We start from the raw sequence: 288358 nt of genomic DNA on the forward strand, positions 1-288358 counted from the left end.
ACTGCTCCTTCACTCAAGGTCATGTCCCGAATCAACTCAAGTTAGCCATGCTCAAGCCGCTCCTCAAAAAACCCAACTTACCCACCTCAGACCCAGCTAACTTTAGACCCATAGCAAACCTCCCGTTGATTGCCAAAGTTATGGAGAAAGTTGTAAACAAACAACTTACAGAATATCTTGACGAAAACAACATCCTCACCTCAAACCAATTTGGCTTTCGTAAGTCTATGAATACCGAATCATTATTAACATCATTATCAGACACTATCATTTTCAACCTAGAAAAGGGCCAACCTTGCCTCCTCGCTCTCCTGGATCTTTCATCAGCGTTTGACACCGTTAACCACTCATTAAAGAAACTCAAACCTCTCATCCTATACAGAGACTTCCGCATGGTTTTACAAGCCATCATACTCCCAAAGCTGGATTACTGTAACTCTCTCCTCCGGGGCCTACCAGCATGCACCATCAAACCACTTCAGATGGTCCTGAACGCCTCTGCAAGAATTCTATCAAATGCCAAAAAGAGAGATCATATCACCCCAATTCTCCACCATCTCCACTGGCTTCCGATTAAATACAGGATCCAGTTCAAGTCTTTAATGATGATACATAAGGCCTTACACAACATCGCACCCCTCAACCTAACATTTCAAATTCAATTACACACATCTGTGAAACCAACCAGAAGCGCCTATCAGAACAGACTAATCACACAACCGGCGAAATCCGTTCTGAGGAAACGTGCATTATCCACAGCGGGCCCTTCACTTTGGAACTCGCTCCCTCCAGCCCTTCGTTTGGAACCATGCCACTCTACATTTAAAGGGAAACTTAAGACTTGGCTTTTCAAACAAGCTTTCCCCTAGAGCCAAGAACTCGAAGAAAAGTCTTTTCAAGCCCACAACGAGTTATTCAGATCTATTATTTTCTTCCTTTTTTCAATCAGAAATTTACACATGCTGACTTCAATGTAAAAACTTGTTTACTTAGTTTTTGTTCAATGTAAAACTTCTTGTTTATTCTGTTCTATGTAAACCGCTATTTGTAGCGATAGTTACTGTTCTTTGTGAACCGGGGTGATATGTATATTATACAGGAACCTCCGGTATATAAATTATTTAAATAAATAAATAAATAAATAAATAAATAAATAAATAATAGGAATTCAGTTATATAGAGAACTATAACATTCAATAAAAATGGGGAAGAAGAGGGCAGAGAGGGGGGGCTGGGAGTTAGGGAGGGGGATTAAGCCATGAGTAGAAAGAATGGGATGAAGACGCACAGGAAATAAGGTGCATTGCAATATGAAGGTGTACTAAATATGAAGGAGGAGAGGGTGGCAATAAGATGGGAAAAAGGCACTTATGAGTAGGCTTGGGTGAAGAGGGCAGTTTTTAGGTTCTGCTTAAATTTCTTGTGGCAGGGTTCCTGACGCAGGAAGGCAGGGAGTTTGTTCCATAAGATGGGTCCTGCCACAGAAATTGCCCGGGCTCTGGTGGAGCAGAGTTTATACTGCCTAGGGGAAGGGATGGGAAGTGTTGCTCTGTGTTGCTGTCTAATGGGTCTGTTAGAATTGTGAAAGGTAAGGTACTCAGGGAACCAGTGCATGTCTTGGTTATGGAGAGCTTTGTGGATAAGTGTGAGGGTTTTGTATGTTATTCTTTCTGCAACAGGTAGCCAGTGAAGGTGTTGCAGCACTAGGGAGATGTGATCATTACGGTGTGTGTTGGTGAGGATGCGTGCAGCGGCGTTTTGGAGTAGTTGAAGTGGTTGGATTGAGCTTTTGGGTAGACGTAGGAGAAGGGCATTGCAATAATCAATTTTAGAAAGTATAAATGCTTGTAGGATTGTGCGAAAATCACTGAGGTGTAGTAAGGGTTTGATTTTTTTGAGGGTATGCAGTTTGAAATAACATGCCTTGAGGGTGTTGTTAATGTATTTATTGAAGGCCAGATGGTTGTCAATGATGACACCAAGGCTGCGTACTTGTTCGCTGTGAGTCACGGTGGGGAGGGGGTTGTAGACTAGGTTCAAGGGGGGGTTAATGCCAGGGGGCGTGATGTGTAGTATCTCTGTTTTGGCGGTGTTTAGTGCTAGGAAGTTATTTGTCAATAGAGTGTTAATCAGCAAAAGGGTGGAATTCCAGGTCTCAATGGCTTTTTGTAGGGTGTCATTTATAGGAATGAGAATTTGCACATCATCAGCGTAAATGAAGTGCGGGAGACCTAGATTGGATAGAAGGTTGCAGAGCGGGAGGAGGTAAATGTTAAACAAAGTGGAGGACAGAGAGGAGCCTTGTGGTACACCTTGTGGTAAAGGGAAGGTTTTGGATGTGTGGTTGCCTAATTGTACACTGTATTGCCTGTCTTGTAAGTAGGATTGGAACCATTGCAGGGCTGTACCTGAAATGCCAATGTCTGCGAGGCGATGGGAAAGTATTTTATGATTGACAGTATCAAAAGCAGCAGATATATCCAGGAGGATCAAAATATGAGAAACTCCTTTGTCCAGGCTTTTGAGTATGTGATCGGAGAGAGCAGTTAGAAGTGTCTCAGTGCTGTGGTACTTCCGAAAGCCGAATTGCGATTGAAAAAGGATGTTGTGTTCATCTAAGTAATCAGTTAATTGCCGGTTAACTGCCTTTTCAAGAACTTTAGCAAGTAAGGGTAGGTTTGAGATAGGGCGGAAGTTGGAAAGGTCAGTGGGATCAAGGGTAGGTTTTTTTAAAATGGGTTTGATAATGGCATGTTTAAGATTAGTAGGAACGGCACCAAGAGAAATGGATCTATTAATCATGTTGGAGATAGGCTTGGCGATGATGCTGGGGATAGAGAGGAGGGTTTTAGTAGGAATGGTGTCGGAGGGGTGTGTGCAAGGTCTCATTTTTCTAATAATGGATTCAATTTCGACTGAGGAAATGGTGTTAAGAGCGTGGAGCCTTGCAGCAGTGTTGTCAGAGAGGGGAGAGAGGGGTGTTTGGTTGGAGTGGAAGCGAGACAATGTTGTTAATTTTTGTGTTAAAGAATAAGGCTAGGTCTTCACATTTTTTATGTTCTTCAGTTACTAGTGAGAGGGTAGAGGTGGATTTAGTTAGGCTGTTAACTAATTCAAAGAGGGCTCGAGGATTAAACTGTAGATGGTGGATTCTATGGGCATAGAAGTCTCTTTTAGCTTTGTCAATGGCAGTTCTGTACATGTAGAGGTGGTGTTTGAACGTAGAGAGTGATGGGGAGGTGGGATTCTTACGCCATTTTCTTTCAAGATTCCTACTTGGGGAAAATATGCTATTTCACAACTGTGCATACTAATTTGTAGGCTTTTGTCTGAACCTTAAATTTGACCCTTAGTCTTCTGGCATGATTTTAACTAGATATTACAGTGACTCAGCTGGGGACATTTGGGAAAGAAATTTTAATGCACATGTTCAAGATGTCACTTACAGACAGGGGCATATTCTAAATGCTTCAATTATGGATCCAGTCTAGTCAAAATTAGACCTCTTATACAAATGTACAGTAGGTCACCCAGACAGCTATTATATTAAATCTAATGCAGCTGTGGACTGAATTTGTCCCTGTAAGCCGACACATAGTTTCTAATTATCTTTCTCCCACTTCACAATAAAATAACATTCAGGATTCCTTTGCTCCACTTAAGCACAGGAAGGTTAGAGTCAGGGGTCAGATGCACATGAATGATTATAAACCCAGACAGTGAAAGAAAAGGAAATGACTGCTGGAACTGAAGCACGCAGATTAAAAAGCCTCCGAAAGAATAACAAAAGTCTTTCAACCACAGCCATGGTCAGCAGCATTTATTTTTAGCATTCTGATGTCACTTTTCAAACTAAGTTCTCCTTTGTGTAATACAGCCCAGTAACTGTCCAGTGTGTAACATAAGATTGATGATAACCACGTTATGTTAGTCGATTTTAAAACAATTATAAGATTCTTTCATCCAGCTAAAAGAAGTCTGTCTTGCCACTGGCTCAGCTTTATTTCAGGAGTACATGCAAAGATCTGCCATGCTTGCATTCTGATAAATGGAGGGTTGCGGGAGACACGACAGTGCTCTGGCTTTTGTCTCAGTGCGTACTTGGAGTTACATGCTCTTGCAGGCTACCTCATTCCAGAATGAAATCGTAAAGTACATTCTGAAACGTCTTAGAACTCCAGTACTGTCTGCTAGCATGAGAATGAAACGAGAATGTCATCCGTTATCAATTTCAGAATGTACCGTAATAATCACGGTGGGGGAGGGGGAGGCATGGACTAGGTGTTGGATTAAGTATAAGCGCTTGTATGTTTATCTACATAAGATGGTAGTATACCAATGAGGAAGACAACAAGAAATGACTTGGATATCCCACAAGTGGTCAGGCTTCTATGGCTGGCAGCTGGGATATATCCTTGTCATGCAGACTTGTGTAACTGGGCAGACTGGATGGGCCATTTGGTTTTTATCTTCCATCATCTCCTTATGCTGCTATGTAGCCACTGAATAATACTAACAATTTGTTTTATCCTGTGCTTTCTTACAACTGGTTTATCCAGTATATGCAAGGAGGTCAATGTAATTTTCAAAAAACCTTTGGAATGAATTTTCAAAGGCATTATGGGGTAGATTTTACAACGTGCGCATGGGCGAACATGTGCGCAAGCTACCCAGCGCGCATACATATACACCCGATTTTATACCATGCGTGTGCAGGGACTTAGATGCGTCCCGGGGCTTTACGTGCGTCCCCAGGCCTTTATAAAATAGGCCCGGCGCACTTAACCCCCACTACGCACATAGATCCTCTGGATTTAAGCGCGTAGGGCTTTTAAAATCCGGCCCTATGTGTATAAATGTAACATATATCACAGCATTTCCACACATAAAGTCCATTTGTGCACATGAAACCTTTTGAAAATTCAGCCCTATGGAGTGAATTTTCAAAGGAGTTACATGCTTAAAAGTAGCAGTTTCCCAAGCCCATTCACGGTTGTAAAGTCCATTTATGCACATAAATCTCAGTTTTACGTATGTAAATCCTTTTGAAAATTATCTCCATGGGCTTGAGAGAGTTAGTCATTGAAAAGTATTATAGCACCACAAATTCAAACCATTTTTAACTATTTCTTCTCTATACATATTATATTTTGTAAGCATTATTACTACTACTACTTAACATTTCTATAGTGCTACATGACATACGCAGTGCTGTACAAACACACAAAAAATTAAAACTTATAATCTAATATGACAAACATACAGGACAAGAGACTTGGGGCATTTCATAATGCAAGACAATGGTTAAAAAAAAAGTTAGTTAATGAGGCTAAAAGCAGACAATCAGGTCTAAGATTTAAAAGCAGCTTCAAAAAAGTGGGTCTTAAGAGGGGATTTAAACATGGCCGAGAGGGAGCATGTCAAACCAGTTCAGGAAGACTATTCCAAGCACACGGTGCAGCCAGGTGGAAAGCATGGAGTCAGGAATTGGCAGTAAAGGAGAAGGGCATAGATAGGAGTGACTTGTACGATGAGTGAAGTACACGAGGAGGGTTGTAGAGAGAGATAAGAGAGGAGAGGTAGTGAGGTCTTGCAGAGTAAAGGCATTTGTAGGTGAAGAAGAGAAGCTTGAACTGTAGGAGCGAATAGGGAGCCAATGCAGTGATTTCAGAAGAGGGGTTATGTGAGCATAGCAACTTTGGCAAAAGATAAGTCGTGCAACTGAATTTAGGGCAGATTGTAGTGGAGGGAGATGGCTTGCCGGGAGACCTGTGAGGAACATGTTGCAATAGTCTAAGTGGGAGGAGATGAGAGAGTGGATAAGGGTTCGGGTAGTGTGTTCAGAAAGGAAGGGATAGATTTTGGCAATGTTATTCGGCATGTTTTAGCAGAGTTTTGGATATGCATAGAAAAGGGAAGAGTCGAAGATGAATCCTAGGTTACAGGCTGAGAGGACTGGGAGGATGACCGTGTTATCCACAGAAACAGAGAAAGGAGGAAGAGGGGAGAAAGGATTGGGGGGAAAGATAAAGAGCTCTGTCTTGGCCATGTTGAGTGGGTGGTGGCGGGTCATCTAGGCAACAATGTCAGACAAGCAGGCCAAGATTTGGGACTGGATTTCTGGTGAAATTTCTGGTGAAAAAGATAGATCTGCATAAAAATGATATTGAAAGCTATGAGAGGAAATCAGAGCAGCAAGGGAATTAGTATATAGTGAGAAAAGAAGAGGGTCCATGACAGAAACATGAGGCATACCAAATGATAGTGGAATGGCAGTAGAAGTGGAACCACCAGAGTAAATGTTAAAAGTTTGGTGGGAGAGGTAAGAAGAGAACCAAGACAGGAAAGAGTCTTGAAATCCAGCATGAAATAAAAAGCTCTATTTACTAGGGATGTGAATCGGGTGAACGATCGTCTTAATGATCGATTTTGGCTTGGGGGGGGAGGGAAATCTGATCATCATGGTTTTTGGGGGTTTTTTTAAATCGTAAAAAATCATAAATCGGGGGAGGGCGGGAAAACCGGCACCCTAAAACCCACCCCAACCCTTTAAAATAAATCCCCCACCCTCCCGAAGCCCCCCAAAATGTTTTAAATTACCTGGGGTCCAGTGGGGGGGTCCTGGCGCGATCTCCCACTCTCGGGCCACGGCTGTGTTAAAAGAAATGGCGCCGGTGGCCCTTTGCCCTTACCATATGACAGGGCAAAGGTAGCGCCGGTGCCAATTTAGTTCCTGTCACCCGACGTCACCTCACTGACATAGTGAGGGCAAAAGTAGCGCCGGTGCCATTTTGAATATTGGCAATACGGCCCACGTGCAGGTGGTACTCCCGGACCCCCGCTGGACTTTTGGCAAGTCTTGTGGGGGTCCGGGAGCGATCTCCTGCACTCGTGATGTAGGGTGACAGGAACCAAAATGGCACCGGCTCTACCTTTGCCCTGTCATATGGTAAGGGCAAAGGGCCACCGGCGCCATTTCTTTTAACGCAGCCGTGGCCCGAGAGCGGGAGATTGCGCCAGGACCCCCCCACTGGACCCCAGGTAATTTAAAACATTTTGGGGGGCTTCGGGAGAGTGGGGGATTTATTTTAAAGGGTCGGGTGGGTTTTAGGGTGCCGGTTTTCCCGCCCTCCCCCCTCCCCCGATTTACGATTTTTTGACGATAAATTGGGGGAATTGTTATTGTATCGCGGCTCTAATGATTTTTGATGATTTAAAATATATCTGACGATTGTTTTAAATCGTCAAAAAACAATTCACATCCCTACTATTTACTATTCTCATTTGCAGAAACTAACATAACATTTGGGAAGACTATACTCCTGGAAAGTTGTGGAAAGGCTGAGCTCAGTTGTGGACTTTCTGTATAAGTATTAAAATCTACAAAGTTCTTTCTAATACTATCCAAAGGATGAAAGCATTTTGTAAAGTGGACACATTTATCCTGAGGAGTCTGAGGAAAATGACTTCAAAACCACAAAGTTCATTGAGAAGACAGTAGCTGAACCAAACTATGACTGTGAATATCAGCGGAAGTAGCAAGGCAGATGTGCCAGTGAGTTTCAATGATAGAAAGCAGAGTATGTATGCAAGAGAACATTATAGAGATAGGAAGAAAAGGAATTACAGCATCTTGTTGTTTTTAATTCACATTGATGACCAAGAGTATCACAGGTGCAGATCAATATATATATGCTTGGGTTCCCAGTGTTGGTGAAAGATAAGGACTTACTTCAGCTGTTTGAAAACTAGCTACCAGAGAATTTGGGATTTGCATGTAGAGGAGGAGCCAATAAAAGTAGAAAGGGCTCACCTTTCCAGTCACACACCCATTCTCCTCCCCAACTGATAACAGTGAGGCTCCATCCCTAATGTCTCCATCCTTCTAACCTCCAACTGTCAATAGTGGGGCTCTAACACCAGTGCATTTCTTTACCTCTTGGAAAGCTCCTGGCCCTCCAACATTCCTACGTACTCATATATTGGCCCTTCACAGGCAGGCAGGAATCTGAGACCTCCTGCTGGAACCCCCGCTGATCATCAAATAGCATGACCAAGCCACACTTTGCAGTGTATCACTCTAATTAAGAGGCTGATGTATTAAACTGGATCAATGTTTGCAATAGCGTTATCATGAATGAGCCCTTAACATGCATTACATCAATTCCATGGGTTAACATTTTTAATGTGTATTATTTAGCTATCACTAACATAAGTGCAAAAGCTAAGCAAATAGGTAATGAGCAGAACAATTACGCAAATCAGATCATTACCTATGAATACATAGTAAAATAATGTGCATTAAAATGTGCACACATCAACATAGTACCATTTCTGCAAGAAATTAGCTACATCTCATGGTACTACCTCATTAATGTACTAACTTTAACATGAGAAATTTACTACCTAACTGTTATGGGAGTCTCTGTTTAGTGGACCCTTGGGCCGACTTGCTGGAGACTGGGAAAGGTGGTCACTGTCTCTAATGAATAGCAGGCCGGGAGGCAGATGTTCAGGCAGGACGTAGATGCTCTTCACCCTGGAAGCTGGTACTCCCCCGGGAGGAGCCCTTAGGAGCCCAACCGCTGGGACTTAGGTGGCTTCACCCTTGGAAGCCGAAGCCCCCCCCGGGAGGAGCCCGTAGGGGCCAGGCCACTGGGACTTAGGCGGGTTGTGGATCAGGACAGGTAACTGGAACCAGACTAGGACAGTAGCAATCCTGTAAGTGGGATCGGGTTCTGGAACCAGGCACCAACTGTAGCAGGATTCGGGTACTGGAACCAGGCAAGAACTGTAGCAGGATCCGGGTACTGGAACTAGACAGGAACTGTAGCAGGCAGGCTGGAACCAAACAGGTACTATAGCAGGCAAGCAGTAACCAGGCAGGCAGGAACCAAGCAGGTACTGTAGCAGGCAGGAACCAAGCAGGTACTGTAGCAAGCAGGCAGGAACCAGGCAGGTACTGTAGCAGGAACGGAGCGACGAAACAAAGCGAGTCACTCCAGGGCACAGCGCAACAGGAAACTGGGAGGCTAACCCGTTTCAAGGCAAAGACTGGATGACCGCGGCCGGCTTATCAAGGCCGCGGAGTCTGACGTCACCCATCACCACTGGCGGGAAATGGCCTGGAAAAGTGCCCAAGTGGCGCGCGCCTAGGAGCCGGGCATCCATGAGAGATCTCGCAGCGGCGCAGCCCCAGCGGGGACGCCGCCAAACAGGCCGCAAACCAGGCCTCTAGAAGTGGGAGTAGGTCCAGGAGCCCGGAGGTAAGGGCCTGGCCGCTGTGCTCGCGGCCAGAACTGCAACAGTACCTCCCCTCTTACTGGGTTTACTTGGGTGGTCCAGATGGAACTGCCGTAATAAGTCCTTGTCGAGGATGTTACGGGCTGTTTCCCAAGAATTATCCTCGGGTCCGCAACCCTCCCAGGCCAGCAAGTATTCCCATCGGCGTTGATGAAACCGGACATCCAAAACTTCACGCACTTGATACGTGACCTCGTCCGGTACTGAAGGATCCGATGGTTCAGGAGCCCAGGAGTGGTACCTGGATAACACGAGAGGCTTCAGCAATGACACATGGAACACGTCATGTATGCGCATGGAGGAGGGTAGGCGCAGACGGTATGAGACTGCTCCCACTCGTTCGGCAACTCGAAAAGTCCCACAGAATTTCGGAGCTAGTCTTCTAGATGGGATACGTAGCTGTAGATTTCTGGTGCTAAGCCAGACACGATCTCCTGGGAGGAAGATGGGTGCTGGCTGACAATGCTTATCTGCCCACTTCTTAGTGGGCAGGGCGGCTTTACGGATCTTTTCCTGGGTAGAGATCCACAAGGAACGAAGCTAGCGAGCTGAGAGTTGCACTGCCAGGAGTGCACTAGGTTCAGGTGAAGGTAAGGGCGGACGAAGTTGCTTCCCAAAAACAACGAGGAACAGTGAACTTCCAGTAGCAGCATACGTGTGATTATTATATGAGAACTCCGCCCACGGGAGTAGCTTAACCCAATTATCTTGTCATTCGTTCACGAAGGCACGAAGAAAAGTCTTCAAGGTTTGATTGGTTCATTCTGTTTGCCCATTACTTTGAGGATGGAACGCTGACGAAAGGCTAAGTTGCACATTGAAGCGTTTGCAAAGGGCTTTCCAGTAATGAGCTGTAAACTGTGGTCCTCGATCGGAGACTATATCCTGCGGGAGACCGTGAAGTCTAAAGATATGCTGGGTGAACAGGCTGGCCAGGTCAGGTGCAGAAGGTAGCTTAGGCAAAGGGACAAAGTGTGCCATCTTGGAAAATCGGTCCACGGTTACTCAAATGACCGAATTACCTCCTGAGGCAGGAAGGTCCATGACGAAATCGGTGGAGATGTGTGTCCAAGGCTCCACCGGGATGGGCAATGGTTGCAACAGGCCCCTGGGCTTCCCGATGAGCGGCTTTTGAACAGCACAGGTAGGGCTTGAGCCCACAAAAGCTTGGACATCCTGTTTCACCATTGGCCACCAGTAGAAACGGTTTAACAAGTCCAAAGTCCCTTTCCAACCAGCATGGCCCCCAGTGAGGGAGTCATGGGCCCAAGCGAGAACTGCCCTCCGGGAGCGACATGGAACGACGGTCTTCCCTTGGGAGGACTCTGAGGTTGCAGCAAGGCTTACTTTCTCAGGGTCCAAGATATATTGGGGTATATCAGGAGTCTCTTCGACCTCAGAGGAGCGCGAGAGTGCGCCGGCTTGAATGTTCTTCGAGCCGGGTCGGTAGCTTAACGTAAAGTCAAACCAGTCAAAAAACAGCGACCACCGGGCTTGTCTTGGATTCAGGCATTGGGCTTGCTTCAAGAGTGCTAGGTTTTTGTGATCGGTGTAAATCGTAACCATTCCTCCAGGGCAAGTTTCACGGCTAGCAACTCTTTGTCACCAACACAGTGGTTGCTCTCTGCCGGAGAGAATTTCCTTGAGAAATATGAACAGGGCAACAGCTGTCCAGAATCAGAGTACTGGCTCAGTACAGCCCCCACCGCCACATTGGAGGCATCAACCTCCACCACGAAGGGCCGGCTGGGATCCGGTTGGCGAAGGCAGGTGTCTAACAAGAAGGCTTCTTTAAGGGCCTCAAAAGCTTGACAGGCAGAAGCAGGCCAATCCACCACGTTAGCCCTCTTTCGGGTGAGGGCAGTTAACGGGGCCACAATACGAGAGTAATTGGGAATAAAGTGACGGTAGAAATTGGAAAAGCCAAGGAAGCGCTGCAACGCCTTAAGATCCCTTGGCCAGGGCCAATTCTTAATAGCTGCCATTTTCTCAGGATCCATTTGAAAGCCAGCTGCAGAAACTATGTAGCCTAGGAACAGCAGGGATGTCTTCTCAAAGCTACATTTTTCCAGCTTCGCGTACAGACCATGCTCCCTAAGTATCTGGAGCACTTGACGGACATGCTGACGGTGTGAGGACAGATCCTGGGAGTAGATTAACACATCGTCGAGATAAACAATTACGCAGGTGTTCAGAAGGTCCCGCAACACCTCATTCATCAGGTGCTGGAACACCGCCGGGGCATTACATAAGCCGAAAGGCATCATGAGGTACTCGTAATGCCCGTCTCGGGTATTAAAAGCAGTTTTCCACTCACCTCCGGGACGGATTCTGACTAAATTGTACGCTCCTCGCAAGTCCAACTTTGTGAAAATTTTCGCTCCTTGAAGCCGATCAAGGAGCTCCGGGATTAACGGGAGCGGATAGCGGTCTCATTTGGTAATAGAATTTAGGCCTCGATAGTCTATGCACGGCCTCAGTGAGCCGTCTTTCTTGCTGACAAAAAAGAAACCCGCCCCTGCAGGCGACTTGAACGGGCGGATAAAGCCCTTGGCCAGATTCTCCGCAATGTACTCGGACATGGCCCGGGTCTCAGGTATGGATAAGGTATAAACCCTTCCTCGGGAGGGCATAGTACCAGGTAGCGAGTCTATGGCACAGTTATACGGACGATGCTGCGGAAGGATCTCCGCCTTGGTCTTGGAGAATACATCCGTAAAGTCCTCATAAGTTGCAAGAGGACCCATGGCAGAATGCATCAAGGGAAGTGCTGGAGTCTTAGGCACTTTCATACAATTAGCTAGGCAAAAAGGACTTCATTTGACAATCTGTAGCGTATCCCACTGAATCGTGGGCGAATGTTTCTGTAACCATGGCAACCCTAGGACCACAGGGTGGACAGCCTTCTCCAACACTAGGAAGGCTATCTCCTCTGAATGGATCGCCCCGGTGCGGACCGTAATGGGTGCTGTGGACATCTGGACAGGTCCTGGAAGAAGCGTCCCCTGGATAGAGGTAATTCGTAATGGGACCTCCCGTCTATGCGTAGGGATTCGCAACTGGGAGACTAAGTCCTGCAGGATGAAATTACCTCCGGCTCTGGAATCCAGGAACGCCATTGTCTCAAAGGAGCCTCCGGGATATTCCAAGGTAACAGGGACAGTACATTGAGGAGCTGTAGCACAGCCTAGGAGGAGCTCCTCCAGACCTCCTAGGCTTTGGCGTTTTCCGCACGCTCCTGGCAGCGTGCCAAGAAGTGGCCCTTCTGGCCACAATACAAGCACAACTTCAACGAACGGCGAGGTTGCCTTTCTTCAGCAGAAAGCAGGGCCCGTCCCAGCTGCATAGGTTCGCAGGTGGGAGCGTCTGGACGAGAAATCTTGGGCAAGGGCACAGGTCTTGGCGACTATGGGCACAGGGCACAGGTCTCGAGCGTTGCTCCTTGACCCGTTGTTGTAGGCGGCAGTCAATGAGGGCAGCCATCTCAATCAAGGCATTGAGGTCCTCCGGCAGATCTCTAGCAGCAATATCATCCTTTATGCGTCCGAAGAGGCCTTCCAGGAAGATGGCCTTAAGACTACCATCTTGCCAACCTACTTCTTGGGCTAAAGTCCGAAACTCCATTGCATAATCTGCCAAGGAGCGAGCCCCCTGACGAAGTTGCAGCAGGTCAGACGTAGCTGTGGCTGCTCGGGCGGGCTCATCAAAAGCCTGAAGAAAGTTCGTGATGAACTGTTGTAAGTCCGTTAGTGATGAATCATTGTTTTCCCAGAGGGGAGAAGCCCAGATTAAAGCTTTCCCATCAAGCAGGGACAGGATATATGCCACTTTCACTGCATCCGAGGGGAACTGCCGAGGCAACAAGGAGAACCGTACAAAACATTGGTTCAAGAAGCCGTGGCAGGTCCTTAAATCACCAGCGTAACGAGAGGGTGCTGGTAGCTGAGACACAGAGGAGCTGTGACCCTCGAGAGCCCTGCCAGCGGAAGGCAAGGACTCCAGGTGCGAGGATAGCAGTTCCACCGTGGCTGCCAAGGCATCTATGCAGCTCTGGTGCTGTAGCATCTGCCGGGCCATCCCGGGCAGATCCGAGGGAGCGGGTGCATCCGCAGAGTCCATGGCCTTGCAATCTGTTAAGGGAGTCTCTGTTTAGTGGACCCTTGGCCCGACCTGCTGAAGACTGGGAAAGGTGATCACTGTCTCTAATGAATAGCAGGCCGGGAGGCAGATGTTCAGGCAGGACATAGATGCTCTTCACCCTGGAAGCTGGTACTCCCCCGGGAGGAGCCCGTAGGAGCCCAACAGCTGGGACTTAGGTGGCTTCACCCTTGGAAGCCGAAGCCCCCCCGGGAGGAGCCCGTAGGGGCCGGGCCGCTGGGACTTAGGCGGGTTGTGGATCAGGACAGGAAACTGGAACCAGACTAGGACAGTAGCAATACTGTAAGTGGGCTCGGGTTCTGGAACCAGGCAGGAACAGTAGCAAGACTCGGGTACTGGAACCAGGCAAGAACTGTAGCAGGATTCGGGTACTAGAACCAGGCAAGAACTGTAGCAGGATCCGGGTACTGGAACTAGACAGGAAATGTAGCAGGCAGGCAGGAACCAGGCAGGTATTGTAGCAGGCAGGAACCAGGCAGGTACTGTAGCAGGAACGGAGCAACGAAGCAAAGTGAGTCACTCCAGGGCACAGCGCAACAGGAAACCGGGAGGCTAATCCGTTGCAAGGCAAAGACTGAGTGTCCGCGGCCGGCTTATCAAGGCCGCGGCGTCTGACGTCAGGAGTTGGGCGGAGTCACCACTGGTGGGAAACGGCCTAGAAAAGCGCCCAAGTGGCGCGCACACGCGCCTAGGAGCCGGGCATCCATGAGAGATCTCGCAGCAGCGCAGCCCCAGCGGGGATGCCACCAAACAGGCCGCAAATCAGGCCTCTGGAAGCGGGAGTAGGTCCGGGAGCCCAGAGGTAAGGGCCTGGCCGCTGTGCTCATGGCCAGAACCGCAACACTAACTTATTTACATGTCATTAACTTGGTCCATTAACACGAGATAATTAACACGTGTTAACAGCCCATGTTAGTGCACTTTAGTAATCAGCCTCTATGGTTGTGGCTCAGCCTAAAAATTCTTATTAAGATTATCTATTCAGTTTTCTTGGAATATTCTGAACCATGACTTTTTAAATATAAAATGTGATTATTTGTATTTGTCAAACTCAACAAATACCTTTCTGGCAGAAATGTATCTAAGTCTTCAATTTAAGTAAATAAAATCCTGAGGGGTCTAATGTTAAAAAAAAAAAGTTTGTTTCCCATAGGCACAAAGTGAAAGAAAAGATATTTGTGTCACAGAAGATCTCTGCAAACTCTCCTCAGTCCTTTTGGTTGACCCTCTGAGCGCTCCACCACTGGAGCGCTGGCTGCTCTCTTGATAATGTTGGGTCCTTCGCTTGGAACCAATCTAGCTGTCTGGTTTCCTTCCCCACTTTTCAGCTGTCAAAGGCCCAGATCTCGAGCACATAGGCAGAAGCCAACTTTAGCTGGCCACTCACATCACCTACCTTTCTACTCTTGCTGGAACTCCTCTTCAGCTCCCCAGATAACTTTCTGCTCAGCCTTTTCTGGACTGATGCATGTAAGCCTTGACTGGGGATAAATGTTGGTCCCTCCCTCTCCGGAGCTCCTGCCAGGGACTCCCTTTCTTTTCTTTCACTGGGTTTTTCTCATTCACACTTTACTGCTTCTTCACTGTCTGTGTCCCCAGGAACTTACTGCCAGCTTCATCTGCTGTCCTTCTAGTGCCTTCTCTGCCAACAGGCTCCAGGTTATCAAGACAAGTGATCCAGCCTTGGTTTTACCCCATAGACCGCATGGACATGTAATCTTGCTTTCCTTAGGGAAATCAATAGGGATATCAGAACTAAAAGTCCATGCAGTCTGTAGAGTAAAACCAGGACTAGAGCAACATGTCCTGAAAAAATAGAGCTAATTGGCAATCCATCCTAACCATCACAGTTCTATCTATATAAATAAAAATGTTAGTTTGTACGTCGTTGCTAATCTCGCTAACCGCTTAACCAAATGCGTTCAAATTTGCACAAACATTCACTTCCCATACGGGAAGGATCTTATACACTTACATTACATATAGGTCACACCTGTGACAGGTAATACAAGTTTAAAAATTGCTTAAACAAAACAGCGACATCTGGTGGCCGTCAGCGCAAGCGCAACCTCTTACACCTTTCACACACACTCACACACCACACCACACCCCCACACAGGGCTATTGTCTTTCATTCACACTCCCTCATAACACACAGAAATCCACACTCATCACACCACACACCCCCACGCCTGCCAATGTCACTTACTTCACCCACCCTCCCAAAACACACCAAAACACGGATTCCTGGCTGCTACATTGGGAAGCCACGCATTTCACACACCCTCCGAATTTAAATTAAAGTACCCTCTTCCACCCATCCACCCACGCACTGAACTCCGATCACACACTACACCTGAAACAAGTCCGTGCTTCTCCGCCGGCACCACAGGAATGGTCCGGGACACATCGCATTCAGTAGGGCCATCGGATGCCAGCAACAAAAATGGCGCCGGCAGACCTTGCCCTTACTATGCTATACGGAGACAACAATGACGTCGGTGCACCATGTGACATAGTAAGGGCAAGAGCCCGTCGGCGCCATATCCTCAGCGGACATTTGCCCTTACTAGGTCAGGAATCCTGACGCACCACTTTCACTGGTGAAGTTTTGCGACATGGCAGCCAGCGGAACAAACCCTAGCACACACCCTCGCCACTGGCTGGCAGTTTACACAGGTAGCCGGGGAGGAGCACGGTGGGGGACCGTTCTTATTTTCCACTGCGCTTTTTTCACAGGGGGAGGGCCACTCATTCTCCACATCTCCCGAGAGGGGGGCTGTAGCGTGGGTTGCTCTATTTCGCTGGGTTGGGGGGGGGGCCAGGAAGGTGTGCTTGCATATTTAAACTAATCTTTGCTGGTGCTGTTCATTTGGGGTAAAAAAAACCAAAAAACACACAAACTGTAACTTTTACTGCTGTTTTTCAACTGTTTTTTCAACTTAACCAGGCTCAGCCATAGCTGAACCGATTGCTTTCAAATTTGGACACAAGCTTCACCTCACATACGGCAAGGTTCTTCCACACTTACGTTACATATATGTCACACCGGGGGCTGGTAAAAAAGTTTTAAAATTTGGTTCCACAAAACAGCGACATCTGCTGGACGTAAGCGCAAGCTCTTACACCTTGCACAAACGCTCACACCCCACACACACGTGACCAATGTTTGGGATTCACACACCCTCTGACCAGACACATATCCACCCTCCTCACACTCCCCCCGCACACATGCCAATTGTACTTACTTCACACACCCTCCCAAAACACACAAAAACACACAAAATTCCAGCATGCTACACCAAGAGGCCACTAACATGCCACATGTTTGCAATTCCCACACCCTACGAACTCACACAAAAACACCCTCCTCACACCCCCCACGCACATGACTTTTCTACTTACTGCCCACACCCTCCGAACGCACGCAAAATGGCAGAATAGTTCGGGCTGCTCCAGCAGGGGGGGGGGGGGGCGGGCAACACCGCTCCGTGACACATCGCATACACTACGGCCGTCGGCTGCCAGCAATCAAAATGGCGCCGACGGCTCTGTCCCTTACTAGGACACTCGGGAACACCAATGGCGACAGTAGCCCATGTGACATAGTAAGGGCGAGGGCCCCTCGACGCCATTTTCTGGACTGGCAACCGGCGCACCTTCGCCCTTACTATCTGAGCGAGACGACCGCTCCCATTGCTCTACCCCACTGACAGAGTAAGTTCTAACAGCCGTCAGAGACAGTTTCAGCGCTGGCTGCCGAGGGCCCGGCACCAGTACTTCCATGCCGGAACGAATGCCCGCTCCACCGACTACCATTTTTGACAGGTATTGGCGGGCCTGCAGGGGGGGGGGCGTGGGGATGTTCTTGCATCCATGTTCGAGGGGGGGGGGCAGGGGGCCGTTATCCCCATTTTCTTTTCTTTCTTTTCCACTTAACCTGGCTCTGCCACTTCAACGCGTGGCCGGGTACAGCTAGTTAATCATAAATAAATAGCATGATTATCTATAAAGAAAATGGTCTGCTTTAAGTCATAAGTGGTACCAGGCACAAATCCAAATTCTCTTTCATTCCAGGATTTCAGACATACATGAACAATCAGCAATAAAACAGGGAACGAGGGTGAGGGGAATCATCAGAATATGATAAAATATGATCATGATCCAAAAATCATTTCAAAATGACGCACACAAACTATCTGGAGGTTTTTTGTTTTTTTTGTTATCTGTAGTTTCCACAGATCTTAACTTGTGATTCTGAATTGTAATCAGCAAAGCCCACTGATGGGCAAATACACAGAGATTGGTAAGAGTTGAGGATCACTATCCAGAATTTAGATTTTCTTGCCTATCTCTTTTTTTTTTTTTTTTTATTTTCTGTTTATTGAATTATTTCAAATTATACAAAGAATATCCTCTTTGCACAGAAACAAAGAAACAAAACATATATTAGTGCACAGTTAAATACCGTTAAACAATATTTAAATAAAGAAAAACATTTCACTTACATTGACCTCAAGTATAGACTAGGAGGGGGCTTATGCCTGGATTATGAGGAGATTAAACAGAAGAAAATATTTATGATAAAGTATAAGCTTAGCGGTTAGGCTATTTCTTTATTTATCTCTATGACTCATTGACACTCTGGATATTGGGGCTAGGTAACACTTTTTTCTTATTATCCAACAGTGCCTTCAATTGCTCAGGAACAAAAAAAACATAGGTAATATTATCCATTTTTAAGATACAACGGCACGGATATCTTAAAATAAATACAGCACCCATGGAGCGAGCCTCTTGCCGCATGGCAAGGAACCCTCTCCTCCTTTCCTGGGTTGCTTTGGCCAGATCGGGGAACACTTGTACTACCTTACCCATAAACTCCATTCTCATATTCTGAAAATAATTTCTCATAATTAAACTAAGATCCTGTGAGTATATAAAAGACACTAGGAGGGTTGCCCTCTCTATAATTTCAGACGTAGAAGTCTCTAGAAAGGCAGTTAAATTTGCCATATCAATCATAGGTAAGAACATAAGAACATAAGAAAATGCCATACTGGGTCAGACCAAGGGTCCATCAAGCCCAGCATCCTGTTTCCAACAGTGGCCAATCCAGGCCATAAGAACCTGGCAAGTACCCAAAAACTAAGTCTATTCCATGTAACCATTGCTAATGGCAGTGGCTATTCTCTAAGTGAACTTAATATGTCACTGCTTCTTCTCTTACTCTTGCATGAGGAAGAAAATATACTTTATGAAATACCGGTATATTTTCAGGTGCAATCTTTAGTATCTCTGTCATATATTTCTTCAGAGTTATCCTTGGTTGTTCTCCAAGAACCTTAGGGAAGTTAATAAACCTAAGGTTCAAGTTTCTAGTCTTGTTTTCCAACTGTTCCATTTTCCTATTCAGGTTAACTCGATCCTGGATTAGTGCCACCTGGATATCTTGGAACTTCTTAGTCTGTTCCTCCAAAGCTTGGATCCTTTGTACTTGATTCTCACTTCTTGAATTAAAGTCTCGGGTAACAGTTTCTAATTTTGAAGAAACACTATTTTGCTGTAAGGAAACTGCTTGTAGTGCTACCCCCATCTGTGCCAACAGTCCCCATAAGGAATCCATAGTCACAATCGGAGGTTTGGGGAACATGGTTTTTGCAGCTTCAGATTCCAAAACTTCACCAGTTAAAGTATTGATAGAAAATACTGCCTCTAATTTGGGGCTTGTCGTTTGCAAATCAGCCATGCTTCCCCCTTCCGGGCCTTGTACATTACTCCCACTTCCCACTGTGGCACCCGCAGCTGCATTATCTAGTCCCGTCAGGGCCGCTTCTGCACTCACCGGACTTGAGAAGTTTTGGGGAATCGGCACCGGAGGGATCCTTGAGTCTGGGGGACTAAGAGTGGTCTCTCCAAGATCGTTCGCGGCTCCTCCCGCAATCCTTTCAGCGGAGAACTGCTCCCCCTGTATTAAAAAGCCGGCAGCCAGCTCCGTTAACATACGCTGTCCTGGAGGTAGAGAAGGGGCTGCGGGGTACACCCTTACTCTACCTTTTCGCTTCGGAGGCATTTCAGTCCAAAAAGGAAGAGAAATCAAGTGGAAACAGGCGATACACGGAGAGCGTCCAGAGCTGTGCTGCTATTCCGCCGCCATCTTGGCTCCGCTGCCAGGGACATCCCTTGCCTATCTCTAATGTGTACATATGTCTAGCATTAGGCCATCATGATGAGATCTCTCAACATTATGGATTTATTCATCATGAAATATCATATCCCATAATGCCTAGGAGTATTCATCACAAGCTAAAGAATGGCCTAATTTAGAAGCTTATATATACATGGATTAAGACAACGGGTTAAGACCAACATTACTCAAATAATGATTTTATTTATGAAATTGTAACCGAACTTTATTGGCACCTGTTAGAATGTACGATATCCTACATTTACTTACCTTAGTCTATGTGCCTATTTGTAAATCGTTGCGATGGTATATAAATTAGCGACGGTATAGAAAAGCTTTTAATTAAATAAATAAATAGATAAATAAATAAATAGTAAGAATCTTTTTGTGGCTTAGGTATTTCCCTCCTGCTTTTTTTGGCTTCACAGCTCATTTGGGTTAAGGTGCCATGAATTCAGGGATTAATTTTGACAATGTTGGCACCATTCTGCTGCCCCCACCCCCAGACTTCTGATTCCCCCCCCCCCCCCCCCCCCCCCCCACACACACGCACTTACCTGCCTCCAAACTCTTGGCAAATCTCTGAATTCCCTCTTTCCCCATTCCAACTTCTGAACCTTCCAAACCCCTCAGATTACTCTCATGCCCTTGGACCCCCAATTCCCCTGCTTCCTGCAGATCTCCAATTCCTCTCCCTTTCCCTGCAGACCTCCAGTTTGATTTCCCCGTGCTTCACCACCCCAGACCTCCATCCTTCCTCGCCTATGTCAGGGCTCCAGATCCATTATCATTAGAAAGCAATGACTGCAGAGACTGAGTGAGACTGTGGCCCTGTGTGGTCACAGACCCCCATGCCCTCCGGGCTTCTATGCAGACCTGTTTATAAACGCAAGTGCATGAATTGTAATTCACAGCTACCCAGGATCGCCCTCCCCCTCACCCCCAATTTTTATATCACCCTCCCAAATCAACTGAGCCATTGCTGCAACAGTCTTCTGCCAGGGGTAACAAACTCCCTTTGGAACACAGCTAGCGAGAACCCTAAGTCAGGCCTCTAGGGATCACCAGTGAAAGACAGCTCAGACTCGTTCCCTCTGCAGCATCACCTGCCCCGGCCAGCCCAGGATTCAAAACCAGGTCCTCTGAAGACAGTGCATAGCTCTACCACCAAGCTACACGTCTGGGCCTGCTTTCTCTCCATTTTAAGTTAGATTCTTTTTTTGATCATGATCTTATATACGACTGATATTCCAATTCGCTTTGGGGGATTGCGAATCATGAAAGCTGGATTGGTCCAACTCTATAAATGATAACCAGAATTGCTATTGGCTCCATTTACTGGTAAGATTACCAACTGGATCAAGTTTTTCGTAATAGGCTGATATGGTCCTGGATTTACTGAATTACTGATACAAAGCATTCACACCAGGATCCAGGTATTACCCAAGCACTTTTAACAATTCCCCTTGAGATCTCCTGTATTTTTCTGTTATTCACCTTCCTACTTGTTTCTCCCCATCTTGAGGTAATCTAACAAGAGAACTGCTCTCCGTTTATCTGGTTTCCTCCACTCCTATCTCTAGCTGTTGGCATCACAGCAGTATTGAACAATAACAGGAAGCAGGGTGGGAAATAGGCTGGCTCCCAGCTGGACAACCCTAGAGATTCTGGGAAAATGAACACTCCCAGAATTTCTTGACAAACTTCTGGTTTTCTTTTTCTCCTACACTTTGCACAGTAGAAACAATTTGGGAATATTTTTTATATTAACTGGATCATTCTACACAAAAGTGGAGTGCCACCGATTCTTGTTAATCAGGTAAGTCAAAGAAGGCTGTAACCAGCATTAAATTGTTCAAGTTTATTTGAAAACTCTTGATTAACAGTGGGGATGCTACAAAGTTTGACTCATATTTTTCTTCCTAACAGATGTGCAGTAAATAGAGAAAAATGGGTTTTAATAAATCTGGTATTAAACTGAATAATATATTAGCAAGAGGTTCAAAATATAGGAAGCTAAAGTATCTCACTAAACAGGTTTCATTGAATAATAAATGTCAGGATTTATAAAAGCAAGAGTTGCATGTGGAAGTTTAAGAAACATTAATAATTGTGTTAAATACGCTTATAATAAATCCACCCAGTACTAATAATGTCAAAGCTTAAATTTTACACATCTTGCTAGGCTTTCCTCTTAAAATTTCCCTGCTAGTATATTGGCAAAATCATTAAAAATAAATACTGCCATGTCACATCACATAGGCTTAATGAAGCAGCTATTAAGCTAAAGGTCTATTGTATCAATGTTATTGGAGTCTATCACTTCACACTGATATAAGAATGGATAAAGTTCTCTTAGAGAAACATAAAGATCTGTGCAGCTCAATATGAGCCAGGAAAAGTGCTAGGACTGGGGTTCAATACTCTCCTATGAATTCTGTGTGATCTTTGCTCAAGCTCCCTGTGTACCCAGAACCAAGCTGAAAGACAGACACATTATAATCTGGGTTTCCTGGTCAACAAATTGCAATAACTATTCCAAGTCAGAAATGTTGGACTCCTATGCTTTAAATTAGGGAATCTGTCGTTGGGTTTAGAAGTAGCTCCTGTTGCTAGGAGTCCTGTTATCCATGTAGAAGATGTTGATCATCTCACATTCCCTAGCTAAATTATTTCATCTTCTGCGTTCCTCTGCCACATGTGTTACCTGTAAAGACTAGAATGGTGCCAAAGCTCATAAATTACTGAATAAGGGGTAAAGTTAGCGCGTCGAAAACGCACGGCCAATGCGGGTTAACAGTGCGCTCCGACGGACTGTATTGGCCTGTTAATGCTTCTGTTTGTCACAACACAAAGGATCTGAAGCTGTGAGAAAAGAGCAAATATAGATCTGAAATACAAAAGGCACATCTGAGTATATGTGAAGGAACCTTGAATAGTGTTGGCTTTCTTTTATTAAATGTAGTGAACCTTGACAAGAATGTAAAAATAAATTGACAACAGTTTGACCTCCTGTGATTGTCATCTTGGCACTTGATACAGCTCTTCAGTTTCAGAAAAGCAAACTTGGGGAGATTTAACTCTGTCAGAAAAATAATGCACTGCAGTTTAAAAAAACAGCAGCCGTTTACAACAGCCATCGACTCCGCACACAACAACTTTTTGAACTACTGAGGTGAATAACAGTGAGGTCCAGAATTTAAAAAATGATCCCACCTCCCAGAACCTCTCATAATCACGTAACAAATGACATCTTCCAGCGGAAATGGAAGACAATCACATCTCGTAGTTTATCAGCCCATCAGCTGTTACACAGTGCAAAGCAGTTTATCTGCGAGGTTCCTTAAAATCAGATCAAAGAAATCTGTAGCCTAGAATGTCCAAGCTGTCTATGATGCTCGTGCCTGAAAATGGTGCAGCGATCATGTAGCAATGACACTGCATTCATTAAGAGGTCATCTCCAGCTGTCACCCCCACCACTGTGGGACATGCTGACTTGCTGCTGCTGCAGTCTGAGAAGGGCTTTTATTTCTGTATGTTTTAATTAGGGAAAAAAAAAAACAATTACTGTGCACAATTTCTAATCTTGGATTCACAGCAAACATACACACACACCCTCCCCCCTTAAAACAGCTGCATAAAGGGGTAGATTTTCAGACGAGCGCGAACAGCCTACTTTTGTTTGCGCTCCAGGCGCAAACAAAAGTACGCTGGATTTTAGTAGATACGCGCGTAGTCGCGCGTATCGGCTAAAATCCTGGATCGGCGCGCGCAAGGCTATCGATTTCGTATAGCCTGCGCGCGCCGAGCCGCGCAGCCTACCCCCGTTCCCTCCTAGGCCGCTCCGAAATCGGAGCGGCCTAGAAGGGAACTTTCCTTTGCCCTCCCCTCACCTTCCCCTCCCTTCCCCTACCTAACCCACCCGCCCGGCCCTGTCTAAACCCCCATCCTACCTTTGTCGGGGGATTTACGCCTCCCAGAGGGAGGCGTAAATCCCCGCGCGCGAGCGGGACTCCTGCACGCCGGGCCGCGACCTGGGGGCGGGTACGGAGGGCGCGGCCACGCCCCCGGGCCGTAGCCACGCCCCTGTACCCGCCCCCAAAACGCTGCCGACACGCCCCCGCAACGCCGCGCGCTCCGGCCCCGCCCCCCGACACGCCCACTCCGAAAACCCCGGGACTTACGCGAGTCCCGGGGTTCTGCGCGCGCCGGTGAGCCTATGTAAAATAGGCTCACCGGCGCGCAGGGCCCTGCTCGCGTAAATCCGCCCGGTTTTGGGCGGATTTACGCGAGCAGGGCTCTGAAAATCCGCCCCAAAGTGTGTAGGCTCACTTTTCCATACAGAGCTAGGGATCACCTTCTGCTGGCTTTATCTCACCAGCCTGCAGTTTTGAACTGCTGTGCAGCTGCCTTGTTTCCCCCACTGACAGGTTTAACAGGCCTGAAAAGGTTAGCCAGGAAAGCAGGCAGACCATGCATCCTGCTTTTGTTCAAGCTGCATAAGGAAAACAGGATATCTGCAAAGTGTTTTGTTTGACTTTGCTTGCTAACGTATGTCCGATGCTTAGTGGTTGTTAAGCTGCAGTAAATATACGCCAAACTGTTCTATTTCTTTCTTCTACTTTATTTCTTTTATTGATTTATATTCCACTTTTCAGGCACTTCAGAGCAGATTACATTCATGTACTGTAGGTATTTCTAGCACAAATGATCAAATATTACCTAACCCTACTAGTTTTTAGCATGAAGGGATTTAATCAGAGGGTAATTTATAGGGTTCTATTGTCAGAAGAGTTTGGCTGTAAGAACATATTTGGAGAGGGCCTTGGGGAGGGGAACTTCCCAAGCAGTTTTGCTCAGGTTAATCAGCCCTCCCTTCAATGCAACTAAAAGGCCTGCACTTTGTTCCACAATACATGGACTTTTTTTGCCATAGAGATGTTCCTGTGTATGTGTTGGGGGGGGGGGGGGGGGGGAGGGGGAATAGCGAGGAGAGGGAAATGGCGAGGTCATATTCAGCCGCTACTTGGCTGAGCTAATTAGCTGGATAAATATAGCCAGCTAACTTACTGGGAGATATATCAAACCGTAATAGTGCTCTAACACACATTAAATAGCGTATAAATCCATGATAGAGTATTATTGTGGCAATATCATACATATTTTACATTTCCCCATCCTTCTACCCTCCCTTATTACAATTGCATGCATGAATAGGCAATCCTATGCAAATATTTTATTGCAGCTGACTGAGTAGGTGGTCAGCCATGATAAGATAACACCTTTTTGAAAAGTAGTAAATGTTAGGTGGGAGCAGGGGCAGATTGGCCTATCGGGGGATCGGGCATCCCCCGGGGGGCCAGTTGCACTAGTCACGTGGTCTGCCGAGCGCGGCCGTGACAGAGCCATGCTCGGCAGACCACGTGGTATCTCCTGGGCTGGCCTGGGCGGCGAATCCCCAGGCCGGTCTTCATCGGGAATCCGCCGCTAGGTGGGAGGCCCAGGACCTAATGCAGGCCTCACATTTAAAGATCTGGCAAAAAAAAAAAAAAAGTTGTAGCCAAACAGGGAAGTTAAGCAGGAGTCATTGTTGACCTTTGGCTCAACCTGGATCCACCACTTGAGATAGTTCTGAATCCCCAAAAGTTAAAAAATACAAAAATGAGCCCATGGGGCAACAGCCCCAGGCGCTCCCCCCAAGTGCCACAATAAGCATTAGGGTCCCAACCCACGACACCCCCACCCCCCAGTGCCACAAGAAAAATTAGGGTCCCAGCTCACACCCCTTCACCCCCTTCCTCACCCCTGAACCTTTAAACTGTGTACAGGGTCCTGCACTGGGGCTGGGGAGCACTCTCACACCTGACCCGGTCAGTCCCATTTTCCAAAATGGCACCGACCTGATCTTGCCCCAGCCATGTGACTGGGGCAAGCTCTGGGGATTGGATCCAGGCCACATGGCTGAGGTCTGATTCTACACTTTGCCCCAGTCACATGGCTGGGGCAAGGTCAGGTCGGTGCCATTTTGGAAAAATGACACTGACCGGGCTGGGTGTGAGGATGCTCCCCAGCCCCTCTATACATTTTAAAAGTTTGGAGGGTATGGGGAAGGGGTTCAAAGGGTAGGGACCAGGATCCTAATGCTTATTATGGCACTTGAGGGCTGGGACCCTAATGTTTATTGTGGCCCTTGGGGGTGGGGGGAATGGGGAGGCCAGGACCATTGCCGCACAGGCTCATTTTTCTATTTTTTAATTTTGGGGGGAATTGGAGCCACCTCGATTGGTGGCCCCAGATTGACCTGGGGATCAGCCCTGACCCCTGCTCAACCTCCCCATGTGGCTGTGACATTTTTTAAGGTGATGGTGGTCCCTTGAGGCTGGGATTGCCATTGCATTAAAGGGCCACTAGGAGCATTCTTTTGCCCCATGGTATTTGGCCACTAGACGAAAGAACGCACCATGGAGCCACAATGTTCTTTGGGGGGAAGGGCCCCACTATCATGGTGACACCCCCATGCGATAATCGGACCCCTCCTTCGATAAAACCTCACAATTTAGTGACTCTAGACCTTAGCCAGGATATTCAGCTGCACGGCTGCAAGTCCTCCCACTTATACACCTGTCCCGGCGTCCACCTCTTAGCTGGCTAACTATTTAACCAGATAAGTATTTATCCAGCTAAGTGGTGGCCACTGATCCTGGGCAGATATTCAGCTGCCACCACTTAGCTGAATAAGTCAAAACGTATCTGGCTAAGTGGCGCTGATTATGGATGTCAACATATATAGATTGCATTTTTAAAGAATCTGCAGGAAAAGCAGAAGCAGGGGTACTTTCTACATGTGGTAAGCTTCAAAGCAAAAGTACGCGCAGTGTCAGTGGGTTAAAAGTACCCATGGACTTTGTCTCAGTGTGTACAGTTTCAAAATTACCTCCTTTAAAATAGGTCTCTTCAATTCTTCGTGCCTCATCGATGCAATAGTATTACCTCTTACTCAGCGTTAAAAATATATCATCAGCTGATCTTTATCTGGCAGCAGTGTGTGCACAAACAGGGCCGGTGCAAGGGCATTAGGTACCCTAGGCGAACCTTCTGCCTTGGGCCCCCCAGCCCCGGCCCTGATCTCCCCTTCCCCCTGGCCCAAACACACAAGAAAAAAATATACATTTATAATAATAGATTTTAAATGAAAAAGGACATTCAAAGTATAGTTTTCTGAGATGAAAGTATCACAGCAGTGCATGTAAATATAATTAAACGTATTATAGGTCAATCAGAAAACCCTGCTAAAAGGCATTTGAAACCCACTTGGTATTAAACCTATTGTAATGTGTGTTGGGTGTAGGCTTGGCACTCAAAAACATGAATAAAGTGAACCACAATTACAATCTAGTAAACCTCCCATATCAAAACAGCACTAAGTACCAGCACTCAAATAGAAATAACCCTACCTATGAAAAGGCAATGCTTTAAATATTACACCAGCCCTAAAACACCAATGCACCTCCTATTAGAAAACAGAACAAGCCTAGCTGCTATAGAACCCTACACAGAAACACACAAAATCTTACCAAATACAGAATAAAAAGACTATAAGGTAAAAATTTAAAATGTGCAGACAAAAACTGAACTGGAAACCATGACACTAGATTCTGGATGCAGCACAACAATGGGAAAACAGAAATACTGCCATTCTTCATAAAATATCAAACAATAAAATGAAGAAATATAAAACATCAAGAATAGTAAAACATACTAGTAACAGGAATATTTCAAAATAGACAAATAGAATGATATCCAATAATTAAAAACTCATAAAAATAAAAGAATGTTCCAATTCCAAAACAAAAACCGAAAAACAGCACACACATTAACACCCAAACCACTCCCCATACCTAGGTACGTTTGATTTCCAGATGCCCTGAGATTGTCATGAATTAGCTGATAGGGTGAGGTGTGGGAGTTGTTGCACACAAACGTTCTCCTTTTTCTGTCATATGCACACATAATTATACACATTTGTTCTCACACATACAGGTTCTTCATCTCTCTCACACTCACATGCAGATTCTCATAAAGGCTCCCTCTCTTACACACACACACACACACACACATACACACCTTCTCTCTGTCTCTCTCTCATACACCGCCTCATATAGACACTCTCTGTCACTTGCACACACACACACACCCCCCTCCCTTCTCACAGTCTCCCATCTCTGGCATACACACCTTTACACAGGCTCCCTTTCTCACACACACACACACACACACATACACACATATGCACTCTCACTGCCTCACACAGGCTCACTCTTTCTATCTCACATATACACACAAACAGAGGCACCCTCACACACACACACACACACACACACACACACCCTTCCAATCTCTCACTGTTTCACAGGTTCTCTTGGTTTCTTCTGCTTCCTTCTGCAGGCATATGGGCTCTGCCCCCAGCTCTCCCCAGCTTATCTCTTCTGTCTTCAGCCATTCCCAGGCCTCTCTCTCTCTCTCTCTTCTGCCACAAGCAGCCCACCAAGTCTCTTCTTCTCTCAGCTGTGAATGGGATGGGCTACGCTCATGGCCCTGTGCCAAGTTTCTAATCCTCTCGGCCATGAACAGGATGGGCGCTGCTCGCAGCCCCACATTGCTGCTCTTTGCTGCTTCCAACTGGTTGGTGCCCTAGGTAATTGCCTCGTTCGCCTAGAGATTCACCGGCCCTGTGCACAAAGCACTGTACAATACCAATCCCATGATGACAAAGTTCATGCCCCCAATGAAGGTACAAAGTGAATTAAAATGGCCCAAAACTCATCCATGGGGAAGGAACTGGAACCAGTCTGCAAACTGCAGAATTCTGTGCTCCTGTTACAGATCCTTCTGCTCTGCTCCTAATTCAGAACCTCCCTTCTTCTCTCTTTCACTCTTGTCCAGAGACCTGTTACTTCTCTCTCCCAATCCAATTTGCATCCAAGCTTTTCCCTAAGTGTCTCTGTAACAGCTCTTCTAATTGCATTTCCCCTTTTCATTGTATAATCTGTTCATGATAGACTATACTTCTTATATCGCTGTCTGAAATGGTCCACCAGCATCTGCTCATTTCAGCAGCTCTCACACTATGATTGCCATTTCAGTACATTGTTTCCCATCTATCATTGCTGGATGTGGGGCTTGAGGACTAAAGATTTTTTTCTAATTTGTGTCTGTAGGAAAAGTTTTTAACAAGTAGGGTCCAAAGTTTGCTGTCCTTCCAATTATATTACCTTTACATTTTTCTATGGATTCCTCATCTCTAATGTTTTATATTATATTGCACCAAACCACATCTAATTATTACTGTGCAACATTTGAAGGGACTTTTATGGAATATATGCTTTATAAATTGTGTTTTATTGTCTCTTTGCCTGCCCTTCTGATAAAGCTGGATGAAGTCAAAATCTAATGGCAAGCTGTGTTTTCTCTGGATAATTATCAAAGACAACCAGATTCCAATACATGCTCAGTATGCCTAGATCCAGAGTAAGAAAATCATTCCCTAGTTCATTCTATTTTATAAAATGAAAGCCCCTTTCTGTCACTTCAAATGTTCAGGGGTACTTTTCTCACTGTTTCAAACGTGCCATTTCTAACTTCCAAGCAGTGGTTGCATGCTACACTGCCTATTTATTTATTTAGATTTATATTCCGCTTTTTGCACTTTTTTCAGCACTTCAAAGTGGATTACATTCAGGTACTGTAGGTATTTCCCTATCCCCAGAGGGCTTACAATTTAAGGCCTGGATTTATCAAAATGTGATAAGTATCGCATGCAATAGCAAAAGGGGTGTGTTTTATGCTAATATACAATTTATCACAATTTGCGCTAATTACCTATGCAAAGAGCTAAGTTAGCATAAATTGTGATAACATTTTCAGACTTTGCAATAAGTGCCATGCCTGTTGTATTCAACCACTGGGGGATGAGAGTGAGAGTGAGAGAGAGAGAGAACCTAGCCATGGTGTCCTCTCCCTAGATAGGTATTTGTACCCCTATGATAGGCCCACCTAGTAACTCAAGGTGAAGTTTAGGTATTAGTGTAGGGGGTTAAGGGCCACTTTGACATTCAATGTGAGACGTACGAACAGAACAGTGGTCTCTTGTGAAGATTTAATGGCCTTCGGAGTGAGGAAACTCACTCCAAGATGAGATTTGGGCAATGTTCTCTCCACCTAGCTTGATGTTACCCAGGTAGAGTGTCCATCAAGCTAGGTGGAGAGAACATTGCCCAAATCTCATTTTGGAGTGAGTTTCCTCACTCCGAAGGCCATAGAGGCCCTGCCCGAATATGCTACCAACCACTCGCCATACTTTGAATGTTTGGGATAAATGGAAACACAAACTGATTGGAAGCAAAGCATTCTCATACCTCAAGTATTTATTTCACAATACCAGATTTCCTCCTAGTAGGTCATTACACTCTTTCAATACCTGGAAGGCTTGTGGTCAGCATTTAGAGCACATCTGGGAAGGGGACCGAATTATAATTTTTGAGGCCCTTTGCAAGAATGCTGGACTACCTAATTCTGAGTATTTTGCCTACCAACAGATATCTCATTTTTGTAGGAGTAACAAGGTGGGGGATAGTTTGTGTACAGGTAGATCTTTATTTGTGGGCTATTGTTAAGATACAACCGGTATACTTGTGTGGCATGTTTGCTTCTTTCTGTGTAAAATCCTAATAAACTATTTATTTAAAAAAAAAAATTGATCATTTGCCTCATTGTTCTGTTTTCCAAATCAAGAATGTATCAATTAACACTCATCCCAGTAGAGATCCCCGGGATGCTCTACTATTCACCTCCATCCATTGGGAGATGTTTTTTTATTTTGCCACAGGATAGCCACAGGATAGGGCATGCCAGTCAACTGTGATTGCTCTATAATCGCCTAGTGCTTGTGATCTAATTCTTTATGCCATACAATCAGAGGTTGCAGCTGGGCGGCCACGTAGTACCATGAGATATTTGGTATACCTAGTCCCTCATCTAATTTGTGTTGAAATAAAACATTTCTGCTCACTCGGGGGGGGGGGGGGGGCCTCCTTTTTCATATAAAGCTAAAAATCATCTTTTGTCAGCTTTTTATTATATTGTTAGCAATGGGAATGGGCAATTTTGAAAGAGGTAGAGTAAACGAGGCAAAAGGATCATCTTGATAGTCATCACTTGACCAAACCAAGAAAATGAGAGATTGCACCATTTATATAGATCTTGCTGGGCCTTCTTTAAGAGTGGTATATATAATTATATGTAAAGAGGTCTTTGGGGTGTCTAGAGATTTGGATCTCTAAATATTTGATTTTGGCAGATGCCCAACAGAAGGGATGTGTATTTCACAAAAATGTTACTAATTCAGGATTGCAGTTTATGTTTAATATTTCAGATTTTTCCCAGTTCACTTTGAACCCTGAAATCTGACTAAAATTGTTTAGTGAGGATTCTACTGCTAGTAGAGAGCTATGTGGGTTCGCAAGGGTGAACAGAATATTGTCAGCAAATACAGAAAGTTTAAACGAGTGATTGATTGACTGGGCAAAGACTGACAATATCAGGATGATTGCGGATAGAGATGGCTAGGGGTTCAAGAAATAGGGCAAATAAAGTAGATGAAAGGGGTAGCCCTGCCTAGTTCCTCTCCCCATGCTAAAATAGTCTGAATAACCACCATTTACTTTTATGCACGCTTTTGGAATATAGTATAGCTTCTCTAGCCATGTGCAAACTTTTCCCCCAAACCCCATCTTCAATAAGACCTGAAAAAGAAAGTGCCAGTGGACTATATCAAATGCCTTTTCGGCATCTATGGAAAGGAAAATGGATTTTGTGGCAGTCCTATGAGCCCACCATGTGAGGTATATTAATTTACGCACATTGTTCCCTGCTAACCTCCCAGGAATAAAACCTGCCAGATCTTGGTGAATAAGTCATAAGAACATAAGAAAATGCCATACTGGGACAGACCAAGGGTCCATCAAGCCCAGCATCCTGTTTTCAACAGTGGCCAATCCAGGCCATAAGAACCTGGCAGGTACCCAAACACTAAGTCTATTCCATGTAACCATTGCTAATGGCAGTGGCTATTCTCTAAGTGAACTTAATAGCAGGTAATGGTCTTCTCCTCCAAGAACTTATCCAATCCTTTTTTAAACACAGCTATACTAACTGCACTAACCACATTCTCTGGCAACAAATTCCAGAGTTTAATTGTGCGTTGAGTAAAAAAGAACTTTCTCCGATTAGTTTTAAATGTGCCCCATGCTAACTTCATGGAGTGCCCCCTAGTCTTTCTACTATCCGAAAGAGTAAATAACCGATTCACATCTACCCGTTCTAGACCTCTCATGATTTTAAACACCTCTATCATATCCCGCCTCAGTCGTCTCTTCTCCAAGCTGAAAAGTCCTAACCTCTTTAGTCTTTCCTCATAGGGGAGTTGTTCCATTCCCCTTATCATTTTGGTAGCCCTTCTCTGTACCTTCTCCTTCGCAATTATATCTTTTTTGAGATGCGGCGACCAGAATTGTACACAGTATTCAAGGTTCAGTCTCACCATGGAGCGATACAGAGGCATAATGACATTTTCCATTTTATTCACCATTCCTTTTCTAATAATTCCCAACATTCTGTTTGCTTTTTTGACTGCCGCAGCACACTGCACCGACGATTTCAATGTGTTATCCACTATGACACCTAGATCTCTTTCTTGGGTAGTAGCACCTAATATGGAACCCAACATTGGGTAATTATAGCATGGGTTATTTTTCCCTATATGCATCACATTGCACTTATCCACATTAAATTTCATCTGCCATTTGGATGCCCAATTTTCCAGTCTCACAAGGTCTTCCTGCAATTTATCACAATCTGCTTGTGATTTAACTACTCTGAACAATTTTGTGTCATCTGCAAATTTGATTATCTCACTCGTCGTATTTCTTTCCAGATCATTTATAAATATATTGAACAGTAAGGGTCCCAATACAGATCCCTGAGGCACTCCACTGTCCACTCCCTTCCACTGAGAAAATTGCCCATTTAATCCTACTCTCTGTTTTCTGTCTTTTAGCCAGTTTGCAATCCACGAAAGGACATCGCCACCTATCCCATGACTTTTTACTTTTCCTAGAAGCCTCTCATGAGGAACTTTGTCAAACGCCTTCTGAAAATCCAAGTATACTATATCTACCGGTTCACCTTTATCCACATGTTTATTAACTCCTTCAAAAAAGTGAAGCAGATTTGTGAGGCACGACTTGCCCTGGGTAAAGCCATGCTGACTTTGTTCCATTAAACCATGTCTTTCTATATGTTCTGTGATTTTGATGTTTAGAACACTTTCCACTATTTTTCCTGGCACTGAAGTCAGGCTAACCGGTCTGTAGTTTCCCGGATTGCCCCTGGAGCCCTTTTTAAATATTGGGGTTACATTTGCTATCCTCCAGTCTTCAGGTACAATGGATGATTTTAATGATAAGTTACAAATTTTTACTAATAGGTCTGAAATTTCATTTTTTAGTTCCTTCAGAACTCTGGGGTGTATACCATCCGGTCCAGGTGATTTACTACTCTTCAGTTTGTAAATCAGGCCTACCACATCTTCTAGGTTCACCATGATTTGATTCAGTCCATCTGAATCATTACCCATGAAAACCTTCTCCATTACGGGTACGTCCCCAACATCCTCTTCAGTAAACACCGAAGCAAAGAAATCATTTAATCTTTCCGTGATGGCCTTATCTTCTCTAAGTGCCCCTTTAACCCCTCGATCATCTAACGGTCCAACTGACTCCCTCACAGGCTTTCTGCTTCGGATATATTTTAAAAAGTTTTTACTGTGAGTTTTTGCCTCTACAACCAACTTCTTTTCAAATTCTCTCTTGGCCTGTCTTATCAATGTCTTACATTTAACTTGCCAATGTTTATGCTTTATCCTATTTTCTTCTGTTGGATCCTTCTTCCAATTTTTGAATGAAGATCTTTTGGCTAAAATAGCTTCTTTCACCTCCCCTTTTAACCATGCCAGTAATCGTTTTGCCTTCTTTCCACCTTTCTTAATGTGTGGAATACATCTGGACTGTGCTTCTAGAATGGTATTTTTTAACAATGACCATTTTTTTAAATTAACAATGAGTATTTTTTAAAAATGACTCTTTGACATTTTTTACTTTTGTAGCTGCTCCTTTCAGTTTTTTTCTAACAATTTTTCTCATTTTATCAAAGTTTCCCTTTTGAAAGTTTAGCACGAGAGCCTTGGATTTGCACACTGTTCCTTTTCCAGTCATTAAATCAAATTTGATCATATTATGATCACTATTGCCAAGTGGCCCCACCACCATTACCTCTCTCACCAAGTCCTGTGCTCTACTGAGAATTAGATCTAAAATTGCTCCCTCTCTCGTCGGTTCCTGAACCAATTGCTCCATAAAGCTATCATTTATTCCATCCAGGAACGTTATCTCTCTAGCGTGACCCGATGATACATTTACCCAGTCTATATTGGGGTAATTGAAGTCTAACTAAATTGAAATACGTGGTGTTTAAGATTTTGAAAAAACTTCAACGCTGTACATATCAATATTTACTTACGAATTTAAGGACCATCATACCACCCCAGTGCTCACAAGTCAGACTTGCATTTCATGCACTTCATTAGGGTCACTTTTAATCAATTGGTCCACATGGCTCAGTTCAATTTTTATGGATTTTTTCGTTATAAGTTTAAAAAGAAACAACTTCCCTTATTCATCCGTTGTCGGGGTCATTCATCCCGTAGCTGTCGGGGGTATTCGTCCGACGCGCGCGTTTTGCCACACTAGCTGCTTCAGAGACGTGTATTCAGACTCTCCTGATCCAGCCCTCCCCTTATTTTAGCGGGGATACAAACAGATCTTTAGGTAATCGTAAATTCTTACAAAGGAAAGAACTTCAATGGTGTTAGAGGTCCATCAATATAATATGTACAGCGTTGAAGTTTTTTCAAAATCTTAAACACCACGTATTTCAATTTAGTTTACTGTACTCGTGGGTTTACCCATTAAGAGATCTTTTGTATTTGGTAATTGAAGTCTCCCATTATTACTGCACTACCAATTTGGTTAGCTTCCCTAATTTCTCTTAGCATTTCACTGTCCATCTCACCATCTTGACCAGGTGGACGGTAGTATACCCCTATCACTATAGTCTTCCCTGACACACAAGGGATTTCTACCCATAAAGATTCAATTTTGTATTTAGTCTCATGCAGGATGTTTATCCTGTTGGACTCTATGCCATCCCGGACATAAAGCGCCACACCTCCTCCCGAGTGCTCCTCTCTATGTCAGGAAGTATTTCTTCACGGAGAGGGTGGTGGATGCCTGGAATGCCCTTCCGGAGGAAGTGGTGAAGACCAGAACTGTGAAGGACTTCAAAGGGGCGTGGGATAAACACTGTGGATCCATAAAGTCAAGAGGCCACCAATGAAGAGTGGGTGACTCGCCAGAATGATGGCTACTGCCTGGAGACAATACCCTTATTCAATAAACATACACATGGTTACTGTGACTCCAACATCACTCTAAGCTTCAACAGCAAGAGGAAATGTGGAAAAAAGGATTTGCACTCACAAAGACGGGAGTAGCTGGCTTGTTACGGCGGTTACTACCCCAAACCAAATATCCAAATTACTACCTCCACCTTCCTCTATTCCTGATGCCTTTCAACTAGCTTGATCACTCCATTCTTATACTTCACTTCAATGCATATCCAGCATAGTTCTCTGCTTCAACAGCAGGGGAAAAGAAAAACTGTTACTTCACACATCCAGCAGAGCTCTCTGCTTAAACGGCAGGGGAGAAGAAAAAGGATTCACACTCACAAAGCGGGGAGTAGCTGGCTTGTTACGGCGGTTACTACCCCAAACCAAATGTGCCTGATACTTCACTTTCGATGCATATCCAGCATAGCTCTCTGCTTCAACGGCAGGGGAGAAGAAAAAAACTGATACCTCACGCATATCCAGCATAGCTCCCTGCTTCAACGGCAGGGGAGAAGATAAACAACCAATAAGGGCTGTATAACATAATCTGGGTAAAAACAAATAAGCATGGGTGTAGCTTGCTTATTGCGGCGGTTACTACCCCTACTACCTCTAACTACTCAAGCTAGATATTTCACTTGGATGCAGCTCCATCACCGCTCTCTACATTAATGGTGGGGGTGGAAGGGAATTAGAACCAAGAGCTAAGAGAAACAGATAAGTATGAGAGAAGAAATGAGGGAAGCTTGCTGGGCAGACTGGATGGGCCATTTGGTCTTCTTCTGCCGTCATTTCTATGTTTCTATGTTTCTATGTTTCTATGTTTCTGTCATTGCGATATAATTTGTACCCCGGTATAGCACTGTCCCATTGGTTATCCTCTTTTCACCATGTCTCTGAGATGCCAATTAAGTCTATGTCATCATTTACTGCTATACATTCTAATTCTCCCATCTTACTCCTTAGACTTCTGGCATTAGCATACAAACATTTCAAAGTCGCTCAATGAATGAATTCTGATGATTCCCTAGTATTTTTGCCAGTATTTTAAGGTCTATATTAATTAATGATATGGGGCAGTAAAAACTGCATAATTATTATTATTATTATTATTATTATTAAAGGCTTTTATATACCGACTTTCTTGATACAAATCAAATCAACTCGGTTTACATCGAACTAAGTAGTAACTATAACCAACTAATCAACAAGAGACAATTTAAAGGAGCATAAAAGTTACATTATAACAAGGATGCCTTAACTGGGAGTAGGAAATAAAGAAAGGGTGAACGAAGATAAGTACTATATACAAGGGAGGGAGGCAAGGAGCCGACCTTTTGATAGGTAGTAAGCGTGATTTGGCATTTGTTTATTAACATAAGTGAGTAATGGAACAATTCTAAGTCAGGCTGTGGAGTTTGTAGTGGGGAAGGCTTGGCAGAACAGCCATGTCTTTAGTTTCTTTTTAAAAGTTAGTAGACAGGTTTCCTGCCTGAGGTCCGGAGGCATAATGTGGGATCTCTTCCAGGTTTCTGTAGGACAGTGATTCTTGTGGTTTTTGAATTGTAGTGAAGAGACACCCCCATCTCTTAAATAGTTATAGACCTTTTGCATATGTGTAACATTATAGAGGCCAAATTGTTTATAAAATTTAGCTGTAAATCCAACGGACCCGGTGATTTCCCTGTCTTAAGCGTTTTTATTGTGTTCAATATCTCTACAGTTGTGATCTCCTTATCTAATTTTTCTCGCATCTCCTCTGTCAGAGTGGGGAGAGGAATATCCGCAAGGTAGCACTCTATTGAGTTATGAGTGATATTTGCCTCTGCTGTATAAAGAGTTTTATAAAAATCCAAGAAAGGGTTGCGAATATCAGTGTTGGCATTTTTAATTTTAGTGATGGTGTTTTGTTGTTGGACTTTCTTCAGTTGGTTAGTTAGTATTCTTCCAGCTTTATTGCCACTTTCAAAATATTATTTCTTGATTAATTCTAGCTTATGAACCATTTTTGCTGATTCAAGCCACATTAGCTCTTCTCTAGCTTTAGATAATTGATTTAACACATTTTTTTATCCTTTGGAATAAGATAAAGATAGCCTGTCATAAAGCCTGGGCAGAGCTTTCATTTTGCTTCTTAATAAATGTAGCTCTGGATATCAATAACCCACGGGTATATGCTTTTAAGCTATACTAAGGTAGGGGGGTAGCTCCCCTGTGTCATTTCTATCTAAGAATTCTAGAATATTAGAAGTGAGAGATGTATTGAAGCTGGCGTCAGACAGCAGGGAATCATTAAGTCTCCAATGCCGGACCTCTTTGTCATACTTATTAAAAATTACATCCATCCATACTACCACATAATCAGACTATGCCACAGGTAATATAGCGGATGTTGTGATTTTATTGAAAAGTGCTTTATCTGCAAACAAATAATCTATCCTAGAGTGTGTCTGGTGTGTGGGAGAGAAGAAAGTATAGGAACGTGAGTGAGGATGGTGTGCTCTCCATACATCTAATAACTGCCAATTAGCCATAAGGTCTTTCATCTTTATTCTATGTGAAGGCACAGCTGCTGCACTTCCTCTAAAGGTGTCAATCGATGGTGAATGAGCTAGGTTGCAGTCTCCTCCCAAAATAAGTATACCCTTGCTGTGAGTAAGTAGTAACTGATGGATTGGAAAAAGATACTTTGATCTTTGTTTGGTGCATATATATTCACTAATGTGTATATCTCTCCATTAACTTGGATTTGCAGTAGGAGATACCGTCCCATCCAGTCTTTAATCCATAATTGACAGTCAAACACCTGATTAGGTGAAAATAAAATACATACCCCTGTATACTTAGAGGTCTTGTTACAAGAAGAGAAATATTTTTTAGGGAATTGATTGGAGTTTAGCAGACTCTCATACCCTTTAAATGGGTCTCTTGAGCAAAAATAATATCAACATTTAGATTTCCCAACTCCCTATTGTAATGTTTATGGAAGAATGTGAACCCTGGGCTGAGATGAGAGGTGTCTCCGCCCATAGGGAGGAGCCCTGTGAGCCTCACCGTCAGCAGGCACAGACTCAGTGGTGAGGAACATAGAAGTAGAGACTATTATAAATGGAGAAAACAATAATGTCCACAGAATAGCAGATGTAGTAGTAGTACAGTGCTGAGCAATGGGGAATGCCCAGAGTAAGACCACAGATGAGAAGATCCGGTAGTGGCCCGCGGAGCGGGTTATGCCGGGAATCCCCTCTGATGAGAGTAGGCACCTCAGTAACACAGATCCAGTAGTGACCCGGGGAGCAGGGTACACCGATACTGTCGGTATAGTAGATGCTAAAGAACTGGTAGAGATTAGGGATGTGAATCGTTTTTGACGATTTAAAATATCGTCCGATATATTTTAAATCGTCAAAAATCGTTAGAGGCGATATATAATAGGAATTCCCCCGATTTATCATCAAAAATCGTAAATCGGGGGAAGGGGGAGGGAAAGGGGGAGGGTGGGAAAACCGGCACACTAAAACAACCCTAAAACCCACCCCGACCCTTTAAAATAAATCCCCCACCCTCCCGAACCCCCCCAAAATGTCTTAAATTACCTGGGGTCCAGTGGGGGGGGGTCCCGGTGTGATCTTCCACTCTTGGGCCACGGGTGCGTTGATAGAAATGGCGCCTGCGCTACCTTTGCCCTGTCATATGACAGGGCAAAGGTAGCGCAGGCGCCATTTTGGTTCCTGTGCCCCGACGTCACGAGCGTAGGAGATCGCTCCCGGACCCCCGCTGGACCCCCGGGGACTTTTGGCCAGCTTGGGGGGGCCTCCTGACCCCCACAAGACTTGCCAAAAGTCCAGCGGGGGTCCGGGAGCGACCTCCTGCACTCCAGCCGTATTGCCAGTACTCAAAATGGCACCGGCGCTACCTTTGCGCTCACTATGTCATAGGGGCCGACGATCGGCCGACGGCAGGTGGAAAAGGGGAGTTGGATTCAGACAACAACCAACGAAGACCTGGGGAACTGATAAGCCTGGGGGTAACCTGCACGGAGCAGCAATTACTCCCTTAGCAGAAGACAATGGATTACTACCCTTAACCAATAAGCCTTGATGCTTTTGAAGCAACTGCTATATCATTTTTTGCTTTGTCGGCAGTGAGAGGGTGGAAGAGGAATTGGATTCAGATGACACCAACACGGGCCCTGGCTTTTACGATCTGGGGTATTGCTACGCAGTCAGAAAAAGCACAGGACTGCTTCTAAGGCCAAGTCCATAAGCAAAACACTTCAGCACTGTCTGAATTTTCAAGAAGGCTCATCACTCAGTAAAAACAATACATTTTTTATGGGTTATCATACAGCTTGGGAATAACTGCACAGAACTTAAGTTGATACCCTTAAGAGAAACATGGGGGAAACCTGCACGGTGCAGCAGATTCTACCACAAGAAGCTCACCTGCAGATTGGATAAACCATTTGGTTCTTTTCTGCCGTCAGTAGTATGTTACTATTTTACTATCATTAAGAAGGGGGGCATGCTGAAACCAACCCTTGCATAGGGTGATATTTTTTTCCAGCCACTGTGCTTGTTGCAGTCCTGGTCGCTAGGTTAGCGACCGAGTCCTTACTTTGCTTTTGCCCTCCAGACCACGCCGGAACCCGCAAAACGCCGAGGTCTGCCTGGCCGCATGGCAGCAGCGTCTCCACGAGGGAGACGCCGCCGAGGCCCGATTCCAGCCCTGCCCCTGCTAGGCAACGCGCGCGCGAAGCCTGGGGTTTTAAAGGTCCAGCACCCGGAAGTGCTGGACCGCCCTCTGACTGACGTCAGATGCCGGCAGGATACTTAAGCCGGCGTCTGCCACTGATGCCTTGCCTTGCAACGAGGTCTCTCCTTACTGGAGTGCTAGTTGCTGTTCCTGCTCCTGTTCCTGTGGTTCCTGATCCATTCCTGTGGTTCCTGATCCGCTCCTGTGGTTCCTGATCCTGCAGTTTCTGATCCGCTCCTGTGGTTCCTGTTCCTGCTTCTTCGGCTGATTCCCGGTTCTTGACCTCGGCTTGCCTTGACTCTCCATGTTTGCTGCCTGCCTCGACTGCTTGACTGTCCAGACGCCTCTCCACTGCCACGCTCCTAAGTCCCAGCAGTCCGGATCCCTACGGGCTCCTCCTGGGGGGATCTCGGATCTCCAGGGTGAAATCCAGCTCCTCTGTCCAGCTGTGTGCCACCTCCCGGGCTTCATCTCCCTGCCGGAGTGGCTGCTCCGCCTGGCCTGCCCAAGGGTCCACCTTCCATTCTAGAGCCACAACAGTTTGCAAGGCCATGGACCCGGCGGACATGGCTGGTCTGCAGGCCATACCCGGAATGGCCCAGAGACTTCAGCAACAACAGCACTGCCTAGACGTGTTGGCAGCCACAGTCGAACGCCTGGCTAACCGCCTGGATGCCAACCCACCAGAGGCTGTACAGCCCCCCCTCCGGTACCAGCTCTAACTATCTCCACGCCTACCCAGCTTCCGGTGCCTACCCACTACGCAGGGGATTCCAAGGCATGGAGAGGGTTCTTGAACTAATGTTATATCCGGTTCTCGTTGCTGCCCGGACAATTTCCTTCTGACTCCGTGAAAGTGGCATACATCCTCTCCCTATTAGATGGGAAGGCCTTGCTCTGGGCCTCTACCATGTGGGAGCGGCAGGACCTGTTGCTGCAGGATCTACAGCAGTTCATAGCACAATTTAAACAAGCCTTTGATGAGCCTGCCCGCCAATCCACTGCCACGTCAGAGATCTTGCAGTTGAGACAAGGATCTCGGTACCTGGCAGATTACGCCATAGAATTCTGCACCCTTGCCATGGAACTGGGATGGCGAGATGATTGCTTGCGTGGCATTTTCCTAGAGGGTCTTGCAGGGCGCATTAAGGTTGAGCTGACTGCTCGAGACATTCCAGATACCTTGAACGGGGTGATAGACTTGGCCGGGAGGATAGACCGCCGGCTTCAGCAACGAGCCAAAGAGGGACGTGCACCACGTCGGACGATTCCCCTGGTGCCAGCTTTCACAAGACCTCGGACTACTCCTAAGACTCAGGGAACGGCAGCTAGCAATTCGTCCACAGACGAACCGATGCAAATCAGATGGACACCCCTGACGGAGGAGGAAAGACGAAGGCGCCACAACCTGGGTCTCTGCCTGTATTGCGGCAGTAAAGGCCATTTCTTTGCCAAATGCACAGAGCATCCGGAAAACGCCAAAGTCTAAGGAGGAAGGAGGAGCTCCCCCTAGGCTGCGCTAATGCTGCTCCTCAATGTACTGTTCCTGTCACACTGGAGTATCCGGGAGGGTTCTTCCCCACCCTCGCATTCCTGGATTCCGGGGCAGGAGGAAATTTCATCCTGAAGGATCTAGTACAACAGCTGAGTCTACCTACTGCACCTCGGGAACCACCTTTACGCATTACGTCCATTCAGGGGACAGCTTTGCCAGGCAACATTACACAGGTCATGAAACCCCTGACCTTACGTACTGGAATACTCCACTCCGAGGAAATTTCCTTCCTGATATTGGAGAAAGCAGTGCACCAGTAGTATTGGGATTGCCCTGGTTACAGCAACACATTCCGGTGATCCATTGGGACTCACTTCAGATTGCCCAGTGGAGTCCTTACTGTTTCCAGAACTGTCTTGAGTTACCTCGGCTGCCTAAAGTCCCTCTGCTCCACACCGCGCTCTCTCTCCCAGTGCTGTATCAGGATTACTCCGAAGTCTTCTCTAAACAAAAGGCAGACATCCTACCGCGCCACCGGCCCTTTGACTGCGCAATAGATCTTCTGCCTGGTACCACCCTTCCGCGCGGCAGGGTATATCCCTTATCGCTACCAGAAACTCGTGCAATGTCTGACTATATCACAGAGAACCTCGCTAAAGGCTTCATTTGTCCCTCACGCTCCCCCGCTGGCGCGGGATTCTTCTTCGTGGCAAAGAAGGACGGCACGCTTAGGCCATGCATCAATTACAGAGGGTTGAATGCCATCACTAAGAGGGATCGGTATCCTCTCCCCTTGATACCCGAGCTGCTGGATAGACTACAGGGGGCGAAGGTCTTTACGAAGCTTGACCTACGAGGAGCATACAATTTAGTCCGTATTCGTCCGGGGGACGAGTGGAAGACGGCCTTCAATACTCGCGATGGACATTACAAATACCTGGTAATGCCGTTCGGACTGTGTAATGCCCCCGCCGTGTTCCAAAACCTCATGAATGAGGTCTTTCAAGAGATGCTCCATTCATTTGTTATAGTGTACTTAGATGACGTCCTGATCTACTCTCGAGACCTGGAGACGCACCACCAGCATGTCCGAAGTGTGCTACAGGTTTTGAAAGACAACCATTTGTACGCCAAACTTGAAAAGTGCCAGTTCGAGTGCGAATCCTTACCCTTCTTAGGATACATAGTCTCCTCAACTGGCTTTCGGATGGACCCTGAAAAGGTTTCTGCAATCACTAATTGTCCTCGTCCCACCGGGCTGAAAGCCTTGCAGCGATTCCTCGGGTTCGCCAACTTTTACAGGCACTACATCCCTCAGTACTCACAGAAGGTAGCCCCACTCACCGCGTTAACACGTAAGGGAGCAGATGCCAAGTCTTGGCCCGAGACAGCCTGTCAAGCCTTTGAGGAACTGAAGCGGGCATTTCTGGAGGATCCCAGTCTACATCATCCAGACCCACAACACCCCTTTGTCGTGGAAGTAGACACGTCTAGCATTGCTGTCGGAGCCGTTCTCAGCCAACACTCAGCCTCCGGCAGACTACTGCCATGCTCCTATTTCTCCAAAAGATTCTCGTGGGCTGAATGTAACTACAGCATCGAGGACAAGGAGCTCTTAGCCATAAAGCTCACCTTCGAGGAGTGGAGGCAGTGGCTCGAGGGAGCCAAGTACCCCATCACCGTATATACGGACCATAAAAACTTAGAATTCCTGGCTCATGCACAACGGCTGAACCCCCGACAGGCCAGATGGTCTCTTTTCTTCAGCCGATTTGACTTCATCCTTCGGTATCACCCTGCAGCTAAGAACATTCGAGCTGACGCTCTGTCTCGCACCTCGCAAGCAGAGGAGGAGGAGGGTTTGCAGTACATCGTGGATTCTGCACACATCCACCTAGCAGCTACAACTGTAGACCCAGCAACTAAAACGATAGTGCCCAGGAAGCTCCGCAGACGAGTTCTAACTTGGGCACATGACTCGTCAGGAGGACATGCCGGAAGGGAAAGAACACTAGACCTAGTAAACCTCTTCTATTGGTGGCCTGGCATCCGACGAGATGTTTCCCTCTATGTAAATTCATGTCCTACTTGCGCCAGGCAAAAACCAGTAGTGGGCCCCCTCAGGGGTTTGTTACAACCACTACCCACTCCAACAGAACCCTGGACACACATAGCCACGGACTTTGTGGTGGTCCTACCACCTTCCCAAGGCAAGATAGTTGTATGGGTCACCGTGGATCGTTTCTCCAAAATGGCCCACTTCGTGCCCCTAGCCAAATTACCCTCCGCTCCAGAACTGGCCTTGCTGTTCACGCAACACATATTCCGTATCCATGGACTTCCTCATGACATAGTCTCCGACCGGGGCCCGCAATTTATGGCCCGGTACTGGAAAGCCTTATGTAAAAATGGGGTGCAACTCAGCTTCTCTACCGCTTTCCATCCTCAGAGCAATGGACAAACAGAGCGAATGAATCGTTCTCTAAAGACATTTCTGAGGACCTTTGCCAATGACAGACAAGATAATTGGGCAGAATTACTACCCTGGGCTGAGTTTGCTTACAATAATCAAGTACACGCAGCTACAGGGAAGTCCCCCTTCCAAATTGTTTACGGAAAGCAACCTAAGTCACCCTTATCAGTACCAGTGCCGGTGACCTCACCTGTGGCTCAGTTGACCGCCCAGCAACTGCAGGGGCTCTGGACATCTGTACAACAGAGACTCTCAAGGGCCGTAATCACTGCAAAGAAGTACACCGATCGTTATCGCAGGCCAGCCCCGACATTCCTACCAGGGGACCAAGTCTGGCTCAGCACAAAGAACATCCACCTGAGACTACCGTCTAAAAAGCTAGCACCCAAATACTGTGGGCCCTTCCGCGTAGCAGAGAGGGTGGGATTGGTTTCCTACCGCTTGCGTTTGCCCACCACGTTACGTATTCACAACGTGTTTCATGTATCTCTCCTAAAGCCAGTGCTCTTCTCCAGGTTCCACCGGAAGCGGTCTCCACCCCTACGGCCGAGGACCGCACATTTCAAGTAGGGGAGGTGCTGGACACCCGCTTCGTCAACAGACGATGGGAGTACTTGTTAGCCTGGGAAGGATGTGGGGGATGAAGACAACACTTGGGAACCTGCCCGCAACATTCTGGACAAATCCTTCCTGCGGTAATTCCACTTGGACCAACCTGACAAGCCTGGCCCTTTGAAGAGGGAGCGTAAAGGAGGGGGTACTGTTGCAATCCCGGTCACTAGGTTAGCGACCGGGTCCTTACCTTGCTTTTGCCCTCCAGACCGCGCCGGGACCCGCAAAATGCCGAGGTCTGCCTGGCCGCATGGCAGCGGTGTCTCCACGAGGGAGACGCCGCCGAGGCCCAATTCCAGCCCCGCCCCCGCTAGGCAAACCGTGCACGCGCGCAAAGCCCGGGGTTTTAAAGGTCCAGCACCCGGAAGTGCTGGACCGCCCTCTGACTGACGTCAGACGCCACCAGGATACTTAAGCCAGCGTCTGCCACTGATGCCTTGCCTTGCAACGAGGTCTCTCCTTACTGGAGTGCTAGTTGCTGTTCTTGCTCCTGTTCCTGTGGTTTTTGATCCGTTCCTGTGGTTCCTGATCCATTCCTGTGGTACTTGATCCGTTCCTGTGGTTCCTGATCCGCTCCTGTGGTTCCTGATCCTGCAGCTCCTGATCCGCTCCTGTGGTTCCTGTTCCTGCTTCTTCGGCTGATTCCTGGTTCTTGACCTCGGCTTGCCTTGACTCTCCGGTTTGCTGCCTGCCTAGACTGCTTGACTGTCCAGACGCCTCTCCACTGCCACGTTCCTAAGTCCCAGCGGTCCGGATCGCTATGGGCTCCTCCTGGGGGGATATAGGATCTCCAGGGTGAAATGCAGCTTGTCTGTCCAGCTGTGTGCCGCCTCCCGGCCTTCATCTCCCACCGGAGCGGCTGCTCTGCCTGGCCGGCCCAAGGGTCCACCTTCCAGTCTTGAGCCGCAACAGTGCTATCCACCTACATTTGTTGAAATCTGCATATAAACTCTTTTGGGGCCGATGCAATATTTGTGCATAGAAAACAGTCACTCAATCTTGAGCGCCCGTTTTCCTAACACGTGCCCAGCCACCTCTCCTGGGTGCATGATGCAATATTTAAATGAGGGGTTGCACTAAAAAGGAGGCACTAGGGAAAACTGTGCATCCCTAGCACCTCCTCAGTATTGGGCGCACATGAGAGGTGGTTGTCATTGCGGGTTGGGAAAATAAATGCTCAGTATGAGCATCTGTTTTCTGCCGCTACCGGCACAAGATACACGCACAAGATAAACGGCCTGGACTGTGTATCTTGTGCGCTTATATTGGGTGCCCAGAATTATTTTTTTTTACCAGAGATTTTTTTTTTTTTTACCAGAACCTGCTTTCTGTGGTTTCTCTTACTTAATATTGTGACGTTGCTAATAGGAGGAATCACAGAAAGCAGGAATTTTTTTGTTTTTATCAATGAGCACTTGAGTGTGGTCCGTTGTCATGAACACCACCCAGAAGGGTGGCTCCAGGTGGAGAGAGACAGGGATGGCTGGAAACAGTGTCAAATTCCAGGCTGGGTCAGGGCAGGCGGCAGGCAACAGTGTCAGAGTCCAGGCTGGGTCAGGGCAGGTGGCAGGCAACAGTGTCAGAGTCCAGGCTGGGTCAGGGTACCTAGTAGTAAGGCAAGAGCGTGAATGCCACACACGCACGGCAGGGCAGAGGGCCCAAAGGCCACACACACACATGGCAGAGCAGAGGGCCCGTAGGCCACACACACGCACACAGTAGGACAGCGGACCCGAAGGCCTCACTCACACGGCAGGGCAGAGGGCCCGAAGGCCTCACTCACACGGCAGGGCAGAGGGCCCGAAGACCACACACAGCGCAAGGCAAGGCAAAGCAGGGTAGAAGGCCCGAAGACCACACACAGCGCAAGGCAAGGCAAAGCAGGGTAGAAGGCCCAAAGACCACACATACAGCGCAAGGCAAGGCAAAGCGGGGTAGAAGGCCCGAAGACCACACACAGCGCAAGGCAAGGCAAAGCAGGGTAGAAGGCCCGAAGACCACACACAGCGCAAGGCAAGGCAAAGCAGGGTAGAAGGCCCGAAGACCACACATACAGCGCAAGGCAAGGCAAAGCAGGGTAGAAGGCCCGAAGGCCACACACAGCGCAAGGCAAGGCAAAGCAGGGTCCAAAGACCACACGCACAGCAAAGCAAGGAAGGCTAGAGCAGGGAGCCCAGGCGAGCTCGATGACGACGCACCGAGGGAACTGCCAGGCAGGGTTATAAGGGGAAGTCCAGAACATAGAGAAAACAAGGAAGATGGACTGAGCCAGTCAGGAGAGCCTGCTCTTGAGGGACCCCTGGTGGTGAGGCGGTTGCACAGCAGCCATAGCCGTAACAGTACCCCCCCTCAAGGCCTCCCCCTCCTCCTGGGTCCCATCTTTGCAGGGGGTACTCAATAATGAAGTCAGACCCCTCCTGGGGCGATGCAGCAGGTTCAACTCCTTCCTGAGGCAGCAAAGCAGTCCAAAACTCCTCCTGGGGTGACAAGGCAGACACAAACCCCACCTGGGGCAGCAAAATGGTCCCTAACCCCTCCTGGGGCAGCAGAGTCGGTGCAGATCTCCATAACCCCTCCTGGGGTGACAAGGCAGACACAAACCCCACCTGGAGCAGCGAAATAGTCCATAACCCCTCCTGGGGCAAAGCGGCAGGTTCGGACCCCTCCGGGGGCAGCAGCAGGGCCGGTTCGGACCCCTCCGGGGGCGGCAGCAGGACCGGTTCGGGCCCCTCCGGGGACGGCAGCAGGACCGGTTCGGGCCCCTCCGGGGCAGCAGGACCGGTTCGGATCCCTCTGGGGACGTCAAGGCAGTAAGTCCAAGCCCCTCCTGGTGCACAGAGGTAAATTCAAGCCCCTCCGGGGGCGGCAGGGCAGGCTCAAGCCCCTCCGAGGGTGGCAGGGCAGGCTCCAGTCCCTTCTGGAATACTGCGACAGTCTGAGATGGCAGAGTAATAAAGTCAGTTGTGGATTGTTGACCAGTTAGGGGAATCATTATGCTGGGGTGAGAGGAGGATAAAGACTGGGCTGTAGAGGACGTGGTAAATGAAGACAGATTCTTAAACCCCAGATCATGGTTCCTTGATTCTGCAGCAGAGACTTGCAGCTTAGTGAAGACACGGGCAGCTTTGGGCCATCTTGGGAAGGTGCTCGTTAGTGTCCGATTGGCAGCTGTGGGAAGCAGAGCCCTGCTAGAGTTAATTACTTCCCTCAGCTTTCGTTTCTGAGGCTCTAGCGTGGAAGTTATAGAAGCCTTCTTAACCAGGTGAGTCTTGAGTTTTTCTGAAATATCACTTACTTCTTGGTGAGATGTTTTATGAAATGATGTACTGGAATTCTTAGTTTGCAAACTGCCAACAGTGAAAACCTTCTTAGTAGGACCAGAAGCATGATATAGTGTAGTGGAACTAGCTGAGCTTTTTGGAGAAACAGATGGCCCGTTAGTTTTGCAGTGGGGGCAGGGTTCACCTGGAGGCAAAAGGCACGGAAGGCAAGGGCAGGTCCACCATCCTGGTCTAGAAGTAATGGCGCCGGCGCTACCTTTGCCCTCACTATGTCGATATAGTGAGGGCAAAATGGCGCCGGCACTACCTTTGCCCTCAGTATGTCAACATAGTGAGGGCAAAGGTAGCACCGGCGCCATTTTGAATATTGGCAATACGGCCCGAGTGCAGAAGGTCGCTCCCGGACCCCCGCTGGACTTTTGGCAAGTCTTGTGGGGGTCAGGAGGCCCCCCCAAGCTGGCCAAAAGTCCCTGGGGGTCCAGCGGGGGTCCGGGAGCGATCTCCTGCACTCGTGACATCGGGTCACAGGAACCAAAATGGCACCGGCGCTACCTTTGCCCTGTCATATGATAAGGGCAAAGGGCCACGGCGCCATTTCTCTTAACGCAGCCGTGGCCAGAAAGTGGGAGATCGCGCCAGGACACCCCCCCCCCCCCACTGGACCCCAGGTAATTTAAAACATTTTGGGGGGGTTCGGGAGGGTGGAGGATTTATTTTAAAGGGTCGGGGTGCGTTTTAGGGTTGTTTTGGTGTGCCGGTTTTCCCGCCCTCCCCCCTCCCCCGATAAAACGATTTTTTAACCTAAAAAACTAAGACGATCAGATTCCCCCCCCCCCCTCCCCTCAGCCAAAATCGATCGTTAAGACGATCGATCACACGATTCACATCCCTAGTAACTGGGATAGTTTAAGGTCTGGCAACGAGCACAGATATAAAATCTTGAAGACTGAGGCATTTTGTAATAATGGAAAAAAAAAAGTTGACTCACCGGTTTAGCACAAAGACCTATCTCTTCCCCTGGAAATTGATGGCTTCGGCATACTGTTACGCTGAGCTCTGGTCCGGTGTCGTGAACACCACCCAGAAGGGTGGATCCAGGTGGAGAGAGACAGGGATGGCTGGAAACAGTGTCAAATTCCAGGCTGGGTCAGGGTAGGTGGCAGGCAACAGTGTCAGAGTCCAGGCTGGGTCAGGGCAGGCGGCAGGCAACAGTGTAAGAGTCCAGACTGGGTCAGGGCAGGCGGCAGGCAACAGTGTCAGAGTCCAGGATGGGTCAGGGCAGGCGGTAGGCAACAGTGTCAGAGTCCAGGCTGGGTCAGGGTACCTAGTAGTAAGGCAAGAGCCTGAAGGCCACACACGCATGGCAGGGCAGAGGGCCCGAAGGCCACACACACACACGGCAGAGCAGAGGGCCCGTAGGCCACACACGCACACAGCAGGACAGCGGACCCGAAGGCCTCACTCATACGGCAGGGCAGAGGGCCCGAAGGCCTCACTCACACGGCAGGGCAGAGGGCCCGAAGGCCACACACATACGGCAGGGCAGAGGGCCCGAAGACCACACACAGCGCAAAGCAAGGCAAAGCAGGGTAGAAAGCCCGAAGACCACACACAGCGCAGGCAAGGCAAAGCAGGATAGAAGGCCCGAAGGCCCACACACGGCGCAAGGCAAGGCAAAGCAAGGTAGAAGGCCCGAAGACCACACACAGCGCAAGGCAAGGCAAAGCAGGGTAGAAGGCCCGAAGGCCACACACAGCGCAAGGCAAGGCAAAGCAGGGTCCAAAGACCACACGCACAGCAAAGCAAGGAAGGCTAGAGCAGGGAGCCCAGGCGAGCTCGATGCCGAAGCACCGAGGGAACTGCCAGGCAGGGTTATAAGGGGAAGTCCAGAACATAGAGAAAACAAGGAAGATGGACTGGGCCAGTCAGGAGAGCCTGCTCTTGAGGGACCCCTGGTGGTGAAGCAGATGCACAGCAGCCATAGCCCTAACAATCTTTATGCCAGCTCTGGGCTGGCATAAAATTTGCCAAGTTGCAATAGGCGCATTGGCCACGTGGGAAATGTTTTTCATTGCTGGTATTAGCTAATAGTCTTATCTTCATGGAACTTACATGTGATGAGTGCTATTAGCTGCGCGGCAGTTTGGACGTGAATTTTGAATGTGCTAATCCCCATTTTGCATCGGGGGTTATGGACACACATCCAAAACGTGTGTCCAATCATGTATTAAGCCATGTATTAGCCACAGTGCATGGTATTGCATCGCCCCCAAAGACTGTTCGCAAACCCACAGTTGCCAATGAGATTCCTGCAATCACTCAGCTAGTTTCCAGTTTCCATATGGTGATAATTAATGGAGTCACAGTAAATGAGTAAAACTCCTTACTGAAAATTAACACAATAAACCAGTAACTCTGTCTATATTATCATTCTACAGAAACTTGTTGACTGAGTAGTGAATCATTTTGGAATCAGAACACTATTATATGAATTGATGAAGCCAAGCACCTCCATAGCATACTCCATTCCCAAAACTGATTTCAGCTGCTGCTACTCATACACACATTGTACATGTTAATTAGAAGATCAGAAATATTCCACTTATGTAAACCTACTAATGTGTTTGTAAAAGATTTGTGGGTGCCACTCGATCCCATCAGGATATATTTTTCAAGTAGTCAGTCAAGCATTGCTAAGGATCTACCTAGTCTAGGGCTACTTGCAAGGGTGTACATTTGTTTGAAGTAAATGGGTATAATGACCAAATAAGACCATTTTTGTTTCATTCATGGATCCTCAAAATGAACGGAGGGTGCCTATGAATTAATCAAAATGTCAAAGTGTGTGAGCCCTTCTGGCTGTGGCGTGATTGACACAGCCTCACAGGTGAACCTGCTAGGCCCACGCTGACAGCAGGTGAAACCACACAGGCTGGGACAGGGTTGGCTTCACCTTTACCAACCCCTTTCCCTGCAAGTTGAGCCCGTGTGTTTAGGGGCTGGTAGGACTTAGGCAAGGTGCAGTAAGGGCAGGTTGATGAACTCATGAAGCAGGCAAAGGTCAGGGCAGGTGGCAGACTTGCACAGTCGAGTTCCAAGCAAGGTCAAAGCATGAGGATCATTCCAAGGCAGGGCAGGAAAGGGCAAGTGGAAAAAGGAGCAAAGCAAGGACAAGGCTGGAGCAAAGCTAGTCTGGAACAGACAAGGCAGGAGTAAGGCAAGGCAAGGAACGGAACGAGGCTAGTAGGAACAAGTCAGGATCCAAGAGCAACACAGTGCACAAGACAGCAGGAGACCTGTTGCTGAGGTGTCTGCTGGAAGTCTGGAAGTGCCTAAAATGGGCAACAGAGCATGACATCATCAGAAGGTGCCACAGGCCAAATCCTGTTGCAGGGACTTTGAGAGAGGACATGCATGCATGCCTAAGGAGGTGTCAGAGGAACAGGAGCATGGTGACGGTCAAGCCACATCAGTGGTGGGATGCAGCAGCAGTGTTGGTGAGTGTGGCCAGTCATGGAACTCTCCATAACTGGCCAAATGTTAAAAGAAAATTTTAGTTTCATTAATTTATGTTTCCCATTCAAGTTTATGGCTTTGAAAAGTGCTGCAGTGAGACTAGTAAGTATAACAACCAAGAAATTCCTGAGTGACGTAGTAGCCAGGACAGAGCTAAGGTGGGAGAGCAGGGCAAGTAGACAGGACAGAGGACCAATCAATTCTCCTGATGATACATTTTGGGGTCTTGTTGCCACTAAGCCTAGTTGCCATAACCCTGATGCTATACAGGGATCTTGCTGCCACTCTACCTTGCTGCCCTGATCCTGACACTATACCTTGTGGGTCTTGTTGCCTCTCTGCCTTGCTGAAATCCATACCCCTGATGCTAGACCTTGGGAATCCTGCTGCTACTCTTCTTTGCCTCCATAACCCTTATGCTACACATTGGGTGTCTTCCTGCCACTCTGGTTTGCTGCAATACCCCAGAATCTACACCTCAGGCATCTTGCTGCCACTCTGCCTTGCTGCTGTTCCATTGAGGTTGAGTGTTGGGGTCTGACACTCAACCTTACTGCCATACCACAGATTTTACACATTTAAGGACTTTATGTCACTTTGCCTTGCTGCCATACCCCAGACTGTACATCTTAGGGTGTTTTTGCCATGGTGGGTGGCTGCTATGCACCTCTCATGGTGCTTTGGGGTCTTCAAGCCACTCTTTGTGCTGCTTTGACCCTCAGTCAGTGCCTGGGATTTTTTTCTGCACCTTTGATGCTTTGTTCCCCTTCATGGTTATTCATGCCACTTTTAATGTCACTTTGACATGGTCTTGGTGCCTTGGAGTTCTCTTTCCCCTTCTGATGTGGGATGCCCACAAGTTCATTAGAATTGATTAGAAAACTGAATTTTGAATATCAAAATAGGTTGCATTGTGTCCTCCATTTATTTTTATGAGAAACAAATGAAATTAATAAAAAAAATATTCATATGAAACTAATGAAACAAATGGAGGTGACCTACAAAAGAAATGAACAAACTGAAGCAAAATATTTGCCTCTGCAATTCCCTAATAGCATGTAGTACAACTGATCAGCCTCAAATTAGTTGCCAATTCCTGCATGCCTTAACATAATCAATCATAACATGATCCTGGAAACTTAACTATACCACCGATTTTGCACCTGATATTGTACATGATATGCATACTGAAGACCTGAAATAAATAGCTGCTGACCCCATTATGCAATAGTCCTTTGTGCACATCTGTCTCTTGGAGCAGCTATAAAGCCTGAACTGCCATAACAGTCTCCTGTTATTTGCTAGACAGGCTGAGGATCTCAAAGAAAATGAAAAGAGCTCTAGCATGTCTGTTTTTCTTTTGTTTTGTTGGGTTTTTTTGTTTGTTTGTTTTTTTATGACAGCCGCATCCAGTAATTGATCAATGAGATTGGGAGGAAAGTGTAACGCCAGCCCGAGGTGTCTACTTCCATTCGTAAAGATCCAATTGTATCTTTAGATGCAGTAGTCACCAAAATGAGCAAAACCAGACTTCTCAATCATACTGTCTAGATATTTCTTTTAGCTCTTCACAGAAATACTGAAGTTTCAGTTTGCTTAACCAAGAATATTAATATCTCTGTGCTGTCATCTAGCAAGAAAGTCTGCCTAAGCGAACGCAGCAGACATGTTCCCATAAATTAAACTGTTGATATTTTTGTATGATTTCTGGTTTTATTATATTTATTTTTTATTGGTTTTGTAAAATTTATTTTCAATGTTATATAACTAAATTAATTCTAAACTAAATACTAAGGAGGGGTGGGGTGAAGAACCTCTTCAAAATGTTTTAACAAGCTAGGTTTTATAGTATGTACAATTATTATTCTTTTTTATCTGATTTTAATGCTTGCCCTCCAGCTTGTGGTTGTTCTTGAGTACTTCTTTTTCCCTGTTGAGGTGAATTTCAAGATTTCTGTAGCTTCTGTAGCTTACAGACAGGGTCAAAGTAAAGTGAGGGGGAGGGGAGTACAAAAATCCAAGAAGTGAACTTGCTTACACAATTTTGAAATGACGCATTTTTTGTCCAGGAAGTTTAATTTCCTAATTTTCAGGAAGGAAAATCATTCCACAGAAAGAAAAACTTGTGCACAAAGAAGTAGAACTTTATCCCAAAAGTGCCAAATGTATGTAGTTTCTCTGGTAGATTCCAGTTAGTGATCTTTGTCTTCTGTGTTGTCCTGGATTTCACATCAAGAAGTGCCAAAGACTAAGGATACCTGTGTTGTGTGAGGCAGATGATCATCTCCTCCGAACTTTTCTGTGCTATTGACAATTCAGACCTGTCAGGTTATCCTCTACTAGGAGGGGTAGACTGAAGACAACCTTCATAGCTAGTGAAGGGATTGGTCCTATTCAATCCACATTGATACTTGCAAGGTGATGAAGGCAAGGCATTCAAAATTTTCTTTTCTCTTTTTTTGGGGAGAAATTCTGGATAAATGAGTATTTCTGAACTCTCATATATATAACATGCTTTCAACTTCCTTCTAATTATGTCTATTTGTTTACCAAGAATGAAAGCTGTGTATTTTTCATTTTATTATTGATCCCTGTGGAGTTGGGCTATATAGTTTCTTTTGAGTGTATTTAAATGAGGCGGTGTGATGATCGATTTGTTGGCAAGTGTTTTTGACTTCTTGCCTTCACAGGAAAACCATGCTCAGTGGACTGCTGCCCAATTTAAGCCACTGGAGACATCATAACAGGGATTACATATTGATTTGTATCAAGAAAGTCGGTATAAAAAAGCTATAAATAAATAAATAAATATTGGGAATGAGATAATATGTGTCATGCATATTGTAGTGAAATCGCTAATATATTATAAAGTTCTGACCTGGAACTACTCCAAGCTCCCACTTATAGGTCTTTCTTTGTTATGAAGGGGCCTCTGAAATATTTTTTAAACATAGAATTGAATTACTTGTATTCACGAAAAATATCTACAGATATCTTTCAGAAAGATGTGTTTGTAAGTCACAAGTCTAGCTAAGCCCAGACATTGCAAAGATAATATTTTTGGTGATGATCTGTACTGGCTCTGCTTCAGCAGCATGATTCACCATAATACTGAATGATTAACCATTATGACATTATACTGGAAAGAGCAGGATGCATCATGACTGTTACAATGTGAATGACGATACATTTCACTTCCCTTTCAATATCAGTGCTTCACAGTGCTTCAAAATTAACAAAAAATACCCGTCATTCTCAACACTGCAAAACTGTTACAAGCCTTTTCTAGTTACAAGAACATCAAAAATGGTTGACTAGTCAAAAAGTCACTTAGTATTGGCAAACTTTAGCACAGCTTGATTAAAAAAAAAAAAACTAGCATTTTTTGTCTATGATAGAAAGTACAAAGTGTTTGAATGTATTAATGTTTAAAAATTGTGCTAAATATAGTTAATACTTTATTAGCACATCTAATTGTGTGTTAATTGTTTAAACCCCAGTGCTCAAAAATCACTCAGATTGCTTGGTCTGAAACTGAAGATCCTGCTCAGCTTATAACTAGCTCTCATTTCAAAACATTTGGTGCTTGCTTTATTAAGCTTAATGGGCCTTAGTAAATCAGGCCCGTGGTGAAAAATACATTATACAAAAAAGGGTTGTGATACTTTGCTTATTGTCACAAGAACTATCAGCCTCTTTCTTTTCAGAGTAACCTCTCTAAGCTTCTGCAAAAAATACAGTTTCTGGAGACAATATCCTTAAAAGTTTATTCCAGTGCAAAGAAATTGCATATGCAGCTATTTGCGGGTAGAGTTAAACACTGTGCTCTAGGCAGCCTCCAGAATTTGTCTGCATGATCTTATTTAGGATATGGACTGTACATTTCTTTTTAGAATATCAACTACTGATCAAACTCACTGAAGCGACACAGCAGGTAACTGTCACTGAGCTGTAAACTATAGCTTGTCTATACTGTATCTTGTGATTCATTACTGCTGCTATCATCATTCACTGTTACAAAGACTAACTTTTCTTTTTATATGGCTGTGCCAAAATCATGTAAAACTGTGTCAAGTACATAGCAACAAGAAGGAAGAAAAAATAATCTTCTGTAGTTCACTACAACAATTTCCCTATATTGTTCTTAATGTAAATATGGCTTTAGCCTTACAAGTTTTTTCTGTGCATGACAAATACAGTATAAAAGATGTCTTTATTTTATGTGCATTAGACATTAGATATGCACACAGTACAGTAATATTTCCCACTATTTTTGTGATGTTTAGCTTATGCAGATTATATTTTAGCTAGCATTGTGATAAAACTGATTTCATTTTATTTCAGGATTGATCATGTAAATTTGATAAGGGCAGCTTGGAAAACATTGAGATCTACATAGATAGCAGATAGATATCAAAACCACTGAAATGTTCCTCCTTTCTCCATATTTTTTAACGTATTCAGTTTATTTGCTTGGTAACTTGTCTTTTCTGTTATGCCTATGGATCTAATCTGTGTCTGTTATGCTTGCCGGCCACGGAGCCCCTTGCCGCTCCACCACAGCAGGAGCAGACCTGGGCTATATAAGACTGGATCTTGTTTCCAGCCTTCACCTTGGCAACAGGACTCGTTACTTCTGATAAGCTGTGGGTTGCTACAAGTTCCTGAGTTCCTTGCCTCCTTCCGAACTTTCTTGGATCTCCTCAGCTTTGACCCCAGACCAGACACTGACTACGAGAAACGCTGCCTGCCTCGACCCTTGCCTGGAATCCGACCATAAGACACATCAGAGGGCTCAACCTAAGGGGAACATGGGCTAGTAGTGGTGAAGCTCCAGAGGGGTCTCTGCCTGTCTCCAACCTCACCTACCAATGGTGGGGACCTGTGGGACTCCTCCCCACATGCAGCATCAACTTCCCCTCAGTCCAAGGGTCCACTAGCACAACAGTGTCCATGATGTTATCTCAAAAGGACTGGAGTGGAAGAGATTGAGGCATCATTTTATGTGGTTACCACTACATCATCTTCTCTTCTGTTATCTCCCCATCTCTCTTATTGGAGGACCACCCATCAATAGTTCTGAGAGATGTGATTCTGGAGCACATAGAACTGCCCATCCAAGACACTAGCTCAAGTGTAGTAGTCCAGAGGCACTCTTGGTTAAATTACTTGAACCCTGGGCCAGTGAGTGTTATGTAGCAATGATTGTTAATTCCCACTTTCCTGACAAATGTTGCTGTCCATAGGCACCAAATCTGTGGGTGCTGAGCACCCTCAGTATTGTCTCTTGCATGCCTGTAGGTTGGGAACTGGTAGGGAAAGGCAGTAAGAAAGTGCTTCTCTCTCCTTGCTACTGCTCCCACCTCCTCCTGCAGTCTTTTGGCTGGCCATGGAATGTCTAACCAACAGGCTTTAGAAGGACCAGAGAGCAACAACAATATAGGAAGGACAGGCTTCCTGAGATGCAAATAATATATAGCTGTCAAGGTCTGAGAGAGGAATTCTGGTGGTGAGAGGAGCAGATGAGGAACCATGAGAGGAAGAGGAACTAGGAGAGGAGCTGTGGGAGGGAGAGCAGTATACACAGGCTGTGAGGGTGAGAGGGGCTGGGATAGTAGCAGAGAGGACAGGCACAGCAATCGAGGACAGAGGTCAAACCCTTGTAGGGACATTAGGCCTGGACAGACAGGCACAGCATTCGAGGACAGAGGTCAAGCCCACGTAGGGACATAAGGCCAGGACGGACAGGCACAGCATTCAAGGACAGAGGTCAAACCCTTGTCGGGACATTAGGCCTGGATGGACAGGCATAGCATTTGAGGACAGAGGTCAAGCCCACGTAGGGACATAAGGCCTGGACAGACAGGCACAGCATTCAAGGACAGAGGTCAAGCCCATGTAGGGACATTAGGCCTGGACGGACAGGCACAGCAATCGAGGACAGAGGTCAAACCCTTGTAGGGACATTAGGCCTGGACAGACAGGCACAGCATTTGAGGACAGAGGTCAAGCCCACGTAGGGACATAAGGCCTGAATGAAGAGGCACAGCATTTGAGGCAGAGGTCAAACAGAAACCCACATAGGGACATAAGGCCTGGATGGACAGGCACAGCATTCGAAGACAAAGGTCATGCTCATGTAGGGACATAAGACCTGGACAGACAGGAACAGCATTCGAGGACAGAGGTCAAACGGAAACCCACATAGGGACATAAGGCCTGGATGGACAGGCACAGCAATTGAGGACAGAGGTCAAGCCCTCGTAGGGACATTAGGCCTGGACAGACAGGCACAGCAATTGAAGACAGGGTTCAAACCCTTGTAGGGACATTAGGCCTGGACGGACAGGCACAGCATTTGAGGACAGAGGTCAAGCCCATGTAGGGACATAAGGCCTGGATGGAGAGGCACAGCAATTGAGGACAGAGGTCAAGCCCATGTAGGGACATTAGGCCTGGACAGACAGGCACAGCAATAGAGGACAGAGGTCAAACCCTTGTAGGAACATTAGGCTGGACGGACAGCCACAGCATTTGAGGACAGAAGTCAAGCCCACATAGGGGCATAAGGCCTGGACGAATAGGCACAGCATTCGAGGACAGAGGTCAAACCCTTGTAGGGATATTAGGCCTGGACAGACAGACACAGCATTCGAGGACATGAAGAGCTCTCGGAAATAAGAAAACCGCTACTCAAGTCCAAATCTACAATATCAACCTATGTTGACTTTGTGGTTTACACAGTGTCTCTGTAAACAATGAGAACACAGAGGATGAACTAGAGTGCAACTACCACCAGTTTTCGATAGTACTAGAAACATTACTGTTGGCAAGGTCATGAAAAATATTGAGCATATGAAATTTGCAAGCTCCAAACATCTTAAGTCAGCCTTTTAAGTTCTTGCATTCCAAATGTGGACAGACAGGTCAAGCCCTTGTAGGGACGTACGGCCTGGACAGTGGACAGACAGCGTTAGAGGTCAGGCCCTTGTATGGAAGTACAGCCTGGACAGTGGATGGACAGGCATAGCGTTTCAGGTCAGGCCCTTGTAGGGACATACGGCCTGGACAGTGGATGGACAGGCACAGCATTTCAGGTCAGGTACATGTGCTGCAGTGCTTATATTATCTGGAGCATAGGAGGCAGTTGGAACTGCTGCAAGGCTTTCAATTGCTTTTATTTATCTTGCCATTCACAGGGAAAATTTGGAAACCCAAGCAAAGGCAGGTTTACTTTCAAAAACACTAGCATTTCCATCAACTCTGGTGCAAGCCTTGAGCGGTGAGGGCTCATGATATCCCCTGTCATTGAAAAGTCACGTTCACTGGGCATACTAGTTGGTGGACATGACAGATATCGCTAAGCCACTTTGGCTAGGTGTGGCCAAACAGTGGACTTGTGTGCCCAATATGCCAGCGGATCTGTCTACATGTTCTCTGTAGGCTCTGAGAGATACAGTGTCACTGACAGCTGTGCTGGTGTCTCCTTTGCTTGGGTGGGCTGAGAGTCACTCATGCCAGCTGCTTTCTCTCTAGCTCATAGCACAAAAGATGAATCTTTATGGGCAACATGCCTTTGGCGTTCTGAAGTGGAGGAGGAGGCGGTACTAGCTGTCGCTGACAGAGTGCTGCTCCTGCTTGGGCTAGCACAACTCTCTGACATGCCCGCTGTTTCCTCCTCTGCTTCACGCCTAATCTGTCTCTGCCTATGGCGCTCCTGTTCACGGAGTTTTGCTAACAGCAGGTCCTTCACCAATAGGAGACAATCATACTGTAGGGCGAGTTTCCCTTTCACACGGGGATCACAGACTGTGGCGAGCATGTATGTGTTTTGTTCTGTTAAAGGCCTTAATCTCTCTTCCACCTGCTGCTGCAAAATGTCCAGACAATGCAGCACCTCAACTGTCATTCCCTCTTCCTGGCCTCCAAATTTTCCTGGCCTCCAAATTTTCATCCAGGAAATTAACTATAGGGCTGATGTCAGGCAAGGTGGCACTTCTGGAACTCAGCTCCTCCGTGACATCCTTGAAGGGCTGCAGGATTTTTACCAGCTGACTCATGACTAATCAATCATGATGCCCTAGGGGATTCTGCACACCTATGTCCATTGAACCAGAAAGTTCATGAAGGGGTATCTGCAGCTCCACTAACCTCTGCAGCATCATAAAGGTGGAATTCCACTGGATGGCAATGTCTTGAATGAGACGCTTATGAGGCATGTCCAAATCAGTCTGCTTTTGTCGGAGAACCTGCCCCGCCTTCACACTTCTGTGGAAGTGTGCTGCTATGTTCCTGCACTTCTGAATTAAGCTATGCAGGTATTCATTCTCTTGGTCATTGGACTCCAACCCCACAGCTGACTTCACTACCAGGTGCACAGTGTGTACAAAACAATAGATGTTCTTAAAGCGCCCGTTGGTTATTGCCTTAACCATTTTTGCACCATTGTCTGTGACAAAGAACCCTGCCTGAGGATTCCTGTCTCGCTGGTGCAGTTGCCAGCCCTCCAGCATCTGTCTGATTCAAGCTAGAATATTGGCTGAGGTATGGGCCTGGTCCATACCTCATCAGGTGGGTGTGCAATACCTCATCAGGTGGGTGTGCAATAAAGCCTTCCTCCACCCTGATACTTGTTCACTAATAGAGCTGCTGTCTGCCCCTGCCTCAGCCAGGTCCCACCAGTGTGCTGTCAGTGTGCAGCATTCATGGCGGTCCAGATATCGCAGGTGAAATGCACACTTCCTAGTGCCTTAGCTAGCAGCGCTTGGATGCGACTGCGACACTGCTTGAACAGGCTGGGGATGACCTTTCTGCTAAATGTGGTTCTGGAGGGGACTTTGTAATTTGGAACTACGACCTTCAGAAAATGCTTGAAACCCACATTCTCCACTAACTGCAAGGGCTGGTCATCAAGGACAATCATTTCCCCAATGCTCCTGGTTACAACATTTGAGGCCTCCTGCCTCCTACCCTGGGATAGTGTTACCGCACTCCACCCCATTTCCTCCATGGTGGGTTGTCGCTTCTGCCACGTCAGGGGATTGCTGGCCTGCCACCTGATTGCTAAAAGGGGCTGAGGGCGTGGGCTGACTCTGCTCCTTTTCAACCACTTTACACTGCTTGGAAGGGGTCCCCTGACTGGTACTGCCACCATCCCCAGATGGCAGTACTGTTGTTGGGTGTTGCCTCTTCATATGATGTGTCATGCCAAAATTAGATAGATGTCCCATTTGCTTGCCTCTGCTTAGCCCTGCCATAGTAATTACACCGAGCAAAACGCGGGTCCTCCATCACTTTAAAGTGGCTCCAGATCACAGATGTCTTTCATGATCTTCCCTTCTGTATAGCCTTGGGGGTGGATGCTGTCACTGGAGCTGAAGTAGTGGGTGCACCCTGAGAAACAATGCCAGGGGCCTCAGTCACACTCTGTGCCTGCGCTGACTGCTCTTCCTCCTCCTCCTCCTCCTCCTCATCATCATCAGTTTCATCTCTCCCCTGCTGCACTGAAGTGGAGGCTAAGACAGGACTAACTGATTCTCCTAAAACTTCGTCAGCTATTACTTCTTCCATTTCTGATGAGACTCCCACACAAGATGATTCTTCATCGGAATCAGAAGCAAACAGTGCCTGCGCTACATTGTCAACGCTAAGTCGAGACTGCTGTCCCACTACTGCTTTTGGGTGTCGACATTTTGTCTTGCATGTCTTGCATGTCTTGCATGTTCTTTAAATGCCACTACCAAATTAAATAACTTGAAAGTTATTTAATTTGGTAGTGGCATTTAAAGAACAAGACATTGGCATTCATATGAAATTCTCCTTAATGGAGATTTAAAACAAATGGCGTTCATATGAAATTCTCCAGTACGGAGATTCAAAAGATAATTTCCCCCAAGCATTAGGATAAAGAGTTTGTTTACTCAATATAAGTCTTTAAAGTTTTGGTGTAAAACATTGGATTATCCTATTAAGCATGGCGGAGAATACAAATGATTTTTAAAGAAAATTCATTTATAAAAATATTTCAAAAAATTTTGTCTTACAAATAAAATAAATAAAAGGAGGAAGGAGGCAAGTTAATGATTATATTATAAGAAAGACGCAAGGCCGTGGAGGCATGCATCCATAATATGAAACTTACCTCATCTCCTTTCAAATTATTTTTCTATACTTTAAAATAAAGTAGTTAGTTCATAAGAACTTTATTGTAGGTGAGATCACAATCGTTTTGGGATATATTTATATTTCTCATCTCAAGCAGAGATAGACATTAGTATCTAGCTTTCCCTGACATTATGGATTTAATGTCACTGCCTAGTGCCTACTGGCTGCCCACGGGCACAGAGCCTTGATATGCACTAATGTAATGTGTGTGCACACACCAAGCTTGTAACTACAAAAGAGGCCCACTGGGGATTTGGCTGCACAGACTGTCCCAATAATATACTCGAGTCTGCTAAACTACCCAGTGCCCACTGGCACAGTGCCTTGATATGCACTAATGTAATGTGTGTGCACACACTGAGCTTCTAACTACAAAAGAGGCCCACTGAGGATTTGGCTGCACACACAGACCACTGCTGTCCCAGTATACTTGAGTCTGCTAAACTGCCTGCCCACTGGCACTGATGCCCAGTGCACAGAGAGACTGAGTGAGTTCAATTAAACAAATGCAGTTAACAAAAAAGCTGGAATTGTTGGCACAGCAGGAAAATTGATGAAATATATGTTTCAATGGCAATTCTAGCAAACTAGCTAGAAATTGAATATATCTCTCCCACCCACAACACCCAAATGGTGCTTACAACCTTCCCCAGAGGGTGAATTAAACAAAATGCCACTGCTAGCAGCTTCTCTCCCTGGCACAGTGAGACCGTCCAGAACAACTAAAAAAAGTGCTTAAAAAAAACAGGGCTAGCTGGCACTGCAACCAAATGAAGCACAAATATCTTTTTCTATCTAAGTAACTAGCCTAGCTATCAATTGAATACAGATTTGAGAACTCAGACTCGCTCTGAATGCATCCACGTTCCGCAGAGACAGACCACCTCCCAGCCTCCCCAGATCACCCCTGCAAATAAAGTGCGTGGCACGCCGCGTGCTTAAGTATATATAGTGCTGGGTCATCAGGAAAAGCGTCACCGAACACTGAGTGAGAGCGCAATTGGCTGCATTGCAAAATTTCTTATCGCTGATACGTTGCATTCTGGTCTCCTTGCCAACCTGTCCGACCCACTCTGACAGGGCTGTGAGGTCACTGATGACTCACAGGAAAGAACTGGTTTTTGGCTATGGATACACCCAAATGGCGTTCTCCGATTTGAAATGGCGGCTAAGAAAAGCGTGCAGCGCCAAACGTATGGAACGGATGATATGTTATATTCATGGGGAATCGCGATACGTTTCGCGACCCCACGAATAAACGAATATGGATTGCCAATATGTTGCAAACTAATGCACACCCCTAATACACACACACACACATGTTCATTCTCACACTCAAATGCCTACTCACCTATATTCACACAAATACACATGCCTACTCCCATCTATTCCCTTACACATACATTCCTACTTGCCCACTCACTTAAATTCCCTGACACTGCCCTGCCTGCTCACACACATCTTTCCCTCTCTCCCACAAATACGCACACTCACTCACACATATTCACTCATTCTCTCTCTCTTTCCCTGAACCCTGCCTCCCCCTAGCAAGAGCCATGTGCACACATTTTTCTCTGCCCTTTCTATACCTGTCAGCCACAGACATCCGGAGTGATTGGCAACATTATGCTGGAGCCAGGGAGGGGAGGGATGGCTGTGGACTGGGTTGAGTAAGGGGTCTTACATATACTCACACACACATATACTCATGCACTCACATCCCAATTACTAATGGTCATACACACACTCACAAGTCCACTCATCCCCACACATATACACCCAAATACACATATACAATTTACACATATACACCCAAATACACATATACAATTTACATATATTTACATATATTCACTTAGTCTCTCTCTCTCCCATCCCGAACCCTACTACCTCCTGCCCACAAAAGCCATTCACATACACAAACATCCTTACCCCCTTCCATACTTCTCAGCCCCTAAGTGAGGAGAATGAAGGGCAACACTGTGTTGGGGTTTAGCCAGGGAAGAGTAAGGGAGAGCTGTGGTTTAGATGAGATCAGAAAGTGCTGACTCAGGACTTACATATACTCACACACACTCACATGGCCACTTACATATACTTACATGCACATGCACATGTCTACTCATGCTCACTCACATCTGCCACTCACACACATATCTTTCTCTCTCCCCCACACATATACATGCTCATGCATATTCACAACTTCTCTCTATCCGATCCTGAACCTTGCCCCAAAAGAGCCATGTGCACACGTAGACATCCCTGCTTTGCTCCATACCTTCCAGTCACAGACACCCAGGTGAGGAGAGTGATGGGGTTCAGCCAAGGAGATAGGGAGGGAGAGTTGTGGCTGGGCTGAGTCAAAAGGTGCTTGATTTAGTACAGTACTGGGAGAGAGTCATGGTGTGCTGAGGCCATGCAGGTTAGGGAGAGGTCAGCTAGTGTCAGGGAAGAGAGAAAATAGGAGAGCTGGGGTGGTGAGGGGTAAAGGTTTCTGGGTATGGCGCCTGAAGTATAAGATCAGGCTCAGGAGGGGGAATCAGTGGGAGCTGGGCCAGGCTGAAGGAGGGACAGAGAGTGTTAGGGCAGGAAAGGTAGGATGGAGACTGCTGGAGTTGGGCTGGATGGGAGAAAGAGCATTTGATACTGGCCTGGCAGAGAGTTACACTGTGCTAGGGTCCGGAAGTTCTGGGATTTCACTGGGGGGGGGGGGGGGGCAGTATTGGAGCCAACGTGTGGAGGGGTTGGAATTAGACTGTTGTAGGGGGAGAGGGTTGAGGTCCACATGTGGAGGAGTGGCAGAGAGTGCTATGGTCTGCCTAAAGAGAGAGAGTGCTATGGTCCCATGGTGACATACCCTCCAGTGAATTTTCAATGCGTATCAGCTAGAGATTTCATATTATTGTTTCTGCCTCAAACAGCAGATCAGGAGGGATATGCAGTAAAAGCTTTTAAACAAATAAACAAAGCATACTTACTGAAGTGTTAACAGTTTTCTAGAAGGCTAGTAAAATTATAAGCTCTAATAATACTATTGGATATTATGTTTGTATATAAGCATACAAACACCTAATATATAGCGTGCATTCAAAGTGTCTGTACTGTACAGGAAAGTAACCAATACAAATTACAAATGTTATGCTCTCTTAAGTCACAAAACAGTGACAAAATTGATATCCTCTATTATCATGGCAATAACATTAAACAGTTACTCTTGTATATTTTGCCACTGTAATATGATCTGAAGTGTATTGCCTCCTAGTCTTCTGACTGCCATGGCAATGTTTAGCAAAGCCTTTAAAAAAAATCTTTATTTATTTTTATTAGAGCTTGACAAGTACTATGACACCAACCATAAGAATACATGGCACATCCACACATCACCAATTCAGCTTCTTATCCCACTAAGGGACGTTGTATGAGATTAGCCAGTAATCAAAAAAATTCCTATAGGTTTCCTATATTTAAGTTCTTCACAGTTAATCTTTCCATATCTGTCATTTCCCACCATAATTTGTAGGATAGTGGGCATGGTTTCCGCCAGCAGAGCGTGATACCTTTTCTAGCTGCCATATTTAAAACCCATATAAACCATTGGCCCTATTTTGCCTTTACTCCTAGAACAGCGGTTCCCAAACCTGCCCTGAGGGACCCTCAGTCAGTTAGGTTTTCGGGATATCCGCAATGAAAATGCGTGTGATAGATTTGCATGCATTGTATCCCTTATATGCAAATTTATCTCATATATATATTCATTGCAGATATCCCAAAAACCCAACTGGCTTGGAGTCCCCCCTGGACAAGTTTGGGAACCACTGCCCTTGAATGTATCTCAGACCTTTGATGTCGAAAGATATCCAACTTAAACAACAAATGGACAGTAAGCAGGTAATGCTGATGTGCCTACATTTCTCCCAAGGATGGAAATCTGCAGATCATTTGCTGAATGACATGAATTGTACACATCTTGAATAAAAACTTAATGTTGTTCACCTTTCACATGAATTCATCTCTTTTCCAAGTTCACGCTGGCTCTGTTATTCACCAACTGTCATTCTGTCTTTGCACATCTATATTTTGCATAAATTAGCATTGAAATTTTTTTAACATTTAATACACCAAAGTTATGAATACTATGTAAATCCAAAGTATTATCTTTCAAAAAATATATTATTGAATATTTTGATAGCTTCATATTTTCCACATTTTTTTAGGCTTGGACAGCATTAAAGAAGATGCAAAAGCGGATGATCATTCTTGCCTTGATCGTGGCCTGCCATGGCTTTATATTAGCCACAAATGATGCAGAAGAGTTAAAGACCATTGTGGAAAGTGATAACATTCACAAACGCATTAAACGAGATTGGGTATGGAATCAAATGCACATTACAGAAGAGCAGTCCTCGAACTTGCCGCATATTGTCGGAAAGGTAAATTCAAAGCAGAGCAGACGCCTTTCAGGCAGGCAGTATGGCTTTACTAGTCACATAGAGATCATGATGAAAGCTATCACTGAGATATGATTCAGAGGTAACAGTGACAAAGGGATATTTTACCCTAAAATTCAGATATCATTTTCAAAGTGTAGCTATCTCATTAGCAGGCCCTGCTTTGAGGTACATGGAGCAATCTTAAAAAATATATTTATATATATATATATATTAGGGATGTGTAGACAAAAAGTTTATGTTCATGTCCATAAGTCGAAAGGGGGGGTCAATTTCGGCCAATATGGACATATGTAGAATTCCATAAGTTGAGGCTATGTCCATACGTGCACCGGTTCCCTAAATAAAAATTTAAACCCCTCACCCTCCTTAATCCCCCCCCCCCCCCCCCCCCCAAGACTTACCAAAACTCCCTGGTGGTCCAACGGGGAGTCAGGACGCCATTTCTGTATTCCTTTGCGAGGAGCACGTGACGTCAGCGTCACGTCGGAGTGACGCAGACGTCACGTGATTCGCCGCGCGTTCGCTCCGGGACCCTCGTTGGACCCAACCGGAACTTTTGGCCAGAAGGAGCACAACTTTAATTTAGAGGGAAGGCATTCTCTGTAGCACTCTTCAGTCTTTCAACTGTCCGCAGCTTTCATGTCAGGTTTGTTGATATATAGGTATGGATTGTATATGAGGAAAGCTCATAAAGATCACAATATGTCGCTAGGCTAAAATTTGCAAAGAATGCTCTTGTCTGTGATATATCTAGAGAAACAAGTTTTGCCAGAGTATTATCGCACAGTGCGCTCTAGCACCCTAGCAGGTCTAGAGTTCAGGATATTCACAATGAATTACCTATGAGATTTATTGAAATACATTGGGTCGACAAGTGTGTGCAAAATGAAGCAGGATAATTGCACTCAGAATGAGCATGGCACAAGTCTAAAATGAGCCATCTCCAGCTTGTTTCAGAGTGTATAAAGATCAGGCTTACCATTCCAACCTTACAAACGGTACATCTAACACAAGTGAGAAATAGAGCGATCTCCATAGCTGGTCCTAAAATATGGAACGAATTACCTGAAAACCTAAGACTTCAGTAAAATATCCAAGATTTTAAATAAGAGCTTAAAACATGGCTGTTTCACAAAGCCTATAGGGCCGGATATTAAGAGTTATGCGGAGCAGCCTCGGAGGGAACTTTCCTTCCGCCCCCCCCCCCCCCACCTCCCCTCCCTTCCCCTACCTAACCCGCCCACAGCCCTACCTAAACTCCTCCCCTTGCCTTTAACTTAGAAGTTGCATCTGCCTCCAGGCAGGTATAGGTTGCACGTGCCAGCCAATGGCTGGCCCGCGATCCTAGGCACAGTGACAAATGGACACTGTGCCTGGAGGCTCCAGCCCCGCCCCGCCCCCAGATTGCCCCATCCCGCCCATGCCCCGCCCCCTTTTTCAAGCCCCGGGGCTTGCGCGCATTGCTGGGCCTATGCAAAATAGGCTCAGCTGCACAGGAGCAGATTCCCTTAAAAGAAGGGCTGTATAACATAGTCTGGGTAAAACAAATAAGCATGGGTGTAGCTTGCTTATTGCGGCGGTTACTACCCCTAACTAATCAAGCTAGACATTTCACTTGGATGCAGCTCCATCACTGCTCTCTACATTAAAGGTGGGGGTGGAAGGGAAATAGAACCAAAGAGCTAAGAGAAACAGATAAGTATGAGAGAAAAAATGTGTGAGGCTTGCTGGGCAGACTGGATGGGCCGTTTGGTCTTCTTCTGCCGTCATTTCTATGTTTCTATGTTTCTAAGTACCCAAAGGCATGCCACTTCACTTTCTCAATTATGAATCCGGAAAAAAGGGTCACATAGGAGGTGATCATTTTCAGTTGCTAAGATTGATGAAAAGTTTTTTGTCATAGATCCTGAATTTGGATGAGTTTTCACCTCTGTTAGAATCTTAATATTATTAAAGTCACTACCTCAGAGGATGTTTATTTTCTGATGAGGAAGACAATCTGGTAATGCAGAAATTCTTATTTTGGCTGACACCTCCCATGAATGATTATAGGGTCATCTGCTGCAGATATTGTAATGCATTAGGTTGAGGGGGTGTGGTTCCCTTTATTCCCCATATAATAAACACTTGTCTTTTCATTACTGGGAATCACTACTGAGGGTGTTTCATCTTTCTCATTAATAAAAGTTCTTCAAAAGGCCACGCAAAACCCGGTATAGCCTTAAAGTTCTTTGATCAGGGGAAAGCAGCTGCTCCATGATCTTGATGGCTCAGATCAAGAAGAAAATAAGACTCACTCTTCACAAAGTTGTTGAATGTTCCAACCAGAAATAAAGTTTACTGAAGTCAATGTTAATTTGCAGTGTAATGGTTTTATAAAAATAGGGTCAATCAAACTACGTGCTTGAATCCAATAAAGAAAGTTATATAAGTAACCCTTTTCTTCTGAGGGGCACCTCCTCAGAGGATAGTCACACAAGAATTTGTCTCTTGGTGTTTTCTTTCCTTGCCACTGTCCCCGGGGTGAGTTCTTTCTATGTGGGAAGCTTCTGCTATGGCCTACATGGGAGGAGTGACCTCTCCTTGTGATGGGTATTTTCTGAGGATATATAATCAAGGAGACTGAACACAGGATGGGGGGTTTAAATAATAAAGTTTACGGATTCTGTTAAACAACAAATCAATTTCCAAGAGTGGTAATTATCTGCTCAAGGATTATCCTTTTAATCTCCCTGTGCAAGTGCTGATTTCCTGGTTTTAGAGGTGGGTCCTGACTCCCTTGACCTGGGGAGTGTGGTGGCTTCCTGCTCCTCCTGGCTGGCCCTGAATGACACTGCTTCCCTGGGAATTTTCCCTAATCCTATCTGGGTCCCACAGATTTCACAGGATGCCCTGACCTGCACCTGTCTCCTGCCTGACGATCCTGAGAAGGGTCTTCCAAAATAATTCCTTGATTTGTAATTGGGGATTTCCCCTTTGTTCCCACAGAGTATGGTCAGGAATTGGTGACTTGACCGCTAAACCTGGGGTAATCTTCCTCAAAACCCAGTCTGAAATATTTCAAACTCAGTCCACACTCTGAAGCTTCCCTACCCGCAGCTCCTAACATGGTAGGATGTGCACCGGTTTGATTCTCCCAAAAGAATTTGGGAAAAGATCTAGGCCTCTCCAGTGGGAAAGGACCCTTCACCCTAGGGCTCCTCTCCCAATTAAAATCTCTCCTCGACTCCCCCTGCAAAACTCCCCTTGACCCTCTTATAGCCAGGTCCACTTCTTCAGCTACCTTATAGGGGAGGAGCTATGGGGAACTAGGGGCATCTAGTGGCATATCCATAGGGGTGCTACATTCTCCCCCTCCCCCCCCAAAAAAAAAAAAAACCAACCAACATTTAGGGAACCTGGATGTACCACGTACACAAGGTAACACATTTTGAGGTAGTTTGACACATTTTAGCATTTAAGGCCATTAAATGCATTCTGAACAACATTGGGAGTTCAAATTTGAACCCACATCTGAAAAAGAAGAATAAATTATTTTCACCTAGGGACCTCTTTGCAGGGGTCCCAGCTGAAACACAAAATTAAGCAATTGATTATTTTCAAAAAGAATCACTAACACCACTTTTTAAGCATTTTTTAGTTATTTTTATGTTTTTTCTAGAAGGATTTTCCTGGTTTTTTATAAGAACATGAACTTCATTTCATAATTTAAATAATGGGAAATGCCCCACTACATAGTAGTAACTTAATAGTTCATCCATTTCCAAAAGGGTAATAACCATATTGCCAATAACAAAAGGGGTGTCCATATCTTCAGGCCTCCGGCTCTTAGGAACCACCCTCAAACTCAGCAACTTCACCCTCCCTTGGAGGACAGGATATCAATCTTTTACTCTGTCTTCCACTGGAACTTCAGCATACCCAGGCCACTGGAACTTGAAGCTGGAGCTGTGAAGAAAACAGAGAGAGACAACAAAAGATAGAGAAAACTGGAAGTCCTTCTGTAGGAAAACAGTTCACCTTTTCTTCACCTTCCTCATGGGGCAATCAGAGGGGTAACTCCTACAAGATCCTTTTCAGTAGAAACAGCTGATGCCGGATCATAGTGATCTGGACTGGGCTTCTTGATAGCTACTTCGTTTGGGAGCAAGCAATTTATGGAATGAGCTCTTTGCTCCTCATTCCTCATGTGGTACACCCCTGCCTGTCTGTAGACATTCTGGCCTAGCTTCAGCTCTGCAATTTTCCTATCAAGGGAGTGTTTGTAGTCAGGGTGCTCCTCACATACTGTGTCCTTAACGATGCTGCAATCGGCATGCTCCGCCAACCAGCTCTCTCTGTTCAACTCCACATAGCTCATCACATACCCCAGTATGTATGGGTAGTGGAGACCAAAATGGCCCAGCACCTTCCGAGTGATGATCCTCTGTCCATGTGACAGTCTGTAAAGATTATTTCTTTCCCCTAAGTGTCTGGGGGTCACCCAGAAATGATCCCTTATTGTGATGGACAGCGATTCTGGAGCCCCAGAAGCTAAGCTGTCACCCGATGGTGATTGGACTTCACTGGGGGAAATGGATGAATCATCCTCTGGAAGTGATCCCCTTCCAAATGATACTCCAGAGCTGGGACAAGTAGCGAGGATCCCCATCGTCATGCCGCAAAGGTCTCTGTATGTTCTAGGAACTTTCACCACAAAGTTATCTTTCGGAGGCCCTATGGTGTAGATCTCCCAGGCCTCACAGGGAGTCTTCGCCATGTGCCTTTTGTCTTGTACCCACTGTGAAGGCAAGCCTCCAGATTGGCCTGATGAAAAGGAGGTAGACTTATCCTCAAATGGTAGGCCTCGGCCCCTGCTGGAGCAGAAACGGGGTGGTAAAAGAGTACTCTGCCCATATTCTTTGGGGGTGTCACGGGGCCCCTATTGGTCTCACCACCTCCAGTTTCCACTAGGCTTTGGCCTTCCATCTTGATAAAGACATCCCATTCTTGCTGTGGTGATGGAAAGCTCTGGGTCTCTACCAGGTATGCCCACAATAAAAGTCTCACATCACTGTTTGGCCCTGCCATTGCTGGCTTTAGTTAAAATGATTTTTATTGAGCAAACACAAAAACAGTATCAGACAAACATCCAGAGGGGCCTCTACTCTTGTACCCCTCCGGAGAACAGACTTACATATGGTAGTGTGCTCATATACAATTTTCCTCCCCCATCCCGTAAACGTCCCACCCTTCTTCCCCCCCCTCCCCCCCAAAAAAAACCTTCATCGACTGATGCGTAAGTTTGTGTGCCTGTTGGGGTATTAGCCGAGAGACATAGCAGGCTAACGTGACAGTCCCGGAGGAGAAAATGATCCTTGCATCCAGGCCCATTAATCATTGAGAATCCGGCTGCGAGCCTGATGTGAGAGCAATTGCAGATAGGCATCCCAGATCTTTAAGAATTTGCGACGATGTGCAGGTGAGGAACAGGAAGCCATATTTTCCATCTGAAGCAGTTTGTGAAAGGTGTTCCGCCACATCCAGTGATTAAGCACCATGGAAGTTTTCCAGTGCAATAGGATCAACTTTTTCCCCACATAACCCACCTTATAAATTAACATACGAGCCCCTCTAATCACAGTAGGGCACACACAACCAAATAGTAGCACCGCCGGCGAGAGGGAACCGTCATGTCCAATAATTTCGTCAAATAGACTGTAATAGAGGTCCAAAATTTCCAAATGCGGGGGCAATCCTAAAAGGAATGCGACAAAGTACAGGACTCGGTCAAGCATTTGGCGCATTGACTCATCCCCCGGAAATGCGCTTTATGCAAAAGGGAAGGAGACAGATAGGCCCGCCACAAAAATTTGTATTGCATTTCTCTATAGTAGGAGTTACTAGAGACACGGGAAATCCATCTATAGCCAGTATTTAGCATTGCTGGTGTGACCTCAAACACCCCATCACTGTTCCACCTCTCTGCCAGCCGCTCCCCAGGTGCTGTGGAGGTCAGATTTCGTAAACCTGCATAAACCTCAGATAAAGTAAGTTTTGCAGTTCTTTCCAACCTCAAAAGCTTATTGACAGCCTCAAAGACTGCCGGTGCCTTGCAGGCTACGGGCAGAGAACCAATATAATGCTTCAATTGCAAGTAGGGGAAAACCTGCTTAGGTCCAATATTGTATAGAGCGCTAAATTTGGAGAACGGCAAAATAACCCCTGCATTGTCCAAAACATGCCCTAGTTGTGTGATGCCTTTCAGAGCCCAGGACTGAAAACCAGCCGACTGGAAACTGGGTGTGAACTGTAAATTACCTTGTATGGGGAGCAAATAAGCACAGAGAGAGGGGATGTGTAGGCATTGACATAATCTTTTCCACACCACCCACATTGGTTCCAACAAATCATGAGCACGTAAGGTTTCCGGGAGGTGTTGGGTATCTGTTTGCAGGGTGTATCGGAGATCTAGTGGAGCCACTAAGGTCTGGTCAGCCAGAATATGTGTGTATGTCGATTCTCCCAGCAGCCACTCCCACACAATACGGAGGTTACTAGCCAAATTGTACAAGGCAAAATCTGGGATCCCCATCCCCCCAACCCCACCTCCCTCGAAGGAAAGTGAGAGCTATACAGGCCTTTCTCCCTCACCACAAAAATTTACAAAGGACCGAGTCCAGGGCCTTCAGATCTCTCCGAAGGAGAATGAACGGCAGATTTTGAAGAATGTAAAGCCACTGCGGAAGAACCACCATCTTAAACATTCACCCGACCCCCCAGTGAAAGTGGCAGGTCCCGCCATGTATGGAGTCTATCCCTCGTGCTCTGCAATAAAGGGGGAATGTTTAGCGAGTATAATTCATGGGGATCAACCGATAACTGCATCCCCAGATATCTAATATGGTCCTCCGCCCACCGCAAAGGAAAGGGTCCCTTTCATTGATCCCGCCCGTGCACGGATAACTAAGTGCTTCGGATTTATCCCAGTTATCTTTAACCCAGAAAAAGTGCCATAAACACGAAACAACTCCAAAAGAGCTGGGAGTGACCACCTTGGCTAGGTGAGAAACAACAAAATATCGTCCACAAAGGTGGCATATTTAAAAAGGTGGGTCTGGAACCGTATCCCTCTAATGGCCAGTGTAGCCTGGATCAAGCGTAACAAGGGCTCCAATGTCAGAAGAAATAACAGTGGGGAAAGGGAGCACCTCTGGCGCGTCCGTTGAGCAACTGCAAACATTGGAGATTGTGCAGAGTTGGCAGTTATAGCTACAGTGGGATCCTGGTATAGCAGATGAATGCTCTGTAGGAAAAATCCCCCAAAACCCCAGCGTTCTAGTAATGTAAACATATATTGCCAGTCAACCCAGTCAACGCTTTCTCAGCATCCAGACTGACCACTAGGAATGGATCCTCTACTCGCCGTCAAAGTGCCATGGCAGTAGTTACCATCCGGATGTTCGTAAGTGCATAGCGGCCCCTAACGAAACCCACCTGCCCTGGTAAGATTAAAGTGGGAAGGATTGCCACCAACCGGTCAGCCAAGATCTTAGCTACTAGCTTTTGATCGAAGTTCAAGAGCAATATGGGTCGATAAGATGCAAGCTGGAACTGGTCCCTACCAGGCTTGGGAATCAAGGTGATGTGCGCCACATTGGTGTGGGCCGGATAAGACCCCCTCTGTACTAGCGCATTGAAGGCCAGGGCCAGTAAACCTTTCAACTCGGCAGACAGAGTTTTTTAAAATTCTGCGATGTACCCATCCGGTCCTGGGGCCTTCAAACGCGGGGCCAAATGTATGGCTTGCTCTACTTCGGAGGCCGTAATGGGTCCGTTGAGGCGGAAAGTTTGCTCGGCCGTCAGGCTCGGCAGAGATACAGGCCAAAAAACAGTTGATGACGTCGAGATTTGGGCTCTCCGACCATAAAGGTCTGTGTAATACCATTGGAAGGCCTTCAAAATGCCTGGAGTGTTAGTCAAAAGTGTTCCTGTAGGGGCTCGCAAAGCTGTAGGGAACACTTTGCGAGTGTTCCCTACAGGAACACTCGCAAAGTGTTCCTGTAGGGGCGCGCCGTGCGCATTAAGTTGGCCAGCATTTTACCCGCTTTGTCACTATGTTGAAAAAGGCGAAATTGATAATAGATACTCTTTTTTCCCCTTTGGTGGAGCAATGTGTTCAGCGCTGCTTGTACTGCTAACAACTTTACTCAATTAGTGGGTGTACGCGTTTGTATATACAACCGTTTGGCCCTACGGAACTCTGTCGTGAAGGTCAACAAGCGCTGCAGGTCAACAAGCGATGCAGGTCAACAAGTCCTGCATCTTCCGTCGGTGGGCCAGATAGGAGATAATTTCCCCCCGGACAACCGTCTTCCCCACGTACCAAAAGAGAATAGGGTCCCCCTCGTGGTCTTTGTTGGACTTCAAGTAGTCCAACCATTTCCCACTTAAGAACTCCTGGAAGTTAGTATCTTCCGCTAGATAGTAGGGATACCTCCACACGGCGTTTGTTGGGACTGCAGCCTGCCAGTGAATCTCAAACCAAGTAGGTGCATGGTCTGATATACATATTTCCCCAATATTGGCATCCCCCACCCACGAGAAGGCATGAGTGCTAAGAAAGAGATAGTCCAACCGGGAGAATGATGCATGTGCCTGAGACATGTGAGTAAAATCCATCTCGGTGGGGTGCAATGTGCACCAAACATCCACCAAGCTAAGGGAGTTTTCCAGAAGCACGATCCCTTTACTATATGATCGGGAAGCCCCCGTCCCCTGGGACGTATCCAGACATGGTTCCCTGACTGCATTGAAGTCTCCTCCCACTTTCAAAACACGGTCCAGATACGGCAACAAACGTGTATAGATTTCCCAGAAAAAGGTGGGACAATATCTATTGGGGGCATACAGATTGCAAAGAACCACTGATATGTGATAGAGTTCTGCCCATAGTATTATGTATCGGCCCTGTGGATTCCGGAACTCCTGTTGGATAGTGATAGGTACCCTTTTATGTATGAGAATAGCCACTCCCGCTGACCTCGTGTTAGCTGTGGCGTAATGTACAGCCCCAACCCATCCCTGTCACAATTTCTGGTGTTCGATATCGGAGAGGTGTGTCTCCTGTAAGAATATAATGTCCGCCTCCCTCCGCTTCAACACGGTGTAGATCTTAGTACGCTTAACCGGGGAAAGTATACCCCTACATTCCAGGACACAATTTTAGTTTTAGGACCTTCCCCTCTGAGTTATGTGTGTTATTAAAAAAGTAGCAATGAAATTCACACCACAAGGGAGTACTCTCCCAGCTAGAGCACCATCTATGATTTCTTGAAACCCAGTCCTCCCCACTTGAAACCACAAACCATTATATAGTCCTACCCCAACAAGCACCAGACACAAGGCCTTTACAATTCTCCCCAACCCACTTCCCTCCCCAACCCTCCCCCCACCCACCCAACCCCCTTCCTCCTCCCCACCCTCCCCCTCCCTATTCCCACTACCCCTGTCCCTAATCCCCACAGATTAGCCTCGCCCGCCCTAAGGCAACGAGTGGAGCACATTGCGACACGATCTGGACCCCCTTTCCCCCCCCCCCCCGGGTTGTGTCTCCCCCCCCCCCCATCACTAGAGCAGGCCTGAAATCATTCATAACATAACAATGGCGTTGCATCGGTTCTAAACACATATAGTACGAGTTGTATACCAAATAACATGAGGTGATGAGTAAAGACAACTGGTGAACTCAATACCAATGAAGTTTAACATTACATGAAACATAGGCATAAGAGATAATAACTTGTATACCCAGCAAGCCAGACTGAGTCCAGGGAGATGTATGAAACATTGTGTGGGTTACCCCACTGCCTGCGCAGGTTCAACGTAGCAGAGCCAGCCACATTGGGTAAGACCCAATGACTAGCCTACAAGTCTGGCCACTGGGGCAATGAACACGAACTCTCGCCCACCAAAAATCCCAGTCACTCTATTGGACCCCAGCACCAGGAACAAATAAATGCGGTGGGAATGTCTGCCAAATGTCCTCTAGTCTCTGGACTTGAAAGCAGGAACTCAAACCGCCAGACTAGTGGTGTCCCCGTAGCTGAAGAGGCCAAATCACCCCTGAAAAAAATTATCAGGTCTCGCCGGCTGGCGTGCGATGCGCCCCGCCAGACTGTCCAGCAGGCAGAGACTGGATGAATTTGTGAAGCGCTCCGACATCAGTAAACCAGCAGGTCCCCGCTGCTGTCTGGACACGGACTTTGGCAGGGTATATGATAACAGCTCGCAGTCCCTTGTTGAATAATTGAGAACAATACGGGGCGAGAGCCCGACACTGTCTTGAAAAGAAAAAGAAAAGTCTTGAAATATTAATATTTTTTTGTTCGCATACATCAGAGGTTCGCCTTGCCGGACCGCCCGCAGGACGGCCGTTTTGTGCCAAAAATGTAAAAGCTTGGTGATTACCACCCTTGGCCGTGCCCCGTCCGACCTTTTAGGACCCAGTCTGTGCACCCTCTCTACCCGGAGAGGGCCGTGATCCTCTGGAATGCGCAGCTAATCAGCCAGCCATCGCTCCAAAAAATTAGCCAGGGTGTTCTCCTCTAATTCTTCTGTCAGCCCTACAAATCATAAGTTAGAATGGCGTGAGCGATTCTCTAAGTCCTCTAACTGTTTTTCAACCACTAGCTTCAGCGCAGCAATTTCGGCCTGAGCTGCGTGGAGGCCATCTTGGTTCGCCGACACCCGCGCCTCCACCTCGACCACTCGTTGCTCGAACCTCGCCATTCCCATTGTCAGCTCGGTCAATTGAGCCGAGATTTTTTGTAATTCGGGAGTAAATGCTGTGATCATGGCTGTGGTCAGTTCCGCTGTGCTTACCACTTTCGGCACCCCAGCATCTGCCACGCCCGCGTCATCCTCTGGCGCTGAATCAGGCACCCGGGCCTTGTCCTTGTCTCTGTCTTTTTTTGCTGTTAGGGATGCCATCGGAATGCCAGGAGTAGGTGAGATGTTGCCCCTAGGTGCCTACGCTGTGCCGCGCTTAAAAAAAATGATCAGAAGGCTGGCGATGGGGGGGGGGGGATACCCAAAGGTTAGGCCCAGAGAAGGGAGCGCACATCTGCTCTCTTCAGCGTGTCATGTGATCTCCCCGCCATTGCTGGCTTTAAGTACTCCTCCTCCACGGTCACATTGGGGCCCTCTCCATACACGAACTTCGGAGTTGCTCCTTCATCTCCAGCTGCACCACTTATTGCAGGTGGACTACATGACTCTCCCAAGGGATGTCTCTTCACCACTGATGGTTCCTTTCCCCGACCGGCTTTGTCGCTACTTCCTTCATCGGATCCCACTGGTGAAATCTGTGTGGCTCGCCTCTGAGCTGCCATTGGCTCAAATGTGCTCCCTGGGGAGAGGCCCCCTTTCCATTCTATGGTCACTTCGGACCCCACTCTGACCTCTGTGAATAAGGCCGTGTTGCACCAGAGCAAATAGTATTTACTGTCTGCGGCTGCTGACAAGCGCTGCAATCCGCGCACTCCTTGGCCAAGCTGGAACCACACCCCGACAGGAACATCTATAGGCCTCCCCTGTATTGAACAGAAGGAGCCAGTCCCATTAGGCCGAGTGCGAACCCGGGCCCCCTGATGGGAAGCAAGGCATCTCTCACCCATCGACCCCTGGTCACTTGTATGGTCGTCCTTTCCTCGATTGGCTGAGGCGGACTGCTCCCTTCGGAACTGGCCTTAACTGTCATGGTGCGGTGTGGCAAAGATAGTATTTTAGGTGTAACACCTCGCCTCAGCCACTGTTCACTCACATACTGTTCAGAGGGGTTTGTGCTCTCTTTCTTGTTTTTTTGACAATGTCAATAATCCGGGCTGCTCACTCGCACACTTGATTTGCTGCGTTTGCAAACCTAGGGCCGATGCTTACTGCTCCAACCGGTCTCTGTAATCTGCACACACCGTTCCTCATGCTAAAAGTGACATCGAAAGCACTCTGCCAGTTTTATACTGCCTGATTGGTGATATGTCACGCACGTCATCACTGACATCATCCGCACGCCATGCACATCCTCCTTGTCTTCGCATCCTTCCTTTCCTGCCAAACCTTGAACATGGGAACGAGCGCCATCTTTGTAAGGTTCACGTTTTTTCTGTAATACTCTTGTGTACACTGTATGACCGCCAAACATCATAATTATAGCTGTAAGCACATGATTGCACTTTTCCACCACCATGGGCTCCACCTTCGGCACCATTTTATGGAAACCTTTCCTCCTAAAGAGCATCTCCTCAGAGGGTATATACAAGAATTTGTCTCTTGGGGCTTTTTATCCTTGCCACTGTCTCCAGGGGTGAGTTCTTTCTATGGGGGAAGCATCTGCTACAGCCCACATGGAGGGAGTGACCTCTCCTTGTGATGGGTATTTTCTGAGGATATATAATCAAGGAGACTGAACACAGGATGGGGGGTTTAAATAATAAAGTTTACTGATTCTGTTAAACAGCAAATCAATGTCCAAGTGTGGTAATTATCTGCTCAAGCATTATCCTTTTAATCTCCCTGTGCGAGTGCTGATTTCCTGGCTTTAGAGGTGGGTCCTGACTCCCTTGATCTGGGGAGTGTGGTGGCTTCCTGCTCCTCCTGGCTGGCGCTGAATATCACTGCTTCCCTGGGAATTTTCCCCAGTCCTATCTGGGTCCCGCAGATTTCACAGGATGCCCTGACCTGCACCTGTCTCCTGCCTGAAGATCCTGGGAAGGGCCTTCCAAAATGATTCCTTGATTTGTAATTGGGGATTTCTCCTTCTTTGTTCCCGCAGAGTATGGTCAGAAATTGGTGATCTGACTGCTGAACCTGGAGTAATCTTCCTCAACGGCCAGGCTGAAATATTTCAGACTCATCCAAACTCTGAAGCAGCTTTACTTCCCTACACACCTGGCAGGATGTACATCGGTTTGATTCTCCCAAAATAATTTGGGCAAGGCTATAGGCCTTCCCAGTGGGAAAGAACACTCTAGGGTTCCTCTCCCAATGAAAATCTTTCCTTGACTCTCCCAGCAAAACTCTCTTTGACCTTCTTATAGCCAGGTTCACCTTTTCAGCTACCTCAGATGGGAGGAGCTGCCAATTCCTAATCCTATCTATGGAGAACTAGGGATATAGAAACATAGAAATGATGGCAGAAAAGGACCAAACAGTCCATTCAGTCTGCCCAGCAAGCTTATGGTAGTATCTACTGTGCCATACAAGTCACTCCTATATTTATCAGTTTCCTAGACCGTCAAAGTCAGGGCCCAGGATGTAATGCTCATTTTCAACTGAAAACTACCCAGCTAGTTTTTCTTTCGCAAATAAGGATAAAGCACAGGTGTTAAATGTGCCGTGAATGGACTTTGCACCTGATATTTTGTGCGGGAAGTTGAGAGGCATAAACAGTGTTCCTGCTTCAGAAAACATCATCTTCCTTCTGACTTAAATATGCCCCCTAACCCCTATCTCCAGACACACTTCCATGCAGTCCAGCTGAAAGAATATGCACTATGGAAGACTGCATGTACTTATAGCAAAACTGACGAGGGCAGTGTTCAGACAGGTGCATTCATCCAGTTCAACACAGTTGGATTGCTTTGGAAACCACATTCATAATCCCTTACATGGCCCAACTCCACGGAATACAACAGGGGTGAAAGAACCTAAAAAAAAGGAAAAATAGAAATCTTCCACTCATGGCAGAAAAATTACTGTCATGATTAGAAAGGACTTAAAATGATGCTCTATGGGAGTTATGCATGCATAAAGAAGACTAAATAAATTGTTTCTGTCTGATAGAGGATAAAAATACATTTACGTATTTGGATAAATAAGTGTTTGCAGGGCAGAGTGGAAGATGTCAATGAAGCATTTATGGTGGGTCCTCTCCTATCACACTTCAAGTATTTTTTACAGGCTTCATTTTTTTACTTTTTTTTTTTTTTTTTGCTGAACATATTCCAGTGATCTGCTTTTACAACTGTTGCTGTTTGAATGAATCGAGTCCTTAATGTCACACACAGAAACACAAACCAAGTAGGTTCGTCAAAAAAAGAAAAAAAGTGAGAGGTCAGGGAAACTGCTCAGGGGAACTCTTGAAATCTGAACATAAGTCAACCAAAAACTTTCTCTGAATGGAGAAGCCGGTCAGCCAAACAGTTAGTGTTGTTAGTAAAAGTTAACTGTCACTTCCTACCTTTCCTTTAGATTCCATTTATCGTAACCCAACAAGTTAAATTGCTCTAGGCCACCACCGGCTAAAAGCTTGATGACTGTAGGTAGATGTCATACAGAATGATTCCTGAACTTGCTTCAAGATATCTACATAATTACACCTCTATAACGAATCCACTCTTCTAAAGAAAAAATCCATCCTTTGATTTTTGTAATTTTCAGTGCTATTTTGGGTACTGTGCATGAAATCAATGAAATAAGTTGGGAAAACCTTCTGCAGAGATTTAAACCAGAAAAAAAATATATAGGAAGCAAAACTACATGCTATGTGCTTTTGTCTTCCTTCCTTTTCCCCCAAGTGTCGAAATCTCAGCTTAATCAGCAGTACACAGACACAATGCCCCATTAAAAATGAACAGGAAATTCACTTAAAAAAGAAAACAATAAGAGAAGTTAAAACAGGACTAAATAAATAGTATTGTAAAAAAAAAAAAGCTAGAAAAGCTTCCTTGAGAAAGAAGAAGGGCCTATGTTCAGCTAGATTTCTGAGCCCGTTAACTGGCCAAAAATACAGGACACAGTATTTTTCTGATGTTGCAAAAAAAAAAAAGAAAAAGATATTTAGGTCGGCTTGGGGAAACTTTGTCTCTAACCTATGAAGATTTATTCCTGAGATTAATTTCACACACATTCAAAGCAAATCCGCTTTTTGTATAGTGAGTTGGACTGGTCTACTTTTTGAGTATCTTTATATTTATACTTTTTTTTTTAATCACTGATGAGGCCCAAGTTGTACTCAAGTACCAACAAATCTCCAGGCTATGTACTTACCATGGAATTTACAGGTGGGGAGTTTTCCCTCGCTGTATGTTCATGAATTGCCTTTTGAAAATCAGCTGGGTAGCAGCACAGGGACATGTACTAAAAGTAAAAGTGAAACACGATTTTGCAGGTATTTTTTCCCACACTGGCCAGAGGTGTTCCGGGTTGATGGAGCTGGAGCAGGTGAAGTATTTACATGCGTGTGTTCGATTTTGGAAAACATGCACATAAATACATATGGAGGAAGTTACGCCTTCGCGAGAGCAGAAGTAACTTTGTGCATGCATGTCCGAGCGCATACCCCGGGCTGACCCAGGAATGTTCAAAGTGGATTTATGCGCATAGGTCCGCTTTTATGCAGAGGCTTTAGCCCTATGAGGGCTACTGAAAATTATCTTGTGGCTGTTCTATTACCCACCCACCCTGGGCTACACCATAGGGGTTAAGAACATAAGAATATAAGAAATTGCCATGCAAGGGTCCATCAAGCCCAGCATCCTGTTTCCAACAGAGGACAAACCAGGCAGAGTGTCTGGCCAGTCTGCTGCAGTGTTGCATTGAAATATGAACCTCCCAATGATGTCACCACCTTGGCAACGCCCATCTCAATTTCTCCAGCACAGGCTATCCAATTGTAAAAACTCAAGAAGACGTTAGTTAAAGTACACCTCTTTTCCCACCAGAAAATAAACCATAGAAAGAAGTGAAAAAAGAAAATATATATAAAGATGGGAGGGACAGTATAAACCTCTGTCTAACAGGCCGATACAGTAAAAGTCGCGGGAGAGAAGGCGAGCACCCGCTCTCCTGTGCACGCAATTTAGTATTCAAATGAGGGCCCGCGGCAAAAAAAGGCGCTAAGGACACTAGCGCGTCCCTAGTGCCTCTTTTTTGACAGGAGCGGCAGCTGTCAGCGAGTTTGACAGCCGATGCTCAATTATGCCAGCGTTGGTTCTCAAACCCGCTGACAGCCACGGGTTCGGAAACCAGATGCCGGCAAAATTGAGCATCCAGTTTTCAACCCGCGAGCCGCAGGCTGTTTTTAATTTTTTTTTTTAATTATTTTTTACTTTTGGGACCTCTGACTTAATATCGCCATGATATTAAGTCGGAAGGTGTACAGAAAAGCAGTTTTGTTGCCAAGGTTGCAAGGTGGTGTTTGTCGGGGGGATGGCCAGTGTAAACATGCAAGTGATGTAATAATAACATCATTCTAGTCAGCAATAGCATGTAATAAAAATGTATAATTTGAATATGCTAGCCCTTTTATATTTTAAGAAAGGGACCCTGGCATTTTGAGATATGCATGGTATGAATTCCTCTGGTATGTGTGGGGGGTGAATGGTGAGAGTTGACTAGTGGGAAAGAGACTGGTTGGGGTGGTGACTGGTGAGAGAGAGAGGCAGCCTGTGTGTGGAGGGCTGACTGGGGAGCACCGTGGATGACTGTATGTGCTGACAGATGGGGGGGGAAAGAAACTTGTTGGGGTAGTGACTGGCAAGATAGAGGCAGCCTGGTGTGTGTTGGGGGGGGGGGTGACTGGTGAAAGAGTAAGTGACTGGGGTGACTGTAGGGAGAGACTGGCTGGCATGGTGACTGGTTAGAGGGTGAGTGACTGGGGTGACTGTATGTGCTGACAGGTGGGAGAGAGACTGGTTGGAGTGGTGAGTGGTGAGAGAGAGAGAGACAGCCTGTGTGTGGGCTGGGGTTACTGCATGGTGTGACAGGTGGGAGACTGGTTGAGGTGGTGAATGGTAAAAGAAAAGCAACCTGGTATGTGTGGAATGTGACCTGTGATTCCATACAGTCACCACATTCACTGCCCCCCCCCCCCCACACACACACAACACACAGACACACACTAGGCTGCTTCGCTCTCTCACCAGTCACCACCCCAACCACTCTCTCTGTCACCCTATACAGTTTCCCCAGGCACTCCCCTCTCATCAGTCACCCTCCACACCCCACCCCAATTGGTCTCTCTCCCACCTATCACCCCATACAGTCACACGTTGAAGTGAAGACATGACACCAAGACTGATGCAACAGCATCCAGGACGAGACGAGGAACTTGACGAAGTCCAGACGAGACGAGAGCTGGGAGGGTGAACATTGGCACTGTCTCTCAGGGCACCCTACACAGTCTACCCGCGGGACTGGTCGCGGACCACCCTGTCCCACTGCGTGCCCTACACAGCCCGAGGAGACTGGTCACGGACCACGCTGAGGTGGGACTCCGACGACGAAGCCAGATGTCGCCCGAAGCACCACAAAGGCTGGCAGGACATGACGGCTCAGGAGCACAGGAACGAATTCCACCTGTAGGCAACTCCACGCTCGGGAAAGACGTCATCTGAGAGAGCACGGCCTGACAGGTACCAGAAGGCTCAGGAGCACTGAAGCGAACACCAAGAAGGGCAGGACACCAAGGAACCTTGAACATCAGGAAGCGGAGGATCAAGACGAGACACCAGGACACCTGGACGAGGACCTCAGGCATGAAACATGACTTGACATGAAGAGACGAAACGAAGAGGAGCTCCACAAAGAAGACCTGACGGAGCTCTGGCAGGCAGGAGTCTCCAGAGTGAAGTAACTCCGATGCAAGGCGAAGACTGAAGTGACGGAGCAGCCCTTTTATAGGGCTGGAGCAGGAAATCAGTCCTTAGGTGGGGCCAGCACACTTCCTGTGTCTGGCCCTTTAAATTCTGTAGAGAGGCGCGGCCGCACGCCTAGAGGAACAGGAAGCTAGCTGTGCAGGACAATGGACAGCAGCCTGCACAGCGTCGATGTTGCAACGAAGCAGGGCAGGCCTGAGAAACAGGCCCCGATGATGGCAGCAGCTCCAGCCACTACAGGAGGCCCCTGGGGCGGCTCCAGCTAATTGAGCCCGGGGATGCGGCTTCCGTGCCGCAAAGATGTCAGCGACGTCAGCGGTGGCTTCCAACCGCATGATGTTGTTCCGGTCCGCGAAAGGGCAGGCTGCGAAGAGAAGTTGAGTCTGCAGCTCCAGCCGCACAAGAAGGCCCAACATCGGCGGCGTCCATGCCGCGTTGGGTGAAGAAGCAGAAAAGTAAGTGCCTGCTCACTGGGGGTTAGCTCCGCGGGCAGGGTCCATGACAACAAGGAGCAACAGTGGGATTTGAACCCTGGTTACCACTCCTCCACTCAGTTTTATGGAGCAATTGGTTCTGGAAACTATGGGAAAGGGAGCAATTTTAGATCTAATTCTTAGTGGAGCACAGGATTTGGTGAGAGAGGTAACGGTGGTGGGGCCCTTGGCAATAGTGATGATAATGGCCCATATTTTAGTAGGTATGCACGGGCGTAGATTTGTGCGCGCAACCCGGCGTGCACAAATCTACATCCGATTTTATAACTTGTGCACCTTGCACGCGCCGAGCCCTGGGCAGTCCCGATGGCTTTCCCCGTTCCCTCCAAGGCAGTTCCAAAATCGGTGCGGCCTCGGAGGGAACTTTCCTTCCACCCCCCCCCCCCCACACACACACACACACACCTTCTCCCTTCTCCTATCTAACCCTCCCCCCAGCCCTACCTAAATCCCCCCCCCCCCCACCTTTATTATTTAAGTTGCGCCTGCCTCTGGGCAGGTTAGGTTGCATGCGCCAGCCAAGTGCCGGCGCACGATCCCCTGGCCTAGCGGACCTTCGGAGGCTTCTGGCCATGCCCCCACCCCGCCCCGGACCGCCCACGCCCCGTCCCTTTTTTCGAGCCCTGGGACATACGCACGTCCCGGGGCTTGCGCTCGTCACCAAGCCTATGCAAAATAGGATTGGTGCGCACAGGAGGGGTTTAAAAGGGTTACGCACATATATTACGCAAGTACCCTTTTAAAATCCACCCCAATATGATCAAATTTGAAGGGGGACAGTAAGTAAATCTATGGCTCTAGTGCTAAGTTTTGAAAAGGGAAACTTTGATAAAATGAGAAAAATAGAAAAAAACTGAAATGAGCAGCTACAAAGGTAAAAAGTGTACAAGAGGTATGGACATTGTTAAAAAATACCATCTTAGAAGCACAGTCCAGATGAATTCCACAATTTAAGAAAGGTGGAAGGAAGGCAAAATGATTACCGGCATGATTAAAAGGTGAGGTGAAAGAGGCTATTTTAGCCAAAAGATCTTCATTCAAATATTGGACGAAGGATCCAACAGGATATAGCATAAGCGCTGGCAAGTTAAATGTAAGACATTGATAAGACAGGCTAAGAGAGAATTTGGAAAGAAGTTGGCCTTAGAGGCAAAAACTCACAGTAAAAACTTTTTAAAATATATCTGAAGCAGAAAGCCTGCAAGGGAGTCAGTTGGACCGATAGATGATAGAGGGGTTAAAGGGGCACTTAGAGAAGATAAGGCCATCACTGAAAGATTAAATGATTTCCTTGCCTCGGTGTTTACTGAAGAGGATGTTGGGGAGATACCCATTCCAGAGAAGGTTTTCATGGGTAATGAATTCAGATGAACTAAACCAAATCACGGTGAACCTAGAAGATGTGGTAGGCCTGATTGACAAACTGAAGAGTAGTAAATCACCTGGACCGGATGAAATGAAATTTCAGATCTATTAGTTAAACTTTGTAACCTATCATTAAAATCATCCATTCTACCTGAAGACTGGAGGGTGGCTAATGTAACCCAATATTTAAAAAGGACTCTAGGTGTGATCTGGGAAACTACAGACCAATTAGCCTGACTTCAGTGCCAGGAAAAATAGTAGAAACTGTTCTAAAGATCAAAATCACAGAACATATAGAAAGATATGGTTTAATGGAACAAAGTCAGCATGGCTTTACCCATGTCTTGCCTCTCAATCTGCTTCACATTTTTGAAGGGGTTAATAAACATGTAGATATAGGTGAACCGGTAGATATAGAGTATTTGGATTTTCAGAAGTCATTTGACAAAGTTCCTCATGAGAAGCTTCTAAGAAAAATAAAAAGTCATGGGATAGGTGGCGATGTCCTTTCGTGGATTACAAACTGGTTAAAAGACAGGAAACAGAGAGTAGGATTAAATGTACAACTTTCACAGTGGAAAAGGGTATACTGTGGAGTGCCTCAAGGATCTGTACTAGGACCCATGCTTTTCAATCTATATAAATAAAAATGTTAAATAGTTTGGACAAAATCGCTAATCTCAGAAACCACTGAACCGATTGCTTTCAAATTTGGACACAACCTTCATTTCGCATACAGGAAGGTTCTTCTGTACTTACATTACAGATATGTCACACCTGTGACAGGTAAAATATGTTTAAAGATTTTTTCCAGAAAACAGCAACATCTGCTGGACGTAAGCGCCATCTGTTACACCTTACACTAACACACGCTACACTAATCATTTTGCCAGTCCAGGTCCACGTTTCACTTCCATTTTAACACATTCACGCACTTTTTTCGCCGGAAGATAACTATTTCCTTTACAGATAAAATACACCCACCGCCCTCCTCACGCCCCCCATACACATGCCAAATTGATTTACTTCCCACAGCCTCTCAACACACATAAAACCACCCTCCTCACACCCCCCACACACATGCCAAATTTTTTTACTTCCCGGGCTCTCACAACACACACAAAACCTGACAGAAGTCCGGGAGGCTCCAGCGGGGGTAATTATTTAGAATTTTTGGGACGTCAAGAACAAAAGTGGATTTTCACGTTGGACACCGTTTTCCCAAAAGGATTAAATCGGGAAATTGAGTGGCATCTATTTTCATAATCATACATTTTTATATTGGTCTGTCTGTCAGTCTCCCCAAATCGGCGCGCATTAATCCTGGGAACCGATGATCGGCTCCCGCGAGAAAGGTGATTTCATCACCTGTTTTTTGGCGCCTAAATTCTGCCTTTAAAATGCCTGGTTGTGCTAAGGGTAAATGCACTCCCTGTTACTCTTTGAATACTGCACCAAGGTATGTTTCATTTCACTGTTTAAACTTTACATCGGTATTAGTCCATTATTTGTTGTCCTGATTTTTAAACTATTCTAACATTGCAGATTTGACTGAACTCCTGTTGGTCCCCCCGATGCAGCCTTTGGGCGAAACACGGCTCCGTGTTGGGGCACCTTGTAAAATGTGTGCTTTATTGAACTGATGCAGTGGAGTTGCCGCAATAAAAAATTTATTTGAATTTATCTCTTTATGAATTGATTGGAATTGACTTGTGATCAGGACTAAAAGTTCTATGTTCTGCACTTTGGTTTTTTGGTAATTGAAATCTCCCATTATTATTGCACTACCAAATTGGTTTGCTTCCCTGATTTCTCTTAGCATTTCATCATCTGTCTGACCATTTTGTCCAGGTGGACGGTAGTATACTCCTATCAATATACTCTTACCCAACACACATGGAATTTCTACCCATATAGATTCTACTGAGCATTTAGTCTCTTGTATGATCTTTATCCTGTTGGACTCTATACCCTCCCGGACATAAAGTGCCACACCCCCACCAAGTTGATCCTCCCTATCATTGCGATATAATTTGTACCCTGATATAGCACTGTCCCTTTGGTTATCCTCCTTCCACCAAGTCTCTGTGATGCCAATTATGTCAATCTCATCATTTGCTGCTATACACTCTAACTCTCCCATCTTACTACTTAGACTTCTGGCATTGGCATACCTGCTTTTCAGTTGTTTGGGATAATTCGGAAATCATTAGCTTTGGTGATTTTTTACATATAGGCATATGAACTATGTTTGCATTTAATGGAACCTCTCTGTTGGGATGCCCTAACTCTCCTGTTTCATTAGTATCCTTCAAGGATACATTTCTCCAAACCATGCACTGCTGAGTGACTGTCGGCTTTCCCCCTTGTTCTAGTTTAAAAGCTGCTCTATCTCCTTTTTGAAAGTTAGTGCCAGCAGCTTGGTTCCACTCTGGTTAAGGTGGAGCCCATCCTTTCAGAAAAGTCTCCCCTTTCCCCAGAAGTTTCCCCAGTTCCTTACAAAGCTGAATCCCTCTTCCCTGCATCATCGTCTCATCCACACATTGAAACTCTGGAGCTCTGCCTGCCTCTGGGGACCTGCACGTGGAACAGGAAGCATTTCAGAGAATGCCACCCTGGAGGTTCTGGATTTCAGCTTCCTACCTAAAATCCTAAATTTGGCTTCCAGAACCTCTCTCCCACATTTTCCTATGTCGTTGGTGCCCACATGTACCACGACAACCGGCTCCTCCCCAGCACTGTCTATAATCCTATCTAGGTGACGCGTGAGGTCTGCCACCTTCGCACCAGGCAGGCAAGTTACCAGGCGGTCTTCACATCCACCAGCCACCCTGCTAGCTACATTTCTAATAATCGAATCACCAACTATGATGGCCGGCCTAACCCTTCCCTCCTGGGCAGTAGCTCTGGGAGATTTGTCCTCAGTGCGAGAGGATAATACATCACCTGGAGAGCAGGTCCTTGCTACAGGATCACTTCCTGCTACACCAGGGTGATGTTCTCCTATTGGGAGACCTTTCTGATCCAAGGCAGCAATCTGAAATCAAGAAGAGAGAGTGGGGCCCCCGAGGAGCGGGTACCCCTTGGTAAGTTGAGGAGGCAGAACAGCAGCGAGAGAGTTATCCCCCTTGCTAACTCGATTCGTAGTTGCAAGCAAAGACCTTTTAAGTTGGAAGCGGATCACGTCACTACGGGGGACGCCCCCGAGGTTAGCGCCCTTGCCGGTACAAACTCTGGAGCGTGCGCGCACCCTTACGTCATCAGGAACATGGCAGATCCGCAGCGTCAGGCCAGCCTGGGGACTCCAGGGAGAAGTGGCGAGGAGAAGCCACGACATCATCTGTCCATCAAAGCCGAAGGGAGTCACCACAAGTTAGAGAGGGTGGAGGGAGGGCGAGAACAGGCATGAACGCAACAGTATGTTCTCAGCTCAAGTGGTGGCTACAGGAAATGCATCTAAGCAGGGGTGTAAACCTGTCCCCACCGAGCTGATTAGTCCTCATGATGGACGCGAGCCCCCGAGGATGGGGAGTCCACTGTCAGGAATTGACAACCTAGGGGCAATGGACCAAGGAAGAGCCTGGAAACCCAAGCGGTCAGATTAGCGTGCCTATAATTCAGCCACAGGCTCCGGGGACAAGCAGTCTATGTGATGTTGGACAACGCAACAATGGTAGCCAAAAGGCATCAAGTGTCTCTGGAGTTAGACCCCCTTATGGAATGGGCGGAGCTAAATCTACAAGGGATTTCGGCCTCCCACATCACAGAAAAAGATGTCAAAGCAGACTTCCTCAGCAGGGAGAGTCTGGATCTAGGGGAATGAACATTGTTGACCAGCGCCTTCCAGCTCCTAGTAGATCCCTGGGGCATTCCATCCATTGACCTGCTGGCCTCATCTCACAATGCAAAGGTCCCCCAATTCTTCAGTCACAGAACAGATCAGTGCTCCCAAGAGATCGATGCCCTTGTCCAGACCTGGCAGAGCAGGTCTTACTGTACGCCTTCCCTCCATGGCCTCTGCTGGGCAAGGTCATTTGCAAGATCAAATGCCACAGAGGATAAGTCCTTCTGGTCACCCCGGATTGGCCCAGATACCCGTGGTATGCAGACTTATGGAGGCTTCTGGTGGAGAGCCCCCTATGCCTCTCCCCACACAGGGACCTTCTCCAACAAGGTCCGATCCTTCACAAGGACCCAAATCGGTTTTGTCTTACGGTCTGGTCCTTGAGAGGGCTCGTCTGACAAAGCGTGAATGTTCGGCGGCTGGAAACACCACCTTGCTCTGCGTGTGGAAGTTCTTGATATCCCTGAAATACGTGAGGATCTGGAGAGTATTTGAGGCCTGGTGTGAGAAACGTGAGGTGCCCCCTCGGACAACCAAGATCCTCATGATTCTGAAATGTTTACAGGATGGCCTAAAAAAGGACTATCCCTCAACTCCTTGAAGGTCCAGCTGGCAGCTCTCTCCTGTTTCAGAGGTAAGGTGAACGGAACCCGCATCCGAAATTGACCCGTTTCCTAAAAGGAGTTAAACTCTTCCGACCACATTTAATGTGGCCAGTCCCCCTATGGGCTTTCCTTTTGGCTGCTGTGCGCTCTTTCGCTACACCTATTAATGCTGAAGACTATTCTTGGTAGCGATATGCTAGGCTCGTCGCATCTCTGAACTACAGGTGCTGCCATGTTGGGAGCCGTTCCTCCGGTTGACTCCAGGAACATTACAGCTTCGCACCATCCCTTCCTTCTTGTCAAAGGTAGTCTCGGAGTTTCACCTGAACCAGTCCATTTCCTTACCGTCCCCAGAGAGATGCAAGGACTCGGAAGACTACCGCCTCCTACGCCACTTAAACCTCAGTAGGCTGTTACTGCAGTACCTAGAACCTACAGAACCGGTGCGCAAGACGGATTGCTTGTTTGTTCTTCATGGTGGAAGGAAACGACGAAGCAGCTTCCCTAGCTACCATAGCCCGCTGGATCAAGGAAGTAATCACAGGAGCTTATGTAGAGGTAAGGAAGCCTTTACCCCTCCAGGTTAAGGCCCATTCCACTAAGGCCCAGGCAGTATCCTGGGCGGAAGCTAAGCTGCTGTCTCATGTCAACATCTGCCAAGCAGCGACTTAGTCTTCCTTGCACACCTTCTCCAGGTTCTATCGCCTGGATGACAAAGCCCAAGAGGAAGCAGCCTTTGCAAGGGCAGTGCTAACTGAACCACGGGCAGCCTCCCTCCCCGTTCGGGAGTAGGTTTTGTACATCCCATTAGTCCTGAGTCCATCTGGCTACACACTAGGAAATGGAGAAATTACTTACCTGATAATTTCATTTTCCTTAGTGTAAACAGATGGATTCAGCATCCCGCCCACAGTTGCCCATGAACAGTGCCAAGGAATCGCACATGAATCTCGTTCCCAAAGAGATTAAAGGTAGGCCATCTCCCTATCACTAGATCTGAACTTCTATAATATGGCTGGGATTCAGCGCTTATGTTTGGTTGTGTACAGTTACGGTCACTGGTTTTTAATCAAGCTTTTAATCAAGTTATTAAATTGTATTCAACTTTTTCAGTAGTAAGTCTACAATGGCTTTTGAAGAGAATACTGAATGGATGAGGTCACTGTAAGGGTATATCTAGAGTGACGTCAGCTTTGAAACCTGACTCTGTCTCCATCTGCTAGCAGGGGAGTACATAACCCATTGGTCCTGAGTCCATATGTCTACATTAAGGAAAACAAAATTATCAGGTAAGTAATTTCTTCATTTTCTTGGACCACGGTTCGACCCCAGAGGAACTCCGAAGAGGTGCCGAAGTAGGCGAGGCATGCCCGAGCATGGGCAGGACAGGAGCAAAGCTGGACTGAGGACAAGCAAGGGAATCCGGAACAGGAACCAGGCTGGGCCCGGCCTCCACTGGACCTGCATGCACAAGTGTGACCCAGCAATGCAATGCTGGTCACAAGAGTAGCCCTCCAGCCACTCGGAAGCACTTTCGCACCCGCCGCTTGGGAACGACGAGTGTGTGAGGCCAGATGGAGGCAGAGGGCAGCAACATGAAGATTCAACGTAGACTAAGATACTCAGACGAAGAGTCAGGCGAGGACTTGGATACTCAGACAAAAGACTCAGGCAAGGACTTAGGTTAATCAGGAGTTCAAGCAAGGATTCGGGTTACACAGGAGTTTCGAGCAAGTATTCAGAAGTCAGGCGAAAGCACTGGGTGAGAACTGCACCGCAGTGCACCCTACACAGCTGCCCATGGCTGGTCGTGGACCACGCTGGACGTGAAGCAGACTCCAGATGAGATAATGAAGATTGAGAGTGGAACATGGTGAAGATTCAGTAGAGATCTGCACCGGGGCAGGCCCTACACAGCCGCTTGTGGCTGGTCACAGACCACGCTGAAGTGGAGCAGGTTCTGGCAGAGTCTTAGGCATGGACAGAGCAGACGCAAGGGGATTCCGTAGACCGGGAACAAGATACACAGGAACAAGGCTTTTTTTTTTAACTATGTTTATTCAAATGAACAAGTAAAATATAACTGCAATCAATAACAATTACATTTTCATTTGGTTTTTTGTGAGTTATTCCTTTACCCATCCCCCTCCCCCCTCCCCCTTCCTCTCTTTGTTCATAGTAATATAGAAAGTCAATAGAAAGTCAATGATTGGTGTTGGTTGAGTTGTGCAGCGGATTCCAGTTGAAATTCGTAGTATCATTGGTCATGCATCCTTTGAAACTCCTGTCGTGATTCCCGTGTGATTCCGACCTTAGGAGCAAGATAGTTAGTAAACCTGGCCCATATCAAGGGTGTATCCACCAATCTCTTTGGCGTAGCTGTTGTTGAAAGGGAATGCTCCATGGAGCAAAGGCTCAACACCTTTCGAAACCAATGGTCATAGTTGGGGCTGTTTGAGGTCAGCCAACCCGCTAGTATAACCTGTTTCCCCATGAGACCTGCTTTTTTTTAGAAATAAAATCTCATAGGGAGTTCAGTGCAGGTGGGGCGGTATGTCCAAGCCAAATAGCCAAAGGTTTGGGATAAGGGGTAAAATCTTATGAATATAGGTGGAACATGCGTGGCTTAATTGCCTCCAATATTGGGAGATTACCTCACAGTCCCAAAAGCAGTGGAAATAATTACTGTCTGCATTTGTGCATTTGGGACAGAGGGCACTATGCGTAATTTTCATTTGTTTGGCTCGAGTAGGGGTGATGTAGCTTTGCCAAAGAAATTTGTATTGGATTTCTCGCAAAAGAACATTCTCTGATATTGCAGGTAATTCTTTAAAACATGTCTTAAATTCAGCAAGCATCAGTGAGAAAAGTGCCCAGGACGTCCATTTATTATATGCTAAGTCCAAGATCTGCATATCATCAAGGTTTAACAGCGCCCTATAGTAATAAGAGATAGTTGATTTATTTTTATTCCCCAATTGAATGATATCTCTTAGTTTTTGGACCTCCGGGGTCTCCCGCAATTGAGGTTGCATAGCCTATATGAAATGAGGGTAGCACAAATTTTTGTTGTAGAGTGTGAAAAGAGAGTAGAGCCCCAGATACATTATCATATAGGTCAGATATAAAGGCAATTCCCATTTGATTCCACCAACGGAATGTACTATTCTCTCTCCCTGGAGGGAATAAGCCATGTGCAGTAATGGTAATCAGGGGAGTTAAGCGTTGTTCTATATGTCCTTTCCTACAAAATATAAGCCAGGCTTTCCGGCATGTGTAAAGAAGCGCTTGGGGTTTTAAGTGAGAAGGGAGCAGTGAAGCATCAAGTTGCAATAAGGGGTTGAGGGATGCTACCCCGTACCATTCTAGAAGATGGTTATGCGGGGTAATCATTGAGGTGGAAAAATTTCAGTCTTATGTGTCGCAGACTACAAGCTAGGTTATACACTCCTAAGTCTGGGCACCCCAGTCCGCCCCTCTCCACTGATCTGGTTAGTGTGTCTATAGGTAAGCGGGCTCGTTTTCCCCACCATAAAAACGATCGGAGAGCTTGACAGAGGCTCTTGTGATACTTTTTGGTAATCCAAATCGAGGCCATCTGTAGTATGTATAGCCACTTGGGCAACAGTACCATCTTAAATAGGTGTACCCAGCCCATAATAAATAACGGTAGAGATGTCCACCGTCTCAGGGATGCTATTGTGTGATTCAGGAAGGGTTGTATGTTAATGCTGTATAGCTTGCTAACTTGGACTGGGACTCTGATGCCTAGGTATTTGAGGCAATCTGATACCCATCGGAGCGGGAAAATACCAGGCCAGGTTCTGTATAGCTTCCCCATGATATCTATAGCCTCAGATTTATCAAAATTGATTTTAAGGCCTGAAAAAAAGGCCACATTGACGCTGAATGTCTAAGACTGCAGGGAGCGATTTCCCAGGTTGTGTGAGAAAAACTAATAGGTCATCTGCAAATGCATCAATCTTAAAAATTTGACTAGGTCCCCCAAATCCTTTTACCTCCCTGAATGCGTCACTTTTTCGAAGAAGAGGATCTATGTATAGGATATAGAGTAATGGGGTTAGAGGGCAGCATTGACGTACGCCTCTTTGAATCTTAACTTCTCCTGATAAACAGTTATTTGCTAAAATCTGCGAGGTTGGATTATCATATAACAGTGAGATATATTGGAGAAATTCACCTTGAATGCCATATTTTTGTAGGAGCAAAAAAAGATAAGGCCACGCTACTCGGTCAAATGCTTTTTCCGAATCGCAGGTAATAGCTAAGGCGGGATATGTTGGTGTTGGCAAATGGTCATGGATGTTAATAGTTTAATGATATTCACATTTGGTTTCCGTCCACGGACAAACCATGCTTGGTAAGGAGATATCAATCGTGGTAACAGAACACTCAAGCGTTCGGCTAATACTTTTGTTAGGATCTTGAAGTCGCAATTGAGCATTGATATGGGTCTGTACGAGGAGGGGTATAACGGGTCCTTTCCAGGTTTGGGCAATACTGTGATATGAGCCTCCTTAAAGAGAGCAGGGAAGCAGTTTTGGGTCAGCCCAGCTGTAAAATAATTCGTCAATGGAGTAGTGATACTGTAAAGGAGTATCTTGTAAAAGTCATAAGAAAGACCATCAGGGCCAGGGGACTTTCCAGACTGAGCAGCAGTGTTAACTTGGGACACCTCGTATGCCTGTATGGGCCGGTTTAAAAAAGCACATTGAGAGCCGTAAGCATTGGAAGCGGTAGATCCTGAAGGAAAATGTCTTCCTCTACTGGGGTCTGACTCGGCCATGTAAAGCATGCTATAGAATTGACGAAAGAGTTCACTTATTTCCTGTTCTGTAGTCTTAACATCCCCCGAAGATGTTTTCAGGATGGGGATGAAAGATTTCTATCTTTGTGGTTTTGTTAGGTTTGCTAGTAAGCAGCCTGGTTTATTCCCAAATTTAAAAAAGTTCATTTTCCCTTTCTGTAAGTAAGCTTGTGCTCTGTGATCTAACAAAGTGTTCAGACGACCAAGGACACTGTAAAATTCAGTTCTATTGGTAGGGGAGTTATGCTGTCATAGCAACTCCTTCGCTCTGTTTAACAGTGCTTCCAAATATAATATATCTTTGTTTAATTGTTTATTACGGAAGTGCACATAAGCAAGGATTTCACCCTGAAACACTGCTTTCCCAGAGTCCCAAAATAAATGTGGTGTTTCGATATGTTGTCTGTTATTTTGGGCAAAATCTTTCCATTTTTCTCGGAGAAAGGCTTTAAATTTAGCATCGTCTTTAAGATAATCCGGGAATCGCCAAAGGCTAGTCATAGAAGTATGGGGTACAGAATGCATCTGGATAGAAACCGGTGAGTGGTCCGAAACCGCCTGGGATTCAATAGTGACATATGTAATATTAAAAAATTGATCCTGTGAAGTGAGAATGTAATCGATAGGGGGACATGGTACCATGAGCCCTCGAAATATGAGTGTAATCTTTTTCAATGGGATGTAACTTGCGCCACACATCTATTAGCACTAGATGATGACACATGTAAACTATTCCTTTCTTTATTTTCCCAGTAGTAGTGCTTTGCAAAGGAGTTTTATCAAGTGAGATATCGTGGACGCAGTTAAAGTCCCCTAACACATAGAGAGTTCCCTGGGTGTGAATGTGTAGCAGGTTAGTCAGTTGGGTAAAAAAATGTATGGTTATAAGGAACAAGGCTTTTAAAAAACAGAAGTTTCCCGGAGGCTTGCGCTGCAGAAGGCCTTGTACCACGAGGCACCCTACACAGCCACTCCAGGGCTGGTCACGGACCACGACATGGCACGCCAGGAGAAGTGGACACAAGGAACCTGGGAACTGGATGCAGAGGTGAAAACAAGGGTTCAGGATCAAGACAACAAGAACACGGAGTGTCTGGGACGTCTGGAACATCAGGATGTGGAACAACAGGACGTTCAGGAACGGAACCACAAAACAACAGGACATCTGGAACATCAAGGCTTTCAGGAATGAACTCACAGGACAATGGGACATCTGGACATGGAACATCAGGATTTCCAGGAATGAAGGCTCAGACGAAGACAAAGGAGCTCCAGTGAGAAACACAGGACCTTGAAGAAACGATGGACCTCAGAAGACTCCTGGACCGATGGACCTAAACATCCAGGAGCAAACTGGCTCCTTGCAAAGGCAATGAGGAACTGGCAAAGGGCCCCTTTTATAGGGCTGAAGCAAAGTAGGTCTTCTGCATTTCCCGCCACTGGCCCTTTAAAAGCAGGAGTTGTTCTTGACTGATGGTAGAGCGGTCAGGCATCATTTAAACAGAACAGGAGCTAGGCAGGGAGGTCCAACAGATGAAGACTGATAGACTGACAGATAAAGCGACATCCTCAGGAGTGCTTGAGAGCAAGCCAGGAGTAGATGTACTTGGAAAGGCACACTTGGACAGGCACCTTACTTGGATGATGAAGCTTGCAGCGGATTCCAGACTCTTCCAACAACTAGCGTCCAGAGAAGAGGTCTCCAATTCCTCTCTGGCGGGGAATGAAACATTACAAGAAGACACATTGAAAACAAGGAATCACAGAGAGATGTCGCTGGTCTTGAGCACAGGATGGTGAGTGAGGCTAGAATGTGGTAATTGGTAGAACTGAAAATGCTGAGCAGGACGAGCGGAGAAACTCATTGGTTCCACTCGAAGTAGAGATGAGAGATAATCCAGGTCCCATTCGAGGGAAGACAGCAGATGGGGTGCAGGCGCCTCCTGCAGATCATCTGGAGAGAAATACCAAAAGGCTGACAAGTTGAAGACTCAAAAGAGTACAGACATCTTTTGCAAGATGGTAAACTTGATGGACGAGATGCACAGGATTTTCAGCACGTGATGAGCTCTAGGGAACATGCGTCTCCTGCCAGTAGAACAAAGTGTACCCTAGAGGAAAAAAAACATTTTTTTTGACAAGATATGAGTGGAGAAATGAACAGGAAACTTAGCAGTTTTGTGGATGCTGGTGAACTTGGGTGCTGGCGCCTCCTGCAGGTCGTAAAACAAAATATACCCAGGCATTACAGGGCTTCCAGGAAGGTTTGCGATGGTAAGCAGAAGCTGGATCCTCCTACGGAAGTAGGAAAAATAAAAAATCCAAAACAAGCTGGTGCCTTCAGTGGGTCAAAGGATTCTTCAGAAAAAACTTCAACAAAAAATTGTTGAGAATAAATTTTCAAATCAGAAGCTCCGGAACTAGTCATGGGCCCAACACAAGGACATGTATGCCGAACACATGGCCTTCGCAAACTGTTAGGAAGCGCTAGAAGAGCAGTTCCACTTCCTAGGAGAATGTGTGTTCTTGGACCAGGGCTCAATCCCAGAGGAACTCCGAAGAGGTGCCGAGGCAGGCGAGGCATGCCCGAGCATGTGCAGGACAGGAGCAAAGCTGGACTGAAGACAAGCAAGGGAATCCATAACAGGAACCAGACTGGGCCCAGCCTCCGCTGGACCTGCACACACCAGTGTGACCCAGCAACGCAGTGCTGATCACCAGAGTAGCCCTCCAGCCACTCAAGCCCTTTCGGACCCGCCACTTCGGAATGACGTGTGCGTGAGGCCAGACGGAGGCAGAGGGCAGGAACATGAAGATTCAACATAGACTAGGATACTCAGATGAAGACTCCGGCGAAGACTTAGGTTAATCAGGAGTTCAAGCAAGGATTCAAGTTACTCAGGAGTTTCAAGAAAATATTCAGAAGTCAGGCGAAAGCACTGGGTGAGAACTGCACTGCAGCGTGCCCTACACAGCTGCCCATGGCTGGTCGCGGACCATGCTGGACGCGAAGCAGACTCCAGATGAGAAAATGAAGATTGAGATTGGAACGTGGCGAAGATTCAGTAAAGACCTGAACCGGGGCGCGCCCTACACAGCCGCCTGTGGCTGGTCGTGGACCATGCTGAAGCGGAGCAGGTTCTGGCAGAGTCTTAGGCATGGACGGAGCAGACACAAGGGGACTCCATAGAGCGGGAACAAGATACACAGGAACAAGGCTTTTAAAAACAGAAGTCTCCCGAAGGCTTGCGCTGCAGAAGAGAAGAAGGCCTTGTACCATGACCAGCCACTCCAGGGCTGGTCATGGACCATGACATGGCACGCCAGGAGAGGTGCGCACTGCGCACAAGGAACCTGGGAACAATGCAGAGGTGAAGACAAGGGCGTCAGGATCAAGACAACAGGAACACGGAGCATCTGGGACTTCTGGAACATCAGGATGTGGAACAACAGGACTTTCAGGAACGGTACCACAAAACAACAGGACATCTAGAACATCAAGGCTTTCAGGAACAAACTCACAGCACAACGGGACATCTGGACATGGAACATCAGGATTTCCAGGAATGAAGGCTCAGACGAAGACAAAGGAGCTCCAACAAGAAACACAGGACCTTGAAGAAGCGATGAACCTCAGGAGACTCCTGGACCGATGGACTGGAACATCCAGGAGTGAACTGGCTCCTTGCGAAGGCAACGAGGGACTGGCAAAGGGCCCCTTTTATAGGGCTGAAGCAAAGTAGGTCGATGATGTCATCATTGAGGGCCGCGGGACTTTTCCCGCCACTGGCCCTTTAAAAGCAGAAGAGAGGCGCACGCCCATGCCTATACTGAAGCAGGAGAAGCTGCATCTGCGGCGACCTTGCCACGTGGAAGGCCCGACGAGGGACGACTCCCTGCCGCTTGGGAGATGGAAGCACAGGCAGCGGCAAGGACGGCTTCCCTGCCAGACCCCGGCAGCGGCTCCAGCCGCGAAGACGGAGCAGGAATGGAGGCTTCTGCCGCGGAGGAATGCTCCCAACGGCGGCACCAGGACTGCGGGGGAGCCAGAATGCAGTGGCACAGTTTGCTGCGGCTCCCGGGCAGACTCAAGAACATAATGTGAATTTGAACATGTTTAAAGTGAGGCAGCATTGCAGCTGAAAGATGCAGCATGTCTTTAGCTTCTGGCCCTTAGTCTGAGCTAGCATCATGTATGAATATGCTCGCTCAGTGCATTTCCTCCACCCATTTCCAATAGTGACATAAGAAGAAGAGGGAAAATAAAGACCAGAAATGTTCAGATCTGACTATGAAGTATTTTTAGACCTTCTTCTCTCAGAATCACATAATATATTAAATGGTATTATTCAGTTTTTCTGGTCTATATAGGGTCTCCCGTTATTATCATGATCACTTTTACAAATAACTTTCTGACTAAAAGTTTTCTAATTCCTGAATTTGAGTTAAAAGAGCTCTTATTATATAGGTTCCCAACAATACAGCAGCAAATCTCAAAGTGATTTTACTAGCAGCAGGGAGCTACACCATACGCTTCCTTCAGCACTACAAGGCTGCCCATTATAATTAGCATTGAATTTCTTATACTACAGTAACTGCTTAAAGACAAGAAATCGTACAGATGACAGATGCCTCTTTACAAGTTCCCCAAGAGTGCACTAAATGTATTCCTTCAAGCTTATTCCAGCACCAGATGAGCTTCATTATACAATGTATTTACATCAGTCAAAACAGAGCCTGTTTACTCTTTCTGTCTGATTCATTCATCTGGCTGGTCAGACAGTTATTATACAGCACTTCATCAACTAGGCCATTGGAGCTTTTATAATTGAAAGAGTTTAATTATTCAGAAGACACTTGGTTCAAAAGGACTTCCCAATAAGATATTTGACACATCAGCAGAGATTGGTTCTTTTCCGGCTTATAAAGGGACCAATGCATTAAGCTATGTTAATGTAACCCCCGGGTAGGACGGATCGTTTTACATGCACCCAGGGGCAAAGAGACGACCCTTTCTGCACAATAATCCTTCAATGTTTCTCAGTCTCTCCTTCACCCCACCAGAGAGCTTTACTCTCTGAGTCCCAGGATTCCACTTGTGGGGATGGAGAATAGCTCTCATTCCCTGCTCTTTGCAAGACCAGCCTGATCTCTGCCCTCTGTACACAGCACAAATAATTAACATTGCCTCTGCATCCAATAAACACACAATGAGAAGAATGGTGGTTTCCAAATTCTTTACTGATAGTTGATTAGATGGCTGAATGCTATTTACAACTTCAATTCATTTCTTGGTTATAGCTAATATAATAAGACAGCAGAAACCTATAATAAACTTGTGACTCCACTTTTCTAGCAAAGTCTCTACTTTTACTGGAAGGACTCTATTTACACTGAATTCCTTTTGTTTTCAAATTCCTCCAGTTCTATCAGATTGAAATTTGTTGAATCCCCAATTTAATTCTCAGATCTTCCCACTGATGGTGGTTAGAATATATATATAGTCCCAATACTTTATCAGAACGTAATACCAGATTTAAATACTTTAAACTCCTTATGCAGTGCCTGATGGGCACTTTTCACTAGGGATGTGAATCGTGTGCCATATCGTCTTAACGATTGAAATCGTGTGGCAGGAGAATAAAATCGTGTTTGGCACGATTATTTCGTTGAAAAATCGTTAAAAATCGTTTTTTCCGATTAGTGCGCACTAACGGAAATTGATACAATTTGACACTTTTCAGGTCAGTTAAGGTCAGTTTAGGAATGAATATGTATTCCTATTGGCTGCCCTCTTATTTATTCATGTTACCAAGGTTCCCACTGACAGTATATGGGGGATGGGAAATGGAAACAGTTGGTAGCTTGACAAAACAAGTAATGTGATCAGTCAATGTGACTAGAACTTGTGCCCTAACCCTGATACCAGGGGTATTGTGATCTTCCTGCACACAGTGCCCTATCCCTATTAATACCAGGAGTGTTGTGATCTTCCTGCACACAGTGCCCTAACCCTGGCACCAGGGGTGTTGTGATCTTCCTGCACACAGTGCCCTATCCCTATTAATACCAGGAGTGTTGTGATCTTCCTGCACACAGTGCCCTATCCCTATTAATACCAGGAGTGTTGTGATCTTCCTGCACACAGTGCCCTATCCCTATTAATACCAGGAGTGTTGTGATCTTCCTGCACACAGTGCCCTAACCCTGACACCAGGGGTGTTGTGATCTTCCTGCATGCAGTGCCCTATCCCTATTAATACCAGGAGTGTTGTGATCTTCCTGCACACAGTGCCCTAACCCTGACACCAGGGGTGTTGTGATCTTCCTGCACACAGTGCCCTATCCCTATTAATACCAGGAGTGTTGTGATCTTCCTGCACACAGTGCCCTAACCCTGACACCAGGGGTGTTGTGATCTTCCTGCACACAGTGCCCTAACCCTGACACCAGGGGTGTTGTGATCTTCCTGCATGCAGTGCCCTATCCCTATTAATACCAGGAGTGTTGTGATCTTCCTGCACACAGTGCCCTAACCCTGACACCAGGGGTGTTGTGATCTTCCTGCATGCAGTGCCCTATCCTGCCTGCATTACTAGTGAGAGGCTGGCTTCACAGACAGGGGGGAGCTGCCTGACCCTCCCCCATGTCCCAGCCAGTGAATGGTGTGTGGGTGAGGGGAGGGGGGGGGGGAGGATGGTGAGGCTGAAACAGCTCCTTCCCTGCATTACTAGTGAGAGGCTGGCTTCACAGACAGGGGGGAGCTGCCTGACTGTAGTAGATTGAATAAAGATCTGATGTTTCTGCTCTCCTCACACCAAACAAAAGCAGCACACAAGCAGAGAAGCCCTTCTTATAAAGTTGAGCTAGTGAGTTAAGTAGGAGGAAAAGTAAACATACTGGTGGCCAGTGTGGCTACTTAAAAATACACTTACCAACAATCAATTACCACATATATTTGAACTGTGTATAATAGTTCCAGCCAGGACCACCTTTCTAAAATGCACAGTGATTGGAAAATTCAACATGCACTAGCATTTCAGGTGCCTGCTAACAAAAATAATAAACAAACAAGTTCTAGTCACATGAGTGATGATCATCACGTTACTTTTTTTGTCAAGCTTCCAACTGTTTCCATTTCACATCCCCCCAACCATTACCTCAGTGGGAACCTTGATAACATCAATAGATAAGAGCACAGCCAGCCAATAGGAATACATATTCATTCCTAAGTGACCTTTACTGACCTGGGAAGTGTCAACACTTTGTTTCATTTTCTGTTGGTGTTCGTGAGTTTCCAGTTCCATTTCCCATCCCCCCAACCATCACCTCAGTGCGAACCTTGGTAACATCAATAGATAAGAGGGCAGCCAGCCAATAGGAACACATATTCATTCCTAACTGACCTTTACTGACCTGGAAAGTGTCAATTTGTATCATTTTCTGTTAGTGCGCACTAACACGATTTAACGATTTTTAACTATAAATCGTTAGAATTTCTATTGTATTGTGTTCTATAACAATTTAAGACGATATTAAAATTATCGGACGATAATTTTAATCGTTGAAAAACGATTCACATCCCTACTTTTCACTCTCTTTGTGTAACTTTTAGGGGCCGATGCAAAACAGTATGCTCAGCCAAGCACACTGTTTAACCCGTGGTTGGACGTGCATTTTGTAGGCGCGTCCACAGCCCCTTATGCTACAAGGGGATTAGTGCCTCCACAACGTGCATCCAACGTGCAACGAAACTAATAGTGCTCATCACATGCAAATGCATGTTGATGAGGCTATTAGTTATTCACTCCACATGCAAAAAAAAAAAAATGTGCGTCCAATCCACACATTTTTACGCACAGAAATTAATGCCTGCCCAGAGCAGGCGTTAATTTCTGAGCACCCGAAAAGGTTGTACAGAAAAGTAGAAAATACTGCAATATTAAATCAGAGGAAGGAAAAGTTTAAAAGATTTTAAAAAAAAAAAAAGAGTGCCGGCGGTCAGGTTCGGGAAATAGACGCTCAGTTAACCAGCGCCCATTGCAAGGGATGTCTGGTGTTATTTACTTTTGGGGAACTGAGAAGTTAAGTTTGAAGACCTGGGAGGAAGTGTCTTTTCTGCACCTCTTCCTACCCATTCAAGGACCTGTGAAATCTGCAGTTCCATCCAGGATCCCTCCCATCAGCAGAGCTGTAGCCAGGCAATTTGGCACCTATGACCAAGTGAAAAAAAGGCACCCTCATCCAGTGCACAACACATAACCATGAGAAGACCAGGTTTGTTTTTTTTGTAATTTAAATCAACACTATTATTATAATCTAGAAGTCAATATAAGTGTAAACTTGGTCCCAAAATGTAGCTCTCAGGTCTCTAAGGATGTGATCCTTAACCTCTACAAGAACTGACCCTAATCCTTGTTACATGGAATATAAAAATATTTCAGAACAGCTGATGAATAGAATAACATCCAATATGCATATTGGATATGCATATGCATACTCAATCCTCATATGCAAATTTTATAAAAATGTTCCCCAAAATATTTCAAAACAGCAGAGACATCAAACAACCAATAATTAAAACTGTTATGGAAAAAAAAAGAACTTTTGATTTCCAGTCACCCTGAGATTGTTGTGGATGTGTATGTGCACAAATTTTCTCTCTCTCCAACATGCACAAAACATGCGTTCTCTATTTCTCACACAAACACAATTGCTCTCGCTCTCCCGCCCCCCCCCCCTACCACATACTCTCTCACACACACACTTGCACTCTGTCTCTTCACACAATATACACACTCTACCTCTCTCACAAACACACACCCAGATCTCTCACTCTGTTCCCCCTCACGCACACACACTGCTCTCTCTCTCTCTCCCCCTCACACACACACACACACATCCTCTCTCTCTCACACATGTTCTCTTTTAGATACACATGCTGTCACACCGGCAGCTGCAGTCCAGCCTCACACCGATGACCCCAGACAGTACAAGGAGAGAAGTTGCTGCACTGCCTGAAAAAAGCTTGTCCTCTTCATCTCCTTCCCATGCTGCTCTGCTCTTGCTCCTGTCATAACGGTGTGAGGACAAAGCAGGTTTCAAACGCTTCTCTGCTGCATCTGTGCACTCAAGGGCCTCCTGGCTCCTATGTATGACATCAACTTAGCAGCAAGGGGGAAGGGGAAGGAGATGTATGCCTTAGCATCCCTATTGCTACCTGCATCCTGCTTAAGTCTGCCTCACCTCCTCTCTGGCTTGACTTAAGGGTCAGTGAGATGGAAGCCAGCCTGATTAGAGCCAGCCCAGTCTTTCTGTCATTTCTGGGGCCATGCACTTCCACTGGCCCTGCCCAGGCCAACACCAGTATCCTTCTCTCTGACCCTTTCTTTGTCTCCTCCAAGCATCTACCAACATCCCTCTAAGTCATCAATGTCCCCCCTCTCAGTTCCTGTTCCCCCCCCCCTAAGCCAACCCAGTATCTCCTTCTCTGTCCCTACCCCCATCCCTTCCCTTCCAGGCCAGCACTAGTGTTCTCCTTTCTGATCCTGTCTCCCCTCCAGTGAATACCAGTATTTCCCTCTCCTTGATACCAGCCACTAACATCCTCCTCTCTCCCCCTCACCCAGGGACAGGACACTAACATCCCTTTTTATCCCTCTCCAGACAGCAGCACCATCCCCTTCTTATGTTAAATACCTCTCAAGTGTTTTCCTACCGGGTGATGGCCCCTGCTGCAGTGCTCTCTGTCTCCATTCCAAAGCCTCCTTCTGTGGCAGCCGTGGCCCATGATGGATCCTCCTTTTCCCATGCTTTCTTGCTCCCTTTCTCAGGAGGACTGCAGCAGTGCGCTGATGCAGACTGGATCGACAGGGAATTCTTTTTCTGCAGGAAGCAGTGTCTGCATCACTGTGTGCTCTGCCTCTTTGACCTGCATATGCTCAGCTGTTTGCGATCGTGCTTACAGTGAGCAGTGCGCCTGCACTGTTGTGCCTGCTGTAAGCGTTTCAGCACGCCCTAAGCGCCGGTCCTGGGAGGGAAGAAAGGAGAAAGCTGCAGTAGTCGCGGTACTGCATTAAAGGCCTTGCTCTGGAGTGGAAGTCGCCACTGCATGACCGGCGGCAGTGGCAACTTTCGGGCAATGGCACCTATGGCCATGGCCATATTGACCATAGGCTATCTACGCACTGCCCATCAAGCATCTAACTGTGAGTAAGAAATAAAAATTTCTTTGCTTCGGTGTTTACTGAAGAGGATGTTGGGGAGGTACCCGTAATGGAGAAGGTTTTCATGGGTAATGATTCAGATGGACTGAATCAAATCACGGTGAACCTAGAAGATGTGGTAGGCCCGATTGACAAACTGAAGAGTAGTAAATCACCCGGACCGGATGGTATACATCCCAGAGTTGTGAAGGAACTAAAAAATGAAATTTCAGACCTTGTAACCTATCATTAAAATCATCCATTGTACCTGAAGACTGGAGGATAGCAAATGTAACCCCAATATTTAAAAAGGGCTCCAGGGGCGATCCGGGAAACTACAAACCGGTTAGCCTGACTTCAGTACCAGGAAAAATAGTGGAAAGTGTTCTAAACATCAAAATCACAGAACATATAGAAAGACATGGTTTAATGGAACAAAGTCAGCATGGCTTTACCCAGGGCAAGTCTTGCCTCACAAATCTGCTTCACTTTTTTGAAGGAGTTAATAAACATGTGGATAAAGGTGAACCGGTAGATATAGTATACTTGGATTTTCAGAAGGCGTTTGACAAGGTTCCTCATGAGAGGCTTCTAGGAAAAGTAAAAAGTCATGGGATAGGTGGCAATGTCCTTTCGTGGATTGCAAACTGGCTAAAAGACAGGAAACAGAGAGTAGGATTAAATGGACAATTTTCTCAGTGGAAGGGAGTGGACAGTGGAGTGCCTCAGGGATCTGTATTGGGACCCTTACTTTTCAATATATTTATAAATGATCTGGAAAGAAATACGACCTTGTGAGACTGGAAAATTGGGCATCCAAATGGCAGATGAAATGTAATGTGGATAAGTGCAAGGTGATGCATATAGGGAAAAATAACCCATGCTATAATTACACGATGTTGGGTTCCATATTAGGTGCTACAACCCAAGAAAGAGATCTAGGTGTCATAGTGGATAACACATTGAAATCGTCGGTTCAGTGTGCTGCGGCAGTCAAAAAAGCAAACAGAATGTTGGGAATTATTAGAAAAGGAATGATGAATAAAACAGAAAATGTCATAATGCCTCTGTCGCCGCATCTCAAAAAAGATATAATTGCGATGCAGAAGGTACAGAGAAGGGCTACCAAAATGATAAGGGGAATGGAACAACTCCCCTATGAGGGAAGACTAAAGAGGTTAGGACTTTTCAGCTTGGAGAAGAGACGACTGAGGGGGGATATGATAGAGGTGTTTAAAATCATGAGAGGTCTAGAACGGGTAGATGTGAATCGGTTACTTACTCTTTCGGATAGTAGAAAGACTAGGGGACACTCCATGAAGTTAGCATGGGGCACATTTAAAACTAATCGGAGAAAGTTCTTTTTTACTCAACGCACAATTAAACTCTGGAATTTGTTGCCAGAGAATGTGGTTCGTGCAGTTAGTATAGCTGTGTTTAAAAAAGGATTGGATAAGTTCTTGGAGGAGAAGTCCATTACCTGCTATTAAGTTCACTTAGAGAATAGCCACTGCCATTAGCAATGGTTACATGGAATAGACTTAGTTTTTGGGTACTTGCCAGGTTCTTATGGCCTGGATTGGCCACTGTTGGAAACAGGATGCTGGGCTTGATGGACCCTTGGTCTGACCCAGTATGGCATTTTCTTATGTTCTTATGTTCTTAAGATATAATTGCGATGGAGAAGGTACAGAGAAGGGCTACCAAAATGATAAGGGGAATGGAACAACTCCCCTATGAGGAAAGACTAAAGAGGTTAGGACTTTTCAGCTTGGAGAAGAGACGACTGAGGGGGGATATGATAGAGGTGTTTAAAATCATGAGAGGTCTAGAACGGGTAGATGTGAATCGGTTATTTACTCTTTCGGATAGTAGAAAGACTAGGGGGCACTCCATGAAGTTAGCATGGGGCACATTTAAAACTAATCGGAGAAAGTTCTTTTTTACTCAACGCACCATTAAACTCTGGAATTTGTTGCCAGAGGATGTGGTTAGTGCAGTTAGTATAGCTGTGTTTAAAAAAGGACTATTGGCTATTGGCTATTAAAAAAGGCAGTGGCTATTCTCTAGGTTCACCTAGAGAATAGCCACTGCCATTAGCAATGGTAACATGGAATAGACTTAGTTTTTGGGTACTTGCCAGGTTCTTGTGGCCTGGATTGGCCACTGTTGGAAGCAGGATGCTGGGCTTGATGGACCCTTGGTCTGACCCAGTATGGCATTTTCTTATCACCTATAGAGAGGACACCCATCTGGAGTCTTCACAACCCCTGAGGAGAGAGAATCACTCTCTGTGCAGAGACAGATTTTGCCATCTGGGAAGGGTTTTCCCATCCACTAAAGGGGGAACTGACCAAGGGGGATCACCACTTAACCTAAGCCAATAGGGTGGCTGGATTCCTGGCCTGTAGAAAAGAGGCAAAGATTTGTACTAAAGAGCCAGAAAGACTGTGCTGCTGTCAGTTATATTCATTGTGCCATCAATCCATAATTTTCTATAGTAAAGTTATTATTTTGAACACTAATCCAAGGGTCCCTGCTTCTTCATTGGGCACACAGCACACAAAGTGTAATAATTCACCTTACCCAGGGAATTCAAGGGAGGAAGTCAGTCATCCTGCACTGGGACCTGAAAGTACCCCTTTCTTCCCCCTTGCGAAAGGATCCACACCTTGGGAGTTAAAGGAAGAAGAAGAATAGCTAGTCAAGGTCCCTTCCCCAAAGAGATTATAAATTCTTTTATGCCCCACCCATACTGGACATGTACACCAGGATGGAGTTACATATATACAGTATATAAATACTGAGACATGATAATTCCAAGTGTAACTATATATTTATGTTGTTATAAGTAGTGGGCTTAGATCTTTAAATCATTGATTCTCAAGTTAGTTCTCAGGATACACCAAGCCAGTCAGGTTCTCAGGATACACCAAGCCAGTCAGGTTTTCACCAAGCCAGACAGATTTGCATGCATCACCCTCATTGTATGCAAATCTATCTTATTGTGGATATCCTGAAAACCTGACTGGCTGGGCATGTCCTGAGAACCACTGCTCTAAACCTAAACCAAAGTTGCAAACATCCCATATCCTGGAAGGCTGCAACCAGGCCTGGATTTCAAGATATTTACAATGAATATTCAGTAAATATTCAGCTGGCATATTTCCATGTATTTGATCCGAGAACTAGTTTAATATGCATTCACCAAATTGTGGCCCCTTCAGGATCAGGGCTGCTCTAAACAAATATTGCCCACCATTACTTATAATTTGTATTTCTTTTATATTTTACTGAATATTTATACAATTCCTAATCAGTCAAGAAACCGACATTAAGCAGGCAGTGCTGATGTGTCCAGGTATTTCTCCTAGAGATGAAGGAATCAGCATTACATATCTGCTGCTCATTTGTCGACTTGATATGCACTCTGTGGATCCACTGTCAAGTTTTGATTTTCCTCATTTTTCAGATTTATGGCTCTCTTACCAAGTGCTCAACAGTTTCTCATTATCAACAGACTTCCATTCTTATGTGCGTCTTATTTTATTTTCAGGTTCTCATTGATTTGTTTTACTACATAACCACAAACACCAGCATACTCTGCATCGAGTCCCCAAACTTTTCAAGAAAAGGGCCACATAGGACATTTCAAATCACAAAGAGGAAGATTGATACACTGGGGGTTGGAGAAGGCCACAGCTGGCACTGTTGATGATTTGAAATGCTGGGAAAGTGAGGGGCCAGGGTTCCCAGGGGTGTGGCAGATAGTCAATAATAATATTTCTGGATTTTTCAGATGTCAATCCTGCAACATTCCTGTGAATTCTTTCCCCCCTCCTTCATCTGTTCCCTAAGGTGATGAGGAGCATCATCTCCTCTTCCTCTCATTCACTGCCCTACTTTCATTTCCTTTCTCCTTATTCCTTCAGCTCCATCCCTTCCTTCATTCTTCCCTTTCATTCACTCTCTTCCCTTCCTTCTCTCTCACCCCTCCTCTCATCACGTTCAATCACCCTGCTCATTCCCTCTCCTCCCCTTTTTTCTCTGTCTCACACATTCCCCTCCCTTCACATCATACACCCCCCTCTCCCCTTCATCTTTTTGATTTTCTGCTGATGGTGCCTGATCCATTAGAAGCTAATTTGGAATTGCTGGCTGGCTCTTCTCCCACAGGCTAGGAGCTCTGTCGGGTCCAGCTAGCTCTTCTCCCACTGGCAGGGCAGGGCACGGCCTTCCTACCAGGTGCTCTCTTTAATCAAGTAGGTCCAGTCAGCTCTTCTCCCACTGAAGGGACCTGGCCTCTCCACCAGCAGCTCTCTTACTGACATGGGTCCAGCCAGCTGTGTTGCGGAGATGGACCCTCAGTCCAAGGTGGAGTTGACGCTACCCATGGGGAAGCCCCCACGGGTCCCCACCATCGGGATGCGGAGCAGAACGGGAAGTGGAAGCTGACTGGAGCTTCGCCAATACCAGGCCTCATTCCCTGCAGGTTGAGCCCTTGGGTACCGGGGCCGGCTGGTCTTAGGCAGGCCTCTGCATGGTTGATCCCATGGAGGGTGCTCAAGGCAGGGAGCCAGGAAGCAATGGAGACACAGGGTCCAAAGAAGCTGGGTTCAAGACAGGGCCTGGATCCAGAAGCCCAGACAGGCTGAAACAGGCTAAGAGTCAGGTACATGTTAAGTCCAGGCTTGTAAGTAGGCAAAAGCCTAAGAAAGGCCAAGTCCAAGTAGTCAGCTGGAGGCAAAGTCAGGTTCAAGCTGGAGTCAGGGCAGGCGACTGGAGACAAGGTCAGGTAGAAGCTGAAGTCAGGGCAGGCGGCTGGAGACAAGGTCAGGTACAAGCAAGGGTCAAAGCCAGGAATCCGTCCAAAGCGAAGTCAGGAACAAGCAAGGGTCAAAGCCAGGAATCCATCCAAAGCATGGTCAGGAACAAGCGAAGGTCGAGCCAGAGAATCTGTCCAAAGGGTAATCAGAACCAAGAAACTGGAACTGAAGCCCAAGGGCTGGAACAGGAATGCAGGACTGGAACAGATCAGGTACAGGAGCAGGAACAGGAACACGAACGAGCAGCAACTAAGCACACAACTGGAAGACCTGTTGCCAAGGCAAAGACTGGATGGCAGGGCCAGTCTTAAGTAGCCGGACCCGTAGACGTCATCATCGGGGGCCGCAGGAAGGTTTCCTGCCGTGGCCCCTTTAAAGTCGAATAAGGCGCATGCACCTAAGGCAGACAGACTGGAACTAGATGGTGGCAGCATCTCCCCTTGACACAAGTGGGGAGACCCGACTGGGACCAGAGGGGGCCGCGGCGCTACCAGAGGAACCTAGGAGGGTAGCAGGAGCGTGAGCCCGTAGGCAGCTGCCTACCGCTGCCAAAGAGGAAGGGCTAGGTCCGGGACCTGGGCGTCAGGGGTGAGTAGAGCCGGTTGCGGGCCTGCCTCAGCCAGGATACGCAACAGTACCTTCCCTCCTTTATGCCCCCCTCTTGGAGGTCTGGGTTTGCCCGGATGGGATTAGTGAAACCGCTGATGGAGCCCTTTATCCAAGATGTTACATGCTGGTTCCCAGGAATTTTCTTTGGGGGCCGTACCCCTCCCAAGAGAGGAGGTATTCCCAATGGCAGCCTCTCCTCTGGACATCTAAAACATCTTGAACTCGGTAGATTGTGTTGGTTTCCGAGATGACTTGAGAAGGTACAGGAGCTTTATGGGAAGGCCAAGAGAGCACTAGAAGCTTGAGTAATGAGACATGGAAGGATTTGTGTACTCCTAGCGTAGGTGGCAGACGGAGCTGGTAGGTCACTGGACCAATACGTCGAGTAACTAGGAAAGGTCCGATATACCTGGGAGCGAACTGCTGGGAGGGGAGCTTCAAACGAATATGGCAGATGCTCAGCCATACTTTGTCAACAGGTTGAAATTCATGAGCAGGTCTGCGAAGAGCGTCCAAGGATTTTTTGGCACGTGTGGCCACTTGGCGCAAACGGTTGGTGCACATCCATAAGGCCTGAAGGGCATCTGCAGTTGCCTGAGCTGCTGGGCAAGGCACAAAAGAAGAATCGGCAAAGGAGGCCGTGGCTGTCTGCCGTACACCAGAGAAAAGGGGGAGACTCGTGTGGCTGCAGCAATGTGAGAATTATGAGAGAATTCGGCCCACAGAAGTAGTTGGGCCCAGTTGTCTTGCTGGTCGCTGGAGTAAGCACGGAAAAAGCACTTGAAGGAGTGCTTCATCCGCTCGGCTTGGCCATTGGCCTGGGGATGGTAGGCAGTGGTCAGGCTCATGGAAATCCCAAATTTTCTGCACAAAGAGAGCCAGTAGTGGGCAACAAACTGAGGCCCCCTATGGGAGGCAATGTCTACAGGTAACTCATGGAGACGGAAAACATGGAGGAAGAACAGATATGCAAGTTCGGGCACTGAAGGCAAAGCGGGAAGTGGCACAAAATGCGCCATCTTGGAGAACCTGTCCATGATCACCCAGATGACAGTGTTCCCCACTGACACCGGAAGGTCCACCACAAAATTGGTGGACAAGTGAATCCAGGGTTCTTCAGGGGCAGGTAAAGGCTGTAGCAGGCCCCACGGTTGGCCCACCGGAGGCTTTTGTTGGGTACACGTAGGACAAGAATCTACGTATGCACGTGTTTCAGAGGACACAGTGGGCCACCAATAGTAACGCTGTAAGAGGGATAAAGTCCAAGCATGTCCAGGATGGCCAGCTACTCTAGAATCGTGTGCCCACTGTAGCACTTTTTCACGAAGCCTGCGAGGCACCACCATTTTCCCTGCAGGTACGGTCACGGTGGCGGACAACGAGATACGAGGCTTTTCTTGGGAGTCTTCAGGTTTGAAGGAACAAGATAGGGCATCAGCCCAGAGATTCTTCTTGGCAGGACGGTATCGAAGGTCGAAGTCAAATCGGGTGAAGAATAATGCCCAGAGGGCCTGGCGAGCATTTCAAAACTGGAGATGCTCAAGGTTCTTGTGGTCTTTGAAAATTGTAAACCGATGTTGGACACCTTCCAGCCAAGGGTGCCATTCCTCAAGAGCAAGTTTAATTGCAAGGAGTTCTCGATCCCCGATGCTATAATTTCGCTCCGCAGGGGAGAACTTGTGGGAATAGAAGGAGCAAGGACGTAGAACCCCTTTTGGGGAATGCTGACTCAGCACTGCCCCAGCACCAATGGCAGAGGTGTCAACCTCAACAATGAAGGGGAGTACGGGTCCAGGTGATGTAGGCAGGGCCCTAACAAGAATGCATCTTTCAGGGTTTGGAAGGCGGCAATCGCCTCTGGAGTCCAATTCTTCGTATCGCTACCCTTACGGGTAAGGGCCGTGAGAGGTGCAGGAACCAGAGAATAATTGGCTATGAAGTGGTAGTAATAGTTGGTAAAACCAAGGAACCACTGGAGTTCTCGAAGGCCCGTAGGTTGGGGACGGTCTTGGATGCTTCGTTGCTTACTGGGATCCATGGAGAAGCCATGTTGGGAAACGATGTAGCCCAGGAAAGGTAGGCTCTAGGGATGTGCAGAGGGACGCCATACGTTGCATTCGGGATTCGTATTCGTCGAGAGGCAGATATGTTGCATTTGGCAAGGGGGCCCCCCGATACGTTTATATGTTAATTCCTATTCGTTTGCCCGCTAAAATTAAATTAACTACAACCCCCTACCCTCCTGATCCCCCCAAGACTTACCAAAACTCCCTGCAGGGGGTCTGGGAGCCATCCCTTGCACTCACACCCTCGGCTGCCGGTTTCAAAATGGCGCCAATAGTCTTTGACCTACTATGTCACAGGGGCTACCGGTGTCATTGGTCAGCCCCTGTCACATGGCCATCGGTGCCATCATGTGATCCTACCATGTGACAGGGGCTGACCAATGGCACCTGTAGCCCCTGTGACATAGTAAGGGCAAAGGCTATCGGCGTCATTTTGATTACTGACAGCCGACAGCCCGAGTGCAGGAGATCGCTCCCGGACCCCCGCTGGACCACCAGGAACTTTTGGCAAGTCTTGGGGGACCTTCCTGACCCCCACAAGACTTGCCAAAAGTCCAACGGGGGTCCGGAAGCGACCTCCTGCACTCTGGCCATTGGCTGCCAGTATTCAAATTGGCGCCGATAGCCTTTGCCCTCACTATGTCACAGGGGCCGATGGTCGGCCCCTGTGACATAGTGAGGGCAAAAGCTATCGGCTGCCAGTATTCAAAATGGCATCGATAGCCTGTTTACCTGCTGGACTTTTGGCAAGTCTTGTGGGAGTCAGAAGGGTCCCCCAAGACTTTCCAAAAGTCCCTGGTGGTCCAGCGGGGGTCCAGGAGCGATCTCCACTCGGGCCGTCGGCTGCCAGTAATCAAAATGGCGCCGATAACCTTTGCCCTGTGACAGGGGCTACCCGTGCCATTGGTCAGCCCCTGTCACATGGTAGGAGCACAAGATGGTGCCGATGGCCATGTGACAGGTACTGGTAGCCCCTGGTCAAAGGCTATCGGCACCATTTTGAAACCGGCAGCCGAGGGTGTGAGTGCAGGGGATGGCTCCCGGACACCCCACTGGACCACCAGGGAGTTTTGGTAAGTCTTGGGGGGGTCAGGAGGGTGGGGGGTTTGTTGAAATTGGCTCCTTTAGGCGGCCGAATAATTCAGCGAAGATTCGTTGTATTTGTGGGGAATCACGATATGTTTCGCTTCCCCACGAATACAACGAATAGGGCCCTATACGTTGCGGATTCCCAATTCGTAGAGAACGAATGCACACCCCTAGTAGGCTCTGCTTCTCAAATAAGCACTTATCTAGCTTGGCAAACAGGCAATTCTCCCGCAGGCGCTGAAGCACTGTGCGGACATCCAAATGATGGGTGGCAAGATCCTTAGAAAAAATAAGGATGTCGTCGAGGTGGGCGACGACCTTCACATAGAAAAAGTCGCGAAAGATTTCATTGATCATGCGTTGGAACACCGCAAGGGCGTTGCAAAGGCCAAATGGCATCACAAGGTATTCGTAATGTCCATCCCTGGTATTAAACGCTGTCTTCCAGACATCTTCGGGATAGATACAAACCAGGTTGTAGGCTTCTCGCAAGTTGATGATTGAACAACTCATTAATCAAGGGAAGAGGGTACTTATCCTTGCGAGTGATGGCGTTCAAGCCACAATAGTCTATGCATGGTCATAATGACCCATCCTTCTTGGTGACAAAGAAGAAGCCTGCACCAGCACGCGACATGGAGGGATGGATAAAAACTTTAGCCAGGTTTTCACGAATATAGTCCGACATAGCTCAGGTCTCTGGTACAGACAAAGAATAGGTTCTGCCCCTAGGGGGTGTGGTACCCGACAATAGATTAATGGGGCAGTGAAATTCACGGTGTGGTAGAAGGATATCAGCCTTCTGTTTCGAGAACACATACTCAAAGTCAGCATATGGTGCAGGAAGGCCTTAGACAGTAACCGCTAGCGGGATCACTGAAGGCAGTTCTACTCTCCTGAGGCAAGTGCGATGACATGCAGAACTCCATTCAGCGAGTTGTAGGGTTTCCCAATCAAAGTGGGGTGAGTGGCACTGAAGCCATGGTAACCCTAACACCACTAGATGGATGGATTTATCCAGAATGAAGAATTCTACCTCCTCTTCGTGCAGAGCTCCAGTGAGGAGGTAGACAGGCACGGTGACTTGAGAGATTCTTCCTGGTAGAGGGTCACTGTGGATGGAGGCAATATAGTTTATAGTTTATTATTCTTTATATACCGACATATCGGGGTTCCATCATATCGGTTTACAACAAATAAACATTAAAAAAACCACTTACGTTAATAAATATAAATCAGCATAGTAAAATAACAATAAATAAATACTAAACTTTTAATGCTAAAAAAACTATACTAAGTACATACAATAATTAATAAAATGACTACTTATAATACTCTATGCTAAAATCAATATAAATAGTAGCACTTCCTAAAACAGTCCTAAAATCTATTTACTATCCATAAAAGCACACTTAAAAAGCCAGGTTTTTAATTCTGCCTTGAATTTCTTTATATCCGCCTGAATTCGCAATTCTACTGGCAGTGAGTTCCACAGTTCTGGGCCCACGATTGACACTGCTCTATCTCTGACTTCAATTAGATGTGCAAATTTTGGGGTACATTTTAAAAAACAGTGCGCGCATGTACTTTTGTTCGCGCACCAGGCGCAAACAAATGTACGCCGGATTTTATAAGATACGCGCGTATCTTATAAAATCCGGGGTCGGCGCACGCAAGGGGGTGCACATATGTGCAAATTGCGCACGCTGAGCCCTGCGCGCGCTGCCCGTTCCCTCCGAGGCCGCTCCGAACTCGGAGCGGCCTCGGAGGGAACTTTCCTTCCGCCTCCCCCCACCTTCCCCTCCCTTCCCCTATCTAACCCACCCCCCAGCCCCACCTAAATCCCCCTACTAACCTTTATCCACGAAGTTACGCATGCCTCTGGGCAGTCGTAACTTATGCGCGCCAGCTGTCTGCTGCTGCGGCAGGCCCCGACACAGACCGCTGTGTAGGGGCACTCGGCCACGCCCCCGGACTGCCCCCACGCCCCCGAACATGCCCCCAAGCCAACACCACGCCCCCTGGCCACGCCCCCGGCCGCCCATTTTTACAAGCCCCGGGACTTACGCGCGTCCCGGGGCTTGCGCGCGCCGCCGAGCCTATGAAAAATAGGTTCGGTGCACGCAGGGGGATTTTTTAAGGGTTACGAGCATAACTGATGCGCGTAACCCTTTTAAAATCTGGCCCTTTGTGTTAGGGATTGTCAGTAAGCCTTTATTGGCTGACCTTAAATTTCTTTGTGGTACATGTACTCGGATTGTCGTATTGAGCCATTCTGTCTGTTCTGTGTACAGGATTTTGTGCAGTATGCATGCAGTTTTATATTGGGCACGATATGAAATCGGCAACCAGTGTAATGATATCAGCGTTAGGGTTATATGATCATACTTTCTTTTTCCTGTCAAAATTCTTGCAGCTGTATTTTGCATCACTTGTAGTGGTCGAATTGTGGTGGTAGGAAGTCCAAGGAACAGTGTATTACAGTAATCTATATTAGATAAAATCAATGATTGTAGCACAGTTCTAAAATCATTCTTTTCCAATAGCGGTTTTAATTTACGTAGGGTCAAAAGTTTATAATATACTTCTTTTACCTTTGTTGCTATATGTTTTTTAAAATTAAGCTCAGTGATGATTATAAAACTAAGATCTCGGAGAAAAGTGGTGGGTGTTATTTTTACATTGTTTTCTACAGTTAATGGAGGGATTATGTCATGTTTTAATTTATGTTCTAATAGCAGGATTTCATTCTTTTTCATATTTAACACTAATTTTATTTGGGATAGCATTTGTTTTAATGCGTTTAAATAAATTGCAATGATATTAAGGGTTTTTTCTAGTGTATCCTCAATGGGGACAAGGAACTGGATATCATCTGCGTAAATATAGAAGTTCAATCCTAGACCTGCAAGAAGGAAACAAACTGGTAATAAGTATATATTAAATAAGGTAGCTGAAAGGGCCGACCCCTGAGGGACTCCAGTATCCAATGCAATCTTATTTGAGGTTGTATTCTTAATTTTTACTTGAAAGCAATGGTCTTGTAAATACGATAAAAACCAGTTTAGAACTGTGCCCTTAATTCCAATTTCCATTAATCTAGTACAAAGTATTCTGTGGTTAACAGTATCAAAGGCCGCAGATAAATCTAAAAGCACTAAAATGTATTTTTGGCAACTATCAAATCCTCTAAGAACTGTATCTACTATAGATATCAGTAATGTTTCTGTGTTAAAATGTTTCCTAAAACCGAATTGGTTAGGAAAAAGAATGTCATTCATCTCAAGGTTATCGGTTAATTGCTTTTGAATCACTTTTTCAATTAGTTTTGCAATCAAAGGGAGGTTAGAGATAGGTCTGTAATTATTTAAGATATTATGATCAAGATTCGTTTTTTTAAAAATGGGCTTTATGATTGCAATTTTTAATTCCACCAGTAGATGTCCTTCTTTTAATGATAAATTAACTATTTCTACTAAGATGGGAACTATAGTACTAGAAATCATCTTGAGAGATGTGGTAGGTATTTTGTCTAAAAGGTGGGCTGCTGGGTTTAAGTTCTTTAAAAGCATTTCTATTTCTAAGCTGGTAGTTTGTTCAATATATATCCCAGGAGATACCTTCCTTTATAATCATCTTGGGTGGTTGATTAGTCACTACACTGATCTTTGTCACTATATTCATTATTTTATTTTTGAAAAATGTGGCCATCTCATTACTTTTTTCTTCCTGTATGGTTTCCATCACACATCCATTTTGTTTAGTTAAATTTTTTACAATTGAAAAAAGTGTTCTTGGATTATTTCAATGTTTTTGAATTTTGTTCTTAAAATACAGTTTCTTAGCTTCTTCAATACTTTTTTTGTAATGGTTTAATGCGGCTCTATACTTACCTAGCGTATGAGGATTCTTATTTTTTCTCCAAGTTTTTTCTAGTTTTCTAAGCAACATTTTTTTATTCCTAAAGTCTTTAGTGTACCAGGGGTTAAAGGTATTATCTGGTTTTATCTTAATTGTTTTTAAAGGGCACAATCTCTCTACTAATAATGAAGTTTCATCAATCCAGGATTTTATAGCGCTTGTTCATTTCTCAAGTTTAATTTTTTGAATTACTTGTATAACCTCAGTTTCTAGGTCTTCTGGATTAATTTTTGATTGGAATGTTATTGATGCTGTATTGTTTGTAGATGTATTCCATGGTTTTTTTAAATGCTCTTCTGTAAAAGTTTGTGAATGGTCTGACCAAGGAACTGGTGTGGGTTTGCTTATTACTAAATCTATCATGTTTGTATTGATGAAAATGAGGTCAAGTGTATGACCGGCTTTATGAGTAGGAAATGTAGTAGTGAGTTCAAAACCAAGTGTTGAGAGTGTTTCTAATAATATGGAACTGGAGTTGGATAATGGAACTGTATCTATATGAAGATTAAAATCTCCCAGAATGATCGATGTCTTAGTGATTTCTACTGTAGATATAATAAATTCTATTATGGGTGAAATATTATGTTCCAATAACCCAGGTGGACAATATACAAGATAGACTTGGAATGTTTCTGATTCAAACAGGGTAACTTCATATGGTGAAATAATTGTAGCCGTTGCAATTGCCACTTTGAACTTTTTCTTTATAATTAACATTAATCCACCCCCCTTTCGCTGTGCTCCTGGTATTGAAAATGTATCATACTTGTTATTTGATATTTAATTACATACTATCGTATCAGTAGATTTCAGCCACTTCTCTGTAATTGCAATGAAATCTGGATCATATTCATTTAATATATCTGTAATAAGCACTCCTTTTTTTGTTAACGCTTGAATGTTCAGAAGAAAAAATGTAAGTAATAAACAATTATTCAAGTAATTCATATTATTTTTACAGTTAACGTATGTCAAAGTACGATTTATATGCAGTCTAGTATTGTTCTTATTATCTGTTTTTGATTGTTCCTTACTGATTCATTGTCGTATTTTCCTTTGTTCATGCAGATTGATATAGGCTGGCAGTACCCAGAAGACTTTGGGGATGTTGTTATGTTCCGCTCTGATGGAGACATTGTTATATTGTGTTCGGTTAATTGTAGTAATGTCTGAAGATATCTGTTTTTCGTTCTTTTTTACGGGTTGGCAAGAAGGGGCGCACAAAGGGGCAGGCCCCTTTCTCGTGCTCCTTCAAGGCGCGACACCCAGTGCACAAAACCGGCCCAGCACATACACTTTATGGCCCCCTCGGTCGCCCCGGGATGATGTCAGCAAGGGGGCAGGTCACCAGACCGAGGGGGAATGAGTGCAGCGGGGAAATGAGACCATCACGAAGCAGTTCTTACTTGGCTTTTCCCGGAGCCTCAGCTGGTAGTGGAGGCAAATGCAGAAATTGCAGGCAGGCAGGCTGTGCTTCTTCAATAAGTAGTGGTTTCTCGACGGGACTGGTAGAAATGCCTAGGAGTTGGACCAAATCCTTCACAAGGAAGTTCCCGCCGGCTCCTGAATCGACCAAAGCCAAGGTGGGGAAGGAACAAGAATGCCAGGTCAGGGTAACTGGTAACGTTAGCTGGGGGGCCAGAGTGGTAACGCCCAATTTCAGGACGCTTACTGATCTTAGGCCAAAGAGTTTCCCGGACGGATGGGTCAAGATGACAGGCGGTGTCCTGCAGTTCCACAGTACAAGTACAGACCTGAATGCCTCAGCCTAAGGCACTCCTCGGGGGTAAGGTGTCCACATCACAACTGCATGGGTTCTTCAAACTTAGTAGACGGCGGGACTCCGCTGGATATGGGGCTCACCGCAGGTGGAGAGCGAGAACATTTGGCAGTGGGGCACCGGGGTACCCGGCCTCCCGGTGGCGCTCCTGGAGGTGATGGTATATATGACACACAAGGTCGATGAGGTCCTCGAGAGAGGAAGGTAGTTCGTGGGCTGGAAGTTCATCTTTGAGTTGAAGCGACAGGCTATCTAGATAAATGGCTCAGAGGCAATCCTCCTGCTAGCCCAACTCAGTAGCAAGAGCACAGAATTCTATGGCATATTCATTGAGTGCTCTGTGACCTTGCCGGAAATGTAGAAGATTCGAATTAGCCTGCCTCCCTGGATCATCAAAGGTCAGACGAAAGGTAGTCACAAAGCGTGATAGTTCCTGGAGAAGAGAATCCGCACACTCCCACAAGGGAGATGTCCATGCTAGCGCCTTGCCCTCTAGGCCTAAGAGGATGAAGGTTACCTTCATGAGGTCATCCTGGAAGACAGAGGGCTGCAGAGCAAACTGCATGTAGCATCGATTGATGAAGCCTCTGCAGAGCTTCAGGTCCCCATTGAAATGGAGTGGAACGGGCAGAGCTCTGGCTGGAGTAGCCAGAGCCTGAGAGCTGAGTGGTGCAGTCGTAGAAGCCGCAGAACCAGCATGAGAGTCCAAACGGGCGTTGAGGCATTCAATGGAGGTAGCCAACACCTCCAAGAACCGCTGCTGTTCCTGGATCTTCAAGGCCAGGCCTGGAATGGCCTGGAGGAGTCCATGGCCTTTGAAATCTGTTGCGGAGGTGGACCCTTAGCCCGAGGTGGAGTTGACGTCAAGTGGTGGAGCAGAACTGGAAGCGGAAGCCGACAAGCTTTGCCAATACCGGCCCTCGTTCCCCGCAGGTTGAGCCCTTGGGTACCGGGGCCAGCTGGTCTTAGGTGGGCCTCCATGCCATTGATCCCGTGGAGGGTGCTCAAGGCAGGGATACAGGAAGCAATGGAGACACAGGGTCCAAAGAAGCTGGGTTCAAGACAGGGCCTGGATCCAGAAGCCCGGACAGGCTGAAGCAGGCTAAGAGTCAGGTACACGTTAAGTCCGGGCTCATAAGCAGGCAAAAGCCTAAGAAAGGCCAAGTCCAAGTAGTCAGCTGGAGGCAAAGTCAGGTTCAAGCTGAAGTCAGGGCAGGTGGCTGGAGACAAGACAGGTACAAGCTGAAGTCAGGGCAGGCGGCTGGAGACAAGGTCAGGTACAAGCAAGGATCAAAGTCAGGAATCCGTCCAAAGTGTGGTCAGGAACAAGCAAGAGTCAAAACCAGGAATCCGTCCAAAGCATGGTCAGGAACAAGCGAGGGTTGAGCCAGAGAATCCGTCCAAAGGGTAATCAGGAACAGGAAACTGGAACTGAAGCGCAAGGACTGGAACAGGAACGCAGGACAGATCAGGTACAGAAGCAGGAACAGGAACACGAGCGAGCAGCAACTAAGCACACAACTGGAAGCGTGGAGACCTGTTGCCAAGGCAAAGACCAGATAGCGGGACCAGCCTTAAGTAGCAGGGCCCAGAGACGTCATCATCTGGGGCCGCAGGAAGGTTTCCCGCCGTGGCCCCTTTAAAGTCAAGTAAGGCGCGTGCGCCTAAGGCAGATAGACTGGAACTACGTGGTGGCGCCGTCTCCCCTCGACACACATGGGGAGACCCGACTGGGACCAGAGGAGGCCTCGGAGCTACCGGAGGAACCTGGGAGGGTAGCAGGAGCGCAAGCGCATAGGCAGCTGTTACCGCTGCCAAAGAGGAAGGGCCAGGTCCGGGACCCGGGCGTCAGGGGTGAATAGAGCAGGTCGCGGGCCTGCCGAAGCTGGGATATGTAACAAACAAGCTGTTCTTTCACTGGCAGGGCCTAACATCTCTACCAACAGCTCTCTTAATTTGAGTAGGTCTAGCTGATTCTTCTCCCAATAGCGAGGCCTGGGAAACCCTATCAACCTTTCAATGCTGCTGCTGCTGCCATGCCTTAAAAAAAAAAAAAATCTGCAATGCCCTACTACTAGGTCTCCCAGTCTCCGCCCTCAAACCCATTCAACTACTCCAAAACGCTTCAGCCAGCCCTAACAAACAGGAAGAGATCAGACCACATCACACCCAATCCTCAAAGACCTACACTGGCTTCCAGTCCCTCAGAGAATACAGTACAAAACTCAAAGCATCATTCACAAAATCCTCCACAACAAAACCAACTGGCTGCCCACCCTCCTTCTCCTCCATACTCCCACATGGAATCTTCGATCCTCAAACTCTGGCCTCCTACAAACGCTGCGCCCTAATGCCACTCAATGGATATCAACAAGGGAACGAACATTTTCTTTTGCCAGCCCCATCCTATGGAACAAACTCCCCACAGAACTAAGAACAGATCCATCCACCCAATCATTCAAGAAAAATCTTAAAACATGGTTATTCCGCAAAGCCTTCCCAACATCACACACGAACCAACCCTATACCAGACCCTAAACCTGCATTCAGAGCAATCACCACCCCCCACCACCACACCAATAAATTCATCCCTCCACTCAATAGACACCTACTCCCCTTAACACATTTCTCCTCCCCATCAAGTTCCATTCAAGTTAAGACCCCCCATTACTGTCTTTGATACAACATATACCTAAAGCTATTTTTTGTTACTTTGTTAATCTAATGCTAATTATTTTTATTATATTATTATTTATGCTGTCCATTCCTTTATTGTCACACTATAATTATTTATGCTATCTATTCCTCCATGGATGCCGATGGTTTCCATTACTGGCACTGTTTTCACCCATATTGCTTCCATTACTGGCACTATTTTCACCCATGTTGCTGCTATAACATCTTATTACATTTCTCTAATTCGTTTTCTGTACCTGTCAAAAGGAAAGGATGTCCTTTCTGCACCTCAAATTATTTGTAAACCGATGTGATATGTAAATCGAACACTGGTATATAAAAATAAACAAATAAATTCAGGTATGTAAAGGAAAAGTATGGTGGGTCAGAAAAATTAGCTCTGTGGGCCAGTTGTGGCCTATGGACCTAGTTGGGAGACAGTTCCTCTACATATTATCCCCATGTCCAACAAGATCGAAATTACAGAGTTGGTCACATTACTTTGTCTGCATACTACCATTATTACTGCTACGTACCATTTTTAAAACACTACTAGACATACACAGTATTGAACAGACACATATAAAGACAGTCCCTGCTCCATGGAGATTACAATTTTGTCAAGACAAACAAACATGACAAACAATCTGTGGGAAGTGTATTTATTGTAGAGAAGTTGTTAGTATTTAAAAGCAGCCTCAAAAAGAAGTTTTTAGACTGGACTTGAATATGGCCCGAGAGGGAGCATGATGCACTAAATCAGAAAATCTGTTCCATGTAATGTATACAGTGCAGCAAGCGGGAAAGAAAAGCTTCAGGAGATGGCAGTGGAGAAGGGCACAGACAAGAGCAACTTGTCCAATAAACAGACATCACAAGGAAGGGATCAGAGAGCGAAAAGATAAGTAATGAGGAACTGCAGAGTGAATGCATTCATAGGTGAATATGAGAAACTTGAAATGTACATGGAAGTAGAAGGGAACTAATGTAACAACTTCAGAAGAGGGTCCACACCGTCATAGTGACATTAAAAGAAGATAAATCATGCAGTCAAATTTTGAATAGACTGCAATGGAGAAATATGGTTTAGTGGGAGGCCTGTGATGTGAAGTTACAGTAGTCTAAGCAGGATATGATAAGAGTGGATAACTATTTGGCAGCAGGCTCAGAAAGGAAAAAAATCAGATATTAGTGATGTTAAAGAGGAAGAACGACATGCTTTAGCACTGTTTTGTATGTGCATAAAGAAGGAAAAAGAGGCTTCAAGGAGGACCCCAAGTTTATAAGCCGGGAAACTGGGAGGATGAGAGTGCTATCCACAGAGACTGAAAAAAAAAGAGAAGAGGGGAAGAAGGTTTGGGGGAAAAGACAAGAAGTTCCTTCTTGGCCATATTTTTTTTTTTATTTAAATGTTATTAACATTTTCATAGTCAATACATAACCATTACTGTGGTACAAACAAGTTGGAAAAAAAACCAATATACAAATGGTGCATCATTATCCATGTTATCAAGTTGCATACAACAGTGTATATTCCCTGTTCTTTACCCCACCCACCCCCACTGCCCCACTTAAACATCTTGCATTCTTCCAGTCTATGGTACTGACTCCTGAGACATTCATCACTTGCCAATGGTGCGATGTGAGGATGCTAGTGTTCACTGTTCATGACCTTCTGATTGTTGAGTGCCACTTTATATGCTAACATAGCAGTTCATATTATCGCAGCCTAAGAGACGTTTCCAAACTTGACTCTCTGCCCCCGCATCATGAAGTACGGAAGCCCCAGAATTCCCCAGACCGCCTGGAGGGGGACCTATCATAGTTAACATTAAAATAACATGGCCTAGACCTTTACAATCTCATCCATAGAGAGGCTGCCACACTTTATGATGGTATGCCACCCGGTCATGTTGATTTGCTGTCAGATAGTCGAGGCGGCGGTGAATCAATAGTTTAGCCTCTACTAAACTAGACTGCCAATTTCCAATGCTACACAATTACTATGCATGATGATGTCATGATGTGCATACATAACTTCTGTTTATATGGATTTAAATCTTCTATTGGGGCATTAAGTAAAGCTGATATGGGTGTCAGTAGGAGAGATACCTGAAACAGTTGGTTCATCCACCATCTAAGGGTTTGCCAAAAGGAAGAGATCTTTATACAATCCCACCAAATATGAAAGAATGAACCAGTTTCTCCACATCCTCTCCAACATGTGGGGGATATTGTGGGGAAAATCATGTAGTTTGTCGGGGTCTAAGTGCCATCAGTATAGCAATTTATAGCTATTTTCCTGTAAGTGTGCTGAGATAGAGCACTTACTGGCTCTCTGAAAAATAGCTTCCCATAATTTTGGGGGAACTGGCCCTCCTAGATTGGATTCCCACTTTGTAAGGTGACTAGCACCGACATTGTCAGGTACATTTAGCAGGCAGTATAGTTTGGAGATGCTTTTAGTTAATGTATCAGCTGCAAGACATAGATTCTCAAATAGGGACCGGGATCACCGTAACTTCTGTTGCTTACCGATCGTTTGAATAAAATGTCTAATCTGCACATATGCTAGGAAATTGTGAGAATGGAGAGCATATGTGTCCATTAACTGATCCATTGTCATGATGTCCCCACCTTGAAATAAATTACCCATAGTAATAATGCCTGCTAATTGCCATGCCTGTAAAGCCTCGGATTGATAGCCAATAGCAAATTCCTTATTATGATACAGATATGTTTATTTTATTTATTTATTTAAAAACTTTTCTATACCATCGTTAAGTTAAATAACCATCACAACGGTTTACAGAAGGGCACGATAAAGAGAAATTTGGGTGGTATAGATTACAAATTAATCATGTGCCATCATAGTACGGTAACAATTTAAAATAATAAACTAAGTGTATAAGTTAATCCTGATTGTTAGGAACAAGTTAGGTGGTTTGATTTTAACATTAATATGCTTTAGTAGGTTACTAATAACTTCTAGCTTGGTGCATCCTTATCTATCAACTATTTTTCTCCTTCTCTTTATCTTTATAATATGCTTGTTTAAAAAGCCAGGTTTTCAGATTAGTTTTGAATAATTTCAGATTTCTCTGTAGTCTTATTTCGAGTGGCATGGTGTTCCATAGGATGGGACCAGCCAGTGACAGTGCTCTTTCCCTTACTTGCGTGAGATGTGCTGATTTGACAGAGGGGACAGTTAGTAGAGCTTTATTTGCAGATCTCAGGTTTCTTTGTGTTACGTGCACGCGCAGTGCCGTGTTAAGCCAATCGGCTTTTTCATCGTAGATTAGTTTATGGATTATACAAAGTGCCTTATATTGTATTCTTTGTTCAATTGGAAGCCAGTGGAGTTCAGCAAGGGTTCCTGTAATGTAGTCACTCTTTTTTTTGCCTGTCAAAACTCTGGCAGCGGAATTTTGCAATATTTGCAGAGGCCGAATTGTAGATTGAGGTACTCCTAAAAGCAGGGAGTTACAATAATCTGTGCTTGCAAATATCATTGCTTGTAGAACTGTGCGAAAATTGTTAATCGTTAGTAGTGGTTTTAGTCTTCTCAGGATCATTAGTTTTGCGTAACCTTCTTTTATTTTCTGTGAGATGTGTTGTTTCATGTTTAGCTCAGGGTCAATTATTACTCCTAGATTCCTAACTTTTATTGCTAACTCAGCGGTTTGAATATTTTTGATTGTGAATGTTGGTTGTGTGTGGTGTGTGTTTTTACGTTCAAGGTGTAAGAATTCAGTTTTGTCAATGTTTATTACCAGTTCCATCTGGTTTAGGAGCTGTTTATTTCTAGATACATATTGGCTAGTTTCATTGTTTCTTCAATGGTGTTTGGAATGGGTAACAGTAATTGTATATCATCTGTGTAAATGTAGTGTATGATTCCCGGTCCTGCTAGTAAATGACATACTGGGAGGAGGTAAATGAAAGAGTGTTGCAGATAGGGCTGATCCCTGTGGGACACCAGTTAGCAATGTGACTTTGTCTGAAAGTGCATTTTTTATTTGTACCTGGAAACATCTATTGTTTAAGTATGGCTCAAACCATTTTATTGTTTTATTAGTGAGTCCTATTTCTTTCAGTCTATTGATTAGTATTCTGTGGTTTACAGTGTCAAATGCTGCAGAGAGATCTAATAGAACCAGAATGGTAATAGTAAGAATGAGTCCCCACAATTTTCTTTTTCCACTTATCCCAAGTCGCCAATGTAGTCTTTAATGACTAAGGAATGCATTTTGTACTCAGCCAAGTATGCCAAGGTTGCCACGGAAGGGCGCCTATTGGCATCACCCCAATCATTAATTGGGCCGCAGTGACCCATTGCTTGGATGTGTGTTGAGATGCAGCGTAATATGCTTGTAAGTCTGGCACTCCTAGTCCTCCCTGTCTTTTGTCTCGATATAAAACTCTCCTAGCCACTCTGGGTGGTCTGCAGCGCCAGATGAAGTCAAAGAGTTTCTTTTGTGTTTTCCTCAAATAAGCAGGGGGCAGTAGTATGGGTAAGGCGATGAACAAATATAAGTACCGGGGTAGGACATTCATTTTAACTATAGCTATGTGTCCTAGCCACAAGAAGGAGCCTTTATGCCATTTATCTAAATCCCTGTCTATAGTTCTCGATAAAGGAATATAATTGAGATTGTAAAGCATTAATATGAATTCCCAAATATTTGAGTGATTTTTTGGCCCACCTGAAAGGAAAAGACTGGGTTATGTTTTGGACTTCTGTGATGTCTAGATTAATATTTAGTAATTCAGATTTTTCAAAGTTTACCTTGAATCCCGAGACGTTGCTAAATAGTGTGAGTTCGTTCTCAACTCCAGTTAATGATTGACTAGGATTCGCTAATGTAAACATAATATCTGCGAAGAGGGACAATTTAAAACTATAGTCCTCCAGAGAGATCCCCATTATGGTTGAAGATTTCCGAATCCTAGTAGCTAAGGGTTCTAAAAAAAGGGTAAACAAAAGGGGTGATAGCGGACATCCCTGTCTGGTCCCTCTGCCTATGTCAAAACTTTCCCCATATCCCCCATTTACCTTAACCCTTGCTTCAGGTTTGTTATACAGTTGAGAAATCCACTGTAGAAAAAAGGGGCCAAAATTCATTTTGGTCAAAGTTTGAAACAGAAAAGGCCAGTGGACCATATCGAAGGCCTTCTCTGCATCAATGGAAAGCAGTACAACTGGTAGATTCTCTTTTTTAGCCCACCATACCAAATCTTAAAATTTTCTCACATTATCGGCCGCCATTCGTTGGGGCACAAAGCCTACCTGATCCGAGTGGACCAAGAGAGGTAAGTGCTGGTTTAATCTCAGGGCTAATATTCTAGCCAGAAGCTTTAAGTCTTGATTAATTAGGGATATTGGCCTATATAATCCACATAAATTGGGGTCTCTGCCTGGTTTAGGTAGAACTGTGATGCTAGTGGTGTTGGACTGGGCAAAAAAGGAACCTCCTTCCCCTATGTGATTGAATAAGTCCACTAAATGGGTGGCCAGACTTTCCTCAAGCGCCTTATAATACTCCCCAGGGAACCTATCCAGACCAGGCGATTTGCCAATTTTTAGAGATTTAATCGCCAATGTCGCTTCCATTATGGTAATGGGGTGATTTAGGGCCTGTTGTTGTTCTAAGGATAATGACAGGAGTTCCATGGTGGCTAAATATGCTGAGATGTCTGCGTTTTGAATAGTGTTGTTAGGACTATAAAAGGAGGCGTAAAAGTCTATAAAGCACTTTCTGATATTTGTGTGGTCCATTGTGATCTCACCAGAGGTATCTTTTATTTTGGTAATTACACTTTGAGCTATTCGATTTTTTAATTGGTGGGCCAATAGTTTGCCCGCCTTATTGCTTCCCTCATAATATTTTTGCTTAACTCTTTCAAGATTATGGGCAATCAAATTGTCATCTATAGTACTTAATTTAAATCTGGCCTGAGAAAGCTGCTTATAGACTCATTCAGATTGGAATTGGAAATGCTGTTTAGAGATATGCATTATCGTTCCTTTTCCTTCTTATCTGCCGCTGCTTTAACTATACAGTGCCCTCTTATCACTGCTTTGGAGCACTCCCATAAACTACTCTCAGTAGATGCTGAGTTGCTATTGAGCTGATAGTATTCATTTAGATGAGCTACTAATTTTTGTACAAAATGTTTTTGTTTAAGTAGTGAAGAATTAAGACACCAGAATGATTGCCCCCCTAGTTCCACCTTGGCTAGAGAGATCCACCCAAACCATTCCATGATCGGACCACGTGATTGATTCGATTTCACTCTTTTTAACCTTAGGGACCAAACAGGTGTCTACTAGCAGAAGATCTATGCGGGAGTAGGAATTATGTGGTTTAGAGTAAAAAGTATACGCTCTGGAGGTAGGATTGCATTGGCGCCAAATGTCCTCTAAGTGCCATTCTTTCATGATAGTATTTAAGATAGCCCTAGCCTTTCTTCCATAAGTATTCTTTTTTGGGGGTTATAATAAGAATTATCTCTCTGTATTAAGGGTAAGGTTAAAATCCCCCCCCCCCCCCTGTTCTGTCCCCAGCAGTGGATACATGTTTGTGTCTGTATATACTGTGCTTAGTACTGAAACACCTTTTAGTGACCCATGATAAAAACCTGTGAGCCTTGCCTTTAAAGGAGCTTGCCCTTAAGAGAAGTTCCCTTCATCCTTTGCTTTCTCTCACCTGGGAAGGGTCTGTATGCCCTCTCAGTCTAACTTGAGTCTTCTTAAGTGCCTTATTGGCTCAAGGGGCTGCCCTTCATGTTCCCCCCTGTGTCACATGGATCCTAGGCTTGCTACCATTGGATCTCACCCCCTAGCCCTCAACTTGTGTGGACGTTTCCTGTAATCACTCTCCAAGACTGTTAGCCAGTCTCAGCCATGCTGCCTCAAAGCTAGAAGTGCCTGCAACCTCTGTGATACAATCAGCTTTTTTACATTTCTTCCTATCGCTTTAATTCTAAAGAATAAATCAGCTTCAGAACCCTTTGTCGTCTCACCCCTGAATCCCAAGAAACTCCGATCTTCCCTCTCCTACCTATTCCAGCTACAAAGATCTTTGCCTGGGGCTATACATTTGGAAGCAACAATTATAAGTAACTAAAAACTACTTGTACAATAAATAATTTCAAATTTAAAGGATCTTCGTCTGAAGACTGATTGGGAAGGAAAGCTAGCTGTCTGTATGAGGGGAACTTGGATGTTTCTATTGAGCCAGCACAGTAAAAAAGCTGTATCATACAGAATGTTGCAAGAAAAACCAGCCAGTGGTTTGAAAGGAAAAAAAGTAAGCATTTAAAAGAAATGTATGCAGCACAATGAAACAGGGATTTCAGCACAGGCTGCTACAGAAAGGTTTGCATTGAATAGAAATCGTTTGAGACTGCCCAATAGCATTTGAATGAGCCTCTTATGCCCTCAGCTGTGGGAATAACCAAGCATAAAAACCCCTAGATTGCAAGGCATTTAAGAAGCAAACGCAGATTTAAAAGTCAGCCTATACTGTAAGCAAAGAATACTAGGAACTGTAAAGAAGCATTTGGCTTTGTGTAACCTGAGCAGCGAGCAGCAAAAGCCCCAGGCTTCAGACAAAAGGATTTAACGATGGTACTTAAGCCCATTCAAATTTCCCTTTGCCGAGTAACTCCCCCCTCCCCTTTACCATGGCCAGAAGCAGAGAGCAATCAGTTGCTATAGATACCAAGATACCAGACTCCCGCCCACACCAAGGCCAGGGAATAGAGAGCCCGAGGCAATAAAGTGTTTGCTGTTAACATGGCTGAGGGAGCATCACAGCAGGGCACCTCAAATCAGCCAGCGGAAGCCACTGAATTAAAAAATGACACACAGCAAATAGGGGAGAAAGGTGAAGGGAGAGAAGAAAGCAACAATCCGAAGTGAGTATCTAAGCCAACAGAGAAAGCTGCGGAGATATATGTGGCAAGGAGGCAGAGGCATGACCACAATATAGAAAGGGAGTGGCATAGGATTAAGTAAGCCAGAGAGAAGGTCACAGAAAGACCCACCAACCTCAAGTACCACGTAGAGCAGCTGAGGCTTCATTTCAAAACCTACCAGCTCATTACAGAGGAGTATGTCGAGTTCTTAACATGAACCAACACTACAGAAAGCCTCAAAGAAAGAGGCCGCCAACAGAATTTATACCAAATACGCCAGGGAATGGTAATGGATACCATTAACTGGGCAGAAGTAGGCTACCCATGAAGCGAGATTGGCTCTCAGCATTCCCACTCCTCTAAGTACACAACTAGGACTGTAATGTCACAAGGGTCGAGACACTCAAACCATTCTCAACTCAGCTCTATCATTCTCCAAAAGAGAGCAGAGTCCCAAGCAGCTATAGCATGCATACAGTACAATGAAGAAGAAGCAGCCTTTAAAAGAGAAGGGCTTCGAATAGAGGAACAACAGAAGGCAGCTGCTGCAACAGCTACGGCCACAGCTGCCGTTACAGCTGCCGCCGAAGCATGCCAAAAGGCTGAACGAGAGATCGCCCTGGACTTGTTGAGGCAGAAAAGAGAAGCAGTGATCCTTGAAGGCTAAATTAAGGTATTTGACGCGGCCCAGAACCACAGCAATGAGGGGGACCCACTCAGCTTCATGGCCCAGCAGGACTCGACCCGGCGGACACTCGAGTATGTCATTTATTTTATTTATTTAGTGCTTTTTTATACCGAAATTCATGATACAGATCATATCACATAGGTTTACATGGAACAAGGGGGAAATAACGTTAACATAACCATGAATATAGTGAAAGTTACAATAAAACAGGGGTTCTCGAACTGGGAAGAAGAGGAGCCAGTGGCAGAGGAAACTCAGAACTAAACAATATCAATACAACAGTATTTACAATAGTTGTAAGGGGGTGCGGTGACTAGAGGGCCTTGGAGTGTGGCTGTAGCTGGGAAGGTCCCAGATTAAGGGAAGGCTTTTTGAAATAGCCAAGTCTTGAGGTTTTTTTTGAACGTCAATAGACAGGGTTCTTGTCTGAGGTCAGGGGGCATAGCATTCCATATGTTTGGCGCCGCTGTCGAGAAGGCTTGCTCTTTGGTGGCTGCGTGGAGTGTGGATTTGGCTGGAGGGGGGGGGGGGGGGAAGCAATCCTCTGTAAGCTTTTCTGATGGGTCTTGGAGAGGTGTGTAGAGTGAGTGGGTATTGGAGATTGATAGGGGTCTGGTTGTAAACGGATTTGTGAATGATGGTAAGACATTTGTGTAAGATTCTAAAGCTAACAGGAAGCCAGTGCAAATTTTGGAGGATGGGTGTGGTTTGGTCTCTTCTGTTGAAGTTTGTTAAGATTCTAGCGGCCAAGTTTTGCAGCATCTGAAGAGGTTTGGTGGAAGAGGCGGGAAGACCTATTAGAGCTTAATTGCAATAGTCTAATTTGGAAAATATAATGGCCTGGTGTACCTATCTGAAGTCCTGGAAGTACAGAAGTGGTTTGAGTCTTTATAGCACCTGAAGTTTGAAGAAGCAGTCCTTGGTTGTGTTGTTGATGAACCTCTTTAGATTTAACTGATTATCAATTATAACACCGAGATCTCTTGCTTGGCTGACCAGGGTGTTGGTGTGGGTCACTTGAAGGTTATCACTGTGGTTGGGAGATATAAGGAGCAGTTCTGTCTTAGATGTGTTCAGAACTAGGTTTAGGTTAGTGAGGAGGTGGTTGATATCTTGGAGACAGTTGTCCCAGAACTTAAGTGTTTTTGAGAGGGATTCGGTTATCAGGATCAGGATTTGTACGTCATCTGCGTAGAGATAGTGTTTAAGTTTTAGATTCGTAAGCAACTGACAGAGGGGAAGAAGATATATATTGAAGAGTATGGGTGACAGGGAAGAGCCCTGAGGTACTCCTCTTGTGGAGTTGATGCGTGGAGACTCTTTGTTATTGATTTTTACTTTATATCCTCTGTTACTGAGGAAGGAGTTGAACCATTTGAAGGCTGTCCTGTTATCCCGATGTCTGAAAGTCGTTTGAGGAGAATGGAGTGATTCACCGTGTCAAATGCAGCCGAGATGTCGAGAAGTACTAGAAGGAAGGAGTGTCCAGAGTCCAGTCCCATGATGAAGTGATCTGTAAGGGAGATGAGAAGGGTTTCCATGCTTAGTGATTTGTGGAATCCATATTGCGTTGGGTGGAGAATGTTGTGGTCTTCCAGGTAATCTGATAGTTGGGTGTTGACTAGTTTTTCCATGATCTTAGCAACAAACGGCAGATTGGAGAAGGGGCGGAAATTGTTGGGTTCCTTAAGGTCTAGGTTTGGTTTCTTGAGAAGGGTTTGAGAGTGGCGAGTTTTAGGATGTCAGGGAAAATTCCATGTGATAGTGAGCAGTTTATGATATCTGCTAGATGTTTTGCTAGATGTCATGGCTCACCCTCCAACCCACTCCAACCCCAAAGCACCACTTCCTTCAGAGCAACCCATGCATCATGGGAGAACACACTCCCCCTCACAGAGAGCTGGCTTCACCAAAGAAAGTGGGCCTGAAGAGCAAAATGCCATGAAAACTGAACACCATGGCAGTGATCCATCAGCTCTAAATCGCACGGATGCATGGCAGTTAACTCATGCGCCAAGCACACACCCCAAGGCAAACATTTCCGTGCAACCATGGATCCCAACTTCCTGATCATGTGGGCATCAGAAATGAGAAAAAACTGGGCAGCCACACTCAGGAAGGTCCCCAGCTGAACACCCCGAGCCTAAACAGGAGACAGTTGACCAACCACAGCCCGAGCCAATGCACAACAAGAGTGACATGCATAGTCAACCACAAGTCATCCGCCCATCAAGGCCTACTACCTTTCAGGACGAGTCTTCAGAAAGAGTAGACTTAGCAAGGTACATGACTCGCCGGGAATTCATAACCGCAGGGCTCTATGAGTTCAACGACCGCTCTAAGAGTTACAGGACATAGAAATATGGCTTCCAAGATGCTGTGTAGGATCTGAGACTGACCCCAAAGGAAGAGATGAACTTGATGGCGAAATGGTCAGGACGTGAATCAGCCGAACATGTGAGAAGATTAAAAAACATCTACCCAGATGATCCTTCTACAGCGCTAAAAGAGATATGGGAGAGATTTGAGCAATATTATGGGGACCCAGTCACTATAGAGAATGCGTGGTTTGAGGAAATGGAAAACTTTCCAGAAATATCCAGAGGGGATAACCGAAAGTTACAAGAATTGGGAGAACTCCTCCAAGAAGTGGAGACAGCTAAGGCTGGACTAATGATTCCGGGTCTCAACCTCCTAGACACATCACGAGGCACGAACACCATCATAAATAAACTGCCATGTGATATTCAAGATAAATGGGCATCTCATGGTGCACAGTACAAAGAAAACAACAAAGAGTACTCACCCTTTCTTGTCTTCACAAAGTTCATACGAGACTTAGCAAGGCGCAGGAACGACCCTAGCTTCACGTTCAGCACACATGAGACACACAGAATCAGCCACCGAGTGGGTGAAAGGCCAACCAAGGAGCATGGCGGCAGCAGGAAGCCCATTTCCGTACACAAAACAGAAGTGTCGCCTGCAGCATCTCTACCAGATCAACTTCCCAATATGGATAGGGCAGAAGATCCAGACCGGCAGTGCCCAATATTCAAAAAACCTCACCCACTCAGAAAGTGCCGAGGATTCAAAGAGGAAACCTTTGAAAGAGCGCAAAGAACTGTTGAAAAAGTACAGAATTTGCTACCGGGCTGTTCTTCATTTAACCTCATGGCTAAGGACTGTGAAATAGCCATTAAGTGTACAGAGTGTGGGAGTGACCAACATGACAGCGCCCTACACCCTGATGGAGCAAGATTTCATCCCTCAAAAACGTTACACCACAGTCCAAACCACGGCGGGGAGGAGAAGGACAAGCAAACACCAGAACCTGAAGTGATCCCCAAATACACACAAGGTATATGGGAGAAATAGCGACAGGAAATCCTGCACAAAAATATGCTTGGCTAGAGTATATCCCGAAGAGCTACCTGAGAAGGCAGTCAAAATGTATGTCATAGATGAGCAGAGCAACAGATCCCTGGCAAGGCCAGAATTCTTTGACTTGTTTGGTGTCCATCACTACTACTCTCCGTACAACCTCAAAACCTACTCAGGGGTCACCCGTGTGGCAGAAAGGAGAGCAGGCGGATATGTGATAGAGGCAATAGACGGCAGCAACAAGTCAAACTTGCCCACGCTCATCGAGTGCAACCAGATGCCTGACAACAGAGATGAGATTCCCACACCAGAAGCCACTCGGTACCATTCTCACCTGAAGTCTATAATGCATAAGTTCCCACCACTAGATCTGGAAGCAGAAATCCTGCTGCTATTGGGCAGAGACGCACCAGCACTGACCAAGTTTTTGGAGATGCGTGATGGCCCAACAGCCGGTCCCTATGCTTAGCGACTCGCCTTGGGGTGGGTGATAGTCGGCGAAGTCGGCTTGAAGCGAACAAGGGGACCAAGCGTTCAGGCATACGCCACGAGTGTTTTAGAGAATCAAAGGTTTCCCTTTGAATCCTCGATACTTTCTGATTGGGTGAGGTTTTTTGTGTATTGGGCACTGCCGGTCTTGATCTTCTGCCTTATCCATATTGGGAAGTTGATCTGGTGTAGATGCTGCAGGTGACACTTCCGTTTTTTGTACAGAAATGGGCTTCCTGCTGCCGCCATGCTCCTTGGTTGGCCTTTCGTCCACTCAGTGGCTGATTATGTGTGTCTCATGTGTGCTGAACGAGAAGCTAGGGTCGTTCCTGCGCCTTGCTAAGTCTCATATGAACTTTGTGAAGACATGGAAGGGTGGGTACTCTTTGTTGTCTTCTTCCCCCCCCCCAAATTATACATCCTTTCCCCGTGTTTATCTAGTAGTTGCTTAATCCTTGGCAGAAAGGTTGTTTGGTCCTGATTAGGAGCATAAACTGAAATTAATGAATATATGTCCTTACCTAATTTAATTTTAGGGAAGACAAATCTCCCCTTGTCATCTATCACATGGTCTCCGAGGAAATTAAAATTCCCATCCCAGCATATTTGTGATCTTTCCCTGCTGCTGCTAAATACATATTTGGGTATTCCTTAAAGGTAATCAGGTGTTCATGTCTCTTGCGTATATGTGTCTCTTGCAAGAAAGGCTCGTTTATATTCAATCTTTTCAGATCTCTCAATAGTAAACTGTTGCGATTCGGCCTGTGGCAGGAGCCACAGACCGCTTCTTCACCTTTTTTCCCCTTTTCCAAGCTTCTCCAGCAGCTTGGAGGCTGCCAACGTTCTCCTTTGCTCTCCCAGCATGGCTGGAGCCATGCTGCTGACAGCAATGTGGCAGGAGGCCGCCGACACGCTTTACTAGCGGCAGGAGCTGCGTTTCCGCTCCTCAAGCAGCCTGGAGACCGCCAACGTGTTCCTTATGCGGCCGGATCCAATTTCTACCTATGTGGTACAGAGGCTGCCCATGCCCTTGGCTCACAGCTGGAGCCACACTGTGACACCCGGCACGGCCCGGAGGCCGCTGGTACTTCCCCTCGTGGCTGGGAGCCACGCTGCTACTTTCCCTGCGACTGGGGAGCCGCTGACAGTGTCTCTCTGTGGCCTGGAGGCCACTGACCTTACCTCAGGCCCTCCGTGGGAGAGGGCCATCATCCCAGGACTCGCCTGGCAGTCAGAGCCGTCTCTGACTCACCTTCTGCGGCAGGAGGCCGCCTGTGTCTTCAGGGCCTGCCCTGAGGCCTAGTTCCAGCTCGAGGCCTGCTCCTCCAGCTCAGTCTTCAGTGTCGTAGCAGGGCCCCTGTCCAGAGTCCTGCACTGCTTCCTGCTTCCTCCTAGGGGGCGAGGCCGGCTCTCTCTTCTTCTTTTAAAGGAACAGCATAGGAGTGGTCCACTTCTGATGTCATCGTGGGAGTCGCCTCTTCAGCCCTACAAAAGGGGCTCGTCATCATTCCTTCCTGGCTTTCACAAGGAGCCAGTCCTCAGGACTTCTCTACATCCAGCTTCTCGTTAGCACTATGTTTCCTGTGGAATTCCATGTCTTGTCTTCATCATTCATGGTCTCACGTCTTCGTCTTCATGCATCCTGACCGTCTTCATCTTCAGATGTCATTTCATTCTTTCATCTACTTCTCTACGTTGGACTCTTCTTACCCTACACCTCGGCTATCCCCTTGTCTTGCCTTCATTGGCCGTGCAAGGCCCGCCTTGGCCCAGGCTTTGTTCGAGCCTTAATGGACTTCTTCTATCAACCTGTTTGGGGAACCACTACTGTGGTCCGCGACCAGCCTTGACAGTCTGTGTAGGGTGCACCGGCTTGCGTGGTCTGCAACCAGCTCTCATCGGTTATGTAGGGTGCTTGACATGGCATGACTCTTCGTGAAGTCCTCACGTACCTGGACGGCTGGCACCATCTTGTGCTCCTACCATGTAACAGGGGTCGACCAATGGCACCATTAGCCCCTGTGACATAGTATGGGCAAAGGCTATCGGTGCCATTTTGATTACTGGTGCCGACGGTCCGAGTGCAGGAGGTCGCTCCTGAACCCCCGCTGGAATTTTGGCAAGTCTTGTGGGGGTCAGGAGGGTCCCCCAAGACTTGCCAAAAGTCCCTGGTGGCCCAGCGGGGGTCCGGGAATGATCTCCTGCACTCTGGCCTCGGCTGCCAGTAATCAAAATGGCGCCGTTAGCCTTTGCCCATACTATGTCACAGGGGCTACCGGTGCCATTGGTCAGCCCCTGTCACATGGTAGGAGCACAAGATGGTGCCGATGGCCATGTGACAGGGGCTGACCAATGGCACCTGTAGCCCCTGTGATATGTATGGGCAAAGGCTATCGGCGCCATTTTGATCGAGGCAGGCCCAAAAGTCAGATGGCATGAGAGAGAAATCCCTTGCGGGACCCCGCTGGACCACCAGGGATGTTAGTAAGTCTTGGGGAGGGATCGGGATGGTGGGGGGGGGGGTTGTATTTAATGTATTAAAGTGAATTTTAATGCTTGGGGTGGGTTTTTTTGAGCTTTGTTTTCCTGCATCGTTTTTTGGGCCGGTTTCGTTTTTCCCCATTTAGTTTTCCCAAAAAACTATCCGAGGGAAAAAAAACTTTACCCCGAAGCATCCGACTCAAAAAAACAACCTGGTAGAAAAAAACGAAGCTCATCTCTAACGTATACTACCAGAGATGGGTCCGCAACCCGCGGTCCCACAACAGAAATAACGTTTTCTATTGGTATTTAATCCTTTGACATTAAATGTGGCTATACGAATCATTTCTTATGTGGTTTACGGTGATGTGAGAGCATAGAAGCATGAACTGTGTCAATTGCTGAATGTTCCCGCACCCTCCTGAAACCTGATAGAGGTTTGGCATTGAAAACTCCCATTACTGCATAGTACCATATGTATGCCTTCTTTTCCCACCCTACTACTTAGGGCTGAGTCCCTTCTTTTTAGTATCCGTTGTCCCTCCTGCACGGATTCCATCCTTGGGGATCACTTCACCCAAGACAACCTGACCCCCCTCCCATCCCTCCCCCCACCTCATAAACAATAAGTCAAACATTAAAACATTTACTGTTATCACCCATATCTCACGTCTTGTAAGCTAACGCATCGTTTAGTGGTACCTGCAACATAAACTTTTCAAATAGATGGCATCACCATTTTATTTTAATTTGAAGAGCTGTCCCTTGATATAATGGATCGCGGTGTGAGCCCGTGTCAGCCCTGCTCCGGCAATGTTTCCTGAGAAGAAGGTAGTTTGTAAGTTGCTCACCTCTTCAGGCGGTCTACCCATTGCCATTTTAGTGCTGTTGTCGCCCGGGGTCTGAAAGATGTCTCTGCCTGCATAGTTGGAGGGAGGTCAAGGCCCGCTTGGCGAAAGATTTCAACAGCCTCCATTGCGCTTTTCAACTGGTACGTCTTGCCTTCTATTTCAAAAGTCAGGGCAAAGGGGAAATTCCACTGGTATTTTATTTCTGTCCTGCGCAAGGTTTCGGCTATATTCCTCAGCTTGAATCTCTTTTTTAAGGTGCTTGCAGCTAGGTCTTGGTAGACGGAAACTGCAGCATTTTTCCAGTCACATTGCTTTTTCTTGCACGCACTAGCCAAAATATTTTCTTTCTGGGTATAGCTATGGAAGTTTAATATAATATCTCACAGTTTGTTATCTTTGCATGCTCCTAAGGCTTGATGTGTGCGTTCTATTTTGATAGGGAGGGTTTCCCACTCCTCCGCTAATTCGTTTCCCGCCGAAGATTGTGCAAGGAGAAAGGCGCAGAAGGATTTCGCGGCGGCCATGCTGTCTGCAAAATCTGCAGTTTCTGGGATCCCTCATAGCCTTATGTTCAGATGTCGGGACCGATTCTCGAGATCTTCGAGTTTTTTGGATAGCGTGGTCAGCTCCGTGTGGGTCTCTGCTTTGTGCTGCGTTAAGATATTTATGGTACACTCATGACTATCCACACGAATATCTAATTCATCAACTCTATGTCCTAGAGCCAAAAAATCTTCTCGTAGGTCAGAGAAAGAGGTAAGCAGATCTTCTTTATGCTGCTTCATTTCTGCACGCAGCTCTATGAACCACTCCAATAGGGATTTAGTAGGCAAATCAGAGAGGGTCGGCACAAAGTCCGGTGAAGCTTGTGGTGAGAGAATCGGCGCTTCTGTTTCTGAACCTTCCCCATCTCCCGCCATGTAGTCGGCAATGTCAGGCCCTGTTTTTCTCATCTCTGCTGCCATTCTGGAGAAAGAGAACTTCTGTAGATCTCCTTTTTTCTTCAATGTCATCAGTCCTGATTAGCGGAGGAGTATAGCTAACTCTGGTAGCTTTTGAGGTCCGCGTTGCTTGCTAATTTAAATGGATAAGGTGAGGGTTGCGGGAGCTGCAGGATTAAGCGACCATTTTGTCTTGCAGCGTATAGCACCCCTCCCCCCCTTTCTTGGCCATATTAAATGTAAAATGATGGCAGAATTCCAGACAGTAATGTCAGGCAAGCAGGCTGTGCCTGGATATTTGATGAAATTTCTGGAAGTCATAAGTGTAAAATTAGTATTGAAAGATATGGAAGGACATCAGTGCACCAAGGGAAGAAATGTAGACGAGAAAAGACAAAAGGGCACAGGACAGAGTTTTGAGGCACACTGACCAATAACAGAATAGCAGTGGAGGAAGAACCATCAGAAGATACAGTAAAAGTACTATGGGAAAGATAAGAAGAAAGCCAGGATAGAGCTGAGTCCCAAAATTCAATTGAGTTTAGCTTGTCAAGAAGTAGACGGTGATCGATGGTGTTAAAAGCAGTGGATAGGTCAAGGAGAATGAAGATCAAATAAAGGCCCTTGGCCTTGGTCATGAAGAGGTCATTGGAGACTTTGAAAAAAAGGGTGGAATGGCTTGAGACTAAAGAAAGAGAAAATAGTGAAAGTGAACAGCACATTCAAACAGTTTAGATGCAAAAGAGGAGGGAAATGGGACAATAGTTAGCAATCCAGTGACGGATTTTTGAGGAGTGATGTAATCACAGTATGTTTGAAGGAAGATGGGACAGCCATAGTGGCATGTGATCAATTTTGAGGATATGACAGATGGCGAGGATGTAGAGCTGAGGAGCCAGGTGGAATTTGGGTCAGAGGAACAAGTAGTGAGTTTAGAGGAGGAAAGAAGATGGGCCGTTTCCTCCTCTGTAATTTCAGAAAAGGAAGAAAGAGTGGCAGGGGCCAAAGGAAGGGATGGTAAATTATGTGGTGGCATAGGCAATGGTCGGGTGGAGAATTCATGATTAATCTTAGCGTTTTTTTCATGGAAGAAGTCAGCCACGGTCTGGGCAGAGTGTGAAGGGGCAATGGAAAGCAGAGACAGTTTGAGGAAAGAGGTAAGTGTGGCAGAGGCAAGAGTATTCATCAGATGGATGTCATAATCTTCTTAGTAAGACCGAAAGGAAGTGAGCATGAATTTGAAATGTACAAGTCAGTATGGGAATGGGACTTCAGCCACTGATGCTCTGCAGAGCGGGTGCAGGAATATAGGAAGTGAACTCTGGAGGTGAGCCAAGGTTGGGGTTTACACTTCTCAGGGGCAGGGTGGACCAAGACTGTCCAATGAGAGGAGAATATAATGTCATAAAAAGAAACTGCCCCATCGACAGAATCTGACATGGCTATAGAGGAAAGGAGAGGATGTTCTGATTTTATTTTGTTTTAAATTTTATGATGATATATCTGTACTCCGCTTAGCATGGTTCATTATAGGTGGATAACAAATACTGTAATCAAATAAATAAATAAATGTAGGGGTCAATATACTGGATATTCCTAAATGTTTTGGTGGTGATTGGACAAGATTGCAAGAGAGGGTGTTTAAGTATGAAAATTATTAGATGATGGTCAGAGAGGGGAAGAACAGACAGAGAAATCTGGGAAGAAAGGACTAGGTCAAGGCAGTGGTCATGCTGATGAGAGCAAGTAGTTAAACCTAGTTTGAGGTCTAATGAGGAGGTTAAGGCAAAGAACTTCAAGGTAAAAGAGACAGAGGGGTGAGGTTAAAATCCCCAAGAATAAAGGACAAGTAAGAAGGTTCCAGGCAGAAGGAAACCTAGGAATCAAAGTCAGCAAGGAGGGGGACTTATCAGGAAGGTGATAGATTACAGCTACCCAGAGTAAAAGTAGGGTGAAAACTGGATGGAGTGGGCCTCAAACAAAGAAAACAATTTGGCTTGAGGTGGAAGAAGGTGTTGAAACTGGCAGGAGGAGAGTCACAGCCCAACACTTCCGCCATGTCCTACCAAGTGTGGTGGATGGGAGAAATGATAGTATATAGGAACAAATCATGAAGAAATTCAGACTGGACAACGGGCATAGGTCCACAAACATATACAAGCACACATTACATATTACTCCCAATATTTCTCAATCTTGTGCAGCTTTTGTGTGAATTTAAAATGACTGCTGTAATATTTGTACCTGCATAACTCTATAATATTTATTAATTTATGCATTTATGAGGCATTTATTCACTTCTGTGGCCTGCCTGTTTTTTAATACTCACTGTCGCTCTCTTTGTACTGCTTTCCAGATCACATCAAATTCCATTACTGCAAACGCTATGTATGTTCTCCAGGGAGAATATGCAAATACCATTTTTAAAGTTAATGACAAGACTGGTGATATATTTGCTTTTGAAAGACTGGACCGTGAAAAGAAAGCAGAGTATGAATTGACAGCTCTATTAATTGACAGAAATACCAACAAGACATTGGAACCACCATCCAACTTTATTATCAAAGTTTATGATATTAATGACAATACCCCAGTGTTTGTACAAAAAATATTTAAAGGATCTGTGCAAGAAATGTCACCTGTAGGTAAGTTCTTTATAGCATTTTGCATTCTTATATTTCTTGTTTTTAACCTCATAATTTCCTCCTGCTCCTTTGAGCTTCTAGCCGAAAAACAACCGGTCTCTTTTGGGCTATAGAACGATGAGCCATCTTTCTCAGCTTCTCAATGGAAGAGGGGGGAATTTCCAGTTTTTACCATCTCCACCCTCCCATCTAGCCCAGCTATTGTAGCAGCATTCCTTGGCCAGGGACCACAGACCATGACTCTCTTCAGAACCTAGCATGCATGTGCCCTGATTCTGCCACTAGGTGTCACCATTGTGAAACAGGCAGAGATTCCCTCCATCTAGGGCCTGTGAACACAGCCTCCCTAGCTCCAGCTGGTCTGGGAAACAGAAACCATGCTTGGAAATATAACCCGGGTCTCCTATATGGCACTGACCCAAGAAGCTTGGCCTATGCTTTCTTTTTATAACTTTTCAGTTTATCATTAAAATATTGGTGTAAGAACATGCCATCCTGGGTCAGACCGAGGGTCCATCAAGCTCAGTATCCTGTTTCCAATAGTGGCCAATCAAGGTAATAAGTACCTGACAATATCCCTAACAGTAAATAGATCCTATGCTGCTGTTACACAGTAATAAGTAGTGGCTATTTCTTGTCTACTTGGTTAATTACAGTTTATTGACTTCTCCTCCAGGAACTTGTTCAAACCACTTTTACACCCAGCTACATACTACTGCCTTAACCACATCCTCTAGCAATGAATTCCAGGGCTTAAATGAGCAATGAATGAAAAAAAATTTTCTCCAATTTGTTTTGAATGTGCTAACTTCATGGAGTGTATCCTAGTCTTTGTATTTTTTGAAAGAGTAAGTAACTTATTTACATTTATCCATTCTATTCCACTCATTAATTTATAGACCTCTATCATATTCCCCCAGTCATCTCTTTTTCAAGCTGAACAGCCCTAACCTCTTTGGCCTTTCCTCATAAGGGAGCTGTTCTATCCCCTTTACTATTTTGGTCGCCCTTCTCGTTACTTTCTCCAGTGCAACTATTTCTTTTTTGAGATGCAGTGACCAGAACTGCACACAGTATTCATGGTGCAGTCTCACCATGGATCAATATAGAGTCATTATGACATATGCCATTTTATTCTCCATTCCTTTCCTAAAAATTCCTAACTTTCTGTTTGCTTTTTTGACTGCCGCTGCACATTGAACTGAGGATTTCAAAGTATTGTCTACTATTTATTTATTTATTTAAAAGTGTTTGTATGCCACTTTTACAAATAAAATTTAATCAAAACTGTTTACAGTTTAAAACATACATAATCTGCATAGAATTAAAACAATAAAATAGACAAAAAAAATTCAACATGTCTAGCAAACAACAAAAACAGAACTCTGTTTTAAGTGCATTACAAAAAGTGCCACAACTCACATTAATCTTAAGTGGTAATAGGGAGAGTAGGGGTATATGGGTATGTTAATATGTGTGTTGCGCTGGAGGTGGTCCCTTGGCCTGGTGCAGGATTGGTACAGCCCTCTGGTCGGACCCAGAGAGCGCCTGCCACCAGGAGGCGGAGCACACGAGGAGATAGAGGCTAGCTGGAGCTTCGCCAATAACAATCTGGGGTTTCTGCAAGTTGAGCCCTTGGGTACCCGGACCGCCTGGACTTAGGTGGGCCTCAGAGGGTCTCCTGGAGAGGTAGCGGAGAGGTGTGCCCACCACAAGTAAGGGTGCGCAGCTAATGCAAAGAGGATGAACCAGACCTGAATTGGAGAAGTAACAGTTCAGGAAGGCTCTCCAGGCGGAACAGGCAGCGCCTGTAGGTCTGGTCGGAGGAAGGTCGCGGGCAGAGTCCAAGCAGGTCGGTCTGGTGGTCACAGAAGGCAAGAAGAGCGTGTCTGAGTGAAGTGCAAGGGTCAAAGCCAGGGTATCCGTCCAGAAATGGTCAGCCAAAGCAAGGGTCAAATCCAAGGTCAGTCCAAGCATAGTCAAGGCAAGCGAGGGTCGGTTCCAGGTGGCGGTCAACATGGTCAGAAGGCAGGCAAAGGTTAGATCCAGGCAGCAGTCAGTTGTAGTCAGGCAAGCAGGGGTCAGTACCAAGAATCAGTCCAAAGGGTACTACCAGGGAACGTGGAGCAGGAACAAGACAGACGCTGGAAGACATTGAGGACCACGGGAACATTGGATCACGGAGACACTGGAACACGGAGACGCTGGAACAAGGAGACACTGGAACACAAGATCAGATACAAGGAACAAGCAATCTAGTACATCGAGGTGTCGACCCGATTGCCAAGGCGAGGTTCTGGGGACAGAGCCTCGCCTTTTATACTAGGGCTGTGTGATGTCATCAGGATGCGTCCGAGCCGGGTTTCCCGCGCTTGGCCCTTTAAAGTAGAGACGTCAGCTGTACGCACGCCTAGGGGCGGTGCCAAGAAGATGGAAGATGCAGAGCCCCTAAGGGAGCTCCACTGAGAGGCCTGTGGCGTGAAAGAGGCCGAGGGCACCTGGAGAGCGTCGGGGATGTCGGGAGCTGGCGGTGGTGGCAAGGCCAGAGCTGGTAGAGGGCAGCACGAGGTGAGCAGGGCTGACCGCGGCACCAACGAGGCCGGGACGCGCAACAATGTGTAGTAGGTAATCGACTCGGAAGGACTAGGGTGGGGGGAACTTTATGATCAGTTTGTAGGGGAAGTGTTGAATACTTTATTAAATAAGTAGGTTTTTAAGGATTTCTTAAATTGTTGTGTGGTTGGTATAAGTCGGAGAAAATCAGGTAATGAATTCCACAAAGAGGGGCCTGCCGCAGAAAAGGCTCTCTTGTGGGTTATATCTAGTCTTGCTAGTCTAATTGTAGGTAAGTATGTCTAGAAGATTTTTTGATAGTGATCTCAGCTGTCTGCCAGGTTTGTAAATGCATAGTGATGTGCATAACCAAGTTGATGAGATGTTATGGATAAGGCATGAATAATTGTCAGGACTTTGTATTGGATTCTAAATTTTATGGGAAGCCAGTGGAGAGAGTAAAGAACTGGGGTGAAATGATTTCTTCGAGAGATTCCTGAGAGAATATGGGCAACTGTGTTTTGTACTAGTTTTAACGGGTGAATTGTAGAGTCAGGTAGGCCCATATATAGCGCGTTGCAATAATCTAGACCCAAGAATATTAAAGATTACAGGATCGTGCGAAAGTCTTGTAGGAACAGGAGGGGGCGTAGTCTTTTTAGCAGGTGGAGTTTATAAAAAGGTTTTTTTGTAATAGCAGAAATGTGTTGTGCCATTGATAGGTCTGAATTTATCATAATGCCTAGACTAGTAGCATAATTACGAATGACACTTAGAGCTTTTCCTGGGCAATAACGCTTAATATGGAACCTAACATCATGTAACTACAGTTTCAGTTACTTTTCCCCATGTGCATCACCTTGCAATTGTCCACATTAAATTTCATCTGCCAATTAGATGCCCAGTCTTCCAGCCTCACAAGGTCCTCCTGCAATTTTTCATAATCCGCCTGTGATTTAACAACTTGGAATAATTTTGTGTTATCTGCAAATTTGATCACTTCACTCATCATTCCCCTTTCCAGATCATTTATAAATATATTAAAAGACACTGGTCTCAGTACAGATCCCTGATACACTCCACCTTTTACCCTTCTCCACTGAGAAAACTGACCATTAGGCCTACTTTTGGTATATATGCTGATGATATTCAATTTTTTATTCCTGTGACCTCCTTGATTGGCTATATGTTGAAATCACTTGAGATCTACCTTCATACCATCCAGAGATGGCTATCACATAACAGGTTATCTTTGAATATCTCAAAAACTGTTATCATAGTGTTGCTCTGGAGGTGGACCCTTGGCCTGGTGCAGGATTGGTATGGCCTTCTGGTCAGACCCAGAAAGTGCCTGCCACCAGGAGGCGGAGCACACAAGGAGACAGAGGATAGCTGGAGCTTCGTCAATAGCAATACGGGGTTTCCGCAGGTTGAGCCCTTGGGTACCAGACTGCCTGGACTTAGGTGGGCCTCAGAGGGTCTCCCGGAGAGGTAGCAGAGAGGTGTGCCCACCACGAGCAAAGGTGCACAGCTGGTGAAGAAAGGAGGGACTAGACCTGAACCAGGATCACCGGAGACCTCAGGAAGGCAACACTAATGAAAGTCCTCTGGGCGAGATAGGCAGCGCCTACTGGTCTAGTCTGATGTAAGCCATGGGTAGCGTCCAAGCAGGCTGGTCTGGTGGTCACAGGAGCAACAGAGTATCCGAGTGTAGCACAAGGGTCAAAGCCAGGATATCCATCCGAGGGTAGTCAGCCAAAGCAAAGGTCAGTTCCGAGATCAGTCCGTGCGTAGTCAAGACGAGCAAAGGTCATTTCCAGGCAGCAATCAACATGGTCAGGCAAGTTCCAGGCGACAGTCAAATGTAGTCAGAAGGCAGGCAGTAGTCAGTTCCAGGCAGCGGTCAAACGTAGTCAGGCAAGCAGGGGTCAGTACCGTGAATCAGTCCGAGAAGGTATGACAAGAGGAGGAACGTGGAGCAGGAATCAGGACAGACGCTGGAACACAGAGAGGACCACGGGAACACAGGAACTCAGGAGCAACTGGAACAAGACAGGAACACAGGAACACAGGAACACTGGAACAGAGATTGGATCAAGGAAGCAGGAGAACACAGGAATGTAGGACAGCAAACTAGCTACATCGAAGGTGTCGACCCGATTGCCAAGGCGAGGTTCTGGGGCCAGAGCCTCGCCTTAAGTAGGAAGCCCTAAGTGATGTCATCGGGCGGCGTCCGAGACAAGGTTCCCGCCCTGGGCCCTTTAAATGTGCAGATGTTGGCCACGCGCGCGCCTAAGAGTGAGGCCAAAGATGCTGAAGATGTGGAACCCCTACGGGAGCTTTGCTGAGAGGCCTGCGGCAAGAAGGAAGCCAGAGAGGCCCGAGGAGAGCTCAGGGACATTGGGAGCTGGCGGCCATGGCAAGGGAAGAGGAGCTAGAGCTTGTGGAGGGAAGCACGAGGTGAGCAGGCCCGGTCGTGGAACCAACGCGGCCACGATGCGCAACAGTATCCCCCCCCTTCTAGGCCTCCCCCTTACCGGCTTGGGCTTCTCTGGGTGCTGAACATGGTTGGAGAAGCCCCCAAGGACGTCCAGTGGGGGGCTTTTGTTGAGTGCAGATGGGGCATGAGTCAACAAGGTCTTGGGAGTCTTTGACCATACCAGCCCACCAGTAATGCCAGCGGAGCATCTCGAGAGTTCGGGCTCAGCCAGGATGGCCAGCGAGTTTGGAGTTGTGGGCCCAATGGAGTACCCGTTCTTGGAGGCGATGGGGCACCACCATCTTATCAGCTGGTACAGTGGTAGTGACTGCGATGGAGATGCAGGCAGGGTCAATGATATGCGCCGGAGGCTCGGGAGTATCCTCCGGCTCTAATGAGCATGAGAGTGCATCTGCGCGGAAGTTCTTTGCCGCCGGGCGGTAACAAAGCTCAAAGTTGAAGTGTGCAAAGAAGAGGGCCCAGCAAGCCTGTCTTGGGTTGAGTAGCTGGGCTTCTTTCAGGTGTTCTAAGTTCTTATGGTCGATAAAAATATTAAACTTATGTTGCGCCCCTTCAAGCCAGGGGCTACATTCTTGGAGGGCGAGTTTCACAGCCAGAAGTTCACGGTCCCCAATGGAATAGTTCTGTTCTGTGGGGGAGAACTTATGGGAATTGAAGGAGCACGGGACAAGAGCTCCCTTTTGTAGAGTACTGACTAAGGACCGCCCCAGCTCCAATGGCGGATGCATCGACCTCTACAAGAAGGGGCAGCTTGGGTCTGGATGGTGGAGACATGGGCCAATAAGGAAAGCTTCTTTCAATGCTTGGAACGCAGACTGGGCCTTGGGATTCCAGACCAGAAGGTCACTTCCATTCTTCATCATGGCAGTGAGTGGAATGGCCAGTATGGAGTAGTCTGCTATAAAGTGACGATAATTCATGAATCCCAGGAATCTTTGTAGGGCCCGCAGGCCCACCGGCTGGAGCCAATCATGAATACCTTGGAGCTTGTCCGGGTCCATGGTAAATCCTTGACTAGAGATAATGTAACCCAGAATGGGAGGCTGGACTGCTCAAAAAGGCATTTCTCTAGTTTAGCATAGAGGTGGTGGTCTCTGAGTCGTTGGAGAACGGTTTGGACGTGGGAGCGATGAGAATCCAGATCCTTGGAGAAGATCAATATGTCATCCAAGTACACCATGACGAATGAGTACAGAAGGTCTCGAAAGATCTCATTTATCATCCGTTGGAAGATGGCAGGCGCATTGCATAGCCCGAAGGGCATTACTACATACTTGTAGTGCCAATCCAGTATATTAAACGTGGTCTTCCATATGTCTTCAGGCTGAATCCGGACTAAGTTATAAGCTCCATGTAGGTCTAACTTTGTGAAAATTTGAGCCCCTTGCAGCTGATCAAAGAGCTCACTGATGAGTGGGAGTGGGTACTGGTCCTTCCGGGTAACAGCATTCAGACCCCTGTAGTCAATACAGGGCCTCAGGCTCCCATCGTTCTTCTTTACAAAAAAGAACCCGGCACCCACCGAGGAGGTAGAAGGTCTTATAAACCCCTTGGCTAAGTTTTCTTTAATATAATCAGGCTGCATGCACGGCCACAAAGACGATGCCCTCGGCTCCTCCCGACTCCGCCCCGGAGCGACCAGGCCTATAAAAAGGCCGGTCGCAGGCTTTTCGGCCTTTCTGATGCCGCCTCTCGCCTCGACGAGGCCCCACACAATCAGCGCTGACCCGCCGGGGTCCCGGGCCTACCTGCCAGCCAAGCTTGCCTCTCCTCCACCAGACGACACCGCCGCCTCACTGCAGATGTCCGAACTCTGTCACAGACGTCTCACGCTCCCGCGACCGGCGGAGGACCCATCAGGGTCCGGAGCAGGGCCGCATCGCACAACCTCCACCGCGCCTCGACCCGCCCGAAGCTGCGCCTCCTTCCTACGACCGGCCGGCCCTACCTGGACATCAGCTGTGGGAGGCACTCCTCCAGCTCTGAAAAGTAGGGCCGCGACCCAGGCATTGCGCGCTGTGCATCGCGCACCTAAGGAGTGCAACCAAGGAGCAGGCCCCTTGGTGCGCCCCTTAGTGCAGACACTCCTCACTACTCCAAACCCTGCCCTCATACTTCCCCTGCCGTCCACTAAATCCAACCTTACACCCCGTCCCAGCTAAACTATTCATTCCCCCTCCTAAACCCCCTTACCCACTTCCCTCTCTCTACCTCCATCTGCCGGAATAAGATTCCCCTGCACCTCTTTATACTCGCAACTCCCCCCATACCCAATTTTCCCAGTCCCACTACGCAACATGGAATCCTACCCCATTCCCATACTGAGACGCCAACCTGTCTTCCAAAAAAAGTGTTTCCCCACCTCCCCTCTTTCCCACCTGAAATCACTGGTCCCAATCATGATCTCCCCCCTAGCACAATTCCTCTGCCTAACCACACTATCATTCCTCCTCTTCAATTCTCAATTGCTTGCTAAAAAAACCCCAATCTTAAACGATCTTCTACTTGACTCTCAGCCAGACATCTGTGCTAACACAGAAACATGGCTTAAACAAACTGACACAGTTCTTCTGAACCAACTACCCATAAACATCTACAACATCCACTCCCTCCCAAGATGCAAAAAGAGAGGGGGCGGCCTTCTACTGGCTGCAAAGAAAGAACTTAAACTAGTCCCTCAGGCGGTCAACCTACCACATGTTTTCAAAATTGGGTTCTTCAAATCCCCACAATTTCAAGTCTGCCTCGTTTATACTCCACCTGATCTCCTTAACAGAAACGCTTCCCCCCTAATTGAGTTCATCGCAGAGAGTATAGACATGAATGTCCCGGCCATCATCCTAGGAGATTTTAATCTTTATGTTGACCGCGTCCCCCCCTCACCTTTCTGTGAAGCCTTCCTATCAGCTATCACAGCCATGGGATATACCCAACTAATAACCAACCCTACACATAAGGCCGGCCACACATTAGACTTAATATTCACTAACTCCACATCAACACCACAGAATCCCCCACCTGCACCCCAGTCCCATGGTCTGACCATTCGCTCATTTCTGCCAAGCTCACCTTCATTAAAGCCCCCCATCCTAACAAAAAACAAAGCAACCTCATCTAATATAGGAAACCATGCTCTTAAGAAGATCTAATCCTTGCCCTCACACCTGAACTCGAGAAGCTGAACCTCACCAATATAGACAATGCTCACCGATCATGGAACAGAATTACCAAGGACATCGCTGACAAAGTCTGCCCCATCAGCTCCAAAGAAATAAAGCATCCTAATTAAAAAAAAGCCTGGTTCACGGCAGAACTTATGTCCCTTAAACAACAGCTAAGAACCAAAGAAAGGAATTGGCGCAAGTGCCCTTCCACTGCCTCCCTCGCAGACTACAAGCACACTCTTCACACATACAGAACCTCAATCCAACAAACAAAAAAAAGATCACTACACTCAAAAAATACACTACTATCAATTCGACGCTAAGGCCCTCTTTACTTACATATCGCTCCTTACAAAACCTTCCTCCCCCCCTGTAGCAGACAATGACTCAAAAGACAAATGCAATGAATTAGCAACCTTTTTCCACTCCAAAATCAGTAACCTCATTGCAAAGTCCCCCCCCCCCCCTCCCTTCACCAAATACAAAAACTCCGGCCTCTCCTTAGACTCCTTTGACACTACCTCTGTTTCTGAGATTTCAACTCTACTAAAGATGATGAAACCCTTGTTATGCTCAGGCTTGTGAACCCTTGGGCCGATGGGAGGATGGTTTACTTTAGGAGGAAGATCCGTAGGTTCTCCTGTTGGGTGGCGAGGCAGGAACAGAAGACGTGGCCAGCTGACACTCAGCACTGGAGACAGGAGCGACTGTGGAGGCAGACGAAGAGTCGTGACGTCGAGGAAAGGAACTATGTCTTTGCCACTGGAAGCCCACGGTCCCCCCAGGAGGAGTCCGTAGGGACCCGGACCGCTGGGACTTAGGTGGACCTTTGAGAGGTCAAGGAGTCGAGTGTTCGGTGCAAGGGCTGACTGGAGCTTAACCCCGGAAGCCCGCAGTTCCCCCGGGAGGAGCCCGTGGGGACCCGGGCCGCTGGGGCTTAGGTGGGCCCTTGGAGATGATGGTCAAGAAGAAGTCCAAGGTCAAGTGCCAGAGGGTCGTCGCTTACCAGTCTGAGGTCACACACCAAGGGATCGTCGCTTGCCAGTCCGAAGTCACACACCAGGAATCACCGCTAGCCAATCCGAAGTCAGGAACCAGGAACACCAAGGCAAGACAGGAACAAGGATCCGAAGTAGAAGAACTCACCAAAGCAACCCACTGACTAACCCAAAAGTTGCCAAGTCAAGGAATGAGCAGAGGAAGCCTCCTTTTATACTTCCTCTGCTCTGGCTCATTGAAGACAGCTGGAAGTAGTTAAAGGGATCAGGTCCCTTTAAATCTGGTGAGGAGGCGCAGCCTCGCGCCTAAGATGGCGGCAGCCATCTTGGATTCCGGCCGCGGGGGAGAACCTGTATGATGCCTTGCAGGAGGAGCAGGGATGGTTCCCAGCCCAGCGGTCACCCCGGGGGCCCGCCCGACACACGGGAACAGTGGCACCAGACCATGGCTCTTAACCTGGTGCTTGCCGTGACGGGTCGCCGCCGTGGTCAGGTAGGGGGATGCGGAACACAACAGTACCCCCCTCTTTAGGGCACCTCCCTGGAGGCATGGGTTTAGACGGATGGTCTCTGTGGAATTGCTCAAGCAAACCTCGGTCTAGTATGTTGGCCAACGGCTCCCAGGTGTTTTCTACGGGGCCGAACCCCTCTCACACTAATAGGTACCCCCATTTCTTCCTATGCTTCCTCACGTCCAAGACCTCTCGGACTTGATAGGTGAGGTCATCTTTAGAGGCGATAGGTTGGGGAGTCGGAGGCATGCTGGAAGGCCATGATAACACCAGAGGCTGTTGCGATCCCGGGTCGGCCCAGGGATCGCCGCTTACCTGACCGCGGCTCCGGCGTTAGCTCGTGTCCCCCAGGCCTCCGGGGACCCCCGCTGCCGCAGCCCTGACATCGGGCAGCCTCTCCCGGGCCTGCAGGGCCCTCTGCTGCCTCGTGTCCGCCTCGCCGGAGCAGCCGGCGTCCTTCGGCGTCTGGCCCCGCCCCCTAGACGCGCGCGCGCGCGTCTCTGCCTATAATTTAAAGGGTGATGACAAGGAGAATCGGATGATAGCAAGCCCTTTATTAAAATGCCCGACTCTGGCCGAGTTTCGCTCCCTTGCACAGAGCTGCCTCAGGGGCAACTAAAAATGGACATACAAATAATTAAAACACATACATAAAAAATATTACATATATAAAAAACTGACAATAATCATACATTCAATTAAAATATGTCTCATAAAATAATTTTGTTTGAAATACATAAAAACAAAATAAATACATATATATGTGTATAAAAATATGTATGTACTTATGGATGCAGTGAATTAAATGACAACATAAATGTATGACAAACATCAAATTAATACAGAACTGAATAACGAGGTAACACTCAGAAAAGTGGAGGTGGTGACTTTGTGTCATATATATATAGATGAATATATAAACAGTGGAGTCAATATTGGTTGTGAATTGAATTACGAAATCAAATGTGAAGCTTACTTCATTTATCCAGGACTTGATTTGATCAATGTAGAAGATATCAGATTGATTATGCCTAATTAGAAAATAGGTGAGAGAAAAAATGGGTATTCGAACAAAAAGATAAATAAATATAACAGAATAAATAAAATTATATAAAAAACAAAAATTAGGGAAAAGATACATAAATGAAAAGAAATTAAAGAAAGTTAAAAAAAATTAAAAAAAAAGAAAAAAAAAAGAAAAAAAAGAAAAAGAAAAAGAAAATTAAAAAATAAACAAAAAATCACAATGAAATCAACAATGAAAAATTTAAGGATGACTAATGAGAATAATATGTGTGTAAAGATAGTATATAGTAACCTTAATGAGGTCTACCTTTGTCACAGATGAATTCTTACTCAGACTAATAGACTTTCTCTTATCAACATAGCGGTGCTATGCGATGCCAGCGTTGGAGTAAAAAATGTTCCGTATATAGCAACTAAATTAAACAAAAAATATGGTGTTAATAGTCAAGGTTCAACTCGCTCAAACTGTTTGAAATAATGTCCTGCTATTGTACACGTCAATGTATGTGATGTCTCTCATAAGAGACTAGCATACTGTGGATGATCGCAAAAAACGACTTATTTCTGTTTTTTAACTAATGACTATGGTTACAGGTAACCCTCAATACAAAAAATACTGACTTACTGTGAACTCTATATTTGCAGAGCTGTATAAATAACTTAAAAACTATGACTAGCATAATGTAAATGATCACAATGTACGGCTCATTTCTATGTTTTAACTAATCACTGTGCTTGCAGCAAACTCTCGATAAAAAATTACTGATTCGCTATGAACTACAAAATTATAGAGCTGTATAGATGGCTTAAAGATTCTTACTGTGGAAAAAACGCTAATCTTAAAATTGCTGACTCGCTAAAGACAAAATGTTTGCAGAACTGCATAACCGACTTAAAAGTGCATGCTGTAAACAAAGGAAGCGGGTGACTGTATCTCTATAAATACTGCAAAAATACAAAAATGAAAATGTGTTAAGGAGCTAACCGATTGTGATGTGCAGGAGCGGTACTTACATTCAAACGGACCAGCCGTCCTTCAGCTAGTCAAGGGAGCGAAACTCGGCCAGAGTCGGGCATTTTAATAAAGGGCTTGCTATCATCCGATTCTCCTTGTCGTCACTGTTACACAGCTCACTGGATCGGTTACCGCTTTGCTTTTTGGGTCTATAATTTAAAGGGGCCAGCGCGGGAAATTTGAATGAGAGCCTCCGGTGACGTCAGACGCTGCAGGGCTACTTAAGCCCTGCAGTTGCTTCTCTCCAGTGCCTTGCAACGAGGTTCCCAGGTTCTCCTGTCTCAAGTTGCAGCATCCTGAGTTCTCCTGCTCCGCCTGGTTCCTGATCCCGGTTTGGCTGACGGTGTTTCTTGGCTCTTGACCTTGGACTGGCTTACGATGACTCTCTGGCTTCTGACCCCGGACCGGCTTACGTTGACTCTTCGGCTCCTGACCTCGGACTGGCTTACGGCGACCCATTGGTTCCTGACTCTGGACTGGCGAGCAACGACCCTCCGGCAATCAACCTTGGAATTCGTCCGACTCGGCCCCCGCGGGCCCTCCTAAGTCCCAGCGGCCGGGTTCCTACAGGCTCCTCCTGGGGGGACTCCGGCTTCCAGGGTGAATCTCCTAAGTCCCAGCGGCCAAACTCCTACGAGCTCCTCTCGGGGGAGGATCGGCTTCCAGGGCGAAGATCTTCCCACCATTGGACCAGCTCCATCGTCTCCACTCTCCTCGCCAAAGCCCTTGGTCGCATAGGGCTTCCAGAGTTCATCCTTCGGCCAGTTCCGAGCCCGTCATTGCCGCCTCCCGGTCGGGGCCACTGCTGCCACCACCTACAGCAACTTCTCCTCTGGTTCCGACCGGCCCAAGGGTCCACGAATCCTACAGATTGCAAGGCCATGGACCCGGCGGACCTCGCCGGCCTCAAGGCCATTCCGGGTTTAGCCCAGAAGCTACAACAGCAACAAATATGCCTCGATACCTTGATGTCAACAGTCCAATGCCTGGCTGATCGGGTTGAGGGGGCCTCCACAACCAGCCCCGCAGCATCCTCGTCTCATGCCCCTACGGGTTCCTCTGCTCCGGTGCAGATGCCTCCTCCGCCTCGGTACTCGGGAGATCCTAAGGCGTGCCGGGGATTCCTTAACCAGTGTTATATCCGCTTCGACCTTCTGCCCGCGCAATTTCCCACGGATCGGGTCAAGACGACCTACATCATTTCCCTCCTGGACGGGAAGCCCTTGGCGTGGGCCTCCTCTCTCTGGGAGCGCCAGGATTCCAGGCTGAATAACCTAGTGCACTTTGTTAAGGCCTTTCGGAGGATTTATGATGAGCCGTCCCGCGCCTCTACGGCGGCCTCTGAACTGCTCCAGCTGAGGCAGGGCAATCGCCCCCTTGAGGAATACGCTATGGAATTCCAGACCCTCGCCTCCGAGTTAGCCTGGGGAGAGGACAGCCTACATGGAATTTTCTTGGAGGGCCTTTCTCCATGGCTCCAGGACGAACTCGCGGCCCGGGACCTTCCGGACGACCTCCAGGAGCTCGTAGAACTGGCGGGACGAGTCGATCGTCGCATCCAGCGCCGCTTTCGGGAGCGGAGAACCGGCCAGGGGCAGGCCGTTCGTCGAACCACAACCCCTCGGGTTCGAGCCACCCCACCGACGACAGCTGCCCTGCCACCGGAAGAACCCATGCAACTGGGTCGGGGTCCTCTCTCGGCCGAGGAGCGGAGGCGCCGACGCTCCCAAGGACTGTGCCTGTATTGCGGGGCCCAGGGGCATTTCCTAGCGCGCTGTGCCGAGCGTCCGGGAAACGCCCGAACCTAGAGCTCAGCGGGGAGTTGACTCTAGGCAACATTTCTTCCAACTCCCCATGTACCGTTCCGGTACGACTTTGTCTTCCTGGAGGAGGGTTCGATACCCTAGCCTTACTCGATTCTGGTTCCGGGGGGAATTTCATCCTCCAGGAACTAGTACAACAGCTCCAGCTTGGCGATTGTCCTCAAGAACCGCCTATGCGTGTCTCGTCCATTCAGGGGAATCCACTTCCTGGAATCATTTCTACGCGCACAGCTCCTCTGAAGATGCTGGTCGGGGCCCTCCATCAGGAGGAGATCTCGTTTCTTATTCTTGAAAGATCCATTCACCCAGTCATCCTGGGCCTACCCTGGCTTAGGGAACACTCACCGGTGATTGATTGGAGATCCCTTCAGATAACTTCCTGGAGTCCCACGTGCCACCGTCATTGCCTTCCCACACGCCCACACACCCACTGCAAACAATTCCGCTCCTCACAACTCCATTGACGATACCGCCACAGTACCGTGCCTTCCAGGATGTCTTCTCTAAGGAAAAGGCAGAATTACTTCCAGAGCATCGACCCTTTGATTGCGCAATCAACTTGTTGCCAGGAACCACACCGCCCCGTGGGAGAGTCTATCCCCTGTCTCTGCCTGAGACCCAAGCTATGTCTGCATATATAAAGGAAAACTTGGACCGGGGGTTCATCCGACCTTCTAAATCCCTGGCCGGGGCCGGGTTTTTCTTCGTAGGGAAGAAAGACGGGTCCCTTCGCCCCTGTATTGATTATCGGGGCTTGAACCAGATCACTCGCCGAGACCGTTACCCGTTGCCTCTGATTCCGGAGCTTCTGGATCGCCTCCAAGGGGCCCGTGTGTTCACCAAATTGGACCTCAGAGGCGCTTATAACCTTGTGCGCATCCGCCCAGGGGACGAGTGGAAGACCGCTTTTAACACCAGGGACGGCCATTATGAGTATCTGGTCATGCCTTTTGGTCTCTGTAACGCCCCAGCGGTCTTCCAAAATCTTATGAACGAGGTGCTCCGTGACTTTTTATACACTTCCGTCATCGTATATTTAGACGACGTACTGATTTATTCTCAGGACCTCGAGGCACATCGGCAACACGTGCGCCAAGTTCTACGGAAACTAAGGGAGAACCGTTTGTATGCCAAACTAGAGAAATGCCAGTTTGAACAGGAATCATTGCCTTTCCTGGGGTATATTGTCTCCTCTACTGGCTTCCAGATGGACCCCGACAAGGTGAGCGCCATCAAGACCTGGCCGCAGCCGTCGGGAGTGAAAGCACTCCAACGATTCTTAGGATTTGCTAATTTCTATCGACAGTTCATTCCGCACTACTCCGGCCTGGTAGCTCCTCTGACTGCCCTCACACGGAAGGGTGCGGATGCGCGAGACTGGCCGCCCGCCGCTGTCCAGGCCTTCCAGGATCTTAAGGATGCTTTCTTACAGGACGCTTGTCTCCGACATCCAGATCCTCAGCGTCAGTTTATTGTAGAAGTGGATGCCTCTGACGTCGCGGTGGGGGCGGTGCTGCTCCAAACCTCCCAGACCGGCAAAACCTGGCCTTGTTCATACTTCTCCCGCAAGTTTTCACCGGCAGAGAAGAATTACGGGATTGGTGACAAAGAACTGTTGGCCATAAAGCTAGCTTTCGAGGAGTGGCGCCAGTGGCTGGAGGGAGCCCAACATCCGGTCATAGTGTACACCGACCACAAGAACTTGCAGTACTTGTCTCATGCGCAGAGGCTCAATCCCCGACAGGCCCGCTGGTCTCTCTTTTTTAGTCGGTTCGACTTCTCTCTGCGCTACCGACCCGCAGCCAAGAATGTTCGGGCGGATGCCCTCTCCCGCACCACAGAGGTTGACGATGTGTTGGAGACCCCTCAATACATTCTAGATCCAGCTAAAGTCCTACTGGCAGCCACGGAACTGGGATCCGAAGGGAAGACGGTGGTTCTGGCTCGTTCTCGGAGAAAGGTTCTGGCGTGGGCTCATGACTCCCTGACGGCTGGTCATCCTGGGATTGCTCGTACCCTTGAGTTGCTCACTGAGTTCTATTGGTGGCCAAGAGTGAGAGAGGATGTTCGGCATTATGTTCAGTCTTGTCCCACATGCGCACAACAAAAACCGCTTCCGGGCCGCCCCTGGGGTCTGCTCCAGCCGCTCCCTATTCCAACAGAACCATGGTCCCAGCTCTCCACCGACTTCGTGGTGGATTTACCTCCCTCTGAGGGTAAGACCGTGATTTGGGTCACCGTTGACCGGTTTTCGAAAATGGCTCATTTTATCCCGCTCCCCAAGCTACCTACAGCCCCTGAGCTGGCGGATCTCTTTGTCCAGCATATTTTCCGCCTACACAGACTACCTTCGCATATTGCTTCCGATCGAGGCCCTCAATTCACAGCCAAGTACTGGAGGGCTTTATGCAAAAAATTTGGGATACAATTAGACTTTACCACGGCCTTTCACCCCCAGGGTAATGGACAGGTGGAACGGACTAACCGCTCTCTGAAGACCTTCCTCAGAGCGTTTGTAGATGAGCTCCAAGACAACTGGGTCTCTCTCATTCCCTGGGCGGAATTTTCCTATAATCGCCACAAGCACTCCGCTACGCTACAACCTCCCTTCCAGCTAGTTTATGGGAGAGTTCCCAGACCACCGTTGCCATTGCCTGTGCAGGTCGCCTCCCCGGCGGCGCAGCTAACGGCCAACCAGCTCCAGCGCCTCTGGCTTGCCACGCAGGAGAAACTCCGCCGTACGGCAGCCCGCTTTAAGGCAAATGCAGATCGGTTTCGACGGCCCGCTCCGGTCTTCTTACCCGGGACAAGGGTATGGCTAAGCACTAAGCACATCCAATTGAAGACTCCCTCCATGAGACTCGCGCCTCGTTACATCGGACCCTTTCCGGTGGCCGAACGCATAGGGGCTGTATCCTATCGATTGCGTCTACCCTCCACGCTCAGGATCCATGATGTCTTCCATGTGTCCCTCCTCAAGCCGCTAGTGCTCTCCCGGTTTCGGGCTTCCCCGCCAGAGCCCTCCGAGGTTTCCTCCGATCAGGATGTCACCTACACGGTAAAGGAGGTATTGGATGTCCGGTGCCGTCGCCATCGCTGGGAGTACCTTCTCTCTTGGGAGGGCTATGGTCCTGAGGAGAATTCGTGGGAGCCCTCTTCCCACATCCTGGATAAGGACCTCCTTCGCCAGTTTCATGCCCGGCACCCGGACAAGGCCCGGACCCCCGGAAGGGGGTGTAGGAGGGGGGGTACTGTTGCGATCCCGGGTCGGCCCCGGGATCGCCGCTTACCTGACCGCGGCTCCGGCGTTAGCCCATGTCCCCCAGGCCTCCGGGGACCCCCGCTGCCGCAGCCCCGACGTCGGGCAGCCTCTCCCGGGCCTGCAGGGCCCTCTGCTGCCTCGTGTCCGCCTCGCCGGAGCAGCCGGCGTCCTTCGGCGTCTGGCCCCGCCCTCTAGACGCGCGCGCGCGTCTCTGCCTATAATTTAAAGGGGCCAGCACGGGAAATTCGAATGAGAGCCTCCGGTGAATCAGACGCTGCAGGGCTACTTAAGCCCTGCAGTTGCTTCTCTCCAGTGCCTTGCAACGAGGTTCCCAGGTTCTCCTGTCTCAAGTTGCAGCATCCTGAGTTCTCCTGCTCCGCCTGGTTCCTGATCCCGGTTTGGCTGATGGTGTTTCTTGGCTCTTGACCTTGGACTGGCTTACGACAACTCTCTGGCTTCTGACCCCGGACCGGCTTACGTTGACTCTTCGGCTCCTGACCTCAGACTGGCTTACGGCGACCCATTGGTTCCTGACTCTGGACTGGCGAGCAACGACCCTCCGGCAATCAACCTTGGAATTCGTCCGACTCGGCCCCCGCGGGCCCTCCTAAGTCCCAGCGGCCGGGTTCCTACAGGCTCCTCCTGGGGGGACTCCGGCTTCCAGGGTGAATCTCCTAAGTCCCAGCGGCCGAACTCCTACGAGCTCCTCTCGGGGGAGGATCGGCTTCCAGGGCGAAGATCTTCCCACCATTGGACCAGCTCCGTCGTCTCCACTCTCCTCGCCAAAGCCCTTGGTCGCATAGGGCTTCCAGAGTTCATCCTTCGGCCAGTTCCGAGCCCGTCTTTGCCGCCTCCCGGTCGGGGCCACTGCTGCCACCACCTACAGCAACTTCTCCTCTGGTTCCGACCGGCCCAAGGGTCCACGAATCCTACAGAGGCTTCAAGAGGGAAACATGGAACGTGTTGTGTATCTTGAGAGAAGGTAGAAGACGGAGCTGATATGAAACGGCACCAACCTGTCAGATGATAGGAAATGGCCCAATAAATCGTGGGGCTAGTCGCGCTGATGGCAGCTTCAGGCGGATGAACTGTGTGCTCAGCCATACCTTTTGGCCTGGCCTGAGAGGCAGGTATGGTCTTCTCCGCTGATCGGCATACTTTTTTGCCGCCTGACTGGCTTTGATCAGTGCGCGTTGTGTGGAGGTCCACATGTGGTGTAACCTGTCTGCCGAGAGCTGAGCTACCGGGGATGTAACTGAAATGGGAACTGGCAGCAGTGGGCGTGGCTACTTCCCATACACTATCTGGAATGGTGAGGATCCAGTAGCCATGGAGAGATGAGAATTAAGTGCAAATTCTGCCCAGGGTAGCAGGCTAGCCCAGTCATCCTGTTTCTCATTGACGTAAATACAGAGCAATTGCTTTAAGGTTCGGTTCATCCTCTCTGCAAGACCATTGGTCTGTGGGTGGTAAGCAGACGTATAGTCTAAGGTAACGTCGAACTTTTGGCAGAGGGCCCTCCAAAACCTGGCAGTAAATTGAGGCCCTCGATCCGAAAGGATACTTCTAGGAAGGCCATGTAGTCTGAAGATGTGCTGGACGAACAGCTGGGCCAGCTGTGGTGCGGACGGCAATCCTGGGAGTGGCACAAAGTATGCCATTTTACTAAACCGGTCAACGACCACCCATGTGGCCGTGTTGCCACTGGATGGTGGCAAATCGACCATGAAGTCGGTTGCCAGATGAGTCCACGGTTCCGAAGGCGCTGGTAAAGGCTGAAGCAAGCCCGGGGTTGAACCGGGGATCCTCTTGTGGCACGAACATGACTGGCAGGACTCTACGTAAGCCCAGACATCTTTGTTGATCTTTGGCTACCAGTAGTATCGGCGCAGGGTCTGTAAGGTCCGGGATTGTCCTGGATGACCGGAACAACGGGAATCGTGAGCCCATGCCAGGACTTGTTTCCGCAAGTGCGGCGGGACCAGAGTTTTCCCGGGAGGGATGGTCGTGGTGGCAGACAGAAGGATGCGTGACGGCTCAGTGATGAACTGCGGTTCATCAGAATTCTCCATAGACTCAAATACATGTGACAGGGCGTCAGCCTTGATATTCTTCCCGGCAGGTCTGTAATGGAGAATAAAATTAAATCGGGTGAAGAATAGGGCCCAACGTGCCTGCCGTGGGTTGAGTCGTTGTGCTCGATGCAGGTACTCTAGGTTTTTATGGTCTGTGTAGACCGTAAACTGGTGTTATGCCCCCTCTAGCCAGGGGCGCCACTCTTCCAAGGCTACCTTAATAGCTAAGAGCTCCTTGTCGCCTATGGCGTAGTTCCTCTCTGCTGGAGAGAATTGGCGGGAGAGGAAGGCACACGGACGCAACTTATGACTTTCGGAAGTCTGGCTCAGAACGGCCCCTACACCTTCTGAGGATGCGTCCACCTCGATGACAAACAGCCGCTGTGGATCCGAATGCCGAAGGCACGGTTGTTGCAGTAACGCCTCCTTGAAGCGACGAAAGGCGGCCTCCATTCCCGGAGGCAAATTCTTGGGGTCCGTGCCTTTCCGGGTCAGGGCTGTCATCGGGGCAATGATGGATGCAGAGTGAGGAATAAAAGATCGATAGTAGTTTGCAAAACCCAAAAACCTTTGGAGTGCCTTTAGTCCTGACAGCTGCGGCCATTCCCGAATGGCTTTCAGCTTCTGGGGGTCCATACGGAATCCCTCACTGGAGACTATGTACCCCAGGAAGGGAAGGGACTCCTGCTCAAAAAGGCACTTTTCAAGCTTCGCATACAATTTATGTTCTCTGAGGCATTGCAAAACTTGGACGACATGCTGACGGTGAGTGGTCAGAGTGTCTGAGAATATCAAAATGTCGTCCAAGTATACGACCATGCACTGATACAAGAGATCGCAGAGTATCTCATTCATGGTGCTCTGGAACACCGCTGGAGCATTACAGAGCCTGAACGGTATCACTAAATACTCATAGTGGCCGTCTCGGGTGTTGAAGGCCGTCTTCCATTCATCACCCTCCTTGATGCGGATCAGGTTTTAGGCCCCTTGGAGATCCAAATTGGAGAAGATCCTCACACCTTGCAGCCAATCGAAGAGCTCAGAGATGAGGGGCAAGGGGTAACGGTCCTTGACCGTTATGGCATTCAGGCCCCGGTAATCAATGCAAGGGTGAAGGCTTCCGTTCTTCTTTCCGACGAAGAAGAACCCAGCCCCTGCTGGGGACCTTGACTTCCGAATGAAGCCCCTCTCCAGGTTCTCTTTGATGTACTCTGTAATGGCCTGTGTCTCTGCAGGCGAGAGGGCATAGGTGCACCCCCGAGGAGGCTCAGTGCCAGGGAGGAGGTTGATGGTGCAATCAAACGATCGATGGGGTGGAAGTATCTCAGCTCTTTGTTTTGAGAACACATCTGCGACCGAGGCATAGGGGGCCGGCAGGCCTGAAAGACTGGTGAAGGCAATGGAACATGAGACTGGGATCACTGTTTGGAGGCAATTGCCGTGACAATTCGGCCCCCAGCGAGATAGTTGCAGGGTCTTCCAGTTCAACTGGGGTGCATGCTCCTGGAGCCAGGAAAGGCCCAGGATGACCGGATGTATGGAATACTCCAAAACATAGAACGGCATCTGCTCTTGATGAAGGACCCCAGCCCTAAGCTGGACGGGAACCGTGGTGTGTGTCACACGTTCCGGAAGAGGTTTCCCTTGGATCGAGGAGAAAATCATAAATCGGGGGAGGGGGGAGGGCGGGGAAAACCGGCACACCAACAAAACCCCTAAACCCACCCCGACCCTATAAAACGAATCCCTTACCTTCCCCCACCCTCCCGAACCCCCCCAAAACTTTTTACGAGTACCTGGTGGTCCAGTGGGGGCGCGGGGACCGATCTCCCGCTCTCGGTCCATCGGTGCCATTTTGGCTGCCACTCAAAAATGGCGCCGATGGCCCGATAAAAAAAAAACCCACCCGACCCTTTAAAAATGACCCCTTAGCTTCCCCCACCCTCCCGATCCCCCCAAAACATACCTGGTGATCTAGTGGTGGTCCCGGGAGCGATCTCCCATTCTCAGGCCATCAGCTGCCACTCATAAAGATGGCGCCAATGGCCCTTTGCCCTTACCATATGACAGGGTATCCGTGCCATTGGCCGGCCCCTGTCACATGGTAGGAGCACTGGCTGGCTGGCGCCATCTTTAGAGATGGCTGCCGCCGTATTTAAAGATGGCCGGCGCCATCTTTAAAGATGGCGCCGGCCATCCAGTGCTCCTACCATGTGACAGGAGCCGGCCAATGGCACGGATACCCTGTCATATGGTAAGGGCAAAGGGCCATCGGCGCCATCTTTATGAGTGGCAGCCGATGGCCTGAGAACAGGAGATCGCTCCAGGGACCACCACTAGACCACCAGGTATGTTTTGGGGGGCTCGGGAGGGTGGGGGAAGCTAAGGGGTCGTTTTTAAAGGGTCGGGTGGGTCTGTTTTTTATCGGGCCATCGGCACCATTTTTGAGTGGCAGCCAAAATAGCGCCGATGGTCCGAGAGCGGGAGATCGGTCCCCGTGCCCCCACTGGACCACCAGGTAATCATAAAAAGTTTTGGGGGGGTTCGGGAGGGTGGGGGAAGGTAAGGGGTTAATTTTAAAGGATCGGGCCTCACTACAAAAAAAATAACGATGTGAATCGGAACCAATTCCGATTCACATCACCCACATCCCCCACGATCAGATTTTTTCCCTCCCCTCTAGCCGAACCCGATCATTAAGATGATCGGGCACACGATTCACATCTCTAGTGCCTAGAGAAACCATCCTGAACTTTTCTCTTTTTAGAAATTTGTTGAGATTTCTGAGGTCTAGGATGGGATGTAGGCCTCCAGTTTTCTTTGGAATGAGGAAATATCTGGAGTAGAATCCTCTGCCCTGCTGTGTCCGGGGCACTGGTTGAATGGCCCTGGCTGTCAGAAGGGTGGATAATTCTATTTGTAATTGGCTTAGTTGAGAATTTTGTTTTGGGGATGAAGTTGGTGGAAATTCTGGAGGAATTGAGAGAAAATTTAGTTTGTAACCATGGGCAATTATAGAGAGTACCTATTGGTCTGTTGTTATTGTTTGCCAGTGATTGTAAAAATGTGAAACTCTTCCTCCTACTGGCAGATGTGTTTGAGGATTTAAAAGTATGGCTTGTTCTCTGGTCTGACTCTCAAAATCCCGCCGCTGGACCTGTTTGAGGTTGAGGTTGCGTGCGAGGATGCCTAGTTTGTCGTGCTTGAGAACGTTGTTGTTGAGGCCTAGTAGATCTGCCCCTGGTTGTTTGTGAGTAGTATCTACGTGGCCAGTAGTAAGAACGCTTTTGTTCCCTGCGGGGCAAGCGTCTTTGTGATAGTGTTGAAGGATCCTGAGGCATTTGTGAGAGTTGACGTAATGTCTCAGTGTGGTCCTTTAGCTGTTGGACTGCTTCCTGGACCTTGTCACCAAATACATTGTCTCCCAAACATGGCAGATCCACTAGTTTTTCCTGGACCTCAGGCCTGAGATCCGAGGCCTTGAGCCATGCATACCTTCGAGCAGTAATTCCAGCAGCTGCAGTCCTGGAGGCAGTGTCAAAGCTATCGTAAGCTGCTCTGACCTCATGCTTTCCTGCTTCTAGGCCTTTGTTCACTATAGCCTGTGCTGATTCTTGACACTGTGCAGGTAGCGAGTTTACGAATTGCTCCATCTGCTTCCATAAGTCTCTCTGATACTGTGTCATGTACAACTGGTATGCAGAGATTCTCGAATTCAGGATTGCTGCTTGATACACTTTTTTCCCTAAAGTGTCCAGGAAGCGGTGGTCTTTTCCTGGGGGAGTTGAAGAGTGAGGACGGACACATCTTGACTTTTTCTGGGCAGATTCAACTACCACTGAACTGTGTGGTAATTGTGCCTTTTGGAAGCCAGGTGCTGTCTGTACCAAATAGGTAGAATCCACTCTTTTGTTTACTGCTGGAACTGTGGAAGGGTGCTCCCAGATTCTATGTTGTAGATCTAAAAGCACTTCGTGAATTGGGATAGCCAAAACTTGTTTAGGAGGATCTACAAATTGTAAGACTTCTAGAGTGTGTTGTCTAGTGTCTTGTTCAGTAGCCAATTTAAAGGGTATGGTATCTGCCATGTCTTGTATAAAACTGGAGAATGATAAGTCTTCAGGTGGGGACTTTTTTCTGGGTTCTGGCGGAGAGGGTTCTGACATAAAGTCCTCAGAAGATGTATTTGTGTCTTGGCTATCCCAGGAGATCTCATTATCATCCCTGTGAGGAGGTCTAGTGATGGGCTTGGATGGTAAATGTAATCCTGATGGACCTGGTAATGGGTCATCGATGGGAGGTATTGGAAGTGTTTGTTTGTCAGATTGTTTCGGTAAAGTGTCGATGACATCTTGATACCGTTGTATTAGACGTTGGAAGAAGGCTAGATCTTGAATCTCTGGTTCTTCCTGTGGGGTTGTATCGACGGAACAGTTATTGGAATCGACGTTGACGTCGAAGGTGGTCGTCTCGATGTCAGACCTGACATCGGTGGAATCATCGGTATCGACGTCGAAGACGTCGATGGCAGGTGTGCATATATCGATGTGGACGTCGTCATTATTTTGGGCGTCGACATCGAGTCTCCTGTAGTCCTCAGTGTGAAGGTTGACACCGGCATCGGTGGTCTCACCGGCATCGGCAAATTTGCCGGCATCGATGCAGGGAGCATCGGCATCGACGAGCCCGTCGGAATTAGATGTTGCTCTAAGAAAGCCTTGGATACCACTTGTCTGATAATCTCAGACAATTCCAGCGTTACAACTGATGGTACCAGAGCAGTTGTAAGCGGTGGCGGAGGCTGAGGTGTAGGATCCGGTGCAGAGCCCTGCAGAGGATCAGGAACTGGAGACGGAGGAGTAGGCCCAGGCGCCGGTGTTTCCTCAGTCCGTGGCTGCTTTGCCATCGAGGGTTCCTGGGGATCCGTTTCAGGCATCGATGGTCGTCAATGTCGATGCTTATGTTTTAACTTCTGAGGGTCGATGGATTTCGTCGATGATGATGACGGTGACGAAGGATCCCCCGACGGCCCTGGGCAAGGTTTTTTGAGTAATAAGCGCTTAGACGTTCCGGTCGGGGACAACTTCGATGACACCGACGGAGATGGAATAAGTTGGAGCTGGAAAAGATGCTCCATTTTTTCAAGCCGGGTCTTTCTACTTTTCGGAGTCATCTCTGCGCATTGAGGGCAATTATTTACCTCATGTTTTTCCCCAAGGCATAGCACACATTCGAGGTGCGGGTCGGTGATCGACATTTTCCGAGCGCATACAGGACATTTTTTAAATCCTGTAGCCATATTTCTAATCGACAGCCGTCGAAAGAAAGGGAATTCGTGAGAAGGAAAAAACCTTTGAAAAAAAGGGACAATGAGACAGAGGTACTCACCAGCCGGTGGAGAAAAATTTACCCCTTTTGAATCTGTGACAGAGAATATCTTTTAATTGACTTTTTCAGTCAAGTTTTTGTAATGTTGAGAGGAATCTCAACGGCTCCTTATCCCACGGTGCGGACAGCAGCACGAAAAGAAGAAGACTGAAGAGTGACACCTGTGGCAGAGAATATCATAGCATGCTGGGCATGCTCAGTGGGCACCACAGTGCCAGTCAAAAGTTTCTAGAAACTTTGACAGTAAACTTTCCCGCCTAGGGCTCTGTTGCTGACGTCACCCATATGTGAGGACTAGCATCCTGCTTGTCCTGGGATAACATGGAATAGACTTAGTTTTTGGGTACTTGCCAGGTTCTTATGGCCTGGATTGGCCACTGTTGGAAACAGGATGCTGGGCTTGATGGACCCTTGGTCTGACCCAGTATGGCATTTTCTTATGTTCTTATGTTCTTAATTTCATTTTTTAGTTCTTTCAGAACTCTGTGGTATATTCCATCAGGTCCAGGCAATTTTCTACTCTTTGGTGTGTCAATCTACCTTATTACATCTTCCAGCTTCACAGTGATTTGTATCAGTTCTTCCAAATCATCACCATTAGATACAGTTTCTGGTACAGGTATCTCCCCAACATGCATAAACACCAAAGCAAAGAATTCATTCAGTCTTTCCACAGTGGTCTTCCCTTAACCCTCTTGATCATCTAATGGTCCAATAGACTACCTCACAGGCTTCCTGCTTTGGATATATTTTTTAAAGTTTTTATTATGTTTTTGCCTCTAAGGCCAGCTTCTTTTCAAATTCTTTTTTCCCTCCTTATCAATGTTTGACATCTAACTTGCCAATGCTTATCCTTCTTCCATTTATTGGACCAACTTAAAATATTATCCAAATATGGTATTGTCCATGCTTTTGAGATTACAATGGCTGTATCCAATGTGATCTCTAAAGCTAATGTTCATATGTCTTTGTATAATAAAATGTACACAGCTACACAGAATCAAGTTTCCTACAGGATCAATATAGCAACTAGAACTCTCATATATTGTTGATATAATGGTTTCCATTTCTTCTAGGAACTTCAGTTGCCAAAGTGCTGGCAACAGATGCCGATGACCCAACAGTGGCCGGCTTTGGTCAGGTAACCTATCAAATCCTTGAAGGTGGAAAATATTTCACAATTCATAATGATGGTAAGAAAAGTGCACAGATGTTCCCTTTAATTGTGCTCCTTCAAGAAGGATACAGGAGTAGTTAGATATTATTGAGGCCGAGACTCTCTTTTACTGAAGTTTTATATATGCATTCCTTCAATGTGGAAGAAGCAGAGTGAAGAGTTCTAGTTTCAGAGTGTAATAACATACTTGAGATAACCCATAAATAGAGGCTTTCACTTGTTTATATTAATAGCATGTTAGTTAGTGGGGTCAAAAATGGCAAAATATATATCTTTAAATAGAAATATAGATAGACAAACAGATATAGATAGATAGACAGATAGAAAGAAAGCAGAACTATAAATTTGCCCCGATTTCCCTTTGTGACATCATGAGGCTGCATATGAAACCTTCTTACAGAAATGAGAATCTTACAAAGAAGGTGTTAAAAGCCTTTGATTGGCTGCCTCCATACACTATGGGGGCAATAACTGAAGAGCCTGTAGGCCTGCAAGCAGCTGTGGGAACATGAGTACCTGCTTTAAAGCAGGTGCAAAAGTACCCACGGGATAGCATGCAGGGACCTTTTGGAATGAAATCCTCATATGTACTCTCCTGCTCCCAACCTAACCTTGCCCCCTTTTTTGGCTGCGCTATGATCGGGGGGGGGGGGGAGGGGGTACTTTTACATGTACTGAGGCAATTTTTAAGCACCCCGTTTCCATGGATAAAACACTGTTTAAATGGCTATGAAAACTGCTCCTCCCTCCCCTTCCTCTATATATCAGGTTTTACAAAGATCGCAGGGCTCAATTCCCACCTATGTTTCGATCTTAACAATTTGTTACCTCGTTTATTCAGAAGGATGTGTAAACTGCTTCAAAAGAGATTTGCAAATTAATTTGTCAAACCAGCAAAAAATTCCACAGGTTCTTCAAACTGATTTGCAAACAATAAAAAAATGTTTTTGGAAAAACCAAAGCAATTTCAGATTCAAACTGATTTGCAAACAATAAAAAAATGTTTTTGGAAAAACCAAAGCAATTTCAGCAGATTCACATAAATTCATCAGTGAATCCCAATAACATCTTCTACTGATTGGCAAATCTTCACAAATTCTCTGTGAAAGTACATAGATCTACCAGAAATCTGTAGCAAAAAGAATCTGATTTTTTTCAGCAGATCCCAAACATGTTCACTGGGCTCAAATCTTCCTGGTTCGAGTTTGGAATGAACTGTTTCGGAGATCCCTGCTCAGAAATTCAAAGCGAGTTTCAACCTGTTTCGAACATGATAGTTTGATTTAAGAGAATCCAGTTTTGTTTAAGTATTGACGTATTTGAAGTATTTAAAGATTCAGATTTCAAATACAGACCTGAAATATCCAAAGTGCAGAATAATAATTTAAATCTGCAACAACTAATCTCCCAGCTGTGCTAAAATGTTCCCAACCAGAAGACCAGTGTTCTTAAGTGTAGCAGATTTTGCAAATTAACTGTTAGCACGTGTTCAGTGGGAGAACATGTGCTATAGGCCCATTTTGTATGCAAAGTTTAATTTTTTTCACAATTAGCTATTTCAGTGCACATAGTATTTCTCTTGTGAGTTCTATAACAATGGCAATGCAAATGAAAGACTGATGCAAAATTATGTAATGCAGCTCATTAGCTATGAATGCATGGCAAACACTTTGCCATGCATTCATGTATCTCTAATCGCTGAGGTGTAAAAATTACACCTCAGCGATTAGAGGTACATGGACAATGGACATGTATTTAAATTCCAACAGTATGCAATGATACAACATAGCTCTAGTTCTGTTAGGAGCCCTCATAATATACCAGTTGAACCAGTTGATGGCCATTTTTCTAGCATACCATCACAATTCACTCAACAGAAAAATATCAGATGAGACAGCTTTGAGCAATTTGAATCAATGTTTGCTTACCATGATATGCTTTGGTAGTAAGGTATTATACAGAGGCAAGCTTATTTATTTATTTTATTTAAAAGGTCTTTTATACCGATATTAGTTGGAACATCATATCGGTTTACATCGAACTGTAGGAAGGAAATTACAAAAAACAGGGGAGTGGGGAAGGGGAGCAACGAAACCAATAGGAGAGCGAGGAAAGCACAGGAACAATTCAACAGGCAAACTTTAGGACCTAGAAGACTAGAGCAGAGTCAAATTAAAAAACATTATAACATTACAATCATTGTGATTGAAGCAGAAAATGAAGATAACATTGTCCTAAAAAGTAAATATTAAATGTGGTATGTAACAGTATAAAATTAATGCTAAGTAAAAAAGCTGGTTCACTGCATCTAATGACCTGGTTAAAATTCCTTTGTACCAAGGCAGCATTTTCTAAGTTGGGAGCACTGATATAGAGATATAAAAATATTATTCCACAATGGCAGTTGATGTTTTGTGTTTTATAGGAATCATTTATACAGCAGTGTACAATCTGGACAGAGAGAAGAAATCAACTTATACAATTATCGTCATGGCAAAGGATACTCCTAAATACGAAGATGGACTAACAAGTACAGCTACTGTTATCATTACGGTGACTGATATTAATGATAACTTGCCAACATTTACAAAAAGTAAGTTTCATGTTTACATTATGAAGATTCATCAAAATTTAGATCCATTATGAAAAAACCAAGTCAATAAAGTATCCCATGCCAAAGGCTTTTGAAAAAACAAAGGCCCGATCAGCACAGTATTTCCAACACTTGTACATATATTCATATACAGTTTTAAATATGAGGCACTCTTGTTTTGTGCAGCACACACGAAACCCACTGTTAGGAATTATGGACCCTTGGCCGAGGTGGGGTTGATGCTACCTGAGGGGTAGCATCAACCCCTCAGGTAGCCCCACAGGTTCCCACCATCGGGACCTGTGGGGCCCCACAGGTCCCCACCATCGGGAGGCGAGGCAGGTCGGGAACAGAGGCAACAGGAACTTTGCCAGTACTGGCCCACGTTCCCCGCACGTTGAGCCCTTGGGTACCGGGGCCGACTGGTCTTAGGAGCATCTCTGTGTGGCTGGTCCTGGAGAGAGTAGGTGGATGCGAACAGAGTATGAATGAGGTTAGGTACAGTCCAAGACTGAGGTACTCCCAGAGGGAGAGGGAGAGAAAGTCTCAAGGGGTGAAAGACCACTGCAGCTCCGAAGACTGTAGAGCAGAACCATGTGGGAGTGGCCCTGAGGTGAGGAGGTACAGAAGCAGAGACTTGTATTGTGGTATGCTGAAGTAGGGCAAGAGCGGAGAATCCGCTGTAGCAGGTGCAAGTAGAGTGGCAGCGCAGAGGAACTGCCTGAGACACGGCAATGCAGTGACAGGAACTTCTGTTGCAGAAGCACTGAGGGGTGCCCCGAGGAGCAGGGATACAGGGACACAGTCCAGTAGTGTTGCAGCTCTGAGCCAGGTCTTCATGAGTGCAAGCACTGAAGCAGGATCACCAATGTAGAAGTGCTGAGGCTGGTCCCGAGGAGCAGAGGGCACTGTGGCAGGGTCCCTAGTTTAGAGGCACTGAGCCAGGCCCCAAGGAGCGGGAAGTGCTGAGACAGGGTCCCAGGTGAGGTAGGGCTGAGCTAGGCCCCGAGAAGCGGGAAGTGCCGAGACAGGGTGCCAGATGAGGTAGCGCTGAGCCAGGCCCCGAGGGGCGGAAAACACCGAGACAGGGTCCCAGGTGAAGTAGCGCTAAGCCATGCCTCAAGGAGCGGGAAGTGTCGAGACAGGGTCCCAGGTGAATTAGCGCTGAGCCAGGCCCCAAGGAGCGGGAAGCACCAAGACAGTGTTGTTATTTCATGTGCTTTTATGGATTATTGGGTGCTGTGGAGATGAACACGCCCATGGGGAGGAGCCCCATGAGGAGCCACAGCACTGGGCTAAACTCGAGACACAAAACACCAGAGTGAACTTTTTATTATACAGCTTAATGGGTGACCATAGGGTGGCAATAGTGAGTTGCTGTCTCAGGGACCTTGGCAGGAAGCCCTTCTCTCCTGGAATGACATCTGGAGGTTCCGCAGCAGATAGCCCAGTGAGGAGTTGCTCTGGAAGAGATAGCTGGAGAGGTTAAAGTACTCACTCGGTGTTAGATGTAGTAGAAGTACAAGCACCGAGACAGGAAGAGCAGGCCCCCGAGGAGCGGGTACCTGTTCCCTGAAGCCAGCTGAAATAAGCAGAGGACCCCTGAGGAGCGGGTGCCCAAGTTAGAGGATACCCCGAAGGGCAAAGAGAAAGAGCTCCCAGCGGCAGCACAGAAGCGGCAGAGTAGCGCAGACAGGAAGCAGATTCAAGTCCTTGCTAACTCGAATCTGTCAGGAAAGAGCATAGGATTGGGGCACTTCCAGGGCTGGCCCTGGGTATTTCCCGCATTGGCGTACAGGCGACATCAGGGGGCATGGCCTCGGCGGCGGGAGCACTCCCATCGTGGAAGAAGGCCTTGCAGCATCTCCTGCGCCACGGATTCACTGCGGAGATGAGTAAGTACGGTCGACCATGGGTTGAGTGGCCAACCAAAGTAACAGACAGGGTCCCAGGTGAAGTAGCGCTGAGCCAGGCCCCGAGGAGCGGGAAGCGCCAAGACAGGATACTGATGAGAAGCGCAGGGATCCGTAGAGCAGGAACAACAGGTCCGGAGTACTGGAGCAGGCACCAGATAGTAACCATGGAACTCGTTGCCAAGTCGGTTAGTGGTGGCTGAAGGTAGTCCTTAAATATCCCAAGCCCGTGATGTCATCAGCTGGGGACAAGCCCGAAGTTCCTGCCATTGGCCCTTTAAAGGGAGGACAGATGGCGCGCGCACGCGCCTAAGGAGGCCCAGGATTGGAAGGCTGGTCGGCGTCATCCCAGCCGCCACGTGGAGCACAGGGAACCAGCAGGAACATGGAGACAGTGACTGGTTATAGCCACGATTGTACCGGGAGTAGTGAGGCAGGCATGGCATGACGTGAGTTGAACCCACCGCGGCCATCTGCGGCCGGCGGCCATAACACCCACATTTCCAAAATGTCCTGTCCAAAACTAGAACAAGGCAATCATGATATAGGTCCGAAGAGGGTAGACTCAGAAGCAAAGTAAGGAAATATTTCTTCACATATGGGTGCACTGGATGCATTCAGCAGCTTCCCAATGAGGGTTGTGGTAGGGATAAAATTGGTAAGAGAATGCAGGAAAGCGTGGGATAAATTATTTTGTATTCATTTACTTGCTTTTCCAAATCCAAATTCAAAGCAAGGTGCATACCTGGGAATGTGATTTCTGGTCACCCTGAGATTATTGTGGCTGAGGGGGCACATATGCACATAACTTTTCTCTAATGCATACAATAACACACCCATTTTCATGCTCATGCACTCACACATGCTCATTCTCCCACAATCACCCTCTCTCACGTTCATTCTCCACACTCCCTCATATTCTCACTCACACACATCTCTCCCTCTTCTACACACACACTTGCACACTCACACTTTCACTTCTGTCCCTCTGTCCCACCCACCCACACATACTCATTCTCATTCTCCCACTAACAGATTGAGGAAGACTAACCCAGGGAAACCAGTGTTCAAATACCACTGCTACTCTTTGTGACGTTTAACAAGTCACTTTACCCTCCATTGCCTCAGGTACAGAGGTTGATTTTAAAACGAGCAGCATACACCCATACACACACATTGGTGCGCGAGCGAGAATACGCTGGAATTTTTAATTGCATATGTATGTTTTAAAATGCGCCAACCGTGCATATGTATGCTCTTAATTTTAAGAGGTTACTCGAGCATAGCAAGCACTCATGTGTCTTCCATAGGACCTTGTTGGCTTTTACGTGTGTATGTCAATGAATTTTAAAACATGCTTGTGCGAGGCACATTCACACTTTTGTAATTAGTCCACCAGTTTGTCCAGTTAATAGTTCTTTAAGGCACCTCTGGTTCTTCATCCTGCTCACCCCCAGTTGACCCGGACCCCTCACCCTGTTCCATAAGCCCTAAAACATGAGATACACACTTGCCCCTCATCTGGAACAGCAGTAAAGTTACGCAGATATCGAGCCACTCCAGGAGAGAGGGGGTGCCAGCATGGCCATTTGGCTAGGGCCTACAATGTTCAAGAGGCCTACTTTTGTTGGGCAACATTTTAAAAAAAGCTAAATATATCTATTTCTAACATGTATAAATAAAATTTCAATTGTAATTGAAGAATTTGCTAAGAAAAAAGCTCGTAAAGCCTTCTTAAATAAATAAAAATTATTTGGGAAATTTAGAAAACGATTTCTCTTATTAAGAATCACATCAGAAACTTACAAAGGGGCCTACTTTTCTTAGCTGGTATGGGCCTAATTCCTGCTCTCTCCGGCCCTGTGTCGAGCATACTTGTGCTGCAGGTTTCATTTGTAAAATTTGGAGATGCACGCGTAAGTTTTGGCCCTGCCCCAGAATGCCCATGCCCCGCCCCTTTTCCGCCCTCTTATCCCTTACATGCGCACGGATACATATGCACTTAGGGGTAGATTTTAAAAAAGAACGCGCGCGCGTCCATGTGTGCGCTCTACCCGGCGTGCACACATGGACGCGTGATTTTATAACATGCGTGCGCTGGAGGACTGGGAGGGAACTTCCCTACCCCCTACCCTAACCTCCCTTCCCCTTCCCCTATCCTACCCGCCCCCTATCCCTATCCTAGACCCCTCCCCCATTTTTATAACTTACTTTTTGCTCCTGCAAAGGAGCTGGAACAAGTTGCGCACGCCGGCACCCTGCCAGCCCATGATCCCCTAGCACATCGGAAAATACCTGCTGTACAGGGCACCTCTAGCCCCATCCCGCTGCCCCGGACCGCTCCTCTGCCGAGGCCTGGCTCTTGCGTGTGTAACAGGGGTTACGCGCATGGCCGGGCCCCTTTTAAAATGCACGTGGTGGGCTATTAAAAATCCAGCCATTATTTTGCGGCTTTTTTAAATCCACGTTGCTCATACTCAGGCCAAATACACACATATGTGAGCATTTATGCACAAGCAATGCTTTTAAAATCGACCTGCTGGATTATAAGCCCTCTGAGGATGTGGTAATATCTACAGTACCTGAATGTAATCCACTTTGAAGTGACAAAATAAATAAACCATTGCAGCCTCCTCCCATCTCCTCCATCTTGTATCCACCGATTGCAGCCTCCTCCATTGGGCCCATGCAGAGACTAATTTCCTCCGCTTCCAGTCACTGAGGGCCGATGCTGCCTTATTTCCACCACGCAAGTCCCACACTGTACTCACGGGACCTTGCTTCTGCACAGCTTTCCTTTAAACATGTGCAATCCATTTGTCAGCTTCATGACATGGAAATGCACCACAGTACAGAGAAGTCAGATTCAGGACCTCCCCCACCACCACCACCACTACTATCTCTTTGAGAGAGGGCATGGGCTCAGGTCCATCGGGAAGGTGAAGGGGGCTCCAGAGAGAGGGCTAGCACTTTGCTCAGCAACTTCTGCTTGCAAAAAAAATAAACAGGAAATGAGTGAGGATTGTAAATTTAGGTGTTTATTTTCAACTAATTAGGTATTCTTTGGGGGCACCAAAAATCAGAATGTGTCGGTGTTTTCGTGGTGAAGGTACTATTCTTGGGTCCCTTTTCCAGTTGAATCAAATATCTATGTTTGTGCAGCTGAGGAGCCATTAGCGTGGAAAATGCACAAAAACAAAGCAGAGGATGAAGGGTAGGCAAAGGAGGAGTGAGAGAGTACGAGAGGACCTGCTGATTTTCCAGTGTTTATCTAATAAACACCGATTTTATTTGTTTTTGTATCAGGGGTGTTTTATTGGGGTTTATCAGTTAAAACCTAAAATCAGAAGCCCTAGATATAAGGAAAGGTTGGGTGAAGAGAAATGCAAAAGAGAACAAATTGTCCATTCATTTGAGTCTCAGCAGTTCCTTTTGACCTAACGGCCTTCTAGCTAATTTTCAAAGTTGAAACTAATCCCATAGTTCTGCTTCGAAAACCACCTAGAAAGTCTGCATCAATGCAGGCAGAGGAAATAACTGCAGGGCAGCAGGCATGGATTTGGAAACCAGTCTGTGCATTTTCTTCACACACACACACCCAGAAATACCTCTTGTCAATTACTTTTATTTCCTTTTGCTCTGTGTCTTGACTAGATTTGTAACTCTCCAGATGCAGGGACTGTCCATCACGTGTCTCTGTACAGCACTGCGCATGTTTATTTGTTATGCTATACACATGATTAATAGTAATAACAGTGCAGCTAAAAGAACGCATGTGAAAGAAACTGATTTCTTTTAGCAGCACTGAGGCAGGCACATTTTAAATAGGGCAAATCACTTGGAAAAACTGTCCTTCCTGAGGCAGGAAATCTAACGTGCATGAAAATAATTTTCTGGCACTCATGACTACCAAACTGAGCGACTCAATTATGGAAATGTTCTCAAGTATTCCCGTACCCCCTTTGGCAGGTCAGTACGATTTTGATGTAGCTGAAAATGCCCGCGTGGGTAGTGAAGTCGGACGCTTGAAAGTTGAAGACGTCGACGAGCCGGAGCAGAACAACAAAACAAAATATAGTTTCATCAAAGGAGAATTTAGAGACACGTTTTCGGTGGTCACGAGTGCAGCGACAAATGAAGGGATACTCATCTTAAAAAAGGTACACTTCCCAAGAAGGATTTTAAAAATCTGTACTGTAATTGCAGTAAGGTACCAGAGACAAGGTATGCTGCTTACAGTATTGTCTGACAGATGTTGCTAAAGCAATTGGTGGAAAAAGACATGCCTTTATTTGGGAGGTTATTTGATTTGACAGGTGCTTTAAAAAAATGAGCATTTAAGTTCAGTTGAGTTCATTGTCTCTCCCTTTGTCTTCCATCTCATTGTAGAAGTTAGTTTCCTTGTCATCCAGTTATTTCTTCTCTCTACTCCTTCCACCTTCTGTCTAGCACAATGTCAACACCTCAGCAAGGATGAAATCAATCTGATTTTTTTTTTTTGCCTGCAGATCTGGGGAAAACCCAAAGTGGATCTGTTGAAAGTCTGAAGCAGATCCACCACCGAATGAAATCTGCTGCTGAATTTGCGAAATCTGCTTTTGGGTCAAAGAGGATTTTGTTACAAATGTCAATCAATCATTTATTTAGTACACACTGTTCCAGCATATGAGATCAAAGCATGTTACAGGAAAGAGTAAGGTCTACACTAAAAGCAGCCAGAAATATAAAAATAAATCAGAGAAAAATGCAACCAATGCAATGCAAAAGCATCCCCAACAGCGGAATAACGAACGGCATACAAAGATTAATCATCACTAGAGGGCAAGCAGTCAAAAGGCAGTTGAGCATAAGGGTCTGAATCTGAGGCACAAAGGGGAGAGCATCCCCTCAGTCACGGCCGAAGACCTCAGTGAATAATCAGGTTTTCACTCTTCTCCGGTAGGTCAGCAGGATTCGGTGAGCATCTGATGTCCAGTGGCAGGGACTGCCAAATGATTGGGACTGAACCAACAAAGGTCCTTTTCATGCTGAGTTGGATATCCTTGGGGGCAGGGACTATCAAATGTGATGGGCAAGCCGGCATATACAGGGAGAGCCAGTTTATCAGATAGAGTGGAGCCAGGCCTTCGAGGGCTTAGAAGGTCAGGATCAGAATTTTAAAGATGGAGTGGTGGGAGATGAAACCAGTGCAGAGATTTCAGTAATGGGGAGACTTGCTCGAACATACTGGCATTGAGGAGGGTCCATGCTGATGCATTTTGAACGCGTTGCAAATAGTGAATGAGTTTTTTGGGGAGGCCATAATAGAAGGAGTTACAATAGCCTATTCAGGAGATAATATAGACTTGAATGATAGAGGCATACACAAGAGCATCAAAAAGCTGCCAGAGATAGCAAAGTTGGTGAAAGTGGAAGAAAGCAGCTTTGGTACAAAGGATTATCTGGGCTTCCAGGCTGAGCTTGGAGTCTAGGATGAGGCCCAAGTTGCAGACTTGGTGGGACTATGGCATATGTGGGAGTATGTGGTGTTTCTTTAAAAAAAAAAAAAAAAAAGCATAAATACACAAAATATTTAAAAATGTTAAAAAGTTCAAATAGATTTGGTAAAAGTATGGGGAATGTTTGCAGATTCATCAGATCAAGTGGTGAACCTCTTGTACAGATATTTGCATAGCCCTACACACGCAAGGATTTAGCTGCTCCTGTTGCGCTCGGGGGTGGACTCTTGTCCTGGAGCAGAGGTGGAACGCCTCCTGAAAGGGAACAGGAGGTAGCTGCCCCCAGGGGGTGGAGCACTGGAAGAGACAGAGGCTAGGAAAAGCTTCACCACTAGGACCAGGCCGCTTGGACTTAGGAGAGTGAAAGTCCGGCGTGCCCACGGAGACAGGGGGAGTGCGATCGGGTTCAAAGCTGGTTGCTGGTTGGAGCAGGGAGAACCAGAACAGTGTTGGTGATGACAAGGCGAGGAACAGAGCCAGAATCTGGAGACAAGGTCAGACAGACAAGGTCAATGTCCAGAGGTCAGTCCAAGGAATGGTCAATAAAGCAGAGGTCAGATACGGGAGGCCAGATGAGGTCAGAGGCAGGCTGAGGTCTAGAGGCAGGCAGCAGGCAGGCAGGCAAGTCAGGAACAGGCTGTGGTCTTTGAGGCAGGCGGCAGGCAGGCAGGCAAGGGTACTACCTGGGTAGACAGACAGACGAACACAGGAACAAGCAGGATACAGGAACTAGGATGCAGGAACGAGTCAAGAACAGAACTGGAATAGAAGGATCCTGGAACGAGACTAGAAACAAGCAGGAACAGGTACAAGCACAGAGGCAATCTTAGACCAACCCGATTGCCAAGGCAAGGAACCAGAGGCAGGAACTTTCTTATATTGGGGAATCAATCAGGGCATGCCGCGGAGCTAGGACACACCCTTGGTCCTACATGAGTCCGGGCAACCCGCACATGCGCGCATATGGGCATGGCCAACATGGCAGGGACACCAAACCTCGGCATGAGGACCAACGCACAGTGGAAGGCCTGGCAACCGCCGCCGCAGGACGCCGGGGCCTAGGAGGACTGGCAACTACCACGAGGGAGGTCGTCCCTGGACCCGCAGGGGAACCAGGAAGGTGAGGAGGTCCACGCGAGGGACATCCGCGGGCAGGGCGCATAACAGTACCCCCCCTTCTAGGCTTCCCCCTACGCAGCTGTGGTTTCTCAGGGTGCAGTCTATGGAAGGTCTTCAGAAGATCCTTATCAAGGATGTTTTGGGAGGGTTCCCACAAATTCTCCTCATCCCCATGGCCCTCCCAAGCTAAATGGTATTCCCACTTGCCTCGGCATTGCCGGACGTCAAGGACCTTTCTTACCTGGAGAGAAGTGTCAGGTTCTGCAGAGATACGCGGAGCAGGAGGGTCCTTGTGTGAGGGCCAGGAGAGGACCAACGGTTTTAACAAGGACACATGGAATGTGTTGTGGATACCCAATGAACGAGGTAGCTGGAGTTGATAGGAAACAGCTCCCACTCTTCGGATCACTGGAAATGGTCCGATGTATTTCAGAGACAGATGGTGAGAGGGAAGTCTCAGGCGAATGTGTCGAGCACTCAGCCACACTTTCTGGCCAAGTTGAAAGAGTGGAGCGGGTCATCTATGAAGATCAGAAGTGCACTTGGTGCGTTCAGCAGCTCGTGAAAGTCGCTCTTTTACTCGGGTCCACACTTGGCGAATGGTTTGAGCCATGGCTTGAGCCGCTGGAGATGGAACCATCAAAGGAACAGGAAGAGGCAGTCGGGGCTGCCTTCCAAAGACTTCTGCAAACAGGGATGTATCAGTGGCTGCCGCGACATGGGTATTGTGCGACAGCTCAGCCCAGGGGAGAAGGTCCAACCAATTGTTTTGCTGGTCATTTACATAAGAGCGTAGGAATGTCTTCAAGGTCCGATTGGTCCTTTCGGTCTGCCCATTAGCTTGGGGATGGTAGGCCGACATATAACTCAGAGAGATGTCAAACGTTTGGAACAAGGAACACCAATACTTGGCGGCAAACTGTGGTCCCCGATCGGATGCAATCTCCTTGGGGAGTCCGTGGAAGTGAAAGATATTCTTCAGGAAGAGCTTTGCCAGTTCCGGGGCTGAGGCAAGACCTGGCAAAGGGATAAAATGACCCATTTTCGAGAAGCGGTCGATGATGACCCAAATCATCGTGTTATTCTGGGAAGGAGGTAGATCAGTAATAAAGTCCGTCGAAATGCTGGACCATGGCTCGGTCGGTGCTGGAAGAGGCTGGAGCAAGCCCCAAGGCTTCCCTGTTGGCAGCTTTTGCTGGGCGCAAATGGGACATGAGTCCACATAGATTTGTGAATCTTGCATCATCATAGGCCACCAATAGTGCCTCCTCAGCATTTCCAGAGTCCTGGCACGACCAGGATGGCCTGCCAATGTAGAGTCATGAGCCCATTTTAAGACGTGACACCAGAATTTGAAAATATCTTTTACTATGATGAGCTGTAAGGGAAACATCCAAGCTCCATTGTTTGGGGAAATTTCAGTGGATGCACAGAGTTAGAGAACTGGAGGTGCAGGATTTATATTGACATTCTGTTCCTTCCTATATATTCCAGACTTCACTCTCATAGCCATATAGAATTAGTTGACTGAGGCTATCAAATAATTTTATAGCAGTTTTACTAGAAGTGTGAAACTGGCCAGCTTTTTAAAATTACACAGAAGACCCTTTGGACTTTTTTATTAACACTTTTTTTTGTAACCAATTTTAAAGCAGGATCCATGCTATAGAGGTGGGTGTGATGAAGAAATGTCACTTTGGTTCCCCCCCCCCCCCAAAAAAAAATTCTTCTGTCTAGAGTTGCCACTGATTTTCTGTGACCTTAAGCATTAGTACAAGAAGGAATAAGGGGGGGATGCTGGAGAGGCACACAAATGCATTAGCCCCCGGGCGCCGGAGACCCTTGGTGCACCACTGGGTGTGAACCATATGGGGCCGCAAGCGGCGGCAAACTGGAGTGGAGATTTGGCGGGCCGCAAGCAGTGCCCAACTTGCTCGCGACCCAGAAAACCACACAGTCAGTGGGCGTGATCGAGAACGATGTAGGAGTTGGGGCCGAGACCGGGGGAGGGGGCACATGGGAGAAGGCTTGCCTAGGGTGCCTAATCCCCTTGCACCGGCCCTGATTAAAATTATTGTGAGGAATAATTTTAATGGTAATAAATACATTGAGAATACAGCAATAACATTTGATAAAAGTAAAAAAAACATATTTACCAGGTGAAGTGTTGGGTTAAATTGATTGAGTAAAACCTGGATGAGTGATCTTTAATTTAGATAATGCCCTCATAAACAGAGCAGGGCCCATTTTCAAAAGGTTGTTTGCCAATTCTATGGCAAAACACATTTTTGGAAACAGTGGCCATTGTTTGTATAATTTGGATTTGTTTATTTGGCTTTCTAAATCCAAGCTCAAGATAAATTACAAATTCTGGCACAATTGGTAGATCCCTGCCCCAGAAAGCTTCAATCTAAGTTGTTACTTGAGGCAATAAAGGGTTAAGTGACTCAAGCAAGGTGACAAGGAGTATCAGTGGGAGAAGCAGGAGTTGAGCCCTGGCTTTGTGGTTTACAAACTGCTATGCTAACCACTGGGCTACTCTTCCACTCCATAAAGCTAGCTACAACCATTATATACAGTGCTGGTTTTTAATCAAAAATCACTATAACCCTGTGTGTTTTATATATAATTACTGTACATGCACGAGCATTTGTGGACTCTGTGCTTTTTGGGGATTCCATCCTGTTTCTCACTAAGGATTCTGTTTGATTTTTTTTTTTTTTAGTCATTGGACTTCGAAAGCATAAAAGAATACAGATTTGATATTGACGTCACAGATCCAACTATTGATCTTCGAGCTGTCAAGCAGGGGGGGCCTCGAAGCATCGCTAGAGTTATCATTAATGTTCTTGATGTGGATGAGCCTCCTGTCTTTTCTAAGCCATCGTATTACTTTGAAGTAAAAGAAGATGTCCCAGTTAACACTCCTTTTGGTCATGTTTCTGCACATGACCCAGATGCAGCAAAAAGAAATGTTGGGTAAGTATATTTTGCATAAACTTAAGGCGTCCGTTTTAGGCAGGAGAAAGATACTGTGATTTTTAGGAAAGAGCATTTTATCTTAGTAATGCTAGTTAACATTAGGAGATTTGTTTGGAGGTTTAATTTTATAAATGGGTTTTAAATGTGTGCGTTTATTTATGCACTTGTGTGCATTGTCTGCTGATGCTATATGTTTAATGATTATAATTTGCTTTCTACGGCAGTGTCGAGAAAAGGGGTTTATACGTGCATTAAATAAATATGTAACCCCCACAAGCAGAGGACACATAAAATGATGAAAGAGCTCGTCATGTATGAGAGAAGATAGAAACTCACATTTATTTAGTGGGTTCAGAAAGTGGGTGATGTGGATCCAGAAAGGTGGGTGATGTGGATCCAGATAGAAAGAACTCTCTTGACTAATAAGGGAGTGTATCAACCCGTCTTCCCTCCAAGAACCTGGTCCCAAAGCCTCTCCACCAGTGCTGGACAAAATGCACTCTTGCACAGAGTCACACCACTCTCCGGTAAAACCAAACTCTTCTTTAATTCTGGTGCTTACCGCCAGCCATTGGGTACGTTTTAGCACAGGACAAACATTTCAGTACTGATTACTCAGAGTTCATGGGATGCACAGTCAAAGTAAACATCCAACAACTTAGGAGCTGATTTTAAAAAGCATTTACTCGAATAAGTGGACTTTTGAAAAGTGCTATTATATATGCCATTGAATTGTCCATAGAATTTGCTCATGTAAGTGTACTTTACTAAAATATTTGGCATTTGAAAATTGCTACAATAGTAATTAGATTTACACATGTAACTCCTTTTGAAAATTACCCCCTAAACTTTCTGGTACCCCAGAATTTAAAGTACCGGTCTTCCAGTCTTCATTTGAACAGACATCATATCTTTTCTCTCTTACTTTCCTTGTTCCTCATTACCCCTTATGGAACATAAAGTGTACAGCCCCAATATCCCTCTGGTCACTCACATGTAATTCTCACGGGTTACTCACACAACCTCAGTCAGAGCCGTAGCCAGGCCATTTGGCACCTATGGCCAAGTGAAAAAGTGTACCCTCACCCTGGATACAACACATGACACCACCATGAATGTAGGAGCTTTAATTTTTATTTTCCTTTGGGTTTCCGGCTCACTTGGAACAAGTACAATCCTGGAGCCATGAGTCTTCATTCAGAAACCAAACTGGAAAACCTGAAAAGCCAGATGTCATATGTCATGCAACATCAGAGAAATTTATTTATGAAATGCATTTTCCCGTCGATGGCACAGCCTCAGAGCTTTGCTCTGAGGCTGCGCGTGGTTTCTCGCGCTGGAAACGACTCTCCTCAGTCTGTTTTTCCGCGTGCGGGATCGCGCGCGGAGCCTCAGACCTCCTCAGTTGGAAAGCTACAAAAGAAAAAAAAAAAACAAGCGAATGGCAGACCGCGGCTGGAAAGAAGGGCCCCGGCCTTCGGGATTCAAGCCACGTAAGTGTGGGAAGGTGATGTCGATCACCGACAGCCACGATTGCTGCTATCAATGTCTGGGCCCAGACCACTTGATGCAATCGTGCCCTTCGTGTGGACTAAGAGCGGAGAGGATGGAGTCCTTAAAGCTGGCTCTGGGGGTTCGTAAGCCCCTCCTCCGAGACGCGCTCCTCTCCGAGGCCGACTGCGCCGACGCCCCCACCGAAGCATCGAGGGGGGTCGGCTGAGCCCGTGGCTGTGAGATCAGACTGCGAGCCGAGGAAACGACGCAGGGCAGAAGAGCGTCTAGGCCGCAACCGGGACCGACCACAACATCGCGCCCAGAATGCGCTGTCTGCGTCGCAGCCTAAAGCCGCTCTGCAGCCGGAGACGCTCAACTTGGTCGAGGCGACGCGGTGCATGGCGCGATGCCGCTGCATGGAGCGACGCACGGCGCGATGCCGACGCACAGAGCGACGCATGGCGCGACGCCGACGCACGACACGGCACCGAAGCCACAGAAAAAGAAAGCGCCCAGGATTCTTCTGTCACCAAACCCGACGACACACGAGGTGCATGCGCCGACGACACAGACTACGCGTACGGAACATGCACATAAAATGCACAAGTCGACGCACCCGAGGCCGCTACATACTGGAGCGGACTGGCCAACGGAGGATCCTTCCCCCCTTCCCTCATCGTCACATAAAATCATCACCCCAGCACGGGATTCCATGGTAGCGCCAAGAGACCTGCAGGAGCAGGCAATACAAGCGTAACACCAACTAGGGCCGGCCAATCCTCAACCTCGGCCTCGCAAACGGAGCCACACAACGGAGTCGAATATTCAAATATTTTCCACGGCTTTCTCAGCTTCTGAAGGGGAAAGGTCCAGGACCCGGTCATCATGGTGTCCTTCATCCTCATCCTCATCAGGCCGGGTCTACTCAGACTTATTGTTGGTTTCACAGCGACGATCGAACCATAGCTCCTTGCAAGAGCCACTGGCCAAGAAACGTAGATTACTGACGGAGACTCGTGCCACCCACGCTTCGGTTAGCAGGCGAGATTCGGACATCCTCACGGCAGTGGTACCGGTGCGATCACCTTTACAAACCCCAAAACCAGTCATGCCCCCATGGACAAAGGATGCATTCACGACTCTGTCCCTGGCGTTGGCCGGATTCTTTGAAGTGATGCAGGCATCTTACCATATGCCCACCTCTCCTACGGCGAGTGCAGAGGGATCCCCACATCCCTCAACACACTCTTCCCTGGCGCAACCAGGATTACAGTCCCTGACTGAATGGCCGCGTGAACCAACTCCTTTGGAAAGCCCGCAACAGAACCCACTCCCCGATGTGCGTCCAGAGTTTCCAGATACTTCGCCGGACTCATCCACGGGGTACCCATCAGATCGGGAGGAAGGCCCGGCAGAGCCCTACTCTCCGCCAGAAGATTTGACATACCCGAAATTTCTAGAAAAGATGGGGAAGGTCCTTAACCTTTCGGTTCAAAAAGTCCCAGACCCCAGATCGGACACGCTAGACCTCTTAAAGATTTTTGATCTGCCGGCCGAACCTACAGCCTTGCCGCCACATACCATCTTGGACTCAGTCCTAGAAAAATCTTGGGATACCCCTTTCACTTTACCACCGGTGAGCTGCAAAATTGACTTGAAATATAAAATGCAAAAATCCCAGTATTATATGAATCCCCAGCTATCACATGCGTCACTAGTAGTGGAGTCAGCAATGGGGAAAGCGAGGAAGATCAAACTACACTCCGCATCACCTCCAGGGAAAGATCTCTGGGCCTTGGATGAATTCGCTAAACGGGCCTACCAAACTTCAATGCTCGGGGCACGAATTAACCATCACCTATTCTATCTGGTTCAATACCTGTTCGCATGCGTACAGCGCCTCAAGGACGATCAACCCCTCCAGGATACTAGTCCATTACAGGACATGGAGGAAGCTATCAGACATTTACTCCGTACCATCTACGAAGGCTTCGACACTGCCTCCAGGGTGTCAGCCAGCGCGATTGCGACACGCAGGCTGGCAAGGCTGCGTGCCAGCTCCATACGCGAAGATGTCCATAATATATTGGCCAATCTCCCCTGCCGGGGTGACAATCTATTTGGCGAAAAACTGCAGGAAACGGTTGCTCAACTCAAAGAACAATCGGTAGCGGTGCAATCACTTACCACACTTCACACCTATACCTCTTCACGGAGGTACTACACCCCGTATCGCAGACAGCCGTTCCAGCGACGGGCATTCTGACCCTACGTGTCCTACCGCCCACCTCCGTACCAGCCACCCCCACGCCAAACAACCCCGCAAAACCAAGCTAGACGGGGCCGCCCACGTCCCCAACGCCAGCAAAGCCAGCATCAGCCATCCTCTAACAAGCCAGCGCAGTCCTTTTAGTGCTACCCATGCCACCATCACCAAAGGTAGTCGCAGGAGGCATTACATTCCACCTCCATCAATGGGCATCCATCACCTCGGACCAGTGGGTCCTGGAAGTCGTGAGTTGGGGATATCGGATCCCATTCCACAAACTTCCACCTCTTCCCCATCTGTTGACCGGGGGGCCCCGATCCAATCCAATGCAGTTGGAGGAAGAAGTGAAGGCCCTGCTACAACAAGCAATTCGACTCCTTCCGCAATCCTCACAGAACAGAGGATTTTACTCCCCTTAGTTCCTCATTCCAAAGAAATCAGGGGACCTCCGCCCGATCTTGGACCTTCAGGAACTCAACAAATTCATCATCAAGGAAAAATTCAAGATGGTATCTCTCAAAGCCATCTTACCTCTCATCCATCACAATGCCTGGATGTGCAGCATAGACCTCAAGGATGCCTAAACACATATTCCAATGCACCCTTCCTCTTGGCGATACCTTTCTTTCCAAGTCAACAGCCGGCACTTTCAATACCAAGTACTCCCATTTGGACTGTCAACAGCACCCAGGGTGTTTACCAAGTGCATGGCGGTGGTGGTGGCACACCTCCGACAACGGGGGATCATCATTTTTCCCTACCTGGACGATTGGTTACTAGTGGCGTCCGACCCCAACACCCTTCATCAAAACCTCTGCGACACGATTCACTGCCTCAATCGTCTGGGCCTGAGGGTCAATTACCAGAAATCACATCTCCAGCCCACGCAGGTGCTCCAGTTCATTGGAGCCCTACTGGACACCACGAAACACAGAGTCTTCCTTCCACAAGACAGGAGACTGACCATGCGTCACATTTTCCACAGCTTGCGGATGAATCACAACCCTTCGGCCCGACAGGTCCTGATTGCTCTGGGACACATGGCGGGCTCCATCCATGCAGTTGCCAACATGCGCCTACACATGCGCTTGCTTCAATGGCACCTCAAACGACAGTAGAAACAACATTCACAACCACTCAACTAGAAGGTCTTGCTCACCAAAACAATGGCGTCAGAATTCGACTGGTGGCTCAGAGGCCGGACTCTGATGAGAGGAGCGCCTTTCACCCTCCTTCCACACAACGTGGTCCTCACCACGGACACCTCCTGCAAAGGTTGGGGGGCTCACCTCGACCACTTTCAGACGCAAGGCCTCTGGTCACAGCGAGAACAACACTTCCAAATCAACCTTCTGGAACTCAGGGCGATACGTTACGCATTATGCACCTTTCTTCCATACCTTCAAGGTCGCAGGGTCATGGTTTACACGGACAACCAAGTGGCCATGTTTTACATCAACAAGCAAGGGGGCTCGGGATCCTGGACCCTATGCAAAGAAGCTCTGCACATCTGGAATTGGGCCTGCGACCACTCCATCCACCTGCAAGCCACATATATTCCAGGAATCGCCAACACTCAAGTGGACAGACTAAGCCGGGTGTTCCACCCACACGAATGGGCGCTCCACCCGGAAGTGGCAAAGTTAATCTTCGACAGGTGGGGAAGACCGACCATCGACTTGTTTGCCACAGAACTCAACAGGAAAGTGACCCGTTTCTGTTCAGTGTAGCCCAGTCAACTATGTCAAGCACAAGACGCGTTCCTCCTGCAATGGACAGAACTGCTAATGTACGCTTTTCCTCCCATTCCACTGATTACACGCACACTACAAAAGTGCATGTTAGACGCAACGCAACTCATACTAATAGCACCAGCGTGGCCCCGTCAACCGTGGTACTCATATCTTCTTCAAATGTCCACGGAACCACCGTTCCATCTGCCATTCCACGCAGACCTACTCTCACAAGAACAAGGGGTCTTACTTCATGTCCTCCATGCCTTGTTACATCTCATAGCTTGGAGGTTGAACGGATCCTTCTATCAGAACAGGGACTCTCCCTTACAGTGCAGGAAGTGATCCTGGCAGCACGGAAACCATCGACACGCCGTAATTATCAGTTTAAATGGGAACGCTATGCCTTGTAGTGTGCCACTGAGCGACTAGATCCGTTATCCTGTCCTCCGACATGACTCCTAGATTACCTCCATACGCTATACCAGTCCGGCTTAACTACAGCCTCCGTGCGAGTTCATCTAAGTGCAATCGCTGCCTTCCACAGTTTACACAAAGGTCAACCGATTTCTCTACACCCAATGGTGACACGTTTCCTACGGGGCCTCACTCACCTTCGCCCTCCGATTTCGAAACCTCCAGTTCCTTGGAATCTCAACTTGGTTCTGGAACAACTCATGCAATCACCATTTGAACCCTTAGACACGGCTCACGCCAAATACCTTACGTGGAAGATAGTCTTCTTAACGGCCATTACGTCAGCTCGTCGAGTCAGTGAGCTACAAGTACTAGTCCACTATAGTCCATATCTCCAATTCTACCACCACAAGGTAGTGTTGCGGCTGCACCCTTCTTTTCTTCCAAAGGTGGTATCTTCCTTTCATCTGAATCAATCCATAGAACTACCTACATTCTGTCCAGAACCACATACTACAGAACAAGAAAAGCTCCTCCACACTTTGGACTGTAAACGAGCATTAGAGTATTACACACAGAGAACGCAATTGCCTGCTAGACCATCGCAGCTCTTTGTTTCCTTCAACCCAAATGCGCCTGGCCGTCCAGTGGCAAAATGAACTATTTCTAGCTGGATTGCTCAATGCATTCAGTTTTGTTATGAGAAGCGGCGAGACTCGTTAGCTACACGCCCTACAGCATATCAGACACGAGCGATGGCTGCATCTCTAGCTCATCTCAAACAGGTTCCACTGTTGGACATCTGTAAAGCGGCCACTTGGGCTTCCCTTCATACATTTACAGCCCATTACTGTTTGGACCAACAAACAACAGATGACGCCAAATTGGGGCGTTCCCTTCTACACATATTTGCAATGAGTACTGCCAAGTCGACAGACACTTAATGGCATCACGCTTCTTTTGCATTGACACCTAACATGGATACAGCGTGATGGGGGGCTTAGGACTCCCATGACAGCATGGCTAATTCAGCCCTGCTATCGACAGGAAAAAGCAAGTTTGCTTACCATAAACGGTGTTTCTGTAGATAGCAGGATGAATTAGCCATGCTGACCGACCCACCTACCTGTTCAGTCGACTTCGATCACACGACCACGCTTGCTTTATCACAGACTGAGGAGAGTCGTTTCCAGCGTGGGAAACCACGTGCAGCCTCAGAGCAAAGCTCTGATATCACTATTCAAGCTCCGCCTCCCGGGCCTGACGGACAGTTCCCATGACAGCATGGCTAATTCATCCTGCTATCTACGGAAACACCATTTACGGTAAGCAAACTTGCTTTTCTCTTTCTAGGAAATAGAAAGAGAAATGTATTTCCTCCTGTCCTGTGCAAAATAAAGTATTATGAGCCACACATTCCCAAAGTTGGCATATTCCATTCTGAATATAAAATGCTTTTTTCTACCCCTGCTGTCTGGACTTTTTATTTTTCTAATCACTTTGGTCCTATTTGGAAAACCAAACAAGTCAGGTTACTATAAATTCCTACACAGAAACTACTAGGGATGTGCACAATTTTTTTTTCGGTTCGTTTTCATTTTCGGGTGGACCATTTCATGTGGACCATTTCGGTCCACTCCCCAAACCCGAAAACTTTTTTTGTTTCATTTTCAGAAACAAACTGAAAAAAAACCCCACCCCAACCCTTCAAATTTATTTAATTATAACTCCCCCCCCACCATCCCGATCACCCCCAAGACTTACTAAAAGCCCTGGTGGTCCAGCCAGGTCCCAGGAGCGATCTCTCCCTCTCAGGCCGTCGGCTGCTACTAATCAAAATGGCGCCAGTGGCACTTTGCCCTTACCATGTGACAGGGGCTACCGGTGCCATTGGTCGGCCCCTGTCACATGGAAGGAGCAATGGATGGCCCGCGCTCCAGGAGCACAACATCCAAGCTAGAAAGACAAGTCCTGCCAAATTGATCTAGGCTTTATGCCTCCCTAAGACATCTCCCAACCAATTAAAACCCTCCTTTAACTTGGGACACCTCACCACCCAACACACCATCACTCAGGTTCCTGTCCTCCTAAAATTTACCATAACCCAGTAATCCAGCATCACTCCACAGAAAGAGGGCTTCAAACATCCATTTTCCATAACACTTCAGGTAATAAAAATCCCCACCCAAAACATCTGGTACTACACATATTTAAAAGAATTCAAATTTAGGGGTCTCCCCACAAATAAATACAATAAATCTCATCAGCAGAAAGTGTCTATTGCCGTTGTGGTGTCTACCACTACCACTTCTGTAGTGCTACTACATGTATGCAGTACCGCACAGATATACATAAGACACACTCCCTGCTCTGTGGAGCTTAAGCAATCTAGTCAAGATTTTCCAGAAACGTGATTATTATGCTGAATACAGCTGATGCCAAGAAAGCCAATGTCTGGAAAATCTAGGATTTAAAAGTAAGATCAAAAAAGGTAGGCGAGATTTGAATTTGGCCAGAGAAGCAGTGTGTGATGTAGCAACTTGGGAAGGCTGTTGCAGGTATTCAGTGCAGCAAGGTGAAACGCAGAGCTGATGATGGAAGGCAGCTTCTCCTGTCACAAAGTGGAATGTAGGTGGGGTTAAAAGTGGAGAGATAATGAGTTAAAGAATAAAGGGGATATGATAGAGGTGTTTAAAATCATGAGAGGTCTAGAACGGGTAGATGTGAATCGGTTATTTACTCTTTCGGATAGTAGAAAGACTAGGGGGCACTCCATGAAGTTAGCATGGGGCACATTTAAAACTAATCGGAGAAAGTTCTTTTTTACTCAACGCACAATTAGACTCTGGAATTTGTTGCCAGAGGATGTGGTTAGTGCAGTTAATATAGCTGTGTTTAAAAAAGGATTGGATAAGTTCTTGGAGGAGAAGTCCATTACCTGCTATTAAGTTCACCTAGAGAATAGCCACTGCCATTAGCAATGGTTACATGGAATAGACTTAGTTTTTGGGTACTTGCCAGGTTCTTATGGCCTGGATTGGCCACTGTTGGAAACAGGATGCTGGGCTTGATGGACCCTTGGTCTGACCCAGTATGGCATTTTCTTATGTTCTTATGTTCTTATTGATTGATTTACTTTCTATTAGTTGTCTAATTTCAAGCAGACTGTAAGCCAGGTGCATGGTAAAATCAAATACAAAACAAATATATTAAAAAATAAACACAATTAATAGTACTGAAATATAAACAAATTTAAATTATTTATTTATTTGTTTGTTTTTATATACCGATATTAGTGGGGACAAAAGCTCAGGAGCCCTAAATTCATGAAAAGAAAATACAACCTGGATTTAACTTCCTTCTCTAAAGCAACATTAAAAAAAAAATCTGAAGCAGAGATAATAATCAACAATCCTTTTTCCTTAGCCAGGTCATTCCAAGATAGGTGCCAGACAGGCTTAGCCTCTGAAAAGGCAGGAGGGGTCAACAAAATGTTTTATGAGCAGCATAGAACCCTAGTAGGTTTGTATATGAACCTATATTTAGTAGGGATGTGAATCGTTTTTTGACGAGCGACTTTGTGAGCGACATTGCGGACGGGATAGAAGGTAAGGTTTGTCTTTTTGCGGATGACACTAAGATCTGCAACAGAGTGGACACGCCGGAAGGAGTGGAGAGAATGAGACGGGATCTAAGGAAACTGGAAGAGTGGTCGAAGATATGGCAGCTGAGATTCAATGCCAAGAAGTGCAAAGTCATGCATATGGGGAGTGGAAATCCGAATGAACTGTACTCGTTGGGGGGGGAAAGGCTGATGTGCACGGAGCAGGAGAGGGACCTTGGGGTGATAGTGTCTAATGATGTGAAGACAGCGAAACAATGCGACAAGGCGATAGCAAAAGCCAGAAGAATGCTGGGCTGCATAGAGAGAGGAATATCGAGTAAGAAAAGGGAAGTGATTATTCCCTTGTACAGGTCCTTGGTGAGGCCTCACCTGGAGTACTGTGTTCAGTTCTGGAGACCGTATCTACAAAAAGACAAAGACAAGATGGAAGCGGTACAGAGAAGGGCGACCAGGAAGGTGGAGGATCTTCATTGGATGACGTACGAGGAGAGATTGAAGAATCTAAATATGTACACCCTGGAGGAAAGGAGGAGCAGAGGTGATATGATACAGACTTTCAGATACTTGAAAGGTTTTAATGATCCAAAAACAACGACAAACCTCTTCCGTAGGAAAATAATCAGCAGAACCAGGGGTCACGATTTGAGGCTCCAGGGAGGAAGATTCAGAACCAATGTCAGGAAGTATTTCTTCACAGAGAGGGTGGTGGATGCCTGGAATGCCCTTCCGGAGGAAGTGGTGAAGACCAGAACTGTGAAAGACTTCAAAGGGGCGTGGGATAAACACTGCGGATCCATAAAGTCAAGAGGCCGCCAATGAAGAGTGGGTGACTCGCCAGAATGATGGCTATTGACACAATACCCTTATTAAATAAACATACACATGCTTACTGTGACTCCTACATCGCTCTAAGCTTCAACAGCAAGAGGTAATGGAAAAAAGGATTTGCACTCACAAAGAGGGGAGTAGCTGGCTTGTTACGGCGGTTACTACCCCAAACCAAATATGCCTGATACTTCACTTTCAATGCATATTAGGGATGTGAATCGTTTTTTAACGATTAAAATTATCGTCCGATAATGTTAATATCGTCTTAAATCGTTATAGAACACAATACAATAGAAATTCTAACGATTTATCGTTAAAAAATCGTTAAATCGTGTTAGTGCGCACTAACTGAAAATGATACAAATTGACACTTTCCAGGTCAGTAAAGGTCAGTTAGGAATGAATAAGTGTTCCTATTGGCTGGCTGCCCTCTTATCTATTGATGTTAACCAGGTTCCCACTGAGGTGATGGTTGGGGGGATGGGAAATGGAAATGGAAACTCAGGAACACTAACAGAAAATGATACAAATTATTGACACTTTCCAGGTCAGTAAAGGTCAGTTAGGAATGAATATGTATTCCTATTGGCTGGCTGCCCTCTTATCTATTGATGTTACCAAGGTTCCAACTGAGGTGATGGTTGGGGGGATGGGAAATGGAAACTGTAGGTACTTGACAAAAAAAGTAATGTGATCAGTCAATATGACTAGAACCTGTGCCCTATTCCTGATACCAGGGGTGTTGTGATCTTCCTGCACTCAGTGCCCTATCCCTGATACCAGTCTGAGACAGCTCCCTCCCTGCATTACTAGTGAGAGGCTGGCTTCACAGACAGGGGGGAGCTGCCTGACCCTCACTCCTGACTTCCCCCATGTCCCAGCCAGTGAATGGTGTGTGGGTGAGGGGGGGGGAGGATGGTGAAGTCTGAGACAGCTCCCTCCCTGCATTACTAGTGAGAGGCTGGCTTCACAGACAGGGGGGAGCTGCCTGACCCTCACTCCTGACTTCCCCCATGTCCCAGCTAGTGAATGGTGTGTGGGTGAGGGGGGGGGGAGGATGGTGAAGTCTGAGACAGCTCCCTCCCTGCATTACTAGTGAGAGGCTGGCTTCACAGACAGGGGGGAGCTGCCTGACCCTCACTCCTCCGGGGTATTGTGATCTTCCTGCACACAGTGCCCTATCCCTGATACCAGGGGTGTTGTGATCTTCCTGCATGCAGTGCCCTATCCCTATTAATACCAGGAGTGTTGTGATCTTCCTGCACGCAGTGCCCTATCCCTAATACCAGGGGTGTTGTGATCTTCCTGCATGCAGTGCCCTATCCCTGATACCGGGATGTGTGCAAGAAGATCACAACACCCCCGGTATCAGGAAAAGGGCACTGTGTGCAGGAAGATCACAACACCCCCGGTATCAGGAATAGGGCACTGTGTGCAAGAAGATCACAACACCCCCGGTATCAGGAATAGGGCACTGTGTGCAGGAAGATCACAGCACTCCTGGTATTAATAGGGATAGGGCACTGTGTACATGAAGATAACAACACCCCTGGTGCCAGGGTTAGGGCACTGTGTGCAAGAAGATCACAACACTCCTGGTATTAATAGGGATAGGGCACTGTGTGCAGGAAGATCACAACACCCCTGGTGTCAGGGTTAGGGCACTGTGTGCAGGAAGATCACAACACTCCTGGTGTCAGGGTTAGGGCACTGTGTGCAGGAAGATCACAACACCCCTGGTGCCAGGGTTAGGGCACTGTGTGCAGGAAGATCACAACACTCCTGGTATTAATAGGGATAGGGCACTGTGTACATGAAGATCACAACACCCCTGGTGCCAGGGTTAGGGCACTGTGTGCAAGAAGATCACAACACTCCTGGTATTAATAGGGATAGGGCACTGTGTGCAGGAAGATCACAACACCCCTGGTGTCAGGGTTAGGGCACTGTGTGCAGGAAGATCACAACACTCCTGGTATTAATAGGGATAGGGCACTGTGTGCAGGAAGATCACAACACCCCTGGTGCCAGGGTTAGGGCACTGTGTGCAGGAAGATCACAACACTCCTGGTATTAATAGGGATAGGGCACTGTGTGCAGGAAGATCACAACACCCCTGGTGTCAGGGTTAGGGCACTGTGTGCAGGAAGATCACAACACTCCTGGTGCCAGGGTTAGGGCACTGTGTGCAGGAAGATCACAACACTCCTGGTATTAATAGGGATAGGGCACTGTGTGCAGGAAGATCACAACACCCCTGGTGCCAGGGTTAGGGCACTGTGTGCAGGAAGATCACAACACTCCTGGTATTAATAGGGATAGGGCACTGTGTACATGAAGATCACAACACCCCTGGTGCCAGGGTTAGGGCACTGTGTGCAAGAAGATCACAACACTCCTGGTATTAATAGGGATAGGGCACTGTGTGCAGGAAGATCACAACACCCCTGTTGTCAGGGTTAGGGCACTGTGTGCAGGAAGATCACAACACTCCTGGTATTAATAGGGATAGGGCACTGTGTGCAGGAAGATCACAACACCCCTGGTGCCAGGGTTAGGGCACTGTGTGCAGGAAGATCACAACACTCCTGGTATTAATAGGGATAGGGCACTGTGTGCAGGAAGATCACAACACTCCTGGTGCCAGGGTTAGGGCACTGTGTGCAGGAAGATCACAACACTCCTGGTATTAATAGGGATAGGGCACTGTGTGCAGGAAGATCACAACACCCCTGGTGTCCGGGTTAGGGCACTGTGTGCAGGAAGATCACAACACTCCTGGTATTAATAGGGATAGGGCACTGTGTGCAGGAAGATCACAATACCCCTGGTATCAGGGTTAGGGCACAAGTTCTAGTCACATTGACTGATCACATTACTTGTTTTGTCAAGCTACCAACTGTTTCCATTTCCCATCCCCCATATACTGTCAGTGGGAACCTTGTTAACATGAATAAATAAGAGGGCAGCCAATAGGAATACATATTCATTCCTAAACTGACCTTATCTGACCTGAAAAGTGTCAAATTGTATCATTTTCAGTTAGTGCGCACTAACTCCCGTTAGTGCGCACTAATCGGAAAAAACGATTTTTAACGATTTTTTAACTAAAAAATCGTGCCTAACACGATTTTCTTGCCCTGCCACACGATTTCTATCGTTAAGACGATATGGAACACGATTCACATCCATAATGCATATACAGCATAGCTCTCTGCTTCAATGACAGGGGAGAAGAATAACTGATACTTCACACATCCAGCAGAGCTCTCTGCTACAACGGCAAGGGAGAAGAAAAAGGGTTCGCACTCAAAAAGCGGGGAGTAGCTGGCTTGTTACGGCGGTTACTACCCCAAACCAAATGTGCCTGATACTTCACTTTCCATGCATATCCAGCATGGTTCTCTGCTTCATCGGCATGGGAGAAAGACTGATACATCATGCATTTCCAGCATAGCTCTCTGCTTCAACGGCAGGGGAAAAAAACAAAAACAAAAACAAAAAACTGATGCCTCACGCATATCCTGCATAGCTTCAACGACAGGGGTGAAGAAATAAAGGATTCGCAATCACAAAGCGAGGAGTAGCTGGCTTGTTACGGCAGTTACTACCCCAAACCAAATGTGCCTGATACTTCACTTTCAATGCATATCCAGCATGGCTCTCTGCTTCAACGGCAGGGGAGAAGAAAAAAAACCCAACAAGGGCTGTACAACATAGTCTAGGTAAAACAAATAAGCATGGGTGTAGCTTGCTTATCGCGGCGGTTACTGCCCCTACTACCCCTAACTAATCAAGCTAGATATTTCACTTGGATGCAGCTCCATCACTGCTCTCTACATTAATGGTGGGGGTGGAAGGGGAATAGAACAAGGAGCTAAGAGAAACAGATAAGAATGAGAGAAAAATGTGTGAGGCTTGCTGGGCAGACTGGATGGGCCATTTGGTCTTCTTCTGCCGTCATTTCTATGTTTCTATGTTTCTATGATTTAAAACAATCGTCAGATATATTTTAAATCGTCAAAAATCGTTAGAGCCGCGATACAATAACAATTCCCCCGATTTATCGTCAAAAATTGTAAATCGGGGGAGGGGGGAGGGCGGGAAATCCGGCACACCAAAACAACCCTAAAACCCACCCCGACCCTTTAAAACAAATCCCCCACCCTCCCGAACCCCCCCCAAAATGTTTTAAATTACCTGGGGTCCAGTGGGGGGGTCCCGGCGCGATCTCCCACTCTCGGGCCATGGCTGCGTTAAGAGAAATGGCGCCGGTGGCCCTTTGCCCTTACCATATGACAGGGCAAAGGTAGTGCCGGCGCCATTTTGGTTCCTGTGACCCGATGTCACGAGTGCAGGAGATCGCTCCCAGACCCCTGCTGGACCCCCAGGGACTTTTGGCCAGCTTGGGGGGGGCCTCCTGACCCCCACAAGACTTGCCAAAAGTCCAGCGGGGGTCCAGGAGCGACCGTCTGCACTCGGGCCGTATTGCCAATATTCAAAATGGCGCCGGCGCTACCTTTGCCCTCACTATGTCGACATAGTGAGGGCAAAGGGAGAGCCGGCGCCATTTTACCCTCACTATGTCGACATAGCTGGCCAAAAGTCCCTGGGGGTCCAGCAGGGGTCCGGGAGCGATCTCCTGCACTCGTGACGTCGGGTCACAGGAACCAAAATGGCACCGGCGCTACCTTTGCCCTGTCATATGATAAGGGCAAAGGGCCACCGACGCCATTTCTATTAACGCAGCCGTGACCAGAGAGCTGGAGATCACACCGGGACCCCCCCACTGGACCCCAGGAAATTTAAAACATTTTGGGGGGTTCGGGAGGGTGGAGGATTTATTTTAAAGGGTCGGGGTGGGTTTTAGGGTTGTTTTGGTGTGCCGGTTTTACCGCCCTCCCCCCTCCCCCGATAAAACGATTTTTTAACAAAAAAAACTAAGACGATCAGATTTCCCCCCCCCCCCTCAGCCAAAATCGATCATTAAGACGATCGATCACACGATTCACATCCCTAATATTTAGGTGCTGAACCATAGATCATCCTATGTTCCACACTTAGAAATTTAAATGTGATTCTAAAGGCTATCGGCATTCAATGATGTTTTTCCAATGATGGTGTTACATGATCATATATTTTTAGGTTCAACTTTTTAACTATATGCAGAAGTGGATGAGGTGCCAATCTAGTGACTCAAGAAGTGGAGGACTGTTTGCATGTATCAGGGGCCTTCTCCATGGATGGCTTTGGTTGAAATTTGGTAGGAAAATCTGTTAAGAACATAAGAAACCGCCATGCTGGGTCAGTCCGATGGTCCATCAAGCCCAGCTTCCTGTTTCCAACAGAGGCCAAACCAGGCCACAAGAACCTGGCAATTACCCAAAAACACTAAGAAGATCCCATGCTACTGATGCAATTAATAGCAGTGGCTATTCCCTAAGTAAACTTGATTAATAGCAGTTAATGGACTTCTCCTCCAAGAACTTATCCAAACCCTTTTTTGAACCCAGCTACACTAACTGCACTAACCACATCCTCTATTATTGAGGTTCTAGCTCTCCTGGCAAATTGTATTCAAATATGTCCATGGCAACTGACCCCTAATAGGTTCCCACTATTAAAGTAATAAGTAGTCATAGCAGGGTTATGTCTGAATTTGTAGGAGTGGAAATGTACCTTTGTGTCATTCTTCCAGCATGCACTTTTCAATTTGTTTAATTTTTTTACTTTTCAATTAAATTAAATAAAATTCTATGACATATATACCATACAATACTGTAAATGCCATTGTTTCTGTGCCAGCTAACTTATGAAGCCAACCATGAGGCAACAACTTAATAGAAAAGTTTATCCCTCCCTAGTAGATCAAAATAATTATAATTCGATAAACATCACAAAGACCTTCCCATAGTTAACTCTCTTCCAACAGTAGAGGAGAATGAAATAGGAACAAAGATGAGAGAACAGAAACAAAACGCAAACCCATGAGGTCCTCCAAGCCTTTGTTATTTGAGTGTCCATGCAAACTGATCTTGAAAACCAAGGAGACAAACACCATGGAACTGCATGAGCACATAAGAAGGTGCCATACTGGGTCAGACCAAGGATCCATCAAGCCCAGCATCCTATCTCCAACAGTAGCCAATCCAAGTTACTAGTAAATAGATCCCATGCTACTAATGCCGGTAATAAGCAGTGGTTATTCCCTAAGTCAACTTGATTAATAGCAGTTTATGGACTCATCCAGGAGCTTATGCAAACTTTTTTAAACCCACCTACACTAACTGCCCTAACCACATCCTCTCGCAATGAATTCCAGAGCTTAATTGTGCTTGTAGTGAAAAAGAATTTTCTCCGATTTGTTTTAAATGTGCTACTTGCTAACTTTATGGAGTGCCCCTAGTCCTTGATTTATCTGAAAGAGTAAATAACCAATTCACATTTACCCATTCTAGACCTCTCATGATTTTAAAGACCTCTATCATATCCCCCCCCCCCCCCCCCCCCCCTCAGCCGTCTTTTCTCCAAACTGAACAGCACTAACCTCTTTAGCCTTTCCTCATAGGGGAGCCCTTCCATTCCCTTTATCATTTTAGTTGCCCTTCTCTGCACTTTCTCCAGTGCAACTACAGTATGTCTTTTTTGAGATGTGGCAACCAGAATTGCACACAGTACTCATTCATTCTATGATGCAGTGCTGCAGGCAGTGCACTGTGAGCTGTAATTTCTGTTTGCAAATAAGTAAGGAAGAATATTCATTTTACCATTTCTGATGCCTCTTAGAGTGCCTTGGAATTTTTACAGCTATTTTCAGGTTTGTTTATGGTCCAGTGGTCAGCCTCTTCTCCTCTTAGCTAGCAGGGAATAAGGACGATCAATCACCTCTGAAGCAGAGATCTTGTAGAGACATGGCCATGTCAGCTGTATTGGATCCATTATTGTGCTAATTTTATGATTTTATTGTAAATATGCTGTTATTGATATTAAATTTGTAATATTTAACACTATTTAAAAATATTTATTTATTCATACATTTTATTATCTATTTATCTTTTTGGTACCACTCTTGCTGTTTTCACATTTTTTTGTCTTTCTTCCTTTGTTATCAAATACAGATACCTCATCAGACGAGCCACTGACAAGAGCATTATCACAGTATCAAAGACCACCGGAAACATTGTAAACACAAAGACTCTTGACAGAGAAACCAGTGCCTGGCATAACTTAACTATAGCAGCCTATGAAATTTATCAAAACAGTAAGTAAACTAACTACTGTGGCAGGGATGGCCAACTCCTGTTTTGAAGAGCCACTCACAGGTCTGGTTTTCCAGAGAGCCACAATGAATATGCATGAGATAGATTTGCAAAGATATCTCATGCATATTCAATGTGGATATCCTGAAAACCAGGCCTGTTTGTGGCTCTTGAGGACCGGAGTTGGTGATCTTGGAGATCTATAAAATCTAATAGGGTATATTTTCTAACAGAGTATCTAATAATTTGGTACTTGGTCATCTCAGCTTCCAGAAAACTGAAATCACAAAACAAGGAACAGAAACATTAAAGGGGTTAATTTTATAACAGCCCTGATAAATTTACGAGCTGGTAGACCCTTAAGTTACACCAGTTACGCACGTAAATTTGCTATGAATGTTATTCAACAACTGGTCGCACAAAGTCACATCTGTTATTGTGCACGGAGAAAGTATTTGGGGTGAAATTTAGCACAAACTTTTTAAAATTGAGAAGTATATATGTAAATGCAAATCCTGCTCAGACGCCACCTCTCCTTGATGTGCTTAAAATTCCCTACGTACAGGGGGCATGCATGCGATTCTTGACCAGGCAAATTTTCAAAAGGGCCATTTCGGCGGGCACAGCACTGTTTCACCTGCCAAAGTCCCTTTGAAAATTACCTTGGCTTGATTTACTAAGGCTTTTCTCCCATCTGGTGTCTATGCAAAAAAGAAGCATAGTGAATCAGGCCCTAAATACTGTACCGTCGCAGTTATTATATAATTACACGCTGTAGATATATTACAAATTACTGGGCATGATCCCATTAAGTGCCCTGCAGAATTAAGGGATACTGCAAGTTTCTTAGCTGAGAATATCTTAAAGAAAAAGGAAAAAACTTTAATTGTAAACTTTCAACCAGAAATTCATTCTGTTTCCTTTCCTGCTTATTGCAGCTCCCTTGCCTGATAAAGAATCACATGTCCAAGTCTTCATTAAAGTTCTTGATGTAAATGACAATGCTCCAGAATTTGCTGAGTTGTATGAACCCAAAGTTTGTGAAAACGCTGCAGAAGGAACGGTAAATGGTTAATAAAAAAAAGAAAAAACAGTTTGTGGCTCCTGTTTAATCTTTCCAGTCTTCCTTTTAACTCCGCCCACCCCCACACATACTCTTGCTCCTGAACCATTCTCTCTAGTCTACTGCAGCTCCTCCTCATTGCCCCATGCCAGCTAATTTGTTATGCTAGTCCTACCCCATCCAGTGAGGCAATAGACAACCACACAGTGAAGCCCTCAAATCTGTCACAGAAGATCTTCGGTGGTTTCTCTCCCAGTTTCCATCATCCCTTTTACTGTGAAGGCCCATCCCTGATAATTTTCTACCTAGTCACAGACCATGTAGAGTAGAGCATTAAATCCTTAAACAAGCATCAGTTGCACAGTGTGGGGCAGATTTTTAATATTACGCGCGTGGGGTACATTTGTGCACGCTACCCGGCGCACACAAATGTACACCCAATTTTATAACATGCGCGCGCTGCTGCCCTAGGGGAGGCCCGATGGCTTTCCCCGTTCCCTCCAAGGCCGCTCCAAAATCGGAGCGGCCTTGGAGGGAACTTTTTTTTGGTCCCCCCCACCTTTCCCTTCGTTCCCCTATCTAACCCACCCCCAGCCCTGCCTAAATCCCCCCCCCCCACCTTATTTTGTTGAGTTACGCCTGCCTCTCTGGCAGGCGTAGCTTGCGCACACTGGCTTGCCATCCCCCGGCACAGGCCGCTGTGCAGGAGGATTCTGGCCCGCCCCCAGACCGCCCCCGAACCGCCACCATGCCCCCGAACACACCCCCGAACCGCCGCCACACCCCCAGCTACGCCCCCGGACCACCCATTTTTTAAAGCCCCGGGACATACTCGCATCCTGGGGCTTGCGCACGCCGCCGAGCCTATGCAAAATAGGCTCGGCGCGCGCAGGGGTAGGTTTTCGGGCGTTACGCGCATATCTTACGCACGTAACCCTTTGAAAATCTACCCCTATGTCTATAAATGAGAATTGATATATTGTGACAATTAATGTTCCCAGCATGTTTGACAGCTGACAACCATTTCAATTTCTTGCAGATAATTTCCCAAGTTTCTGCTGTTGACAAGGATGAAATGACTCCAGAAACGAGATTCACATATAATTTGGATACAGAGAGAAGCAATTTCACAGTGCAAGATAATCATGGTATTATGTTGCATCCCTTCAGAGGATATCAGATGGGGGATGGGGGGGACGGGGACTGGCAGTGCATCAAAATGGTTAGAGAGCGGAGACTCCATTTCAAATCTAATCACTGGCTCTTTCCACTGCTTCTGCTGTGACCTTGAGAATATCATCAACCACTGGCCCCCCTCCTCCCCTCTCCCTCTGCTAGTCCCTACAAACGCATTCTCCTGGCAGGAGTGAGAAAAATGAACACCTGTAGGATATTAAATGGAAATTAAAGAAAAGAAAAGAAAGATCCTTTGTTTTTACTATTAAAAAAACACTATAATGAGAAAAAGTAGGTGGTAAGAACAGGAAGCTATAAGTCAGCATCTATTAGCTAAAATCCTTCTTTCTTACCAGCTCTGTCTGAAAATCAAGGACATCACTTAGAGTCAAATTTAAGTTTGGCCGGAAATAAGGCAAAAAATATTTCAAAAAGCCTGTGAGTCAGTTTACTTGTCCAGTTTTGAAATGTTGCTTCTTTTAACCCAAATTTAATCCTGCATCTAGTTGATGAGTTCCAAACCCCTCTGGGTGGTCAAACAGATGGTATAGCAGGCCTCCTTCCCCCTCTACCCTTTTCCCAGTGCTGTCATTCACTCTGCACAGGGCTGACTTCACCCCTCTGTGGAAAAGTGTTGCTCCTGCATTCATTGTCAGAATGAGTTCCTGTTCACCTGGTGAACCCACACCCTGGGGTAAAAAGCTGAGAGAGCAAACAAAGGGTGCGACTCTAACAAAGTCTATTTATTAACAGGAGAGGAATGAGCTTCCACACAGTACAACTCCACAAGCTTTACAATGCAGACATTGCAAAACCCTAGGGGCAAAACTTTCTTCGCATTAAGAGTTCCTGGAGTGGTGGGAGAGTGGCAAAGAAAAGAATGAGCTTTCTCGAGCTTGATAACTGCTCTGATCAGATTCACTACTCACAAAACCAGGCACTTACCTAGAACCTTGTGTGGAAAAGGTAAGATGGAGAGCTCAGAAAAGGTTGTCCCTAAGGGCTAGTTCAAAAACATCCACAGTATTTTCTGGGATAGGCTTCAGAGATCTTTTTTTTGAGGGAGGATTCAGTTAGTTGCTTTGTAATTCACCCTGTATAAAATTTATGGGAAAGGTGGAATATAAAACATTTTAAATAAATAAATATAGCATCTCCTCCAAAACAAAAACCCTCCTTCTCTTGAGGTCTTTCCCTATATACACCAGGGGTGTGTAGGCCAAAAAATTTCATTTCAAGTTATGTATTGTCATTTGGGGATCGATTTTAATTGTCTTGTTTTCCCTTTTTTTTTCTTTTTGTTATATTTCAGAGTGTGCACTAACAATAGAAAAAAACCCAAATAATTGTGTTTTTTTCTATTGTTTCATTTTGAAAATAATAAGAAATGTCATAGACATTGACTTTGACTATATCGTATCAAACAAATGTACTTCCCTAATATACACCTAGGCTTTACAAATAACATCACTATGCCTTAAAGATACAAGGTAATGATACCACTGCATTAGGAGTGTAGTCACCTTTTGGTGACAGTGTTTGGACGCACATTGGTGCATGTGTGTTGGCCGGCGCATGACCAGGGACGCAGCGATTTTATACCTTGTGCACACATATGTGCATATCTTATCAAATAGCCTGGATGTGCATAAATGTGCGCCTAATTTTAAACAAGCCCGCATCTGGGTGCATAAATCATGCTTCTACCATGTAAATCAGGTTTTACCAGGGGTGCATGCCCACACTATTGCCAATTTAACCAGTTTGTCCACCAGTTCACCCAGTTAAGAGCTAGGTCCTGCAAGCCCCTCTGGTCAGATAGCTTATACAACTGGTATTGAAGGCAGGCTACTTTTCCATAGGCCACTCTGTATTTCCCCCTAGAGACCCCAGACCTTTAAAACCCCTGAGATATGGCTAGTTTTTCATTTTTTTAAAAACATACACCCCATCCCTAGAAGAAGTAAATGTATGCGGTACTGGACTTGGACATGGCTAAGAGATGCACACATCTCTTAGCTATGCCCATGCCCCACCCAAAAATGCCCATGCCCTGCCCAAACCACGCCCCTTTTGTATTGGAGTGAGATGTGCACACATGGGCAATACAAGCATATCTAAGCAGCTTTTAAAAGTCGGTCGGCATGCACCAGCCCGACTTGTGTGCTCATCTCTCGATTTTGGCATGTTGCAGGGCTTTTAAAATTCACCTTAAAGATTTGATTTCCTTGAACGTCTGGAAGGGAAAACATTCCACAGAAAAAAACTGTGCATGCAAGATCTGTAAATGGCCTTGTGGGCTTTTGCCCAATTCTTCAATTTACTAGTTTCAGGGAAAAAGTCCTACAATGCTATTTGCAGAAGATTTTGCATTCACAATTATTTCCTGAGAATTTATTTTCCCTTTCTGAAGCCATGTGACATGAAAGTCTTGGCCAAGAAGTCTCCAGTTTCACAATTTTGCAACTCTTAATCTACCAATCTGCAGGCTTCATGTACTTGTTTGCTCTCTGTTTGAATTTTAAATCTAGACCACACCAATGTCTTACCGAAACTGTTGGCTCCATAGTGATTGGGTTATAGCAATCACTATGAGGCCACTCCCCTTTGAAAGACATCAGAGAAATCAAGGAGCAAAATTAATAGCTACTTTTTTTCAGCCTAAAGGCAATTGGATAGCATATATGCTAGATTTCTTAATAAGGATTACAGTAAGGCACCTGACGATATTTTGGGCCGGATTTTAAAAGCCCTACGCACGCCAGGCCTATTTTATAAAGGCCCGGCGACATGCATAAGTCCCGGGGCTTGCCAAAAGGGGCAGTCTGGGGGCAGGGCCAGAGGCTTCCGACACAGCGGTCATTGCTGCTGTGTCAAAGGATCGCATGCCGGCAGGCTGCCAGCACGTGCAACTTGCGCCTGCCCAGATGCAGGCGCAAAAGGTATAATAAAACATTTGGGGGGTTTAGAGTAGGGCTGGGGGGGGAAAGGTAGCGTGGCTCGGCACGCACAATGTGCACATGTACACCCACGCACACCCTTTTAAAATCTACCCCTTTGTCTAGAACAAAAAGCTGCTATGGAACTAATTCTCATTACCACTGCTGAAATTACAAAAGGTTGAGAAAGTGTCACTAATATTTATTGTCTTAATCTAAAAGATCCCTGCTGCCATTGGAACAAAGCCTTGTCCTTTGGTCAGGTGACAGCTCTGCAGAAGATAGCAAGAGATGGTAGTTTGATAAAGCTGGCAAGCACTCAGCTGAGACAGTCTTTTTGCCATTCCAGCATCTGAGGTCATGGTTAAAAATAGGAGCCAGGAGTGCACTAGAAACCTAATCAAAGGACAGAAGGGCAAGCATTACAATAAAAAGAGATTACTAGTATTGATCTATTGTTCAGAGCGTGACATCTGGGGCCTGAGAAAGAAACTGGCCATCAAAGAATGAGGTTGCTCCTGAAAAAAACTAAACACCGCAGAGAGAGGAGGAATAATAAAGGACAAACCACAGAACCTCTATTATCCCCATAAGTTTTTTAACTTTCTTTTCTAAATATGGTTTAGCATATTCTAGAAAAGTAAAATGGCCTTCATTTCTGCTCTGTCTAGTTTGCTAATTCAGCCTCTGAACTAGTTAATACTGCTTAGAAATGGGGTGGGAGTGCACATTGCCTTCACTTGCGTGTTTAGAATTTGAATGCAATTTAATTATTCATAATAATGACTGTGGAAGCCCAGCTGAAGGTACAAAATGAAAAGTGGTATTCCCTACTTTCACTGTGTTCGTTTACCCAAATCATGGAGGATTCACAGACACAGAGCAACTTCCATCTGCATCCTCATTCCTAAACCGGTTTGTCATTATCTTTTTTTGCAGACAACACAGCCAAGGTCATCGTCAAATATGGAGGCTTTAGTCGGGAAGTGTCCAAAGTCCACTTTTTACCCATCGTTATATCTGATAATGGCTCTCCACCACAGAGCAGCACCAACACGCTTACCATTGGCGTCTGTACCTGTGATGAGAAAGGAGAATACACTTTCTGTGAAGTGGCCTCCAAACAAAGCACAGTCAGCATTCAGGTCCTGGTCGCTATTCTCGTCTGCATTCTTGCCATACTCAGTAAGTTTACAAGATTTCCACTTAAGCGCTTTTGATTTTTTATTTTTTTTTTTTGCAATAGTTAATATCAAAGGATCATAGAGAAGGCAAAATTTAAGCAGCCTGTATATATTCCAATCTCTTGTTTTTAGTAGATGTTTGCAAAGAATATAAAACTATACATTATAAGTTATCTAAGGAGCTCATACAATATGCTGCATCTACTTAGGATTAAATTGAATTATAAATCAAATGTATTGCTATAATTTACAATGATGCATAGTAAAATAATAGGACAAGGTCTATAACTGGCAATTACTTTACAACATTTTCAATATTAAGCTATACCACATTTTACAAGGGAATTCTAAAATACTTTCCATTTTGCTCAAGAAAACACTTATTTATTTAATTAAAACCACTTTTTATTTAATTAAAGAAAAAACTTATAGTCTGATGATCCTCAATTCTCAGCGGAGAACAATGTTACATCTACAATCAATAAAAAGCAAATAATAACAATAATAACAAATACAATAATAACAACCTTAACAGCCCAAAGTGCAACTCTGTATGTCTAACCAGGATATATGACAACTATAACAGCAATGAGCCTGGCCTAACAATGCTCATTGGTTAACACACTCCATAAAACAAAATTAAAGACAATATAAAAAAAAAAAAAAAAAAGAAAACAAGCAATACAAACTAGCAGCCAACACAACCCAGGACATTGATTTGCATGACTAGACCGTATAGATCGTAACCAAACATCACTATACCATCCAAACTCGAAGCACTGAAAAAGACTGAGAATAAAACAGCATGAAGCATGACAGCAGAAAAAGACCTTATGCCCATCCAGTCTGCCTATCCATCCAATTAATTTAGCATTGTAATTATAAGACAGTTTTTGTCTCCACTACTTCCACTGAGACACCGTTCCACACATCCACTACCCTCTCAGTAAAGAAATATTTCCTAAGATTTTTCCTCAGTCTACCCCCTTTCAACCTCATCTCATAACCCCCTCATTCTAGAGCCTCCTTTCTATTGAAAAAGGCTTACCTCCTATGCATGGAAACCTTTGAGATATCTGAATGTCTCTATCATATCTCCTCTGTCTCCTTTCTTATATCTTTAAATCTATTTCCATATGCTTTAGAACGAAGACCACTGACCATTTTAGTAACCACCCTCTGGACCAACTCCATCTTGTTTATATCCTTTTGAAGGTGCAGTCTCCAGAACTGTACACAGCATTCCAAGTGAGAACTCACAGGGTCCTATACAGGGACAATATCACCTCCCTTTTTCTGCTGTCCATTTCTCTCCCTATGCACTAAGCATCTTTCTGGCTTTTACCGTCATTTTATCAACCACCTGTTTGACCACCTTAAGATCATCAGATACAATTATCCCCAGATCCTGCTCTTCCTTTGTGCCTAGAAGAATTTCACCTCCAGTACTGTATCTTTCCCTTGGGCTTTTTCACTCTAAATGCATTACTCTGCATTTGTAAACATTACATCTTTGCTGCCAGATCTTAGACCATTCCTTGAGCTTTGCTAGATCCCTCCTCATGTTTTCTACTCCTTTCTGGCTGTCCACCCTGTTACAGATTTTGGTATCATTGGCAGAAAGACAAACATTTCCTAACAACCCTTCTGTTTAAAATAACCGGTCCAAGGACCAATCCCTGAGACACACCACTAGCAACAACCCCCACCTCAGAGAAACTCCATTTACCACTACACTTTGTCGCCTCCCAATCAGCCAGTTTCTAACCCAGTCAGCCTCTAGGATCCATACCAAAGATGCACTATTTATTTATAAGTCTTCTGTGTGGAACCGTGTCAAAGACCTTACTGAAATTCAAGTACACTACATCTAGCACTCTCCCTTGATCCAACTCTCTGGTTACCCAATCAGAGAAATTGGAGAAATTACTTACCTGATAATTTTGTTTTCCTTAGTGTAGACAGATGGACTCAAGACCAATGGATATAGTGTGCTTCTGATAGCAGTTGGAGACGGAGTCAGATTTTAATCTGACGTCACCACCAGTACATATACCCCTGCAGGAAGCTCTGCTCTTCAGTATTCTCCTTGAAAAGCAATTGTGGATATATGTGTGTCTGGATAATTTGATTAACTTGATTAATTTTGATTAACTTGAATAACTTGATTAACATGATTAACTTGAACTGGTTGATATGGCTTATACCTGGAGACCGCCAGTGCACTCAACCGAGAAACGCTGACACCTGGTAAATATGGGTGTCTTAATTAGAGGAAAGCATGGCTTACCTGTGTTTGTCTTGCTCTCGGTGATTGACACCGGAGGTTCAGTGTTTGGAGGCAGCCATGGGCAGGATACTGGTCCATCTGTCTACACTAAGGGGTAGATTTTCAAAAACGGCGCGTTGGCGTACTTTTGTTGGCGCTCCAGGCGCCAACAAAAGTACACAGGATTTTAGTAGATACGCGCGTAGCCGCGCATATCCACTAAAATCCTGGATCGGCGCGCGCAAGGCTACCGATTTCGTGTAGCCGGCGCGCGCCAAGCCGCGCAGCCTGCCTCCGTTCCCTCCGAGACCGCTCCGAAATCGGAGCGGCCTCGGAGGGAATTCGCTAACGCCCTCCCCTCACCTTCCCCTCCCTTCCTCTATCTAACCCACCCCCCCGGCCCTGTCTAACCCCCCCCCTACCTTTGTTGGGGGATTTACGCCTCCCAGAGGGAGAAGTAAATCCACGCGTGCCAGTGGGCCGCTGGCGCGCCTAGACGCAACCCAGGGGCAGTTCCGGAGGGCGCGGCCACGCCCCCGGACCGCCCCGGGCCGAAACCACGCCCCCGGGCCCGCCCCCGAAACGCCGCGTCCCGCCCCGAAAACGGCGCGCCGCTCGGCCCCACCCCCGACACGCCCCCGACACGCCCCCCTTGGAAAACCCCGGGACTTACGCGAGTCCCGGGGCTCTGCGTGCGCCGGTAGGCCTATTGAACATAGGCGCACCTGCGTGCAGGGCCCTGCTCGCGTAAATCTGGGCGGATTTACGCGAGCAGGGCTCTTAAAATCCGCCCCTAAGGAAAACAAAATTATCAGGTAAGTAATTTCTCCATTTGCTAGCATGTAGCAGATGGACTCAGGACCAATGGGATGTACAAAAGCTACTCCCGAACCGGGTGGGAGGCTGCCCGTAGCCCACTTAGTACTGCCCTTGCGAATGCTGTGTCCTCCTGAGCCTGGACATCCAGGTGATAGAACCTGGAGAAGGTGTAAATGGAGGACCATGTCGCCGCCCGACAGATCTCGGCGGGTGACAGCATCCTGGTTTCCGCCCAGGACACTGCCTGGGCTCTAGTGGAATGGGCCTTGACCGGTTATTGTAGAAGCAGAGGATTGCCTGCCTCTACGAAGGCCGCCTTGATTACTTCTTTGATCCAGCGGGCTATGGTTGCCTGCGAGGCCGCTTTTCCTTGTTTCTTCCCGCTGTGAAGGACGAATAGGTGGTCTGTCTTTCGTACGGATTCCGACCTTTCTAGGTATCGGACAAGGAGTCTGCTGACATTAAGATGGCGAAGACTGCGAGATTCTTCCAAGTCCTTGTGCTCGTCTGGAGATGGCAGCGAGATGGTTTTGTTTAGATGGAAGTGAGAAACCACTTTTGGGAGGAAGGAGGAGACCGTGTGTAGCTGTATGGATCCCGGTGTGAACCTGAGAAACGGTTCTCGGCAGGATAGTGCTTGAAGTTCGGAGATGTGACAGGCCGAACATATTACCACTAGGAATGCTGTCTACAAGGTTAGGAGTCGTAGGGACAGACCTCGGATAAATATGAAGGAGGCTCCCGCTAGGAAGTCTAATACTAGATTGAGGTTCCATAGGGGTACCGGCCACTTTAGGAGTGGTTGAATCTGCTTGACCCCTCTCAGGAAGCGGGAGACATCCGGATGAGATGCTAGGCTGGTGCCTTCCACTTTGGCTCTGAAGCAGGCCAACGCGGCCACCTGAACCTTGATAGAGTTGAGGGACAACCCCTTCTATAATCCATCCTGCAGAAACTCCAAGATCGTGGGAATTTTGACTGTCCGCGGGAGGAAGTCGCGGTCTTCACACCAAGCTTCAAATATTCTCCATATTCGTATGTAGGTCAGTGATGTGGAGAACTTGCGTGCTCGGAGCAAGGTGTCAATCACCGCCCTCGAGTATCCGCTCTTCTTCAGGCGTGTCCTCTCAATAGCCAGACCGTAAGAGAGAATCGAGTTGGGTCTTCATGGAGGATCAGGCCTTGCTGGAGCAGATCCCTGTGTGGTGGTAGAGGGAGAGGGCTCCCCGTCACGAGTCTTCGCATGTCTGCGTACCACGGCCTTCTTGGCGCATCCGGGGCCACTAGAAGTACTAGCCTCCTGTGGTGTTCTATCTTGTGGATGAACCCACCCAGTAGTGGCCACGGTGGGAAGGCTGATAGCAGGTCAGACCTGTGGCCAGGTCTGGATGAGGGCATCGATCCCTTGGGATTCTGGTTCTCGTCTATGACTGAAGAAGTTGGGGACTTGGGCATTGGACTGGGTTGCCAGGAGATGCATGGCTGGGATTCCCCAGCGGTTTACTATCAACTGGAAGGCTGTGGTCAACAGCATCCATTCCCCTGGGTCTAGACTTTCTCTTCTGAGGTAGTCCAAAGTGATGTTGTCCTTTCCCACGATGTGGGTGGCTGATATCCCTGGTAGGTTTGCTTCTGCCCACGCCATTAGGAGATCTATTTCCAGGGACACTTGTTGACTTCTGGTTCCTCCCTGGTGGTTGATGTAGGCAACTGTCGTGGCATTGTCTGACATGACTCTGACAGATTTGCCTCGGAGTCTGTGATTGAACCGTATACAGGCTAGTCTGACCGCCCGGGCTTCTAGTCAGTTGATGTTCCATCCCGACTCTTCCTTGTCCCATTGCCCCTGGGCCGTCAGTTCCTGGCAGTGGGCTCCCCACCCTCGTAGACTCGCATCCGTGGTGAGCAAGGTCCAGGTCGGTATGGACAGCCTTACTCCCTTGCTCAGATGGTCTTCTTGTAGCCACCATTGGAGCTGGTTCCGCACCTCCTCCGGGAACTGGAGGCGCACGGAGTAGTCCTGGGACATCGGGTTCCCCTGTGACAGTCGGGAGCACTGTAGCAGTCACATGTGAGCTCTTGCCCATGGAACCACTTCCAGGGTTGATGTCATGTCGAAGACTTGAAGGTAGTCCCATACTTTGGGGCGAAGACTTGTTAGCAGGTTTCGCAATTGGTTCGTCAGTTTTCTTCTCCTTGTAGGAGGAAGAATGACCTTGTCTTGTCTGGTGTCGAACCAGATTCCCAGGTATTCTAGAGACTGGGAGGGCTGTAGGCAGCTCTTGTTTGTGTTGACAACCCACCCGAGGTTCTCCAGTAGAGCCTTGACTCTGGTGGTCGCCTGATGACTTTCCTCTGGAGATTTTGCCCTGATCAGCCAATCATCCAGATATGGGTGTTCGAGGATTCCCTCTTTCCTCAGTGTCTCCGCTACTACCACCATAATATTCGTGAATATCCGAGGGGCTGTGGTGAGCCCGAAGGGTAGCACCCGGAACTGGTAGTGGTGGTCCAGGATCGCGAAGCACAGGAAGCGCTGATGCTCGTGATGGACCAGGATGTGCAGGTATGCTTCTGACAGGTCCAGAGATATAAGGAATTCTCCCAGCTGTATCGCCCTTATGACAGAGTGCAGAGTTTCCATGTGAAAGTGTGGTACCTTCAGGTAGCAGTTGACCGACTTGAGGTCCAGGATGGAGCAGAACATGCCCTCTTTCTTGGGGACGATAAAATAGATGGAATAGTGCCCAGTATTTTGTTGTGGCATGGGCACCGGCGTTATGGCCTTTAGGGTAAGCAATTTGGCCAGTGTGGTTTCCACTGCTGTCCTCTTGGAGGGTGTGTGAATTTCACAAACTTGTCCGGAGGGATGTTGAGGAAGTCCAGATAGTATCCCTTTCTAATGATGGTTAGGACCCACATGTTATCTCGACCCATCTTTGGTAGAATAGGGCAAGCCTGCTCCCTATGGCTTCTTCCTGTGGATGGGTCAGCTGATTCTCATTGCGGGGTGCGGCTGGGCCTGTGCCAGAGCCGGCTCCCCTTTTTTGTGTTTGTTCCGAAAGGACTGGCCCCTGCCTGTGGGGCGAGGGGCTTGATATGTACTCTTGTAGGGTCTGAAACACTGTGATCCTCTGCCCTTAGGTAATCAAGGAGTGGAGCATTGGCTTCTTTTGTTCTTGTCCTCCGGTAGCCAAGGTACTGAGGATTCACCCCATTTGTCGGCTAACTTCTCCAGTTCGCTTCCGAACAAGAGAGCTCCTTTAAAGTGCATTCTCGTGAGTTTCGTCTTGGAAGTCGCATTGGCTGACCAACTTCGGAGCCAGAGTTGCTTTCTGGCTGCCAGTACGGATGAGACACCCCTAGCTGAGGTGCGTACCAGGTCAGAGGTCGCATCCGTGAGGAAGGATACCGCTGGTTCTAGTGCTTCGACAGGCGTGGCGGCGTTTCTGGTCATGGATAAGCAGGCACGTGTTACCAAGGCACAGCAGGAAACAATCTGTAGTGTCATAGCTGATATGTCGAATGACTGTTTAAGGATGGATTCCAGACATCTGTTCTGGGCATCCTTGAGGGCCACTCCTCCCTCAACTGGGATGGTAGTGTGCTTTGTGACCGCTGAGACCATGGCATCCACTGGGGAACGCCAGGAGATCTACCAAAGGTTAGAGGGATTCTAGGGCCCATCCGCCTTTGAAACTGGCCTCCGGGGCATCCCATTCCAGGTCAATCAGCTGTTGTACGGCTTGCAGCAGAGGGAAATGGTGGGAGGCCTGACGGAGTCCCACTAGGAGAGGGTTTGTCTTCAGTTCCCCTATGGCACCAGTGCCCGGGATGGCGAGCTCCTTCAAGCTGTGAGCCTTTGGAGAAAAACGCCTCATGGTTAGGTAAGGTAACATTCCAGGAGGGATTTCCCCTTCCTCCAGGAATTCTTGATCCTCGTCCGAGGTATCCGTGTCCCCTATGGTGAGGCTTTTGGCCGGTAGAGGCACATCTCTGGGGAGCCTAGAGAGCCCTGAGAGGTTAGGGTCCTCTGGGGAAGGCTGTGGTTGTGCCATCGGTGGCGCCAGTTGCATGTGGATGAAGGCGTGAAGACCTTTAAAGAATTCCACCCTGGAAAAGGATCCTGGGTCTAAACTGAAAGCCGCTGCATCCCCAGGGAGCCCCGTTTGGGGGAGGCTTACGCTGGGGGTGGACAGTTCCGGTGTACTATCGGTGGATCCGGATTCCTTTACTGGCTGGGGAGGGCCTTGACCTGGTTCTCCGAGAGCCTCCTCGCACTGTCGGCACAGGGTCGTGGCCTCTTCATGCTGCGCAGCTCTTATGTGGCAGGCTGGGCAGAGGGCTTGTGCTTTGACCTTCTTGGCCGGTGGTGCCATGGTTTGTGCGCGTAGGGTAGCAGAAAGCCCCCTATAATGCGCGTGCCGGGAGGCTTAGTTATGCGGTCCGGGTGCGCCGAAGATGTGTGTGTAGGTCAGGATATGCGTGCCGCTGTGCGCAAGGACTGAATTTATGCACCCGGCACCGTTGAGCGTGCGGCTGTGCGCCCAGCCCCCTCGTGCACGTCGCTGTGCGCATGGCACTTATGCACACACCAATGTGCGTACTAGTAAGTTGTGCGCCCGGCTCGTCTCTGTGCACATGGCTCAGTTAGGCGGACAGGATGGCAATCAAGGGGAAATGGCGTCGGCGACCACGCGAGCAATATGGCGACCACCTTGGAGGCTCTCTACATGGGAGGGCCCTCATATCGGATTGGGATCTAGCCCGGACGGTGCTGATCAACCCGATAGCACAGACGCCGACTGGCAAAATGTGCAGCTTTCCGAGCCTCGGAGACCGGAGACTTTTAGAAAGTTTTCTACCTTACCTTGTCTCGGTGTTTTCCAGTTTCATTCCGGGCGGTCTCTGGCTGCGGGGGGAGAGGGAAGAGTACCTTCACCGCCACGCTCGGTGTTGCACCCGCTGCCTCTCAGCCACTCCCGTTGCCGGAAGCTAAGTCCACGCCAGGAACCGGCTGCCGGACCAAGGCCTACCTCTGAGGGATCGCGGAAATCACCTCAGGAATTCTCGACTGGGGGAGGGACCCATAGGTATCACCGCAGGAGAGCAGGGCTCGTCTGTAGAGGTAAGATTTCTTCTTATTTGGAATTTTCTTTGGTTTGAATACTCTAACGCTGGGCAAGCGTGTATAGAGTCTCAAACTGCTATGGAGACGGACAAATACTGAAGAGCAGAGCTTCCTGCAGGGGTATATGTACTGGTGGTGACATCAGATTGAAATCTGACTCCGTCTCCAACTGCTATCAGGAGTAGAGATGTGCATTCGTTTATCACGAATTAGGCAATTTCAACAAAATTGCTTAATTCATCGTGGTTCGGGGGACGCGAACCATGAAACGGATTTTCCCTGAACTTCAGGGAAAATTCGTTTTTCGGGTTAGTGCGGGGGGGAGGGGCACATTTATTTAAAAAAAAAACCACAACCCTTCAAATTTACTGTATTACAATCCCCCCACCATCCCAATTCCTCCCCAAGACTTACTAAAAGCCCTGGTGGTCCAGCGGGGTCCCGTGAGTGATCTCTCCCTCCGGGCCGTCGGGCTGTCGGGCCTACCATGAATCAAAATGGACTCCTGACCCCCCCCCCCAAGACTTGCCAAAAGTCCCTGGTGGTCCAGCGGGGGTCCTGGAGCGATCTCCTGCACTCATGCCTGCCAGTATTCAAAATGGCGCCGATAGCCTTTGCCCTTACTATGTCACTGGTGCCATTGGTCGGCCCCTGTCACATGGTAGGAGCACAAGATGGCGCCGGCTATCCATTGCTCCTACATTGTGACAGGGGCCGACCAATGGCACTGGGTAGCCCCTGTGACATCGTAAGGGCAAAGGGCCATCGGCGCCATTTTGATTTGTGGTAGGCCCGACAGCCCACCAGCCCAGAGGGAGAGATCGCTCGCAGGACCCCACTGGACCACCAGGGCTTTTAGTAAGTCTTGGAGAGGGATCGGGATGGTGGGGGGTTGTAATACAGTAAATTTGAAGGGTTGAGGTATTTTTTTTTCCGATTTGGATTTTTTTTTATTTATTCATTTTTCCAGTTTCGGGTTCGGATTTCAGCTTTGTTTTTGCCGAAAAACGATCCGTGGGAAAATGAGTTTTCCAACGAAGTGCCCGAACTGAAACCCGACCCGACCCAGAAAAACGAAACTCATCTCTAATCAGGAGCACACTATACCCATTGGTCCTGAATCCATCTGCTACATGCTAGGAAATGATCAGATTTTTCTCACAAGATTTACCTCTGGTAAAACCATGCTGCCTCAGATCTTGCAAGCCATTGGATTCAAAAAATTGCACCATTCTCTGTTTTAGTAGTGATTCCATTAGTTAGCTCACCAAAGAGGTCAGACTAACTGATCTGTAGTTCCCAGCCTTCTCCTTACTTCCACTTTTATGAATAGGAACCATATCCACCCTTTTCCAGTCCTCCAGAACTACTCCGACTCTAAGGAAGCACTGAAAAGGTCAGCCAGTGTTGCTGCCAGGATATCTAAGTTCCCTTAGTAAGAACATAAGAACATAAGAAAATGCCATACTGGGTCAGACCAAGGGTCCATCAAACCCAGCATCCTGTTTCCAACAGTGGCCAATCCAGGCCCATTGCCTTATCTATTTATTTATTTTATTTATTTATTTAAAATCTTTTCTATACCGTCGTTCAGTATACTACCATCACAACGGTTTACATAGAGGCACATATAGTAAATTGTACATGTATATGTTCCTATTATAAGTAGAGGGGGTGCCTTGTAGTCTCGGTAACATAGTTTCATAATAATGGCTAGATGTTCCGTGTTGTTCAATCTGACCTGTGACTATAATAAAGACTGTTAGTTTCTACATTCAATTAATGTTGTCGTGACAAACCATGACGTACTTACATAAAATGTGCTAGTGCTGTATAAGGATTTTGTGTGTACAGCTTTCAGCGTTTCTCTCTATCTCGCTCGCATTGTGAAAAGGCTTCTCTAAAGAGCTATGTCTTTAAGCTCTTTTTGAAAGTCTTGAAGTCTCTCTGTAATCTTACCTCTGTGGGCATGGTGTTCCATAGTATCAGCCCGGCCAATGATAGTGCTCTTTCTCTGACTTGTGTTAGTTTTGCAGTTTTGACTGAGGGGATGGTTAGGAGGGCTTTGTTGGCAGATCTCAGGTTTCTGTGTGGGACATGGACGTGGAGTGCTGTGTTTAGCCATTCAGCCTTCTCGTCGTGGATTAGCTTATGTATAGTGCAAAGGGTTTTATATTTTACCCTGTATTCAATTGGCAGCCAGTGTAGTTCAGCCAGTGTTTCAGTGATATGATCTCTCCTTCTTTTTCCTGTCAAAATTCTTGCGGCCGAGTTCTGGAGTATTTGGAGTGGTCTTATTGTCGTGTATGGTAATCCTAATAGTAGGGCATTACAGTAGTCAGTGCTGGCAAATATTAAAACCTGTAGGACAGTTCGGAAATTAGTCTGATTTAGTAACGGTTTAAGTTTAGTTAGTTCCTCATGAACACACTGCTCTGAAAATCGACTGAGGAATACCTCACTTCTAATCTTATTTGTGTTTGTTTATGTGATCCTGCTCCAAGTCTTTCCACAGTGAACACTGAAGAGAAATATTTTCTCCCTTCCTTTTCAATTACATCTTTAGAAAACCATGAGTCTCTTTTTTCTTCTTCCCTTTATTTACATCCTAACAAAAAGCATGTTACTCAACAGGCCAGGAGTACTAACTCAGGATAAAACTTACCTACTGTAAATCAGCAAAGGCAATTCCTAAACTGAAGAAGATCAGACTCCAACTTAATAGGCTCAGAGTCCAAAATGGCTGGTCCATTCCATGACAATGGACCGGCTACTCCAAAAATTATTTTACAAGCCTCACCCTGGTGAACCTTCTTAAAAGAAGGAACGTTTAACACGCTCTGGAAAGAGGACACGTGCAGGCCAATACATTTTTAGGGCAGAATTAAAACAGCATGGAGTCAGATCATTGATAGCCTTAAAAATCAAGGTTAAGATCTTAAACCTAATTCTCCAGGTCACATTGTTAGTTTATTGTACATTGTTAAAACATTGTCATTTCTGGTGTTTGTTTTATTATGGGCCTAGCATCTTTTTTCCTGGTCCTTTGGGCTCCCAGGTCAATCAAAACTGGTCTCCACTGGGCTAAGGCATTATGAGCTTTCATTTGCAACTACCAGGATAGGAGAAGGGGTCCCTATTTTTATATCCCCTCCCTATTCAACTCTGCCATGGCAGCAACTTGGCCAGAGACCACCATCCATAGCTCCCTCCAAAACCCTGTTTGGACACTAGTCATCCCCATTGAGCAATGGCTGACACCAGGGGCTATGAACACTATCTCCACAGCATTCCCAACCCTGACAAACGAGGGACGGAAGGCAGAAACGTGACCCAGGTATCAAACCCAGGCCCCTCCACATGGCAGAGCAAAGAACTTAGTATTGGGGCAGCTTACCATTTCTAGTATTATGGATTGTGCTGACAATTGACATATATTGCTAATTCTGTTTAATAAATTTACTTTCAGTAATTACGCTACTGATAATTCTCAGAAGAAGGTACAAGAAGGATGTGAATATATTACGAAAAAATGTGGCAGAAATTCATGAACAACTTGTGAGCTATGATGAAGAAGGAGGAGGAGAAATGGACACCACCAGCTATGATGTATCTGTGTTAAATTCTGTTCGTAGAAATATCACAAAGTCAAGACCAGAGATGGGACCTGAACTGTGTTTGTATGCGCAGGTCCAAAAGCCTTCTAGAAATGGGGAGATGGCAGTTATGATTGAGGTGAAAAAAGATGAAGCAGACAATGACGGAGATGGATTACCATACGATACTCTTCATATTTATGGCTATGAAGGATCAGAGTCTATTGTAGAATCTCTCAGTTCTCTGGAATCAGGATCTTCAGACTCGGAAATAGACTACGATGTTTTAAATGAATGGGGGCCCCGATTTAAAATGTTAGCTGACCTTTACGGACTGGAGCAGAATGCAGAAGATTTGCTATATTAAAAACAGAGCCAACTGTGATTTCAGCGAAGAAACCCAAGATGCTCTTCGCCCATGAAAGAGTACCTGCAGCAGCATCTGCTCACGCAGAGACTGTACACAAACCATAACTATGTGAAGAACAAAATAATTATTTCTTGCTCCTCCCCAATTCTTATTACATATACTAGGAAAAAAAACAGTAAGTTTTAGGTTTAAATATTTCACAGTCTCTGCCATAATTCAGAGCAGTCCCATATCTTATTACCAATATTTGTATCTACACATTCCAAATAACATGTCATAATATTATAAACATGGCTTTCAAGAAGTTGATTCTCCTTTGGTGATGATAATTGTTTGCCAAATAGTCTTTAAAAAGTGTAATTCTGTGACAGTGCTCCATAAGTTTTTCTTATATACCCTTTTTAGAGGCAGTACTGGCTGATTTTTGTAGCATTATGCAGTGAAAGTGGTCCCCATCCTTAGTTTTGTAATTAGCACTTCTTATTTGTCTTGTCTGTGGGTCTTGACCAGATTGTAAGCTCTATAAAGCAGGGACCATCTCTTCAGTATATCTGTACAGCGCTGAGTATGCCTGGTAGCACCATATTAATGATTCACAGTACTATGAGCATTGATGTGTCAGCTCTGTAGAATGCTACTTGTCTTCAGTATGTCCTCATTCTGCCACCTGCGGTCAGAGCTGGGGACAGCTGCCTGAAGAAATACACTTTTTCAAGCAAAAACCCCAAATTCCCCTTTCTACCCAGAATGCACTGTCAAAAAATGTGATAAAGATCTGATTGTCTTAAAATATGGGGATGTGAGATGTGTTTTCTGTCTAAGGTAAAGGGTGGTCCAAGATTAAATCAAAGATGAAAATGTTTTAAATTGTCAGAAGAATCACAGCCGAAGTCTTTGGGATGCATGAAACCTCAATCAGATCCCAGAGAACTGTACAGTTAGCCACAATCACTGGTTGACGAACAAGGAAAATTTATAGTAGCTGCATGAGCCCGTTCGGCACACTTAGGGCCTGATTTACAATACTAAGGCATAGTAAATCAGACCCAAAGTGCAGTTAAAGTGCCTTTGATGTTTCTGTATTTTATCTTAGGTAACGTAGATAGCATTAAATAGTTTAACAAGTAATTGGTAAGTTCTGAAGGGTTCATACTAACAAAAGATAAGTTCCTATAGAAATACAGTGAGACCTCTGAAAAACTACAGATCAGTGGGCAAACCTTGGGGGCTGTGACCAAGGGGCAGCACGTGTAGAGCAATAGAGAGTTTCCTGTGGGTACCTTCCTATGCCCACAGAACTTTGCAACTATTTATTGGTTTGCACTGTCCAGTACTGTCTGTGATTTTCAATGTTCAGGTTATCTAATAGACTGACTAGAATAACTAGAAATGCCTTTTCTTACTATACTCTCATTAATATTTCCTGTGGTCATTCTTTGGGCTATTTTGAGAATTTGTTTTGTACAGTATTATGTAAACTGTTCTAATTATGCATCGGGTAGAAAAGTTCTTGCATTCAAAAAGGTTCATTTCTATACTCATTGCACTTTGGCTTCTAGCACATGAAATCTGGTGCTGTGCAAAACAGAAATATTATGTGCAGGAGACAATTTTTTCTTGCAAAAGGAGGAAAAGGGCTACTATGACCCTAACTAACATCATCAGATATCCAGCCATTAATATGGTTCAGAAAATTATGCAGAATTAAGGCTTTTGTGTTTTCTAAGTGCCTAAATAAAGTATAATTGTTTTTCTAAAAATAAACTGCATTTATTTAATTTAATTTAATTATTAGTTTTGGTATGCAAAGAGATAGAGGAAATTCTTGACCCAAACAAAATGCAGCTCTCCAAAAATGTTATATACATTGCAGGGCAGACTATGGGGGAACCGTTACATTTTTAATGGTGACAGTGTCTCTTGTGTTTGGTTAATTTGACAACAATATTACTTAACTATATATGGCGATTTGATTCTGTAAGCACTGATCAGGTGATCGAGTCACAAACACAGAAGAAGATAACAATATATTGTATTTTATATATTACTGGACCTGTGCAAGTAGCATGTCAGTGCAGAAGAGCTCTATCAAATAACATAACATAATAGATGTCAGCAGATGGGATCCATTTGACTCAGGTTTTCTGCCCAGTTGACTGGACTCATTTGCACTAGCTAAGGAAATCTCCTATCAGCTGTGCAAGCTTGATTGCCTTCAGGAGATTAGGTCTCCTTTTTGCCTTTAGTTGGAAAGTGCAATCAAGTTAATCTATTGCCCATACAAGATTACTGCTCCAGACTGGATTGTATCTGAGAATATACCAAAGCCCCACCACGTCTGCACATTGATTAATCGTCCCTCCTTGAGAGCTTGATGCAACTATTTTGCTGCTCTGTGCCAGCTGGTATTGCCATCTTTCTTTTTTTGGGTCATTTACCAAAGGTCAACATAAGTTACTATACTTATGTAACCCTTTGCGGAGGGGTTTGCTGTTTCCCTAGGGCCATAAAAGTATTTTTAGTTAGAGCTACTCTCTCCATCCTACCCCTTCTCTCTGCAGGAGGGAGTTCTTGCTCTGGGGGTAAAGAACGCTTTCTTGGCCCAGGTGATTGAGTGATTCTCCTTAAGTGTGTGTATTTCTCTGGCTGTGTATTCTCCTCAGGGACAGACAGGCTGGTCACAGACTGGGTGTTCAATCACTGTCCCACATACTTTCCACAAATGAAACTGTACCTTTGAACTATTTTCATAGTCTTTCTGCTGGGATGCTCATGTCCATCTCTCTAGCTCCTGGGAAGAAGCTTGTCACTGTTTCCTCATCATGGTACAAACAGTCCAGTCAGACAGGAAAATCCAAGAGAGGAGCCCCAAATCACGAAAAGATCCTACTTGAGTCCAAAGTTCTGTCTTTTTCCCTCAGCCTGTGTCCTAGACCCTTGGGAGTAGAGATCCAGTTGGGAATCTCTAGATCTTAATGCTTAACTCCGCTCTGTCTTTCAATTCTGTGTGACTTCTTTGGGAGGAAAAGTCTGATGTTTCCAGGTTTGACCAAAGTTCTCACTTCCTGACTTCCAAGTTATGAGGAGGGGTGGGAAAAAAAAAAACCTCCACACTAACCAAAAGGGAAAATCCAAATTTTTCTAAGTCCAAAAAAAATCCAACGCTGCGTAATTCTGTTACTGATCTTGCTTCCTCTAGGGAGTAGCTCACAGGTCTCCAAACCCTGCTGTCTGGATTGGGGGGTTTGTCCCTTTCCAGAGTGATCCCCAGAATTAGAAAACGTATCCAAAAGCTGATAAAATCTATCTCTTCTTAAAAACCTGAGGCAAATCCTCTCAGACAGAATAAACTGATGAGGAATCTCCTCTGAATGCAGAAAAAAGAACAGCAGGTGATGTTAGTAGGCCCAGCTTAGCAGAGGACAAAATGAAAACAGCTCTTGCTTCTCCCAGAGCCAACTCAAAATATCCACACTCTGTACCTTTAGCTCCACCTTTTGCCCTAGGGATAACCAATCAGGGTCAACCTCATTGGAGAGACTGAAAAGGAATGGAAAATCCCACTAAGCTGTTACTAGTTCTGATGGTAAGGGACCTAGGGTCATCTATGTTTGACCACACTTATTCCAACTTCCAGGACCCTCCCCACTCCAATTTCTTTTCCCCCACCCCTATTCTTATCACTACCCCCCCTATGTCATGGTTTATATGTTATTCTAAAGCTCTACCAAATGTGGATGCCATAGCCAACCTTAAGGCAGGTGTAACATGCAGCGGTCCATGGGCCAACCCCACAGCCCTTACTCTTCTGTCGGGCCTGGCAGCAGGGTCTCGTGCCACCGTGCTCCTCCTGCCCCTATGAAGCAGTGCAGGAGACTATGCCGCCCTTCTCTGTTACTGCAAGATGCTGTCAGGGTTGCTGCGTGGGTCTCCTCTCGACGCCTAGGCCCAACTCCTATTTAAGGCCAGCCCTCCCCCTTTCTGAGGCCTTGGCAATCAAGTTCCACACCGGTGGTTGCTGGCTTCCTGTTCTGGTGGTCCCTTGAAACTGACACTCTCCTCTTGGTTCCTGTTCCCCGGTTCCAGCTTCCTGCTTCCAGTGTTTCCTTGGCTTGATCCTCCAGCTGACCTGCTGCCTGGTTCTTTTGACTCCGTCTGATCGCCACCTGCCCTGACCTTCAACCTGGTTCTTTCAACTCCATCTCATCACCGTCTCCCCTGACCTTCTGCCTGGATCACAACACCATTGGATTGCTGCCTGTCCTGACCTCAGCTTGCACCTGACATTATGCTAATTCAGCTTTCGTAAGCATCTTAATACTGAAACCCTCCTTCTCTCCCTCTCTGACTACCTCATCAGAGGCATGGACCAAGGACACTGCTACATCCTTGCCCTATTGGACATTTCTGCCACTTTTGATACGATAAGCATAAACTCCTCTCCCGACTAGCTGACATTGGCATCTTAGGCTCTGCACTCCAATGGTTCACATCCTATCTTTCCAATAGACAATTCTCAGTCAAAATAAGCAATGCTGAATCCACCCACCATACACTCTCCCAAGGAGTCCCCCAAGGCTCTTCCCTCTCATCTACCCTATTCAATATATACCTCACTCCTCTCTGCCAGCTTCTATCTGATCTCGGCCTCAAATTCTACTGATGACGTGCAAATCATCATACTCATTCAGGAGTCCTTATGACATGCAAATCATCATACCCATTCAGGAGTCCTTAACCAAAGCCCTTGAATTCTGGAGGAACTGTTTTGCTTCCATTAACACCCTCCTCTCTAATCTCCACCTCGCTTTAAACACCTCCAAAACGGAACTGCTCCTCATCTCACAACATATACCCCCCAAACCCGCCCTTGCAAACAATCCTGCCTATAACGCCTTTCCCATGCAGCCTTGTGCACGAAACCTCGGGGTTCAGATCAACCAGCAATTGAACCTAAAAAAACATATCAAATCAATCCTCAAGGAAGGCTTCTACAAACTCAATGTGATGAAAAAACTAAAACCATTACTCCATGCCAGTGACTTCCGCACCGTCATTCAAGCCACCCTCTCAACAAAAATGGACTATTGTAACTCCCTCTTCCTAGGCCTCCCCTACTCCTCTTTAAAACCTCTCCAAATGCTGCAAAATGCAGTAGCGAGAACCATTTCCAACGCCCGTAAATATGACCATATCACTCCTATCCTTAAAGACTTGCACTGACTCCCAATCCCCTCTCGCATCCTATATAAAACCCTTACCTTGATCAATAAAGCCATAATCACACACAACTCTAACTGGCTTGATGAGCCATTCCGCCCCATATGCTCCAACCGACCCACCAGAGCCTCCAATAATGGGACCCTTCATGTGCCTTCCCTAAAGAAGGCACACCTCACCTCCATGAGGGACCGAGCCCTTTCCATTGCTGAGCCTTCACATTGGAACTCCTTACCCACCAACCTCCGGCTTGAGACATGCACTTCTAAATTCAGAACTAATTTAAACACTTGGCTCTTCAAACAGGCTTATCCTCAATAGCCCCCTTCCCCCCGCTTTCCCCTGTCCCCCCTCCTCGCTCCAAGCCAGCATTTAACTGAATCCTTGTACATAGTTTTGTTACATTTGTTACTTTATTATGTTGCTGTTTACGGGCTCTTATTGTTATCCCAAGCAGCCCCAAGTGTTTGTTTCTCTTTATCTCTTTGCTATTTCTTTGTTCCTCTGTAATCCCTCCCCCCATACCTGTTCATTGTAATTTCCATACTATAGTTCTGCTGTAAACCGATATGATGTCTCCACTAATATCGGTATAAAAAAGTCTACAAATAAATAAATAAATAAATTATGCTTCTCGCTCCTAGCCTGCCACCTTGCATCACATAGGTGCGTGCTTCCGGGTGGATGATTCCTAAGTCCAGCCAGCTCCAGCACCTGAGGGCTCAACCTAAGGGGAACATAGGCTTGTAGTGGTGAAGCTCAAGCTGGGCCTCCGCTTCGACTGACTTCCCCTTCCGACGCTGGGGGCTTGCAGGGCTCCTCCCTGCAGGGTGCGTTAACTCTCCCTTGGTCTAAGGGGAGATGCCAAGGCCATGGACTCGGTGGAGGCTTCCGCCCTTCAGGCCATTCCAGGACTCGCACAAAAGATTCAGAAGCAGCAGCGCTTCCTAGAGGCTTGTGCGACCTCCATAGAATGCCTCAATGCCCGGCTGGATGCTACAGTGGTTCAAGCCACCCCGTCACCTCCAGCAGCGACTCCTCCGATTCCAGCTGCACCTCCTTGTCCTTCAAGTCCTCTGCCGGCACCCCTTTCATATGGCAAAGATCCAAAGCAGTGCCGGGGCTTTATAAATCAATGCTACATGCACTTTTCTCTCCAGCCGGCCCTCTTCCCTGATGATACCACCAAGGTCACTTTTATTCTATTTCGTCTAGATGGCAAGGCTCTGGCTTAGGCTTCTCCGCTCTGGAGTGTTCTGACCCGCTCCTGCAGGATCTACATTGATTCATCTCTTCCTTTAAAAAGGTCTTTGATGACCCAGGTCATCTAGCAGCTTCCAGTGTGGATCTCCTTCATCTTCGTGAGGGGAATTGCTCGCTTACTGACTATGCCATAGAGTTCCGCATCCTAGCCACTGAGCTCGGCTGGCGGGAGAATTGCTTACACCCCATCTTCCTGGAGGAGCTTTTGGCTCATATCAAAGATGAATTAGTGGCTCATGACCTCATCAACCTGGCCGAAAGGATTGAAACCCATCTCCAGGAGCGCATCCAGGAGTTCTAGACCCCTTGCAGATCCACCTTGACCAGGCCTCGTTTGCACACACCTAATCCAGCTTCCTCCTTGGGCCCACCTTCAGCCAGCATGACGGAGGAACCCATGCAATTGAGTCATGGCTGCCTTTCTCCTGAGGAGCACGTACAGAGGCAATAAGCAGGTCTATGCCTGTATTGCGGGGGAGCAGGGCACTGACTCTCGCAATGCCCAGTCCGTCCGGGAAACTTCCCTGCCTAGGGTATAATGGGGACCTGATCCTAGGCTTCTCGACTCTGGCCTCTCAAGTAACCCTCCCTGTGACCATCACCTTGGCCAATCTAAGCTTCCCAGTTTTGGCCTCGTGGACTTAAGGGCAGGGGGAATTTCCTTATGAAGTCTCTGGTGGACCCCTGCGCATTCCGACCATTCTTAAAGAGCTACCCCTGGTCATTTCCTCCATTCAGGGTGATCCCTTACCTGGAAGGATTACCCTCACCACAGTCCCCATAATCTTATGTATCAGGCGCTACATGTCAAGGAAATTGAATTTCACGTAATCGACAAATCTATTCACCCCATGTTCTTAGGACTATCATGGCTACAACTCCACTCCCTGCAGCTCTCTAAGTGGGGTCCCCATTGTCACCAGTCCTGTCTAAAGAGGATCACCTGGGAGCCTGCTTCCAATGTTCTAGACAAAAATCTCCTGCATGCATTCCATGCCACACATCCCAGGAAACCTAAACCTTTAGGGAGGGGGTTTAGAGGAAGGGGTACTGTTACATGTGGTGGTACACGGGCCAACCATGCAGCCCGCCGCCCTTACCCTTCTGTTGAGCCCAGGTGCGTGGTCTCGTGCCACTGCGCTCCTCCTGCCCATGGTGGGCCTGGCGTGGCTGCCCCTATGAAGCGCTATGAGAGGCTGTGCCGCGCTTCTCCATTGCTGCACATTTAAAGGGCCAGTGGCGAGAATGGTCAGCAGTGCCCCTTCACTGACCTCAGCAGAGCCGGCCTATTTAAGGCTAGCTCTCCCCCGTCCCAGGGTCTTGGCAATCAGGTTCCTCACCGATGGTTGTTGGCTTCCTGTTCTGGTGTTCCCCTGGAACTGAAGCTCTGCTCTTGGTTCCTTTTCTGCTGTTCCAGCTTCCTGCTTCCAATGTTTCCTTGGCTTGATCCTCCGGCTGACCTGCTGCCTGGTTCTTTCAACTCCATTTGATCGCCACCTGCCCTGACCTTCAGCCTAGATCATGACACTGTTGGATTGCTGCCTGTCCTGACCTCAGCTTGCGCCTGACGCTGCGCTTCTCGCTCCTGGCCTGCCACCTTACATCGCATACAGGGCCGGAGGAACCACTAGGCGAGCTAGGCCTGTACCTAGGGCGCCGAGACTTAGGGGGCACTGCGGCAGACAGCCAGCCCCCGACTCGCCCTGCCTCCCCCCCCAGTTCCACCCTCCCGATGCCCCCCTGGTGGTCCAAAAATGGCGCCGGTGGCCTTCAGCCCCTACCATGTGACAGGGGCTACCGATGCCATTGGTTGGCCCCTGTCACATGGTAGGGGCTAAAGGTCACCGGCGCCATTTTGCTTAGTGGCAGCTGAGGCCCCGGGAGTGGCAGATCGCTCCCACGCCCTCCGCTGGATCACCAGGAGGGGCATCGGGAAGGTGGCACTGGGGGAGAGGCAGGGTGAGTCGGGGGCTGGCAGAATTTTGAAAGGGCACTTTATGCCCTTTCAAAATTCTGCTGCCTGCCGTGGCGCCCCCTAAGTATCAGCGCCTGGTCTCAAGCTGCGCCGATCTTCCTTCAGCCACGTAATCAGCTAGACCGGCTGCGCCGATCTTCTTTCTGTGTGTGTGTGTATGCGATGTGTATGTAAGAAGGGAATGGTGCTTCTGTGTGTGTGTATGTGGTATGTATGTGAGAAAGGAATCTGCCAGTTTAAAGAAATGAAATGTGATAATACATATATCTCAACTTTTGTGCCGGTAGCGCAACTTTTGAAAAGTTGGATGAAAGATGAAATTACTGAATTTTAAGCATCCCTCATCTGGAAAATAAAATTTAACAAAGTGGGTAGAGACAAATACTAAAGCAAAAAAAATTAAAGTATTTAAAATGTTCATCTCAGCAAAATCACAAATTTAAGATACTGATGCCAGATGGGGTTTGTTTTTGTTTTTTAAAGCATAATTTAAGCATGAAGACTTGAATAGTTCCAATCTGAAACAGTTTTACTTTTTTTTTTAGAAAATGTATATTTTTAAATGACTAAGACTGGAATCTTCCCATTTAAAAGAGAAGCTGACTAAGGATGTTTTTCTGTTCCATATCTCCCACATGAATAATCATACGACTGATAGTTTGAAGAAAGACACTTGCTTTATTGCCTGAAAGCGTAAAACAAGAGAAGCTGTACGGTGTGGGTGGCTGTCCCTTGGGAGGACAGAACCTGAAGGAAGGGTGTCATTTCGCCTTCTGATAGGAAGTGTGCTGCGGCAGTCAAAAAAGCAAACAGAATGTTGGGAATTATTAGAAAGGGAATGGTGAATAAAACGGAAAATGTCATAATGCCTCTGTATCGCTCCATGGTGAGACCGCACCTTGAATACTGTGTACAATTCTGGTCGCCGCATCTCAAAAAAGATATAATTGCAATGGAGAAGGTACAGAGAAGGGCGACCAAAATGATAAAGGGAATGGAACAGCTCCCCTATGAGGAAAGACTAAAGAGGTTAGGACTTTTCAGCTTGGAGGAGAGACGGCTGAGGGGGGATATGATAGAGGTGTTTAAAATCATGAGAGGTCTAGAACGGGTAGATGTGAATCGGTTTTTTACTCTTTCGGATAATAGAAAGACTAGGGGGCACTCCATGAAGTTAGCATGTGGCACATTTAAGACTAATCGGAGAAAGTTCTTTTTCACTCAACGCACAATTAAACTCTGGAATTTGTTGCCAGAAGATGTGGTTAGTACAGTTAGTATAGCTGTGTTTAAAAAAGGATTGGATAAGTTCTTGGAGGAGAAGTCCATTACCTGCTATTAATTAAGTTGACTTAGATAATAACCACTGCTATTACTAGCAACGGTAACATGGAATAGACTTAGTTTTTGGGTACTTGCCAGGTTCTTATGGCATGTATTGGCCACTGTTGGAAACAGGATGCTGGGCTTGATGGACCCTTGGTCTGACCCAGTATGGCATGTTCTTATGTTCTTATGTAATGTGGTTTTCTTATTTAACGGTTGGGAGCATCACTTTCACTTTTAGTAAAAGTGAAAAATGCTGCAAGTCTGAAAGCAAGGTGCTTCTGTGAGAGTGTAATGTGTATGTGAGACAGGGAGGGTGCTTCTGTATGTGTGTGGTGTATATGTGAGACAGGGAGGGTGCTTGTGTATGTCAATGTGTGTGTGTGAGAGAGATGGAGCATGGTTTTGGCTGGCTTGTGGCTGTGAGAGAGGGCATGTGTGTGATTGAGCCTGTTTGTAAGTGAGATAGAAAATGTTTGTGATTGAGAGCTTGTGTGTAAGTGAAATAGAGAGAGCCTGTGTGTAAGTAAGAGAGAGCGAGAGCATTGTGTGATTGAGAGAGACTGGCCAGAGAGGTGACGTGTGTATGTGTGAGAGAGACTGATCAGGGAGATGACTGGTATGTGTGTACTTGTGTGTATGTGAGAGAGAGAGAGAGAGAGACTTGTTGGGGAGATGATTGGTGTGTGAGAGATAGAAACTGGTCCTGAGGGTGTGAATGGTGTGTGTGTGTGTGTGAGAGAGAGAAGAAACTGGTTGTGGTCCCTAAGGAAGAGGACTGTGAGGACACCTTCAGCAGCTACTGCTGCTTCTGGTGTGGCCTGCAAGGGAATGGAGTAGGAGAACTGCTGGAGAGGGTAAATAAAGGTGGCTTTTTAAGTTCATTTTTCTTGATTGACTACCATTTTAATTATTGGGTAGTATGTGATGTGTCTGCTGTTTGAAATATTTTATTGGTGTTTGGTAAAGCTTTCAAAATTTGCATGAGTCTTTAATTATTGGATATTCTATTCATCAGCTGTTTTGAAATTATTTTATTTGTATGATTTTATAATTATGATTAATGATTTATATATCTTGATTTTATTGATTTGTTTCACAAGGAATGGTAAATTTTTTGTTTTTCCATTGTTACACTATATAGAGTCTGGCGTGATGCGTTTTACAGTTCTGTTTTCGTCTGCACATTTCTATTTATACTTTATGTGGCTTTATTCTGTATTTGGTGAGGGTCTGTCTCTGCTCTGTGTGTGTGACCACATTGAGAGATTCTGCTAGCATATAGTGTCTGTATAGGGATCTATAACAGCAATCAGGTTTGTTTTGTTTCCTCAGTAGGACCCAGTGTAATATTTACCCTTGCTTTTTCACAGGTAGGGTTATTGAGTCCTTGGTGTTATTACTGTTATGTTACGATGGGATTGCAGTATAGAATCTGAGTGTCTTTTTTGCGGGGTTTTGTGTTAGTTCACAATGTGCCTGGCAGTGGAAGGTGTTTGTGCTGCTGTTACTGTGAAGTGACACCAGAATTTGAAAATATCTTTTAGTATGATGAGCTGTAAGGGAAACATCCAAGCTCCATTGTTTGGGGGAATTTCAGTGGATGCACAGAGTTACAGAACTGGAGGTGCAGGATTTGTATTGACATTCTGTCCCTTCCTATATATTCCAGACTTCACTCTCATAGCCATATAGAATTAGTTGAATGAGGCTAACAAATAATTTTATAGTGTGAAATTAGCCAGCTTTTTAAAATTACGTAGAAGACCCTTTGGACTTTTTTATTAACACTTTATTTTTTTATAACCAATTTTAAAGCAGGATATAGAGGTGAGTGTGATGAAGAAATATCATTTTGGCTCCCCCGCCCCCCCCAACAATTCTTCTGTCTAGAGATGCCACTGATTTTCTGTAACCTTAAGCATTAGTACAAGAAGGATTAAGGGGGGATGCTGGAGAGGCACACAAATACAAATGCATTGGCCCCGGGCACTGGAGACCCTTGGTGCGCCACTGGGTGCGAGCCATATGGGGCCGCAAGCGGTGGCAAAGAGGAGTGGAGATTTGGCAGGCCGCGAGTAGTGCCCAACCTGCTCGCGACCCAGAAAACCATAGTCGGTGGGTGTGATCGAGAATGAGGGGGGCCGAGACCGGGGGGTGGCAGCGCAACCCGGGGGTGCAAGGGAGAAGGCTCACCTAGGGCACCAAATCCCCTTGCACCGGCCCTGATCGCATAGGATTCATCCATCCGAAGGCCCACACCTAAGTCCAGCCGGCCCCGGCACCCGAGGGCTCAACCTAAGGGGAACGTGAGTTGGTAGTGATGAAGCTCCAGCTGGGTCTCCGCTCTGAATGCCGATGGTGGGGGCCTGCAGGGCTTCTCCCTACAGGTTGTGTCAACTGCCCCTCAGTCTAAGGGTCCACACTGCAACAGCAGGCATTAGATGTATCTATATATATGATATGATATTATAGTATATATTATTATATGCAGAAGGTATTTGGTGGCCTTCATATACTCCAAATCCTTGTAACAGGACTGGCTCAACTTTTAACATTCCACAAACAAGACTGGAGAGCAAACGCTGCATGCAGCAATCAAAATAGTAAACAAGGGAAGTGCAGAGTAAAATGAAGGTCCTCGCAAATGTCTTATTCTTAATTGTAAAGTTTTACTTGGTACGGCAACTCCACTGTTTTGTAATACACATAAAGTTTCAACTACAAAAATCATAAGTAACAGGTCTCAGTACAGTGTGACTTCTCGAAGTAAACAACCCCACCCCTATGCCACACAGTCCAAACCGGCCTCACTGAATTGTGTAGTCCACACTACTTCTCTGATACATTAGCAACAGAAAGAAGGTGTCATAATCACTTAAAGCTCTCATGCCTATGTATGAATCAGTCCCCAAAGCAGCCACAAGCTCTTATGCCTAAAATAAGTGGTGAAGACCAAAACTGTGAAGGATTTCAAAGGGGCGTGGGATAAACACTGTGGATCCATAAAGTCTAGAGGATGTGAATGAAGAGAAGAGGCAAGGGGGTGGCTTGCTTGCGGGAATGACAGCTACTACCTGGAGATTAATATCCTTATTCAATAAACATACACACAGTTAATGCGACTCCAACATTGCTCTGTGCTTCAACGGCAAGAGGAAATGTGGAAAAAAGGATTTGCATCCACAAAAAAGCAGGGGAGTAGCTTGATTGTTACGGCGGTTACTACCCCAAACCAAATAAGCCTGATATTTCACTTTCAATGCACATCCAGCATAGCTCTCTGCTTCAACGGCAGAGAGAATGAAGAAAAGATGATTTATATTTAGCATCAACCAACAAGGAATGAATTACATAGTCTGGGTAAACAAATAAGCATGGGTGAAGCTTGCTTGTTACGGCGGCTACTACCCCAAATCAATTAAGCATGATACTTCACTTGGAATACATATCCAGCGCAGCTCACTGCTTCAACAACAGGGGGGAATGAAGTAAACAGGAATTATATTCAGACAACCAACAAGGACTGCTGGAAGGGTTGTCAACAGAATGGTACTTACATTCTTATGTGGTGGTCATGCCCATATATACAACAGCTCTGGCAGCAGGTATTTACATGGGTGTCTGAGATGAGCCTCGCGCAGGTGGGATATAATGCTTGCCAGGTTTTGCTATATGTATCTGAGACCATGATGGTAATACCCACTAGACGTTTAGATTACTATGTTTTTACTGCAGCCCGATGTGTTCTGGCCAAATTTTGGGGGACTACTACTATACCCCAACTTTTGGAGATACGGAAGAAAGTATCCCTTCTATACAAACTTAGTAAAATTATGGCATGTAAGCATAAGACTGTTCAAGCTTTTCCAAAAATTTGGGAACCTTATGTTACTTGGCAGGCTAAAGAACGACATTAGAGTTTTGTGGGAGATTTTCTTTTGCACTGCTATGACAGTCTACTAAGGGTTGAATGGGGAACAGGGAGGGGATGATGAGAATTTATCCAAGGGAAGGTAGAAGGGGGAGACTTCCTTTATGCAGGGTATTATTTGAGGAGAATGCTGAGTTGTAGCATATTTATTTATTCTATATATTCTCTATTTTATGGTCTATTTGAGCACGGGGAGGGGGGGTTTGGGTGGGCGAAGGGGAAGAAATAAGAGTGTACTATTCAGTTGTTGGTATGTTCTGCATAATGGCTATTGTAGACTTGCGGTTTCTGTTAAAGCATAGAAGGTACATTGGTACTGTCCTTTATATTAAGATATTTCCTTTGTGTTATATTATGTGTTTCCTGTAGTACTGAACAGAATGTACAACCGACTACATTTTGGAACATGTTTTATTGGTTTATTACACTTTAATAAAAACTACAATTTAAAAAAAAAAGGTTATAAGCAGACAGCGTCAACCTGGTGGCGCTCATTCCCAGGAATGCAGCGAGTTCTAACCAAACCTGTATTTGGCTTCAAAGTAGTTCTGCCAGTTTGAGTAGTTTTTGTTTTGTTCTTTACCTCTGCTTTACATATGTCATATGTAAGTACCCTGAATGTTTTGCTAAGCTGTATGTTGATCTATCTTTTATTACTCTTTTTTTTTAGGGTGGCTTTAGTATAATTACATTTTTTAAATCCAGTCTGATCAGACTCGGCCCCCAGGTGGCTCGCACACTCTGTTGTAGACGGCTCATTCCTGAACATAACCAGATCAGTCCAAAAAAGTGGGTTGTGTATCCCTACCAGCAGGTGGAGTCAGAGAACAATTAGAACGTTGGGCACTGCTACATACTGCAGTCACCCAGTATTTCTCTGATTCCAGCGGGTGGTACAGATGCACACCTGCAGTCTTTATATTTTTTATTTAGTTAGTTTGAATTTAATTTTTTGGTTTACGGTCGCTTCCTGAGGTGTTAGGCGCCTTTGTGGGCCATCCCTCAGTAGAAGCTGGGCGTCCGGGGAATTGGATAGTCCTGTCAGGGTTTCGCCCGCCACAGTTCAGTGTCTGACGACCAGGGGCTCCTGGCTACTGTCTCTGCTACAGCTGCTCCCTTGTCTCCTGCAACAGCATTTCTCTGTGTCTTGGTAAAGTTTATTTAGAAAAAAAAAGAGAGATGTTTTCACTGCGGCTGACAGTCTTCAGTGCTGAGGTAAGGAGAGGTGCAGGAGGGACCAGGTCTTTTAAGGCCGGCCGGGGAAGCTGTCGGCAATGTTCCCCTCAGCTCCCGGGACTCCGGGTCATTTTCTGAGGGCAAGGGTGAGCTTTTCTCCATGTGCCTCGTTTACTCGCTGCTTCCCTGCTGGGGGCCTTGTGATTCCACTATAAACAGGCTCCTTTCCCGCGGCACGGCTGCGCACGTTTTTCTCCTCAGCCGGTAGTCTCTTATACTGAACAGTAGTAAATCACCTGGACCGGATGGTATACACCCCAGAGTTTTGAAGGAACTCAAAAATGAAATTTCAGACCTATTAGTAAAAATTTGTAACCTATCATTAAAATCATCCATTGTACCTGAAGACTGGAGGATAGCAAATGTAACCCCAATATTTAAAAAGGGCTCCAGGAGCGATCCGGGAAACTACAGACCATTTAGCCTGACTTCAGTGCCAGGAAAAATAGTGGAAAGTGTTCTAAACATCAAAATCACAGAACATATAGAAAGACATGGTTTAATGGAACAAAGTCAGCATGGCTTTACCCAGGGCAGGTCTTGCCTCACAAATCTGCTTCACTTTTTTGAAGGAGTTAATAAACATGTGGATAAAGGTGAACCGGTAGATATAGTATACTTGGATTTTCAGAAGGCGTTTGACAAAGTTCCTCATGAGAGGCTTCTAGGAAAAGTAAAAAGTCATGGGATAGGGGGCGATGTCCTTTCGCGGATTGCAAACTGGCTAAAAGACAGGAAACAGAGAGTAGGATTAAATGGACAATTTTCTCAGTGGAAGGGAGTGGACAGTGGAGTGCCTCAGGGATCTGTATTAGGACCCTTACTTTTCAATATATTTATAAATGATCTGGAAAGAAATATGATGAGTGAGATAATCAAATTTGCAGATGACACAAAATTGTTCAGAGTAGTTAAATCACAAGCAGGTTGTGATAAATTGCAGGAAGACCTTGTGAGACTGGAAAATTGGGCATCCAAATGGCAGATGAAATTTAATGTGGATAAGTGCAAGGTGATGCATATATGGAACCCACAATCTTGGGTTCCATATTAGGTGCTACAACCCAAGAAAGAGACCTAGGAGTCATAGTGGATAACACATTGAAATCGTCGGTTCAGTATGCTGCGGCAGTCAAAAAAGCAAACAGAATGTTGGGAATTATTAGAAAGGGAATGGTGAATAAAACGGAAAATGTCATAATGCCTCTGTATCGCTCCATGGTAAGACCGCACCTTGAATACTGTGTACAATTCTGGTCGCCGCATCTCAAAAAAGATATAATTGCGATGGAGAAGGTACAGAGAAGGGCTACCAAAATGATAAGGGGAATGGAACAGCTCCCCTATGAGGAAAGACTAAAGAGGTTAGGACTTTTCAGCTTGGAGAAGAGATGGCTGAAGGGGCATATGATAGAGATGTTTAAAATTATGAGAGGTCTAGAACAGGTAAATGTGAATCTGTTATTTACTCTTTCGGATAATAGAAAGACTAGGGGGCACTCCATGAAGTTAGCATGGGGCACATTTAAAACTAATTGGAGAAAGTTCTTTTTTACTCAACGCACAATTAAACTCTGGAATTTGTTGCCAGAGGATTTGGTTAATGCAGTTAGTATAGCTGTGTTTAAAAAAGGATTGGATAAGTTCTTGGAAGAGAAGTCCATTACCTGCTATTAAGTTCACTTAGAGAATAGCCACTGCCATTAGCAATGGTAACATGGAATAGACTTAGTTTTTGGGTACTTGCCAGGTTCTTATGGCCTGGATTGGCCACTGTTGGAAACAGGATGCTGGGCTTGATGGACCCTTGGTCTGACCCAGTATGGCATTTTCTTATGTTCTTATGTTCTTAGCCCGCAGCATGAAAAGTTTGTTTTTCTTTTTTTATTCACGCCTTTATCTATTTCACTTCAGAATATCGGCGCGCTGCTTCGGATGGGACTGAAAACAGAATCGCAGGCCTGCCGCACATGTGGGTCACGCGGCCAGGCATTAGATGCAGCCTTCTTATGCGCAGCATGTTCCCCGGGGTTAGAGGGCTCTTCAGGGCTTCTTGCCTCCTCCCTCAGGGAGGGAACGTCTGTCTCGCCTTCGGCTTCACGGGAAGAGGATTCTCCACCTGTTCTAACCCCAGTGAGGGAAGAACTCACCGGGGGAACTGATGATATCACCCCAGCTGACTCTCCAGTGGGGGGGGAAGGGGACCCAGAGGGTTTTCCCAAGAATTTGTCCTCCTTATGCACCAGGCTTTCCTGGCAAGGAAACACTCGGTGGTAAAGCAGCCCGGTCTCCTGGGGGCAGGTTTGGACCCACCTGAGAAAAGAGGTCGGGGTATGGACCCTTGTCAGCGCCTCCCTGATCAGGCTCACCCCACAGGGGATTCTCCCCAGGGTACGCGAGATCCGATCCCGGGGTCTGGGCAACACCGGCTTCTGGAGTACTAGGGGCAGTAGACCAGGATCGCCGGATCTGGCTGATGTAGGTACTGATGATCCGGTTGAGCCCAATGACCCTCCTGCAGAGGGGGATGACCCCAGTGTGGTGCGTTTATTCAAGCAGGATGAGTTAAGACACCTTATTCCCCAGGTCCTTGAAGTTCTGGGACAAGGTTTCTCAAGAAGAGTCTGACAACGAGGGTGTCAATCCAGTCCTCGACAGAATTAGGGGTCCCACAATATCTTTTCCTCTGCCTAAGAAGGTTCGCAAACTAGTGACCCGGGAGTGGGAGACTCTGGATTCCGGCTTGAAGGTGGGTAGAGCTATAGTGAAACTGTACCCATTATCATCTGATGTTTTGGATTTACTGAAGATTCCAAAGGTGGATGCCGCGGTCTCGGCAGTCACGAAAAAGACCACTATCCTGGTTGCTGGGGTGGCTGCCCTTAACAATATGCAGGACCTCAAGCTGGAGATCCAGTTGAAGTGAGCATTCGAGGTTGCCGCGCTAAGCCTTCGGGCGGCAGTTTGTGCTAGCCTCATGCAGAGGGCCTGTCTGTGTTGGGTCCAGGAGTCGGCTGCAGGGGCTGGTGCGGGTGACAGTGGGGCTCTGCAGTCCACCCACCTAGAAGCAGGCATCGCTTATGTTGCAGATGCTTTGTATGATCTGGTGAGGACCTCGGTGAGATGTATGGTGTCCTTGGTGTCAGTGCGGCATCTCCTCTGGCTGCAAAATTGGGCGGCGGATTTGTCCTCCAAGTCCCAGCTTTGTAATCTACCCATTAAGGGCAAGCTCCTGTTTGGGGAGGATCTGGATCAGCTGGTAAAGCTGCTTGCCGAATCCAAGAGCAATCGGTTGCCAGAAGATAAAAGATCTTCTAAGAAAGTCTTCCCTCCTCGAGCTAGGTTTCGGGACTCTCGCCGCTTCAGAGAGGGTAGATACTCTACACCTCCTGCTTCTAAACCTGCTTCGGGGCACCAGCAGTCCTTTTGAGGGGGTCGCCGGCCCAGAAGAGATTTGGGACATCTTGGTGCAGGAAATAATAAAAACCCCCAATGAAGGAATGAGCACCCATTCCGTCATCGAAGTTGTTGGAGGCAGATTATCCAACTTTAACTCGGAATGGGTAAGAATTACATCAGACCGCTGGGTCTTAGAAGTGACCAAAGACGGGTATGTACTGGAGTTCTCGCACCCGGTCCGGGAGGTTTTGTGGAGTCCCGAGTGGCCTCAAGTGTCAAGCGAGAGGCAGTCCAGGTGACTCTACAACGACTTCTAGAGCTCAAAGCTATTGTCCTAGTTCCGGAGGCTCAACAGGGACGAGGTTGGTTCTCCGTGTACTTTATGGTCCCCAAGAAGGAGGGCACGTTTCAGCCCATCCTCGATCTGCAGAAGGTGAACCGTTGCCTTCGGGTTCCTCGCTTTTGTATGGAACTGAGGACAGTGATGGCCACGGTTTGAAAAGGGGAATTTCTCGCTTCTCTGGACCTCACGGAGGCATATTTACACATTCCAATCCGGCTGAATCACCAGAGGTTTCTGCGGTTCAAAGTCTTGGGTCAACACTTCCAATTTTGAACCTTCCCATTTGGTCTCGCAACAGCTCCTCGCACGTTCATCAAGGTGATGGTGGTGGTGGCGGCCTTCCTTCGTCAGGAGGGAATTTTTGTCCACCCGTACCTGGACGACTGGTTGATTCACGTGAAGTCTCGGGAAGACTGCGAGAGATCAGTGCACATGGTGATGTTCACATTGCGATCCCTAGGTTGGGTAATCAATGTGCAGAAGAGTCATTTGGAACCCACTCAGAAGATGATTTATCTCAGAGCACAATTCGATACCTTGCTAGTGTTTCTAGCGGCAGACCAAATAGGGAGTTGCAGGAACAAATACATTCCCTTCTTCGAAGGAACAATCCCACAGTGTGGCATCATCTTCAGGTCCTGGGCTCCATGGCTTCAACCTTGGACCTGGTTCCTTGGGCGTTCGCTCACTTAAGACCTTTACAGCGTGCACTTTTGTCTCGCTGGAGCCCGGTGTCGGAGCAATTCCATCTACCAATGCCTCTACTTCCGGAATCCAGAGCCAGTCTGTCATGGTGGCTGTCACTGGACAATCTGGAATGGGGGATGGATTTGGACACTCTGAATTGGCTGATAATTTCCACCGTTGCCAACCTCTCAGGTTGGGGAGCAGTGTGTGCAGACAGGTCCGCCCAAGGGCTCTAGTCGGTGATGGAAAGATCCTGGTCCATAAACCGGCTCGAGACCAGGGCTGTACATCTGGCCCTGCAGGCGTCCCTGGATCCAGGGCAGAATGGTGCGAGTCTTCTCGGACAATGCGACAATGGTGGCGTACATCAACCGGCAAGGCGGAACTTGAAGTCCCGCCGTAGCACTGGAGGCACATCTTCTGTTCACCTAGGCAGAGCGCCATCTCGAGGGCATTGCCACATCCCATGTCACGGGAGTAGAGAATGTGCAAGCCGATTATCTCAGCCATCAGCAATTAGACCCAGGGGAATGGGAACTAACTCTCGAGGTGTGGAATCTCATTTGTGCCAGATGGGGAACTCCTCAGCTGGATCTGATGGCAATGCAGGCGAACGCAAAAACAGTTCATTTTTTCAGCAGTCACCGAGAACAGAGCTCGGTGGGCATAGACGCTCTTGTGTGTCCTTGGCCCACGGGGATTCTTTCTGTATGCCTTCCCGCCCTGGCCCCTCATAGGTCGGCTTCTCCATCGCATAGAGCGGCACCCAGGAAGGGTGATTCTGGTGGCGCCGGAGTGGCCACGTTGTCTGTGGTTCGCGGATCTAGTACGCTGGGCTCTAGAGGGTCCACTTCAGCTGGCTCATCTAACGCATCTGCTCCATCAGGGTCCCATATTTTCGGATCGGGAGGATCACTTATCTCTCGCAGCTTGGCTTTTGAGAGGTGATGTTTACACTTGAGGGGTTATTCAGAACAAGTTATTTCCACCCTCCTACAGGCGAGACGTCCAGCCACCTCTATGACCTATGTGAGAGTTTGGAAGCTTTTTGAAACGTGGTGTCATCAGCGTTCCTGCGACCCTTTAGCAGTGCATGTTCCTCGGGTGCTTGACTTACTGCAACAGGGCCTCACTAAGGGCTTGGCGTTCAATTCCCTTCATGTACAAGTTGCAGCTCTAGGTGCCTTGCGGGGAAACTTTGACAGCTGTTCACTGGCAGCGCATCCAGATATTGCTCTGTTTCTTAAGGGGGTCAAACATTTGCGCCCTCCCATTCGTTCAGTGTGTCCAGATTGGAGTTTGAATTTATTCCTGCGAGTTCTATGTGGTGCTCCTTTCGAGCCTCTTCGTGGAGTTTCCTTGAAAGATATGACTTTGAAAATGGTGTTTTTGGTGGCCATTTGCTTGGCCCGTTGGATCTCAGAGTTGCAGGTGCTGTCTTGTCGGGATCCATTTCTTCGGATTTACGACGATCGGGTATTGTTACGTATGGTTCCGTCCTTTGTCCCTAAGGTGGTTTCAGCCTTTCACGTCAATCAAACTGTGGAGCTTCTGGTGTTCCCTAATTGGTCCCGGGAGTCTTCTCAGTACAGAGACCTTCATCTTTTGGATGTGCGGCGTGCCTTATTACGTTATCTGGAGGTTACCAATGACTTCAGATGTTCTGATCATTTGTTTGTTCTCTTTGGTGGCCCAAAGAAGGGGGACAAAGCGTCAAAGGTGACCATATCTCTGTGGATTAAGGAAGCCATTTGTACGGCATACATAGCCCTAGTGGAATGAGCTCTGAGACCTTTGGGTCTCAGAGCTCATTCCACTAGGGCTCCGGCTACCTCCTGGGCAGAGTGTCAGTTACTGTCGCCTCAGGAGATCTGTAGGGCGGCGGTGTGGTCGTCTATTCACACTTTTACGAAACATTACCAATTGGACGTTAAGGCTTCTGATGAACCATCCTTCAGGGAGAGGTGCTTTGTGCGGGTCTTTCGGGTTTCCGTCCAGTGTAGGGTGGCTTGGGTACATCCCACTTTTCTGGACTGGTCTGGGTATGTTCAGGAAATGAAAATTGGTTCTTACCTGCTAATTTTTGTTCCTGTAATACCACAGATCAGTCCAGAGGCCCACCCCTTTCTTCAGATACCGAAAGACTGTCTTGGTCAGAACCTGCTTAAGTTTTTTATTGTTGAGGCTTCTTTTTTGCAGACATGATTCATGGAGTAGTTTTTAGCAGTTGTTCAGTCTGGTTTTTGCCAGCGGCGAAGTGGTAGTCCGGAAATTTGGTTGGGTGCTACCCTTCGTTATTTAGTTCTGTTAGCATGGGCTTGGGTACAGGTCAATACTGAGTGGCTGCAGGTGGTTATGTAGCAGTGCCCACAGTTCTAATTGTTCTCTGACTCCAACTGCTGGTAGGGATACACAACCCACTTTTCTGGACTGATCTGTGGTATTACAGGAACAAAGATTAGCAGGTAAGAACCAATTTTCATTTAGAGATTTACTCGAGGACTAGTTTTCAAAACGAAACAGGTGATGAAGCAACTGGACAAACTGCACGCTTGAGCCGCTTGCCGCCTCTGTTTTTACTGTGTGCAGCAATATCTAAATTCATACACACAGTATGGATGCTCCGGGGGCTATGTAGTCATTTGCTTTAAAAGTGGCAGGTAACGAGTTCCATTTTAATGCCTGTGTTAAAGTAGGCAGACAGACAGACAGCTGAGTCCCAATGTATTAATCTAGAGAGAGGCAATGCGGCAACAAATTTCGCATTTGCGTCAGCGCCGTTTTGAGTTTGGCACTGCTGCTGGCAGGTCTGAAACCGGCTCTCTTCTGCTGGTGAAGATTTCTGAGGGATGAGTGGGTTCCAATAATGGATGGAAGATGGGACCACCATAGCACCAATGACTTTTTGGGATTTGGAGTAATAAAGTTTAGGAGTTCGGGGGTCCGGCCCCAGAGGCCACTGTGCCAAATTTTAATCATGACTCCTTACAGTAAAAAAGGTACACCATGAGGAAGGCTAAATTAATCCTCACATATATTAACCCAGGATAGTACATCCAGCATTAATGTCTTTTCTTGTTGTGTATTTAGCTCGGGGCTTCTCATTAGTGGCTCAAGGCAAGTTACATTCAGGTACAGTAAGTATTTTCCTTGCCCCGTAGGGCTCACAATCTAATCTTAATACTTAATCAGGGCATTTAAATTGTTTAGATTTGCTTGTATGTATTACTATCAGGTGGAAATGGTCAGGTAGTAATGCATATGCATATTACCCATGGTAAAGAGATCAGTGCATGGGAATTTGCAGTCACCTATATTAAAATGCTCCAAGGTACAAGTGTTAAGGCTAATGACCGTTAGTACATAGACACACCACGCTCACCCCCACTCCCCATTGCACTTTTTCCAAGGACCACTGGAACCTGGCACATGTGCATCCTAAATTCAGCCAGTAAATGTCTCTGTTGAGTGAGGAATGACACTCCTTCTCCACTAGAGGCTATGAATGCCATTTCTGCAGCATGCCCAGCCTAACCAGGACATGGAAGAACTAAGCTGGGAATCCATCCCAGGTCCTAGCATAGGGCTCCATGGTCACCAGCAAACAAAGCAAGTGCTTGAGGCACCAAATTTTCAGGACACATCAGGGGATCCCATGGATCATGATAGGGGTTTTGTTTTTTTGGATATATGTACGGTGGCGCCTGTGCACGAACCTTTCAGAAAACTGGCTCCATTACTTCTGCATGGAAATTCTTGTTCATTTTGTAGAGACATGCATAAGCTTCTCAGCGTCTATGCAGTGTAGAAAATTGTGCTTGTTGGGGTAGGATGGGGGGAGTTAAGTGCACAAACAGACTTTTCCTTTGATCACACTTGAAAGCAGAATGCCAGCATGCCTCTTTCAAAGACGGCCTGTATAAAAGTTTTATTTTCCAGTTAGATGTTGCATGTTGAATGCAGGCCGAGTTTTAAAGTGTGTCAGATTTCTTTCTAGTGAAAGAAGTTCCTCACTGTGGGCCAGTGAAGGGTTCCCTCAACTCTGCTTCTGTGGTAAACATGGGTGGTGCAGTGGCTTTAGAGAGCAAATGTGTGTCTGCCCCACAAAAGCCCCAAATAACAGGTGCAGAAAATTCTATACCATTCTGAGAATTTACAAAAATGAAGAGAAGATTTCTAGTCCTGTATTCCTGTGCAGCTAGCAACATAATTCTGCTGTAGTCTACAACATGCAAATTTAGAAATGTATGTGCAGTTTAAAATTAAACATCACAGTTTGTCGTGGTGGTGCATCTCTTATCTCACGCAATTCAGTCCTCATGCAGCATTCCTCCAAATGACTTGGGACTCTGTTCCAGGTGAGTCTCAAAAACATTTGAAACCTTAATGAAATGCATGCCAAACTCATCTGCGGGAAAGTGACAAAGGCCATATAGTAAATAAGTAGGGTATAATATATGATAATCCCCACCTGCACATGTGCCAGTCATTACTTTCCCGGCTTGCACCAGGGTGTATCGGACGATACATATATCACCCGCCACTAGGAAAACCCATTAAGTGCAATGGGAACTCTCGGCGAGATATAACAAGAGCCTGAGTGCTGAGATAAATGACCAGACGCAGATGACTCACCTACCTCACAAATTCTTTGGCCCATACATCAGAAAATAAGATGGAAAATATACCCAAGGCCCTTCCTGATGCAACTATAATTAGAACCTCAAGGGAAAGGCATAAGAAGGGCGGTGTCAAGTGGCAGCGTTAAGAAACAAAATGTATTACTTTGTCATTCTGAAAATGAAACAGTACGAGTCTCCCACAGAGTAGAATTTTGGCCACTGCCAGTACATTTTCTTGACTTACTACCTTCAGTCAAGACCATGTGTTATTACCATTAAGACTTAAGCTTTGTTAATAACATGGAAAAAAATTGTGATTTGTCCTTGAAACTTGCGCACAAAAAAGAGGTGATTATGATTCCAGCTGTATTAATTTAAATAATATCCTGGAAATGCCTGGAAAATGAAGGGATTATTTTATAACTCTTAAACAACCTTTTGCACCTCTTGCTTTCTTGGCAAAAGCCTTCAGAACACACAATGAAGGCAGATGAATAAGTCTTTATCTGAAGCTTTAAGGCACCTTTTGAAATCTGAAATTATAGTATTTCCTCTACACCTTGCATTTTTTAAATCTTTTTGTTAAATAACTTGTAATGGGCTGCTTTACTGTGGTATCTAACTGTTCACGGCCTTCCCATATGACATACAAAGAAGCCTCCCGGTAAAACAAGCCTTGTAATACTGGATATCATTATTTCTAAACATTGAACTTTACAGTATAATATCTTTATGAGACTATCATATTAAATTCTGGTCTACATTTCCATTATGCCTGACAGTTTAAAAAAACAGGGTCACTGAAAAATGAGATATTAATCAAGGCTGATGGAAAAAGCAGTTTGCATGCTGGTTAATGCTGGATTTCAGGTGGTTACAAGGTCCATAAAGAAGCATTTTGTTATAATTCTTGGTTTCCAGACCTGATTTTAATAACTCTAATGCAATATGAGGCCATGAGGAGTTTGATAGCCTGATAAGGATTCAAAAACAGACGTCTCAGTATTTTCTTTGGTGACGTGTCCTCGTACAAAGTAAAGCAAGGACACTTTATGTAGAGATCACGTCTGTCCATCTGTCTGTATGTTTGACCTAGTACCAGCAGACAAACCAGCTGGCAGAAGGAGCTGATCTTTGACAGGCTCTACGAGGGTGCTTAGACTTCAATACAATCACAAAAGGTTTGTGCGGAGAGTAGTTATTGGTTTTTGTTTTGACCATTTCATTTTCTACACATTCTGGTTGTGGTGGAGTTGCATGCACAGGTTTTTATGTGCACTGTCTTGTTTTTTGGGCACATAAAATGTTAGTGCCCCAGGAAACTAAAGTAGTGTATGGTTAGGTGCAAGAGGAGGTCTTTTCTAAGGTTGCATGCAAGAGCACCACTCCCATGCGTGGGAGTAATATTTTATTAGCTGAAAGAGAACAATAGAAAAGACAAAGAGAAAAGGGAAGCTTATTAATGGCCATGGAACTATGCAGATTTCCAGTTCCAAAAAATGAAATGTATGGCAGTAAAAATGAATTAGAGCATACGGTATTTGCATTTATATTTTATAAATCTTTTGTAATCTAAACCTGAGCTCAGCATGCTCCATAAATGCAGCTTCACAGGAGCATGTGTGACTCCTACCTCCGAGATGGAATCAGCTGCACATTTGATCAGTGCAATGACCAAGATATATTCGTAGCAGGAAAGCAAGGACAAGAACACACTTCAACTATTTTATTTATTTGTAAAATTGTATGTATTGTCTGAAGCAAGTATAATGCGCCAAGTGGTACAGGCTAAATGTGGAATGTTCAGCTTCAAGCTTTTAAAATAAGAATTGTTATTTGCAAGCTAGGACAAATTTGATAATTATGTGCATGAAATATAAAAAGTATATGACAAAAAAATTGTGTTTACAGAAACATGCAGTTGTGAATTTTGATTCACACATTGAATTAATGCACAAAGGACGTTTTGCTGGCTTTTGCAGCAGGGTTAGCCTGGCGTGACAGAATAAATGTGGTCTGTATTCTCCACTCAGGGCTGGAAGAGCCAGCCACTTCTTCAGTGCCAACACATGGCTGACATTCTGTAAAAAGGAGTATAGCATGCAAGCCCAAATAGGGGATTCCACATCTCCTTTTCCTGAGATGCTGAGAAGTCAGTAAACAGAAAAGAACTTTGTATGTAGATGAACTGAACTTTTGGTGGTCCATGTAGCCAAGGATGTGTCAGAGTTATCTGGATAACTGCTGTGGCTCCCTGTGTCAAGGACACCCAACTGGGAAGCGGCATGAGACAGCAAGGCAAAACTTGGAGCACGAAAAGGTCCAGTCTTCCACCTAGCCAGCCCCCTCCCCCGCAGGTTGAGCCCCTGGCTCTTGGGGGGTCAGCAGGTCTCTGCAGCGGCAGCACATCATAGTGGTGAGTCCACATCGGTAAGGCTTGGACAAGACAAGCTGGAGACAAGCAAGACAAAACAAACTGAAGACAAGGCAGAATAGAGACTGTGGCTTAAGACAAGGCAGGATACGCCGGATCCAAAGCAGGCAGGCTGGCAAGCAAGACATGGAACTAGACAAACATATAACAGACAAGGCAAGGATACAGGCAAAACTAGACAGGATACTAAAACAGGCAAGACAAGACTTCTACAAGCAGGACAGGAATGATTATGGGGATACACAGGACAAGGCCAACAAGGCAGACCAGGGCAGGAGTTGGACAGGCAAACAAGGGAAACAGTGAACAAAGAACATATAAGCCAAAAGGCAACAAGACTGTAGACTGAGTAGGCCTGATGACCTCAAGGCAAGTTAGAATGCCCGTAGGCTGCAAGACAAGGCTAGAACAAGGGACAGGGCACGGAGCCAGAAATGACACCATGAGGAGACAAGGCTACTATGGCAAGACAGATTTACATAGGGCTGGGACTTGGGTAAGGCAAGGGCAGTGAAGAGGAGCTTGGCAAGGCTAGTGGAGAGGCTTACTGAGGGTCTCTGCTGGTGAGGAGAGGATAGAATAAGGCTGCGAAACAGTCAGAATCCTAACATTAATAATCCTCTATGCATCCTCCATGCAAGGATCCAACTGGTCAGAACCAGTGCCACACCTCTTATGTCTCTCTGTTCATCAATATTCAGCCCTTTCCTCCCCAGCCTACTTCCTGAAATATCTCATGCAGTGGCTTGTAAATAAGGCAACATAGTTCAGTCATCCCAAGGAGATAGGCAAAAGCAAATCCCCCAGCCTCCAATGCAGTTTTGGTGATCACTCCTCTCAGACTGCCTTTATCAGAAATAAAACAGAGAACTCTGCAGTCACACAATTTCATTAGAAATCCTATCACAAGGTGTGATTCTAAACAAGCAAGTGGGGAAGATCAATACTGCAAAAGTCTTGACAAATGGGAAAAGGATGGAAAATTTCAGTGAAATGGAATTCTGATATGTAAACTTTAATATGGAAGACACTGTCAGGCCTAGATTTAAGATTCCGTGGCCCATAGGTAGGTCCAGAGAGCAGGGTGGGAGGCCTCCACCTAGAGGTGAGGGGGCCCCCATGAAATCAGAGAGCGAGTGAGGCAGAGTGCCAAGCTGGCAGCCCTTTGAAGCAGCACCAGTGCATGACCCTACAGCAAGCAGGAACAGGCTCTGCCAAGTATTTGGCATTGTCAGAATATCACCTCCTAGGCAGTTGGTCTGTTCCTAAATCCAGGCCTAGGTGATGTAGAACATATCTGAATACTGTAATCCACTTTGAAGGACTGAGAAAGCAACAAGGCCGTGGAGGCAACAAGATGAGAATTAGAAGCCAAAATGTCCCGATTTTTGGATTCTTTATTGTGAAAATAAATATCTTTAAAAAGCCCGACGCAGGCCAAGTTTCGCCCTCTCAGAATGGGGCTGCGTCGGGGGCTACAACACACAAACAAGTATATAAACAATTTTAATAAAATAAATCATAAAAACACATGAACATCAGACATATAAAATGGTTACATATAAATGTGAAAAATGTGAATAGATGTGTGCAATGTATTGCACACATTGCAAAACAACTGTGCAAATATATAAGGACATTACCTCTGCTTCATATAATAGGAATTCTCAATTGATTTCATACAGTGTATTGAGAAGTATCACATGGTCTGGAAGTATAAAAAATAAGTAAAAAAATTGAAAATGATTTTGAATTAAAAAACTAAATAAAGTAGAGCATAGGGAGATAACAAAATTTATTTTAAAAAATTGTAAATTAAATGCAATAGCAAATACCTCTGGATCGAGACTCCACTAAGTGTAGTGCTGTAGTGAATATTGTTGAAATAGATTACCATACAAAAATGGACAATTCAACAGCACACAGTATCTGAAACATGATTGAAAATAATAATTTGAAAAAATGCAACAAGAACAATGTTTCTGCTGAATAGTGGTAAATGTGCTAACTAAAAACTACAATGTATGTATTTCAGTCAAATCCAAATATATACTAGCAACCAAGACCTCCGGAGATAGAAATTCATAGATCTCATAATTCATACATATGAAACTTAACTATCGCTGAAATTTAAACTACAATGTATCTACATATAACACTGATTCAAGAGTGCAGTATATCTGTTAACAACGAAGACCTCCGGAGTTACATGTTTACAAAACTGTACTATCGCTAAATATACATGTTATGATGTCATCTTTAAAGAGAAAATGAAATACTATTGACTCTTTAAATATACACGCTAGTGAAACCGTGTAAGCATTGTAATCCAAATAAGAAACTCCGATATCACACTATTTTAAAAAACCGATATCACACTATATTAGAACTACTCACAGTGCATCCAATTTCCTCCCAAAAAAAATGTCTTACCATTCAGTGCGTCTTCGAGCGTGTTTTCACAAACTGTTCACACTTGAAAAAGGAAACAACCAAACTTACAGGTATTTAAATGCTGAAAAGCGCACCAACAGAAATGATTGTGGCTTTGATTGTGGTTTTTAAGGGCCGGTCAGGCAGACTTTTTAAATTGTTTAAATTGCTCTGGTTTTATATGTAAATAGTTATTATTTATCCCCCATTTATTATTTTAAAGATTGCTAAAATAATTATTTGATTGATAGACTGCTGTTCCTGTCAGTGAGCACCGGCTGCTGTCACATAAGGGGATTTTAAGGACACACCCCCTTCTTGCTTGATTGACATTTCTGTTAGCTCGCTTTTCAGCGTTTAAATACCCGTAAGTTTTGTTGTTTCCTTTTTCGAGTGAGAACAGTTTGTGAAAACACGCTCTAAGACGCATTGAATGGTAAGGCATTTTTTTTGGGCGGAAATTGATTGCACTGTGAGTAGTTCTAATATAGTGTGATATCGGAGTTTTTTAAAATAGTGTGATATTGGAGTTTTTTAAAATAGTGTGATATCGGAGTTTCTTATTTGGATTACAATGCTTACACGGTTTCACTAGCGTGTATATTTAAAGAGTCAATAGTATTTCATTTTCTCTTTAAAGATGACATCATAACATGTATATTTAGCGATAGTACAGTTTTGTAAACATGTAACTCCGGAGGTCTTCGTTGTTAACAGATATACTGCACTCTTGAATCAGTGTTATATGTAGATACATTGTAGTTTAAATTTCAGCAATAGTTATGTTTCATATGTATGAATTATGAGATCTATGAATTTCTGTCTCCGGAAGTCTTGGGTGCTAGTATATATTTGGATTTGACTGAAATACATTTATTGTAGTTTTTAGTTAGCACATTTACCACTATTCAGCAGAAACATTGTTCTTGTTGCATTTTTTCAAATTATTATTTTCAATCATGTTTCAGATACTGTGTGCTGTTGAATTGTCCATTTTTGTATGGTAATCTATTTCAACAATATTCACTACAGCACTACACTTATTGGAGTCTCGATCCAGAGGTATTTGCTATTGCATTTAATTTACAATTTTTTTAATACATTTTGTTATCTCCCTATGCTCTACTTTATTTAGTTTTTTAATTCAAAAAAAATTTCAATTTTTTTACTTATTTTTTATACTTCCAGACCATGTGATACTTCTCAATACACTGTATGAAATCAATTGAGAATTCCTATTATATGAAGCAGAGGTAATGTCCTTATATATTTGCACAGTTGTTTTCTAGATATACATTGCACACATCTATTCACATTTTTCACATTTATATGTTACCATTTTATATGTCTGAAGTTCATGTGTTTTTATGATTTATTTTATTAAAATTGTTTATATACTTGTTTGTGTGTTGTAGCCCCTGACGCAGCCCCATTCTGAGAGGGCGAAGCTCGGCCTGCGTCGGACTTTTTAAAGATATTTATTTTCACAATAAAGAATCCAAAAATCGGGACATTGGCTTATAATCCACTTTGAAGGGCCTGAAAGTTGGAATATATATCGAATAAATGAGAAATAATAATAATGTTCTTGGTTGAAGTGAGAGAAGTCTGAGCAAGCATATACAGGACCTTGTTCAATATTTTTATCACTGATCTGGATCTGCATAAATCAAAGCAACATTCATGAATAAAAACATATTCTAAGTGATAAATAGATATAATGTATATATATCCACACAAAAACTGAGGGTCCTATTTGCATTTGCTTCACCAAAATACTAAAATCTTGACTTGGAAGGAAAAATTACTTATTTGTATCTCCATTCCAAGCAGGATCATGAAGATTAATTCAATTTAAAAAAAATGCAGTACTCACACTGTCCCAATACTTAAAAATATACAGCATAGAAATTTCTACGCACATAACTTACTTCTAATCTATGTCCCCCTGCTCTGTGTGACATTAGAATTAATGAGCCCCCACCCCTCTCCTCAGCTCACCCATCTCATCTTGAGCACGACAGATAGTTTCATCTTATCTGGCCTGCAGCGTAGAAAAAGCCTTGGCAAAAAGGACTGCCTTTACATTTTTTCCGAAAACGTTTTAAATCCATTCCTGCCCTTAACAATTCTGGCGAGGCATTCCACATCGTTGCCCTGCCACTGCCAATGTTCTTTTGCTTGCTTCTTAATGAAGGAATTTCAAAGAGCTTTGTGCCTGGTGAGTGTAATGAACGGTTTGGAACGTAAATTTTTAATTCAGCACTAATGCTATATGGAGTTACCGAGTTCAGCATTCTGTGAATCAGCGTGAGGATATTAAGTTTCACCCTCCGTACTACCGGTAGCCAGTGCAGTTTATAAAGTATCAGAGACATATGCTCGTTATGGCTAAACTCCACTAATAGTCCAGCGGCAGAAATTGGTGCCACCTGAAGAACTTGTAATGTTGTGCCAGGCAGACCGATGTATTACTGCATTACAGTAATCCAAGCTTGAGATGACCAAAGCCTGTAATACAATTCAACACTATTCAGTATCTGAGTCTATGCAGAATCTGTAGTTTATAGGATGCACCTTAACAATAGTATTTACTGCCATGCTGCATCGAGCCCAGCATCCTGCCTCCAACAGTGGCCAGATCAGGTCACAAGTACCCAGAAGATCCCTTCTTATTGCTCACTCCCAGGGATAAGTGCTGGCTTTCCCACCTCTGCCTGCTTAATAACTGTTTATGGGCTTTTCTTCCAGGAACTTGTCTAAACCTCTTTCAAACCCCACTATGCCAGTCACCTTGATCCTGTCCTCAGCTTGATTGTGTGGGCTGAGTGTGATTTGCTGCTACTACTTCTACCACTTAACATTTCTATAGCGCTACACAACCTACACAGCGCTGTACAAACACACAAAAAAGACAGCCCCTGCTCATAGAGCTTACAATCTAATAAGAGAAACATACAGGACATGAGATGGGGCATTTCATAAAGCAAGACAGTGGTTAAAAAAAAGTTAGCTAATGAAGCTAAAAGCAGACAAACAGGCCTAGGATTTAAAAGCAGCTTCAAATGGGATTTAAACATGGCAGAGAGGGAGATTGACGCACCAGTCCAGGAAGTTTGCCTTTCTCAGGAGAGTCATTTTTTATAGTTCCAGGGATCAAGAAGGTAAAAAGGGTCCAGGAAGAAGATATTCTCAGTAGTGAGGCACGAACACTGGAACTCTGTTCCAATAGCTATTAGACCAGAGGCCAACTATGGGTTTTAGAAAAAAGGTGAAATCGTGGCTATTCCAATGTTTTAATTAGAGTAATCTTGTGGTGATTGTATTGTATATTTCTTGCATGTTATTGTTGTAAACCACCTTGATCAGCTTGCTGTTAGTGCGATATAAAAGTGTAAGAAATAAACTATTCCAAGCACAAGGTGCAGCCAGGTGGAAAGCATGGAGTTGGGAACTGGCAGTAGAGAAGGGCACAGATAGTAGTGACTTATCCCAAGAACAGAGTGCACCCCTATAGAGAGAGATTAGTAAGGTGATGCAGAGTGAAGGCATTTGTAGGTGAAGAAGAGGAGCTTGAACTGTATGCGGGAGCGAATAGGGAGCCAATGCAATGATTTCAAAAGAGGGATTATGTGAGCATAGCGACTTTAGCAAAAGATAAGTTGTGCAACTGAATTTAGGACAGATTGTAGTGAAGGGAAATGGCTTGCCAAGAGACCTATGAGGAGCAGATTGCAATAGTCTAAGCGGGAGGAGCTGAGAGAGTGGATAATTCTGGCAGTGTATTTAGAAAGAAAAAGACAGATTTTGGCAATGTTATAAAGAAAGAAATGGCACATTTTAGCAGAGTTTTGCGTATACTACACGAGAGAAAGGAATCGAAAAGGATGCCAAGGTTATGGACTCTTGGGACCAAGATGACAACTGTGTTAATCCACAGAAACAGAGAAGGGAGGAAGAGGGGAGGTGGGCTTGGGGGGGGGGGGGGGAATTTGTTTTAAATCTGCTGGTTGTTGGTGGCATGAAGTGTCCCTTTGTTTTAGTATTTCTTGAAAGGGTAAATAATTGTCCCCTATTCACCCATTCCACTCCACTCATGATTTTTAAACTTCTATCATAAGCCCTTGTTGTGAACCTGCCCACGAGGATCACAGGCAGGTCCCCTACCTCCTGCGGGCAGTTGGGCCGCCAATGTCTTTTCTTCACGGCAGGACGCTGCCGACTCCATCCTCCTTGGCCCGGAGGCCGCGGCTGTCTCCTGCCCTGCGTGGCAGGGCTGACGCCGTTGGGAGCTCCTCCTGGGGTCCTCAGATGGCAGAGAGCCGTCCTCACCGCTGCTGGGGTCTTCGACTGGCAGGGACAGCCTCCCTGTCCCTGCCGGTGCCTGCAGCCAGCCTGCCTTTCCTTGCGTCTGTGTCGGCAAGCAGGGGGACGCTGCTGTCCCTGGTCCTGTTTCTTCTTCTTCCTGCTTCCACTTATGCGCCGACGCGCACCTCTTCACTGCATTTAAGGGCCCGTGTCCGGATATGCCCCGGACTCCATCTGATGACAACTTCCTGCTTCAGCCATATTTAAGGGCCTCTTCTTCAGTCACTCCTAGCCTTCGGATCGGGTTCCACAGTTGTCTGTGTCTTCTGACCGGTCCAGGTCTTCCATGGTCTTCTCCTTTGTTGATGGCTTCGTCTTCATGTTCCTGATCTCCTTTGTCCAGGTCTTCAGTCATCCTCTTGTTCCTGATGCCCTTCGTCCATGCCTCCAGATATCTTCAGGTTCCTGATGTCCTTTGTCCGTGTTTTCAGATGTCTTCATGTTCCTGATGTTCTTCATTCGTACCTCCTGATGTCCGATGGCCTTCCTGATGGCTTTGTCTTTGCTTCTGCCTCCATGCCTTGGTTCCTTGATGTCCACTTTCCTGGTGTGCCGTTGTCGTGGTCCGTGGCCAGTCCCATGGGTGGGCTGTGTAGGGTGCCTCACGGTACAAAGGTCATCCTCATCTCCGCAGTGCAATCCTCCGGAAGACTTCTGCTTCAGTCCTAAGTTTTTAATCCTTGAGAATCGTGAATCCTGTGCTTGAATCTTGTCCCAGTCTTCGGAAACGATTGCAATTCGCGTCCGTCCATGTCCAGACTCTGTTTGACCCTGCTCTGCACCAGCGTGATCCGCGACCAGTCCAGCGGGTGGGCTGTGTAGGGCGCGCCCCAGTACAGGCCTCTTCTGTATCTTCGTCATGTTCCAGGATCAGCTTCCACTATCCCTCCTAGAGTCTGCTTCGAGCCCAGCGTGGTCCATGACCAGTCCCGCGGGTGGACTGTGTAGGGTGCGCTTTGATCCTTGCCTTTGTCTACAGTGCCTTGATCCTTGCCTTCGTCTACAATGTCCTTGCTTCAGTCTTTGTCTACAGTGTCCTCGCCTGAGTCTTCATCCAAAGTCTTCTGTGTTCTAAGGACTCCGTCTGCCCTCGTCCTCTGTCCGGCCTGCCGCCTCTTGCCATACCCAGCGGCAGGTCCGAAAGGGCTTGGAATGGTCGGAGGACTGTTCATCGATCAACATTGCGTTGTTGGTCATCCTGGGGTGTGCAAGTCCAGTAGAGGGTCAGACCTTGTCTCCTTGTCTTCACTTCAGCCTTGTCCTACTCTTCGTTACCCGTGCTCGCACCAGCTCACCTCCCGCAGTGTGTCTTGGGGTTCCTCCCTGAGTCATGCCGTGGCCCAAGGGCTCACAACACCTGCTTTAGAAATGACCATGCCCTCGGTTCGTAACATCAGCTGAGGCCACGCTCGTAACAGGATCCGAAGGCCATGAGCTCGGTGAGCTGTGCTCAACGGGCTCGTTTTCTTTGGACTTTTTGGCCTTGATTTTTGCCTGGAAAGTTTTACTTCAGCTTCTGGACCTTTTTCAACTTGATTTTTGCCCAGAAAGATTGCTCCTAGCTTCCTGGACATTTAATGCTTGCTTTAGTCAAATTAATTTTTTTGTTGCTGTCTCTCCACTACAGCTGTCTGGTTCCCACGACCTGCAGGAGGCGCCTGCATCCAGACCATCTCTGTGTTACTCGTCCTGGAACTTCCTCGACTGGTAGGAGATGCCTGCCACAGTTCCAGTGTTCATCTCCGTTCTTCTCACTCTGATGTGGTCCAGCTCCCTGGGTTTCATACAACCTGCAGGAGGTGCCTGCACCCAGGTTCCACATCCAACAACCAGCATTCTCAACTTCGAGAATCTCCAAGCATTAGGGAGCACGTATCTTCGAAGTGTACTCTACACCACTCCAGGTCTGGGCTTTTCCGACCAGCAGGAGGCGCCTGCACCCATGACCTGTCTTCACTTCATCTCTGTCCATTCATCCCATGCTTGCACTGGCCTAGTGCTGGCTCTGGAGTCTTCTCAGCCTGAAGCTTCTTTCCACAGTTCACGTCTAGGGTTCTTACAACCAGCAGGAGGCGCCTGCACCCTAGACTCGTCCTTGTCACCTCGCATCTGACTCCGCTCCTGCTTGCATTGTTCCAGTGCTTGCCATTGGAGCCATCTTCAACTAGAAGTCTCTCTTCATATCCGCTAGTGAGACTCCAGCTATGGACTATTTGTTGATTCTTCGCATCTTCCTGCGAATCACCCGGAATCCACAGTTTGGTCCAACTTCCATTCTATGCAACTGGATCCTACCCAGGATCACCTTCGCGAGCTATTCTGCACCCAGAGCTCACCACCATGGGTCCTCTAGTATCCTTCACGCTGTATTCCAAGCCACCAGTATCCGGATTGGGTATCCTGATTTCCTGTCTTCTGCTCTCCTGTACAGCCTCACAGTAAAGCTAAGAACTGTATTTCTATCTTCCAGTGGTCCAGTATGCCTGCACCACTGTGCTGCTGATCTTCCTGAAGAGACTTCGTCTTCCTTGTCACCACAGGGAGGGTCTACCTTACTTTCGTGGATCAAAAGGAACCCATGTGGTCATCTTCAATTCATCACCCCAGGAAGTTTACCGTACAGCTCAATGAACTCACTGAATATTCTTCATCCCCGGTGCCTTCTATCACTGACTCACTTCTGCAAGGATGTCCACCATTGCCTGCATTCGACTATCCATCTGTGGAGATTCACTGCTTATCCATGAAATTCTCTGCTGTCTTTGAGCCTCTCTCATGAAGCTCCATTTGTCGTAGTGGCTCCTTGATCCTGTCCTAAGCGGACTACATCTTCACAGTCTTCGGAGCAATCATCCTTGGCAAATAGTTCCTTGCATAAGTACTATAGTGACACCTACTGACCATCAAATCTGACAGTGACTTTACTACGTTGTAAGTGCCTGAAGTCATAGATTTCCCAAGTCACCCACTCTCATACCAATCAAGACTCTTCTTATTCAGCCGTGCCAGCCAGGAAGCAACAATCCTGAGCTTCTAGTCTCTGCTGCCTGCTCAGCTTCGGACTTCCACCTTCCGCAGACCCCACCTAAGTCCAAGCGCCTCGGGTCTTCAAGGGCTCCTCCTGGGGGGATCTCGGGTTTCTAATGGTGAAGATCCTGAGGGCCTCCTGGTCATGACCTTCACTGAGAGCCTTCCCTCGGTATTGAATTCACCACCTTCTTTAGACAAAAGTTGCCTCCTGAATTAACTCTCTATCATCTGGACTATGTGCTTCGGACTTCCATTTGAATCCTCCTGACATCACTGCTATCCATAAGCAGCTGGCAGTAGTAAGTTGTCCACTTACTCTCCTGAGTTCCATCGTTACAGCTATAGAATCCAGCTTGTACTCTGCTTTGTCTTTTCCATGTTACCACTGTGAACCAAGAACTGGTCTTCACTACAAGTTACTACTCGTCTATGCCTTCTGTTCATCCTAGACATCTTGCCCTTGATCTCTGCCTCCTTGGTCACTAGAACGTGAGATGCAAGCCTGCTGTCCTGCAATCTCGTGCCTTGCTTGTTTTATGTCTTCAGTGTCTTGTTTACGTCTTGCCTGGTTCTTCAACATTCTTCGTCATGACTTCCGCTACAGTATTACCATCGCTACAGTTCCTCGCCAAGAACTTCCAGCTTCTGTCCTTGGATCCTTGATTGCCCCCTGATGGTTTGTGGAATACCTTCTTCCCAAGCTGTTGACAAGAGGCTTAAGGAGGGGGTCTTTGAGGAGGGGGTACTGTTGTGAACCTGCCAGCAAGCAGGTCCCCTACCTCCTGCGGCCAGTCGGGCCGCCAATGTCTTTTCTTCATGGCAGGACGCCGCAGACTCCATCCACGGCTGTCTCCTGCCCTCACGGCAGGGCTGATGCCGTCAGGAGCTCCTCCTGGGGTCCTCAGACAGCAGAGAGCCATCCTCGCCGCTGCCGGAGTCTTTGATCGGCAGGGAGGCTGTCCCTGCCGGTGCGTGCAGCCAGCCTGCCTTTCCCTGCGACTGTGTCGGCGAGCAGGGGGACACCGCTGTCCCTGGTCCTGTTTCTTCTTCCTGCTTCCTCTTAGGCGCTGGCGCGCACCTCTTCACTGCATTTAAAGGGCCCACGGCCAGATATGCCCCGGGCTCCATCTGATGACAACTTCCTGCTTCAGCCCTATTTAAGGGCCTCTTCTTCAGTCACTCCTGGCCTTCGGATCGGGTTCCACAGTTGTCTGTGTCTTCTGACCGGTCCAGGTCCTCCGTGGTCTTCTCCTGTGTTGACAGCTTCATCTTCATGTTCCTGATGTCCTTCGTCCAGGTCTTCAGTCGTCTTCATGTTCCTGACCTCCTTTGTCAAGGTCTTCAGTCGTCCTCTTGTTCCTGATGCCCTTCGTCCGTGCCTCCAGATATCTTCAGGTTCCTGATGTCCTTTGCCCGTGTCTTCAGATGTCTTCATGTTCCTGATGTTCTTCATTCGTACCTCCTGATGTCCGATGTCCTTCCTGATGGCTTTGTCTTCGCCTCTGCCTCCATGCCTTGGTTCCTTGATGTCCGCTTTCCTGGCGTGCCGTTGTCGTGGTCCATGACCAGTCCCACGGGTGGGCTGTGTAGGGCACCTCATAGTACAAATGCCATCCTCATCTCTGCAGTGCAACCCTCTAGAAGACTTCTGCTTCAGTCCTAAGTTTTTAATCCTTGAGAATCGTGAATCCTGTGCTTGAATCTTGTCCTGGTCTTCAGAGCATATTGCAATTCGCATCCGTCCATGTCAACACTCTGTTCGACCCTGCTCCGCACCAGTGTGGTCCGCGACCAGTCCCACGGGTGGGCTATGAAGGGCGCGCCCCAGTGCAGGCCTCTTCAGTATCTTCGTCATGTTCCGGTATCAGCTTCCACTATCCCTCCTAGAGTCTGCTTCGAGCCCAGCGTGCTCTGCGACCAGTTCTGCGGGTGGACTGTGTAGGGCCCGCTGCATCGCAGTCTCGACCCAGCGCTTTGATCCTTGCCTTCGTCTACAGTGCCTTGATCCTTGCCTTCATCTACAGTGTCCTCGCTTCAGTCTTTGTCTACAGTTTCCTCGCCTGAGTCTTCATCAAAAATCTTCTGTGTTCTAAGGACTCCATCTGCCCTCGTCTTCTGTCTGGCCTGCCGCCTCTTGCCGCACCCAGTGGCAGGTCCAAAAGGGCTTGGAATGGTCAGAGGACAGTTCATCGATCAACATTGAGTTGTTGGTCATCCTGTTGGCGTGCAGGTCCAGTAGAAGGTCAGACCTTGTCTTCTTGTCTTCGCTTTAGCCTTGTCCTGCTCTTCGTTACCCATGCTCACACCAGCTCACCTCCCGCGGTGTGTCTTGGGGCTCCTCCCTGAGTCATGCCATGACCCAAGGGCTCACAACACCCGCTTTAGAAGCTGAAAAGTCCTAACCTCTTTAGTCTTTTCTCATAGGGGAGCTGTTCCATTCACCTTATCATTTTGGTCTCCCTTCTCTGTACCTTCTCCATCGCAATTATATCTTTTTTGAGATGCGGTGACCAGAATTGTACACAGTATTCAAGGTGCGGTCCTCACCATGGAGCAATACAGAGGCATTATGACATTTTCCGTTTTATTCACCGTTCCCTTTCTAATAATTCCCAATATTCTGTTTGCTTTTTTGACTGCCACAAGCACACTGAACCAACGATTTCAATGTGTTATCCACTATGACGCCTAGATCTCTTTCTTGGGTGGTAGCACCTAATATGGAATCTAACATTGTGTAGCTATAGCATGGGTTGTTTTTCCCTATATGCATCACCTTGCACTTATCCACATTAAAATTCATCTACCATTTTGATGCCCAATTTTTCAGTCTCACAAGGTCTTCCTGCAGTTTATCACAATCTGCTTGTGATTTAACTACTCTGAACAATTTTGTATCATCTACAAATTTGATTACCTCACTCATCATATTTCTTTCCAGATCATTTATAAATATATTGAAAAGTAAGGGTCCTAATACAGATCCCTGAGGCACTCCACTGCCCACTCCCTTCCACTGAGAAAATTGTCCATTTAATCCTACTCTCTGTTTCCTGTCTTTTAGCCAGTTTGTAATCAACGAAAGAACATCGCCACCTATCCCATGACTTTTTACTTTTCCTAGAAGCCTCTCATGAGGGACTTTGTCAAACGCCTTCTGAAAATCCAAGTACACTACATCTACCAGTTCACTTTATCCACGTTTATTAACTCCTTCAAAAAAGTGAAGCAGATTTGTGAGGCAAGACTTGCTTTGGGTAAAGCCATGCTGACTTTGTTCCATTAAACCATGTCTTTCTATATGTTCTGTGATTTTGATGTTTAGAACACTTTCCACTATTTTTCCTGGCACTGGTCAGGCTAATCAGTCTGTAGTTTCCCAGATTGCCCCTGGACCCTTTTTAAATATTGGGGTTACATTAGCTATCCTCCAGTCTTCAGGTACAATGGATGATTTTAATGATAGGTTACAAATTTTTACTAATAGGTCTGAAATTTCATTTTTGAGTTCCTTCAGAACTCTGGGGTGTATACCATACGGTCCAGGTGATTTACTACTCTTCAGTTTGTCAATTAGGCCTACCACATCTTCTAGGTTCACTGTGATTTGGTTCAGTCCACCTAAATCATTAACCATGAAAACCTTCTCCAGTACGGGTACCTACCCAACATCCTCGTTGGTAAACACCGAAGCAAAGAAATCATTTAATCTTTCCATGATGTCCTTATCTTCTCTAAGTGCCCCTTTAACCCCTCGATCATCTAATGGTCCAACTGACTCCCTCACAGGCTTTCTACTTCGGATATATTTTTTAAAGTTTTTACTGTGAGTTTTTTCCTCTACGGCCAACTTCTTTTCAAATTCTCTCTTAGCCTGTCTTATCAATGTCTTACATTTAACTTGCCAACGTTTATGCATTATCCTATTTTCTTCTGTTGGATCCTTCTTCCAATTTTTGAATGAAGATCTTTTGGCTACAATAGCTTCTTTCACCTCCCCTTTTAACCATGCTGGTAATCGTTTTGCCTTCTTTCCACCTTTTTTAATGTGTGGAATACATCTGGACTGTGCTTCTAGGATGGTATTTTTTAACAATGACCACGCCTCTTGCACATTTTTTACCTTTGTAGCTGGTCCTTTCAGTTTTTTTCTAACTATTTTTCTCATTTTATCAAAGTTTCCATTTTGAAAGTTTAGCACGAGAGCCGTGAATTTGCTTACTGTCCCCCTTCCAGTCATTAATTCAAATTTGATCATATTATGATCACTATTGCCAAGCAGCCCCACCACTGTTACCTCTCTCAACAAATCCTGTGCTCCACTGAGAATTAGATCTAAGTTTGCTCCCTCTCATGTCGGTTCCTGAACCAAATGCTCCATAAAAATGTCATTTATTCCATCCAGGAACTTTATATCTCTAGCATGTACTGATGATACATTTACCCAATCAATATTGGGTTAATTGAAATCTCCCATTATTACCGTACTACCAATTTGGTTAGCTTCCCTAATTTCTCTTAGCATTTCACTGTCAGTCTCACCATCTTGACCAGGTGGACGGTAGTATACTCCTATCTCTATAGTCTTCCCTGACACACAAGGGATTTCTACCCATAAAGATTCAATTGTGCATTTAGTCTCATGCAGGATATTTATCCTGTTGGACTCTATGCCATCCCAGACATAAAGCACCACTTCGCCTCCTGGGTGCTCCTCTCTGTCATTTCGATATAATTTGTACCCCGGTATAGCACTGTCCCATTGGTTGTCCTCCTTCCACCATGTCTCTGAGATGTCAATTAAGTCTATGTCATCATTCACTGCTATACATTCTAATTCTCCCATCTTACTTCTTAGACTTCTGGCATTAGTATACAAACATTTCAAAATTTGTTTTTTGTTTGTATTTTCATTCTGCTTTTTAATTGTTAGGGATAAGTTAGAATTGTTTAGCTCAGGTGAATTTTTAGTTACAGGCACTTGAACTACTTTTCTTATTATTGGAACCTCACTGTATGGATGCCCAAATTCTAATGCATCATTAGTATCCTTTGAAGATACTTCTCTCCGAACCATGCGCTGCTGAGCGACTGTCGACTTTCCACCTTTGTTCTAGTTTAAAAGCTGCTCTATCTTCTTTTTAAAAGTTAGCACCAGCAGTCTGGTTCCACCCTGGTTAAGGTGGAGCCCATCCCTTCGGAAGAGACTCACCCTTCCCCAAAAGGTTCCCCAGTTCCTAACAAAACTGAATCCCTCTTCCTTGCACCATCGTCTCATCCACGCAATGAGTGTTATGGGAGTCTCTGTTTAGTGGACCCTTGGGCCGACCTGCTGGAGACTGGGAAAGGTGGTCACTGTCTCTAATGAATAGCAGGCCGGGAGGCAGATGATCAGGCAGGACGTAGATGCTCTTCACCCTGGAAGCTGGTACTCCCCCGGGAGAAGCCCGTAGGAGCCCAACCGCTGGGACTTAGGTGGCTTCACCCCTGGAAGCCGAAGCCCCCCGGGAGGAGCCCTTAGGGGCCCGGCCGCTGGGACTTGGCAGGTTGTGGATCAGGACAGGTAACTGGAACCAGACTAGGACAGTAGCAATACTGTAACTGGGCTCGGGTTCTGGAACCAGGCAGGAACTGTAGCGAGACTCGGGTACTGGAGCCAGGCAAGAACTGTAGCAGGATTCGGGTACTGGAACCAGGCAAGAACTGTAGCAGGATCCGGGTACTGGAACCTGGCAGGAACTGTAGCAGGCAGGCTGGAACCAAGCAGGTACTGTAGCAGGCAAGCAGGAACCAAGTAGGTACTATAGCAGGCAGGCAGGAACCAGGCAGGTACTGTAGCAGGCAGGAACCAAGCAGGTACTGTAGCAGGCAGGCAGGAACCAAGCAGCTACTGTAGCAGGCAGGAACCAAGCAGGTACTGTAGCAGGAACAGAGCAACAAAGCAAAGCAAGTCACTCCGGGGCACAGCGCAACAGGAAACCGGGAGGCTAACCCGTTGCAAGGCAAAGACTGGATGGCCGCAGCCGGCTTATCAAGGCCACGGCGTCTGACGTCAGGAGTTGGGCGGAGTCACCACTGGCGGGAAACGAACTACAAAAGCGCCCAAGTGGCGCGCGTGCATGCCTAGGAGCCGGGCGTCAATGAGAGACCTTGCAGCGGCGCAGCCCCAGTGAGGATGCCACCAAACAGGCAGCAAACCAAGCCTCTGGAAGCGGGAGCAGGTCCGGGAGCCCGGAGGTAAGGGCCTAGCTGCGGTGCTTGCGGCCAGAACCACAACAGTACCTCTCCTCTTACGCCCCCTCTTAGCCGGCCCGGGTTTACTTGGGTGGTCCAGATGGAACTGCAGTAATAAGTCCTTGTCGAGGATGTTATTGGCCGGTTCCCAAGAATTATCCTCGGGTCCGCAACCCTCCCAGGCCAGCAAGTATTCCCATCGGCGTTGATGAAACCGGACATCCAAAACTTCACGCACTTGATACGTGACCTAGTCCGGTACTGAAGGATCCGAGGGTTCAGGAGCCCGGGAGTGGTACCTGGATAACACAAGAGGCTTCAGCAATGACACATGGAACACGTCATGTATGCGTATGGAGGAGGGTAGGCGCAGACGGTATGAGACTGCTCCCACTCGTTCGGTGACTCGAAAAGGCCCACAGAATTTCGGAGCTAGTCTTCTAGACGGGATACGTAGCTGTAGATTTCTGGTGCTAAGCCAGACACGGGCTCCTGGGAGGAAGATGGGTGCCGGCTGATGATGCCTATCTGCCCACTTCTTAGCGGACAGGGCGGCTTTACGGATCTTTTCCTGGGTAGAGATCCACAAGGAACGAAGCTGGTGAGCTGAGAGTTGCACTGCCGGGAGTGCACTAGGTTCAGGTGAAGGTAAGGGCGGACGAAGTTGCTTCCCATAAACAACAAGGAACGGCGAACTTCCAGTAGCAGCATGTGTGTGATTATTATACGAGAACTCCGCCCACGGAAGTAGCTTAGCCCAATTATCTTGTCGTTCGTTCACGAAGGCATGAAGAAAAGTCTTCAAGGTTCGATTGGTTCTTTCCGTTTGCCCAATTCTTTGAGGATGGAACGCTGACGAAAGGCTAAGTTGCACATCGAAGCGTTTGCATAGGGCTTTCCAGTAATGAGCTGCAAACTGTGGTCCTCGATCGGAGACTATATCCTGCGGGAGACCGTGAAGTCTAAATATATGCTGGGCGAACAGGCCGGCCAGGTCAGGTGCAGAAGGTAGCTTAGGCAAAGGGACAAAGTGCGCCATCTTGGAAAATCGGTCCACGGTTACCCAAATGACTGAATTACATCCTGAGGCAGGAAGGTCCATGATGAAATTGGTGGAGATGCGTGTCCAAGGCTCCACTGGGAAGGGCAATGGTTGCAACAGGCCCCTGGGTTTCCCGATGAGCGGCTTTGGAACAGCACAGGTAGGGCATGAGCCCACAAAAGCTTGGACGTCCTGTCTCACCGCTGGCCACCAGTAGAAACGGTTTAATAAGTCCAAAGTCCCTTTCCAACCAGCATGCCCCCAGTGAGGGCGTCATGGGCCCAAGCGAGAACTGCCCTCCGAGAGCGACGTGGAACGACGGTCTTCCCTTGGGAGGACACTGAGGTTGCAGCAAGGCTTACTTTCTCAGGGTCCAAGATATATTGGGGTATATCAGGAGTCTCTTTGACCTCAGAGGAGCGCGAGAGTGCATCGGCACAAACGTTCTTCGAGCCAGGTCGGTAGCGTAATGAAAAGTCAAACCGGTCAAAAAACAGCGATCACCAGGCTTGTCTCGGATTCAGGCGTTGGGCTTGCTTCAAGAATGCTAGGTTTTTGTGATCGGTGTAAATCACAACCGGATGGTTGGCTCCTTCCAACCACTGTCTCCATTCCTCCAGGGCAAGTTTTACGGCTAGCACATCTTTGTCACCAACACAGTAGTTGCTCTCTGCCAGGGAGAATTTCCTTGAGAAATATGAACAGGGCAACAGCTGTCCAGAATCAGAGTACTGGCTCAGTACGGCCCCCATGGCCACATTGGAGGCATCAACCTCCACCACGAAGGGCCGGCTGGAATCCGGATGGCGAAGGCAGGTGTTTAAAAAGAAGGCTTCTTTAAGGGCCTCAAAAGCTTGACAGGCAGAAGCAGGCCAATCTACCACATTAGCCCCCTTTCGGGTGAGGGCAGTTAACAGGGCCACAATACGAGAGTAATTGGGAATAAAGTGACGGTAGAAATTGGAAAAGCCGAGGAAGCACTACAATGCCTTAAGACCCCTTGGCCGGGGCCAATTCTTAATAGCTGCCACTTTCTCAGGATCCATTCGAAAGCCAGCTGCAGAGACTATGTAGCCTAGGAACGGCAGGGACGTCTTCTCACAGCTACATTTTTCCAGCTTCACGTACAGACCATGCTCCCTAAGTATCTGGAGCACTTGACGGACATGCTGACGGTGTGACGACAGATCCTGGGAGTAGATTAACACATCGTCAAGATAAACAATTATGCAGGTGTTCAGAAGGTCCCACAACACCTCATTCATCAGGTGCTGGAACACCGCCGGGGCATTACATAAGCTGAAAGGCATCACTCGTAATGCCCGTCTCGGGTATTAAACGCGGTTTTCCACTCATTGAAGCCGATCAAGGAGCTCCGGGATTAACGGGAGCTGGTAGTGGTCTCTCTTGGTAATAGAATTTAGGCCTCGATAGTCTTTGCACGGCCTCAGTGAGCCGTCTTTCTTGCTAACAAAAAAGAAACCCGCCCCTGCAGGCGACTTGGACGGGCGGATAAAGCCCTTGGCCAGATTCTCCGCAATGTACTTGTTATGACTTGGGAGGTGGACCCTTGGTCCGGCGATGAACGTACGTCCCACCGTCGGAAGGCGAGGCCAATCCCGAGGATCACAAGAGGTGATAGTTGGAAATCTGGATGCAGGCGCTTCCTGCAGGTCGTGTGGTCCAGATAGCTGGTGCCTCCAGCAGGTCGTGGGATCAGAAGCTGGCGCCTCCAGCAGGTCGTGTGGTCCAGATAGCTGGCACCTCCAGCAGGTCGTGGGATCAGAAGCTGGCGCCTCCAGCAGGTCAAGGAATCGTTATGCACAGTCCAGAGATCAATGCCAAGGGAATATCCGCAGCCAGTCCAGAGGTCCAGAACCAAAGAATATTGCGCAGCCGGTCCAGGGGTCAAGAGCCAGAATACTCCACAGCCAGTCCAGGGGTCGAGAGCCAGAATATTCCACAGTCAGTCCAGGGGTCGAGAGCCAGAGGAAGAACAGCAGCCAGTCCGGGAATCAGGCACGGAGGGTCAAACGCAGGAACAAAACTCAGGAACGAACCACAAGAGCCAAGAAGCCAAGGCAAGGTCTGAAGGCTCAGACCTTGCCTTAAATAGTTCCCCGAAGATGGAGCCTACAGGAAGGAACCCCAAACACTTCCTGTTGAGGCTCCTTTAAGTCCAGGCTACTGCTGCCCGCGCAGCCCTAAGAAACTTCAGGGGGCCTGGCTAGCCACGCAGAGAGGACACCGCGGCCATGTTGGAGGCTGCAGTCGCTGCCGTGGAAAAGGCCTGCCAACGCCGGCCTCAACATCAGCGGTTGGCCCCACCGCGCCGGTGAGTGACCTGCCCTGTTCGCGGTTTGCTGCGGCCGGCGGCCATAACAGTACCCCCTCCTTTAGGCCTCCCCATAGAAGGCTTGGGTTTCCCTGGGTGAGTGATATGGAAGTTCTTGAGAAGATCCTTATCCAGGATGTTAGTAGCGGGCTCCCAAGAATTCTCTTCTGGCCCAAATCCCTCCCAAGCTAGGAGATACTCCCATCTACGACCTCGTCTCCAGACATCGAGAACTTCCCGGACTTGATAAGTCGTGTCTTCCTCCACCTGCAATTGTGGAGAAACAGGAACCTTCCGAGAGGGCCATTTGAGGAGCAATGGTTTCAACAAAGATACGTGAAAGGCATTGTGGATATGTAGTGAGGCGGGTATACGTAGTTGATAGGTCACAGGACCTATTTGTTTAGTCACAGGAAAAGGGCCAATATAGCAGGAAGCCAGTCTCATCGATGGGACCCTCAAACGGATATTTCTGGTGCTGAGCCATACCTTCTCTCCTGGACGAAATTGTGGTGCAAGTCTCCTATGTCGGTCAGCGAATCTTTTTGCAGTATGTGCGGCCCTTTGTAGCATCTGTCGGGTGTGTATCCAAAGTTGCTTTAACTGTGTGGCAGTAAGCTGGGCCGCCGGAGAGGGGACAGACAGGGGTAGAGGCACCGGTGGTGTAGGTTGCTGACCGGAGACAATTTGAAAAGGAGAAGTCGAGGTACAGGTGTGGAAGTTATGAGAAAATTCCGCCCATGGCAACAATGCTGCCCAATCATCCTGTCGAGCATTAACATAGGAGCGCAAGAATTGTTTTAGAGCATGATTAATCTGTTCTGCCTGCACGTTGGCTTGAGGGTGAAAGGCGGTGGTGAAGTCTAAAGCAATATGAAACTTGGCACAGAGGCTCCGCCAGTATCGGGCTGTGAATTGCGATCCTCGGTCAGATGAGATGTGCTGGGGTAGTCCATGAAGTCGGAACACATGTGACATGAATAATTGAGCCAAACGGGGAGCAGAGGGAAGGGCGGGTAGTGGTGTAAAATGAGCCATCTTGGAGAATCAATCGACCACTACCCAAATTACAGTATGTCCTTCTGAAGCAGGCAGGTCAACAATAAAGTCGGTGGAGATGTGAGTCCATGGTCTCGTCGGTGCCGGAAGTGGTTGTAACTGCCCCCAAGGTCTCCCCACCGGATTCTTATGCTGCGCACAAACAGGGCAGGAATCTACGTATGCGGGAATGTCCTTGCACATCCCAGGCCACCAGTAATATTGTTGAAGAAGATCTTGTGTTCATTTACGTCCTGGGTGACCAGCCAACTGAGAATCATGCCCCCACTTCAGTACCCTATTGCGGAGTCTACTGGGTACCACAGTTTTTCCGACTGGAACCGAAAAGGTTGCTGAGAGAATGATGCGGGCTGGATCAATAATGTTCTGTAGAGGCTACTCCCCATCTTCGCTGACAAAAGATCGAGACAATGCATCGGCTTTGATATTCTTGTTTGCTGGTCGATACCTTAGTTCAAAGTCAAAACGTGTAAAGAATAGTGCCCAACGGGCCTGACGTGGGTTCAGTCATTGAGCTTGCTGTAGATAAATTAAATTTTTATGATCTGTAAAATCTGTAATTCGATGTTGGGCCCCCCTAACCATTGTCGCCATTCTTCAAAGGCAAGTTTAATGGCTAATAATTCCTTGTCGCCAATAGAATAATTGCGTTCTGCAGGTGAAAATTTCCTCGAAAAATAGGAACATGGATGAGATGTTCCTCCTATGTCATTCTGGCTCAACACTGCTCCAACTCCCTCAGTGGACGCATCAACTTCTACTGTAAATGGGCGTCTAGGATCAGGATGGCGAAGGCAAGGTCGTTGTAGGAAGGAGTCTTTGAGAGCTTGAAATGCTTCTACCGCCACTGCAGGCCAAGTTTTGACATTAGCTCCTTTTCGTGTGAGTGCGGTGAGTGGTGCGGTGAACTTGGAAAAATCTTTGATGAAATGTAGCTAATAATTAGCAAATCCAAGAAACCGTTGGAGTGCCCGTAGTCCATTAGGTTGAGGCCACTCTTGTATGCATTTCACTTTGGTCGGGTCCATTTGGAAACCTTGTTTGGAAATAATGTAACCCAAGAAAGGTAAGGATTCTGTTTCAAAAACACATTTTTCTAGTTTGGCATATAACCGGTGTTCCCTTAGTCGTTGCAAAACTTGTATGACATGTTGGCGATGAGTCTGTAGATCCTTGGAAAAAATCAAAATATCATCAAGATAAACCACTACACAGATATACAACAAGTCTCTAAAAATTTCATTAACAAAATGTTGAAAAACAGCAGGAGCATTAGTTAACCCAAACAGCAATACCAGGTATTCATAATGTCCATCTCTGGTGTTAAAAGCGGTCTTCCACTCATCCCCCTCCCGAATCTGGACCAAATTGTAGGCTCCTCGTAGGTCCAGTTTGGAAAACATTCGGGCTCCTTGCAGGCGGTCAAACAGTTCCGCAATAAGAGGCAGGGGATATCGGTCCTTGATAGTGATAGCGTTAAGTCCGCGATAATCAATGCAAGGGCGTAATGTCCCATCTTTTTTCTCCACAAAAAAAAAACCCAGCCCCCACAGGAGAGGTGGATCGTCGAATAAATCCTTTTTGTAGATTGTCCTGAATATATTCGGACATATCCCGGGTCTCAGCGGCTGATAAGGGGTAGACGCACCTTCACGGCGGTGTGGATCCTGGAATCAGCTTAATAGCGCAGTCGAAATCACGATGCGGGGGCAATGTGTCTGCGGCCTCCTTAGAAAATACGTCCACAAATTGTTTGTACGGAAAAGGTAACTCCTTCAGGACTGAGGTACAGATGAAGCCGGAAGCAGAAGTTGTTCCCTTCAAACAATTCTCACGGCATTCTGGCCCCCAACGAATAAGTCGTAAAGAAGTCCAATCGAATTGGGGATTGTGGTGTTGCAACCAGGGAATACCAAGAACCACCGGATGAATGGCTCTCTTGAGCACGTAAAAGGTGATTTGTTCTGTGTGGTCCTGTTACCGAGTGCGCGGAGCGCGGTCGCTTCTATAGCAGGTGGTGAGCCCTTGGGCCACAGCAGGACTCAAGGAGGAGCCTCAAGCCACACCGTGGGAGGTGAGCTGGTGCAAGCATGGTGAGGCAGGCAGGAACAGAAGCAGGGGATAAGGAGCAGAGTCTGACCCTCAGCCGGACCTGCACGCCCATAGCAACCAACACTGGGAAGTTGATTGATGAACGGTCCTCCGACTGTTCCAAGCCCTTTCGGACCTGCCGCTGGGTACGGCATAGGGCAGCAGGCCGGACAGAGGCGAGGGCAGACAGAGTCCTTAACACACTGAAGACATCAGACGGGGGCTGAAGCAGACATCCAAGACAGGGCTGAAACAAGACATCAAGGCAGGGCTGAAGCAGGATATGGGCACTGTCTCTCAAGGCGCCCTACACAGCCAGCACGGCTGGACTGGTCACGGACCACCCTGTCCTACAATCGCGGGAGCGGACACGTGCAGGGAAGAGGAAGCGGTGGGTTACTGCACTCCTGGCAGTCAAGGCAGGGTAGGTTGCTGCACTCCTGGCAGCCTAAAGCAGGATTTGCTGCACTCCTGGCAGCCTAAAGCAGGAAGGAAAGTCGGGAACTGGATCAGGCACTGGATCAGGAACAGACATCAGGCAACATCGGGAGCAGACATCAAGGCAACTTCATAGACAGGACAAGGAGCCATCAAAGCACAGACGACCACGGAGGACCTGGATCAGGAGAGGTTACAGGCAACTGTAGAACCCAATCCAACGGCAAACTGAAACTGAAGAGGAAGTCCTTTTATACAGCTGATGTGGGCAACTCCCTGGGAAGAGTTTACCTGGACCGCCCCTCGCTGGCCCTATAAGTGAGGTGGAGAGCTGCGGGCTAGCCCCTAGGGAGAAGGGCGTGGCCAACCAGGAAGTCCAAACGCAGCCAAGCAAGCCACAGGCAGGCCTCAGGAACAGGCTAGGCCTCCCAGGCCCTGGAGCGAATCCTGGATGGTACACAGGCGAGGCCCTGGCTTCCAAGCGGCCTCCAGTGGAAGGTGAGATACCACCTGTAGCACAGCAACAGGGGGGATCGTAACAGGTCGGGCGCAATGTAGCAATCCAGAGGTTCCGTGTGATGGGTTATTCTTCCTGGTAAGGGTTCCCCATGAATGGAAGAAATGATTAAAGGCTTATGACAGAGACGGGTGGGAATCTGGAGTTTATCTACTATTTCTTGTAATATGAAGTCTCCTCCGGCTCCGGAGACTACTAAAGCCAGGGTAGTAAATGCCTGTCCTTCAGTACGGAGGGTAACTGGTAAGGTGAGTGGGGGATTTGGAGATGTGAGGCCTAGGGAAACACCCCCCAAGGTTCCTAGGCTTTGTAGTTTCCCGGACGGATAGGGCAGATTGCTAATCGATTGCCGGAACCTCCACAGTATAAACATAGGCCCGCTTTGCGGCGTCTCTGACGTTCCTCCGGTGATAAGGGACCCCTTCCTAGCTGCATGGGCTCCTCCACAGACCCTTCACTGGTGGAGGTTTCTCGAGGGGTCACAGAGGTGGACTGAGGAACATGGGAGATAGCTGGTCGTCTCCTCCAACTTATGCTTTCATGGGCCCTTTCTTGCAGCCGGCGGTCAATTCTAGTTGCTAGCTCAATGAGGCCATTTAAGGAGGACGGGATTTCCCGAGCGGCCAGCTCATCCTTAATTTTGGCAGATAATCCTTCTAGGTATATGGTCCGAAGGACATTCTCCTCCCAATGAAGCTCGGTTGCCAAAGTACGAAAGTCAATATTGTAGTCCGTGAGGGAGCGCCCTCTTTGATGGCAGCTGCTTGTTTCCCAGGCTCCTCGAAGACGGTCCAGAATAATTCTAGAAACCGTGGGAAGTCCTGTAATACTGGATCTGAGCGCTGCCACAGCGGAGAGGCCCAGGCTAGGGCTTTGCCTTCCAATAATGATAAGATGTAGGTGGTTTTGGTTATATCGTCTGGAAAGAAGGGAGATTGCAGACAAAAATGCATATTGCACTGGTCTAGGAACCCCAAGCATAGACGAGGATCTCCGGCGTATCGTGGTGGGGCTGGTAAAGGAAGAACCGGGCAGAGACAGCCTTGTGCTGCTGACAGGACTGATGCAGGTGGAGGAGTTACAGCTGGGGTACTGGAGTGCGTAGCAACTACTGCGTCCAGTCGAGCATTGAGTCACTCCATAGAAGCTGCCATGGATTCCAGCATACTCTGTTGCTCCATGATTTTCTGAGCCAAGCTGGGAATGGCACGCAGTGCAGAAGCCTCTGCCGGATCCATTGCCTTGGCTTACTGTTATGACTTGGGAGGTGGACCCTTGGTCCGGCGATGAACGTACGTCCCACCATCGGAAGGCGAGGCCAATCCCAAGGATCACAAGAGGTGTTAGATGGAAATCTGGATGCAGGCGCCTCCTGCAGGTCATGTGGTCCAGATAGCTGGCGCCTCCAGCAGGTCGTGGGATCAGAAGCTGGCGCCTCCAGCAGGTCATGTGGTCCAGATAGCTGGCGCCTCCAGCAGGTCGTGGGATCAGAAGCTGGCGCCTCCAGCAGGTCGAGGAATCGTTATGCACAGTCCAGAGATCAATGCCAAGGGAATATCTGCAGCCAGTCCAGAGGTCCAGAACCAAAAAATATTCCGCAGCCGGTCCAGGGGTCGAGAGCCAGAATATTCCACAGCCAGTCCAGGGGTTGAGAGCCAGAGGAAGAACAGCAGCCAGTCCGGGAATCAGGCACGGAGGGTCAAACGCAGGAACAAAACTCAGGAACGAACCACGAGAGCCAAGAAGCCAAGGCAAGGTCTGAAGGCTCAGACCTTGCCTTAAATAGTTCCCCGAAGATGGAGCCTACAGGAAGGAACCCCAACCACTTCCTGTAGAGGCTCCTTTAAATCCAGGCTACTGCTGCCCGCGTGGCCCTAAGAAACTTCAGGGGGCGGGGCTAGCCGCATGGAGAGGACGCCGCGGCCATGTTGGAGGCGACAGTCATTGCCACGGAAAAGGCCTACCGACGCCGGCCTCAACATCGGCGGTTGGCCCCACCGTGCTGGTGAGTGACTGGCCCCGGTCGTGGTTTGCCGTGGCCGGCAGCCATAACAGTACTCGGACATGGCCCGGGTCTCAGGTATGGATAAGGGATAAACCCTTCCTTGGGGGGGCATAGTACCAGGTAGCAAGTCTATGACACAGTCAAACGGACAATGCTGCGGAAGGATCTCCGCCCTGGTCTTGGAGAATACATCCGTAAAGTCCTCATAAGGACCAGGCAGAGTGCATCAAGGGAAATGTGGGAGTCTTAGGCACTTTCATACAATTAGCTAGGCAAAAAGGACTCCATTTGACAATCTGTAGTGTATCCCACTGAATCGTGGGCGAGTGTTTCTATAACCACGGCAACCCTAGCACCACAGGGTGGACAGCCTTCTCCAACACTAGGAAGGCTAACTCCTCCGAATGGATCGCCCCGGTGCGGACCGTAATAGGTGCTGTGGACATCTAGACAGGTGACATCTGGACATGTGACACTCTATGCAAAAGACTGGGAAGCCCCCCTCTTGCTGCTGGACTGCTGCCTTCATCTCAAATTTGTTCAGTTCCTACTTAAGTTTTAGGTTGCTATGGGAGTAGGAATGTGTCTAATTAATGTCCTTTAAATGTATTAGTGAATTCACTATATGTCTAGTAGTGGCCTACAGGGGAATGATCAAACTCTCAATAAGGTTGTTTTTTTTTAGTAAGTGGCACCTGCCTATAAATTAAAGGATGAACTAGGGGTGGGTGGGTTGGGAAAACAAACAGTCTAACTTCAGTTAGTCAGCAAGAGTGACTCACTACTCTCTTGATTAACAAATGTTGGTACCTAATCAAACCAAATCACACTACCTCAACACCTTTCCAAGCTGAGTAACTGAACTGAACTTTTCAACCTTTTTACTTAGGTATACACTGCTCCTAGCTTATTTCTAGCTTCTCGCTACTTTTTTTTTGTTTTTAATATACAAACACTCTAACTTCTGCTTACTAGCTGCCTTACTGACTGTCTATTTAAAAATACAGTCTAACTTCTGTTTATTCGCTGCCTTACTGACTATTAAAAGCACAAACACACTAAATAATATTCCCAAATAGTTAACTTTGCCCCAATACTTTTAAAAAAGACAATGTCCCAAGCAAAAACATACTGATTCCTTTCAGTCACCAGCAAGGTGATCCTCTCCTCTCAGTGCTCCCCTTTATCATTTGTATTGCTTTTTACTGTACTTTTTCTAATTCTGCTATGTCTTTTTGAGATGGGGTACCCAGAAGTTCAGCCAATACTCAAGGTGCAGTTACCCCATAGATTGATAGAGGAATTATGATATTTTCTGTTTAAGTCTCCAATCATTTCCATATAATTTGTATTTGCTTTTTTAACCATCACATTACACTGAGCTCAAGATTTCAATGTATTGTAATATCCATAGGGAGTCCGAGGCACTTTTCCAGGGTGGTGATTTCTAATACAGAACCCAGCAGTGTGTACCTATAGTTGGGATTATTTTGCACTTTTCCACAATAAATTTCATCTGCCATTCACTTGCCCAGTTTCCAAGTCTCACAAGGTCCTTCTGCAATTCCTCACAATCCGCTGATGTTTTAATCACTTTGTATCATCTGCAAATATGAGCACCTCACTCGTTCTCTTTTCCAGATTATTAATGAATATGTTAAGCAGCACAGGTCCTACATCTGATCCCTGGGGCAGGTCATACAGCTTTTCACCGAGGCCAATGTAACAAGGTGCGCTCGGCGAGCACACAGTTTTACCTGCACTGAGCGCACATTTTTTTGTGCAAACTTTACTCCCAAGGCAGCAAGGAATTATGAGAACAAAACAAATGTGTAGATAAATAAAAAGCTGTGTAGTTTGGTTAGTGCCCTCTCATATAAATTGAGAGCTGATGGAGGCATCTATTACTTCCCCCATGTAGGGTGCATGTGCATTTTCTTAACATTGGAACCTTAACTTCTAAGCAGAGGTAAAGTTTCCAGGGCTAACATCCGTGTACAGGCAGATGCTGAAGTTTTCGTGCTGGGCCATGTAGTTGGGATTTATGTGCAGACGGCATGCTTCATGCATAGAAAGCATGTCTTCTGAGCATAAAATATGATTTATGTGCACTAAAAACATTCGTTGTGCACCTAAATCATATTTTATGAGGCTGAAGCAAGCTATGGGTGCACAAGCATGTTTTCTTCACATAAAACAGGGCGAGGAAGGCAGCTTTTCCCCTCGCTCCTGCTGGCTTTCCTCTCCTGCTCAGGCAAGCTCTGCTCCCCTGTCCTGGCAACCTGAGCCGTGCGTACATGCTCTCTGAACACCACCGCCATGCAGCCTGGCTTGCAGGAGGAGAAAGGGGCTGCTGCCACTGTCAGAGGCCAGATCTTGCTTCCTTCCTGGGCAGGGAGCTCCACCAGCAGCTGGGAGCTGGCCTTGCCTCTGCTGTGCAAGCTCCAGGGCTTGGTCAGTTGCAGGTGGCTGGAGACATCTCCCTCCTCCCCACCCCAAGTTAAAATGTGAGCATATTTTAATGTTTGTGTGCTTTTTAACTCCCGATGCATTGGCATATCATTTAGTTACTGCATCAGAAGTGACTTTGTTTTTTACCATGCAGGTTTAAAAACTGCGTTGAATTTCAGTACAGAGTTTTACTGTACACTTTATTATATTGGGACTCCATTTGGAAAACTGACCATTTAGTTCTACTCTATCTTTCCTGTCTTTTACCAACCCACAATGGGACACTATCTCCTATCCCATGAGTTTTTACTTTCCTGAGAAGTCTCTTATGGGGGGACTGTCAAATGCCTTCTGAAAATCCAAATACACCATGTCAGCCAACTCACCTCTATCTACGTGCTTATGTACACCTACAAAACATCTAAAAGCTTGGGAAGAGAAGACTTCCACTCGCTAAAACCATCTTCACTCTTCCCCACTAAGTGCTTTTATTTTAAGAAAGCTTTCTTCATTTTTCCTGGCACAGACGTCAGGCTCATCAGTCTATAGTTTCCCGGATCACCACAGGAGCCCTTTTTAGAAATCAGAATTACATTTGTCACCCAACAGTCTTCAAGTATTGTGGCTGAAATGATAGGTTACAAATTTCTAGTAACAGATTTGCAGTTTCAGAACTCTGGGATGAATAAAAGGTATCAACTTTCCCTATCTGCTCCTTTAGTTTCCATTTAACTAATTCTATTTTACTTTACACTAATACAGAACTCCCTTTCTACAATATTATAATTATTCTCAAGCTTAGCTTCCAGTTAGAGTTCCCAACTTTGAAAAAACAAACAGCCAGGGCCCCTTCCCATCCCTTTCTTCCTGCAGACCTTTTCTTTTCCACAGCACGCCCATTGTCTGACCCTCACCAGCAGTGGACTATCCCACTCTGTCCCTGAAAAAGATCTCCCCCACCTTCCCACCTTGGCTTCACCCGAGCTCGGCTACAAGATGTTGGCTCTCCTGCACCTCCCAGACTTTGGCTGCTCTGGAACCTCGGTTGCTCCCATGCCACCCCCCCCCCCCCCCTTTTATTTCTCTCTCCCTAGCGGCAGCAGCAGCAGTTGGGGGATATAAATGAGCAAGAGGCCTCTGAGCCCAGCATATGCTCACAGGTTCTGCAGCGACTCCACCCCCTTCTCAAATAGGGAACCTGCACAGGAGGAGGGGATAGAGTCAGTGTGGAACATGTGAGCTAATGCTGGGCTCAAAGGCCCCACGCTTTACATCCTGCTGCCAAGAAAAGATGACTAGGGCACATCCGCGATATGGAGGGAGGCAGTGAGCCAGCGACCAGAGGATTCCCAGCATTTACGTTGCCAGTTTTAAGATCTCTAGCTGTCAAGCTCCTCTTAGCCAGCTTGGTCAAATACTAGCCAGTTGGCAACCCTAACTCCAGCTCAGTACTAGTCAAATAACCAATCCCTGCAATTTCAAATAATTCAAAATGAGAACAATGGCAGAATACTTATGTAGCCCCCATCCCGTTATGGTCCTGGGCACTGGGGCACACAGGGAGGGTGACAGACCACGCAAGGCCCCATAACCATCCTGGGGTTCCTGCATAGGGAGGAAAAAAGCTTTCCAGGCCATTAGGGTTTTGTCTCTCTCTGTGGGGGCTCTTGCGCATACCTGTCTAGTAATAAAAATCACTCTTCACACACCCAGCTGTTCAAAATAAAATCTTAGTAAAGACAAAACACAAACACTTAGAGCAGTGCACCAATAACACAAGAGTCCTCAGTACAAAAACCAAACTCACAGTCTCTTCCAACTCTTCCTCCCTGGGTCCTCGCAGTACCTGTCGGGCAGATGTAATCTGTTTCTCCAGTGTCCTTTTCTCTTCCTCTCACTCTCCTGTGAGTCTCAGGCTGATTTTAGCTGAATCAGACTCACTCTGATGAACTTTCCCAGGCAGGTTACCCTTCTGGCACTTCCCCTCCACTCAAACCTCTCATGACCCCCTCTAGGAGGAGATGGCTCTAACAGGCCCAGGAGTCCAGAGTTTGGAACCTTCTCTACTCCTCTGCTCAATCCCAGTCGTCACATCTCCTCCCACTCATGTGGGAGCAGGACTTTTCAACTACTTTATCACTTAAAATGGGGAATGGTGCTCCTCCTCACAACACACTGACTTAATCTGACATCACCACAGGCAGGGTCTGGTGAGACCTCTGTCACCCTGCGGGCATGCAGGCCAGCTGAAGCTACATTCTGCATAATTATAAAAGGCAGGGACCCCCTTTACATTTCCAAAAAAATCACTTATAATACCAGTAACCTCTCCCAGCTTCCTTCCCCCTCTCTCACACACACATACATACTCTCACTCACACTCACTCCTTGGCCAAACTTAGGAAAAGAATTCCCAACTCAAACACTTCACCTTTGCCCCAATGTTCCTGAACTCAGAAGATATTCACTTGTAAACCCAATCCTAGGTGGTGGTTATCATTTAATTAGTCATTGATCACTGCTGCTATTCTGAGGACAGGAGATCAGTCTGTTTTTTTTCCTCCTGGAGTGCCTTGCAATGTATTATCAATTGAATACAGTACAACTACTGCAAAGTTTGACATATCCTATAGATTTCTGGTAGCACTGTGCTCTTGAGAACAGCGGATGCAATTCAAGAAGGCTCCTAAATGAATGGATGCAGAAGCCAGCCCTTCACACTGGGAAGGTCACAGAAACTCACTGAAGATTTAAAAGGATAGATATCTTGCTCCCGTTATAAAGATCAATAGAGATGTTCTGTTGTTTAAAACAAAATATGATTTATTTTTTGTTTTACTTCATGTAATTATTTTACAAAACCAAGCCATTGTTTATAAATAGCTTCCTCACTCCCTGTGTTTTCTGTCACACCCCTGCCCCTCCCCTCAGACTCCCCTTTAACTTATCTGTGATGCTGGGGTTCTCCCCCACAGGCAGGAGCAATGCACCGTTACTCAAGCCTCACCTGTGCTGTATTTCAAAATGGTGCCCGCCAGCCTCAGAGAACAAAAACAAAACCGGATGCACTTGAACAGTAACCATGTCAGATTTCAACATAATGGTCCTAGAAGGCCCTCCCATGTACTCAAATATAATCAATGAGTTTCCTTTCAGAGTACATATCTCTCAAGAATTTGTCCATCTTCTGATACTTATTTTAGAAACCTCTTTCCAGGGCAGAGCTAAAGTCAACCTGGCAGCATGAAAGAAACATGAGATCAGTGTTCCTGAGTCAGTAGACAAAAACTATTACCACATGGGCCCAAAAAGCTTAGCCCTCGTGTCAAATTTAAGTGTGCAATTGTAAAGGAGGAAAGTACCTCCTCGAATTTAGGCCAGAACCTCCCAGCATGAAAACAGAGTCCCCACACCTGAATATAGAAACCAGGCTCACTATACCAGCAGCAGCAGAAAGGAACAAAGGATGTTGATTTATTTATTTGAAATATATTTATATATGCTACCTCCCTTGTCTTGGGAGAACATCCAAAGCGGTTTACAAGCCTAGCGAGGAAAGCATCATTGTTAAGTACATATAAATATATGTTTGTGCATATGCATATAGTTTATGGTTTATGCAATAATCTGATGAATAATTCTTGCTTCCTAGAGCAAATTAAAATTTTGTGAGCATTATTCCAAATAGTTTGCCAATGGAGATTTAAATTTAGGTTCCAATTTTCTATGATATATAAAAAGGTGTCCTGTTTAAATCATAGACCCATGGGACTGGAATATAACAACAAAATTGATTTAACCATTAGGGAAAATGGGTGAGAAGAGCAAAGGATGGTTTCAATTGAATTGCATTCTCTAGGAATCTGTCCTACACTGTAGGTCCTTCCTTTATTGTAGGGAATGTGATGGAATATCAGATAATTGGTCAGATATGAGGGCTTCATGTGACTACCCTACATATCTGACCAATGAATCTCAGTCCTGCAAGACAAGGCCATTGTGTATCTCCATCTGTTTTTGGAATGTCCTTCATGAAATCAGCAAATCTATTTCCACATCCATAAATCCCTTCCTTTTTTTCTGTAGCTTGACTGAATAATCATGAAAAATAGAAATATTCTGGTCTTTATTGTCATGATAGAGTTAACTTGTAAGTGGATGGAGATGCTGTGCTATACAGAGGGTTATCACTAGCTGCTGTGAGGGTATAAACTGGGAAGTAAAGAGTGGATTACTGGGAGAAGCTGGCAGAGCCAAGTTGCACTTCTAAACTTAATTGCAAAAGTCCACGTTTTAATAAACTACGTCCAGTCTTCAGTAAATAACCAATGACCATGATATTTATAGTAAATTTCTCCAACTGAGCCATCTATGCTTGGAATTTGGAGTTTATCTTGAGAAAATAAAGGTCAGTAAACAAAAAAATATAAAGATTCCTTTTATTGAACTAACTTAATAATACATTTCATGAATAACTTTTAGGAGTTATACCCTTCTTCATCAGATCAAAACAGATGAGCAAAGGATCTTGTTTTGAAAACTGTGAACTCTGAAAATTGCAGTTTCAGGCCTGCCTCTCTTGGGAGGTGCTAGATGAGTGACCTGTTTATCAGATTGGTTTTCATTCTTAACACCAAGATTTCAGTCAGCCATTTAGTGATGAAGAGGGTGCGGTCCACTTTCTCCAATTGCTCAGGAATCCCAGTGATTCTCCATTCTGTTAAGGTTGTCCAGGACCTCTTGACAGTCTATATTTTTTTTTTCTCCACTCATTTCACTTTCTCACTGTGTTTCATAGATAAATCTTCAGTTGTGCTCACACAAATATTAACATTGTCAAGTCTCTCTGCCTGCTCCTGGATAGTGAAAACAATTTGTACAATCTTATTTGAAATATCCTCCAGTCTGGAGTAAAGAGAAGTAAATACTGTATAGGAAAATGTATCCATAAGAATATAAGACTAAAGTGTGGAAATTTCCAATAGGAGATATATAAAGGGTGTACAGTTAGTAGTGAGTGATTATTATAGGTCCCTTTTCTCAGTATCTATGGTGAGGTCCATATTCATTCACTGTGCAAAACTGCTAGCTAACCGGATAAACACCCGGCTAACTAGCGCCGAATATTCAACAGTGCAGCTGCACCACAGAATATATCCAGATAGCTTAAAGTTAGCTGACTAACTCAGCTTCTCCCTGGAATGCCTCTGGACTGCCCTGACTTATCCAGCCAAATTCTAGTCAGCTAAATAGTTATTCAGCTAGAATTTAACCGGAGAGGTGGCCAAATATTCATTTCACCGGATAACTTCTGAGATATGTCTATAAATGTGTTTGAATATGGACCTCATTGTTGCGCTGGAGGTGGACCCTTGGCCCGAGGTGGCGTTGACACTACCCGTAGGGCAAGCACCATGGGTCCCCACTGTCGGGAGGCAGAGCAGACTATACCAGCCCATGTTCCCCGCAGGTTGAGCCCTTGGGTGCCAGGGTCGGCTGGTCTTAGGCGGTCCTCCGTCAGGTGACTCCCAGTGGATGTTGTAGCAGGTAGCCAGGGACCAGCAGAGGTATTGGAGGGACTGAAGTAGGTCCGGATGAGGCAGGGATCCAGAGACCCAGGCGCCAAGGACGGGCCAGGAACAAGAACAGGTGATGCCTGGGTAGTAGAAGGCCGGAGACTGAGAGGGCAAAGTCCAGGGTGATACCGAAGGAGTAGTCGGGAACAGGCTGGAGTCAGGGCAGGTGACAGAACTAATCAAGGTACAGAGTTCCAAAAAAGCAAGGGTCAAAGCCAGTAATCAGTCCTGAGCATAGTTCCAACTATGCAAGGGTCAAAGCCAGTAGTCAGTCCAGAGCGTGGTCCAACAAAGCAAGGGCCAAAGCCAGTAGTCATTCCTGAGCATAGTTCCAAAGAAGCAAGGGTCAAAGCCAGTAGTCTGTCCAGAGCGTGTTCCAACAAAACAAGGGTCAAAGCCAGTAGTCAGTCCGAGTAAGGCTAGGGAGTAACCAGGACCAGAATCAGGAACAAGGACCAGGAACGAAGACAGGAACTAGGACGAGCAACGAGCACACGACAAGCGTGGAGACCTGTTGTCAAGGCAAGGAATGAGTGGTGGGCCTGCCTTAAGTAGCAGGGCCCGATGATGTCATCATCTGGGGCCACGGGTTAGTTTCCCGCAGCAGACCCTTTAAATGCTGGCAAGGCGCACGCACGCCTAGGAGAGGCAGGACGCTGGACGGCAGCGTCTCCCCACGGCACATGTGGGGAGATCCGCCAGGAGCCAGGGAGGTCTGCAGAGGAGCTAGGAATGGCTGAGGAGGCAACAGGGGTGCAGGAGCGCAGACTGCTGCCTACTGCCTCCAGTGAGGACAGGCTGGGTCCAGGAGCCAGGCGCCAGAGGTAAGTAGGCCCGGTCGCAGGCCTGCCGCGGGCAGGACATGCAACAGTACCTCCCCTTTATGCCCCCCCTCTTGGAGGCCTGGGTTTGCCCAGAGAGTACGATGAAATTGGAGGAGGAGTCCCTTATCCAAGATGTTGCTTGAGGGCTCCCAGGAATTCTCCTCGGGATTGTAGCCTTCCCAGGAGAGAAGGTACTCCTAATGGCGGCCTCTTCTTCATACTTCATGAACTTGATACGTGGTATCGCTTTCAGAAGCAACCGTGGAAGGCTCAGGAGTCTTGCGTGAGGGCCAAGAGAGTACCAATGGTTTGAGCAAGGAGACGTGAAATGAATTGTGTATTCCTAAGGTTGATGGCAGACGGAGCTAGTATATGACTCAAAACATATAAGACTCAAAACATATATGACTCAAAACATATAAGACTCAAAACATGGCTTTTTATGAAAGCATTTCCTGAAGTAACTGAACCTTAATCAGTCTTTGACTAATCACTCTGACTTTACCTTAACATAGAAATTAACTCCACAGCATTAGGGCAATTCGTTATTACCTCAAATGCATTGATATGCATATATGTATCATATGTATCTAGTTAAAAACCCCAGCTTCTTTTCTCTGTTCCAAGTTATTACTACCCTGTTTTATTGTAACTGCAACCCTTAACTTTCACTTGTATATTGTTACTTTACTACTACCTTTTTTAATTTTTGTTATTTATTGTTATTTATGACCTCTTGTTACCTCTTCACTTGTTAATTGTAAACCGACATGATGCGATACTCATCGCGAATGCCGGTATAGAAAAACTTAAAATAAATAAATAAATAAATGACTGGCCCAATACGCCTGGTAACCGGAAATGGACCAATAAATCTAGGCGCAAATCTCTGCAAGGGAAGCTTAAGTCGGATGTAGCGGGTACTTAACCAAACCTTTTGGCCTGGCTGGAACTCTGGAGCCGGTCAACGATGAGCATCCATGGATTTCTTGGCTCATGACGCGGCCTGGCGCAGACGAAGATTAGTCTGGATCCAAAGCGCCTGGAGGGCATCTCCCGTGGCCTTGGCTGCCGGTGAAGGTACCGAGAGAGGAATCAGTAATGGGAGCAGAGATTGTCTGCCATATATGAGGAAAAAAGGAGAGACTCCAGTAGCTGCTGCAATGTGAGAGTTATGGAAGAATTCCGCCCAAGGAAGTAATTCCACCCAGATATTTTGTTGGTCATTGGAGGAAACTCTTGAGTGAGCGGTTAATCTGCTCAGCCTGGCCATTGGCCTGGGATGGTACGCTGTAGTCAAGTTGATGGTGATCCCAAACTTCTTGCATAGGGCACACCAATAGCGGGCGATGAACTGAGAGCCCCTATCAGAGGCAATATCCGTGGGCAAGCCATGCAAGCGAAAGACGTGCAAAAAGAAGAGATGTGCTAGCTCTGGGGCCGATGGTAAGGCAGGCAAAGGAACAAAATGAGCCATTTTGGAGAATCGGTCCACAATGACCCAGATGACCGTATTCCCCTTGGAAGCTGGAAGGTCCACTACAAAGTCTGTGGATAAGTGCTGCCACAGCTCTTTGGGTGCAGGCAGTGGTTGGAGAAGCCCCCAGGGTCAACCCACTGGTGGCTTCTGTTGGGCACATGTTGGACAAGAGTCCACATAGGCACAGATATCGGAAGTCATGGTGGGCCACCAGTAGTAGTTGGAGGAGTGACAGAGTTTGGGCACATCCCGAATGACTGGCTAATTTGGAGTCGTGCGAGGTACCACGGTCTTCCCGGCTGGAACCGTGACGGTGACAGATGCGAGCGGGATCTATGACATCACACGGCTCATCTTGGGTGTCTTCAGGCTCAAAGGAGCAGGATAAGGCATCAACTTGGAGGTTCTTCTCCGCTGGACGATAGCAGATATCAAAGTTAAATTGGGAGAAGAATAATGCCCTGTGGGCCTGGCGAGCGTTGAGACACTGGGCATGTCCGAGGTGCTCAAGGTTTTTATGATCAGTAAAGATCATGAATTTGAACTGAGCACCCTCCAACAAGGGACGCCACTCTTCGAGGACGAGCTTGATAGCGAGCAGTTCCCTATCCCCTTTGCTGTAATTTTGTTCAGCGGGGGAGAACTTGCAGGAGTAGAATGAGCATGGATGGAGGATTCCTTGGATCGAGTGCTGACTCAGAACTGCCCCAGCCTCTATAGCAGAGGCATCCACTTCCACAATGAAGGGGCACTTCGGATCCAGATGGCACAGGCAAGGACCTGAAAGGAAGGCATCCTTTAGGCTCTGGAAGGCAGCAAGGGTTTCAGGAGACCAGTTCTTGGTGTTGCTGCCTTTACGGGTCATGGCCCTGAGGGATGCTGCCAATAGGGAGTAGTTTGCTATGAAGTGGCGATAGTAGCTGGTGAATCCTAGGAATCTTTGGAGTGCCCAAAAGCCCACAGGCTGGGGCCAGCTTGGATGCCCTTTAACTTGCTGGGATCCATCGTGAAACCTCGTTGGGAGATGATATAGCCTAGGAAAGGCAAGCTTGATCTTTCAAAAAGGCATTTATTGAGCTTGGCAAACAAGTGGTTCTCCCGGAGGTGCTGCAGCACCTTGAGGACGTCGGCACGGTGAGTGGTCAGATTCTTCGAAAAGATGAGGATGTCATCTAAATACGCAATGACTTTAGTGTACAGCAGGTCATGGAAGATTTTATTTATTTAGACGGTTTGTTGGAATACTGCGGGGGCATTACAAAGCCCAAATGGCATTACGAGATATTCATAGTGTCCATCCCTAGTATTGAATGCTGTTTTCCAGACATCTTCAGGACATATGTGGACCAAGTTATAAGCGTCTTGCAGATCCAACTTGGTGAAAATGGTGGCGCCCTGGAGGCAATCAAACAGCTTTGTGATTAATGGCAAAGGGTACCTGTCCTTGCAGGTAATGGCAAAGAAAAAGCCCGTGCCTGCGGGCTAAGTAGAGGGACAGATGAAACCTTTAGCCAGGTTCTCTTGGATATACTCTGACATCACTTGGGTTTCGGGCACAGACAGAGGGTAGGTCCTACACCTAGGAGGAGTAGTGCCGGGCAGCAACTCAATGGGACAATCAAACTTGTGAAGAGGCAGAAGGATATATGCCTTCTGCTTAGAAAATACATCATCGAAGCCAGCATATAGAGGAAGAAGACTAGAAGCAGTCACCGCGATGGGAATTGCGGGAGAAGGTGCCACCCTCTTGAGGCACGTCTGACGACAGGCTGGGCTCCATTTGGTGAGCTGTAAGGTTTCCCAGTCAAACTGGGGGGAGTGGCGCTGGAGCCTCGGTGATCCCAAGACCACTGGATGGATGGATTTCTCTAGAATGAAGAGCTCAACCTCCTCTTTGTGTAGAGCTCCGGTGAGGAGACGGACGGGTTCCATCACTTTGTAGATCCTTCCGGGTAGCGGTTCACTGTGAATGGAGGCAATACGTAGCGGTGTCTCAATAGGGCGAGTGGAAATGCCTAGGAGATGCACCAGATCCTTGATGAGGAAACTCCCACCTGCTCCTGAGTCAATCAGAGCCAAGGCTGGGAAAGAGCGAGAGTCCCAGGTCAGGGTGACTGGCAGTGTCAATTGAGGGGCCAGAGTAGTAGCGCCCAAGTTCAGGACCCCAACTGAACTTAGGCCCGGGAGTTTCCCGGACGGATGGGATAGGACAGGAGGCGGTGGCCTGAAGCCCCGCAGTACAGGCACAGACCCAAATGCCTCCGTCTGAGGTGTTCATCTGGGTACAGATGAACACCTCAGACGGAGGTGTTCTTCCGCTTTGGTAGATGGCGGGGTTCCGCTGGGGGCGAACCCTGCTGCTGGTGGAGAATGTGAATGTTCTGCAGTGGGACGTCGGGGCATCCTAACTTCTCGGTGATGCTCCTGGAGGCGGTGGTCAATGTGGCCTGCAAGATCGATAAGGTCCTCAAGGGAGGATGGTAGCTAGCAGACTGCGAGCTCATCCTTAAGTTGGGATGACAAACCGTCCAAATAAATGTTTCGGAGGCAATCCTCTTGCCAAGCCAATTTTGTGGCAAGAGTTTGGAACTCGATAGTATATTCGTTGAGAGCTTGTTGACCTTGCCGCAAACATAGGAGACTGGAACTAACTACAGCCTGCTTCCCCGGGTCGACGAACATCCGACAAAAGACGGTCTCGAAACGTGATAGCTCTTGGAGGAGAGAGTCCGAATGCTCCCACAAGGGAGATGCCCATGCCAGCGCCATGCCTTCCAAATGTGAAAGAATGAAGGTAACCTTTGTGAGCTCATCCTGGAAGATGGAAGGCTGTAGAGCGAACTCCATACAGCACTGGTTGATAAACCCTCTGCAGAGCCTGGGATCCCCATTGAAATGGGGTGGAGAGGGTAGGCTCAACAGAGCCCTAGAGGGTGAGGGTGAAGGCTGAGGGCTGGCCGGTGCGGACATCTGTGCTGTAAGACCAGCATGGGTATCTAGCCGGACATGGAGGCGCTCGACGGAGGAGGCCATCACCTCTAGGAACTGCTGCTGTTCCTGGATCTTCAGAGCCATCCCGGAATGGCCTGGAGGGCAGAAGGCTCTGCTGAGTCCATGGTCTTGGCAACCTGTTGCGCTGGAGGTGGACCCTGGGCCCGAAGTGGGGTTGATGCTACAGGTAGGGCAAGCCCCATGGGTCCCCACCGTCAGGAGGCGGAGCAGACCAGAAGACGTAGGCCAACTGGAGCTTTGCCAATACCAGCCCACGTTCCACACAGGTTGAGCCCTTGGGTGCTGGGACTGGCTGGTCTTAGGCGGGCCTCCATCGGATGGCTCCCAGTGGATGTTGTAGCAGGTAGCCAGGGACTAGCAGAGGTATTAGAGGGACCGAAGCAGGTCTGGATGAGGCAGGGATCCAGAGACTCAGGCACCAAGGATGGGCCAGGAACAAGAACAGGTGACGCCCGGGGAGTCGGAGGCCGTAGACTGAGAGGGCCAAGTCCAGGGAGATACCGAAGGTGTAGTAAGGAACAGGCTGGAGCTGGGGCAGGCAGCAGAGCTAGTTAAGGTACAGAGTTCCAACAAAGCAAGGATCAAAGCCAGTAATCAGTCCTGAGCGTAGTTCCAATGAAGCAAGTGTCAAAGCTAGTAATCAGTCCAGAGCATGGTCCAACAAAGCTAGGGTCAAAGCTAGTAGTCAGTCCTAAGCATAGTTCCAACGAAGCAAGGGTCAATGCCAGTAGTCAGTCCAGAGCATGGTCCAACAAAGCAAGGGTCAAAGCCAGTAGTCAGCCCGAGCAAGGCTAGGGAGTAACCAGGAATGGAATCAGGAACAGGAACTAGGAACGAAGATAGGAACAGGAACCAGGAACGAAGTCAGGAACTAGGACGAGCAACAAGCACATGACAAGCATGGAGACTTTTTGCCAAGGCAAGGAACAAGTGTCGGGCCCTGCCTTAAGTAGAGGGGCCCGATGATGTCATCATCTGGGGCTGCGGGTTAGTTTCCCGCCGTGGCCCCTTTAAATGCCAGCAAGGCACGCACGCACACGCCTAGGAGAGGCAGGATGCTGGACAGCGGTATCTCCCCGCGGCACATGTGGGGAGACCTGCCGGGAGCCGGGGAGGTCCGCAGAGGAGCCAGGAATGGCCGAGGAGGCAACGGGGGTGCGGGATCTCAGACAGCTGCCTACTGCCGCCAGTGAGGACGGGCCAGGTCCAGGAGCCGGGTGCCAGAGGTAAGTAGGCTCGGTTGCAGGCCTGCCACAGGCGGGACACACAACTCTCAGTGGTTTGCAAGATACTAGAGGAAGTTCAAGGCCTAGCTGGCATGGAGAGAGGCAGCACATTCTCCTGCTCTCTGGAAACATTTCTCAAACTTCTCACCTTTCCAGTTGGAAAGCCCTTTATCTTTTGTAGAAGTGGGAGAGTTTCCTCTTGTTTTTTCACCAAAGGAGGAAAGCTCAACCCTCTGCAAATCTTTTGTGTCCAATATCTCTAGTCAGGTGCTAGAAATCCACAGCTGTGAGATGTATCCATTTTTTTGTGCAAGAGAAGGTGAGGATTCTTTGGATGCAGCTTTTGGAGGACTGTCCAGCACAAAGGGAGGAGAGTGGAACCATTGCTGAAGGACTATGGGGCAGATGCAAAAAGGTTTGCGGAAAGCGGGCACGCATGGCGCCTGCAAGGGGGGTGCCATGCAATATGCAAATTAGGGATCGTGCCTCCTTGCTAACGCAACCCCACGGGTGGGGACATAAAAGAATTTTTAAGTTCTTCTGGGCAGGGACCCTGGCTAGCTTTTACTTCTTCTCCTATCCCAAGGTGTAGGTCCTTTGGACTAGGGGTGGAAAGGTGTCCTCTCCGGGCCCAGTGCAGGGTGGCTAGTCTGTTAATAATCCATGCTTCCCTTAACTCTGTAACTTCCTTCACGGTATGGAGTACTATGTGCTGAGGATCCCCAAAGAAAAACAAAAACAAGGACCATGTTGTCAGTATCCAAATAATACTTTACAGCATACCAATTTGTTGAATGGCATGACTAAATATGAGTGTTCTAGCATCAGTCTCTGCACTTTCCCTTGTGTTACAATACTTATGTCCTCTATCTGTGCAAGATTCTTAGTAAGGCCAGGGATCTAACCACCCTCCTGCATTAGGTTGTGCTAGGCCCCCTTTGATGGTCGAGAAACCCCTCCCATATGGCATAAAATTCTATCTTGGCACAGAGAACTAATGACTCTATCCCTCAGCGCTTTGGTAGACACCGGATGGGTGTCCTCCCTTGAATATAGGTCTTTTATTGACAGTGAGTAGATTAATATTCTGGAGGGATCCCTGGTGGTAGGAATCCTGTGTACTGCAGTTCTTGCAAGTCCCCTTAGTGGGCAAGAAGAGGGGCAGAAATACACTTCGGGATGTTGAAAAACAAATCTTCCTCAACTTAAATAATGTCAAGAATCCGCTGCAAAGGTCACAGCCTTTGTTGGGCAGATCTTCCCTAAACACTGGGCGTCTTCAGCCCAGGGTTCTGCATTCCCTGGGCTTCGGAATGGCCAGGCCTTCAGCAAAGCTCCTCTAAATTAAAGTTCAAAAATCTCAAAATTAGTCCCAGAGCAACCACTCTGCACCTCGTGTGGAGAGTACAATAGTGGAGCTCCTTTGACCTATCCTGGAGGGGTCTCGGAGATTTCCAGGTAGGCCCAATATCCAATTTAGGAAAATACAACCTCCCACTCTAAATTTAGACTGCCCTCAGAGCCTATTCCAGAGCTCTGCTATAAAAGCCTTTCTACAGGAGTATCCATTAAAGCTCCGTCAGTGGGAGGGCTGTCTGTCCATGAATGGATACGCCCCTTGATTATTTCTAAATGCATTTCACATAATCCCAGGGTATAGTGGTAACAGATCTAGAGTCTGATATACTTGGATTACACAATGGCATTCCACCCTCAAGCAAATGGGCAGACATGAGAGGTCTAGAACAGGTAGATGTGAATCGGTTATTTACTCTTTCGGATAGTAGGAAGACTAGGGGGCACTCCATGAAGTTAGCATGGGGCACATTTAAAACTAATCGGAGAAAGTTCTTTTTTACTCAACGCACAATTAAACTCTGGAATTTGTTGCCAGAGGATGTGGTTAGTGCAGTTAGTATAGCTGTGTTTAAAAAAGGATTGGATAAGTTCTTGGAGGAGAAGTCCATTACCTGCTATTAAGTTCACTTAGAGAATAGCCACTGCCATTAGCAATGGTAACATGGAATAGACTTAGTTTTTGGGTACTTGCCAGGTTCTTATGGCCTGGATTGGCCACTGTTGGAAACAGGATGCTGGGCTTGATGGACCCTTGGTCTGACCCTGTATGGCATTTTCTTATGTTCTTACCAACCACACCCTGATAAGTTTTCTCCGAGTTTATGCGAACGACTGTCAAGACAACTGGACATCTCTCCTACCGAGGGCGGAGTTTTCCCACAATTCCCATATCTGTACCGCTACAGGATTATCACCCTTCCAAATTGTATATGGGAGAGAACTATCACCCCCGTTCTCATTCTGTGGGCCGTTCCCTCACCTGCGGCCCAGCTGACTGCCCAGGAGCTTCAAGAACTCTGGGTACACACCAATGACATGCTCCAAAAAATGGCCGAGAGAGACAAAAAGATTACAGACAGGCATCAAAGATCAGCACCACAGTTCAATCCAGGTGACAAAGTCTGACTCAGACCCATCACATCCAGCCCCTAACAGGGCTGGTGCAAGGGTATTAGGTGCCCTAGCGAATCTTCTGCCTTGCGCCTACCCCCCTCCGTCGTGCCTGCCAGTCACGCCCATCCCACCCTGGCCCCGGTCCCGGCCCCGACTTCTACCTCATTTTCTGAGACGCCGCTTGTGGCCCGCTGAGTGTTTGCTTCTCTGGGCCACGAGCAAGATGGGCACCACTTGCAGACCACTGAGAATCTACTCCTCTTTGTCAAGAGCGGGATAGGCACTGCTCATGGTCCCACATGGCTGCTCTTCCGCGCCCCCTAATTGTTGGCACCCAAGGCGACCGTCTAGTTCACCTAATGGGACGCACTGCCCTTGGCTCCGGATGCCCACCATGCAGCTTGCTCCTCAATACATTGGGCCATTCCTGATTCTACACCAACTTAGCTCAGTAACCTACCAGTTATGCTTACCTGTTACTCTTGGAATCCATAACATATTCCATGTTTCAATTTTAAAACCACTAATCCTCTCATGGCCCTCCATGAAACTACCAGAGCAACAAGACATTTCCTCAGAGGATAATGTTACCTACCAAGTAAAAGACATTCTGAACGTCAGACAACTAGCTAAAAGTTGAGAGTACCTTATCTCTTGGGAAAGATACAGTCCGAAGCCTGCCTCCAGTATACTGAATAAGAATCTTCTGAAAGAATTCTACGTCATGCACCCCAGGAAACTTTAATCCTCGGGAGGAGGGGGGTTAGGGGAGGGAGCACTGTTGCACTCAGCGGTCCACGGGCTGGCACCATGGACTGCCACTCTTACCTCCAGCCCAGGTTCCCTTATGGAGCTTCCTGATGCCGTGGCCAGCCTCCACTCCTGACACGGCCGTTTAACACAGTGTGGCCAGGCCAATGCCGCTGTCATCACAGTCAGTGCTGAGGAGAGTCCTTAGGCATGTGTGCGCACCCGACTTGCCAGGGTTTAAAGGGCCCGCGGACAAAAATCCCCTATGGTGCCCTTTCATGACATCAGACCTCTCCAGCATTTAAGGCAGCCTCTCCCAGCAACTCATCCTTGGCAATAGGTCAACTTCATCTGAGTAGTGCTTTGCCTCTGCATATTCCTGGTTCCTGCATCTTGGTTCCTGATTCCTAATTCCTGCTGTGTGTTCTTGAGTTCCTGCATCCTGTTCCTGGTTTTGTTTGGCAGTCTGGTTTGTGTTTGAGTTCTTGTCTTTGTGGTCAGTTTCCTCCTCATCTGTCTTCAGTATCCCATCCTGCTCCTGTGGTCCCTTGACCTGCTCATCTTCCTCTTCATTCCGTGTCTCCTTGGATTGGACTTCTGGTTTGACTTCGGATTGGACCTTGACACTGCTTGGCCTCTGCCCGCCACTGACCACACTACCTGATTACCATTACTGCTTGAACTCTGCCTTGCCCGATCATTGCCTGAATCATGACACTGAGTGAACTCCGCCTGCCTCTGACCACAGCTTGATCTCGACCCTATTTGCCTGCCACCTGCCCTGACTACAGTCCAACCCTGACTCCTTTCTTTTTCGTGCTAACCTGCAACATCTTCTAAGTGACAGATCTTCATCTCCACAGAGGTCCGCCCCTAAGTCCAGCCGGCCCCGGCACCTGAGGGCTCAACGTAAGGGGAACGTGGGCTGGTATTGATGAAGCTGCAGTTGGGCCTCTGCTTCAGTCAGCTCCCCCTGCCAACAGTGGGGACCTGCAGGGCTCTTCTCTGCCAGGTGCACCAACTCCACCTCATCCTAAGGCTCCGGGCCCACAATAACAGTTAAAACTGAGTTTTGCTAATGAGGGGCATAGGTAGGAATGGAGAGAAATTAGAGATTAGACAATAACCAGAGAGAAGTGAGGGAGATGGATACATAAGGAAGGGAACAGGGTCGAGAGAACAAGAAACATATTAACTTTCTAAGATTCAAAGAAGATCATTACTGGAAAATCTGGGGTAATTTTCTCAGGGTATCAATTAAATACCTACAGTGGTTCAGACTAATGAATTCCTATCAGATTAGGATTGTTACATGGAGCAGGCTAATGCTGATGTGTGTGTATATGTGTGTCCCCTTCTCTGCCACGGCACCACCTCTGCAGTTGCCATGGAAACCTAGTGTCCTCTGGAATTGCTATGGAAACCCGCTCTCCTCCCTCGCCTTGGGAAGCTGTCAGAGCAAGATACAGGACGGTCTCGCTCTCTGCGCTGCACAGCGATGC

At 46.7% G+C, this 288358-nt stretch overlaps 1 protein-coding gene across 3 annotated transcripts; it reads left to right on the top strand.

Annotated features, from left to right (window-relative positions):
* Positions 1–21323: 21323 nt before the first annotated feature.
* CDH5 (cadherin 5) lies at positions 21324–218850 on the top strand. Of its 3 annotated transcripts, XM_029608178.1 has the most exons (13): positions 21331–21467; positions 65272–65398; positions 65725–65940; positions 141016–141304; positions 166697–166813; positions 169223–169390; positions 175273–175463; positions 180646–180899; positions 198387–198529; positions 199466–199590; positions 200630–200738; positions 204645–204890; positions 216578–218850. In XM_029608178.1, exons 2-13 carry the CDS (start codon positions 65336–65338, stop codon positions 217069–217071), a joined length of 2415 nt encoding a protein of 804 aa, XP_029464038.1. In that variant the 5' UTR covers positions 21331–21467; positions 65272–65335; the 3' UTR covers positions 217072–218850. The 3 variants fall into 3 exon arrangements, with proteins under 3 accessions (XP_029464039.1, XP_029464038.1, XP_029464037.1); XM_029608179.1 differs by lacking the exon at positions 65272–65398 and having other exon boundaries at positions 21324–21467; XM_029608177.1 differs by lacking the exons at positions 21331–21467; positions 65272–65398 and adding an exon at positions 55192–55280.
* The last annotated feature ends 69508 nt before the right edge of the window (positions 218851–288358 follow it).

The sequence above is a fragment of the Rhinatrema bivittatum genome, chromosome 7, assembly GCF_901001135.1.
Source record: "Rhinatrema bivittatum chromosome 7, aRhiBiv1.1, whole genome shotgun sequence".
Classification (NCBI taxonomy): Eukaryota; Metazoa; Chordata; class Amphibia; order Gymnophiona; family Rhinatrematidae; genus Rhinatrema; species Rhinatrema bivittatum.

Bases quoted from the DNA above. Each gene is read 5' to 3' on its own strand.
- CDH5 (XM_029608177.1), top strand. From the start codon at position 55,200: ATGATCTTATTTAGGATATGGACTGTACATTTCTTTTTAGAATATCAA. The intron at 55,281-65,724 runs GTAACTGTCACT...ACATTTTTTTAG, and splicing joins TCACTGAAGCGACACAGCAG to GCTTGGACAGCATTAAAGAA. The intron at 199,591-200,629 runs GTAAATGGTTAA...AATTTCTTGCAG, and splicing joins AAAACGCTGCAGAAGGAACG to ATAATTTCCCAAGTTTCTGC.